At 59.4% G+C, this 278,205-nt stretch overlaps 7 protein-coding genes across 24 annotated transcripts; 2 read left to right on the plus strand and 5 right to left on the minus strand.

The window, feature by feature from the left end:
* The first annotated feature begins 5,896 nt into the window (after positions 1-5,896).
* Positions 5,897-10,846, plus strand: CDT1 (chromatin licensing and DNA replication factor 1). Its single transcript, XM_054452786.2, has 10 exons — positions 5,897-6,245; positions 6,827-6,967; positions 7,058-7,194; positions 7,736-7,933; positions 8,020-8,165; positions 8,317-8,417; positions 8,782-8,970; positions 9,346-9,498; positions 9,576-9,777; positions 10,453-10,846. Exons 1-10 carry the CDS (start codon positions 6,021-6,023, stop codon positions 10,614-10,616), a joined length of 1,656 nt encoding a protein of 551 aa, XP_054308761.1. The 5' UTR covers positions 5,897-6,020; the 3' UTR covers positions 10,617-10,846.
* A 1,008-nt stretch (positions 10,847-11,854) lies between these two features.
* Positions 11,855-15,107, minus strand: APRT (adenine phosphoribosyltransferase). The gene is made up of 5 exons (XM_054452792.2): positions 14,213-15,107; positions 13,943-14,049; positions 12,820-12,953; positions 12,467-12,545; positions 11,855-12,237 (listed from the first exon to the last, which is right to left on the minus strand). Exons 1-5 carry the CDS (start codon positions 14,437-14,439, stop codon positions 12,095-12,097), a joined length of 690 nt encoding a protein of 229 aa, XP_054308767.2. The 5' UTR covers positions 14,440-15,107; the 3' UTR covers positions 11,855-12,094.
* Positions 15,108-16,146: 1,039 nt separating this feature from the next.
* Positions 16,147-61,105, minus strand: GALNS (galactosamine (N-acetyl)-6-sulfatase). Of its 7 annotated transcripts, XM_063654193.1 has the most exons (15): positions 60,698-61,105; positions 46,601-46,724; positions 45,797-45,871; positions 44,069-44,171; positions 40,809-40,952; positions 39,381-39,447; positions 39,048-39,172; positions 38,674-38,705; positions 38,438-38,641; positions 35,149-35,252; positions 28,822-28,958; positions 27,449-27,551; positions 25,319-25,440; positions 20,431-20,548; positions 16,147-16,938 (listed from the first exon to the last, which is right to left on the minus strand). In XM_063654193.1, the coding sequence occupies exons 1-15, from the start codon at positions 61,103-61,105 to the stop codon at positions 16,852-16,854; spliced, it is 1,953 nt and encodes a 650-aa protein (XP_063510263.1). In that variant the 3' UTR covers positions 16,147-16,851. The 7 variants fall into 7 exon arrangements, with proteins under 7 accessions (XP_063510263.1, XP_054308764.2, XP_063510262.1 ...); XM_054452789.2 differs by lacking the exon at positions 38,674-38,705 and having other exon boundaries at positions 38,438-38,577; XM_063654192.1 differs by lacking the exon at positions 38,674-38,705 and having other exon boundaries at positions 38,438-38,673.
* Positions 61,005-65,110, plus strand: TRAPPC2L (trafficking protein particle complex subunit 2L). 6 transcript variants are annotated; one of them, XM_054452796.2, is made up of 5 exons: positions 61,005-61,124; positions 62,574-62,746; positions 63,623-63,710; positions 63,853-63,932; positions 64,909-65,110. In XM_054452796.2, the coding sequence occupies exons 1-5, from the start codon at positions 61,092-61,094 to the stop codon at positions 64,955-64,957; spliced, it is 423 nt and encodes a 140-aa protein (XP_054308771.1). In that variant the 5' UTR covers positions 61,005-61,091; the 3' UTR covers positions 64,958-65,110. The 6 variants fall into 6 exon arrangements, with proteins under 6 accessions (XP_054308771.1, XP_054308772.1, XP_054308769.1 ...); XM_054452797.2 differs by having other exon boundaries at positions 64,912-65,110; XM_054452794.2 differs by lacking the exon at positions 63,623-63,710 and having other exon boundaries at positions 62,574-62,846.
* A 3,763-nt stretch (positions 65,111-68,873) lies between these two features.
* Positions 68,874-72,795, minus strand: PABPN1L (PABPN1 like, cytoplasmic). 2 transcript variants are annotated; one of them, XM_054453777.2, is made up of 7 exons: positions 71,849-72,795; positions 71,300-71,435; positions 71,057-71,124; positions 70,523-70,629; positions 70,349-70,436; positions 69,794-69,936; positions 68,874-69,341 (listed from the first exon to the last, which is right to left on the minus strand). In XM_054453777.2, the coding sequence occupies exons 1-7, from the start codon at positions 72,101-72,103 to the stop codon at positions 69,302-69,304; spliced, it is 837 nt and encodes a 278-aa protein (XP_054309752.1). In that variant the 5' UTR covers positions 72,104-72,795; the 3' UTR covers positions 68,874-69,301. The 2 variants fall into 2 exon arrangements, with proteins under 2 accessions (XP_054309752.1, XP_054309753.1); XM_054453778.2 differs by lacking the exon at positions 70,349-70,436 and having other exon boundaries at positions 69,283-69,341.
* Positions 72,294-76,466, minus strand: LOC129015189 (uncharacterized). Its single transcript, XM_054452772.2, has 3 exons — positions 74,768-76,466; positions 73,582-73,830; positions 72,294-72,321 (listed from the first exon to the last, which is right to left on the minus strand). Exons 1-3 carry the CDS (start codon positions 75,625-75,627, stop codon positions 72,294-72,296), a joined length of 1,137 nt encoding a protein of 378 aa, XP_054308747.2. The 5' UTR covers positions 75,628-76,466.
* A 16-nt stretch (positions 76,467-76,482) lies between these two features.
* Positions 76,483-178,558, minus strand: CBFA2T3 (CBFA2/RUNX1 partner transcriptional co-repressor 3). 6 transcript variants are annotated; one of them, XR_008494644.2, is made up of 14 exons: positions 178,408-178,558; positions 106,248-106,400; positions 102,589-102,663; positions 97,416-97,657; positions 97,055-97,144; positions 91,727-91,908; positions 90,814-91,037; positions 88,677-88,762; positions 86,979-87,177; positions 86,364-86,432; positions 84,861-85,051; positions 80,318-82,823; positions 80,144-80,227; positions 76,486-79,076 (listed from the first exon to the last, which is right to left on the minus strand). XR_008494644.2 is itself a non-coding variant. In XM_054454232.2 (12 exons), exons 1-12 carry the CDS (start codon positions 178,556-178,558, stop codon positions 82,524-82,526), a joined length of 1,962 nt encoding a protein of 653 aa, XP_054310207.2. In that variant the 3' UTR covers positions 76,483-82,523. The 6 variants fall into 6 exon arrangements, 3 of the variants coding, with proteins under 3 accessions (XP_054310207.2, XP_054310209.2, XP_054310208.2); XR_008494642.2 differs by having other exon boundaries at positions 76,483-80,227; XR_008494643.2 differs by having other exon boundaries at positions 80,144-82,823.
* Between the last annotated feature and the right edge of the window lie 99,647 nt (positions 178,559-278,205).

Consider the following 278,205-nt stretch of genomic DNA (forward strand, 5'->3'; position numbering starts at 1 on the left):
ATGATGATGGTGGTGATGATGATGATGGTGATGATGGTGAAGGTGGTGATGATGGTGGTAATGATAATGGTGGTGGTAATGATGATGGTGATGGTGATGATGGTGGTGATGATGATGATGGTGGTGATGATGATGATGGTGGTGATGATGATGGTGGTGATGATGATGATAGTGGTGATGATGATGGTGATGGTGATGGTGGTGGCGATGATGGTGAAGGTGGTGATGATGGTGGTAATGATAATGGTGGTGGTAATGATGGTGATGATGATGGTGGTGATGATGATGATGGTGGTGATGATGATGGTGATGATGATGATGATGGTGGTGATGATGATGATGGTGATGATGGCGATGATGGTGAAGGTGGTGATGATGGTGGTAATGATAATGGTGGTGGTAATGATGATGGTGATGGTGATGATGGTGATGATGATGGTGATGGTGATGATGGTGATGATGATGGTGATGGTGATGATGGTGGTGATGATGATGATGGTGGTGATGATGATGGTGGTGATGATGATGATAGTGGTGATGATGATGGTGATGGTGATGGTGGTGATGATGATGATGGTGATGATGATGATGGTGGCGATGATGGTGAAGGTGGTGATGATGGTGGTAATGATAATGGTGGTGGTAATGATGATGGTGATGATGATGGTGGTGATGATGATGATGGTGGTGATGATGATGGTGATGATGATGATGATGGTGGTGATGATGATGATGGTGATGATGGCGATGATGGTGAAGGTGGTGATGATGGTGGTAATGATAATGGTGGTGGTAATGATGATGGTGATGGTGATGGTGGTGATGATGGTGATGGTAAGGGTGGTAATGGTGGTCCTGGTGATGATGCTGTTGAAGGTGGTGATGGTGATACTGGTGATGATGAGGAAGATGGTAGTGATAATTATGATGGTGATGAGAAAAATAGTGTGAAATATCTCATTAATAAATTTTGGCTGGGCATGGTGACTCACACCTGTAATCCCAGCACTTTGGGAGGCCGAGGCAGGTGGATCACCTAAGGTCAGGAGTTTGAGACGAGCCTGGCCAACATGGCGAAACCCCATCTCTACTAAAAATACAAAAATTAGCTGGGTGTGGTGGCAGGCGCCTGTAAGCCCAGCTACTCGGGAGGCTGAGGTGGGAGAATCGCTTGAACCCCAGGGCGGCCAGGCTCCTGGCAGGCACTTGTGAATACCAGCTGATCAAATGGATGGAGGCACAGACCCTGGTCTCCAGGTTTCTCCAGGGTAAATGTCCACAGACAGGGGTTCTGGAGCTTGGCCATGATGTCTCTCTCTCCTGAAGGCACTTGAGCACGCTAAATCCTCTTAGCATCCCATACCCATAAGCCAACATGTCCTGTCTGGTGGAGCCTGGATGGAACAGAGCAGAAAAGGGCCTTCACCTCCCTTACACTAGACTCTATATTACTAATGCAGCCTCATATGGATAAACCCTTGTGACCATGCTTTAATTACAGCATCGTGGGTTAGAAGAGCTAGAAACCCACTCACAGGCACTTCAGGCAAAAGAGGCAAATATATGGGAAGGAATAGGCTACTTCATTAAAATCTAGGGCAGCCTGGAGGGCTGGCAGGCCTCCCAAGAGACCACGTTGGAAACTCTTTAACGCCATCTGGGCTGGCGGCTGTGTCTGGCTGGCTCTGTCTTCACACCACAATGAGAGGCAGCCAATAGGTTATTCCTCCTTGAGGCTCCAGTCCCAGGACAGGATCTGATTGGCTCAGCTGTGCACCTCTAGCCCAATCAATTGTGACTGGGAGGCGGGGCTACACAGCACAAATGTGCGGCTGAATGAACTCATCGCTGCAGGTGAACAAGGCAGTTTTCCAAGGACCCCTCCAAGGCACAAGTCATCCCGAATGGCCTACTCTCCAGGGGTGACATTGAAAATACTGAGCAGTTGCCATGGCTGGATCCTGAGCCACCATAATTGACACGGGCCATTGCACTCAGGCCGGACATGGCCCCCAAGGCACTGGGTACCCTCTTCCAACCTGTGAGTCGTGAACACCGGCCCCACTCTCAGCCTCCCAGCTCCTGACACTTCTGAAGCCTGGCCCCTTGCCCCACACAGGGCCAGACCTAAGCTACATTCATGCCTGCACTCTTACCAGCCCCTGTGCACTATACTTCCGGGTCTAGCTCATTCCAGAGCCTGCTTCTGCCCCGGGCTGGAGTCCCAGGGCTGGCCATGATGACAGCAACTGCCAAGGCCCCTTCCCTCCCACGAGGCTCGGGAGCCACCTCTTGGGGTGAGTGGTGACAGGTGCTGCTGTGCTGAAGTCAGGAAGGAAGCCCCCATCCTGAGGTGGTCTCTGGGAGTATCTCATGACCATGGGCCTAACCTTGGCCCCTGGCATGGCTCCAGGAGTCCAGCGCAGTACCCTGTGGTTCCGGCTGGTGGGTGGGCAGGTGGCAGGAGAGAAGAAATGCTGGAGTCGGCTTGGCATTTTGAAGACCTTGGAGAGGCCTCTGGCAGCATCCTGTCCATCAACTTATCTATGGAAGGCAGGGACCGGGCCAAATGGTTGCACCAGCAGCCAGATGTGGAGCAGTTGCTTGTGGTTACGTGCAGCTAACACTGCCTCTCTGAGACCAGCTGTTTCTTTATTCTCAATGTGAGACAGAGTGGGGAACCACCATGTCACCAGGGGAGGTGACAGCTCCCTCCTACCTGATGATGGTTATGCTGCCAAGGATGTACAAGGTCCCCTTACTGCAGTTGGTCCTAAGGAGAGGATGTGTCTATAATTTATGCTCCCATTATAGCTCTAACATTATACATGTTTTCCCTCTTTCATACGTAGCCGACTTCTATTTGGTTTGTGTTCCACTGTGACTCCCAGATCACTTTCTGCTCCCTTTGAGAAAAGCCAGGATCCCCATCTTGATTAGAATAGAACGGAATATTTCAGCTGAAGAGACTCACAAGTAAGGGTCGCCACGCAGAGCTGTGCAAGCTAAGGCCTGCACAAGGGTTCCTGGCCAAGGGGGCAGCGGGAGCTGAGATCCCTATGGCTCCACTTGTCAAGCCATTTTTCATAAAGGTGCCTTATGAGCTAACTGCCCTGCTGGAGGTTGTCTGGTCCCAGGGGCCTTCAAACTCTTTTGTCCAAAACCCACAATGCGAAATACGCCTTTTCGAGACATTCTATTTTCAAAAATTTCAAACATCCAGAGAAGTTGAATCTCATTTACCCCTCAGACTCTATCTTAATGTTCTACACTGTTCTTTTTGTTGTTATTGTTGAGATGGAGTCTCACTCTGTCGTGCAGGCTGCAGTGCAGTGGCACAATCTCAGTTCACTATAACCTCCACCTCCTGGATTCAAGCGATTCTCATGCCTCAGCCTCCCGACTAGCTGGGATTACAGATGCCCGCCACCACAACCAGCTGATTTTTGTATTTTTAGTAGAGATGGGGTTTTACCATGTTGGCCAGGCTGGTCTCAAATTCCTGATCTCAGATGATCCACCCGCCTCGGCCTCCCAAAGTGCTGGGATTACAGGCGTGAGCCACTGCGCCCGCCCTGTCCATCTTATTTGATGCATTTTAAAGCGTCAGACACTCCCTGTTATTCCCAACCACTTCTGCATGTATGTCACTGACTAGAGTTCAATGTTTGCTGATAATTTGGCTTTTAGATAAATTTACATACCATAAGATACACAAATCTTAAGCTACCCTCAGATTTTGATAAATTCATACAGTTATGTGACCCAAACCTGTCATGATATAGACCATTTCTATCATCCTAGAAAATTCCCTCGTGCTCCTTCCAAGTCAGTTCCTGCCCCAACCTGCCACCAGTTTTGACTGAAGAAATACATTATATTTGTTTAATGTGTGGTGTGGCCAGGTGTGGTGGCTCACGCCTGTAGACCCAGCTACTTGGGAGGCCGAGGCAGGAGGATCGCTTCAGTCCAGGAGTTCAAGACCAGCCTGGGCAACATGGTGAGATGCCGTCTCGACAAAAAAACAAAAACAAAAAACAAAGATTTAGCCACGCGTGGTGGCTCACGCCTGTAGCCCCAGCTACTTGGGAGGCCAAGGCAGGGGGATCCCTTAAGCCCAGGAGTGGAGGCTGCGGTGAGCCACTGCACTCCAGCCTAGGTGATCAAAAAAAAAAAAAAAAAAAAATTATATTTTGCATGGTGGCCCAGAGCACATGTACCAAAACAAAACTTCTTAACAAAACGTAGCTTTAAAAAATGTGGGTCTCAGTCTTCCATATTTATTTCTTGACCCACTAAAAATTTGCTACCAGCTGCTTGCAAAACACAGGTCTAGGTGCTGATCCCCTAAATATAGATGGAAAACGAATGCCACGCCCCCCCATCCCCCCTCCTTATGAACCTCCTCACTTTTGAGGTGTTTTGTTTTGGAGATGGAGTCTCGCCGTGTTGCCCAGGCTGCTGGAGTGTAGTGGCGGGATCTTGAGTAGCAGAGATTACAAATGCCTGCCACCACGTCCGGCTAATTTTTGTATTTATTGTAGAGACGGGGTTTTGCCATGTTGGCCAGGCTGGTCTTGAACTCCTGACCTCAAGTGATCTGCCCGCCTCAACTTCCCAAAGTGCTGGGATTACAGGCGTGAGCCACCGTGCAGGCCACTTCTGAGGTATTTTGCAAGCACCAGTTGCATCATCAAACCGGTTTCTATTCCTTTAACTTAAAAAAAAAATAGGCACAATTCATGCTTTTTACAGAAAACTTGGAAAATGGGAAAACTCTCAGCCCTGGCCGCCTCCACCCGCCTCCCCTTCCCTCCCAGGCCTCCAGGCCCCGGCGGCCCGCATTGCTTTGCGGGGTACTTCCGCGGCGCTGCGCCTGCTTATTGGCGTCTCTAGAAGGAGTGGCTGCGGCTCGGGCTCTCCAGATAACCCGCGCTGTAGGCCGTTTCCCAGATAGAAGCGGTACAGGTTTTAAGAACTAAAACTTTAAAATCTCAGCCATGCTAAAGGCAGTTTCTTTTCTTTCCTTTTTTTTTTTTTTTTTTTTGAGACAGAGTCTCGCACTTTCGCTCAGGCTGAAGTGCAGTGGCGCCACTTCGGCTCACTGCAACCTTCGCCTCCCGGGTTCAAGCGATTCTCCTGCCTCGGCCCCCCGAGTAGTTGGAATTACAGGCGCCCGCCACCACGCCTGGCTAATTTTTGTATTTTTAGTAGAGAGGAGGTTTTACCATGTTGGTCAGGCTGGTCTCGAACTCCTGACCTCAGGTGATCCGCCCGCCTTGGCCTTTCTAAGTGCTGGGATTACAGGCGTGAACCACCGCGCCCGGCCCCTTTTCTTCGTTTCCATGTAATAGCTTGATTGAGAAATAATTCCCATATCAAATCCACCCTTTTAAAAAGTGAGCAAGGCGGGGCGCGGAGGCCACGCCTGTGATCGCAGCGCTGTGCCGGGCGGCAGTTCCAGGAGGGCGGATCACTGACCCGGGGAGTTCGAGACCACCCGGCAACGTAAACTCCGCCTCGATATAAATAAGTTTAAAAAAAGAAATAAGGAGCGTGCGGCCCGCCGGGGCAGCGCCTTTACCAGCCCAAGCCTGCAGCCCCCCAGGCCGCGCCGTCCTCGGCTCCCCCGGGCAGCGCCGGGGTTTTGTCAGGCGCGCGCTGCTGTTTGCCTGGACTGCGCTCACTCTGACCCTGAAGCCAGCGGCCCCACTGACACGCCCTGAAAAGTGCAAGCCACACGCGGGATCCGGAGACCGCGTTAAAGTCCCACGAACGACGGCGCCCCCCGTCGCGTTCACCCCCGCACGTCGGCGCATGCGCGCGGCCAAGCCGGTGTCCCGCGCCACCAGCGCGCATGCGCGCCCCGTCCCTTCCCCCCGCCCCCCGTGCTCTCCCCCGATGGTTCGGTCCGCGCCGGGGGCGGGGCCAGGGCTTCCGCGGGAAATTTGGCGGGAACCGCGCCCGCCTCTTCCTCCTTTCCTTCTTCTTTCCTTGCTTTCGCCGCGCACTCCGCCGCCATGGAGCAGCGCCGCGTCACCGACTTCTTCGCGCGCCGCCGCCCCGGGCCCCGCATCGCGCCGCCCAAGCCGGCCTGTCGCACCCCCAGCCCCGCCAGGCCCGCACTCCGCGCCCCGGACTCCGCCACCAGCGGCAGCCGCAAGCGCGCCCGCCCGCCCGCCGACCCCGGACGCGACCAGGCCAGCCCACTGGCCCGCAGGAGGCTGCGGCTGTCGGCGGACGAGGTGAGGGGCGTGGGGAAACTGAGGCCGGGGGTTGGGGGCGGGGAAACTGAGGCCCGGAGAGACTGAGGCCGGGGGGTTGGGGGCGGGGAAACAGGCCCGGGGGGCGGGGCTCGGGGAGACTGAGGCCGGGGAGCTGGGGGCGGGGAGACTGAGGCCCGGGGGGCAGGGCTCGGGGAAACTGAGGCGGGGGGGACGGGACGTGGAGGCAGGGCGGGGCGCAAGGAACTCTGGGACAGGTCGGGGGATCCTGGGTTGCCCTGCCACCACTGGGGACTTGGCTGGCTCCTGAGATGAGCAGGAGGCACTGGGGGGCTTGCACCGGGATCTGATGATGGGGCTGGAAGTCCAGCTTCTCTGCGAGGCCAGGGTAGGGGTCCGACCTGGAAACGGCCCCGGAAGACGAGAGCAAGGCTGTGTCCCCGGCCAGTTTTAGCACAGACCACTATCTACGGGAAGCCCTAAGCCCCCCAGCCATGCCCATCCCAGTTAACTCAGAGCGGCTTCTGATCCTTCGGGGTCCTCTGCAGAGCCAGGAACACCACGTCTTGTCATGAGTTCACCCTTGGGGTCCCTCCCACCAGGTTTCCAGCCCCAGTACCCCCGAGGCCCCTGACTCCCCCAAGACCCCAGACATCCCAGCCTGCCCTTCTCTGGGCCAGAAGATAAAGAAATCCACCCCCGCAGCAGGTCAGCCGCCCCACCCGACATCCCCGCAGGACCAGGTGAGGGGCGGGGCCTGGGGCAGATGCGGGAGGGCTGAGTGGTGCCGGCCTGCCTGCCTGACGGCACCATGTCCTCTGATCCCCCTGAAGGACACCATCTCTGAGCTTGCGTCATGCCTGCAACGGGCCCGGGAGCTGGGGGCAAGAGTCCGGGCGCTGAAGGCCAGTGCCCAGGATGCTGAGGAGTCCTGCACCCCAGAGGCCGAGGGCCCCCCTGAGGAGCCATGGTGAGTGCTGGGTGGGCGGCCACGAGGCCCCGGCAAAGGCCGGGCTGGTGGGAGGCGTGGCCGGGCGAGCCTGTCAGAGGCCCAGGTCTGCCCCTTCCAGGGAGGGTGGTGGTGAGGTCACCAGGGCGTGGAGCCAGACCCCTGAGAAAAAGGTCCCGGGCACTGCTGGCCCTGTGCCCTCAGTCCCTCCTGTGGGGGGCAGCTCCTGCCTCGGGGACTCTGGCGGGTTTCAAATGCTCCTGACGCATTGGTGTGTTATCTGCCTCTGCCCCTGAGAGCCGACAAAACTGGGCTGGGGAGAGGGCAGAGCTTCCCCGGGGGAGCCGCGTGGACACGGCAGAGCTGGGGTGTGGAGCCAGGCTTTCCCGTCACCAGTGCTACCCCTAACGGTGCCAGTGTTGGTGGGTGTGCAAAGGCTGCGCAAGCCATCGTGTGTGGCGTGGCAGGCCCCAGCGGAGGGTCTCCCTGGCCGAGGGGCCTGCTGTGGCGTTGGAGGAGTAGGGGCCTACTGCTTCTCATGAGGCTCCTCCCTCCCTGACAGGGGCGAGAAGGCGCCCGCCTACCAGCGCTTCCATGCCCTGGCCCAGCCTGGCCTGCCGGGGCTCATGCTGCCCTACAAGTACCAGGTGCTGGCGGAGATGTTCCGCAGCATGGACACCATCGTGGGCATGCTCCACAACCGCTCCGAGACGCCCACCTTTGCCAAGGTCCAGCGGGGCGTCCAGGACATGATACGTAGGTGAGTGGTCGCGGGTGGGCTGCGGCTGTCCTGGAGTTGGGGGTGGGCCCGGGTCTGCCTCCTGAGCCGGCCCCCTCCTCCCATAGGCGTTTCGAGGAGCGCAATGTTGGCCAGATCAAAACCGTGTACCCGGCCTCCTACCGCTTCCGCCAGGAGCGTAGCGTCCCCACCTTCAAGGATGGTGTCAAGAAGTCAGATTACCAGCTCACCATTGAGCCACTGTTGGAGCAGGGTGAGTGCTGGGTGTGGGACCTCGGTTTCCCCATCTGTGACCTGCACACTTTCCAGGGTGGGTGTGAGGCGCTGGGCACCTGGCCCAGGACTGGTCATGGGTGGGTGGCTGGGTGGCCTGGTGGGGACTTAGGCCTGGACTCGTCCCACAGAGGCTGACGGAGCAGCCCCCCAGCTCACGGCCTCGCGCCTCCTGCAGCGACGGCAGATCTTCAGCCAGAAGCTGGTGGAGCACGTCAAGGAGCACCACAAGGTGAGCGGCCCCCGGCCCTGCTGTGTGAAGATGGTGGCGCCAGCACTGCCTCAGCACCTAACCCTGTGCTCCGAGCATCCCTGCCACCCACAGCTTCTCCCAGGATGGAAGTGGGCGGGGTTCACCCTGAGCTGAGGGCTGGTGTGCTCAGGGTGCAGCCGCAGGCACCGAGGAGGTCCCCAGGGCGTTCAGCAAGTGCGGACCATGGGAGGCCTTGTGCTCTCCCTCCAAGCTGAGCGCTGGGCAGAGGCTAAGTGACTTGCCCGAGGTGGCCCGGCTGGGACGTAAGCATAGGCCCACCTCACACACAGTCTGCCCTTGTCTCAGATGTGCCCAGGGTCACCCGTCTACTCCTTCTCTCCAGGCCTTCCTGGCCTCCCTGAGCCCCCCGATGGTGGTGCCGGAGGACCAGCTGACCCGCTGGCACCCGCGCTTCAATGTGGATGAAGTGCCCGACATTGAGCCGGCTGCACTGCCCCAGCCACCCGCCATGGAGAAACTCACCACTGCTCAGGAGGTGCTGGCCCGGGCCCGCAACCTGATTTCACCCAGGGTGAGACTGCGAGGCTTGGGCAGCACATTTCTCCCGGGTGGGTGGGCCAGCTTGATCCCAGGCGTAAGAGGTGGAGCCTTGGCGATGAGCTTGACGCCTCATCTGGCTTCCTCCTTGGCTGGGGGATCCAGAGAGTTGGCGGCATTTGCCCTCTGTCCCCAGCTGCAGCCTCTAAGCCTGGTTCTGCCACTAGCCCCATGTGGAGAGTTGGCCTGGGCAGGCGATGCTGCACACTGGGACACTGCATTGACCAGCACAGACCACCCAGTGTGCTGAGTGAACTTGTGCCTTGAGAGATACCGGGGACTCCTGGGCAGAGAGCCAGAAGCACGTTGCATCTTGTAACCTCTCCGCTCCAACCTGTCCCTCCCGCAGATGGAGAAGGCCTTGAGTCAGCTGGCTCTGCGCTCTGCTGTGCCCAGCAGCCCCGGGTCTCCCAGGCCAGCACTGCCAGCTACCCCACCTGCCACCCCGCCTGCAGCCTCTCCCAGCGCTCTGAAGGGAGTGTCCCAGGATCTGCTGGAGCGGGTGAGTCATCCCCAGTGATGGCGGGTGGGGGCCTGGTGACCTGCTGCCCACTAACCAGGTCCCGGTACCTGCTGCAGATCCGAGCCAAGGAGGCACAGAAGCAGCTGGCACAGATGACACGGTGCCCGGAGCAGGAGCAGCGGCTGCAGCGTTTAGAACGGCTGCCTGAGCTGGCCCGCGTGCTGCGGAGCGTCTTTGTGTCTGAACGCAAGCCTGCACTCAGCATGGAGGTGGCCTGTGCCAGGATGGTGGGCAGCTGTCGCACTGTCATGAGCCCCGGTATGTGCAGGGTGGGGTGAGGGGGCGTGCACAGTGGAATTGCCTGGTGCTGCAGCTGCCTCCCCAGGTTTCTGACCAGGGGTGTATGTCACTGATCTGTTCCGTTCAGATGTGCAGTGGACGCTGGCCTCTTGCACTGCTGTGTGCTCGGATGTGCAGTGGGCACTGGCCTCTTGCACTGGTGTGTCCTGGGTGCTCTGCCCTCCTTGGAGCCACCTCTGAGCCTCTGCCCCGCCCCTCCACACCTGCAGCCTCCGGAGGCAGCTTCCCCCTCACAGCTCTGGCCTGTTTCCCTGACCACCTGCAGTCCTTGGTCAGAAGGGGCCCCACACGCACCCTCCACTGCCTCCCAGGCCTCTGGTCACGAGGGCCTGAGCACATGGGGGTTCCGACGCTACAGGGCACCCCCTGACTCAGGGCTTTCATGGGCTGGCGGCCTTCATGCTCGGTGCCTTCTCACAGGGCCTCAACTGTAGGCCTGGCTCTCTCCGGTCACTGTTCATACCACCCAGACCTGGGCCTCTGATCAGAACCACCTCTGCGCTAAGGCCTGGTGATGGGGCTCTGAGGGCGACCAGGCAGGCAGGGAGGTTGGGTGGTCAAGCTGGTTTCAAGTGCTGCCCGTGCGGGGCTGGGGCCCAGCACCAGCCTCAGTGTCTTCCTCTCCTCCCACAGGGGAGATGGAGAAGCACCTGCTGCTCCTCTCCGAGCTGCTGCCAGACTGGCTCAGCCTCCACCGCATCCGCACCGACACCTACGTCAAGCTGGACAAGGCCGCGGACCTGGCCAACATCACTGCACGCCTGGCCCACCAGGCACGTGCTGAGGAGGGGCTGTGAGCCTGGGGGCCACTGTGGACAGACGTGGGCTTCAGGCTCACTAATCGGGGCCCACCAGCATTTTCCTTTATGAACATGATGCACTTTGGTCTTCCTTTCCCCAGTGCCCCTGAGGGCCAGAGGCAGATGTGGGCTGCAGGCTGCACAGCCCAAGGGTCTCTGACTGCAGGTGGTGGGCCCCTTCATGGGGCTCACCTGGTGGATTCACATTAAACCGGTTTCTGTCGGCACCTCTGTCCTTGCTGCTGTTAGGGAAGGGAAGCCAGATGCCAGCACCCCCTGAGGGGCCATCGGGAGTGTGGCTGAGGGTGAAGGGGGCTCTGTGGCAATATGGGGTTGGGTAGTGTGGGTGGCAGGAGGCCATCCCCTCTAATCCTGGAACCTCCCACAGCAAAGGGTGACTTTTGTCATTAAGAATTTCAAGACTGGGGCAGGCATGGTGGCTCACGCCTGTAGTCCCAGCGCTTTGGGAGGCCAAGGCAGGTGGATCACGAGGTCAGGAGATTGAGACCATCCTGGCTAACATGGTGAAACCCCGTCTCTACTAAAAATAAAAAAAATCAGCTGGGTGTGGTGGCAGGTATCCCTACTAGGGAGGCTGAGGCAGGAGAATGGCATGAACCCAGGAGGCAGAGCTTGCAGTGAGCCAAGATCGCACCACTGCACTCCAGCCTGGGTGACAGCGAGACTCCGTCTCAAAAAAAAAAAAAAATTTTTCAAGACTGGAGAGCTGATCCTGAATCATCTAGCTGTGCCCCATGTCATCACAGGGGCTTTCATGAGAGAGCCAGAGCCAGCCAGCTTTGAGGACGCGGCCCTGCCCGACACAGGCAACCTGGAGAAGCTAGGCAGGTCAAGTAGGACATCCCTGGAGCCTCCAGAAGGGACTGGCCTTTGCCCACACCTTGAGTTCAGTACTTCCGACCTCCTGAACTCTAATAAAATCATGCTTACAGCCACTAGATCTGCAGAAGAGCCCTTTCAATAGCATCAGCCGCCTCAGGGTGGGACCTGCATTGACAGACTTAGTTACCCGAGCCCTCGCTTGCTCCCCTAGAAGATGGGCCCACATGGCCTCTTCCTGCAGTGCCTGGAGGGTTCCAGCTCCTGAGGTGAGAACCAGGCAGGCCAGGTTCTGCTGGGCACCACGCCAAGCAGCATGTGCCCACAGTACAGCTGAAGTCTGGTGGTGTCCTGGGGCTCCCTGCTGTGGGGAACAGGAGGACAGGAGACGGCTCTTGTGGCAAAGCTGTTTACTGCGTTCTCCCTCTGTGTGTAATTGGGTCCAGGGCGGCTGAAACACAGCTTTGCCCCAGGCTTTGGCACTTCTAGCCCCAGGAGAGGCGCCGAACCCCAGCAAAGGAATGTGTTCCCTGTGGGCAGCCGGTACCCCTGGTGACTGCAGACATCACTGCAGTTGCCCAAGGCTGATATTTCCCTGGGATCCAGCTGGAGATGTTGGCTGGGAGGCCCTGCAGTCACTCATACTGCAGGAGAGAGAAGAAGGGTACAGGTGCCAGCTTCTCCCTGCCCTTAAGCGAGGTCAGCTCCACCAGGCTCATGCACTCCAGGACCTCAGCCTGCAGGTGCCCCAGCAGCTCACAGGCGGCGTTCATGGTTCCTGTGGATGGGAGGGTGAGGTCCCCAGTTGGCCTGGGCTGCAGAGAGCAGGCGCTCCAGCCTAGCCCCTGGGTTGGGGAGGGGAAGGTACAGGGAGAGGAAGGTGTTGGCCTGGCCACCAGGCACCCTCTGGACAACAATAAGCTGCATCCCATGTCACGCAGCGAGGTCCTGTCCCACTCCCACCAGGCCCTTGGAGCCACAGCAGTTGGCTGCGGGGAGACCCTTACCACCAGTGGCCAGCAGATCATCCACCACGACCACCCTCTGTCCTGGCTCCAGGGCGTCTTTCTGGATCTCCAGCTCAGCCTGGAGTGGGAAGTGGTGTGTGGTCCTCAGACTCCCGCAGAAAACAGCTTTGTTGCAGAGCTTGGCAGCTGCCACCCTAGGCCCTGACTCCAACCCCACTTTGCTGTTACCTGGCTGTGTGAGCCCAACCTATGTCTCAACCTCTCTGAGCTCCCAAGGCCACTGTAACCACAGCAGCTCCACTTGACATGCCTGGGAAGGCCTCTTAGAACTGGGGGAGAATGGCCACAGTGGCCTGGCCCTGCCCTTCCGCTGGCCACCCCAGCCCTCTTACCTTCCCGTACTCCAGGGAATAGGAGGCCCACACAGTGGGGCCTGGCAGCTTCCCCCGCTTTCGGATGAGCACACAGCCCAGTCCAAGCTCCTGGGCCAGGGAGGGGCCAAAGAGGAAGCCTCGGGAGTCTATGCCTGTCAGGGTGAGTGACAGGAGTGACTCGGCAGCATGGGAGTCCCCAGGGGCCAGGGTTGGCCGGTGGCAAGGGGTACCTGGTTGGCTCCCAGCTGAAAGGCCAGCGACGTGCACCATTTAAGGATTGTTACCCATCACCTACCAGGAGCTGCTTCCAGGTCAGAGTGCAGACCTGGGTCTGTCTTTTAAGGGATCGTTTCTTAGCTGTGTGTTCCTAAAGGAGTCACCGCCCCTCTCTCTGAGCTGAGCAGCCCATCTGTAACTGGGCTGGTAGAAACCTGCCAGGCATCAACTTACTCTCGAAGGCAGCTGTGCCCCAGGGCTTCTGTCTAAAAAGGGAGTCTCTCGAGGTGGCCTGAGCTGTGATGGTTGGGGGACGGTCAGGGAAACCCTGCCCCGGCCTGGCAGGAGGTCAGGGAGGGCTTCCTGCAGGAGGTGAGAAGGGGGCTCTGGCAGTGTTGTGGCTCCAGCAAGAGCTGGCACTTTCCTCAGGGCAGTGTCCAGAGAGTGGGCTGTCACACCCTCGGAGAGGCAAGACCGCCAGGAACACTCTGTTCTCCCTGGGCCACCTCTTGGGCTCTCCCGGAGGCCTCCAGGCCTCCCTTTCCTGGGTGGGCGTGATCTTCACCAGGAAAGGCCTGGCTCGTGGCAGGCGCTCAATACCAGCTCGCAGAAGGAACAAGAAGCAAGGCAGCTGGGCCCTGTGGATTCAGCTTGGGCACTCCAGGGAGACCAACTGACCCGGCGACTCGGTCACGCCTGTCCTGGGCTGGGGACCCGGAACCTGCGGGCAGGGCGCCTGCACAGCGCAGCGGCCTCGGGAGCTCAACCTCACAACCCTTCCCGGGCGACCCCAAGCACGGCGCCCGTCCCGGCGCCCCCTGAAGGACCCCAAAAGCCCTCCCCCAAGCAGACGCGCAGAGCCCACGTGCTGCCCTCGGCGCGCGTGGAGGCCTAAGCGCCCTAGACGCGGCCACTGGGTACTCGCCTGCGATGTAGTCGATGCGGCCCCCGTGGGTCGCCTTCAGGTGTCGCGCCAGGAGGCCGATGGCGGCGCGGAAGGAGGCGGGGTCCTTCAGGACGGGCGAGATGTCCCTGGACGCAAAGACAGGCCTGGTGACGCCGGGGCCGAAGGAGGGCAGGGCCCCGGGGGCGAAGGACGACGGTTCCCGCCCCGCCCACCCCGAGGTCGCGGGCAACGCGCTCCCATCCGTAGGCCCGCAGGTCGGGGCGCCACGAGGGCGGCCTGTGCGTGCACCTGAATACCACGCCTGGGGTGGGGAAGTCGGGGAAGCTGCGGATCCGCTGCTCAACCAGCTGCAGCTCGGAGTCCGCCATGGCCGCGTGCGAGGAGCTAGTGGCAGCCCGAGCGCGCCTGCGCGGGGACTGGCGGGCCTGCCACGAGGGGCGGGGCATTCCCCGGAGGGCGGAGCGTGGGTGAGGGGCGGGGCTTCCGCGGGAAGGGGCGCCCCTCGCCGGAAGCATGTACCGTATTTCATGGACTCCTAGGCGCCATCGATTTTAAGACGCGCTCGCATTCCACGCACCACTGAGCAGAACGTTCGAACCAGACAAAGGTGCGAGCCAAGGCGCCCTTCCTTGCCTCGGGCTGCGCCTCTGACTGCAGCCAGGCAGCTGTGGGCCGGGGCCTTCGCGGCTGGAGGAGGGGCGTGAGCTGGTCTCGCCCACGCACCTGGCGCGCGTACAGGTCGTGCCCTTTCTCCTTTATTGGCCGAGATCCCCACGCTGCGCGCGGGGGGGAGGAGGGCGTGAGGAAGCAGTCCAAGTAGCAGGAGAGCGGTGCAGGGCCCGGAGGGATCAGCCCAGGGCGGAGGCGGCGGGCCTGGGCTGGACCGGCCGGGGGCGCTGGCCTCTCGCGGATGGGCCCTGCCATTGAGGCGGCTCTTCCCCGCCCGGACCCGGGGGAGGGAGGCCGGAAGGTGTGGCCAGGCCAGGGCGCGCATCCGCGAGGGCAGAGGCCCTTCTGTCCGCCTGCAGAGACCAGGTGACCCCTTAGCCTTGGGGTGGGGAGTTGTGAACCCCCTGGCCGCCCGAGGACTGGTACCCAGGGAGTTGTGTGAGGCACAACTCCCCCCAAACACAATTTCCTTTCAAGAAAATCCCCGGAGCTAAAATGCCTTGTGCTCTGGCACAAGGCAGAAAAATTCCAAGACTTTTCTTCATTTCGCAACTTTTTTTTTTTTTGAGGAGTCTCCTCGCTCTGTCGCCCAGGCTGGAGCACAGTGGCGCCATCTCGGCTCACTGCAAGCTCCGCCTCCTGGGTTCCGGCCATTCTCCGGCCTCAGCCTCCCCAGTAGCTAGGACTACAGGCGCCGCCACCACGCCCCGCTAATTTTTTGTATTTTTAGTAGAGACGGGGTTTCACTGTTAGCCAGGATGGTCTCGATCTCCTGACCTCGTGATCTGCCCGCTTCGGCCTCCCAGAGTGCTGGGATTACAGGCGTGAGCCACCGCGCCCGGCCCATCATTTCGCAACTTTTACAGTTCAGCTTTGGCCTGGCAGTTACTGCAGAAGGGAAAACCCACTCAGTGGAAGGCAGCCCCCAGGAGCCTTCGGAGGGGGAAGCCGGAGGCTGCATGCGGCTGCTGGGGCCCCGGTTCCAGGGCGGGTGGGGGACCCATCCTCTGATGCCGAGGGGCGTGGCAGGGGCGGCTGCCTCGCAGTGTGCCGTGGTCAGGGCTGGCAAGGCCTGGGGCCTGGGCTCCAGACCCCTAGGGAAGGTGGAAATGGAGGACCCTGACATCCTCACGTCCCCGGGGAAGCCGCCACAGGAGCCAGCCCCACCGGTCCAAGTGTGTGAGCTACACTTTAGCCGTCCACATCCAGCCCAGGAGGCCTCCGCCTTCCCCGCCCTTGTTCCTGATTCTGTTTCCCAGATGGCCCGAGGGGGACCTGGGAAGGCGTGGGGTGGGGGGTACTGGAGGAGGGGCCTGGGGAGGGTTCAACACAGAATTGGCCCTGTCGCCTCCTTCAACCCCGGGCTGTTGGGCTGGCGTGGGAACAGCAAGGAGCCCCGAGTCCTGCCCTTCAGCAAGGAATGCGGCGCTGGGCTCTGGAGGAGGCCGGCCGGGAGGCAGCGGGAGCTGGGCGCCTGATCCTTGGCAGCTGCTGGGAAGATGTGAAAGGAAAATAAATCTCTGCACTCCAAAATCACTAAGCCAAGACAAAAGTCAAGCTGAGAATTAGGCAAACCTGCCTCCCGTTTTATTTCTAAATAACATAGCTACAATGATAAGAAGCTACAGGCCTCCCTCATAATTAGCGCCCGAAGAAACTCCTTGTGGACAAAGGACAGACGGAACTGGAAGTCATCCCTCTGGGGCTCCCCTGAGACAAACGCTTATCTGATTGCTCCCTTCCCTTATTGTTTACATAAAAATGCGGATTCACTGGGCCAGACTCAATCGTGTATTCAGTAGAAGGCTGACTGAACCAATGTACGTCATACACATACTGATTTTATGTCTCCCTAAGATGTATAAAGGCAAACTGTATCCCCAGCCACCTCAGGCACCTGTTGTCAGGACCTCCTGAGGCTGTCACGGGCGCATCCTTAACCTTGGCAAAATAAACTGAGATCTGTCTCAGATATTTGGGGTTCACAAAGGCGTGAGACGGCAGGGTCCTGAGGTCTGAGGTGCTGTGGGTGAAGAGGAGGGTCCTGACATCTGAGGCGCTGTGGGCGAGGAGGAGGGTCAAGCACACTCCAGGGTCAGGTCCTGGGCAGGTGGAGTTGTGCAGTCCCCCTGCGTCTGCAGGTGCTGTCCGTCTGGCTTGGGCAGAGTTGGGGGAGGACCGAGGCCAGAGCCGTCCTCCCTCCAGGCACTTACAGGGCCAACCGGAGATTCCAGGCCTGGCCTGGGTCCGCGCAGGCGCTAGTGGGACCAGAGGCACTTCTTGGGAATGGATTCTGGAGGTGTCAGACACTTCCCCAACTTTTCACAGCCCGGAGGTGCCCAGTTCTGGGAAATGAAAATTGAGAAAAATAACATGCGGTTATTCGAAGCTCTTGTGGACCCAGCAGCACCGAGCATTTTGTTGCTGCTGTTCTGAGACAGTCTGGCTCTGTCACCCAGGCTGCAGTTCAGTGGCGCGATCTTGGCTCACTGCAACCTCTGCCTTCCGGGTTCAAGAGATTCTCGTGTCTCAGCCTCCTGAGTAGCTGCTGGGATTACAGGCATGCGCCACCACGCCTGGCTAATTTTTGTATTTTTAGTAGAGACGGGGTTTCACCATCTTGACAGGCTGGTCTTGAACTCCTGACCTCGTGATCCACCTGCCTTGGCCTCCCAAGGTGCTGGGATTACAGGTGTGAGCCACCATGCCCAACCATTTTTGTATTTTTAGTAGAGACAAGGGTTCCCCAAGTTGGCCAGGCTGGTCTCAAACTTCTGGCCTCAGGTGATCCGCCTGCCTTGGCCTCCCAAAGTGCTGGGATTATAGGCGTGAGCCACCGCGCTTGGCCTCGAGCAGTTTTGATGTGTCCCCTGCCCAGGTCAACCCCAGACTCCCATCCAATTGGCCTCAGTGTGGAGACCACCTCGGTCCAGGTGGGCAGCTACATGGATGCCTCCCCAGGAATCATGGGAACTCGGGAGATGGCGCCCTCTCGACTCGGCCTCTCAGCTCTGAAGGCTGCCACTGGAGGAATGAGAACTTGGCGGGGAGGTCCTGGGTATGGGGGATGCAGCTGCCAAATGGCTGAGGGCCTATATGTGGCCAGCAGTGTTAGAAAGGGCAGGCGGTCCTCCCAGGAGGGCCCACCCTGAGCCTCTCAACTCATCACCCTCTCCTGCAGCTTCAGCCTCTGAAGAAGCCTTTCCCAGGGAGAAGCCGGTCCCTACTGCGCTGCTGGGCTCAGTTCAGTGAGGTGCTGAGTGGAGCCCACACCCCTCCATTGCCTGGGTGTGTGTGGACCTCACAGCGCAGCCTTGCTTAGTGGAAGCCTTGCTTGGTGGGAGGGCACTTTTCCTGGCAACAGAAAGGGAGACTGACGCCGCTAAGAGGAGCCTTCTTGGCTGAAATGAGTGCAGTTTGGTTCTGTGTCCCCGTCCAGGCCACCTCTGTGCCACGTCAGATGCCGCATGGCCCTGAGGGCACTTTCCCGGGACAGACTTTGGATTCTGGGTGCTGCTCAGGGGACTAAGGACACCCTCCAGCCCTGGGCGGCAGCAGGGAGGCCACATGAGTGTCCCTGCCCCCTTGGCCACCAGAGCAGTGGTGGGTTTGGGTGAGGAAGCTGCTCCCAAACTCCAGGGGCAGCAGAGGCAGCCGCAGGGTGTGTGTGAGTCTGGATGGGGGATCTGCATTTCTCAAAGGCCACTCAGCTGTCCCAGGAGCAGGGGTCCAGGTGGCCAGACTCCCTCTCCTCTGTGCCAGAGACGCCACTGAGCCCTTCGCCTGGGGCTGGCCTGGAGTTGGCGGGGACATAGGGCAGGGAAGGGGTGAGGAGGGCGAGTGGTCCCCAGGCTTCACACGCGGGTCTGTGCATCTCCCCCAGTGGCTCAGCTCGCCAGGTCTGAGTTGGCACCACTTTTCCCCCTGCAGAGGGCACAGGTGTGGCGGTGGGGGCAGTTCCCCCAGTGCCCAGGAGATGGCAGCGGCAGCCAGGCCGTGTGCGCCCACCTCCCCTGCCCTGTGCCCGCCGTCTCCATGGCTAGTGTGGCCTGCGCCCACGGAGCCCCTACAGCCTGGGTCGTAGAGAAGGACCCAGCAGCACGGACGGGGATTGGGTGTGGAGGGCAGAAGGCCAGGGCTCCTCCACGGCTGGCGGCCCTGGGCTCCTGGGGCCCGAGACTCAGGGGTCCTGAGACAGGGACCTCCCTGTTCCACCACTGAGTCTAGAGGTGGGGACGCCAGCTGCCCAGGTCCCTTTGAAGGAAGGGCCCTGAATATCTTCCTATGAAACTTGCCAGGCACCCCCCGCCCTGCCCCCCAACTAACGATGGTGGCCCTGCCCTGCCCAGTCCTAAATAACCCCTGCAGGGTGGACTGTCCCTGGGCAGGGACAAGGCCATCTGCCCTCCACGGTCCTCACTGCTGGGCGGTGCTCCTGATGTCCGGTGCTCTCCTGTTACACCCGCCGGCCCACGCTGTAGCTCCCTGGCTGTTCAGAGCCACCACCTTCCTTCCCACGGCACGGCAGGCACCCAGCAGCTCCCACGCTGCAGCCGGCTCTGGCCCTGGAAAGAGGCTTCAGCTGGGCCTTTTCACCTGCACAGCAGGAGCCCAGGCTGAAGTCTGCAGCTGCCGAGGGACCCTCTTCCCGAATCCTGCGGTTTCACTCGGTGGATCCGGGGACTGTGGGCAGCCACGCCCAGCCCGTGTAAACAGGTGAGCGACGGCCCAGGGGCCTCGAGGCTGGGCTCGGCCATCTCCACTGTGCTCAGTGGGCTCTGGGAACCCAGGAGCGACACTGCAGACGTGTGTGTGGCCCGTTTTTGCCGACTGGAGCAAGGGCCGCACGTGGCCCATCTGAAGGAGCTGTGAAGGCCTGCCCTGCTGGGACCCACATCAGCTGTGCGGGAAACAGGCCTTTGCGGCCACTGCACACGCGGGATAGCTGGGCCGTCCACACGCCACCCTATGGGACCCCCAAGCAGGGGACAGAAAAGCTGCCCCTGAGAGGCCCTGACTGCCGCGGCCCCCAGGGCTGGACAAGGAGACGCATCCTTTGTGGCTTGAATACAGACTTCAGTGAAACTTTGGAGGCACGTCTGTGCTTGTTTCTGGCCGATGCTGGCATGATTAGGCCGTTTCTCCACTGGAGGTGAACAAGGCCTGGTCTTCAGGCCACATGGAGGTGCTGCTCTGGGTGCCTATGAGTGGGATCAGGTCTGACATGAAGGTCCCTGGGGCTGGCCCAGCATGAAGGAGGCACAATGGGAACCTCACAGGTGGGCCCTGGGGCCGCCGCCACTAAACAGTGCAGCACCAGCTCACCCGGGACCCACCGGGCAGTACCGTTCCTGCCTTGGTGCCTTCAGAGCCTGGGAGTTTGGATGTCATCACAGGGCCCCCGCAAGGAGAAGCTGCCCGTGTGGGAGTCGAGGACCAGGGGACCCCAGCCCCTCTCACGCGCCCTGCTGTCCCTCAGTGACCACTTGTGGGGAGCAGGAGAGGGGCCTTGGAGCTCCCCAGTCTCAGCTCAGCCAGGCAGAGGCCCGGGTGGCCAGCTCTGGACCTGCGGCTGCCATGGCGCAGCACTGTTCTGGTCCCTGAGTCGCTTGGCTCCTGCCTCCTGAATCCTGGACGCCCGCCGCGTGTGATGGAGGCACAAGGGCCTTACCACTGACGGAGGCGGGGAAGCCTCTGAGGCATGAGAGCCTTACCACTGATGGAGGCAGGGAAGCACGCCTGCCTCCACCCTGTGCTGGCCACGGTTCATCCCGGGGCCGCGGGTGGGTGGCTGCAGCCCCAGCAAAGAGACGGCCGCCCACACACCAGCCACTTACCATGACTGCCCAGTTGCACACGTTGAGCTGGGGCTGCCCAGGGTCCAAGGCCTCCTGGTGCTGCTGGACGACCGAGGTGATCCTGCTGAGGGCCTCCTGGTACTCGGCACTGGCAAAGCTGGGGACAGAGAGCTCTGGTCACACGACTGTGGCTGACAGCGAAGGACGGAGAGGGGCTGACCTGGAAAGGTTGAGGCTGCAGAGGTCTAATGGGCTGAGAACTAGAGTGGGCAGTCACTGTGGACCATGTGCTCAAGCCTGCAGTGGTCCCGGGCCTCGCTAGGACAGGCAGCGGGCACCCCAGCCATCCTCTGCCCTCAGACTCATGGGCAAGAGAGGAAATGAAGGCTTGGGAGGCCAAGCCCTGACAGAGAGGCTGTGAGTAGAGCCATCCCATCCTGTCCCTGCCTGTGACCAGGACCTGGGACGTGTGGGCTGGGGCCTGTGGGTCTCCCCAGCACTCACTACTACGTAAACATTTACAGATATGACACACACTTCTGTCATTACAAAAGCAACGTCATCCCATTGCCAAAAAAAGTAGGAAATACAGGAGAATGGCATCTGTGGTTCTAAAATTCCAATACAAGCATGTGGAGTGTTTAGATTCCTTTCATTTTCACGAAGATACAATTACACAGCTCGACGAGGTGCCGCAGTTCGCGATGCTGTGAATCTAGGTCCACAGCGCCGTCATACCGTGCTCTGAGGACATCTGCAGAGATGATGCCTTTTTACCATTTTCAATCACTTCTAATATCGACAACATCCATATGAAAAGACAACTGCCATTGCTGCCATAGCGGAGATGCAGGGAGGAACTTCCACGAGAGTGTGGCTGAAGCTGGAGTTTCTCAATGCCCAGGCTGGGAGCTGTGTTGCTGCTGGTCGGGACGTGGACCGGAGCGGTCATTCTGGAAGCTGGTGTGGCAGCTCCTTACAAAGCTAGAGACAGGGTTACCAGGTGAGTCAGCTCGTCTCGTGATAGCAGCACCAGTCCAGGCCCAGTACCTTCTGGGAGGTGAGCCCAGACCCACTGAAGCCCAGTCTGTCTGCCTAGGACGCTCAGCAGGCTGTGAGAACTGGCTTTTTGCTCCAGAACCTTCCCTAAAAACGAGGTTTCACACAGAAGCTGCATGCAACAGGGACGAGGATGCGCCTCCCTCCCCACCCCCCACCACCCGCTCCAGCCTCTTTCTGCTCCATCCACCCACTCCCTGCTTAGGCCTCAGGCCTGGGGTTGCATCAGAGGGCGACCTCCAGGAGAGCTGGGGTCCTTCAGGGCTTCCCGCTTGGTGCCCGTGGAGATGCCTGTCCTGGTCCCAGCCTGGGCTTCACACAGCGTGCCCGAGCACAGGGTCCATTTTTAATCCAGGAGGGTCTCAGGTGCATTTGTGTTTTTGCAGGATTCTGTGGCCAAATACTTCTGGTTGAGAACCGGTGAGAACTGCACGCGCACCTCCTGACGGTGAGTGTCCCCGAAGGCCCCGGCCTGGCTTGTTGCTTTAATCTTCTTGTTTATTTCATTTATTTTTTAGAGACAGGATCTTGCTCTGTTACCCAGGCTGGAGTGGTGATATGGCAGCTCACTGCAGCTTTGACCTTCAGGGCTCAAGCGATCTTCCTGCCTCAGTCTCTTGAGTAGCTGGGACCACAGATCACCGTGCCTGGCTAATTTTAATTATTTTCTGAGACAGAGTCTCACGCTGTCACCTAGGCTAGAGTGCAATGGCACGATCTCAGCTCACTGCAACCTCCGCCTCCTGGTTCAAGCGATTCTCCTGCCTCAGCCTCCGAAGTAGCTAGGATTACAGGCGCCCGCCACCACGCCTGGCTAATTTTTATATTTTTAGTAGAGACGGGGTTTCACCATGTTGGTCAGGCTGGTCTCGAACTCCTGACCTCATGATCCACCCGCCTCCGCCTCCCAAAGTGCTGGGATTACAGGCGTGAGCCACTGTGCCCAGCCTTAATTTCTTATTTTCTGTACCAGTGAGGTCTTGGTGTGTTGACCAGGCTGGTCTCAAACTCCTGGGCTCAAGCGATCCTCCTACCTTGGCCTCCCAAAGTGCTGGGATCACAGATGTGAGTGACCATGCCTGGCCCCGTCGTCTTTTTTTTTTAGACGGAGTCTTGCTCTGTCACCCAGGCTGGAGTGCAGTAGTACGAGCTCAGCTCACTGCAATCTCTGCCTCCTCGGTTCAAGCAATTCTCCTGCCTCACCTTCTCGAGTAGCTGGGATTACAGGCACCGACCAACACACCCAGCTAATTTTTTGTATTTTGGTAGAGACGGGATTTCACCATGTAGGCCAGGCTGGTCTCAAACTCCTGACCTCAGGTGATCCACTCACCTCAGCCTCCCAAAGTGCTGGGATTACAGGCATGAACCGTGGCGACCGGCCACCCGTCTTTAATTTAGAGAGGCTCCTGGCAAAGCGACATGTGTGTCTGTGTCTGAGAAGCAACCCAGGCTGAATGAGGCCGTGTCAGAGGTGTCTGACTTTGGGGACAGTGGTTGTCAAAGGCATGGCTGACAGCTGGGTCTCCTTGTGGCCCCCTTGGGGAAGCTCTGACCTCGGGGACAGTGGTTCTCAAAGGCATGGCCGACAGCTGGGTCTCCTCGGGAACAGTGGTTGTCAAAGGCATGGCTGACAGCTGGGTCTCCTTGTGACCCCCTCGGAGAAGCTCTGACCTCGGGGACAGTGGTTCTCAAAGGCATGGCTGACAGCTGGGCCTCCTTGTGACCCCTTCTGGGAAGCTCTGCCTGCTGCCTGGGTTTGCTTTAAAATAAACCTGCCTTCTCCACCTGTGAGGGTGGGCCTGGGTGGGGTTTGCTTTAAAATAACCACCCATTCTCCAGCTGTGAGGGCGGGACTGGGTGGCTGTGGTGGGTGGGACTGTCTCTCTGCTCTGGCCTGGCTGGAGGGGCTCCAGCAAACGCAACAGGTGGGGAACAGCGGCCCTGAGGACACCCCTGTGGATGCCAATCACGCCCAGTGGACGCGAGGGGGCACCGCCTTCCAGGCTTTAACCTCGGGTGGTCCCTGAAGCGACCAGCCTGTGGGGGGTGTGGCGGGCACCCGTGTGGCCGGCACGGTTCTGTGTAACTGGGGCCTGCGATCTGCTCCCTGTGGTCCCCCTGGGACAGCACTTCCAGCCCGGGGGCTGTTGGCTCCTCAGTGACTTCTGCGGGCCCAGGGGGCTCCCAGACAGCCCCTCCAGCTCCACAAGGCCCCAAGCTCCAGGCCCCCCATGGTTTCACGGGTTTCACCCCCACAGGTGATCACGAGTCCCCCGGGGGCGTCTGTCTCTGATCTCGGCACCCCCACAACAAATGGCCACGAACTGGAGCTTAAAACAATAAAACTACAGACGCCCCTCACTTTTCCGGAGGCCAGAGGCTGAAACCAAGGGTCTTAGGGCTGTGCACCCCTGGAGGAACTGGGGCTCCTTCCTGCCTCTTCCAGCTCCAGTGGCCCCAGGTGAGCACAGGCTGGTGGCGCTCCGTCCAGTCCCCACCTCGTCCCCTGTGGCCTTCACCATGTCTGTGTCTCCTCCCGTCCAGTCCCCGCTTCATCCCGTATGGCCTTCACCCATATCTGTGTCTCCTTCCTCTGGACTCAGGGCATTTGGCCTTGGACCCAGGGCCACCTTCTCCAAGATGACCTAGCGCCACCCGTGCCTTAATCACAAGGCAAAGGCCCTACTTCCCTTCAGGCCAAGCTGGGAGGTGTGGGTGGACCTGGGCCTGGGGACACTGCTCTGTCCACTCCAGGCTCCTTGCTGCCTTCCCGCAGTCACCATCTTGGGCTTCTGAGCTGGACGCTTGGTGGAAGAGAGGTGCTGTTGAGGAAGTGCCTAAGGGATCCCTGAGGGGCTGCAGCCCAGGAGCCTCACCGCAGGCTCAGCCCCGTGGGAAGGCGGCTGCTCCGTCCAGAGGGTGCAGGAGCCTCAGGGGACCTTGGCGGTGGTGCTGCCACCCTCTGTCCTGTACTGCTCTCTGCTGCCTCCCACCGGCCCTACTCAAACCCAGGCCCATCAGTGAGCACAGAACGGCCTGGGCAAGGAGCAACTGCTGTACTCAGGCCTGGTTCTGCCTCTGCACGGCCACTCCCCTGATGCTCCTGGGTCTTCCCAGGACCAACTCGATAGGGCAGGAATGCTGGAGACCACTGGGCATGCACGTGCCCCAGGACCCCCAGGCCAGGAGCAGGAATTGGGGACCTGCTCATCCTGCTGGGGTGAGGTGGGGAAGCCTCCAGGTAGCCCTAGCCCAGGGAGGTGGGTTCGGACAAAAAAAAGGAAGCCAGGGCGGGGTCTCCAGCCAAGTGTTGGCGCCTCTGTGTCGCCCCTAAGGAGCTGCCAGCACGTGGGTTTGGTATTGGCAACCATGACCCTCGAGACTCCCGAGGATAAGGGGAGGGCTTCCCTGAAAACTGGAAGGCGATGGCACAGACTCCGGCATCCTCAGTGGGGTGAGGACAAGGCCCAGAGAGCAGAGGGTGGAGCTGGGGCTGGCGGCTTTCTGCCATTCCTCCTGCTAGCTGACCTGTGTCCTTGCACCTCCTACTGGCCCCAGGGCCTGGACCCCTCCCCTCTGGCCTCGGCCATCCCTGAAGGCAGCTCAGAGTAGGGGACACATCACTGGGGGCAGGCGGACGGTGGCCCAGAAGGGGCAGAAGTGGGGAGACGACCAGGGTGGGCAGGAGCAGGCACCCTGAGAGGAGGGCAGGCCACCAAGCATGTGGGGGTATGAACAGCAACAGGAGACGCAGGCAAGGGGAGGCAGCAGGCAGGGTGCAGAGGGCTCCGTCCCTGTGGAGCCTGCATTTGGGGGAGTCCAGCTGGCACTGCCCCAGCAGCCAGGAGGCCCTGCACCGACTCACCTGAGGGGGAACCTCTCCCCTGGGTCCCGTCCCAGGTGGAAGATCAGAGGCAGCTTCGTGTGGTCTTCCAGGTTGTGAGTTGTGACCCCTGAAACGTTCTGCCCAGGGCAGAAATCAATGCCCTGCAATGAGAAGAGGAGGGAAGGTGTGTCCTGGAGCCCCTGACCCGTGGCCGTGAGGGGCCTTGTCTGCCTGTGTCCTGGAGCCCCTAACTGGGGGCCGTGGTGGGGGTCTTGTCTGCCTGTGTCCTGGAGCCCCTGACCTGCAGCCATGAGGGGCCTCGTCTGCCTGTGTCCTGGAGCCCCTGACCCGCGGCTATGGGGGGGTCTTGTCTGCCTGTGTCTTAGAGCCCCTGACTGGGGGCCGTGGGGGGGTCTCGTCTGCCTGTGTCCTGGAGCCCCTAACTGGGGGCCATGGGGGGGTCTCGTCTGCCTGTGTCCTAGAGCCCCTGACTGGGGGCCGTGGGGGGTCTTGTCTGCCTGTGCCTAGCAGTATCCCTGGTACTGGGCATGGTGCAGGGCGCTGGCTACACGCTGAAGGACTAGTAGGCCCATAAGCATCCTGTGGAGGAGGTGAAGCCACCCACTCTGGGCCCCTGAGATGTGTAGCTGGCATGCCTCACGTACCCCGTTTTCATGTACCCCTCTTCTTTGCGGGGCAGGTGAGTGTATTTAAAACACCTTAGCCAGCCTCAGATCTGGACTGCCACTAAGTTCATGGAGGAAAGCCCCTTTTAACAGCCCACTCTCTGCGGGAGGGGAGGGGAGGGGAGGGGAGGGGAGGGGAGGGGAGGGGAGGGGAGGGGAGGGGAGGGGAGGGGAGGGGAGGGGAGCCCTGCCCTGGGAGAAGGGAGAGCCACAATCCTCAGAATCCCTACAGAAACCCTGAGACAAGGAGGAGCAGGACCAACATGTGAAAGGCAAGAGAAAACACAGAAAACAGAAACAGACCCGGGGAGCTGACGCAGATTCACACGCTCAAGAAGGGCGAGGATCTCACAGTAACCGCAATTCTCTTTCTGCTGCCCCTGGGCTCCCTGATTTGGGAAAGGGGAGGTATGCCTCTAACATTCCCAGAGCGGGTGCTGCAGGCCAAGGGGCTCCTCCGAGGACTGTGCCAGGGGCACAGGACTGTGCCCAGGACAGCCCTAGCAGGCGGCAATGCTGGGGGACCGATGCCCAGGACGGCCCTCACAGGCGGCAGTGCCGGGGACCGATGCCCAGGACGGCCCTCACAGGCGGCAGTGCCGGGGACCGATGCCCAGGACGGCCCTCACAGGCGGCAGTGCCGGGGACTGATGCCCAGGACGGCCCTCACAGGCGGCAGTGCTGCGGACCGATGCCCAGGATGGCCCTCGCAGGCGGCAGTGCTGGGTAAAACCCGAAAGAGCGGGTGCGGGGCCTGCACAGGGTGGAGAGGAGCCAAAACACTCCTGGGCATCATTGCCCTCCAGACGCTGCCCCACGAGCAGCTTCCCTCCTCAGCCTGGGTGCTCAGCCCTCAGCCCCAGTCCTCACTTCCAGTCTTTAGACTCTCCATTAAACTAAATGATTTTCTTCCCAATTAAGGCAGACTAGCAGGGGATTCATCTCTCAAAACTTTGATGCTGGGACTGGGTGGGGCTGAGAGAGACCCCTCAGAAGGGGCTGGGGGATGCTGGGGTAGCCTGGGGTGGCAGGAGCCCCAGGCCCTGTGCGTGTGGCGTTTCACCCTCCCACACTGGGGGTTGCTGTACTGATGCCAATGCTGCGGCCCCCATGTAGCACCTGGGCCAAGCAGGCCACGCCCCTGTCGCCTCCAGCCTGGGGTGTAGGGGAGGCTCAGATGCCCTGGCAGGATGGAGAGGCCCATAGGGGCCACCTGACCAAGGTCTGGGCCACGCCTGTAGCTATGCCGCGGGGCTACTGTCATCGCGCGGGGCAGGAAGAGGTCCCTCCCTCCCCTCCAGCCTGTCAGCTGCCATGCCCTAGGCCACGCTGAAGGACTGGGGGCCATGCAGAGGAGGCTGTGGAGGGGGTGGAGCTCCTGCCTGTCTTACCCTCCTGTGCTTCCCCCAGGACAATGCTCAGGGGCCACGTCTGGATAGAGATGGGGGCAGCTCCGCCTGCGCTCACGTCCCGAGCCCTGTACCTGTCTGAAGTTCTCCCAGGAGTTGGTCCAGGTCCAGAAGTGAGCCTTGTGCTGCCCGAGGGTGGCCGCCATCAGCGTGTCGCCTCGGTAATAGAAGATGGGCCTGTGGGATGGGAGGGGAGGACCATGTAATGACAGGAAGGACACGCTGGGTCCACCTGGGGGCTCTGGGCTGCGTCTGTCATCAGTGGCTCACGCCTCCACGTGAGGTCTTGGTTGATACTTTACAAAGATGATTGAAAAGTAAAAAGGCTCGCAAGGTGGCCGGGGCTGGGGCTCCTAGGTGGCTGAGACTGGGGTGACTGGGTGTCTGGGGCACCTGGGTGTCTGGGGCGCCTGGGTGTCTGGGGCTGGGGTGCCTGGGTGTCTGGGCGGCCGGGACTGGGGTGCCTGGGTGTCTGGGTGGCCGGGCCTGGGGTGCCTGGGTGCCTGGGCGGCCGGGGCTGGGGTGACTGGGTGTCTGGGGTGCCTGGGTGTCTGGGCGGCTGGGGCTGGGGTGCCTGGGCGTCCCCTCATTGCTGGTCCTTGGCGAGGCTGGGCCAAGCCCTGGGGAGGGTGCGCAGACAAGACGATAAGCAGGCGGCATGGGGTCTCCTGACCATGTTGGGCCTGCGAGGCAGGAACGGGGAGTGGGGGACGCTGCTGGGCACCATCTCTCCCCACAGTGACCAACCACTTGTGCCAGGTCTCAAGAGGGGACAAATGAGCAAAACCCCCTCTACCCGGCCCCAGAAAGCCGGAGGCGGCAGCTGCCTTGGGCCGTCCCCACCTTCTATTTCCCGTCGAGCCTTTGGAATCCTCATCCCTTCAGGAACACCCAGGAAACGTGGTTTGGGTGGAACGGTGGCTGCTCTCAGGGGGTAGGAAATGGACTTTGGACACCAAGGATTTGGACAGAAGCTAAGAGCCGGGCCATGGACTTGGCAGAGCAGCGACTTGGATGGAAGGAAGAAGGAAGCTACAGGAAGCCATGAGGCACTGAAAACCAGGCTGGGCAGGGAACAGGGGTGGGGTGCGCAGGGGCAGCGTGTGCCCGGGCTGCAGGCAGGGAACAGGGGTGGGGTGGACAGGGGTGGCGTGTGCCTGGGTACAAGCAGGGATGAGGCCCCTCTCCTGGCCTTGCCCTTCCTCCTAAGGCTTTCCTGAGAGCCAGGGCCTCGCTGTGCTTGGACCCTCCCAGGATGGCCCCCGCCCCACAGGTAGGTCCCCAGGTCCTCTCATCACAGGCACCCCCGCCTCCTTCTGCCCTGGGCACGAGCACGCCTGTGTCCAGAACGAGGAGGGCAGCTGGGTCTGGGGGTTGCACCTCATCAGTAGCTCTGGGCTTCACCACTTGGATCGGGGAAAGGGGCCGGGGCAGGTCTGGCACCAACCTGTCCATCAGCCGGCCCTGCAGGAGGGCGGGGAGGAGGTTGAGGCCATCAATGGCCCTGTCGCTGGGTGGCGTCAGGCCCGCAAGGGCCAGGCTGGTGGTGAAGAGGTCCATGGTGCTGCCCAGCTGGTGGTTCACCTGAAACACACGCGGCAGCAACACGGTCAGGGCACTCTACACCGACCTGACGGGGCTGGGGGCCAATCCCTGGGGGGCGTGAGCCCCGCTGCCCAGCTGGGTCTACAGATGTGCATATGTGCTGACACGCCCACAGCAGGGACTAAGCGAGATCACAAGGCCTGTGAGAGGCAGAGGGGCCTCAAACCAGGCCCGAAAGACCCCAGAGCCATGCCACGCCCTCACTCCCTGGCACCCTTCTCTGTCCCTGTGGATCAGATCAAAGGAGAATCACAGCCCTCCCAGGGAGATGCCAGGAGGTCCCACCTCTCCAGGCCCACCTATCCAGAGAGGATCAGCCTCGCTCTAACACTGAATGCCCTAAGGCCACTGTGAGCCCTGCCCCTTAAGTCAGAGAAGCAGGTGGAGAAAAACCGGAAGTGGAGGGGCAGCTGAGGCTGGACAGGAGCAACTCTGAGTGGCTGGGGTGCGGACGGCTCCTGACACACCCAGGGAGCTCCAGGACGGGCAGGAGGCTGTCTTTCCCACTGTGCTTCAACCTCTGGTGGGCATGGGTACTGCTGACCAGCCATGACCAGAGCGTGCCATCTGGCTCCCCTCAGTGGCCCTGTCTGCTTCTTGTTTTTTGTTGTTTTTTTTTTGAGACGGAGTTTTGTTCTTGTCGCCCAGGCTGCAGTGCAGTGGTGTGATCTCAGCTCACCACAACCTCCGCCTCCCAGGTTCAAGCGATTCTCCTGACTCAGCCTCCCGAGTAGCTGGGATTACAGGCATGTGTCACTACGCCCGGCTAATTTTGTGCTTTTAGTAGAGACGGGGTTTCTCCGTGTTGGTCAGGCTGGTCTCAAACTCCCAACCTCATGTGATCCGCCCGCCTCAGCCTCCCAAAGTGCTGGGATTACAGGCATGAGCCACCGTGCCTGGCAGCCCTGTCTGCTTCTTAACTCAGGGGCTCCAGGCTTGGGTCACTCGGCGGGGAGACTGGGGAGGGGGTGGAAACACACCCCTGCCTTGCAAGCTCAGCCCCTGGGGCAGCTGGGCAGGGACCACCATCTGCTGCCAGGCCCTGGAGCTCCCACCCAGTGTCGACAGCCCTCCCTACGGTCCAGGGGCACCCTCGCCGCCTGCAGCCAGCTCCTCGCCAGGGCAGACGGCGATCGCCAGCTTCTCCAACAGAGGAGCCCTGGCCTCACAGGGACACTCACTCCACGCTGCAGCTGCTCACGGGATCTGGGGTCTGCAGCGCCCAGTGTGGGGCAGGGAATGCAAAGGTCAGCATTTGCCGGGAAAGTTCGGGAAGCTTTGCAGAGGGTGAGAAGCTTCACCAGGTCTGGTCAGCAGTGTCTGTGCGACTGCTTCCCATCCTTCCCGTGTCTTTTAAAGGACAGAATAATAAAGGAAAGAAATCCAGACGCTTTTGTCATCTGAAAAAATAACTGCAGAGCAGTGCTTGTGGTGCCGGCGGGGCGGGCGGGCGGGAATGGTGTCTGCCAGTCACTGCATCAGCACGGGCAGGGTCCTCGTGAGACGTTTTTGAAGAACTCTCCAGGTAGCGATGCCTTCCAGAAACGTCCAGAAACGCAGTGGGCAGCTGCAGCCGTGCGAGAAGTCACTGAAGCCATTATCAGCACTTTCAAGACCTCACTCGGAATTCAGGGCTGCAGGGACTAAAGCCTCCCCCGCCCAGAGGGAACCGCGGGGACAGACATCAGGTGCTTCAACGGAAACCCTGTCGTGGGGAACCATGGGGACAGACGTCAGGTGCTTCGACTGAAACCCTGTCGTGGTGTGGCGGTGCACAGGCCTGATGCCATCTAATTCAATTTCAGTTTGTGGCCCACGGGAAATGGCAACTTGGTGGCTCTGGGGAGAGGGTTTCCCCTCCCTCAGGCGGGGAGAGGGTTTCCCCCGCCTCAGGCGGGATGAGGGTTTCCCCCGCCTCAGGCGGGGAGAGGGTTTCCCCCCCCTCAGGCGGGGAGAGGGTTTCCCCTCCCTCAGGCGGGGAGAGGGTTTCCCCTCCCTCAGGCGGGGAGAGGGTTTCCCCTTCCTCAGGGAGCGAGGCAGACGGGAAAGTTCCAAAATGCTGAAGTTGGCATTTTTCTCAGCTGGAGCCTTTCCGTGGGCAGGTGGGTGGGGAGGTCTGTGGGGTACGGACGTCCCTGAACCCACTGGGCATGGAGCTGGGCGGGACTGGGGCGGCTCCCCTCACCTTTCCCAGGATGCTGCTGAGCACCACCACGGGTGGCTCCCAGCCTGGGGAGCAGATCCCCAGCCCTGTCCTGGCCCAGTGGGCACTCGCTGCAGTGGGGAACCTCACATCTCCCAGACCTACATGGGTCCCGAGTCTCATGCCATCGTCTCCCAGGCCTAAGCGGGTCCCAGGTCTCATGCCAACGTCTCCCAGACCTACGCGGGTCCCAGGTCTCATGCCAACGTCTCCCAGACCTACGCGGGTCCCGGGTCTCATGCCATCGTCTCCCAGACCTACGCGGGTCCCGGGTCTCATGCCAACGTCTCCCAGACCTACGCGGGTCCCGGGTCTCATGCCATCGTCTCCCAGGCCTACACGGGTCCCGGGTCTCATGCCATCGTCTCCCAGGCCTACGCGGGTCCCGGGTCTCATGCCATCGTCTCCCAGGCCTACGCGGGTCCCGGGTCTCATGCCATCGTCTCCCAGGCCTACGCGGGTCCCGGGTCTCATGCCATCGTCTCCCAGGCCTACGCGGGTCCCGGGTCTCATGCCAACGTCTCCCAGGCCTACGCGGGTCCCGGGTCTCATGCCATCGTCTCCCAGGCCTACGCGGGTCCCGGGTCTCATGCCATCGTCTCCCAGGCCTACGCGGGTCCCGGGTCTCATGCCATCGTCTCCCAGGCCTACGCGGGTCCCGGGTCTCATGCCATCGTCTCCCAGGCCTACGCGGGTCCCGGGTCTCATGCCATCGTCTCCCAGGCCTACGCGGGTCCCGGGTCTCATGCCATCGTCTCCCAGGCCTACGCGGGTCCCGGGTCTCATGCCATCGTCTCCCAGGCCTACGCGGGTCCCGGGTCTCATGCCATCGTCTCCCAGGCCTACGCGGGTCCCGGGTCTCATGCCATCGTCTCCCAGGCCTACGCGGGTCCCGGGTCTCATGCCATCGTCTCCCAGGCCTACGCGGGTCCCGGGTCTCATGCCATCGTCTCCCAGGCCTACGCGGGTCCCGGGTCTCATGCCATCGTCTCCCAGGCCTACGCGGGTCCCGGGTCTCATGCCAACGTCTCCCAGGCCTACGCGGGTCCCGGGTCTCATGCCATCGTCTCCCAGACCTACGCGGGTCCCGGGTCTCATGCCATCGTCTCCCAGACCTACGCGGGTCCCGGGTCTCATGCCATCGTCTCCCAGGCCTAAGCGGGTCCCGGGTCTCATGCCAACGTCTCCCAGACCTACGCGGGTCCCGGGTCTCATGCCAACGTCTCCCAGGCCTACGCGGGTCCCGGGTCTCATGCCATCGTCTCCCAGGCCTACGCGGGTCCCGGGTCTCATGCCAACGTCTCCCAGACCTACGCGGGTCCCGGGTCTCATGCCATCGTCTCCCAGGCCTACGCGGGTCCCGGGTCTCATGCCATCGTCTCCCAGGCCTACGCGGGTCCCGGGTCTCATGCCATCGTCTCCCAGGCCTACGCGGGTCCCGGGTCTCATGCCATCGTCTCCCAGGCCTACGCGGGTCCCGGGTCTCATGCCATCGTCTCCCAGGCCTACGCGGGTCCCGGGTCTCATGCCAACGTCTCCCAGGCCTACGCGGGTCCCGGGTCTCATGCCATCGTCTCCCAGGCCTACGCGGGTCCCGGGTCTCATGCCATCGTCTCCCAGGCCTACGCGGGTCCCGGGTCTCATGCCATCGTCTCCCAGGCCTACGCGGGTCCCGGGTCTCATGCCATCGTCTCCCAGGCCTACGCGGGTCCCGGGTCTCATGCCATCGTCTCCCAGGCCTACGCGGGTCCCGGGTCTCATGCCATCGTCTCCCAGGCCTACACAGTTCCTGAATCTCATGCCAACGTCACAGCATTCACTGAATGACCACCGGCCACTCCCTGCAGGAACCCCCACACAAGAGACCAAATGGCCCATCCCTACCCTCAGGGGGACAGCGCTCAGGGGAGTGGAGGGGGCGGGGCGGCACAGCTGCAGCCTGTCCTAGGGGCACCCCACACCATGCAGGAGGCTGTGCCCACCACCCGTGCTTCTCCTGCACAACAAGGCGGTCGCTCTCATGGCCACTCTGCCATTCACACGGAGCCGCAGCTGCCTGTTCAGTCAACTATGGGGGTTCTTCCACCTTCAGGGTCCTGGGAACTTGGGGTGGCGCAGAAGTCTCATGTCAGACAAAGGCTGCCCCGGGCAGACGGTCTGAGGGAGGCCCAGACAGCTGTAGAGAACAGGTGCCCTTGGCAGGTGCCACCCCCAGTCCCACTGGCTGCTAGGGACACAGGGGACTGCCCAGGCATGGTGGGCAGGAGTGCGGGCTCCACAGCCAGGCACCTGCTCCCACCTCTGCCCCCTACTAATTGGGGGGCCCTGACAAATGACTTCCTCTCTGGCCTCAGTTTCCTGATGTGTAGAATGAGTGGGGAAGAGGAGGATCTGGCAGAACAGCAGCCAATCCCTGGGCCTGCAGATGCGCGACCAGGCCAGGCAGTTGAGGCGGCAGACACAACGCAGGCCGCTCATCAGCAGGGCTCAAAACAGGGAGGCCAGCCTGGGTGAGCAGGGGGTGGGGTTGGACACAGCCTCAGGGTCCTCAAAAGTGGAACAGGGGCCGGGTGCAGTGGCTCACACCTGTAATCCCAGCACTTTGGGAGGCTGAGGCGGGCAGAGCACGAGGTCAGGAGATCGAGACCATACTGGCCAACATAGTGAAACTCCGTCTCTACTAAAAATACAAAAATTAGCCAGGCATGATAGAGCATGCCTGTAGTCCCAGCTACTCGGGAGACTGAGGCAGGAGAATCGCTTGAATCTGGGAGGTAGAAGTTGCAGCGAGCCGAGACTGCGCTACTGCACTCCAGCCTGGGCAACAGAGTGACACCCCATCTCAAAAAAAAAAAAAAAAAAAAAAAGTGGAACAGGAAGGCCAAGGACAGATGCCTGCGTGCTGCTGGCTTTGATGGTGGAGGGGCCCGGAGCTCAGGAATGGGGCGGCTGCTAGGATTTGGAAAAGGCAGGGAACAGAATATCTCCTGGAGCCTCCAGAAGGAGTTGGCCCCGCGCACGTCTTCACTCAGCCCCATGAGCCCCATGTTGACTCTGGCTGTCGTCATGTGTGATGTTCCAGCCGCCACTGGGAGCTCCCCCATCCTCGCAGGGCCGCTTGAAGGGGATGGCTGCCTCTGGAGGCCGTCGGGAGGGCAAAAGACTGACTAAGAAACAGTGAAGAAACAGCGCTCGTTTACAAACACCAGACTCAGCCCCCCGTGTTGATGGGTGTGTCTGGCTCAAGTGCCCATTAGAAAAGACCACACGGTGTGATTTTCAGCCGAGGGGCAGCTTCCTGGGCCGGGGGAGATGCAGTAACAGCATGAAGGTGGTCACGCTGAGATGGCAGGATGCACCCTCGCCCAGCCAGGGCCCGGGCCACCACTGAGGTCTGCACCCCATGCGGCAGACAGACACCAACGGTCCCGTGTCGGGCTGCTGCTGTTCTCTGAGTGTCCTTAGGACACTGGCCTGAGGAGATGTACTTTGGGGAAAAAAAAGACCAATTCTGTAGTAGACAGACAGGTTTTTAAACACTCAGCCTGCTCTATGCCCCTTCTAGAAGCTCATGATGTCCATTAGCATGCTAAAGGCACTGACAAGTCCTGCAGGGAAGAAACCTGTTTAGCTCCATTTAACTCAGGACTGCTGCGATGACTGAACCACGGACATCTCCTCCCCACACGGTCATTACCAGCGCCCATGTGACACACGGCAGGATACATGACTCCAGTCCCCACTGACAGCCTTCCTGCCCGTCTGACTCAGCACAGCAAGCCCTACACACCAAGAGCGACCTGGTTCCGAGGAGAGTGGTGAGGCTGAGCACAGGGTGCGTGGGGAGGAGCATGGTGAGGCTGAGCACAGGGTGCGTGGGGGAGGTGGCCAGTGAGGGGCGCACACACCCTGGGCTGGCCGCAGACCTGGACCTGCTGCCCGGCAGATGGGTGGACGCTGACTCACCTGGCCTGCGGCGATGTGCCCCGGCCACCATGCGAGGGCAGGCTCCCTCATCCCTCCTTCAAACGTGGTCTGCTTCCCACACAGAAAGGGGCCGTTGCTGCCACCTGGGAGAGAGGGACCCCATGTCAGGCCACTGGGACCCGATGTCCCCAGGCCCTCTCCCTCCCTCCCCACTGAGTCTGGTCATAGGGACAAAGGGCTCGGCCAAGGCACTCTGGCTGGAGTGCAAGATCCGGGCCTCAGGGTGGCTCTCCAGGGGCTCATCTGAGATGCCGCGGCTGCAAAGTCTCCCGGAGAAAGTGGGGACATCATGCCCGCTGAGGAAACGGAAGCATGACCATATAGTGTCGGCAAGACTCAGACGCACACTCCCGCGGCAGACGCCCTGGGCGCCAGGTGCGCAGCTGCCGGCTGGTGCTTCCTGAACGTGAATGTTCACAAGCCTCCCGGTGTTTGGGGTACTTAAAATGCAGCCAACTTCTGGCCCCGCCATGGTTCTGACTCAGTCAATCACGGTGGGGTGTAGGAATCTGTTTCTGACAAGCCCCCAAGACGGGGTTTTGGTTTCTGAACCATCACTTGTGGGAAGTGGTCACGGGGCAAAGGCCAGCTCAGGTGACTACACCATCCCTGGCTCACTCCCAGACATGGAGGAAGTGGGTGGGGGGCCCACGTCAGGGACAAAAGCCACCCCCGCTGCTGTAGCCTGAGCCACCTGAGGCTCTCTCAGCTTCGGGTCCCCTGAAAAAAAGTGAAAAAGGAAACGAAGAGGCCAGCTGCAGTGGCTCATACCTGTCATCCCAGTACCTTGGGAGGCCGAAGCAGGGGGACTGCTTGAACTGAGGAGTTCAAGACTAGCCTAGACTGGTTTCTACCAGAGAGAGACACGGCTAAACCCCATCTCCACAAAAATACAAAAATTAGCTGGGTGTGGCGGCACGTCCTGTGGTCCCAGCTACTCAGGAGGCTGAGGTGGGAGGACTGCTGGAGCCCAGGAGGTCAAGGCTGCAGTGAGCTGAGATCGCACCACTGCACTCCAGTCTGGGTGACAGAGGGAGACCTTGTCTCAAAAAAAAAAAGAAAGAAAAAAAAAAAAAAGAAAAGAAAAAAAAAAAAAAGAAAGAAAAGAAAAAGGAAGCCAGGCGCAGTGGCTCACACCTGTAATCCCAGCACTTTGGGAGGCCGAGGTGAGCGGATCACGAGGTCAGGAGATGAGACCATCCTGGCTAACACGGTGAAACCCCGTCTCTACTAAAAATACAAAAAATTAGTCGGGTGTGGTGGCGGGCGCCTGTAGTCCCAGCTACTCAGGAGGTGGAGGCCAGAGAATGGCGTGAACCCAGGAGGCAGAGGTTGCAGTGAGCCGAGATCGCGCCACTACATTCCAGCCTGGGCAACAGAGCGAGACTCCTTCTCAAAAAAAAAAAAAGAAAAAGTATTTTTCCGGCAGTGAAAAAGTGAACCATCCAGGGGACGCAAAGTCACCGTAGCTCCTTCCTGCGCTGCCATCCAAACCCCCGAGCGGCAGCGTGGGGAAACCTCTGAACAGAACCTCGCAGGCAGCTCTGCTCACAGAGCCCCTCATGGGCAAACACGCTAACACCCGGAACCCGGCCTGTCTCAGGGAGGGCCCTGCTCACAGTGGCAGAGCCACAAAACCTGTGAGAGGACAAAGGACACTGAGCTGGGGACAGTGGCCACTTCTAGGGGACACTCAGGGCTCACAAGAGGCCGTGCTGTGCTTCTTCCTTCTCCTTCTCTCCCTCCCTCCCTCCTTTCTTTCCTTCTCTCTCCCCTCCCCTTTTTTTTTTTTTTTTTTTTGACATGGAGTCTCGCTCTGTCACCCAGGCTGGAGTGCAGTGGTGTGATCTCGGCTCACTGCAAGCTCCACCTCTCGGGTTCAAGCCATTCTCTTGACTTAGCCTCCCCAACAGCTGGGACTACAGGTGCCCGCCACCACGTCCGGCTAATTTTTTGTTTTTCAGTAGAGACGGGGTTTTACCGTGTTAACCAGGATGGTCTCGATCTCCTGACCTCGTGATCCACCGGCCTCGGCCTCCCAAAGTGCTGGGATTACAGGTGTGAGCCACTGCGCCCAGCCCCCTCCCCTGCTTTCTTTCTCTGGGATGTTCTGTTCTTAGTCTTGTGCTGGGTGCTGGGTGTGTGGGTTCTCATCTTGTTACAAATAGGTACATATGCCATTTGTTTGTATGAAACATTCCATCATTTAGAAATGAAGACTTAGGTCGCTGGGGCCCTCGCCACTGCTGGCTGGTGGTTGTGGGTGCTGGCATCGAAGTGGGCCCCTGCGGGCTCCCCATGGGGAATGGTGGCCAATACCACCCTCCCCCCGCCCAGCACCCTCCCTCCTGGGAGCTGCCTGTAGCCCTCCACACATGCGTCTGTTGGGGGCCTCGACTCGTGGGTCTGACTCCAGTGGGCGGGAGATGGAGCTGTCCAGAGGGCCTGCATGAGAGCCAGGCTCACCCAGGGGAGCCATCTGGTGGGACGTGGCACGAGGGACCCTATGCTTCTGTTTTGCCTTTCAGCTGTGCTGGTTTCTATCACTTGAAACTCTGAAGCCCCCTCTCCCCGCAGCACACCGGGCTGCAGGCCCCCACCGCGTGGTCTGGGACGAGGCTGCAGGGGCCCCCCGCGTGGTCTGGGAAGAGGCTGCAGGGCCTCCCCGCGTGGTCTGGGACAAGGCTGCAGGGCCTCCCCGCGTGGTCTGGGAAGAGGCAGGTTCAGGTTTGTTGGCGCTGGGGACGGGTCAGGCATTCATCAGTGCCGAGCGGGGGAAAGGCTGAAGCTCCATCCCAGGAACCACTCGACGGGGCTGTGGTGGGGGCGGAAGCCCATCTTCATGGAGGCGGCCCGGCCCCTGGGTGACCAGGTCCAGGCCACACTTACAGGGCTGCTTGGGGTCTTGGGTGCCGGCCCCCACCTCAGCAGGGACACCCCGCTCCACTGGCCCTGCTGTTTCCAAGCGGCCTCCAAAGCCTCCGGCCTCTGGGGTCACCCTTCGGGAGGCGTCAGCCTCTTCCAAGACAAACCCTCTCCCCTGTGTCACCTCCTCCCCACCCCCAAGTTCAAGGTCACTCCTGCTTCCAGGTTAGTCCTGGGCCAGAAGGGCCTTGCTTGAGGCTCGGTGACATCTGCTCCTCCCACTGGACCCAGAGGGACCCTTCATGCTCTGCCCACCACAGACCCTGCGGGCACAGCCGGTCCAGGCGCTTTTCGCCGACACGCTGGCCGCGGGGAAACCGTGGAAATGATGGCGAGCAGTCACCTTGTTCAGGGGCGGAAATGAGGGCAGCGCCGTTGTCCGATGTGAAGAAGACGAAGGTGTTGTCTGCGACGTGCAGGTCTTGGAGGAGCTCCAGCATCTTCCCAATACTGTCATCAATCTCCCGGACGGCGTCTCCATACCTGCAGGACGGTGACAAAAGGCGTCTCCATACCTGCAGGACGGTGACAAAAGGCGTCTCCATACCTGCAGGACGGTGACAAAAGGCATCTCCATACCTGCAGGACAGTGACAAAAGGCGTCTCCATACCTGGAGGATGGTGACAAACGGATCAGGCAGCCAACGGCATACTGTGATTCACGGAGTACATTAAATCATAACTTCATAGACGACAGTGAAACTGGCTGGCCTCTTCCCAGAAGAGGAATGGCTTCAGTTCAAGTTCATGTGGCTTATGAAGGACAGAGCCAGCACCCCCACCGCAGCCCTCCTCTGCTGATCCCAGGCCAGTGGACAGCTTCAAAGGGGTGGGGTTGCTCTGGCCTTTCCATAATTGGCACTAAATGCCAAGGTACTGAGTGCCCCATCTCTGGAGTCGTCAAGCACAGCTTGGCTCCAGCATGGTCTGTGCTCCTTGGAGCCAGGACTCACCGCCCTCGCTGACTGGTGCCCAAGAAGGGTTTGGAGGCATAGACGGGTGCGTGCGTGGCGTCGACAGCCCAGTAGAGGAAGAAGGGGTGGTGCCGCGCCTGTCTCTTAATGAAGTCCAGGGCTTCCTATGGAGACAGCCACACCGTCGTCCTCCAGCCTCAGGCCGACCTCCCCATGCCTCCCATGGGGTGAGGTTGATGTGGTCCCCGTCCCCACACATCCCACAGGATGAGGTTCGTGCAGTCCCCGTCCCCACGCCTCCCACAGGATGAGGTTGGTGCGGTCCCCGTCCCCACGTGTCCCACGGGGCGAGGCTGGTGCGGTCCCCATCACCTGCAGGTAGATCTGGGTGAGGTTGGCTTCCCCCGTCTTCAGATTAATAGGAAATTCTTCATAATATCTGAAAAGAACACAGATCCAGACAGACTTCAGAATTTAGACCAAGAAAGTCCCGTTCTCCCTCCCTGACTTCACCAGCAAAGCCACGGGCTTCATTTAAAAGAAGGCTGGGGCTGGGCATGTGGCTCACACCTGTAATCCCAGCATTTTGGGAGGCCAAGGAAGGTGGATCATGAGGTCAGGAATTTGAGACCAGCCTGGCCAACATGGTGAAACTCTGTCTTTATTAAAAATACAAAAATTAGCTGGGCGTGGTGGCACGCACCTGTAATCCCAGCTACTTGGGAGGCTGAGGCAGGAGAATTGCTTGAACCCGGGAGGCGGAGGTTGCAGTGAGCCGAGGTCGCGCCATTGCACTCCAGCCTGGGCAACAGAGCAAGATCCTGTCTCAAGGAAAAAAAAAAAAAGGAAGCCCGGAAATGAAATATCCACTCAGGGAACAGACCAAGCTGGACGCATCCCTGGCTCCCCCAGGGCACGGTCTTGCATCTGATGACCTGGCTGAGGCCGGTGCCGTAATAACCTGCCACGTGGGAAGATGGGGGAATGGGGCCGAGGGCACGACACCAAGGTGAAGGCAGTGAGGCGGCTGTGGTCACTCGGCTGGGGCTCGGGAGCCACCGCTCAGGCCATGGGGCTCGTTCTGAAGCAGCTACAGTGCTGGCTGTCCCAGCCTGCGACTACTGCCAACCACAGAACTGCACACTTCAAATGAGGGCTGCGCGATGCAACTCCCACACCTCCACGGGGCTCTATCTAGAAAGAGGCAGCAAGCTGCTGCTGCTTCTGGTCACCGTCACGTAACGAATGAGCACTTCTGCCAAGAAGAGTCAAGTTAAGCAAAATAAAATTCACAAAAGATGAGGGTCCCGGACCCGGCACTGCCATGTCAAGAGGCGCTGCCCAAACGCCCGGGCACCAGGACAGCTCCATCTGGACAGTGGCTTTTGCCCCTGGTGTGGCTCCCAGTGGGGGTTTCATCCCACCTCCTGTCCTGCCCATGTCCCTGGACGTCTGTAGCACAGCCGGCCTCCCCACCTGTAGACCACATGGGCAGTACCCTGACGGCTAGGGCAGACTGTGTGGGCTCACTCTGCGGGGGGCCTTCCTCTCTCAGGACAGCTAAAGGGATCTACGACCCTGAAAAGGTGGGAAACCCCAGGCGGGAGTCTCATAGGCTCTGAGACAAAACTTGGTGGGACAGAAACCACCAACCAAAGCCCTCAGTGCCTGGGGACACAGGGACAGCCCAGCCCTTCTGAGTGGCGACTTGAGCCCACCAGCGCTGCAGGGTGGCGGGGGGCAGGCACGCCGGGCACAGCAGTTCAGGACGTGGGAGGGGAAGGGGTGGGGCTCCATTACCTGCCAACCATCTCCCAGTCCCTGTACACAGGGATGTTGGGCCTGGCCTTGTTGTCATAAGGTCCAAAATGGCAGTTGGGGGATCCAAACCACTCATCAAATCCGTGCTTCAGGGGGTGGAACTGGGGCCTGTGACCCAGATGCCTGGAAACAGGAACCCAGGACACTTCAGGGACCCTATGTGGGGACACTCTGAAGTTCTGAGCAGCAACAGATCCACCACCCTCACAAAATTCTTGGTAAGACGAGCACCCTCCAGCACTGAGTATGGGCTATGCCTGGGCATGGCAGGGACAAAAGACCAAGGCCTCACCCGAGGAGGGTGCTGGCACTGCCCGCCTACCCTGCAGAGCGTCTGGGCACAACCGAGGGTGGCAAGCACAGCGGCGGCCAGGGTTCCCTGCACTGTGAAGGGTGGCGCATCGTGAGGAGCCTCCCAGGCTCCTGGAACCTCCCTGACGTGCCCCTCGTGGCCCTGGCTCCTTCCTTCCACTTTTTCTGAACTCCCAGGAAAGTTTCACGGGTTGTGTCTCGAACCCAAGTGTGTCTCCTCTGGGTTTTCCAGGGCAGAAAATATTTCCTGCCAGGTAATTACTGGGTCTCTCCACACCGAGGCGCTCAGTCTCATCTCCCAGTTCAGGGCAATGGCCCCAGGATGATGACTGGGCGGGGCGTTGTGTGCCGTGTGGGAGCCCCGGGGCCTGCCAGCTGCACCCACATCCCCAGGGCCCTGGCAGAGGCAGGGATTGGAGTGATGACAAGAGAACATGGCAGTGTGGCCACACTGGTGACCTCCACCAACCGCTCTCCTGGGACCCGGGTTCACCTGCTGGGAATGGCCATCGCCAGGCATCACACCCCAGGCCTGTGGGAACCCTTCCAGACCCCGCCCCGCACTCCCTTTCTGACAATCCCCCCACTTTGTACTCCCACCCTCTGGTAGCACCTAATCTCTTGTCCCCCGGCCCGCAGCAGCCCTGCAGGCCACACCTCTGTGCCCACTCGCCCGGGCCCCCAGGCCAGCTGTCCAGGTTTCCTTGCGCGGCATATCCTATCCTGGAACGAATCCAGCTTGCGGCTGCTCTTCAGAACGGGCTGCAGGAGAGGTGGTATGAGGTGGCTTCTAGGCACGGCCGTGGGCGGGTCTCACGCAGTCGCGTGTCGTCTGAGGAAAGTCTTCTGCAGCTACGGCTTTGAAAGCAGCATCCCCGAGGCAGGTTTCACCAAAGCAGATTTCTGCTGCCTCCCTGGACATGGCCTCTGCACCCTGGACCTCCCGAGCTGCCTCTCCCCATCTCCTCTCTCAGGTAAGCACACCTGGACCTCTCTGTGACCTCAGAGCTCCCTTGGCTGCCAACTCTGGGCTGTTTCCTTTGGGTCTTCAGCACTTGGGCCCATTGCTAGAGCACCCCGACATCCCTGAACACCCCAGGCAGGTCACAGCCCAGCCACAGGGGACACACATGCGTCCCCGTCCGCAGGTCACAGCCCGGCCACAGGGGACACTCGTGCGTCCATGTCCGCAGGTCACAGCCCGGCCACAGGGGACACTAGTGCGTCCATGTCCGCAGGTCACAGCCCAGCCACAGGGGACACTCGTGCGTCCATGTCCGCAGTGCAAAGGCCTTGCTCAAGGGAAGCACACGGGCAGGACGCTACACAAATTAAGCTGTCGGCTCAATGCGCTTGTCCAAAAGCAGCAGTGGGGCCTGGCACTCACCAGCAAGTGACCTGGAGCAGGCAGTGTCCGCGGCCCTCTGGGACTCGAGTCCCTGCCCTGCATACCCGCGTGGCTTCAGGCAGATCAAGCAGCCTCTTTTTGAGTCCAGGTGAGGGGCCTCAGGGAAGTTTGAGTCACAGCTGACAACACCCCTACTGCCCTGAGAGGGGACCCTGCTGGGATGGGGACCCCCCACCTGACTGAGTAGCCACTGCAGGACCCAGCCCGGGCCATCCAGCCACTGCACCATGTACAGGAGGAGCCTGTGGCTCTGAGGCCTGCATGGCTCCTGCTCCCACTCCTCGGAGTCCCCTCTCTCCCGCCGACGGCTGTTCAGGAGCCTCGAGGTCTCTATGGAGACCCACTCCCTGTCTAGCTCTGGCCACCGGCACCAATGACCATGCATAGGAGGCCGCTGGGCCCAAGACAGAGCTGCCAAGCCAGGCGGAGAGCTCCAGTCACTGTGGGGCTTGTCACTTGGAAAGGCCACCAGCTCTTCCTCCTGTTGGCACAGCGCTGACGCGCTCCAGTGGCCCTTGGAGACTGACTTCTGCCATGGCCCCTGGCACTGGCTCAGGGACTATGCAGGCTGCATGGGGCCCGACCTCCCTGCGTGAGGACTCTGCAGCTGCTGTGCCCATCAGCTCTGCCCTGTGCTTTCTGAGAGCTCAGCTCGGCAGGCTGCTTCCTCTCGTCTGAAGAGTGATAAAGTGCTCCCTAGGCAGCCTCTGGGTCCTCCTCATCCAGTGATCAAGCTCAGCAGATTCCCGGCTGCCATGACCATCTACATCCAAGGAGCATCCATCCTAAGGGGACCGGCAGGAGCCACAGGCAGCTGACTGGGGATCACAGAGGCTGGGAAAGTAGTGAGGGCTTCCTGGAGGAGGAGGCATGCGGACCTGACAGGCGGGGAACGCTACAACAGGTGGAGAGAAACACGGGACAGGTGACTCCTACCCAACCCTCTAGGCTCACTGAGGCATCCCAGGGAGTAAAAGAAATGAAACATCCCGTGTGCCTGAAACCGCGGCCAGGGGGCTGTGTAGCACCCAAGCTCTCATCAGCTCAGGATTTCATCAACTGCTGGGCTATTCCTCTCCTTCCTGGTAGCTTCTGTGTGGTTTAGACCAGAGCTTTCACCATCCAACAGGCCCCTAGGGTGGACACGCAGCACCTCCGCCATGGCTTCTGTGTGTAATGACGTGGCCCCTCCAAGGATGACGTGGCAGGAGGCAGCCGGGGGGCAGTGGTGGCAGGTGCTGGGGGCTGTGACTCGAGGGACAATGGTGACAGGCCTGTGGAGTCTGATGCCGCAGGATGCTCGCGGCCGTGGGCCCAGCCTGGTGACCTGAGATCCTGCTGGCAAGGTCATGCTGGCCTGCACAGGGACGCTGGGGACACCTGAACACACCCAGAATCAGCTTCCGTTTCCCACCCAAGACGCCCTCCTTCTTTGGAAACTTGTGGCCATGTCCCTTGGAACCAAGGCCAGGAAGTGGGTGGAGCAGGACACCTGGGCAGGCGTGGCTGGGAGACTCACCACTTGCCAACGATCTTGCTGACGTAGCCGGCCTTCTTCAGAAGCTCCGGCAGGAGCTGCTCCGAGTCTGGGATGCCGCCCACGATCTCCTGCGGTGTGTAGGCTGGAAGAGCAGCCTGGGTGAGCCCCGAGGAGACCCAGAGAAGCTGCCACCAACCCCATCCTAACAGGACACTGGGGGCTGCATCCACACATCCTAACAGGACACTGGGGGCTGCGTCCACACATCCTAACAGGACACTGGACCCTCGGGGTCAAAGGCTGTGCCTGGGGTCTGCGTCCACACATCCTAACAGGACACTGAGGGCTGCGTCCACACATCCTAACAGGACACTGAGGGCTGTGTCCACACATCCTAACAGGACACTGAGGGCTGTGTCCACACATCCTAACAGGACACTGGCCCCTCGAGGTCAAAGACTGTGCCTGGGGGCTGCGTCCACACATCCTAACAGGGCACTGGGGGCTGCGTCCACACATCCTAACAGGACACTGGACCCTTGGGGTCAAAGGCTGTGCCTGGGGGCTGCGTCCACACATCCTAACAGGACACCGAGGGCTGTGTCCATACATCCTAACAGGACGCTGGCCCCTCGGGGTCAAAGGCTGTGCCTGGGGGCTGCGTCCACACATCCTAACAGGACACTGAGGGCTGCGTCCCCACATCCTAACAGAACACTGGGGACTGCGTCCACACATCCTAACAGGACACTGGCCCCTCGAGGTCAAAGGCTGTGCCTGGGGGCTGCGTCCACACATCCTAACAGGACACTGGCCCCTCGGGGCCAAAGGCTGTGCCTGGGGGCTGCATCCACACATCCTAACAGGACACTGAGGGCTGCGTCCACACATCCTAACAGAACACTGGGGGCTGCGTCCACACATCCTAACAGGACACCGAGGGCTGTGTCCACACATCCTAACAGGACACTGGCCCCTCGGGGTCAAAGGCTGTGCCAGGAGGCTGCGCGTCCACAGGGCATGGCACTTCCCAGGATTTTTCCAGGCACCCCTCAGAGCCAGTGCCATCACCAGAGGGTGGGGACAGGGCAGACTCCGTGCCCCCCAGCGCCTTCCTTGGGCCTTCTGCCCACCCTCAGGCCCCACCCTGCCTCTCAGGCCAGCCTCCCACCTGCCTGGTCTCCAGGGGTCTCTGGAATACGCCATGTGATGCTGCACTGCCCCACCCCTGCCTCTCCCGTCCTTCCCTTTCCTCAAATGCCACTGGAAATCCCACTTTCCCTGTGAGATGCCCCTGGGGAGCACATCCAAACCCCTCGAGCACAGCGATTCCAGAACATTCCAGAACTGCCGCTGATGCCACAGCCCCGGCCTCCCTGTGGGTGTGTGGCTCACCCGCCTGGGGAGTGGGAGCTTCTGGGGTGGGGGTGCCGACTCAGCTCCTTAGGCCAGACTGGGCACCCTCCGTTCAGTCCCCACTGGGCCAGGGCAGGGAAGGAAGCCAGCTAGGGGGAGCCTGCATTTCCACCTAAGTCCCAGAGACCCAGGCACCACCGGTACCCCACCTGCAGCTTGCCACACGAGTCCCGAAGACCCAGGCACCACCGGTACCCCACCTGCAGCTTGCCACCCAAGTCCCGGAGACCCGGGCACCACCCGTAGCCCGCCTGCCACTTGCTACACGAGTCTCAGAGACCTGGGCACCACCCGTACCCCGCCTGCCCAACCTGCATCCGAGGGTGTCCCTGGAGGCGGCGGGCAGCCTACCGTTTCTGGCGTGGGCGTTGGTGGTGTAGAAGCCATTGCGGATGGGCAGCCGTCCTGTGAGCAGTGCCGCTCTCGCTATGTGGTGACAGAAACAGAAACTGGATGAGAAGGGTGTGGCTCAGACCCTGCGTGTCAACAAGAGCCCCACCGAGTAGACAGACGGTGACAGATGAGGCACGCACAGGTTTACAAGGGGCTGCCACGCCTGTCAATCCCCGTTAGCATCTCCACCACCTGAGTGGGGCACAGCACCCATTGCACTGAAAGACGCATGGCCCTTGGGCCCTGCAGCTCAGCATTGTCCCCAAGACCCTGTCTCCTCTCACAGGCTCCCGGTACACCCACTGGGCGTGCAGGTCCACATGGCCCCATCCTCAAGCACCGGCCCCATGCCCTGCCTTCCCCTCTTCCTCACGATCAACGCCACGTTTCTGTCTCCAGCAGGAGAGACTCTCCCCAGGGAGGGAGGGAGTGGGACTCCTGCTTCCCAGGTACCCTGGACGGAGCCACACTGCAGCGCCTCTCCCCAGGTGGCCACAGACCTCGACTCTGGGAAACAGAGAACAGCAGCCACCAACAATACCGCAACTTTGACCCTGAAAACCTAGCAGGTGCCGCACCCCACACGGCACAGAGCTGGGCTGGGACCTGATGAGAAAGGCCTGAGCCCACCTGCCACCCTCCCTGCAGTAGTAGGAATAGACAAGGTTGATGCGGCCACCCAGGGTCAGGGCTGGAAGGACCCAGGAGGCCTCGGCCTGCTGGGTTCACCCTTTCCTGGGGGCGAGGGCCCCACTGACTTACATGGCGAGCACAGAGGGTTGGCAGAATAGAAGTTTGGGAAAAGCATCCCTTCTGCAGCCATCCGGTCCAGATTTGGGGTCTCTCTGGAGGGCTCTCCATACACCCCGAGGTCACCCCATCCCATCTGCAGGGAAGAGCACGGGGAGGAGGAATGAGCGCCTTCTGCAGGTGCTTCTGGCCTGGGGAGCTGCCCATGGTGCCAAGAGCGTGTTGGGGACCGTGGGAGCCAGAGCCACCCTGTGCCCCAGCCAGCGGCAGAGCTCGGCCAAACCCCAGCATTGCCTGCGTGCCTGCACAATGGGGCCGCTCCACAGTCAGCCCAAGCCCCAGCATCGCCTGCGTGCGTGCACAGTGGGGCCGCTCCACGGTCAGCCCAAACCCCAGCATCGCCTGCGTGCGTGCACAGTGGGGCCGCTCCACAGTCAGCCCACGCTGGCTTTCGCCTCCACTTCTGCTTGGTCTTCATGTGGGGAATGTGTCCCGTCTGCCTCCTCCCAGCCTGACACCAGCATCTGCATGCTCGCAGGGAGCTGGCCTCTAAACACGTGCGTCTATTTTCAACATAATACACAGGCCCTCGTATGTCTGTACAAATCTAGATTTCAAAGTCGAGTGGTAACTGTCCCCTAGAAGCCCAGTTATCGTGTGACCCTGCAGTTCCACTCCTAGCTGTACACCCAAGAGACTGAAACTTACGTCCACACACAGACCTGCATATGAGCATCCAGGGCAGCGTGACTCAGTGGCCAAAAGGCAGGAGCACCCCCAGCGCCCATTGGCGGACGACAAAGTGTGTCCCGCGTGTGCTACATGGGTGTGGCTGCCTTTGGAAGTAGGGTCTCTGCAGTGTTAGTGAGCTAAGATGAGGTCACGCTGGGCCAGGGTGGGCCCTCAATCCTATGACTGGGCCCTTAGAGACGCAGACGTGCAGTAGAGATGCCGGGCGAAGGCCGAGGCCGAGACTGGAGTGCTGCAGCCACCAGCCAGGGGACAGCAAGGACCTTCCCGGAGAGCCTCAGAGGGAGGGCCCGGCTGACACCTTGATTTTGCACTTCTGGCCTCCAGAATCCGGCAAGAATCCATTTCCGCTGGCTGAGGCCACCCGGCCTGTGGTAATGTGTTATGTCTCGGGAAACTCACGCACGTACCGCAGCACACTACCCAGCCATCAAAAGGAAGGGTGCCCCACACCGGGCATGGCCCTAGAAACCTTCACGTAAGGGAAGGAAGCAGACACAAGGGCCACAGGCTGTGATTTGCTCATTAAGCCTCCGGAACAGGCTGGTCCGCAGAGGCAGGAGGCAGCTGAGTGGCTGCCGGGGCTGGGGGTGGGTGCTGGGGAGGGCCTGCTGATGAGTACCGGTTTCTTCTTGGGATGGAATGTTCAGAAGCAGGTAAAAGTGATGGAGGCACCATGCTGTGAATGTACTGTGCCTGAGTGGTGCACGTTAAGGTGGCTGTCGTGGTCAATTTTACGTTCTGTGTATTTTACAATAAAAACCGCAAGCAGGAGGATGGGTGAACACAGGGCAGGAACGGAGGCCGGGGTGATGCCAGGAGGCCGGGGTGATGCCAGGTGTGATGGCGCCAGCACAGCAAATGCCCACGGCAAACTCCAGGGGTGAGTGGCAGGGGCAGTGTTCGCTGAAAAATTCTTCAAACTTCGCAGTGTGTATTGTTGAAAAAAGTGCTTTTCAACAGGCAGTGGGCCAGGACTTTGCTTTAGAAGGAGGAGGGGAGGGCACCGCCTGGGGCTTTGGCTCTCCTCAGATCCTCCAGCCGTCTCCCTGAGCACCACCACAGCAGGAGCCTGGTGGAAGCCAACACTCCGGGGCCCCTCCGCCCGGCCTGTCTTCCTTCCCTGAGGACATATTCCCTGAGGTGCTCCAAGCACCAACCAAGACATCAGTGAAGTGTCTGTGCCTGCCTGGGCCCCTGCCCTCTACAGGCCGCCTTCAGCAGCCTCGGCAACACAAACACACAACATCTGGGAAAGACACCGCATTCTAAACACAATGACCATGTTCACAGGCCCAGCTGCATTCAACGCATATTTATTTTTGAAACCAATTTCAATGCAAATATAAATATTTAGAGTTGGCATCAGCAAACGCATTATGTAAAGGGCCTCACAGCAAATCTTTTCAGCTTTGTGGGCCATATGGGGCTGTCACAGCCCCTCAGCCCTGCCACAAGCCAGCATGCGAGCAGATGTGCATGCTGTGTGCCAATAAAACTTTATTCATCAACATCTGAATTTCATATAATTTTTCACGTCGCAAAACATTATTCTTTCGGTTTTTTTGAACAATTTAAAATTATAAAACCCATTCCTGGCTTATGGGTTTAAAAAACAGCAGGTGGTGGGCCAGGCGCAGTGGCTCACATTTGTAATCCCAGGACTTTGGGAGGCCGAGGCGGGCGGATCACCAGGTCAAGAGATCAATACCATCCTGGCTAACATGGTGAAACCCTATCTCTACTAAAAATACAAAAAAATTAGCCAGGCGTGGTGGTAGGCACCTGTAGTCCCGGCTACTCGGGAGGCTGAGGCAGGCAAATCGCTTGAACCTGGGAGGTGGAGGTTGCAGTGAGCCGAGATTGCACCACTGCACTCCAGCCTGGGCAACAGAGCGAGACTCGGTCTCAAAACAACAACAACAACAACAACAACAACAAAACCCAGCAGGTGGTTCACATTTGATCCATGGGCTGGAGTTGGCCAACCTCTGTCTTAGTTAAAGTGCAGCTACCCTATCTTAAAAGGCAATCATGGGGCTGGGTGCGGTGGCTTACACCTGTAATCTTAGTACTTTGGGAGGCCGAGGCAGGCGGATCACAAGGTTAGGAGTTCGAGACCAGCCTGGCCAATATGATGAAAACCCGTCTCTACTAAAAATACAAGAATTAGCTGGGCATGGTGGCGGGCACCTGTACCAGCTACTTGGGAGGCTGAAGCAGGAGAATCGCTTCAACCCAGGAGGTGGAGGTTGCAGTGAGCCAAGATTGCGCCACCGCATTCCAGCCTGGGTGGCAGAGCAAGACTCCATCTCAAAAAAAAAAAAAAAAAAGGGCATGAGAGAATCACTTAAAGCCAGGAGTTCGAGACCAGCCTGGATAACACAGCAAGACTCCACCTCTAAAAAAAAAAAATAGCCAGGTGTGGTGGTGTGCACCTGTGGTCCCAACTACTCAGCAGGCTGAGGTAGGAGGATCACTTGAGGCCAGGAGGTTGAGGCTGCAGTAAGCCATGATCACACCACTGTGCTCCAGCCTGGGCAACGGGGTGAGATGCTCTCACAAAAAAAAAAAAAAAAAATTGATCATGGCCCAGCAATCCCACGTGTAGGAATTTATCCTGAGAAAATAATTACGGCTATGTATAACCCACTATGCAAATTTAACATTGTGGTTGAGATACTGGGAACAACAAAAATTTGGTTAAATAAATCACAGTTCATCTGTGTTAATGGGTGGAGCTGTATCCCCAAAAGTTATGCTGAAATCTTGGCCCCAGTGTAGCTCAGCATGTGACCTTAGTTAGAAACAGGGTTGCCGCAGATATGATTCAGTAAGATGAGGTCATTAACATGGGGGTGGACCCTCATCCCACACAACTGCAGTCCTTACAGGAGACAGGGCGAAGGCGGCCGTGTGGCGATGGGGTCAGAGGCGGGAGACACGCAGCCATGGGCTCCAGACGGCTGGGGGCCACCAGAAGCTGCAAGGGCAAGAGGCCCCTTGCAGGTTTCCGAGGGAACCAGGTCCTGCCCACACCTCAATCTCAGACTCCCATCTCCAGACCGAGAGAGAATGCATTTGCCCACACCTTGATCTCAGACTCCAGTCTCCAGACCGAGAGAGGATGCGTTTGCCCACACCTCGATCTCAGACTTCTGGTCTCCAGAACGAGAAAGAATGCGTTTCTGTTTGTTTGTTTTTTTGAGACGAAGTCTTGCTGTTGTCCCCCAGGCTGGAGGGCAATGGCACGATCTCGGCTCACGGCAACCTTTGCCTCCCGGGTTCAAGCGATTCTCCTGCCTCAGCCTCCTGAGTAGCTGGGATTATAGGCGCCCTCCATCACGCTCAGCTAATTTTTGTATTTTTAGTAGAGACAGGGTTTCGCCATGTTGGCCAGGCTGGTCTCGAACTCCTGACCTCCGGAGATCCGCCTGCCTCGGCCTCCCAAAGTGCTGGGGTTACAGGTGTGAACCACCGTGCCCGGCCGTGTTTCTGTTCTTTTAAGCTCCCGCCCCCTGTGTGTGGTCCCAGGAGGCTCCTGGGCTGGGTGAGATGGGGGTGTGGCCAGGGGGTTACTGAGACGCCCACTTAGTGTGAAAAGATATTCACGACACCTGGTTGTGTGGACACCTGTGGACATACCTGGATGGCAGGGAGGGAAAACCTCTTAGTAAAGCAAGTATCTGCAGCCCAGCCATGTCTGGGAGCCAAAGCGTTCAGGAGGAACGCAAACAGCTCCACCTGCAGCTCTGAAGCGCACTAGAGACTACACCGATGGTTCTTTTTTTAAATCTCTAAAATACTTTTCTCTTTTGTTGAACAGCCTGGGCAACAAGGTGAGACCCCTTCTCTATAAAAAATCAAAAAATTAGCTGGGCACGGTGGCACGCAACTGTAATCCCAGCTACTTGGGAGGCTGAGGCAGGAGAATCCCTTGAGCTCGGGAGGCAGAGGTTGCAGTAAGCTGAGATCGCGCCACTGCACTCCAGCCTAGGTGAGAGAGAACCCTGTCTCAAAAAAATAAAAAACAAAAACCTGCCACTTTTCTCCAAATTCACCCCATCCAGCATCCTCCTGCCACAAGTGGCCCTGGGACTCACCCACAGAGTAGGACTGCCGCCTGCATGGACAGCAGGGACCTTGAGGAGGGCTGTGCCTGGAGGCCGAGTGGGCCCCACCTGCCCATTGGGCCCTTGTAAAGTTTCCACCATTTCCAACGACCCCAAGACAGGCTCCATGGGCCCTGGTGCTCCAAGAGCCGGCGACAGGCTCACTTTGGTTTCTCCACAGTTCACCACGACAGGGACCAGAGTCTGATCGCTGATTGTCTGAGGTTGATTTTTACCAAACCAAACAAAACATTAAAAGTGAACTCACTGGAAACTGGAGCCCTCACACACCATGTAAGAATGTGACATGCAGCACCTGGTGAGAGGTCTGGCAGCGCCACGCAGGGTGGCCACACCGCCCAGCAATGCCTCCCTGGTACGCGCCCAGCAGAACTGAAAAGTGTGTCCACGTGGAAACCTGTGCATGAACCAACACCCACAGCAGCTCGCTCCCCAGCAGCCAAGCTGGAAACACCCGGATGCCCATCCATGGGTGGAAGCCTCAGCCACACGTGGTCCCTCCACACAGTGGACCATAACTCAGCCACGAAAAGGAATGGAGTCCTCACACAAGCCATGTGTGTGAAGCCCCAAAACTCCGTGTGAGGGGAAAATAGACACAAGGCCCATGTGCTAAGATTCCATTCACCTGACACATCAGAAAAGGCAGATCCTTAGAGACAGAAAGGGGAGCGGGTTGGCCAGGAGCTCCGGGGAGCACAAGGGAGTGACCCCCATCAGGGCTGGGGCTTCCTTCCATGGTGACAAAGATGATGTGACGATGTGTGGTGGCAGGACGACTCTGAGCACACACTAAAAACGACCCGCACACTTTCACCAGTGAATTCTGTCTCAGCAAAGCGGCTATAAAAGGAAGGGCCGGGCGCGGTGGTCACGCCTGTAATCCCAGCACTTTGGGAGGCCGAGGCGGGCAGACCAGGAGATCCAGACCGTCCTTGCTAACACAGTGAAACCCCGTCTCTACTAAAAATACAAAAAATTAGCCAGGCGTCGTTGCAGGCACCTGTGGTCCCAGCTACTCGGGAGGCTGAGGCAGGACAGCCTGGGTGACAGCGAGACTCCGTCTCAAAAAAAAAAAGGGGAAGTGCAGGCATCCTGGTTTTCTGCAGTTGACCAGGGGCTCCCCTGACACTGCTGGGTCGGGGCCGGTGGGCGTTTGACTCGATGGGTCCTGGTAAGTCAAAGAAGCAGCAGCCTCGGGGCCTGTGTGAAGTGACGGGGGTCTGAACAGAGGGGAAGCCCTCACCGGGGCAGGTGTGGCAGCGTGCTGACTGGGAACGGCTGCTGGAGGGATGGGCGCTGGGCCCCGGGGACCGCGAGAGGACAGTGGGCTGCTCTGGGCGCACGTGGGTGGCTGGACATCCAGGTCTGCATGGTCACACCTTGGTCTCTGTCTGGATGCAATGATCAATTTCCCCGGTGGACAGCAGGCTACATGGCCCCTGCCTGTAAGGCTCAGCTTGGCAGGGTGGCCGCTCCGCGCCTTGACCCCTCCTGACGTGTGGAGTCACAGAGCTGGGCCAGGTCTGGGCTTTTTCCTCTCAAAGGCCCTCCACGTCTCATGGGACACAATTCTGTTTGGCCCTTTTGGCTTTGGGTCCCTTTTGAGATGGTTTATTTATTTTTTTGAGACAGGGTCTCACTCTGACAAACAGGCTGAAGTACAGTGGCGCGATCTTGGCTCACTGCAACCTCTGCCTTCTGGGCTCAGGTGATCCTCCCACCTCAGCCTCCTGAGTAGCTGGGACTACAGGCACATGCCACCACGCCCAGTTAATTATTATTATTTATTTTTTTGAGATGGAGTCTCACTCTGTCACCCAAGTTGGAGTGCAGTGGCGTGGTCTCGGCTCACTGCAACCTCCGCCTCTTGGGTTCAAGCAATTCACCTGTCTCAGCCTCCTGAGTAGGTGGAATTACAGGCGCCCGCCACCAAGCTCACCTAATTTTTATATTTTTTATAGAGATGGGGTTTCACCATGTTGGCCAGGCTGGTCTTGAATTCCTGACCTCAGGTGATCCACCTGCCTCAGCCTCCCAAAATGCTGGGATTACAGGTGTGAACCACTGTGTCAGGCCAATTTTTTTGTATTTTTGATAGAGAGGGAGTTTTGCCACGTTGCCCAGGCCGGTCTTGAGTGAACTGAGCTCAAGCAGTCCACCTGCCTCCACCTCCCAAAGTGCTGAGATCCCAGGTGTGAGCCACCACGCCCAGCCCTGAGATGGTTTACTTTGAAGTCACTGAAATGGCTTTTCTGAGGACAATAGAGGCTGGAATGAAAGGAGGCACCTGGAGAGAGGTGTCCCCTGAAGCTGATGAGGAAGAAAGGGAGGCGGCAGGAGAGGCGGCAGGATGCCCGCAGAGCTGCTCATGGGCTGAGAAGGGACCCTGGGCTCAGTGGCACCTAGTCACAGTGGGCAAATGCGCCCATGTCAGGGTGAGGTGCATCCCGCTGAGACAGCAGAAACCTGCAGTGCAGGCCGGGACGGTGCAGGCCGGGACGGCGCAGCTCCCTGAGGCCAGCCTGAGGGGGACCGGCCACACACGCCCAAAGCTCCTTGCCTTCCACCTCCCCGCATGCAGATTCATCTTCCCAGGTAGCTTCTGCGCTTCCTGCCGTCTCTAGTCCAGGTGGGAGAGTACAGAATGGCAGGTGGGCCGGGGGCACAAGGCCTGGGATAGGAGGGAGCAGTATGTTTCACCCATTACACTGTCTGCCCACGCCCAGGACCACTGCTGGGCTCCCTTCGGGCTGGGAGTGAGGCCACACATCTGAATACTGGGTGCCACGTGCCCGACCCTCCCTACAGGCTGTGTCCTGAGGCTTCCCGAGGCGGGTCCGGCCTCCCCAGAAGGTTGGCAGTCAGCAGAGCTGCGTCCGGGTCTGCTTGTGCTCACCTGGGTCATTCTCCTACCTGTTCCAGGCCACAGATAACATGAATGGATGCGGCAGAAAATGCTGTAAAGGGAGTGGGCTCCACGCTCACCGCTGACCAGAAAATACTGCGGGGAGGAGTCCCAGGGCTTGAGGGAGTGGGCTCCACGCTCACCACTGACTTACAAGATACCGCAAGGGAGCACTCTCGCTGGGAGGAGTCTCAGGTCTCGGCGACAGTCCCACTCACTGCCATGACTTACAATGGGGAGGGCATCAGCCAGGGGAGAACGCCCGGGCGGGGCCAGGGAGACCAGCCGCAGGGTGGAACCCTCCCCAGGAGGAGCCACACGGGACGCTCGGGCTGCAAGCACAGGTGCCAGATGCTGACGGGGAAGCTGTGCGAGACTCAGTTCCCAGGGCTTTTACCTGGGCTGGCAGTGCAGCTGCCTCCGCCTGGCATGTGCCAAGACTCTTGATGCCCAGAAGGAGGGTGCTGGGCATAAATCGTGGCATCTGCAAAAACAGTGCGGCAAGGTGAGCTGCTCATATCAGCGAACAGCAGGGGGACCTCCTGTTCCCAGACGCCAGCCAAGGGCAAAAACCTCCCACACATGGGACTTCTGACCAGCCGAGGGCAATGTCCCACATGTGGGCCTTCTGAGGACAGCGTCCCAGGCTGCTGGGCCAGCTCTCATCTGCTGACCCTGTTCTTTCATTATTTATTGGCGCCTTTCTTAGCTATGAAAAACAGGTGTGGACAGCCTCCCTGCAGAGTGAGCAGGTTACCATGTGAACATCTACAACCCCCACAGGGCACCACGGGTGGGAACTACTTTTCTTCTTTCCCTTAAAAGTCCTAAAAGGGCTGGATACAGTGGTTCACATCTGTGATCCCAACACTTTGGGAGGCTGAGGAGGGAGGATCGCTTGAGCTCAGGAAGTCAAGACCAACCTGGGTCTCACAGACACTGTCACTAAAAAAAACTTTTTTTTTAATTAGCCGGGCATGGGGATTCCGTTCCAACATGGCTGAATAGGAACAGCTCCGGTCTGCAGCTCCCAGCGTGATTGATGCATAAGACGGTGATTTCTGCACTTCCAAATGAGGTGCCTGGTTCATTCTACTGGGACTGGTTGGACAGTAAGTGCAGCCCATGGAGAGTGAGTCGAAGCAGGGCGGGGCATCACCTCACCCAGGAAGTGCAAGGGGCCGGGGGATTTCCCTTTCCTGGCCAAGGGAAGCTGTGACAGACTGCACCTGGAAAATCAGGACACTCCCGCCCAAATACTGTGCTTTTCCAACGGTCTTAGCAAACGACACACCAGGAGATTATATACCGCGCCTGGCTTGGAGGGTCCCGCGCCCACGGAGCCTTGCTCACTGCTAGCACAGCAGTCTGAGATCCACCTGCGAGGCGGCAGCCTGCCTGTGGAGGGGCGTCCGCCATTGCTGAGGCTTGAGTACGTAAACAAAGCGGTGGGGAAGCTCAAACTGGGCAGAGCCCACCACAGCCCTGCAAAGCCTGTTGCCTCTGTAGACCCCACCTCTGGGGGCAGGGCATAGCTGAACAAAAGGCAGTAGAAACTTCTGCAGACTTAAAACGTCCCTGTCTGACAGCTCTGAAGACAGCAGTGGTTCTTCCAGCACAGTGTTTGAGCTCTGAGAACGGACAGACTGCCTCCTCAAGTGGGTCCCTGACCCCCGTGTAGCCTAACTGGGAGATACTTCCCAGTAGGGGCTGACTGACAACTCATACAGGCAGGTGCCCCTCTGGGACAAAGCTTCCAGAGGAAGGATCAGGTAGCAATATTTACTATTCTGCAATATTTGCTGTTCTGCAGCCTCCGCTGGTGATACCCAGGCAAACAGGGTCTGGAGTGGACCTTCAGCAAACTCCAACAGACCTGCAGCTGAGGGACCTGACTCTAATGAGGAAAATTAACAAACAGAAAAGAATAGCATCAACATCAACAAAAAGGACATCCACGCCAAAACCCCATCCGTAGGCCACCAGCAACAAAGACCAAAGGCAGATAAAACCATAAAGATGGGGAGAAACCAGAGCAGAAAAGCTGAAAATTCTAAAAACCAGAGCACCTCTTATCCTCCAAAGGATCACAGCTCCTCGCCAGCAAGGGAACAAAGCTGGACAGAGAATGACTTTGATGAGCTGACAGAAGTAGGCTTCAGAAGGTCGGTAATAACAAACTCTCAGAGCTAGAGGAAGATGTTTGAATCCATGGCAAGGAAGCTAAAAACCTTGAAAAAAGGTTAGACAAATGGCTAACTAGAATAAACAGTGTAGAGAAGACCTTAGATGACCTGATGGAGCTGAAAACCATGGCACGAGAACTATGTGACGCATGCAGAAGCTTCAGCAGCCGATTTGATCAAGTGGAAGAAAGGATATCAGTGATTGAAGATCAAATTAATTAGCCGAGTGTGGTGATGGGCGGCTATAATCCCAGCTACTCAGGAGGCTGAGGCAGGAAAATTGCTTGAGCCCAGTAGTTTGAGGCTGCAGTGAGCTGTGATCGAGCTACTGCACTCCAGCCTGGGTGACAGAGCCAGACCTCGTCTTAAAAAAAAGTCCTGGCTGGGTGCGGTGGCTCACGCCTGTAATCCCAGCACTTTGGGAGGCTGAGGCAGGCAGATCACCTGAGGTCAGGAGTTCGAGGCCAGACTGGCCAATATGGTGAAACCCTGTCTCCACTAAAAATACAAAAATTAGCTGGGCACAGTAGTGGGAGCCTGTAGTCCCAGCTACTCGGGAGGCTGAGGCAGGAGAACTGCTTGAACCTGGGAGATGGAGGTTGCAGTGAGCTGAGATCGCACCACTACAATCCAGCCTGGGTGACAGAGTGAGACTCCATCTCAAAAAAAAAAAAAAAAAAAGGTCTAAAAGCCCCCAAATGATTGTCCGTGTTCAGTGAGCACAGCTGTGAGCCATGGATCAGTATCCTTAAGAATTTCAGAGTTTTAAGAAACGCAGTTTCCATTCCTACTGGTTACTATGGGATTACGATGAAGACGAGCAGGCCAGTGCTTGTCTGTTTCAAACGAGGGGCGCTGAGCAGCCCTCCCCTGACTCTGGCGGCTCGATGAGGCTGTTGCGGCAACAGGAGCTGGCCTGGGCGGCCCTGACTCTCCACTTCCTATGTGGTCAGGGCTGACCCTCCTTAACCCTATTTTCCAAATAAGGAGCAGAGACACAGAGTGCTGCTGGCCCTGGGAGGCAGGAGCTGTGTGTGGGCCGGAGTGGAACTTGTCACTGGGTCTCACCTGTCTCCAAGGCCCCAGAAGCCCTGGAGAGCAGAGTGGGCCACGCAGGTTTCCTCACTCATGCAGCAGGCGCCCAGGGTGCTGCGAAGCCAGGCCACGCTGGACCGTGGGTCAGTGAAAGGCCAGGGCAGGGCAGCCCTGGGGAGTGCAGGTGAACCTGTCCTTGGCCAGCTTAGCTCCCCCTGGACAGATGGGGGCTCCTGCCAGCTGCTCTCACCTCTGAGTTCCAGCTTCCCATTCTGGTCCCGACTCTGGGGGCAGTGGTTCTCTCTTGGGTCAGTGTGACCAGTTGGAGAGTGGCTTCTGGCCATGAGGGGTGCAATAAGCTAGTTTTGGTGACACCCCTTTTCTGAAACTGCAGTTGCTTAGACGAAAGGGGGGTCCAGGCCCCCCACTGCCCAGCCATAGAGAACTGGATACGGGGAGACTGGGCTGGAGGCAGCCGGTCCCTGGAGGGCCATGCTCCAAAATCTGAATTTGAGACACGCACACTCGTCCTCAAGTGGTGCCGGGCCCAGGGCTGTGGGTTACCAAGCCATCCCAGTCATGCCAGAGCCCGAATGACCTGTTGCAGGTTCAGATACCAGCGCCCTGGCAGAAACAACTGGTCTGCAGTGCAGGAAGAGGTGTGGACAGGGCTGCAGAGGAAGCCCCGGACTCCGAGGAGGGAAGACAGCCTGTGAGGACCCCCTTGCACCCTGGGCCACGTCAGGGCACCTCGGGGCTCCACTGTGAGCTTCTGTGGCTCTCACCTGCCAGCATCCCTGCCCTGTCCTGTCCTGGCAGCTACACCATGGGCCCTTCAGGGAACCCCCTCTCTGCTGGGTCCAGGCAGGTGAGATGATCAGGGGCAGTCTCCCTTCTGGGGTAGGCCCGAGGCTCCGAGGCCTGGGCTGGACAGGTCAGCATGAGCCCCTCCCCCAGTGTGCTTGGCACAGGGCTGAGACCCACATCAGGCTCACATGACACAGGGGCAGAGCCAACCTCCCACTGGGTCTGCTGACTGCAGGGGTGACTTGGAGTCGCCTAGGACCATCACAGGCTGAGTGAGGATGTGGCCAGTTCAGAGACAGCAGAGACACGAAAGGGGAAGCTCGCCAGGCGGCCCTGGTCTGTCGAGTCAGGAGGGCCAGGGAATTCCCACTTTTACTTGTCACTTTGACTTCATTTTCTGCTGTCTGCATCAGAAAGTCCTAACAAGTACACCTACCGGCCAGGACAGAGCTCCTCTGGGGTTCTTTAGACGTCAGCTGACAAACGACCCCACAAGCCACACAGAGGAGGCCACAGAACAGGTGCCTAGGTAGCGGGGCTTCCCCTGTCACCCTCCCCCACATGTGCCCCGATGGCCACACCCCACCCCTCTACCCTGCACGGCCTGAAGCTTTGCTGTCCTATGGAAACAGGGTGAGTCCACATGCAATTCTGTATTTACCAGGAACCACGTTAGAAAAGCAGAAGTAGATAAAACACAGACTATATTTAACCCAACATATCCAAAATGTTATTTCGAGAAGTCTTCAACATAAAAAATTATTCATAAGCTGCCCCACCTCAGCCCTCTGTCCTCTGAGAAAGTCAGAAAAGGCAGAAGCTGAACAGGGAGGCTTCACCTGCAGAGCCCAGCTCACCCAGAGAAGCTATGCTAGCCCAGAGGGACTTACATAATGAAAAGAATAAATTCTGAAACAAAGTATCTACACTGGCCCAGAGGAACTTAAAAAGTGAAAGGATGAAATTCTGAAGCAAAGTATCTTTAGGAGGGAGATACCACTCAGTGCTGAGAAAGGCCCCGCTACTGCTGTCAGGACACGGACCCCTGGGGGCTGGAGAGTGCGCTCTGGAAAACAGTCACTGCACACAAATAAACATATGAGACAGAAAAGCAGCTGCCCAAGACTGTTGGCCGTCACCCCTGGGTGGGGAAATTATGGATAGTGTCTGTTATCTTTTCAAGTATATCTTTATGCTAAAAAACCATTAATTTAATAAAATTGTTAAATGAGATATTTTACATTATTTTTCTTTCACCAAGTCTTCTAAATCTGTGTATTTTACACGACCAACACCTTCCAATTCCGACAGCCATGACTGCCCAGCCCTTGCGTGCGGCCGGTAGTCCCCACTGGTCAGCACAGGTGGGTCTGAAGGCCCGTCAGGGTCTCTGCTGGTCTGGAGCCAGCACACAGGGGCTGAGCGACACTGATGGCCCAAAACTGTCTGGTACTCAGTGTCGTCCCAGTCCTCACACACAACGTGAGCACAGCGGGACAGGTGTGACCCCCCAGGTGAGGCAGCTGAGGTTCAAAAGTGGAAGTGACCCCCACAGCTTGGAGACAGTAGGGTTTGAATCCAGGTGTGTCTGGGGTCCTGCACGGTGACCCGTGCCCCAGGCAGACTCATTCCTGAGTCTCCAGGTGACTCCCACAAGGAGTTAGGGAAGGAGGCCTCCAGGCCGGCTCTGTGACCGCTGACCCCGCACCTGCCCACCAGGAGACATTCCAGCCTTTCAGTTTTTCAGACCTCAGGGACACCTGACCTTTGCTCAGCGTTCTCCAGGGGACAGAGACAGCCGTCAGGTAAGACTGGAGCCCAGTGGGGGGACCCGGAGGCCCGAGGTGGCGGGAGTGATTCCCAGGGCGACGCAGCTCTCAGGCAGGACGGCAAAAGCAGCTCCTTCCTCCCTTTGGGGAGGCCACGCTGCGCGCCCACCTTCCCAAAAGTAGAGGGCGGGAAAGGTCAGACGCGGGAGGCAGGGCCCGGTAGCACGCCGGCCACCCACCTGCGAGGGTGGACGCTGTCCCGGTCATGCAGCACAGTGGCAGCGCGTGTGGTGACTGGTGACCGCCGAGACCCCACGCCTAGACCACGCGGCCACTCCCCACGGGGCCTCCCCCTCCCCGCACGGGGATACCCTCCTTCCCCTTCCCCTCCTCCCCGCGCGGGGCCTCCCCCCACCTCTCCCCCAACCCCGCTCCTCCCTCCACCCGTCCCTCCCCTCCCCGCCCCCCCACCACGACCCCGCCCCACCCCGGCCCTGCCCCGTCCCACCGCCCGCACTCACGTCGTCCATGAGCAGGAGCAGGATGTTGGGGGGCTGCGGGGCGCCCGAGGACCCCATCCCCGCGGCGCTGAGCACCAGCAACAGCCGCCACCACCTCGTCGCCGCGACAACCGCCGCCATGGCAACCACGGGAGCCGGGGAGCCCGGGCCAGCGAGCCGACCCAGCGAGCTTCCGCCGGCCCTTCCGGCTGGGCTGCGGGGGGCGGGCCTGGACGGCCACGTGACTCGCGGGACGGGGCCAGAGTCCGCGGCGGGACGGGAGGCGGGGCCTGGACTGCCTCGTGACCAGCGGGGCGGGGCCTGAGCCAGCTGCGTGCGTGCGGGGCGGGGCTTGGAGGGCCGCGTGACCAGCGGCGGGTCACGTGACGCGGTGCTTGGCGCCGGGCCTCCTAAGATGGCGGTGTGCATCGCGGTGATCGCCAAGGAGGTGCGTACGCGCGGCGTGGGGCTTCCGGGCTCGCACCATCCTCGTCTTTCCGCTTTCTACTTCTTCCCTGGGCCTAGAAAGCACCTTAGGAAATGGGACCTGGAGGAGGCCTTCCCCGAGCTCCAACGGTCAGGGGCTTCGCCGTGGACGAGCCGCCAGGCAGACCCTGAGACCCCAGTTCCGCGCTCGCCCGTCCCGCTGCTGAACGCGCCCCTCGGCGCCCCAGGTCTCCTCCCCTCAAGGACCCACCAGAAACCCAGGTGGTCCGGGGCACTGCCTCCGTCCTCCGTCCTCAGCAGGTTCTGCCCGTTCTCCCGTCCAGCGCTGGTTCCCCGCGGACGGCGGCCCCGGCCCTCCTGCCAGTCTCCCCGGAGCCGAGTTAAAAACAAATCGGATCCTGTCACGCCTCTGCCTGAGACCTCTGCAGTGGCTTCTCGTTGCCTTAGGATGCTGTCTGAATAACCTGGTCTGGGATCCTTTCCCCCCATAACCCTTGGCACCCTCGGCTCCAACCAAACAATTTTGCAGCTTCCTGGACATGCTCTGCCCTCTCACCTCTGGGCGTTGCACGCGGGACACCTCTCCCCAGCTCCCATCCTCTTTGCTGGCCCACATACATTTCAACTGGAAAGCATTTTCTGAAGGCTAAAACTGAGCTGGGTGGCTGTCCACACGCTCCTGCTGCACGGAGCCTTCATTTCCTAGCCAGGGTCTCCCCTGAGACCCAGACTGGAGGCCGCTCCCTGTTGGGCGGTGGCTGCTGCTAAGCTGCTCATGGGCTTCCCTCTTGGCCACAGATGATCATTTGCTTGTTTGTGGGTTTATTGACTATCACTCCCCACGAGGGTAGCGAGGACTCTTGTTCACTGTATTTCTGCAGGACCCAGTGCTGAACAGACACAGGGTAAATGGTGGTGTGTGAAAGCCCAAGAAAGAAGCTGTTAATTCTGGGCTTAGGAATCTGTTAATTCTGGGCTTACAGTGGTCAGAAATGCAGAAATGAAGGGAATCTGAGCTGAGTCTTGAAGGGTTTAGTAAAAGGGTCACTGTCAAGGTGAAGAAAAGCCAGTATTTAGGGTGCTGTATTTGGGTGACCGATGCAGAGTTAGAAGTGGGCTGAGGCAGAGTGGCCTCCAGGAGAAGGTGAGAGGCCTGCCCAGGTGCCAGGCTTGATCGGCAGGCTGTGCTCAGGCCCAATTTTCTGATTCATTTTTTCTTTTCTGCCCACGCTACTGCTGCTGCTTTGCAAACAACACATAAATCTCCTTAGGTTACATGGGATCCCCTGAAGGCAGTGCCCACTGTGGCATGGAGAATGAAGCGGTGGGCCTTAGAGAATGGGAATGCGTTCCCCGTGTGGCTGCAGGTCACGGCTCTGCAGCATAGTTCAGAGCTGGTGTGCGCTGGGTGGAGTCTTGTCCTTTCAGTCGCCGTCATCCTTTCTTGCAGAATTACCCCCTCTACATTCGCAGCACCCCTACGGAGAACAAGCTGAAGTTTCACTACATGGTGCATACATCTCTGGACGTGGTGGATGAGAAGATCTCTGCAATGGGGAAGGCTCTGGTCGACCAGAGGGAGCTGTACCTGGGCCTGCTCTACCCCACGGAGGACTACAAGGTGTATCTTTCAGGGCAGGGTGTGTGTCAGGGAGGACCTACAGTTGCAAGATGTACTTTAGGATCAGATAACTTGAAACCTTTGAGAAGAAAAAAAAAAGAGGTGAGAGTTTTTAACCACCCAGGGAATTAGGGAAGCCTGAGGTGAACGAAAGCCTCTAACTCTTCTCTCTCTTTCATTGGAAGAGTCATTTGGGAAACGCAAGGCTAGAATTCCTTGTAGAATGTTTTGGTTTGCATGTGTCCATTGTCTGGTTTGCAGAGGAACTGGGACACTTCTGCTTTGTACCTGCAAGGATTTCTTTCTGTGCTTTTCAGGGGGAGCCACCACCTTTGAGCAGGGGATAACGGTTTCATTTATTTCGTTAGGCCTTGCCTCGTCACTAGACACTCTCGTCTAGTCCCTTGGGACAAATCGCTTGAGGCCATGGAGTTCAAAGATCTTCCCAAAAGCAGTAATGTAGCATCCATGGTGACATTTGCTAGTAGCCACTATTTTACAAAATAACATGGCCTCTAGAGAGGGGATCCGCCTTGTTCACGAAGCCTCTGGTTTTGCAGTTAACTTTCTGGGCCAGGCATTGATTCATAAAGAGGGTGAGGTGTTTCAGACAGACAGACTCAGAGTCTAGGTGGTTCAGCTCCTGGAGTGTGAACTGAGTAAGGCTTGGCTGCCTGCTCTTTGCTTCTCCTGCAAACACCAGACGTCGCCCTAGCAAAGTATTTAGGCTTGCACCCAGCATGGTCACTGCAGGACCAGCCCAGCCTGGGCATTTCCTGTGATTCAAGGTTGCCACGTTTCTCCAAAGTGAGGGCCCGCGGAGGGCCCTCTGCCAGCGGTCCCTGTGTTACGAGTGCCTTCCCTAACCAGTCGTGCAGATATGGCTACGTCACCAACTCCAAGGTGAAGTTTGTCATGGTGGTAGATTCCTCCAACACAGCCCTTCGAGACAACGAAATTCGCAGCGTAAGTCAGGGAGTTAGAAGGCCATGCCCAAATAGGTGTTTTGTTTTTCCTTTTTGACTTTGTTTTGAAACGCTGAGAAACCAAAAATCTAGCAGTGTCTGTGTGTACGTGGCAAGGTCACGGTTTGCTGGGTCTTTTTCAGATGTTCCGGAAGCTACACAACTCCTACACGGACGTGATGTGCAACCCCTTCTACAACCCGGGGGACCGCATCCAGTCCAGGTGGGCCCTACTTTCTGTGTCCGCATCCAGTCCGGGTGGGCCCTGCTTTCTGTGTCTTGCCGCCTTCTTTCTGTAGGACCTGCCTTGCCATTTTGGTTGCCAAAATGCAACCATTTGGAAAATAAGGGAGGAAAGGTCTTTTTAAGCTATGAGCACTATCCCCCTAGGGCGGAGGTTTTACAGCCACAAAGCCTTGTTTCTCCACACCAACTCTTACACAGATCTCCAGCGCATAAAGTGGATAGAGTGTGTGTGGTGTGGGGAGCGGAGCTTGCCCATTTGGCTTCCCAGGTGTGCCCAGTGGGTACCTGGGGCACCTGCAGGACTCAGGGCCAAGCACATGGGCAGCGGCTTTCAGGGATCACACGTCCTCTTGTAGCTACCTGATCTTTTATGTTGAATTTGAACAGTCAGGAACCTGGTTTGCAGGCATCTTCCGAATAGTTCACAAAGTAAACAGAATTAACTTTTGGACATTATGAGGGAAATGTTGGGTCCACGCCTGCACTCCAGACTTGCTTCCAGTGAGTCCCCAGTTCCAAGACATAATTCCTTGTGGTTGGCAGGCAAGAGGACGCTGCAGTGACCCAAGCCAGGCCCTTCCCTCCACCAGGACACTGTCTTGGGGCCATCCTGGTCCCAGATGGGAGCAGGCAGGCGAATGTCCACACAGTCTTGCCTCCTGGGCTGCACAGGGCCGTCCTTGCCACACCACCGCCCTGCCTGCCCACACTACTTCCTCCTCCACCCCTTCCTGGGGCCTTGGGAGGCTGCACAGGGAACTTAGAGGCAGCAGATGGGTTCTCAGTTCCCGGTGGGGTGGGACTCCTGTCCTGGCCTCTCAGCGGAGTTCACATTTCTGGACCGTGGAGAAGGCCCCAAGGGTCCTGTGGACGGAGCCATGCTGCCCGGCCTGTCTCTGTGAGCAGAGGGGTGGAGGGCCTGGCTTTCCTCTGAGTGGGTCTGTTTCTCTTAGCAGGGCCTTTGATAACATGGTGACGTCGATGATGATACAGGTGTGCTGAGTGAGCTGTGCTGCCAGCCATCGCAGAGGAGCCCGCGTGCGACTGTGGTGGGGCCGTCGGTCTGTTCTCGTCACCTCTTCCTGAATGGGACGCCTGGGGCTTTTAGGGCAGGCAGCTGTGCATGTTCTGTCAACTAAAGGTCTTGTGAGATGAGATTTGGCTTTTTCCTTCCGTGTCAGCCGAGGATTTAACTAAGAAGAATTCAACTAAGGACTTTCAGGGGTGTGGGCAGAGGTTTGGGATCAGATGGCGTAGGTAACCTGTCCCCAGTTGTCCCGAAGGGACAGAGGCAGGGGTTCCTGGAGCCAAGAGTTCCTGAGCCTGCAGGACCTGTGACCATGTGGGTCACCCATTGGCTGAACAGGTGGGCTGGTCTGGAGGGGGCGGCCTCCTGAGCCCAGAACCAGCCTAGGATCTAGGGGCAAAAGGGGAGCCGGCATGCCTTCCCACAGGGGAGGGCCCTCCTCTTTCTGGACTTGGCCTCCATTCTTTGCATCTGGCCCAACATCTGGATTCAGCCCGGCCTTAAAAGGAGCCCTTGTGAAACCTGGGAAGCCTCGTGGCCCTGCGGCGTTGGCTCAGCTGCAGCCCTCGTCCTAAACCCTGGAGCGCAGACTTGAGGCGCCCCTTCCTGCCTGTTGGTGCTGAGGGGGTTGGGTGCTGTGTCGCTTGATGACACGGCTGACTACCTACCACCCAGGGCAGTGGCCGAGCCCATAGTGGCATCATTGCCGCCGGCGTCCTTGGGGTCCAGCAGTCAAGGCTCAGCCCACTGAGGAGACCCCCCTGGAGTTGGTTCCAGCACTGGTCCAGGACTGGAGAGTTTCTCAAGGACCTTGAGGACCCCAGAAGCCCTTGCAGCAGGAAAGGCTGTTGGGGGGGTCAGCCTGGGGCAGCACACAGGGAGGGGACCTTTCTCGATACATATTTGCCTTTTCATCCCATCCAGCAAGCACAGTGTTAATTTTATAAATTATAGAAAAAAAATCAGCAAGAGGTGTGTGAAAACTGCATGCCCCAGGCCTCCCCCGCCCCAGGGTGAACTGGAAGTCCTGGAATGGGCTGAGGTACACCAGGCAGCTGATCTGGGTGCATGTGGGCCACAGGCCACCCTCATAAGTTTAAATTTTTAACAAGAGCCTCATGTTTGTTAGGAGAAGGTGGGACCCCAGCCCAAGTACCTCCCCACTGCAGCCTGGCATGAAATCTTTGCCTTTTAGTGGGGATCACTCCTGCCCGAGTCCTGGCTGTGGTGGGGACTCTGCAAGTTGCTAACCCAGCGTCCATTCTCTTTCCTCCCTGCTAACAGAACCCCGGTGCCTCTGCCCAGTTCCAATAGTGGGCAGACGAGAGCCATGTCCTGGGCTTCCTTGCAGCCCAGGGTGTGCAGCTGTGGCGTGGAGGTGGGTGGTGCTGGGAGAGACTTGCAGGGAAGCTCCTGTGAAGGGGACTCAGCTGCCACGTGCAGGACCCTTCCCTTTTGCCTTCTTCCTGCCTGGAACATGGATGTGATGCCTGGTGCGGGGACAGCTGTCCTGAGAGCGTGAGGAAAGAGTCACACCCTAAGGACAGTGGAGCAGAACACGGGAAGGACCCTGGGCCTTTGCTGACGCAGAACGCAGGAAGGACCCTGGGCCTTTGCTGACGTACCAGCCCCGGACTACTTAAGTTCAGCTTTTTTTAAATGTGAGAAAATAAATGCACCCCTCTCTGGTTTAAGCCACTGATATTTGGGTTTTCTGTTAGGTGCAGCCAGACCCACCTGTAAGTACTTTTTACATGAGGGAGTTTTCACAAGCATTGTTAGGCAGCATCCCCATTTTAAGCCCAAGGAAACAGAAGTCTCCACCGTGGGGCTGACCTCATGGAGGGCCACAGCCCACCTGCCCACTCCTTCCTTGCCCCCAGGTGACTTCTGCTGGACACCACGTGGGGCAGCCCCTCCTCCCCTTCAGGCAGCAGCGATACTGCCTCTTTCCTTCTCCCGCAGACCGGGGAAGAGGGGCCTGTTCTTGTTAGTTGCCCACCCGAGCCAGCCAGAGCATCTGCTTTCTCGAGCAGCCACAAAGGCCTCTGCAGGTCATGGCGTGGGGTCTCATCACCTGTAAGGGGCACGCCGAGGGGTTCCCCCAGCTCTTCTTCCACCTTGGCCTGCTCAGGCCTCAAGTCCACAAGAAAGGGAGGGACTCCCCAGGCTCACTCCACTGTCTCCTTGCAGTGGCCACACAGAAGGCTGAAGATGGACAGGAACTAACCTGCAACATGGGCTAGAACACCGCCAGGGACCTGACAAACCCATGGCCGTGATACCCACATCAAGACCAGCAGCAACCCCTCACTGAGGGCCGGACCCTGGGCCTGGGTACTGAGCAGGCAGGGGCTGCCATCTGCAAAGGGCTGTGCGTGCCTCAGGTCCCTCCTGCAGCCCCCAGCTGTGAGCAGTCCGCACCAGGCCCCGCCCTGGACGGCTGGGCAGCTGGACCTCCCTTCTGGGCTGCTCCTGGCTCTCACTCTGACGCTGGGACAGCCCCCTCAAGCCCACCCTGAAGCCAGACTCCCTGGCAAACCAGCAGAGGCCTGGGCAGAGCAGCTCACAGACCACAGTGCCCAGGGGCCCCAGAGTGGACCTCAGACAGATCAGGGCAGATCTTGGAGGGCCGTGGCGTCTCCTTGGTCGGGTATCCTGATAATTAGGCCAGAGAGCTCAGTCTCCGGGGCTCCACTGTAACAGAGCACCACACGGAGAGGTTTCAAACCACGGGAATGCATTCCCTCCCTGCGCTGGAGGCAGAAGTCCGAAGGCTGGGTGTGGCTAGGGCTGGCTCCTCCTGGAGGCTCTGGGGCGGGTCTGCTCCAGCCTCTGTCCGCAGCCACTGCCGGCCCCTGTAATGCTCGGCATTGCTCCAGCCTCTGCCTCTGTCCTCACGCGGTCTTGGAGTGTCTCTTGGTCTCTGTAACCAGTGTGTGGTTGGGTTTAGAGACCACAGGTAACCCAGGACCATCTCTAGACCTTTTGCTGAATCACATCTGCAAAGACCCTTTCGAGAGAAGTCCACATTCACAGGTTCTGGGGATCAGGACATGGACATATTTTGGGGAGCATCATTCATCCCAGTACAGAGGCCAACACTGACCCAAGACCCCAAGGTGGGGTGTGGGGCTGGTTTGGGGAGGAGGCCGGTGTAGGTGGGGAACAAGGAGGGTGGCTCATTCCCGGGAGCAGCGTCTGGCCTCGTGCTGGAGGAAGGTGGCTGAGGGGCGGGTGGGAACCAGCCCACTGAATAGGAGCTGGTCTGCACAGGGCTCCAGGAATTAACACACTGAGCCTGATGAGGCACGAAGGGGAGGCGCTGTTAGTCGTGGAATGCTGGAGTCAGGTGTGCACATAAGCAGCCTTGGGCCTCTGTGGCCGTGCATGCAGCCAGGGAGCCCGACTGGCTGTGCTTTCAGAGGGGACAGTCATCAAAGTGCCCAGGACAGAGACCTCCACTTCTGCTTCCTGAGCTTCTGGCAAGGGCCAGCATCCTGGGTGTCTGTGTCACTTGGTGGGGGACATGTGGTGCCAAGGCAGGGTTACGAGGTGGGGGGCGCCTTGACTGATACACAGGCAGTCGCAGCCCACCAGGCTGGCAGTGACATTGACACCGCCTCAGCTTGTGCACACTGCCCGCTTGCTGTCAGTCGCGAGGGGTCTAGAGCCCTGTCCTCGTCCTACAGCCATGGCCTGCCAGCTGCCTTCTGTGTCTTGTCCCAGGGGAGACCCAAAGGGAACTGTGTGTCCTGTCCCAGGGGAGACTCAAAGGGAACTGCGTGTCCTGTTCCAGGGGAAGACCCAAAGGGAACTGTGTGTCCTGTCCCAGGGGAGACTCAAAGGGAATTGTGTCCATGGGGGGAATGTACCGGAGTGCTGCTGCCATTTGCTTTTAAAAAGTGCCCAAGTTTAATAATTTATGCTTCATCATTAAGAGATATGTTTCTATTTTTCTTAAAATGACTTAGTTGAAGAGCTGAGCATGCCAACCCCAAGCTGGCCTGGCACTGCCTGGGACTCTGCCCCTCCCCTCCCTCAACACCCAGAGCCCCCTAAGATCCCCGTGGCGCCCATGCCAGGCCCACCACCGGGCCGTGGCTGTGACTCGTGGCTGTGGCAGTGGGTCTGGGCCACCATACAAGGCCCTACTGGGCCATCCCCTGGCCAAGAGGGGGCCAGCGGCTGCTCTGGACACCCCTATTCTCTGGCCTCGCCCGCACCCCACTCCCTGCCCCAGCCCCAGCCCCAGGATGGAGCACAAGTGGTTTACTCCTGACCCAGCCGCCAGCCCCTCTCAAAATCGGGCCTTCCCTTTAATACGGTGAAAACCATGGTGAGAATTTTCCACGGGCCCTGCATGGAGAGAGAACACACAGTGAGTGGCCTTCCAGAGGGGAAGGGGTGGTGGCCCAGGGCCCCGGGGGGACAACAGGATAAGGATGCAGGGAGGTCACCTGGCTGCTCAGGCAATGCCCCAGGGGCCTTTCTGGTGACTCCCAGCTGCTCTCTTGGGAGGGTTCCACGAAAGGGAAAGAGCGCCAGGAGAGCCCCTTGGGGCAGCTGCAGCCCACCCCGGGGCCTTTGTGGGAACAAGGAGGGGTCACCTCTCCCAGCAGAGAGGCTACAAAAAGCGCCCCCCTCCCCAGCTGATGCAGCAGCCCCAGCCCTCACCCAGGCCCCACCAGGTACATTCCTGCAGCCCCATGAGGAACGAGCTCAGGGACCCCCTCCTGCCCCTGATCCCCAGGCCCCGATGTCCCCCCATGGCCCTTGCCCCCAGGCTGCCCCCACAGGCACCCACTCACCGGTTCTGCCCTCGTGATCTGAGCCGGGGCCTGCCCTGGAGGCTGCTGTGGGGGAAGGGTGCCCCCCTGGAGCCCGGGTGTCCTCGAAGGCCCCCGCGGTCTGTGGAGCTGATCCCAGGGAAGTTGGTTCTTTTTGGCAGCACCTGGAGCCAAGGCCTGTTTTGAGTCCTCCTCAAGGGGCAGCCCAGACCCAGCCCGCAGCCCCTGCAGCCCCCACCACCCTGGAGCATGGGGTCCTGCCCGGCTCAGAATGCCATTCAGGCCTACAGGGTTCCCTGCCTTTGCCTACCATAGCTGTCATATGACACCCCATCACGGCCAGCACCCCTGCAGAGGGGGGTCCCACCTGAGAGGGGACACTCCCCACCATGCCACTGGCAGACCAAACCCAGCTTCAGGTCCGAGGGTCCCGCCACATCCTGTCCAGGCCCAGCCAAGCACCATGCCTGAGACGCGCTGTGCAGAGAGGAGCCAGCTGGGGCTGCTGTGTGTCCCAGGGCCAGTGGGCCAGCCCCTCTGCGCTCATGTTCCTGGACTTGGGGAGCACCGGCGCACCTTGATGACCCGGCCCCGGAAGAGGCTCTGGTCCAGCTCCACGGCAGCCTGCACGGAGCGCTTGGTGGCAAACTCTATGTAGGCATAACTGAGGGGAGGGGCGGGGAGGGGAGGGGAGGAGTGAGGCCGGGCCCTGTCCGCATGGCCAGTGCCCCCACCAGGCCCCACACTGACCCCTTGGGGTGTCCAGAGAACTTGTCGCACAAGATGGTGACTCGGTGGACCTCCCCACAGCGGCTGAAGTGGGCTTCCAACTCCTCAGCGGAGCCCCCGTAGTCTACCTGCACCCAGGCCCGCATGTGAGGGAGACACCTGGCCCTGACTCGGGGCTTTCTTGTTAGAGGTGGGGAAAGAAACCCCAAGGCTGGGCCCCGTGGCAGGGATGGCCCCAGGCCTCCACCCCACACCCCTGCTGGGGATGGAGGGAAGAGAGGAAAGCATATCTCGTATGAAGCGCTTCCTTCCGGAGAGCTGGAGCCTTTTAAAAAGCTTCTCAAAAGTGGAGATTTCATGTGCAACCCTGAATTCCAGCTCATGTTGAAAAACTGGAATATGTGCCCAGGCCAGTGTTTCCTCGAGGGGACAAGGTTGCCCCCAGTGTCAGACCCCCTTCCCAGCAAGGCTGCCTGGCCCATGGCCGGGCGCCGGACCCCCTGGAAGAAATGGGGCCCCACTCGCTGCCTGCCCCCCACCTCACCCACCACTCACGTTGCCCACGTAGACGGATCTGTGGTCAGCCTCCACCTTCTCCTCGGGGGTCCCAGGGAGGGGGCAGCCTGCGGAGAACACAGCTCAGGCCCGCAGGCCCTTGGCTCCTTCCTCACTCCTGTCACGGGGAAAGTCGCCCAGGCTCATAGGGGAGGTGACACCTTGGAGCTTGCCAGGCCCAACCTTCATGGAAACTGTGGGACCCTCACTCAGTGGGGGGCGGCCTGTGCCCCTGGTTCCTACCCATGGTCTCAGGGCTTAGCAGCTGCCTGGCCGCGGTGCCCTCCTCTTCCTCGGCCTGGTGCTGCACTCCCGGAGGCCGTGGCGTCCCCTCGGCCTGCTCCATGGCGCACACCTTCATCTTGATGGCCTCCAGCTCCTGCCGACACACGGCCCTGAGCGGGGCAGGCAGCCTGCAGGCTCTGCTCAAGGAAGGTGGGTGTGTGGCCTGCCAGCTCCAGCAGAGGGTCACAGCCCCAAGGGGCAGCCCTTCTCTGGACAGGGACACTCCTTCCTGGGGCGGCTGGCTGGGGTGATGAACTCACCCCTGCAGAGAAGCCCCCAAAACCGCACCTCAAGGCCCCTTCCTTAGGCCAGAGAGGCCACCTTGACTCTGCAGTCTGTGTGGTCAGGGGCAGAGGGGTCTCCTTGCCACCTTCGTCCAGGCAGGGGGACAATGGCCCTCTCCCCTCCTAAGTTAGCTGCAGCCATCCGTCACCCAGACCCCGTGTCTCCACCAGCCCCTGCGCCCCAGGTCCCCTGAGATCCCCAGGGCCTCCACACAGCTGTTACCTGGTCAGGGACTGGACACTCAGCCAGGTTCTCTTGCTCCAGCAGAGACAGCAGAAAGCCTGCATCCCCATCCTGGTCTTCCTCTGCATCCTCTTCGTCCTCTTCCTCCTCCTTCCCTTCCCCACCCTCTGGCCCCAGAATCTCCTTGGTCTCGTTCCAGGCCCCCCAGCCCTGGGCCTCAGGGTCTGAGGAGACCGTCTGGAGCCAGGCCTGAGTGGGGGGTGGGAAGAGAGAGCGGCTCGGGAAGGGCCACATGGTGGAGGGACAGGAGGAAGGTGGGCCAGGCGAGGCCTCCCCTCCACTCCCCTCACGTCTGCACCTGCCCGGGCCCTCCTGGAGTTTTAAGCCCTCCCCTGAGGCCAGCTGCTCCCACTAGAGCATTTGCAAAGGCCGAGTGGGGCTGAGCTTCCAGCCTTGGCTCCTGGCCCCGCCCCTTCCCTGTCATTCAGACAGGTACCTCCAGGACACTGTCCCTGGAAGAAGGAGAGGCTGAGTTGAGTGGGGGTCACTGGTCTCTTCTGCTTCCGTCCGGCCATGCCGTGGCTCACTGGAGCCTTGGTCTGTCACAGGATTCACACCTCAGCAGCATCCACACGGCCTTGGTCTGTCACAGGGTTCACACCTCAGCAGCATCCACACGGCACGAACACCACACTGCATGAACACCCGATCCAAGTGGGAACACGGGAGTGGTTTCTTCTAGTACCAGGGTCCAAGCAAGCTGGAGAGGTGGCTTCCGACCAGGGAAGGCAGGGGCTGAGATGGTCCTGGGGGAGGGAAGGGCCTGAGCAGGGACCGAGAGCAGGTGCATGGGATGAGAGGGCCGAGGCAGGTCGGGGTGGGGTCCTGGGCCCAGAGGAGGGGCAGCAACAGCTGTCTCTGCATCCTGACCACCCATGGAGTCCCCAGGGACCCTTGCCTCCCTAACCCTCATTCTGGGCCTTTTTTTTTTTTTTTTTTTGGACAGGAGTCTTGCTTTGTTGCCAAGTCTGGAGTTCAGTGGCGCGATCTTGGCTCACTGCAACCTCTGCCTCCCAGGTTCAGGTGATTCTCCTGCCTTAGCCTCCTGAGTAGCTAGGATTACAGGCACCTGCCACCATGCCCAGCTAATTTTTTTTTGTATTTTTAGTAGAGACTCGCCATGTTGCCCTGGCTGGTCTTGAACTCCTGACCTCAGGTGATCTGCCCGACTCCGCCTCCCAAAGTGCTGGGATTACAGGCATGAGCACCCCACCTGGCCTGGGTCATCTTTTAGATGGGAGCCACTTCCATGAGGCCAGAATTATTCTGCTGTGGGGTGGGGGCTCCGTGGGGAGTGACGGCGTGAGTTACTGTGGGGTGGGGGCTCCGTGGGGAGTGACGGCGTTACTGTGGGGTGGGGGCTCCGTGGGGAGTGACGGCGTGAGTTACTGTGGGGTGGGGGCTCCGTGGGGAGTGACGGCGTGAGTTACTGTGGGGTGGGGGCTCCGTGGGGAGTGACGGCGTGAGTTACTGTGGGGTGGGGGCTCCGTGGGGAGTGACGGCGTGAGTTACTGTGGGGTGGGGGCTCCGTGGGGAGTGACGGCGTGAGTTACTGTGGGGTGGGGGCTCCGTGGGGAGTGACGGCGTGAGTTACTGTGGGGTGGGGGCTCCGTGGGGAGTGACGGTGTGAGTTACTGTGGGGTGGGGGCTCTGGGGAATGATGGCGTGAGTTACTGTGGCGGAATTCCATGGGCATCCGGTGGTGTCCGCACCTGGCTTCACCCATGCAGTGTTGCAGCAGGACGTGACCCGCGTCCGACCTCGCGCCTCCCTCTGCACCTGCCACCGCGGCTGCTGGAGTCTGCTCTGGCCTCCGTCTCCAGTGCTGCCGTCTTACCCCTGCCATCGGTGGTGGGGGACAGGGCCCCCTGCACAGCTGCCACCCCCAGGCCAAGGCCATCCTCTCTGTGGCTGCACCCCGGTGTTCAGCCAGTGGGGCTGGGATTCCTGGGAATTTGGGACTGGGGGAGGAGAGAGAGAAACAGGGCGTGGCCTAGGCTGGAGCTGCACTGCTGCACCATGCACCACCCATGCAGGGCGGCCCTTCCTCCACCTTGGGCTGGGGGCTCAGGGGGAGCAGGCGGACATGGAGGCTGCCACGGCCTGGGGACCCAGGCTCCTGCACCCACTCCTTTCTCACCTCTGTAAAAGCCAGAAGGTGTCTGAGATGGGTCTCAATCAATTTAGAGGTTTATCTTGCCAAGGTTAAGGGTGCACCCAGGAAAAAGGAACACGAAGCCACAGGCAACATCTGTGCTCTGCTTTTTCCAAAGAGGGTTTGGAGGCCAGGCGCGGTGGCTCACACCTGTAATCCCAGCACTTTGGGAGGCTGAGGCGGGGGGATCACTTGAGGTCAGGAGTTCAAAACCAGCTGGGCCAACATGGTGAAACCCTGTCTCTACTAAAAATACAAAAACAATTAGCCAGGCTTGGTGGTGGGCGCCTGTAATCCCAGCTACTCGGGAGGCTGAGGCAGAAGAATCGCTTGAACCCGGGAGGCAGAGGTTGCAGTGAGCTGAGATCGTGCCACTGCACTCCAGCCTGGGCGACGGAGTGAGACTGTCTCAAAAAAACAAAAACAAAAAAACCCAAAGAGGGTTTGGAGACTTTTATATTTAAAGGGAAAGAGCGGGTAGGAGGGGAACACAGGAAGGAAAGAAAAGGGAGGGCGGATAAAAGGCAAGCGGTAGCATTCCTTTGAATCTCTGATTGGCAGTCACCAAATGCACATTTTGAAATGTGGAAGGTGGGGGTAGAGGAGTGAATTACGTAGCCCCACGATCAGCGACTCTGCATTTCCACAGAAGATAAAACTGCCGCAGGGAATAGGAAGCTGGCAGGTTCGCATTCGCCTCCGGTGAGTGGAGGGTGACGTTAGCTCTGTCCTTTCTCCCATACCTGGGAAGATAAGCTGCTACATCACACTGTCTAAATGGGATCCAGCAGAACTGTTTCAGAGCCAAGATCTTGGGATCCACAAGGAATTTCCCTGTAAGCGCATTGCGAGGGGGCACAGGCTCCTTCATCTTCGTAGCTGTCCAATTAGGAAGAAAATGGGAGGCAGGTGTGTGTGACTCGGCTTCCAGCTTGACTTTTCCCCTTGGCTTAGTGAGTTTTAGGTCCCAAAATTTTGTTTTCTTTTCACACCTCCAGGAGGCTGACTGAAGACCATGCTGTTGCCCCATCTGTTCACCACCCAGAGGATTTTCTGGGGCAGGCTCATGAGGTCGGGCCTTGTCTGGAACCCGGCTACAGCCCTGGACGCCCCTTCGCCTCTCCCTGGCTCCGCACAGCCACACGCTTACGTGTTCGTGGTCCCTGGACACTGTTCCCCCTGCGCACGGTGCCACTGTTTTCGGGAAGCCTGCTGGGCTGCTCCTCCTCCCTCGAGAGCTGCTGTCCTCACGCCTTTCCTGCTGTCTGTCCAGTGTTGATGACTTGGCCAGCTCTCCCCTTAGAAACCAAAGCTCCTCAGGGGCAGCGCCCACGTCTGCACTGAGGACAGGTGCGCTGGCCAGGGCTGGCCAGACGAGGGTGGAGTGCAGCCTCAGCCTGGGCTCCTCCTGTTGGGATGGAGCCCCCTGCCCCGTGTGTCTGTGCCCGTGTGTGGGAGGGTCTGCCAGCCCCCGTGCCTCCACCTCCCTGTCAGAGGCAGGACTGCAGCCAGTTCCATCCAAGACCACAGTCTGCTGGACTCGGCCCAGGCCCTGACGCACGCCCCTCTGAGCTCGGGCCCCGGCCATGGAAAACCTTGTCATCCTCACCCTGTTTGAGATTGCTGACACACCAGGCCCAGCCAGGGCTCCTGCCAGCTGCCTGGCAGAGGGCAGACGGCTCCGACCCTGGCCTTTCCAGTGACGCTCTTCAAATACACCCTGTTCCAGAGCTGGGCCTGAGGATTCAGGGCAGCCTGGCCCCGGGGGCCCCAGCGCCCAGCCCAACTCCTATTCCAGACAGGATCTGCGTGTGACCCAACACCAGGGCCCCATGGGGATGGCTGAGACGGGCGAGCCGTCCCTTCCTGCGCTGTCCCACCCTCAGGTCCCCTGTGTCCCCTCAGTTTTCAATTTTTTTTTTTTTTTTGAGATGGAGTCTCACTCTGTTGCCCAGGCTGCAGTGCAGTGGCACGATCTCGGCTCACTGCAACCTCCACCTCCCGAGTTCAAGGGATTCTCCTGCCTCAGCTTCCCAAGTAGCTGGGATTACAGGCGCCCGCCACCACGCCCAGCTAATTTTTTGTATTTTTAGAAGAGACGGGGTTTCACCATGTTGGCCAGGCTGGTCTTGAACTCCTGACCTCAGGCGATCCGCCTGCCTCGGCCTCCCAAAGTGCCGGGATTACAGGCGTGAGCCACCGTGCCTGGCCTCCCCTCAGTTTTGTCTGTGTCCCCTGCGGTCCCCTGTGTCCCCCATCAGGGTCGGAGGTGTCATGGCCCCAGCCCCAGCACTGTCTGAGGTGGGGCTGCTCAGGCAGGGGCTCCAGTCTTGGAATCCTCAGGAGCATCTCCCGGGTGTAAAATTGTCGGGACCCCCCCAACGTCCCCTTTGCGGGCTCAGCCGTTGCCAGCCTTGCAGGGGCCCTCGTGGCTGGGGCTGCTGCTCCTCCCCCACTGTGTGCTCCCACCCTGTCTCTTCCCCATCGCCCAGCCCCACGTCACACGCTGGCCTGTTTGTCCCTGCAGCGTGTGTGGTCCATGGGTAGGCCCGTCCCTGCTGGGCACGGAGGAGCCCCAGCAGGTAATTAGTGAATTCATGGGTGAGACGAGGCTCAGCCGAAGCCTCCTGGGACCCAAGGAGAGGAACAGCCATGTGACAGCGAACATTCGCTTTATTACACGGACACGGCGCTAACCCGACCATTGCATCTCACGGTGTCTACAGGCCAAACCCATAGTACATCAGACGGGGCGGCGGGGGCCACCTCGCAGCCCTGCACAGCCTGGAGACCCGGGACATGGGCTTCTCACAACTACAGGAAACAACCCAACTCCTTTGGGTGAGTCAAAAAAAGAGGAGGAAGTAGAGAGCAAGTCCCCTCCCCACCAGGCTGCACGTGGCTATGCCCCGTCCTGGTCCTCACCAGCCCGACCCCCTCGGCCCTGGCAGATGGGGACAAGGGAGGCCTGTTGCCGTCATTCACGTATTTCAAAAGCAGGCTTCACTCTGAGTACTGACGCTGAGTTCTCATTCCTCGAGGTCTTTGGGAAGCTACTCTGGGGCTTGGCTGGATTGAAACATAAAGAACAGAAAGTGTCCAAAATGGAGTTTCCTAGAACTTTGGGAAAACAGAGCAGCGGTTGTCAGCAGCGCCCTGGCCTTATCTCTGAAGTGTGCACGGGAGCTGGCGGGCCTCTGAGAGGCCAGCCCCATGGACTCCCGCCTCTCCTCACTGTCTTCCTCTCCGGCCAGCACACTCATCATCCAGGGTTGTGGCCCCTCAGTGTGGGAGCTTGCAAGGCAGTGTGGGAGGACATAGGCCCCTGGGGCTCGGAGATGCAGGGCAGGCAGACTGCAGAGGACCCTGGGAGCACCCACCACTCCTGGCAAAATTTATCCAGGCAGGTCTGTTCCCAGAAGTCCCCAGTCTCAGGCTGTAAGGACCCAACTCTGAGCCATCTGGGATCCCCAGGAAAGGAGGAAAGGGGAAGGGAGCCTGGCACCTGTGAGTACACCCTGAGGAGTGGGGCTCCAAGAGTGCTGGGGTCTCAGGGAGGCTGCATGGGGTCACCCTCCTCTCCTGGGGACACCCCCTCCAGGCATTGATCCCTGGAAACAAGGAGTGGGAGAGGGCAGCCCCGCAGCGTTGCGGCCCTGCCAGGGAATGTGCTCACCCTGGCACCCTGGTCAGGGACCCTGGGCAGATATGTGGGCCGCCACCCAGTGTGTGCTCCTGGCCCCTGGCCACCCACCTCGAGCTCCAGGTGGCCCCAACTGGCCAGAGCTGTTGCGAGGTGCTGGTCCCACCTGCTCACAGCACCTGCAGCACAATTTTATCTGCCCCTGGAGGTGTCTGGAGCAGTCCTGGACTGGGCGGGGTACGGGAGAGGCTGCCACCCACCAACAGGTTCCCTTAGGGCAACAGCTGAGGTCATGGCAGGAGCAGCCCTTGTCACTGGCACACGACGGGGGGGCAACTGGTGCCACTCTGGGGTCCGTGGGTGGAGAGGGTGGGGTGGGATGGAGGGACGGCTGCGTGGGTGGCCAGAGGACACACAGAGGACACGCATGTAGGGCGCGTGGGGGTGGAGGGGTGGGTGGAGGGAAGGGCGGGGGGTGGGGAAAAGTCATCTCTGGGATACTGGACAGATGGGTCAGAAGAAAAAGTGATGAGAAAGAAGAACCAGTCACTGGGGGCCAGGCGGCGCCGGCGCGAGGACGGATGGACCGGCACGCACATGGCTGGGATGGATGGGGGTCGATGCTGGAGTCAGGCTTTGGTGTCAGCTTGAGGATCTATTTGGAAAAACTGGCAAATAGAAGCCCTTTAGGTCCATCTTGATCCTTGTCACTGTGTCATTTGGGTGAACCCCCCACCCTCACCGGCTCTTCCGCCAGCACCCCCATCACTGAACCTCTCGGGCCTGTGTGGCCTGTCCCCACCTGGCTGGGCCTCGTGGGCCCTCCTGGGAGGCTGGCCCCTCTAGTCCTGCAGCCTCACCCCTGGCCAGGTCCTGGGGCAGCCCTGGCAGGCAGACGGGCTTGGGGGTGTCCAGCTGGCCCCTCCCAACACCCACTCCTTGAACGCTGTGGGAGATGCTGGTCTCTGCCTCGTTCAGGTCAGAGGACTGGCCTGGAAGGAGCCCTCCGGGTGCACAGCCATAGCACAGAGCCAGGCTCTGTTGGGGACTGGGAGGCCCTCTCAGAGGAAGGCTTCCTGGGTCCGAGGCTGGCTGGGACCAGGAGCAGTGAGAGGAGGGGTGGGAAAGGCTGAGGGGCATGCGTCACGAGCCTCTTCCCAAAGAGGTCACGTTGGTTCTGCTAACCCATCAGGCCATCCTCCGGCCGGGCCTTAGGCTCCCTCACGGCTGTCCTGTCCTGGCTGTGATCTCAGGCTGGGAGATGCAGCTGCCGTTTGGTTTGGGGTTTGAGGAAAAGGTTCTGAAGAGCGTTTGGCTTGCCATGGTCCTGCCTTGATGGTGGCTGGTGGGAGGACAGCTTGGCAGGCTGTGCCTCTGGCCAGTGACCTGTGAGCTTGTGGAGGTGGCAGCTGGGAAGGGATAGAGACAGGGTGACTCTCCCCAGTCCAGGTGTGGCCCCTGCCCAGACCCTCTGTCCAGACCCCCCTCTGCCTGGCGGAAGAGAGGCAGAGGCCTGCAGGTGCAGACTGCAGGTCGGAACCATGGGCGTGGGTGTTCATGGCCACCAAGAGGACCACCCCTAACACAAGAATGCCGCCTCTCCCCGTCCCCTCCCCAGAGCTATAGGTTCCGCCTGGTTTGCTGTGAGGTCTTTGGCCACCAGGGCCCGGGCATATGAGCTACAGAAAGACAGGCCTCTGAAGCATCCGAGGGGGCCCCAGAGCCTCCCTGGGTGGGAGCTGCCTTGCTTCATGTGATCTGGCCAACACCCGCCCAGGGTTCCCTGACACATCGCACCCAGGACATCCCCCTCTTCTGTCTCCGGGCCTCAGTTTTCCCAGCTGTCCCGATTCCATGTGGCCCTCGGCTGCGCGGTTCCATCTGCCTGGTCTCTGGCCAGTTTTGCACTCGTGCTGAGGGTGGCTTGGTGCACGGTGAGGGCAACGCAGGGCAGATGGCATTCATCTTTGGCTCGAGGGCTGACCCCTTCCCAAGATCTGGGGTGGGAGGGCCTGTCTCACCCTCAGCTTTGTGGTCTGGCCCCTGGAGGCTGCTGGCCAGATCGATGCAGCCAGCAGGTGCAGGTGCCACTGTCCCTGGTACGCCTGTGTGTCCCCAAAGAAGGATCCAGGGAGGGGAGGGAAAAAGAGGAGGCTTTTGCCCACAAAGTAAACTCGTGCCTCCTCCACGCTCCCCACTACAGTCCTGACCCCAGGGACCTGAGTAACCAGGGAAGCTGCCCATGGGTCCACTTGCCCTGGGGCTCGGCCCTCTACAGAGACTACCGGTTCACCTGCACAGCCTTGGAGGGCCTGACTCAATTTACCCCACAGCACCGTGCCCATTTCCTGTCCCCTAGAGCCTTTGATCACCACAGCCAACTGCCCTGCCCACCTGGAAGGGCACTGGAGTGTAGGTGGGGACAAGATGGAGCCCCAGTGGGAGAGACAGATGAGAAGAGTCCCAGGACGCATACCTCCGAGGGAGGCAGGTCCCCTTCGTGGGCACGGGCGTGTCCGCTGCCGCTGCTGTGTGGGTTCGGAGCTGGAGAACCGCAGCCCTGGAAGGAAGAGAGGCGGGCTTCTGCCACTTAACCGAGAGCCCAAATCCCAGACCGGTCCTTGCTTCTCTGAAACCCACAAAAACAAACCTTGGTGAGCTTGCTGGGCCTGTCACTGAGGAGTGGAGGTGGTGCCGGAGCCAGGGCACTGTCTGGAGGACAGACTCGATCTATCTTGACTTTCCGAACGAGGTTTCTGTTGTCAGGCTTGCTTCCAGACGGTACCTGACTGGTGGTGACCCGACAGGATCCATCCTTACGATGCTCAAAGAATGGATTTTTACCACCGTGAAAAAACTACCAGCAGGCAAACCGCTCCTCCCCTCGGGGCCACGGTTTGGATTTCTTTGAAAATCTGTTTCCTACACTTCGCAAACTCCCGCGGTTTCTCTGTTTTTTATTTGGCAAACATCTCTTGTTTATTACCATCATGAATATTATTTGGACCTCTGCAAAGACTATATACATTCACATTAACGTACACTCTCAGCTTCGGGCCTCTGGCGGGCCGTTCGCGGCCAGTTCAGTAGCTGGGTCACTCCTGTATTGCACTGAGTTCCTGGAACTCCTGATAGCCACGCACACAGATGCCAAGCCGCGGGCCATGCCTGCTGTCTGTCCTTGCACTCGGTGCAAGCATGAATTTCTTTATCCCTTTATTTCCTTCTTGAAATCGCTGAGGCAGTTGAGAGGAGTGGAGGAGGATGGGAGGGAGCACGTCTGATAGAAAACATCACTGAGACACACCCCAGGGTCAGAGGCGAACGCATCTGAGGGGTGGCTGGGCAGGAGCACCAGGGCTATGTACACGGTCAGGGTCTTCCCTGGGGAGTAGGCAGAGGGCTGCTTTTGTTTGTAGTTTTTTTGTTTTTTCTGCAAAAGTTTGGAAGAAGGGGGAGTAGCTGCGGTGGGGCGATGGGGCCGAGAGAGGTCGGAGTTGGGGCGATGGGGCCGAGAGAGGTCGGAGGGTGCGGAGAGGAGAGAGGTAGAGGATGGGCTGGCCGAGAAGCAGTGTTTCAGGGAGCCCTGCTGGCTCCGCATGCTCGAAAAGCAGTCGAGAATCAACCCAAAAGATTGTCACAGTTTTGTTTCGGAATTATGCTCTCTCTGGGAAGAAAACTTTAGCACTTTTTTTCCACAAGTGGAAAAAGGAAATATGAAAAGTCACAGGGGGCGTGAGGACAGACGGCGTGTCCTTTCCTACACACACGGAGACGCAGGCCAGAGCAACGGCACACGGACCGCGCACATGCGGCGGACGCACCAACGCCTATGCAGAAGAGAACAAAAGTCGCTTCTCACTGGGCACAAACCCTCTGCACCCCAATATCCCGACACCCACAAACAAAACCAAAACAGAAGAGAAAAAGACCCACATCCAAACAAACCCAAGAGCAAGTAAAACAGTGAAAAAAATACTTTGGCAGTGACAAACAAATTTTGGATTTTGATTTCTTGTGTTTGCTTTTTTGGATTTCCTTTGGAGCAGAGGTGTGTCCGGTATCCTTGGCTGGCTAGCTAGCAAGGTAGTTCACAAGTATGCTTCCTTTGCTTTTTTAAAAAAAACTTTTTGGATTTTTACTTAAAGCCAAAGAGTTTACCATGACAGGAAAAAAAAAATTTGAAACCAAAAATGCTTCTTGAGTCAGAAATTGAGTCTTCGCTGATCAGCCTCACGCCCCTGGGGGAGGGGCACAGCTGGGTTCAGATCTCCAGCTATAAAATCGCAGTTTTCTTTCTCCCTTTTTAATCAGGAGGGGGAGAACCCCCCCCCCAGTTTTCTTTGTCCATTTCTGAGTAGCTCTTTTGCCAACAAACAAAACCCCCCAAAATTCTTTGCTGAAAATATAAGCCACCAATTTGATTTTTTCATTGAAGAAAAAGTGTGTGATAGTCATAGAGAGAGAGAGAGGATGGAGAAGACAGAAGGGGAGAGACAGAGAGAGGAAAAGAAAGAGAGAGAGGTGGGCAGAGCCACCGCGCCTGTGGCATCTGCTCTGCTGTCTAAAGCTCAGTCGAGGCTTCTGAGGATGCTTGAAGAGAGGTTGTCAGGAGGTCTCTGCGCAGAATCATTAGGTAGCTGAGGCAGGTGCATTGAATGCGGTTTTGTTGGTTCTGTGTCTTCTTTTGGAGAGGGGCAGTAGCAGCAGTGACTCTAATTGGTCGGCTCCCCCAGGTCAGGTGGGGCGCAGTGTCTGGCAGGCCGGGCCTCGGAGGCCAGGCACGGCGTCTCGCGGGCCTGGAGCTGGGTGGGGTTGGCACGGTGCTGTGTCCAGCAGGCTGGGGGCCAGTGGGGTCAGCGAGGCACGGTGTCCAGTGGGCCAGGTGGGCTGGGGGAGCCGGGGCGAGAAGGCCCCGCAGAGCCGGCTTCGCTGGGGCTGGCAGCACCGACAGGCAGGGAGGGGCCCAGGCCGTGGGCGGCTTCAGGCGGTCCAGGCAACGGGTCAGCCACCACAGCCGCAGGGCCCTGCAGGCTCTGGCCACACACGTGATGGTGCTTCTCCCAGTCCCGATGCTGGCAGAAGGACCCGCAGTAGCGCGCCGCGTTGCAGCCACTGCACGTCTCACTGGCTTTCCGCCCGCAGTTCCAGCAGCTCTGGGTGGGGGCAGAGGGGCCAGTCAGGGCTGGGTCCGGCCACCCGAATCCCCAACACACGCCTCAACCAAGCCACTCAGACCCAGCCACGTCATCACCAGGTGAGAAGAGAGAAACTCCAAAGCCCCACAGCCCTCGGGCCATTCCCCAGATACAGCCACTCACTGGGCCATTTTGGGGGACGGCGTCCCACTACTGTGTCTCATGCTCCAGCCCACCCAGATACGTTTGCGCTGTGCTAACTGGACGACGACCCCTGCCTCCTCTCCAGGAAGCCCTCCTGAGCTCACCAGGCTCCAAAACCGCAAAACCGAAGGGTGTGGCCCCGGCAGGATTGAGGCTGCTGAGATCTCACCATCTGCCTCTGCTGCACACTCCTTCTGATCCCCCTGCCTCTGCTGCATCCACCCCTACCCCCGTCCCCCTCCCCACCTCTGCCCCACCCCCTGCCTCTGCCGCATCCCCCCGTCCCCCTCCCCACCTCTGCCCTACCCCCTGCCTCTGCCGCACCCCACCTCTGCCCCACCCCCGCCTCTGCTGCACCTCCCCCCCCCGCCCCCACCCTGTGGTGGGCTCTGCTCCCTTCCCGAAGGGTGAGTTGTGCCCTAGGCATCCCTGTGGGCAGAGGGAGTGGGGGATGCCACACAAAGCCTGAGCATATTTCTCCTTCGGGCCCGGCTGGATCTCTCACAGACGGCTGGGCTGTGGGGTGGGAAGCCCAAACCTGCACCAGGGGAGAAGCCCAGGTCCCTATTTGGCCTCCAAAGCCTCTGGTACCACCTCCCACCCCACCTCGCCCTCACTGCCACAGCAGCAGCAGCCTCCCTGCAGACCGGGCACTGCCAGGCACAGTCCCCGCTCCAGGCCCTGGCCCCTGCCGGTCCCTCCGCTGGGCCTGCTCCCCTGATGCCTGCGTGGCCAGCTTCATTCCTCCCGGCATCTGCTCAGGTGTCACCTGCCATGAGGCCTCCACAGCCCCACTCCCCACACACTTCCGCCTCCCGAAACTGCACACCTCACTTCTGCGCTTGGTGTTTCTTTCTCAGTGCCAGCTCTGTGAGAGTTTTGCCTGTGGTGTTCTAGCTTCTCCCCAGCTGAGAGCATGTGTGGAAAGGGCCGGTGCAGAGACCCCTGAATTGATAGGGCTCCATCTCCTCCCAGTCCGGGGCTGGCCCAAGCACAGATGCACACAGGGGCTTCAGACAGAGATCTGCCCTGTCTCAAGGGACAGTCCTGGGGCTCCCCTGGAAAGGGTCTCTCCCTCTCCCCTCTTCGTGGACAAGGCAGAAAAGGGTCGCAGAGGGTCCTCTGCCCCCGCCTGCCTCCCAGGTGCACAGGCACAAGCAGCGTAATTCTCGGGCCTGCCATGTGTACCGGGAGGGAGCCGGGTGCCTCAGACGCCACCTGGGGCCCTCACAGCTCTCTTGGATCCTCCTGCTCTCACAGGCTAGAGAACAGGGGTTTCAAGCCAGGCACAGTGGCTCAGGGCTGTAATCCCAGCACTTTGGGGGGCTGAGGCAGGTGGATCACCTGAGGTCAGGAGTTCGAGAGCAGCCTGGCCTACATGGCAAAACCCCGTCTCTACCAAAAATACAAAAATTAGCCAGGTGTGGTGGCGGGCGCCTGTAATCCCAGCTACTTGGGAGGCGGGAGAACTGCTTGAACCCGGGAGGCGGAGGTTGTAATGAGCCAAGATCACGCCACAGCACTTCAGCCTGGGCAACAAGAGTGAAACTCCATCTCAGCATCAGCCAACCTGGGCTCGAGTCCTGGCCCCACCACTTCCCAAGGCCGTGACCTCAGACAAGCTGCCAACCCTCTCGAGCCCTCAGTTTCTGGAACTACAGAATGGGGACATCCATAGGACGCCTCACCAAACCATGTGGGATCTCTGTGCCGATAAGCACAGTGTGGGCAGGGACGGCCATGACAACTGTGCTGATGCCATGTGGAGGCTCAGAATCCTCACGGGGGTGGCGTGGGACCGCACGGGAGCCGAGGCAGGGGATGGGTGTCAGCGTGGCCGGGTGGCCCTACCTCGCTGGAGTCCTCCTGCTGGTTGATGACCGTCAGGGCATCCTCGGAGGCCTGCCGCTTCGCCTCGGCCAGGGCCCGCTCCATCTTGGCACGCTCCGTGGTGATGAGCTCGTGCGCTTTGCGCTCTGCGTCTGATACGGCTTTCTGCAGCTCTGACATTGCCTGCCGCTTCACCTCATTCACGGCCTCTTCTGCAAAGGACATGGGCAGGGCTGGCGGTCACACGGGCCATCCCAGATGGGTCTCTGGACTTCCTACGCGTGGCCACAACCTGGGGACAAGGGCTGTGTGCAGCTGAACACACGTAGCATCTGTGCACACAAAGGCACATGTTGATGGGGGGGGTGGGCAGCCAAACAGACGTAGCATCTGTACACACAGAGGCACATGTTGATGGGGCTGTGGGCAGCTGAACACATGTAGCATCTGTGCACACACAGACACACGTTGATGGCTCTCATGCCGTGCAGACAAGGGCATGCAAATAAATGCAGCATCCCAGGCATGTGTGTGCAAAGCTGGGTCACGTGGCATCACAAGTCAAAGCTTGCACTCTACTGCAGCGGCTCCCCAGGCACTGCACCCCTGCAGGGCAATGGCGAGGCCCACCCCAGGGCCTGGTCAGCCAGGGGCGCACCCGGAACCTGCATTCCTAACGCGAGCCGGGGGAGCTGCTGCTGCTGCACCTGAAGCACTTGGACAACTGCCGTTCCGCCTTCACCTCTGGCCCCACCCAGACACAGCCCAGGAAGCCCCCTCGTCCAAGGCTCTGTGCTGTCACCCCAGACACTGCTGTTATCCTCACCGCACTTGCCATCCTTTAACCTGGCTGGCCTCAGAAGACCATGCTCCCCGACCCACACACAGCCACACACAGATCCTGATCTGTGCTAAGATGGGGTAGGCTCAGAGCAGCTCCAGGGAGCACTGCCTGCCCAGCTGGGGAAGCCAGGTTTCAACTCCACCACTGAAAGAGACCCTGAGGCCAGCTGGAGACCCCGATACCACTGCCTAACCCTAACCCTAACCCTAACCCTAACCCCTCTCGCTGCCCACAGATCCGGCTCTGCCCCAGCCCCTCCCCCAAGGCTGGTTCCCACGGCATGAGCAAATGTCCCCACAGCCTTGCCCAGCGCCCAGCTCCACATCTGCCCATGTTCTGACCCCATTCTGCCCGGACTCTGGCCCTGCGTGCCTGACGCGCCCAGGCTCCGAGTGTGTGCACTTCTGTGTGCCCTCCTGGGTGTGCAGGTCCAGGACCCACTTTATTCTGCTGGGCGGCCACCGGTCCGTTTCCTGGTAGGCCCAGGTAGCAGCTGTCCTGCCCTGAGTGTGAATCTCCTCTGACCTCTCCGTGAGCCACACAGCGGACTACACAAAGCCTTGTAGCCTGAGCCCCCAGAGGGGGACAGAAGCTCTTCAAAGCTGAGCTGGTAAGAGGCGCATCCGGGGCCCTGGCCTCCCACAGCTCTGCTCTCCAGGCACCCCCCCCCCCCCACTCACCAGCCTTCCTCCAGATGTCCTCGGGCATGTAGCCGGTGAGGGTCCTTGGCAGGAACTCCCGAGGCACGTCTGAAACAGGGGCCGGCGTCACACAGGATGGGCCACGCAGCTGCCCCTCCCTCTCACACAGGATGGGCCACACGGCTGCCCCTCCCACGCTGGGGCCCTCCCCACCCTGGCTGGGCCCTGAGTGCAGGGCGTTGAGTGTGTGCGTCCCTGGGGGAAGGCCCAGGTGCCCTTGGACAAGGTCTGGCTCAGTCGCCAGGCACCCAGGGCAGTGCCCGGGCACGGGGTGGGCACTGGAGCTGTGGATCTTGGACTCGGCTGGGAGCCGTGTGTGTCCTGGGCCTCTCCTGTTTCAGTATTCATCACTGAGGTGGAGGAGCAGAGACCCTCAGGGCCTGCCAGCTCTGAGCCTCTGGCCCACCGGACACCCTGAACTCCAGGCTTCCTGGCAGACCAGGCAGTGTTTTCGTACAAAGCGAAAAAGGTGCCTCTTTCTCAAGCGAAACTGTCCTGCCTGGTGTTTCATCGCACTGCCTGCCTGACAGCTCCCAGGTGTCAGCCCCGCCAGAGCACCCCGTGTCTGCTCCCTCCTCCCACAACCCTACACACCTAGCTGAGACCCTTCAGGACCGGCGGAGCTGCTGCGGGGCCGGGCCGTGGCGGGACTGGGGCCTTTCTTTGTGTCCTCTGCGTCGCTGTAGCACCGCACCCAGTGGTTGAGCTCCTCGCGGTCGGCCTCCTGGCACCGGCGCAGCACCGTGAGCGAGCGCCGCGTCTTCTCCACCATGTCCATGATACAGTTCAGGAGCTGGGGGCAGGCGGGGCCTTCAGCGCCTCGGAGGGACCAGGACGCACCAGACGCTCCCCCAGCCCACTGAGCCAGAGCCCTGGACAGGATGGGTGCCCGACCAGGGCAGCCTTCAGCGCCTCGGAGGGACCAGGACGCACCAGACGCTCCCCCAGCCCACTCGGCCAGAGCCCTGGACAGGATGGGTGCCCGACCAGGGCAGCCTTCAGCGCCTCGGAGGGACCAGGACGCACCAGACGCTCCCCCAGCCCACTGGGCCAGAGCCCTGGACAGGATGGGTGCCCGACCAGCCCACCACCCATGAGGGTAAGGGGGTGAGGGAGGGCCCACCTCCACAGCTGGGAAAGATGGGTCCCTAGCCTGGGACTGCCGAGCGCCTGGGGGTACCAGACTCACACGGACACATGCTCAGACGCACGCAGGAGTTTGGGATTCTCCTTTTTAACCCGCTCGGCGGGGGTCTGCCTCAGGGACCTGGCTTTCCGCCTGGGCTCCCGTTTCCAAAAAAGACGAGGGCGAGAGATGAGGCCGACAACAGTGCTGGGAGGGGTGCTGGCCCCGCACCTGGCGACCCTTCCTGGGACGCGCTGCAGGATGGGGCGGGTGGGTTCTGAGGAGCCCAGTTCTGGGGCCGTCCCCTAACACGTCCTGCCTCAAAGAGGCCTCGGCACTGCTTTTCCCCACACTTCTTGCAAGACTCAGGATAGACTCTAGGAAGAGCCAGTGAGCAGAAAGTAAGTGGAGGGAAGGCAAGGCCCGCCATGATGGTTTTAGGAATCCTCCTCCCTGTGCCTCTCGAGATGCCTGGGCTGCGCTGACAGCTGGGAGGAGGGGGCTCAGGTTAAGGACCCAGCAGCTACGCAGGGACGGGGCAGGCCATACAGGCGGGCACTGAGCTCAGAGGCGCCCACACAGCCCTGCTGTCTCTAGCAGCCCCAGGCCCCATGGGGCAGAGCCATGGCAGTGTTTATGCATGGCGTACAGGTGTGGCTGTGTGTGGACATGGCTGTGTGTGTGGGTGTGGCTGTGTGCACTAGTGTGGCTGTGTGGGTGTGGCTTTGCGTGGGCATGGCTGTGTGTGGGCGTGGCTGTGTGCATGGCTGTGGCGGTGTATGGGTGTGGTTGTGTGTGTGGGTGTGGCTGTGTGTGGCTATGCATGGGTGTGGCTGTGTGCGTGGGTATGGCTGCGTGTGGGTGTGGTTGTGTGTGTGGGTGTGGCTGTGTGCATGGGTGTGGTTGTGCATGGGTGTGGTTGTGTGCGTGGGTATGGCTGCGTGTGGGTGTGGTTGCGTGTGTGGGTGTGGCTGTGTGTGGCTATGCGTGGGTGTGGCTGTGTGCATGGGTGTGGTTGTGTGTGGGTGTGGTGTGCGTGGGTGTGGCTATGTGTAGGTATGGCTGTGTGCACGAGCGTGGCTGTGTGGATGGGTGTGACTGTGCGTGGGTGTGGCTGTGTGTGGGTGTGGCTGTGTGCATGGACGTGACTGTGTGCGGACACTCACGTTGTTCAGGTGCTTCCACTCTTCTGCCCACTCACGCTCTGTGAGCTTGTGGTCGATCACTTCTTCCTGCCGGGACCCAGGCACCACTGTGGATGGGGGAGGTGCACACTTAGGTCCCGCCCACAGCCAGGCTCCGCCCTATTCTCCCAGACCCCACTCGTGGGCTATGCCCACTGGGGACGACGGACAGGGTAACCGAAGGGCTGGTTGACTTGGTGACCATGGAGGATGCCTGGGTCACTGAGCTGCCTGGGGCTCTGGGCCGACTGCTCTTCCCCTGCAACACGGCACACGCCTCCAAGGGAGGGTCCAGTCTCAGTCCCATTCTGCAGCTGAGGAAACTGAAGCTGATTAAGAGGATGTGTTTGCCCGGGGTCATCAGGCAGGGAGCGGTGGGGGTGGGGTGTGGACCGAGGCTGGCTGGAGCTGGAGCGCCATCCTCAGCCACTGCCCGGGAAGGCCTTGTTAGACTAAGCGTGGCCTGAGGATGCCTCAGTGCCGAGTCACACCACGACCTGGACCTGCCTTAGTCCGTGAACCAATGGGTAACCTTGCTGGGAGGACCTGGTCTCAGTCATTCACGGCAGCCCTCTGCAGTCACCCGAAGGCGCCTGCAACTCAGATGAGGCCACGCCAAACAACACCCAACCACGTGGCCTCGGCACCCGCCTCCTGTCTCTGCCTGTGAGCACCGCCAGCCACGCCGAGACCAGGGCTCTCGGAACACGCCGGCTCTGAGGCCTGTCCTATTCGGGGGTTGTTCTTTGCTCAGTTAAACTCTGTTCAATGCAGCGCGTCTAAGGTTTTTCCCTTTTGACAGGCTCCAGGACTGAAGCCGCACAGGCCACTCCCACAGGTCACCAGAAACTAAGACGTGAGTGACGCCCGGCAGTGGCCGACTCTTTCGTGGTAGCTGCGCCCATGACTTCTGGAGACATCAGAGGCTTCCAGGCCCGTTTTCTGCATTCAGCCACGGCCCACGCTTCCGGGTCTGGGGTCTCCCTCTTTGGGCCCTTCTTAGCCCCTAAAGATCTCCTAGCCTCCGAACCTGAAATGGCTCCCCCAAATTGCAGAGGAGGTGGGGAGGTGGCAGCCACAGCTCAGTCACCACGCTGCTCTGCCGCCTGTGAAGCTGCAGCTGGCACCAACACCCCAACCAAAATAGTGGCTGAGATGTGCCCGACAGCTGGCGTTTATTTCTGTATTAGCAGAAGCGGGTGGGAGTCAGCACCTGCCCGACCCGGCTGCAGCATGCCAGACGCCATCACCTGCTGCCTGGGCCCTGGAACCCTCTGCAAGGTGGGGGCTGGGAGATGGCCTTGTGTAGGGCAAGGCCTCTGCTGACCCTGCCGCTGGGTCCCCACCGTGCCCTGGGCCTCTGTCTCAGCGTGGCAAACTGGAGGCCTCCCTGCAGCCTGTCCCGGGGGGCTCCTGGGGTGGGGCTGGGCCTGGGCCTAACCATCTCCGGGTCCTCAGCACAGAGGCCGTCAAAAGGTCAGGCAGGCTGGGCTGTGAGACCGTGGTGCATTATGTGTGCTCTCGGGCCTCAGTCTCTTCATCTGTGGTATGGGGGTGCTGACGCCACCCTGCTGATGGTCTCAGAAACGAGTGAAGGGTAAAGTGCACCGAGACTCTGTGCTCACCTCTCTGTTATCCACACCAGCCAGGCCTCACGCAGAGACCCCGTGCCCACCTCCTGCTCTAGATACCAGCCAGGCCTCACGGCAGCCCTTGCTGGGCCCTGCGTTAACTCCCCCAGGCCTTGGACTCTGAGAGTTGGGACTCTCGTCTGACCCAGGTGACAGAGGAGGAAACTGAGATGCAGAGAGCCACGTGACTCACCTGCGGGTGTACTGTGGGAATCGCCAAGCTCGGATGAGAACCACGTGGGCAGTTCCAGGCCCGAGGCCGCCCACCCCAGGGGGAGAGGTGGGCTCAGGGCCTAGGACAGCCCCCTCGGCAGCCACCGCTCTGCTCCGGGGGGGAATGGTGCCAGGCAGGGGGAAGGAGTCTCCCGAGCTCAGGTGCACACAGCTGCCCGTGGTGCTCTGTGCCCACACGCTCAGGTGTACACATGTGGGCGCATGTGTGCTCCTGTAACACGCGTCCACGCTCCCGCCCCCACCGCACTGCTCACCAAGCGGCCGATGGCGCTCTCGCAGCTCCCGGGGGTCTGGGTGGCGGTAGGCGTCTCGGAAGTGGTGGGCCATGGCTATGTCCTCCAGGCGGTAGTGCGGCGGCGGCGTGGGCTGCGGTGGCCCGTTGCTGGGGCTGTAGCGCTGGGCAGGGTTCAGGGTGCATGGCCGTTTGCTGAGGTGCTCGGGGTGCAGCGGGTCGCGGTCTGACCCGTTCTCTTTGGTCCTAGCCCCAAGAGCAGGTGGGGCGGGGGCAGTAGACATAGGATGAACCGGGGACAGAGGTGCAGGTGGGGTGAGAGGCAGACAGGCGTGGGCAGAGAGAAAGAGGACACGTAAGGGCGAGACAGAGACACGGAGCAAAACATTAGCCCTAGGGAGCCCAGCCTGGCGCCCCTACTCTCCGCCCCTCTGCCGGGGCCCACGCCAGCCTCAACCCCTGCTCCAGCTGCATGGGATCCTGGGCCCTGGTGGTCAAAGAGCCGGACTCGCTGCTCTGGGAACGAGGAGAGGGATACACCGGCCTGCCGTAACTGGAAACCACCTGCCCCTTGGGCAGCAGCAGCACAAGAGCGTCTGGGGCAGCAGAGTGGGCCCAGCCCAGGCACCTGGGAACCCCAGACCCCGGACGCTTGGAGTCCACACCTGGCACACAGGGGAGAGCCGTCCTCCCACCAGCCTCTTCCCTGTCCTCCTAGGCTTCCCAGAGCATCTGAGTCTGCTGCCCACTGGGGTGTCTGCCCGTGCAGCTGCCAAGCCTGCTGGCCCTAGGACGCTTCACCACACTCCCTCAGCCCAAGAGAGCTGGCCGGGCTGGCTGTGGCCCCAGAAGAGGTTCTCTCTTACTCAGAGGGGAGCAGGGTGAGCCGCGTGTCCACGGCACCCCCTGCCCAGATGCCCAGAGCCCACAGGTACCTGTCGGGCGTCCTCCTCTTGCCGTTCTCGTTGACTTCCAGCAGCAGCTCTGAGGAGTCGATGGGGGAGGAGGCGCTGGCGTCCAGCAGGAGCTGCTCATGCTGGGCCAGGTACTGGGCGGGCGTCTGCTTGGCCAGGCGTGCACAGTGCAGGAGCTCCCGCTGCAGCAAGGGCAGGTTTGCCTGTGGGGTGGGGAGGGAGGGCCTGGGTGGCGTGCAGGGGTGCACAGCCCTGCTCATGTCTGAGCAGAGGGGGCCTGGGCTGGGTGGCCGAAAGCTCAACTTGACCTCGGGCCTCAAAGGTCAAGGTGCTCGACCTCTCTGGGCCTCAAGTTCCTTCCTAGCAGTGCCGTGGGAGGGTGGCGTGGGAGGGTGGGTACAGAGGCTGGCAGGAGTGCTTCACCCGGGCCACACAGCGATGTGGGGCCTGTGGGACTTGAGCCCAGATCCTGGACTCCCAGGGTGGGGCTTTTCCACTGCACCCAGCTCCCTCCCATGGCGCCGTCTGGAGAAGCTGAGGAGGGGATGAAGGGGCAGCAGATCATGGTGGGTCTTCCCGCCGGCACCCGCCCCGCCCAGCAGGCACTACATGACCCAACACAGCTGGGGAAACGCAAGCTCAGAGAGGGGGAGGCGGCCCTGGGCCTACAGGCGGCTCACACGAGGGAGCTGGGAGTGAAACCCGGCTTGGATTGCCTGCAGTACGTCTGCTCCAGCCCTGATGGGAAACCCCTCAGGTTCAGCTTCCCCTTCCCTTCCCGCTGGTTTCCAGCCTTGGCCTCGACGGAGCGTGGACCTAGGACGTGGACACCCATTTCTGTGGCTGCTCAGTGATCCTCCAACCTCGGTGAGGACAGCCTCAAGACCAGGCTCCACGTTTGCGGGTAAGGACTCCGCAGCATGAGGCTGAAGGACAGCCCGGTGTACGGGATTCGTATGCAGACCCTGCCTTTGACGCCTGTGTGTACCCGCGGCGCCGGCCGCCGCCTCCTCGGCTCTAGGCTGGCACTGCTGGGCCGCAAGCCGGGCTCCTCGGGTGCCTTCCCCAAAGTCTTCCCAGAGCTGCCACGGGAGGGCGGACAGGCTGGACCCTGAGCGTGCTGGACCAGGGCCCGGCAGCAGGCCACTTGGGAGAGCCAGGAGTTCTAAGCATGTGTAAATAAATACAATTCCCCAACTTTCTCATGCGTTTCAAAGCTGCCACACCGCCTTCTCCTGCCAGCGCCTCCCCCTTCCCCTTGAGTGCATCCACCAGGCCCTCGAGCAGTGCCGGCTGCGGGCCTGTTTTTCTCTTTGGATAGCTGAACAGGGGCCAACCGGCCATCTGTGGAGCACATTAGGAGCATGAGCTGGGAAACGAGGTCCCGGGAGGTCTGAGGAGCCAAACATCCTCCCTCCCTCATTAGCCCCTCCCCAGGGACCTCCTCTTGGCCAGTTCGGGAACCGGCTGGTCGCTGTTAGGGCAGGGAGAACATCTGGATCCCTGGCTGGCTGGGGCCAGCCGAGGCCAGCTGGGAGCCGGGGCGGTGGGTGGGGCTGCATCCCCCAGCTTCTGGAAGGCCTGACCCTTGGGCTGTGTGGGGGGCAGGCTCAGGAAAGGGTGCAGGGGACCCAGGACTGGGCAGCATCAGTGTGGGGGCCGGACTCACAGCAGCCCTTGGCCAGCAGGGAATGTCTCCCCCAGGCCTGCAGAATGGAGTGGGGACTGTGGGAGCCTCTTGCAGTGCCTCCTTCGAGGCAGTGTCCCCACTCTGTCCCCGGGAGCCCAAGGCACCCGGGGAGGTGTCACCACTAAAATTCTACACAAACTGAGCTGGTCAAAAATGCTCCAACTCCACCACCGAACGGAGGTTCTGGCTGCAGAATGCCTGAAGCTGCCCTCTGCACAGATGGGAGCTCAGGCTGGGGAACTGGTGTTTGCAATGATGGCGGCGGTGGCTGAGGCACTAGTTGAGCTACAAGGGCTTTCACAGACTCCGCTGTTCTGCCAAGCACCCAGCTAAAGAGACCGTGGGCTCTGCCATAGAGGGGCTGTGGCCTTGGGCTGGTCACTTAATCTCTCTGACCCTTGCTGTATCCGCAAACTAGCACTGTGGAGACTCCGGCCGAGATGGACTCCGGGGAGCTCCGGGTGAATTAGCTCAGTCCTTTCCCACCACACCGTGGGGGAGATTCACCACCCCAACTACGAGAGAGAGGGCCCAAGCCAGGGCTGGGGTTCCAGCCAGGCAGGCCCCCACCCTCTCTGGCCCCTCAGCCACGATTCCTGCCATTTCTAGGATGATGTCTTCAAGGGCTGCGTGAGGGTACCCCAGACTGGGCCTGGGGGGCTGCGGATGTCTTGGGAAGGTGCTACCCCTCCCCCAGCCCAGGCCACAGGCAGGAACACCAAGGCCCAAGGGGGCTGGCTGGGGTCACTCCCACTCGGCACCTCCTGTCTGGCCTCGGAAGGTCGGGCTCCCCCACTGCACTCTGTGTCTGAAGGGGCTGCGGCCCTGCAGGGGTGTGGGTGGAGTGGGGGGTGGGGTTGGGTGGGGGCTACTCCCTGGGTGGGACAGCAGGGCCAGGGTTCTGGCCGGTATCTGAGCCACAAGCCCTGGAAGCAGGACTGGCCGCAGGATCTTTATTTTTTATTTTTGGATCCTCCTGGCCTCCCCCCAGAAGCTCCACGTCAGAGAGGTGAACAGACTTCATGTCCCACTGGCCCTGGGCCCCGGGTGGGGACACGAGGTGGGCTGGCCCCGAGCTCCAGCTACCCCACACAGGCTGTGGGAGCCCCTGTGTACCGAGGGGAGACTGAGGTGGACACGGCCCTCACGAGAGCCGTGCCGCGGGCGGCGCCTGCTGGGGTGTGGCCGGGGGACACCAGGGCCTGACCAGACGTCATGGACAGGGGCCGTAGGCCTGGCGGGGGCAGGGGTGGGGATGCTGCGGCGTTTGTCTGCCTGACCCTGCTCCTCGGGTAAGCAAGGGTGGCTGAGGCTGGGGGCATCTAATGCTAATAAGCAGGCGCACTGTGTCCCTAAAGACTGGGAGGGGTGGAGTCCGCAGCAAGTTAGAAGAAGGGAAGGGAAGGGCCGCTAACGAACTGCAAACGATGCCAGATGGGCCCAGGCTCCTGCCACTCCAGAAGCTTCTCTTTTGTCACCAGCTGGGAGCATGAACACAGCAGGGCGTGGGAGGGGGCGGAGGAAGGCAGGAGGAGGGAGGGGGCGGTAGAGGAGGGAGGGCTGGAAAAAGCAGATGAGGCAGGGGCGGGAGGGAGCGAGGGAGGGAGCGAGGGTGGGAGCAGAGATGGGTGTGATGTGGGGTCCCCTTGGGGAGGGACTGAGGGGAATGAGGGTCTGGCCCTGGACGTGCCCTGGGACGACCATGGCGTTTGGAGTTTGACAGATCTAGGTTTGAGCCCTGGCTCCATCTCTCCACCACCTGGGGGGAACCCAGAGCCTCAGTTTCCCCACCTGTTAATCAGGAACATGGCAGTGCCTATGCTACACCTTGACAGAGGTCAACAGGGCTGTGAGAGATCTTCATAAAGCATTCCTCCTCGTCTAGGGACATTTCAAATCCCTGGACGATGCCCCGTGTGAATCTAGAACGTGCCTCACCTACCTGTAGTCCCCGCTACCTGGGAGGCTGAGGTGGAAGATTCCCCTGAGCCCGGGAGTGAGGCCCTGTTCTTTCCGTGTGTCCCTCCATGCTGTCTCCTCAACAGCCTGAGGATGATTCCATTTTGCAGATGCAGAAACTGAGGCACAGAGGAACTGGCCTGGCCCAGGGGCCAACAGCTGCTAAATGGCAGGCTCGGGCTCAAGCCAGGGAGCCTCTGGTCTGGTCTGTCCTCTGGACCCCCGAGGGGAGGCCTGGCCCAGCAGAGATGGAGCCCACAGCAGGGCTGGCAGTGCTCAGGGTGGGCCCGAAGGTGTGGCCACACTGGCAGCTCCCAATTAAGCTCCATGGAACCCTGACCCCAACACATGCTCAGCAGAGAGGGTCACATGGTCAGACACATTTGGGGAACCTTTCCTCAGCTCCTGCTAGAGTTGTGCAGCCGTCTTGGGGAAGTGGAGACCCGCAGAGATGGCAGTCTGACTCCACGGCACTCCCGTGCCCGTCCCATCTGTGTGTGCGTGGGAATCACTTTTCCATGGGAATCACTGGCTTCATTCATTCATTAATTCATTTGTTCAGAGACAGGGTTTTGCTCTGTCACCCAGGCTGGAGTGCAGTGGCGCGATCACAGCTCACTGCAGTCTCGACCTCCTGGATTCAAGCAATCCTCCCACCTCAGCCTCTCGGGTAGCTGGGATCATGGGTGCATACAATGCTCAGCTAATTTTTAAATGTTTTGTAGAGATGGGGTCTAGCTGTGTTGCCCAGGCTGGTCTTGAACTCCTGGCCTCAAGCAATCCCTGCTCCTCAGACTGGCATCTTTAAAAATGCAGGCTCTGATTCAGCAGGTTTGGGCTGGGCCGAGAGCCTGCGTAGCTGACAAGCCCCGTGTGCCGCCACCCTGGTCCACGGTTGATCTGGGTGTGACCATCTGATCTGCTTTCACCTGACACCTCTTCATCCACCTGCCTACGCAGCCACATAAGCCCCTTCTCGCCTGTCCACTGCCTCCCGCCCTCACCTCTGCTCTCTCTGCCCCACGTATTCTGTTCCAGTCACACTGACCCCTCTGCTGTTCCTCAAGCACAGCGGGCCCCCCATGCCTCAGGGCCTTTGCACGTGCAGTTCCTGCTGTCTGGAAGGCCCTGGGCTGGCTCTGCACCCAGCTTCGCCCTCATCCTCAGCCCTCACCAACATGCCTCCGCGCAAGGGACTTTCGGAATATTTCTCCACCACGTGCAGCTGCAGATTTGACAGTGGCTGTGGACCGAGTGCTTTCCCACCCCAGGGTGCTGGGTGCAGGAGGGACCTGCTGCATGTCCTGGGCCCTGTCCCCGAGCCTCGCCCCACGCTGGCACGTCGTTAGTGCTCAAAAATCACCTGTGGAGTGAGCGCGCACATTCGGCCAACGGCAACCAGAGCCGAACCGGACAGCTCTGTCCTGTGCTGGATTTAGTAGCTGACTCATCATCCAGTCTGGCAACTAGTTTTCGGCCTTAACTAGCAGGAATCAACTCTGACTAGTCAGCAGTGCTCCCCTAGTGTACCACAGGGTCCCAGGTTGGCCAAGATCGATGCCTGACACCTCTTCATCCACCTGCCTATCTGGCCACATGAGCCCCTTCCCGCCTGTCCGCTGCTGTCCACACTGGCAAGGAATGGGATTAGGGGCCTTCTAGGGAGGCCCCCGCAGCACGGGGGACGGGTTTGCCATTACCTTCAGGAAGGGAATGACAAACGGCCGCAGAGGGAAGTTGGTGGCCTCCTGAAGCTTGGAATGAAACTCCTCGATCGTCAGTGTTGAGTTCTGCAGGGGAGAAAACCCGCCTCACATCAGCACCGCTCGGCATATGAGCCAGCGCCGACCCACCCATGCCTGAGGAGGAGGCTCCATGTTGGAGGCAGGCAGGCAGCCCAGGAGCCGGGCACGGCCTGGGAGAGTGCAGGTGGCATCGTGGGAGCGGGTCCACGCCCGGTTGTCAGCGTGGAGCCCACGTAAGGAGTGGCTGTGGCTGCATCCTCATTAAACGGAGGGAATATGCATGTCCCAAGGCCCCGGCTGCCCCTGCCCAACTCACCACCAGGCCCAGCACCAGCGTGCGCACGCGCTCCCCAATCTCTGGGGAGATGTCGCTGCCAAACTGCTGCAGTGTGGCGAGGAAGCGCTTGAGCTTGCTGAGCTGCCGGGCCCCACAGGCCGGCGGCAGGTGCTGTGTGGACAAGGAAGCTGTGGACGAGGTGGCCGGGCCATTGCTGAAGCCGTTGGGTGTGGATGGTGCACCGTTGATGGCTGTTGGCGAGTGGCTGCTGCCGTTCATCACTGCAGGAGGGAAGCGGGTGTGAGGGCGAGGGACACGAGGACACAAAGGTGATGGTGACAACACAACCCAGACGGCGGCGACAGAGCAGCAGCGACTAAGGTGACAATGTCAATAGTGACGGCGACAATGATGAGACACAAGGACAGTAGTGCTGAGGATGACAGCAGGAGCCCTGGGCCCGCCCAGGGCAGCTGAGCCGGCCCTTTGCATGCTGACCATCTGTCCTTCCGGCCCTGCTCTAACAGGTCACACACACCCCCTTACAGACCTGGAAATGGATTCCCAGGGAGGTGAAGCCTCTTTGCCCCAGGTCCCCAGTGGGTAAGGGCTGGGATGGCACCCACAACGGTGGTGGCTGTGGAGTGACTGCGTTCTGAGTGTGGCTTCTCCTGCCTGGCACCACCCTTGGGACTTGCTCTGGGGCTGAAGTCAGGCCCTTCACACCCAGCAGGGGTGTGGCCCCTACGCCTGGCCTGGGAGACACCAACCCTACCAGGCTGGCTCAGGTTTTCACTGTGAACAGGGAGCAAGGGGCTTCTCCACACATCGGGGGCTTGATGGCTCAGTTCTCACTTTCTGGAGGCACAGGGGACTTGGAAAATGAGAAGTCGCTCATCCCCCTGAAAGGCTAGCTACCATCACCTCTGGCATGATGTTCCCAAGCAATACCCCCACCCCCAATCAGGCATCTCCCAGCCCTGAGCAATGTCCCCACAACAAGTGTCTCCCAGCCCTGAGCAATGTCCCCTGCAGGTGCCTCTCACCCCTAAGCAATGTCCCAGACAGGTGACTCCCAGCCATGAGCAATGCCTTCATTTGCACACAGCCCCAATGCCTGCTAATGGGGTTCCAGGGGGCAGAGGAGCTGGGACACCCAAGGACACACTGGGTGGGTTCCTGCCCCTGGCGGCTGGACACGCAGATGCACGTGCACACAGGCCAGCGCATGTTGAGGACAAGCAGGTGACATAAGGAACAGCTGATGAGCGCGCTGCAGGGCCGCCTGTTGGCCACTGAGACGTGACTGCCTGGCCGGCCCTGCTATTGGGGTCAGCGTTCCAGGGGCCTGGCAGACATGGGGCTGCTATGGAAAGTCCCAGGGCCGGGCCTCACCCCTTTTCTCAGGTGACAGAGCTAAGGCCAAGCCTCTTGCAAAAAGGCCAGCGCAGCCCTCCTGTGCCCGGGACACCTGCACCCTGTGCCCTTGGCCTCAGGAGCCTGAGGGGCGACCTCCAGGCTCTGCAGACAGATCAGAGGTCACACGGCTCCCAAGTCCCTTGCTGACAGGGGAGGGGGACTGGATGCCTCTGGGAGGCCTGAAGTCCTGGCCAGCTCCTGCTGTCAGGAGGACCGAAGCCCCGCACACACTCACGGCTGGCTCCCGCCTCCTGCACAAGGACACGCTCCCTACACAGGGTACCAACTCCCCTACCCCACAGCGAGCCCTGCATTCCCTGCCTCCACTCATCCCCCCACCACCCTTACACACGCACACACGCATGCATGGCTGTGATGTACACGCTCGTCTCTCTTGCTCCACTGTGGCCCCGAGTGCCCCTCTCCAGGGGACCCACCCCTCACCCGTGCTGAGAGTGTGGGTCTGGGGGTGGGGGCAGCTCAGAGCCACCTGCTCCCTCAGGGCCGAATTCCTCCGAGGCTCCAGCCGTGTGTTTGCGCCTGTGGCGGGGCCTGTGTGCGCCGAGGAGGAGAGGAAAACCCTTTCTCCAGGATGGAGACGCCCCTGGGCTGGGCTGGTGCAGCGGCTCCTCCTGGGCAGCCGGTAGGCACCAGCTGTTTACTTCATGTGCCCTGGATGGTGGCGGGTCTTGGTGTACCCCTCAGATCAGGCCAGCCCTGCCCATCCTGACCTGGGCCCTGGGAGGTGACCCCTGCTGAGTGTTGTGGCCTCCGCCTGGACGGGAGGGAATATGGGAAGTGGGGGCCCACGTGCCGGCCCCCCTTCCTGGGCTGCATCCCCACAGCTGGGGCTCCGGCTAGGCCAGGCCTCCCTTTCTACCCGCTCCTGCAGGCCTGGACTGGAAGGGGCCGCACCCTCCAGAGGGCGACTGACCAACCCGTACCTCCACCAAGGCCCTTCTGAGAGGTCAGGCCATCTCTAAGTGTCCCTCCAGTAACCATTAGGTGGCCGCCATCGGCTTCCTCCACTCCGCCTTCTCAGAAGCCGCCTGAGGCTCCCACCTTCCCGACTCACGGTCTAGTGGCACCTGCGAGGCGCCTCCCGGGTCAGGGAGCTGTGCTGTGGCCTGGGTTGGGCTTTGCACCTGTGCACACAGGCTGCGCGGTTATCACACACATCCCATGCGGCAGATGGGCTCCAAGGCACCGAAGACACACAGCAGGGCAGCCAGGTTCCCCGAGATTGCCTCCTGTCCCCGGCAGACCCCACACACCGAGCAGCCAGCGCTGGGCACAGTGGCACAGGGGTGAGGCCGGCCCTGTGCTCAGGATGTTCTTGGTGGAGAGGGGGGAACAGATGTGCCCACAATGACGGCCTCCCCTGGGGCGCAGTGCTCACTCTGCTCTCGCTCCAGCCTGGGCCTCACAGATACCCGCTGCAGGGGCTGTGGGACGCCACAGAGGCCCTCAGACACACCAGCATGGTGAGGACGTCCAGATAGACACAGCCCTGCCCTCGAGGGCTAGGGGAAGCTGCCCTGGTTAGGAGTGAGGACCGGCCGCCAGGCCCAGACGTGCCCTGTGAGTCAGACTTGGCGCCTAGCCTCAGTTTCTTCATTTGCAAATGGCTCCCAACCCATCCTGGAGTTCCAAGTGGGGCTCCAGGGACCAGAAGACAGCATGGCAGTGACCTCCTTTGTACCATGTGTCCCCAGCCAGAGTCGCTCAGGCCTGACCTGGGTTTCCCCAGCCTCTCCTGCGCTGCCCAAGTCAGCCCCCCAGGGTCGCTCCGTCCTGACTGGTTTTATGGGTTGGGTGTTGTGTGAGGCTGTTGGCAATAAACGGCCCCCATACCTAGTGGAATTCTGGAAACCACTAACTGCAGGTCAGATATGGCACAAAACCTTGAGTGCATGCGTGGCCTCAGACTTTCCTATGCGGGGGCTGCAGAATTAAGACATCCCTGTTGCTGGGGCTGTGAACCTCCACATGGTGTTCTGAGCGGCTGCTCCCCTCAACCGGGGCAACCTGCGCAGGGGGTAGCCTGTCTGCGCCCCTGGCTTGAATGATCTCAGCAGCGCCTTCCTGGGCTCAGGATGGACGCGCTGGCCCTCTGGAGCGCGCGGCACCGATAACGGCGTTGTATTCTGGGGCTTTCCCTCCTCTGGGGGGACAGTGGACACTGACGCAGGATGCACCGAGCCCCTGGTCTCTTGCCCTCTGAGGCTCTGTCCGGAGGACCCCACTGCACTGCTGAGTTTCCCTCTCACTGGTGAGCTCCATCTGGCCACACGGTGGACTCTGACACACACACACCCCGTCAAGACTGAGGATAGCCACTTGTGGTCACCCAGCCAGGCCAGGAGACGGCCCGTCACCATGGGAGACCTCACCACAGCGGGAGGCTGGTTTCTCCAGGACACGCGGGACTGTCGTCAGGACTGTGGACCTTCCAGTGGCTTCTCAGACGTGCCACAGTGCACGCCGGGGCCCCTGCCCACCGCCCCGGCCGGCCTGGGCCTGGCCCTCCCTTAGGTGCGCTTACCAGCCTTGCCCCGGGTGCCTGGTCCTTCCGGCGGCCTGCTCGCCCTCGCCTGCCCGCGCACTCCCTCCCGCGCTGCTGGGCAGTCTCAGCAGCTAAAGAGACGCCAAAAATAACCCCGGCACAAGTGCTTTCGTTCCCGCAACAGGTGTGTTACTAAGTTAGACCGCACACGTGTCCCCAGCTGAGGTTTGGGGGCACACGCGAGCACCCCTGCAGCTCCCCCAGCCTCAGAGCCTTGGTGGGGGGGTCAGATGTGACATAGGCACCTTAAGGCAGCCCCTCCTGTCACCCCTGCTCCTTGCTGTGGGGGCTCCGGGAGCTGGGATTCACCAACTTTACCATCCATAAGATCACACAGTGGGTGACAACAGCCACTGTCCAGGAGCCGCATGCCAGGCGCGGGTGCGTGGCCAGGGCTATCACAGAATAACGGCTGTGACAAGGACAGCCCTGTGCAACAGAAACAACGCACAGTTGTTCTGCCGCCCTTGTTCTTAGAGCTGGGAGTGCCGCGGCAGCCACACCTGGGCCGTGCTGCCAGGCTGGCTGGTAGTGATGGACCGGAGTCTGTCTGATGGGCTCAAGCATGGCTGCACTCACTGGTTGACAAAAACTCTAAACACCACCTGGTAAGAGCCCGTGCTCCCTGAACGCCTGCCATGGGCCACGCAGGTTGACAGAAACGTCTGCTGGTGACTCAAGTCTGCTGAGCTCCCAGCATGTGCCTGGCCCCACCATCTTACGGCTCCTGGAGATCACCGTTGGCACTAGGGGCCATGATGACTTCCATTTTACAGGTGGGGAAATTGAGGCACGGGGGGTGGTACCTGGCCGAGGTCACCCTGGCAGGAAGAGTTGCAGCTGGGACTCCGGGTAGGTGGGGTCTGCCCTAGCAATGGCTGAGCTACAGGCTGGCCAGGGACGGCGTCTCGCCCCTTCCCTCAGCACTTGCAGTCAGCCCCACTGGCCATGTTTTGCTGCTGGGCAAGGAGAGCTCAGAGAGGCTCTGCTCCTGCCTAAGCCCCGCAGCTCGGAGCGGAGGGTCTGTAGGATGCAGCGACCCGGCGGCTCTGCCCTCCTGCACCCTCTTCTCCCTAAGGAGGCAGGACAAGCACAGCAGAGGCAATGCTGAGGGTGCAGAGGCCGTGGAGGAAAGCCGAGTGCCCCCAGGGCAGCAGTGTTGGGCTGGCTGAGGGTGCTGCGGTGAAGACCTCCGGGGAGGCCTGCGGTTTTTGTTATTTTACTTACAGAGACAGACCATAGACCATTTTAAGCAGCCATGAAAACGGCCGTGGGGCAGCGTCGCAGGCCCGTCCTCTCGATCTGTAAGCAAAATAAGAAGAACACGCTGTCAGGAGGGGCGTGGCCAGGAGACTCCGCCCTCAGGGGCGCCCACGGCCTCCTTTTCCTACTTCTCAGAGTGATTTTTCGTGGGGGCATGGGCAGGAGACTCCGCCCTCAGGGGCACCCGGGCCGCCTTTTCTTGCTTCTCAGAGTGATTTTTGATTTTTGGAGGGGTATGGGCAGGAGACTCTGCCCTCAGGGACGCCCGGGCCGACGTTTCCTACTTCTCAGAGCAATTTTCTGATGGGGTTCTGTCACCACCTGGGGCCAGGCCACTCCCCTCTCCGAGCCTCAGTTTCCTTCTCTGAGAGTGGGTGATCCCTAAAGGCAGGACTGTTCCGGAGTCTATAAGAACCGCGGCTTCTCTATGAGCAGGGGCAGGGCCCCTTGTTTTCAACGTCCTCTTCCCAGAAGGCCCCTGTGACCCCATGAGCACCATCCTCAGGGACCTGGGCCGAAGCCGCGTGTCCTAAAAGTGACCTGAGACTCGGCTTGGAGTCTCTAAAACAAAGCCCTGGGTCAGTGCTGGAGGAGGAAGCACCAAACAGGAAGAAAGATTCGGCCGGGCGCGGTGGCTCACGCCTGTAATCCCAGCACTTTGGGAGGCTGAGACGGGAGGATCGCTTGAGCCCAGGAGTTCAAGACCAGCCTGGGCGACGTAGGGAGACCCAAACTCTACTATATAAAAAAAGAAAGATTGAATTTGTCCGAGCTGAAGTTAGTGGCAAAAAGGTCACAGGAAGACAGGCTGTAGCTCTAGTAAACACGGGTAGTGAGTTCTCTGACATGGGGGTAATCAAGGGCAGGATAAAGCCTTAGCCCTTTAAGCGTCCTCCCAGCTTTAGAGGAGCTAGGTCTGGGTCCCTGCTCCTTATATTCCTTCCCCCCAACCCCCCATCCCGCAGCAGCACCACAGCTTCAACTCCAAGATGAATTTGCGCCCAGGGCTGTCAACGGGCAAGAAAAAGTTTGGCCCTCAAGTCTCCGTCCAGGCTCAGTCTCCCATCAGCTTTTGGCTCAGAGGCCAGTCCCTGGGGAGGAGCCTCCCGGCAGGGCTCTGCAGCTGAGCTGTGGCCCCTCAAGGGTACCCACCACCCACCAGCCAGGGGCAGGGGTGCGGCCAACCACCTGGCTTTCAGGAAATTGTGTGGATTAGGGGATGAATCTGAGGCCACTTCAGGGGTGGCCAGAGCCTCAGACTGATGCTCCTGACAGACCGGTGGGACTGAGGCATTGGCTTAGAAAAGAAAAAGCACCTGCTTATCTCTTTCATAACCTTCGTGCTCCTTAAACCAGCTGAGACCTCACCCCAGAAACATGACCCCAAGGCAGGCTGAGAGTGGAGGGGGCAGGAAGGACCCCAGCCCCAGGCATGCCGGCTGCCCTCACATCCGTTCACAGGTCTCCGGAAGCAGAGCCTGAGGCTCTGCTGATTCCAACCCACCTCCAGCCAGGAGCATCAGACCAGCACCTTCGAAGCAGAGGCTGCTGGTGCCCAGGGAAGAGCAGGTCGGGGAGACGCACGCTTGAGGGTCTGGGGAACCAGGCTCAGCCCACGGCGTTTGTCCCTGACACTGGGGCCTGAGGTTGTCTGCGGAGCGGGCATTTTAGGCACTGCGCCCATGGCCAGGTCTCCTGTGGTCCGTCCTGAGCGTTTCCTCCCTCAGGGCTGGGGTATGCTGCAAATTCAACACAGCAGTGGTCTCCCCTCTCTACCTGTGTGGGCTCGGTGTGGTCACAAGCTGCCTGGTGGAGAGACGGCCCGTGGTTCGTACCAGACGGGAGGGCTCTTCCGGAAGAGAGGGAAGGGTGATCCCAGCCCGGCCACATCACCGTGTGACAAGGACACGTGAGGAAAAGCCCAGCCAACCTCTCACTAGAAACCGTGGCCAGCTCTGCAGAGCCAGGACCTGCACGCTGGGCCCGCCGTCCTCCAGGACCTGCAAAATCGTGAGTGCAGCATCCCGACTGTCGGAGGCAGGGCCGGCCCCCAGTACAGGCTCCGTGACACGTGGATGCCCCCACGGGTGCAGGAAGTAGGTGTTATGCTGTTTGGGGCCCCCAGTATGGGCTCCATGACACGTGGACGCCCCCACGGGTGCAGGGAGTAGGCGTTAGGCTGTTTGGCTCCTACTGAGTGCTGGGCACATTTCCAGCTGTACCTGCCTCTGGGCGGCACACCTGGGGGCACCCCATGGCTGGGCCACCCCATTCCTCAACCAAGTCAGCAGGCTGACTTGGAGCCAACATCCTACAAACAGGGCCGCAAATCTGCTGCCTGACCCCACAGCCAGTGCTCTTTCTAGATGGAGGGGAGATGATGGCCAAAGCCCTCGGCAGAGCAGGCCCCCAGCCTCAGGGGCAGAGCCAGGGAGGGAGCCAGGCCTGGCCTATAGCCACCCGGTGCTCTGGGGACAGTCGTGACATAAAAGGACTGAGGGTGCAGCTCTTCCTGGCCTGTGGGGGACCTGGGGCCAGCAGGACGGAAGTCTCAGGCTCCTCCCCCAGAGAGGGGCTTCATTTGAGTTTCAGAGCCTGGGGAGGGTCCCCCAGGTACGGGGCTTTCTGGCCTCTGCATGTGGAGGTGGTACATGGAGTCTCCACCCCTGCAGACACTGAGATGCACTCCCGAGCCCCCGGCCTTGAGGAGCAGGGACGCTGCCACCCCGCCAGCCCAGCAACTGGGCCACAGAGCACCAATGTCTGTCCTCAAAGCCAAAGCTCTGGGGGTGACTGTGATGAGAACTGGCTGCTCCCTGCCCCACAGCCTCCCAGGGCCCACCTTTGGCGGCTCTGTGGGCCAAGCATGGCCAACCCCTTGTCCAGGGCCAGCAAGAGAAGGCCTGACAGCTTCTCGAGGTTCTGCCCTTCTGGCTTCCTGTGCGGAGGCCCCCACGCTGGCCCTTGTGCTCAGCCGGGCTGTGGAGCTCCTGGGATCTGAGCCCCTCCAAGGCCAGAGCCGCCTCTGCGGTCCCTCCATGGGGCCTGTACGCAGGTGACCTGCTGTGTGACCCTGGGGAAGCCCCTGACCCCATCCGAGTTCCACGTTCCCTCTGGATGAGCCTGGCACCCCTAGGCCTGCCGGACAAGGCAGGAAGCCTGAGGCACAGCGGCCGCCTTTGACCCACGGCCGGCCCTGGTGCACGGCCTGCGTGGACTCACCTGGCCCCACCACAGCCCTGGGAGGACCCGCACCGCAGAAGAGGAAGCCCAAGCCCCCCGGAGGACAAGGACATGGCCCGGAGCTACACAGCGGGAAGTGGGGAAGCTGGGATTTAAACTGCCAGAGGGCAAGGACATGGCCTGGAGCTACACAGCGGGAAGCAGGGAAGCTGGGATTTAAACTGCCAGAGGGCAAGGACATGGCCCGGAGCTACACAGCGGGAAGCAGGGAAGCTGGGATTTGAACTGGCCAAGCCTGGGCTCTGGGCCACACGAGCTCCTCACACTCAGGGCTCACAACAGGTACCCACTGGCTCCGGGCAGGAAGCTCAGAATTTCAAACAACACGAGACGCTCCCCTGAAACACCTGGCCATCGGCTGCCAGGTGGGGGCTACTTACGTGTGTGTGGCGTGAAGGAGGGGGGGCGTGTGGCCCCCTGGGACGCGGCAGGCGGTGGGGGCGGCATGCTGGGGGGTGTGGACCGGGGCTGCGTCTTCACCTCCGCTGGGGAGTCCGGCATCGCTGAGGCCTTAGCCTTCCTGTCCACTGGGGCTGCGACCAAAGGAGAAAGAGTCGGTGAAGGAGGCTAAGTGCAGAGGCCAGTGCCCGCAGCCCCACGGTTCCCAGCCAAGGCCCCACTGAGTGTCTGCCCAGCACTGGGGTAGCCTGCCCCAGGTGCCCTGACAGGTGGCTGACGTCCCACCTGCAGGATCACGGGGGCAGAACCAGGCCAGAGGACGGGCTTGGGCCAGCTCATCTCAGGTGGCCGGCCAGGCTGGAGCTGGGGCCCCCGGTGTGTGGCGACCCTGGGACAGCCATGCCCCACTCCAGGCTTGAGGCTTCTACAGACCAGGGAGTGGGCAGTGCCCCGAGGCAGCGGTGCCTTGCTCCTACCTCCATGAGCATCCCCCGGGGGGTGTTCAGACAGACCTCACCCTCTCCCCCCAGTTCTGATTCAGCAGGTCAGGCTGAGACCCAGAATCTGCATTTCCGGCTTGTTCCCAGGTGGGGCTGCTGCTGGTCCGGGCCGGAGGCCATGGTTCTAAGATTCCCTTCCACTTTCAGACGCTAAAAGGCTCCCCTGGGCTGGCAGGCGGGGGATGGTGTCTGCCCAGGGAGAGGCCGGCAGGCCATCTAGGGAGGCAAAACCTCTATTTTAACCATCTTCTGCCCCGGTGATTCATAGGACAGCCAAGACAGAGGCGGCGTTGACTTCAGGACGGCCAAGGCCTGGCCACCAGCAGGCGGAGGAGGCGTTGATTTCAGGATGGCTGAGGCCTGGCCGCGCTCAGTGCAGCCCCCGGCAGGTGGTAATGCCAGGACACTTGATTAATGAGAACCTGCACCTGAACAAGATTCCCTCGTGGTCTGAGGCTCCCTGAAGTCTGAGAAGCTCTACCCAGGGCCAGCTGTGTGTGGAGACGGCAGGAAAACGCTTAAGGCACCGGTGGGCCGGGACTGGGGGGCGCTGAGCCCCTTGTGCCACCCAGAGAGCAGAGGAGCAGGAAAACGCTCAAGGCGCTGGTGGGCCGGGACTGGGGGGCACTGAGCCCCTTGTGCCACCCAGAGAGCAGAGGAGCAGGAAAATGCTCAAGGCGCTGGTGGGCCGGGACTGGGGGGCACTGAGCCCCCTTGCGCCACCCAGAGAGCAGGACCCGCAGACAAGGCTTCCAGGTTAACCGAAGGGCCTGCAGCACAGACCTGCCCAAGACACCAGGAGGCCAAGCCAGCACCCTGTCTGCGGTATTTTCTGCAGGGGGTGCGGGTGTAAGCCCCTGGGCCTCCCCATTTATCTTAAGGCAAGGTCAGCCAGTGCCAAAGCAAGGCAGAAAGACCTGGGATCCGTGGCTGAGACTTCAGGGGCCTCAGCGGCTTAGAGCAGCAAGGCGGGCATCCTCAATCTGCCAAATACTGGACTGCAACGCACCCTGCTCCTGCTAACACCTGTGGGTCTCACCCAAGACCGCCCTGCACCCTCCTCCTGCTAACACCTGTGGGGTCTCACCCACTGCCCGGGGCATGAAGCAGGTGAGGCCACAGTTGGGAACTGGTGTCTGTTGTGTTATTAGTCAACTGTGGGTGCTGCCCCTACTTCTGCCCATTCCCCATTCCCGGGGCCCCAGCACCATCGTCAGATGGAGAGATCCACCCAGGGCCACGGCCACGCGAGCTCTGTGGAAGGTGACGGATAAATGACTTCTACAGCGATCACATGCCAGATACGGTGCAAACCTCTCCTGATCCTCTCGCCACCGGCTCCTTTTACAGGGGAGCAGAGAGGTTCGGAGGTGCTGAGGTCCTGCACAACATCTCAGGGCAGGGGCGCCTGGGCTCTAACCAGCCCCTGGTGCTCCAGGCAGGAGTGGAGCAGCCCCCTGTCTGCTGGGCCTGTGGGGAGCGGTGGGGGGAGGAAGCAGCCAGTAAACAGCCACAGGCCTTGCGGCACCTGCTGTCCCCTCTGCACAGCCGCTGGCCTCCCTCCCATGGGGCGCCCTGCCCCTCCTGGCCACCCGCCTGTCCGGAGGCTGATGGCTGGGCACACGTGCGGCCACAGCTGTGGGGGCCGTCAACACCGCCTGGCTGCAGGGCCAGTGGCCAGTCCCTGGTGACAACTAAAGAAGGCGAACGTGGCGGGGCGTTCCCATGGGGGGGGGCGTTCCTGTGGGGGTGTTCCTGGAGGGGGGTAGCCCTTCCAGACCAGGCTGCCCTTGGGCCAGCATGGGTTGGGCACACCCAGAAGGGAGCAGGCAGGAATGTGGCCGAGAGCTTCAAACGCCAGGCTGGCTCTGGGGACACAGGTCCAGGACACTGGGGATGCCCCCTGTTTGGACTTTTCAAAGCCCTCCCACAGAGGCGGCTACATTTGAGCCACGAGACTTGAATAAAACAGAAGTGGATGCAGAGAGCCCCACTGGGGAGCTGGCGCCGGGCGCTGGACGGGCGCTCGTAGGACGGATGGACACGCCGCATTTCTTAAGGTGGAGAGGGTGGCCAGGAGACCACTGGGCCGTCATGCCACGGCGCAAGGAGTCGCCATAGCTGTCATCCAACTAGGGGTCATGGCCACCACCTGCGTGCTCGTGACACTCTGGATCCCGAAGCCAGAACAGACGGTGCCCTGCCGGCGCCCGGAGCAGTGGGGGACTTCGTGTGGTTCCCTTTGGGCAGAACAGGAGGCCGTCCCTTTACTTCAGAGACCTGGACAGAGGCTCACTGCAGGAAGCCCCTTCTCGGTGCTCTACAGATATCGATGACTCATTGCATCCTCACCGAGACCCTGTGCGGCTGATGCTGCCATCAGCCCATTTTACTAGGAGGGACCAGGCTCGGAGAGGTGAAGTCATCTACCCAAGGTCACATCGCGAGTGTGCTGCGGGCCGGGATCAGAACCACGACCTGGTGTTGCCCCCACGGGGCCAGGGCTCTGCAGGACTTCAAAGTCCCTGATTGTCATCAACACGCTCACCTCCTTTTAGGCCTCAGGGTACTTGCAAAGAGGCAGCAGGTCTGGGATTCAAACCTGAGGCCAAACGGAGGCTGCAGGGGCAGGAGGCCCCGTGCCTGAGGAACACCCTGGGAGCTGGTGGTGTCCTCCCCTCTGTTCTCCGGGCCCCACCCCGGGTTGTGCGGAGGCAGCAGTGCAGGTGATGGGACCTCAAGGTGTCTGTTGAATCCTGTTTGAGTGCTCCTGGCTGTGTGGCCTAGGGAGAGCCTCTTCCCCTCTCTGAGCCTCACTTTCCTCCTCTGTACATGTGGAGGAAGCCAGGTGACAGGAAGATGACGGGGAGGTCCCCACGCCCTACCTGGCATGCAAGGAAACCAGGCCAAGGCTCATGGAGCAATGTGTGGCCGGGACCTGCTCCTGGGGCTGCCCCCAGCGCAGACTCCACCCGAGAAAGCGGAAAGTGACAAGGACCCTCAGAGAAGATGAGGGGTGAGTGTGGAGAGGTAGAGGAACAGCATTTGTGGCCAAGAGAACAGCCTGGGAGTTGGCCAGGACCTGTGGAGGGACCTGGGAAGGAGGGGGGTGGGGGTGTGGGCAGCAGGGAGTGGGGAGGTCTGCACAGCAGCAGCTGGGGCCGTCTCTGGGGAGCACAGCGTCTCTCTCCTGCTTAAGACCCTTCAGCAGCTTCCACTGTACATGGGGCTTCACCAGCCCACACCCACTCCATGACACCCACCTCCGTGCTCTCCCCCAGTGCGGGGCTCAGGGCCATGCACGACCCCCTACTGCCCCTCGTTCCCTCTGGGATTCAGCTTCAACCTCACTTCCCCAGCAGAGGCTGCCCCGCCCTTCCCCGTTCAGTCCTCAGGATGTCACCCCACTCTGGGCGGTCCCGCCTCTTGTTTGACCTGTTTGCAGGGTCTCTGTGCTTAACTGGGCCCCCCAGGATGCAGCTCACCCACGGTAGCCTTCAAAGGAAGTCCCCCAAGAGAAATGCCTCTTTGGGTTCCCCCCCCAACCCGCTTAGGGGCTGCAGGGGAGCAGTGAGGGAAGTGGGGTGAGTGGAGTGCCATGGTCAGGGGCGCGGGTGAAGGGAGGTGGGGCCGAAGGGGGAGGGGCTGAGGGGGCGCGGCTGGAGGGGGAGGGGCTGAGGGGCGGGGCTAAAGGAAGGTGGGGGATGAGGGGGCGGGGCTGAGAGCTAGGCTCCGGCAGGTGGGAGGGGCTGGGCTGCCCAGCTGCAGGATAGGTGCTTTCTGCAGACATGGAGGGCCGGCTGCTCAGGGCAGGAGACCCATGGCTGCCCTGAATACCCATCTCCTTGGCGCTGGCTGGGCAGGGAGGCACGGTGGGTCCACCCCACAGCCACAGAGGGAGGCTGAGTCCTGCTGGCCTGGCTTCCTCTGGCAAGCCACAGCCTCTCCGCCCATTTCCTTGCCTCTTCAAAGGGGATGGAGATGAAGCCGTGCGCAGCATGGGGGTCCAGCACTCTCTGCGATCACTCGAAATGGTGGCTATTATTATCCTCCTCTATCCCTGTACCCGCAAGCAGTGTGGGGAGTCTCTGGAGCCTCCCACCGGCCCACAGATCCACCGAGGCCAACTGCAGGCTCCTCTCCAGGCTAAGGCATCACTAGACAGGGGCAGCCTCGTCCTTCCTGGGTGCCTGGCTTCCCACCCCATTCCCCTTTGAGGCCCTGCACCTCGGCCACGGGCCATTTCTACTCCCCAGACCCACTTCGAGGCTCGGAGGCCCCGTGGGCTACCAGCCCGTGGCTGCGAACCATACAGGAAGAGTCCTGGCCGCATCCCCTCGTCCCCAAGACCACTTGCTGGCCCTGCTCCCCGCTCCATCCGCAAGACGGCCCCGTCCAGACACACGGAGGCGAATGAAGTCATCAAACCACTTGGAAAAATAAAATTGCACAGAGCTTCACGGTAGACCCCAGTGTCCTGGTACAATAGCTCTCAGGCAACCCCGGGGGCTCAGCAGCGCCAGGAAGGGGACTGTTTCTGTCTCAAGGGTTTGTATCTCAAGGCAGAATAGAGAAGTGGCAGGAAGGGCTGACGTCACAGAGGAACCTGGCGCCCCAGGCCTGTTCTCAGCACCGTCTACCCGCTGCCCCATGAGGCGGGTCCTGTCACTACACCCACTTTCTAGACGGGGAAACTGAGGCCCAGAAAGGGTGAGTGACTTGTTCTGGGTCTCAGAGCCCAGAAGCTCCATGTGCCTGGAGCCCCCAGGAGATTAAACAGTCCCGATGCCAGCCAGCCTGGACCCTGACTCAGCCTTGCTGAGACAGCCCAGGCATCCAGCCCCACGCTGGGACGTGCGGCCCTGTGGGTGTCACGTGGGCCGAAGGGACGCTGACTCGTACTGGAGGCTGGGGCGGGTGGCCCGTCACCATACAGGGTCTGGGGTAGCACCTGGGGTGGCTGGCTCTGAGGCATGAGTGTAGGGACCATCTTTCAAACCCCAAGGGGTTTTCTTTCCAGAGCTCGAAGTGCCCATGAAACACAAATGAGGCCTCCAGCATCCCACCGTACGTCAGCTACAAGGGGACCCCGGTCCCCGGGGACACCCCCATGTATTTTCAAACAGCCCCCGAGGCCCAGCACTGCCTGTGCAGAAGAAAGCATGGAATTTGGGGAGGGATCCCGAGGCCTGGCTGCCCAGCACAAGGGGGTCCCCGGGGCACCTGCTGTCCCCACCCTGGCTATCCTCCCAGGGCCTACACAAGTGTCCTAACCCCTCCCTGGCTCAGAACAGCACTGAGGTCCTCTTGCTGGGGTGGGTGGGGTCAATCTGGGTGCCAGCCCCTTCCCTATGGCCCTGGCTCAGAGGCAGGTGGGCAGCGGGTACAGAATCTGATGAGAAGGGCTCTGGTGCCCAGAGGGGAAGGATCTCACACAGAGGACCGGTTCAGAGGCAGGTGGGCAGCGGGTGCGGAGTCTGACGAGAAGGGCTCTGATGCCCGGAGGGGAGGGATCTCACACAGAAGACCAACCCTGTCCTCACGGATTCTTCCGCGGCCCTGAAGGAGAGCCTGCGCTTCTCCATCTTATGAGTGGGGAAACAGAGGCACAGAGAGGCTGAGGAGGGGGAGAGCCAGGTGTGGATCCAGGTGACCTGGCCCAGCTGCCCCTTCCCCACTGGCCACAGAGGGTACCTGCAGCCTGGGAACCCCGAGGGGAGGCACCTGCAGCCTGGCCTCCCTCTGTGGCTTGGGCCTCTGCCAAGTGTCCTCCTCACTCTGCCTGCCCATGGCTGACGGTGGCATCTTCTAATCGTCTGTGCCCCCACCCCAGAGCAGGGGCTTTGCCTGTCCTTCCCGCCCTCGATGGGTCAGGCACTGGCTCTGGGCACAATGCGCCCCCCTCTGGGCACGCCTGAGTCTGCCCTGATGTTGGGTTTCCCTCTATGCGGTTTTCCCCAAAGGGTCTGGGTGTGCAGGAGCTGGTCAGACATCTAAAGGAAGAGGACAGGGAGACGGTGCCAGTTCCTCCCCCAGCCCTGGCTGCAGCCTCATCTGTCTCCCAAGCTCCCACTCATCAAGAAAATTCCCAGACCTGCCGGACGCGATGACTCACACCTGTCATCCCAGCACTTTGGGAGGCCGAGGAGGGCGAACCACTTGAGGTCAGGAGTTCAGGATCAGCCTGGCCAACATGGCGAAACCCCATCTCTACTAAAAATGCAAAAATTAGCCGAGAGTACTGGCGCGTGCCTATAATCCCAGCTACTTAAGAGGCTGAGGCCTGAGAATTACTTTAGCCTGGGAGGCAGAGGTTGCCATGAGCCGAATTCGTGCCACTGCACTCCAGCCTGGACAACGGAGTGAGACTCTGGAGACTCTGTTTCAAAAAAAAAAGAAAAAGAAAATTCCCAGACCCTGGAGGCCATTCCCCGGGGCCCGTGGGAGAGGCTGTGTCTTTCCCAGACGGCACATCCAGTTCCCAGCGAAATGTCACTAACGGGCCGGGAGAGGAAGCCACTTTCCAGGCTGGGCAGAGCGAGTGGGAAAGAGCCTGCAATGTGCTGGGGCCGCTCATCCATCACTTCCCCGTCCGTGGGGGCACCCAGCCCGCCCTGTCCAGCTGGGAAACGGCCACAGCCCAGGGCTCCCAGCCCAGGAGTTCCAGAACCCTCCATGGGAGGAGGACCCGTGGCCACCAGTGCAAGAACTCATCTTCCTGGCCTTCCCCGCCTTACACCATCGCCAGCTCTGGAGTAACAGGCCCTGCTTCTGCTGTAGCCTCCTTTGACCCCTCACAAAAGCCTCGGGGCACAGGACGCTGGGCAGGTAATGCAGGTGGCCTGCCTTGAGGCCTTTGCACAGGCAACATAGCCACAGTGATGACGTCCTACTGTGTGCCAGGCCTGACCTGAGCATTTTGTGCAGATCACCTCATTTCGTGGCCCTGAAGGTCTAGAGGCTGTCAGGTGGGGAAACTGAGGCACAGGCCCTGGGCACCTGGCTCTGGATCCCACCCTCTCCGTGGGTTTGGGACATGCTCCCGGGGAGCGGGGGGCACCGGCTCTGCCCTTGCTGGAGCTGACCACAGGCAGGCAGGGGAGGAGGGCATGGCCCGCAACCAACCTGAGGGCTCCAGGCCTCTCCTTCTGTTAGTCCAGCCGACCCCTCATCCCAGGATGCCCCAAAGTCCAGCCTCAGAGGCCCAGCAAGCCCTCTCCCAAAGCCTTTTCTGGGGCTGTGGTGCAGGCAGGGCTCGGAGATGCTCAGGACAGGTCCAGGACGGGCTCTGGACCCAGAACAGTGCTGTGCCTCAGTTGGCCCCTCCATAAAAGTGCAGAATTAAGGGGCTGAGCTCAGGCTCCGGGCCCTGCAACCTGGGTGGGCAGCCTCAGTGTCCACATCTGTGCAATGGGGGCGAGGGTTGACATGAATGCACGCGTGACAGTCACTGGCAAATCCCGGGCGACCCCAACAGCGGCTGGGATGGAGGACGCCACTGCAACCCAGGTGACCCCGACGGTGGCTGGGATGGAGGACGCCACTGCAACCCAGGTGACCCCGACGGTGGCTGGGACGGAGGACGCCACTGCATCCCGGGTGACCCTGATGGTGGCGGGGAAGGAGGACATCACTGCATCCCGGGTGACCATGACGGCGACTGGGACGGAGGACGCCACTGCATCCCGGGTGACCCTGATGGTGGCGGGGAAGGAGGACATCACTGCATCCCGGGTGACCATGACGGCGACTGGGACGGAGGACGCCACTGCATCCCGGGTGACCCTGATGGTGGCGGGGAAGGAGGACGCCACTGCATCCAGGGTGACCCTGATGGTGGCGGGGACGGAGGACGCCACTGCATCCCGGGTGACCATGACGGCGACTGGGACGGAGGACGCCACTGCATCCCGGGTGACCATGACGGCGACTGGGACGGAGGACGCCACTGCATCCCGGGTGACCATGATGGTGGCTGGGAAGGAGGACGCCACTGCATCCCGGGTGACCATGATGGTGGCTGGGACGGAGGACACCACTGCATCCCGGGTGACCATGACGGCGACTGGGACGGAGGACGCCACTGCATCCCGGGTGACCATGATGGTGGCGGGGAAGGAGGACACCACTGCATCCCGGGTGACCCTGATGGTGGCGGGGAAGGAGGACATCACTGCATCCCGGGTGACCATGATGGTGGCTGGGACGGAGGACACCACTGCATCCCGGGTGACCATGACGGCGACTGGGACGGAGGACGCCACTGCATCCCGGGTGACCCTGATGGTGGCGGGGAAGGAGGACGCCACTGCATCCCGGGTGACCCTGATGGTGGCGGGGAAGGAGGACGCCACTGCATCCAGGGTGACCCTGATGGTGGCGGGGACGGAGGACGCCACTGCATCCCGGGTGACCATGATGGTGGCTGGGACGGAGGACACCACTGCTTTAAACAGCTGTTTATTTTCCTTCAGAATCACACAGTCCCACAGCTTCCTCTGGGAAAGGCACAGATGTGCAAAGAGGAGACCCCGAGAGTCATCCGTCCACAGCCGCCCTCCTGCCTCCTCACAGCCCTGGAGATGGACGAACCCGCACCCACGCTGCCCCCGAGAGGTGAGGTCACCTGAGGTCACTGGCCACAGCCATGCAGTGAGTGAGGGGCAGAGCCGGGAATGGAGCCCCAGCCTCTGAATTCCAGCCTCTACTTGGCTGGGCAGCCGTCCAGTGCAGTGAGTCCGGCCAAGGTAAACCCGTACACTCGGCTTTCTGGGGAGCCAGAGGGGCAAGTCACCCTCCAGCACACATTTCCCAAGAGAAGTCCACGGCGGCTCCCACGGCAGCTCCCCAGCTGCTTGGCCAGTGCCAGAGTGGCCTGGCCGTTCCTCGCTTGGTGCCTGGCTGTCCCCTCTGGCCTCACTGGCTGTCCCTTCTGGCCTCACAACCCACACTACCCCGCACCCGCCTGTGCTGGGCCTCTGTCACTCGCTGCACCTGCCCCAGGGCCTTTGCATGGCGGTGTCTCTGCAGGGAATGCACTTCCACCAGGTCCCCGCAAGTCTGCCTCTCATCCTCACACCTTTGCCCCAGGCTGCCTGCTTCCCGGTGATGCTGCAGCCCGCGCAGCCCTTCGCCCTGGCTCCCCTCCTTTCACTGGCTCTCCCTGTAGCTCTGCCAGTGAGCCCACACGCCTGTCCTGCTCCTCTTCTTCTCTTGTGGACGCTGCCGGTGAGCTCCAGGAGGGCTGGGCTTCCTCTACAGCCTACAACAGTGCCGGCCACACTGCAGGCGCTCAGCAAACACCTGCTGCGTGGTGACCGAGAAAACCTGGAAAGGCACAGCCCACTGAGGACCGGACAGTCCCAGCCTCAGTGTCCTCCGGAGCCACCGTCATCTGAAGGCCTGGGGACAGGCAGTGCCCTCCCACCTCAGGAAGAGCTGTGGGGTGAGCTGCGGATGGGGATGGCGTGAGCAGTGCAGGGCGGCCCTCGCAGCGGGGTCTCTGTACCGCTCTCTGGCGCCCCTGAGGGGCTTGTGAAACAGAGGAGAACCTGGTGCTGATTCCGGGAAGGGCCCTGAGGAGGTCTTTGACCAGCATCAGACCCGGGGCTCCCAGGCCAAGACAGAGGCAAAGTGAAGGGACGTGGGGCTCCTTCTGGGCAGGCCCCAGGACAGCTGGTGCCCCCCAATCCCCCCGTACCCAGATGACCAGGAGGTGGCTTCCTCCCCCGCCCTCTGCCCCCAGGCTCCAGGGCTGTGCCAAGTGTGGGGATCTGGGGTGGGCGGAGGTGGCCCGAGAGCCTCAAGCACTGCCCCGCTGGATAGCCGCACCCTGCAAGTGAACCCAGGGCTCACCAAAGAAATGCAGAAGATGGGACAAAGTGTGCTGTGCATCCTGGGGCCAGATGGGGACAGGTGGGCTGGGGGTCTCTCCGCCAGTCTTGGCCACGCCAACTGCGCTTCTGTCCCTCCCACCGGCCTGAGGGCCTTGGCTCTGGCTGGAATACTTTCCTCCATCTCTGCATAGCCGTCTCCTCATCATTCAGGTCTTGGCGCAAATGTCCCTCCTCAAAGAGGCCTTCCCTGACCGCCCACGTCCCTGCCCCCGCACTCTCTGCCACATCACCCATTTTTCTTCTCCAGCGACTCGTCAATGTCTGAAGCCTCCGTCTGTGTTGGTCCTCGTGTTTACGCCCGTCTCCCCCAGGGCAGGGCCCTGAACAGCACCTGGCACATGGCAGGGCCCCGTAAAGGTTTGCTGACTGGCGCATAAGGACAAAGCCCCCCATCTGCCTCCCCGCTGGCCCTGTCCTCTGCAGGTTCAACAGGGCGGCTCGCTGCTGCGGGACACAGCCTGGGCTGGGCTTGAATCGAGGCCTGCCCCCTCTGCCGTGTGAGCCCAGCAGGCAGCTCCCCTCATCCATTAAGTGGGAGGAACACCCCTCCCGGGGGTGCATCTGAGGACTAAGGAGCTACTTGAGTCTGTCCTGCAGCAGGAGCTCAGGGAATGCCGGTGGTGGCTATTCAGGGCCCTCTCCTGCAAGGCACATTTCCTGCTAATGGCCTCGATTTCCCACCCTGCTAAAGCCTCTGCCCTTTCCATGGGATTGCAGCTCTTCTGGTGGAGAGGCGGGGTCCACTTCCCTGCCCCCTGGATCTGGGCTGGCCGGGGGACTTGCTTTGGCTGGGAGGCAGGATGTGGCACAAGGGATGTCAGATGACCCTGAGCTTGGACGTCAGCGGCGGGCAGCCCCACTAGCCCTCTGTGGAGCCCCCACGTGAACACGCTCAGGATGAGACACGCAGGACAGGGTTGGCCTAGCCACTTGGTGGAGCTGGACTGACCCATGGCTGACCACAGACCAGCCATCAAACCCAGCCACGCCCAGAAGAACCACCCCACTGAGCTTGCCAAAACTGCCAACCTAAAGAACTGTGAGCCAAAGAATGGTGGTTGCTTTGAGCCACTGTTTGAGGGCAGCCTGTTACACGGCGATAGCTGACTGATACACTTGGGTACTTAGAATCTCAACATATCAGAGCTGCAAGCGACCTGAGAGACAAACAATCAAATTTCACAGCTGGTGAGAGGGAGGCTGGGAAGCTGGAGAAGAGAAGTGACCCATCTCGTCTCTAGCCAAACCAGGCCTCAGACGCCAATGCTGCGCTTGCCCTCTGCTACTCCACACCCCATTCCTCTGTGGGGGGGTCTCAACCGGGACCAGCAATTCCACCTTCAGGAATGCACCCTTGGGAAACGTGCACAAACAGGGATCTACAAGGATGTTCGTCACAGCATCGTTTATGAGAATGACAAACGGAATAAATACGATGACTCCTCAGAGAGGACTGGGTAGATACATTATCTACTCGACGCAAAACTAAGGAACCTGAAAATCACACCGTGGCCACCTTCATTTTGGAAAGCTGTTTGTTGGTATCTGCTGACTGGAACAGTCACAGCTGCTGGAATAGCCAGCTCACTCCTGGGCACAGAACCTGCAGAAGAGCCAACCTACAGACACACGTGCCTCCAGAGCAACGAGCCAGAGCTGCACCGGCCACTTCCTCAGCAAGGGTGCACCGAGGTAGAGGGACACGAGGCTGCAGCACGGCCACACAATGGAATACAATACAGCAGCGAAAAAGGACAGGCCCACCAAGTACAACACTGCACACGGTCTCTCACAAACACGGTGGCCAGGCCCCGCAGAGCATGTGCTGTGAGAGTCCATTTCTAGAAAATTCAGAATCAGGCAGCAACACTCTGTGATGCTAGAGGTCAGGAATGGTGGCCACCCTGACAGCGCAGTGACCAGACAAGGACTGGAGGCCTTGGGGGCAGGTTGGAAAACGTTTGTTGGTCAGGCTCGTATCCGTGTGCGCGTGATGCTTTGTGGAGCCTGTCAGGCTGCACACTTCTGTGTGCAGTGCCGCAAGGATACGTTTACTTGCAAAAATGATGTCACGGGATGCTCTGTATTGACATCCCTTATGAATGAACATCAACAAGGCGACAAAGCGTGAGGTTCTATTTTGGAAATAACACGCACAGAAAGACGACTAGACCAAAAATGTGATTGTGGTTGCCGGGCAGGACGCTGTCGCAGCCGTCACACTCTTGCCATGTTTTTAAAGCAACCAGGGTGAGTCTGGGCCTGTCCTCTGGCTTAAGCCCAGAGCCCCAAGCCATCAAAGGTGCCCCGACCCTCTGCCCTGCACCCTGAGGATGGCGCCCAGGGCCTGGTCTTCTACAGCACCCTGCGGTTGAGCAAAGCCTGGAAAGGCTGGGGGAGAGTAGTGAGCTCAGAGGCTGGAGTGAAAAATCTTCCCTGCTCCCCAAAGGGCCGCAAATGGGACCCAGATGTCCGGGGCCTGCTCGCCCCGTGGCTGCACACAAAGGAAGCACATTCCTCGCCCAGCTGCTGGAGCTGCGCTGCCAACAGCAACTCCCTGAGCGCCCTGGGGAAGGCGGCCCCGCCATCTGGGCCGCCCGCTGCCGGGGCGGGGTGGGGGTGGGGGTGTGGCTGCCAGCCGGGGGCAGGAGTGGAGGCAGGAAGGGGCGCTGTCCTCACCCAGCACCGGCCCTGGGAGTCCTGGGGGTGGCCGGTCCCTTCTCTTGTCCCCATGCCCCCAAGCCACCAAGGGAGGTAGCCGACCTGCAGACAAGCAAGCTTCCGTTGAGGATCCGAGTGCTGGGGGTGCCGCCAGGAGGAGGCGTGGGTGTGGGGAGGAGATGGGGCTGGGGGGGGAGGAGATGGGGCTGGGGGGCCTATGGGTGGGTCAGGGGGTGGGGAAACTGGTGGGTGGTGGCCTCCTGCCCTGGGTCTGCCTGTCTGAGTGAGTTCTCCAGTCTGACCTCAACTCAGAGAAGGGACAGCTCCTCCAGGAGCTCCACAAGCAGCATGGAACATGGAGGGGGCAGCGTGGAGGGGGGAGCGCAGAGAATGAGCAGACATGGGTTGGACACAGGGTGGGTGGGTGCCTTGGTGGGCTGTGTAGCTGGTTACCTTGGTCAGAACCTCGCCCTTTCTGGGCCACTCCCTGCCACCTTCCCCTCTCAGGAGCGTCACGGTGCCCTCTATCAGGTGTGTGTGTGGGTAAGTGTGCATACGTGTGTGTACAGGGGTGCATGGGTGTGTATTCATGTGTGTCCATGGGTGCATGCGTGCATGGGTATGTATCCGTGTGTGTATATGTGTGCACTCACGTATACATGTGTGTATGTGTGCATGTGTATTCATACATGTGTGTATGTGTGTGCATGGGTGTGTGTCGGTGTATGTGTGTGCACTCACGTGTACATGTGGCTGTATGTGTGCGTGTATTCATGCGTGTGTGTACTCATGTGCATGCATGGGTGTGTGTCGGCGTATGTGTGCACTCACATGTACATGTGGGTGTATGTGTGTGTGTGCGTATTCATGTGTGTATTCATGCGTGTGCATGGGTGTGTGTCCGTGTGTGTGCACTCACGTGTACATGTGGGTGTATGTGTGCGTGTGTATTCTTGTGCGTATTCGTGGGGTGGGTGTTGCATGTGCATGTTGTCTAGTAAGGGCTGTGTGACCTCAGGGATGGCTGCAGAACATTCCGGCCTGAGTGAGAGGTGGTCTGATCTGCAGACAGAGCTTCTCTGGAAGGAAGAAGGGCAGCCCCTGGGGAGAGGTGGGTGGGCTGGGCGGGGAAGGGGGATGGGGGGCTCCTTTGCCTTCCCTCCTTGCCTCTCGGCCCTTTATTCTATGCCACATCCTTGTTTTATTTTTAAAAATGCCTCTTGGCCACTGGCACAGGCCCCTCCTCGCTGCAGCCCCTGGGGGTGAAGACGTGACTGCTACGTGGAGGGGCCGACAGAGAGGAGGGAGGGTCGCGAACGTCATACTGGTTACTAGACAGGCGTGGAGGGGCCGACAGAGGGGACGGCAGGGTCGCGAGTTACTAGACAGGCGCAGAAGCACGGATTCTTTCAGAAAAGGAGGGCTGCTCGGGAGGCTGAGGCAGGAGATTCGCTTGAACCAGGGAGGCGGGGGTTGTAGTGAGCTGAGATCCTGCCACTGCACTCCAGCCTGGGCGACAGAGTGACTCTGTCTCAAAAAAAAAAAAGGAAAAAAAAGAAAAAAGAAAAAGGAAAAAGGAGGAGAACTGGTGGAATCTGAGATCGTTGGCTGTCGGCTGACCCCAGGCCCAGGCTGCAGGTGTGAGTTAGCTGGCCCTGCCCTCTGCACAGCCACGTGCCTGGACTTAGGTGTGGAACAGAAAGTCCCAGACAGCCCCAGACACAAGCGGAGCAGAGAACCTTCCAGGAACAGGCTGCACCTGGTTCTGAAGGCTGCGGAACTGGCACCGTGGCAGAAAGGTGCCACCGTGGGAGGGGAGGGCCTGCCCTGGGGAGGGCACAGAGGCTGGGATGCCGGGGACACCAGGGGGAGAAAGGCAGAGAGGAGGGCCTGCCCCGGGGAGGGCACAGAGGCTGGGATGCCGGGGACAGGCAGGTCGCACAGCCCTGGGAACAAAACCCTCCCACGTGCAGGGCCTGCAGGGAAGGCTCAGCTGTCTGTGGAGGGTCTGGAAACCCCTGGAAACCTGAGGCCTCTGTTAGGATTTTCCGCCAATGAGGCGCCAGGGGAGGCTAAACCGGTTCCCAGAGTGTCGTCGCTGTTTAAAAAAATGTGCGAATTGGCTGCAAATCACCTTGAATTCTGCAGAGGGCGGCCGCCAAGTTTCAAGTCATGCCGCTGCCCGTGTGGACACTAAGGAATAATTAGGGTCTGGCGGCTCATGTGCCCCTGCGTCAAGTCCAGAATGTTTTCCCTGAAGTGCCAGAATGTTCTCCCAGCAACCCCCAGCAGCGTCATGAGTGTAACATGTGATGTGCGCACGTACGACACACGCATGCAGACAAGAGTGCGGGTGCGGAGGAGAGTGTGAGTGCGGACGAGAGTGTGGGGCTGCAATCCCCTTGGTCCCTCCTGGGTGCACGGAGGGACCCCAGGAGACGGCGCAGGCGAAACCCACAAATCCTAGCATCCCAGGCAGGACTTTGGAGGTGGCCTCCCTGAAGTGGAGGAGTGGACAGCCTGGGCTGGCTTCGCCCTGGGGCTTCCCGCCACGTCCTGTGAGCTGGCGTGGCCAGGCTGTGCAGGAAGTGGCCCACGTGGAGAGACAGCGTGGCCTCCCTGGTGCTGACGGCAGGAAGCCCCTGGGATCCCAGGACCCTGGGCCAGGGATGCCTGTGGCTTTTCTTTCTCACCCCCACCCAAATGCAAACACGCGCACAAATGGCCCTTTCGCTTCTCAGTTTTTTGACATTATGGCACCGACCTGGGCCCTCCCTGATCCCTGCAGGCCGGGGGTAAAGGGAGGCCTGGGAGAAGACCCCACCATGGCCTGAGCCCTGTCCTCTTGCCCTGGCATCAGAAGGGGCCCTGGTCCCCCTGCCTCCGCTGTGTGGGCTGTGGCTGCCCCTGGGACCAGCTGCATCACATCGAGGTCCCAGCCCACGCCGTGGGGAGGCCTTTGCCACTCTCACCTCCCGGACAGGGTGGGGCCACACAGCTACTGGCACAGGCCTTGAGCTCCAAGCGTGCGGCCCATCAACCTCCTCAAAATTTGTGGCTGTTGCCGGCTTTATGTTGTGAGCCCCACACAGGAGGCTGCATGGCCTCCAGTGCCTCTAGGAGGGAGGGCGGAGCAGAGCTATGCCCAGGCCAGAGCCCCCAGCCCAGAACATTCTGTCTTCTTGCCCTGAGAACTTTTGAAATGTCCCAGAAGTTCCGTGGCAGGTCACCCACATGGCCCAACCCGGCCTCCCACGGCAGGGGGTGCCGAGAAACTTGGGGCCACACGGCCTCCAGGATTGGTGCCGAGAGAGGTCGGAGCTGCAGGTGTAAAAAAGTAGAGGTTCCTCTTCAAAGAGACTTTCCTCCCCATCTAATTAGGAATAAATAATAACTTCTCTTAGAAGCAAAATTTATTCAAAGACCTGTGCTGACATTCTTAAATATCTGCTAGCCATAATAAAGAAATCCATGTACTTTATGTTCTTAGCTCCCACAACTTAGCCTAAATATCTGCCCTGGCATGCTTATACTGGTCCAAGCAAGCATTAGGTCACAGCCTGTTCCTTTTCCTTATTTGAAGGTGTTTTTACCTTTCTCAGCATTCCACAAATTATGTCCTCCTTCCTTTGTTTCTCCTCTGCCTTTGCCTCTTTTAAAAAGTTCTAAGTTGCTAGCCAATCGGGACAAATACACAATGTGAGGTTCCGTTCCAGCCAATGGAAACCGGACACAGCAGTAGGGTGGATGCGTCAGGTTATAAATGACCCTGTCTCCTTTGTTCGGTGTACTCTCGCGGCAAAACTGCTGGCGAGTGTACCCTTTCTGCAGAAAGTAAAAATGGCCTTGCCGAGAGAATTAAATGTATGTTCAAGTGCTATTTCTTTGCAGCACCAGGGAACAAGCATTCTATTTCTAAATAAACATTCCTAACATCAGTGTGGTCTCAGGCGCTGTCCCCACGGCCTGGTATTCACTCAGCCTTACAAGTAAGAAGCTCAGTGCCCACGGCCATGATCAGAGGGCAAAACCCACTCCTCGAATTCTCCAAACTGCACGCATGGTGCAGGGCAAGCGCGAGTGTTCCCTCCCACCCAAAGCAGCCTCTCCGCCGAGTCCCCGGGCGGGCCCCCAGTTACCTCTGAGCACGTGGAGTCTGGTGCATCTTTACTCTAAAAAGACAAGGATGGTGCCTACAAGAGGAACTGTTGGAAAGTCAGCATTGCTCCACGTAATCCGTGGACGCCGTTTCAATGCAGGTCTGGAGGCTGCGTCAGACCCCGCCCCACACTGCAATTCCTGGGCCTCGGTTCCCTCATCTGCACAAAGGGGCCAATGATAACGTCTCCCTGGAGAGTTACCTTGGGAAGCAGCATGAGAATTAATGAGAATTAAAGCGATTTACAAGTGCAGGCATACAGCAAGTGCTCAATTAGTGCCAGTCTGTAAACCAGCAGCTTCCTGAGCACTCCGCTCAAGGATTCATCACGCTCCCTGGGGTGGGCGTTCCTGCCTCCCTCCTTCCCCAGATGGTGAAAAGGTCAGGAGGTGTGCGCCTGAGGCCTCCCGTCCTCCCATACCAGGGACGCGCAAGTCAGCTGACCAATGAAGCTTGTGCAACGGTGGAATGTTCTAGGCCCGTGCACTGACAGTCACCGGAGCCCAACCTGGCTGCCAAGTACTTGAAAGGAAGCCCTATGAGGGGAGAACTGAATTTTACATTTTATCTTCTTTTTTTGAGATGGCGTCTCGCTCCATCACCCAGGCTGAAGTGCAGAGGCATGATCTTGGCTCACTGCAACCTCTGCCTCTCAGGTTCAAGTGATTCTTGTGCCTTAGCCTCCCAAGTAGCTGAGGTTACAGGTGCCGCCACCATACCCGGCCAATTTTTTTTTTTTTTTTTTTTTTTAATAGAGACTGGGTTTCACTATGTTGGCCAGGCTGGTCTCAAACTCCTGACCTCAGGTGATCCGCCCACCTCGGCTTCTCAAAGTGCTGGGATTACAGGCGTGAGCCACCGCCCCGGCCAGGAATATTTCATCTTAATTAATTTAAACTCCAACGGCCACAGGTGGTGCGTGGTGACAGAGTGGCAGGAGGCCCCACCACGCAATGCGAAAGGCACCAAAAGTGCAGGTGGACGAGGGCGGCCTCTGCCTCCTCTTGGGGCAGCCACACCTGCCTGCTCCTGGATTCTGCCAGGAGGACTGGGTCCCCAGCCCCTCCCTGCCCTGCCTGCTTGCCAGCCCCAGCTGGGTGGTCTTCCTCCAGCCAGGCCCACCTGAGGCTGCCTCCTGCCCTCCTGGAGGCCAAGCCCCTCCCCAGGGGGCTACATTAAACAGCAGGGCCAGACGCACTGAGGAGGCGTCTTGGAGAGCAGCGGGACTGGTGTCTCCACAACCTGGAACAACACATCCTTTCTCTGAATTTAAGGAAAACAGGCTGCTCTGGAGGCAAACCTTTTAAACAGATGTTTCCTTTTGGCAGAACCTCCCTGCTCCGCCCCCACCCTAGGCCTTTCCCCAGGCAGGGCCTGCCCCGTTCTCACAGGGCGGAGGCCTGGGGCAGGGCAGACCAAGTGATTTCAATTCTTTTTAGGAAGGGGGAGGAAAATATTTTTAAAAATGTGTTTTACAAGCCTGCCTTTGCCATTGTTGATGTAAACAGGTAAATTGTTTCCTGCCTCAATTAAAAACATCTGCCACATAAATGAATACCAATTAACTCATCCTGTTTTTAATTACTCTGTTAATTACACACAGGCAGCAGAAAGGATGGTGGGGGAGCAGGGAAGCCGAGCCGATCCTCCGTGCCACGCCGCCCCACCCCAGCTTGGCAGGATCGGAAATGTGTCTGGCTGGTGATGGATGGGGTGGCAGGGAGGTGGTGGCACGCGGCCAGCCGGGATTTCCCGGTCCAGGGTGGTGAGTGGGCCCCTCTTCCCGGGATCTCCCTGGGTGGGGGTCCAGCCCCTGCCTCTCTCCTGTCCTCCCTCTGTCTGCAGCCCCCTGCTCGCTTCTTGGGCCACATTTTGCTGGGGGAGGGAGGGAGGGGCGGTGGGGGGGAGGCCTGGATTTTGTCCAGGAAGCTCTGCCTTAAGGCTGGGGTGGTAGGAGGATAAGAGTCAACCTAAACAGGACCCCTGGGAATTAGGATCGTGTCAGCTGCCGTTTCCTGAGCCGAACATCCGAGGTGCTGGGGGCCCTGTGGCTGCAGCTCCCTCATTTGAAGTTGCTTCCTCGGGGGCACCTGGGACGCCCCCGATATGCGCCATAGCCTTCGTGGTAATGACACAGTTACTCGTTCGCTTGCTTCAGTAAATGTCTACCTGGGGAATGGGGACGCCTCACCCCGTCTCACCCAGACCTCTCTGCGCGGTGCATTTTGACTCCCAGTTCACACATGTCAAAGCTGAGGCCCACACAGGCAACTGCCTGTCCAAGGTTAAATCACTGGGAGAGGCCAAAGTGAGCCGTGAGCCCAGGACTCTGATTTCAGGGCTGGTGTCGATGCCACCAAATGTGTCGTGGCCAGGACATCCCGGGAGCTGGGTTCAGCGGCTGAAGCAGGCCTGCGCCACGCTTTCGGTGGGGGTACTCCCGATCTAAGGGCATCTTGAGGGTCTTCACCCAAGACGGTACCCCATACCTCCCTGGAAAGCAGTCCCCACAGAAACTGACCCTGTTCTTACCCCAGGTTTCTGCAGTCTAAGGATGCAGAGGTGGCCAGAGCTGGCTGGGCTCTCAGAGCCGGTCTAGCCAGAGTAAAAGTCCTGTCCAGCAGCAGGGCCTAGGGCTCTCCACGAGCAGGCTGCTGCTGCCTTAGCAGGCTTGAGGGGGCCGAGTGCTGCTGTGCACTCACCATGTCTGCCCTGGGCACCAGCGTGGGTGCTGTGGGAAGGGGCTGTATGGGCTGGAGCATTAGATCCTGTCTGCCCTTTGCAGCACAAAGGAGACAGGACCTGAGTCCCAGGGCCTGGCCATGCTGGTGCCCGGAGCAGACATTCTGCAAGCAGTCTGCCTCTCCTACCCCACGCCAGGGCTATGCTTGAGGCCTTCCCGAGGGCGGGGTCAAGAATGCACCAATGCCTGGGACAGCGGCCAAACCACGCCTGTTCCTGGGCAAATCCCTCCTACAGGCCGGGTCCCAGCTTGCAGCTGTCGGAGGGTGGCGGACGGCCCCTTCCTGGAATCCCATCCCGACCTCGGAGACAGCGACACCAACGTTCCCGTAGCACAGGCTTTGCCCCTACGTGGTTTCACGTGGCCAACAAAATACTAACTCATTTAACCTTGGCAGCACCCCCACCCAGGAGGCTGTTCTGTTATATAATCACGACGAAAACATAAACCTCTCACTCTTGCCACTGTACAGATGGGGCAGCAAAGGCCCAGAGAGGAAGGAACTGCTCAAGGTGCACAGCTGACGGACAGAGCTGGGACCCAACCAGCTCTCTACACAGGCCTCCAGCGCCCTCACCTAGCGCACCCCAGCTGCCTGCTCCCACCAGGTCCCTCCAAATACCCCACGTCTCCCCAATTTGCCAAATGTGGAGGGAGAGACGCGGAGGAGTTTGTGATGTGCTGAGATGGCACAGCAGGTTGGCGAGCTGGGGGCACAGCTTTTGGGTTTGAAGTCAGTGTCCACTGGTGTGGGCGAGTCCCCTGGCCTTGCTGGGCCTCAGCATTCTCCCTGTGAAACGGGGGGACCCGCACCCCCTCCTCATCGCGCAGAGGAGGTGAGGATTCGGCGCTTCTGCCCACTGCCCCCTGCCTGCCTCCTTTTCCAGGCAGGCCACCAGGCTGAGCTCCTGCTAGTTGCCTTGAGGTTTCCTGAGCTGCCAGGGACTTACACAGAGACCTCAGGCTGAGTGGGGGCCTCTCAGACCTTTGGCCACCCATGTTACCCACCACATCCACTGCCACCAGAAGGGCTGTTTGTTTGTGGCCTTTGAGACAATTTCAGCAACAAATGCACTTCCTGCTGTGTGAGCTGGGGAGCAGCTGAGCCGTGGAGGGGCAGCTGGGGAGCAGCTGAGCCGTGGAGGGGCAGCTGGGGAGCAGCTGAGCCGTGGAGGGGCAGCTGGGGAGCAGCTGAGCCGTGGAGGGGCAGCTGGGGAGCAGCTGAGCCGTGGAGGGGCAGCTGGGGAGCAGCTGAGCCGTGGAGGGGCAGCTGGGGAGCAGCTGAGCCGTGGAGGGGCAGCTGGGGAGCACCTGAGTTGTGGAGGGGCTGCAGGCTCTGTACAGCCCAGTCCTGGCGCACAGCACAGCTCGGGGAAGGAGGCCAAGCTGCGCATCCTCCGCAACCCGGCTCACACATCTGTTGCTCCTGCTGTCAGGGTGGGAAGGCCCTGACGTGGAGGTCGGCTTTGGAACATAGGCGCTGGGCTCCTGGGTTGGACGCCGGCACTTCTAGGTTGGGGAGGCTCTGGGAAAGACCAGAATGCCGAACCCACCCCCGAGCACTGTCCTCTCTCAAAGGTGGGGCCGGGGGAGGAGCCCAGTTAAAGGTGAGAGACCAGGTCCACTGGCCAGGACTTAGATCACCACAGTGCAAGGACCACGAAGACCCTGGGATCTCATGCTGAGGGTGCACAGCCCGGCAAGGGTGCACAGCGACCCAGCCATGGTTATAGCAAAGACCGGGGGTGGAGGTGGGGGCGTGGTCAGGCAAGGTCACAGCAACCCAGCCAGGGCTAAAGCAAGGAGACAGGGTGGGAGGGCCCCACCTGCTGGGCTAAAGCAAGGACCCCCGCGGTGGGGGCGGGGCAGGTGGTGGTCATGTCTTCCCTGGAGGAGCTGAGTCCCAGTGAGCCTGAGTGAAGATCTGCCCTCTCTGGGCCCCACCTTCCTCGATATTCCCTGGGAGCTGCAATGGCTGTGCTGACGTGGGGCACACTGTGTGCCTTGAGGACCGCCCCAGTGGCCCTGCACAAGCTCCGCCCTGGCCCTGCCTCCCTGGGGCCGCCGACCACGAGGAGGCTAGACTCTGCTGAGACCAAAGGAGAGGGACCTGGGGTCCAGGAAGGTGGTGGAGAACGAGGCTCTCAGGGGTGATGGCTGGGATGGCCTTGGAGACGGGTCCAGCAATGGGCAGACACAGGCCATGGGGAGAAGAGCAGGCGGAAGGCCCAGTGGTGGCTGTGGGGGCCACCAGGGCAGCTCTCAGTGCTGTGCCGTGGGGCCTTGAAGCAACTGGATGCAGGGAGCGGCCCCTGCAAGGCGGCACAGGACAAGCCTTTTGGCTCCCAGAGGCAGAGGCCCCATGGCCGGGAGCATGAGGTCACTCTCGTCAGACAGCCTCTGCTGCCCAGATGCGGATGGTCTCACTCATTGCCCCAGCTGGCCGGACGCGGCAGGGACAGCCAGGCACTGGGGGCCAAGCAGGTGCAGGAAACCACCTGTTGAATTTAGACCCAACCAGGGGCCGTGACGGCGAGTCCTGCTCACAGCTTCGGGCTGATGGAGGCCGCTGCCACCGCCTCCCACCTCACTGAGTGCGTTCTCCACCAAGGCCACAGAGCCACACTCCCCGCCACCACGTGTGGGTGCAGACAGTGAAAACTGAGGGACGGCCCTGAAGAAATTACAAGCCACCGGTCACTGTGGCCAAGCCCAGGGCTTGCTGTGTCTGCGAGGGGTCTCAGCTCTGCACCAGCCCAAGGGGGAGGCAGCGGAGGGACAGGGACCCGTCCGGAGTCACACAGCAATGGCCTCGTCCTGGACACCGAGCTCCCTGACCCTGGGGCAGCAGGCCATGTCCGCAGTGGGCAGAGGGCCAGGTTCCAGCCCTGCCCCGATTGGTCCTCTCCCAGCCCCCGGCCTTGGGAAGGTGCCAGGCAGGCAGATGGGCCGGGCTCAGGCACGGTGCAGCCGCAGCCGTGGTGGCAGCTGCTCGGGGGAGACCCACGAGGGGCCGGCTCTGCTGCTCCCTCCTGAGTGGTGCCTTCTGGGCACCCTGACTCATCCACCAAGCGCTCTCATGCAGCCTCCAGGAGATCTGCAGGGGGCCGGCGGGTGGTGCTGCTGAGTCAAAACAGCCCCCAGGGAATATTCTGCAGGGGAGGGAGGCCCTTCCTGTGCCAGGCAGCCAGAGACCTGTTCCGAGTGCCCCGCGCTGCTCTCATCCCAGCAGGAGGATGACTCTGAGGGCGGCAGGCGGGGCAAGCGGTCACTTTGCAGTGGCAGACACAGGCTCAGAGAGGCTCCAGACCTGCCTGAAGCCACCTGGACGGCTCTGAATGCTGCTGCTCCCTCCAGGGCACCAGGGTAACCGGAGGCTTCTAGTTTCTTCAGGGGCCGTCCCTCAGCTTTCACTGTCTGCCGGACTGCCCGCCGGGAGCCCCTGTGTGTGTGGAGATGGCAATGTGCTTTCCCGGGGGCTCAGAGCTGCCCCAGCTCCCCGGCGATGGGCTTTTCCAGGCTGCAGCACAGGGAGCCCCGGTCACCAAGGACATGGGTAGCACTGTGGAGTCAGTGCCATCCTCTCTACGCCAGAGGCCATGTGAACGTTTTTACAATGATTTTTAACAGAGAGGCTGAGAAGGACCAGGTGGTCCTAGAAAGACAAGGCTGTCCTGTCTCCCACAGGCCGCAGCCTCGAACTGGCACCATCTCTTCTGCCCCCTGGAAGGTCAGCTCCGTGAGACGGGGGACGCCCCTGTGAATTGTGCAGGAAGCACTGGGTGGGCACTGGGCGGTCTCACTTTCCCCGCCTGTGAAAGGGGGTTAATCCCACTGTGATGGGGCCAGTGAGCGAATTCCCAGGAGGTCAGAGCAGAGCCGCAGCGAGGGGTACAACTGGCTTCTGGGGCCGGGCTGCCACCTCCAAGAGCCTAACCTTGTTCCCAGAGGCGAGGAGTGAATCTGGGCTCCGTGCAGGGGGTTCCAGCACCTAAAAAGTGTGACAAATTCCTCCTCCAATGTCCAGCTGGAGAAACCTCCTCAATCCACCACTGAAGGCCCCCCAAGCGCTCCGAGGGACCTGGCGTGCTGTGGGCTGGGCGGCGTCTGTCCCAACCTCGTCTCTGAAATGTCGGTGTCTGCTCAGCCCTGTGCTGCAGTTTTCAGGGGTCAAGGTTGAGCGACCTCTCTTTCCATCTCTCCTGCTCGGGGCCGGTCACCAGGCTGAGTCTCAGGGCTGTGACATGGAGGTTTGTCATGCGTCACACCAGGTGGCCCTGGGTCAGCCATCGAGCTTTGTATCAGGAGAGCGTGGGTGAGCACCGCCCCCACTGCATGGCTGCAGGGAGGCCCGAGGGCAGGATCTTCCCAAGGGACAAGCTGGCCGTGGCCCCGTGCGTGCCAGGGTGGGGCCTATTGAGCCTCAGTTTCCTCGGCTGTAAGACGGGATGGAGGCGTTCACAGCGGGGGTTGCTGGGAATTCCTCCTCTGGATTGGGCTGGTGCCTCGGTGCACCATGGGCTCCCAGGAGCTCACAAGGCCTTCCGTGACCGTCCCTTGTGCCCCACCTCAGAGTGAGGTCCTTGCAGCAGCAGGGCAGCCCCGTCCGGCCCTGTCCGGTCCCCGCTGCCTCCCTGCCCTCGTCTCCTTTCTCTGAGACAAGGCTCCTCAAGACAAGGCTCCACCTCCGAGACAAGGTCCTGGACGTGGCGGCACACTCCTGCCTCGGGCCTGGCACGCGTGGTCCTTCCCTCCTCCCGCAGCTGAGTTCCATGTCCCTTTACCAGAGAAGCCAGCGTCAGCCGCCATGGCCCTTGGTGGGGCAACACCATCGCTGCTCCCTTCCTTCACTACTGTTTCTCCCAGACGGAGCAGCAGCCCCGGGCGTACAGCAGGCACCAATCAATCGCTGCTCCCTTCCTTCACTACTGTTTCTCCCAGACGGAGCAGCAGCCCCGGGCGTACAGCAGGCACCAATCACTATTTGTCCAGGGAATGAACGGGCACCGCCTAATGAGTTAGGTCAGATGGAGGCGTGGCTCAGAGACGTCAGTGTGAAGGCCAGGTCGACGTGACAAGCCGGGTCCCGCCCTGCCCTCGGGTGCATGGACTTCCCCAGGCAGCACTGATGCCCCCGCTGAGGTGAGGCTGCTGGGCCCCATCTGTGGGGAGAGGCAGCTGGAAACTGGGGGCCCCAGCTCCTCCTGGAGCCAGATCCTGACCCCACACCCAGCCTGTTATCTGGGTGTCTGAATCCTGCCGGGGTGGAGAAGGGGCTGGGGAAGAGGTGGGTCCACCTGTTCTCCTCCAGGGACCTCCCTGCAACCCTTTGTGAGGTCAGAGCTGGGCACCCAGGGAGACAGCGACCTTGGCCATGGGGGTCACGCCAGCCACGTACCAGCCTGGCATGGCGCCTGCAGGTTATAATCTTCGGGCTGCTCTGGGGCTAGGCGGCAGCTGTAGGGGGGTTCAGCTGTCACAGAGGGAGCCTGGGAAGCCAGCACTGCCTGGGACGATCCCCCTTCTGCCTCCTCCTCCCCAGGCCCTGGAGGCCCAGCTGGCCGTACCCTACCTGGCCGTACCCTACCTGGAGAGCCAAATCCTACTAGGCTGCCCGTAAGGACACCTGGCAGCCAACACTGACCCGAAGACAGGTCAGCCAGACTTCCCACCTGCTCCCTCAGGAGGTGGGATCGGGTCCCCTCCCGCTGGGCTGCATGCGCCACGATGGAAAGGCGCCTCGTGACACGCTGCGGTCAGCTCAGAAAAGCCGCAGATGCCGACACAGGCAAGCCTGCCCAGCGTGGGGTGTCCTCTGAAGTGCACAGGGAGGGCCTCATGGAGGCCTCTGTCCACAGGCAGCGACTCCCGGCACCCACCGCTGCTGACCGAGCCCCTGGCACCCCCAAGCCGAGCCTTTGAACCCCAGCAGGGAAGGCCACCTGGCCGAGACCCTGGCCACCACGGGGCTATCACTGTCCCATGGGGCTCTGTTCCGACTCCTGGCCCGAGGGTCGCTGAGCACCACCAGGGCTGCCTTATGCCTCTGAGTTTGGGGTGGTTTGTTTGGCAGCACTGGGGCGCGGGCAGCTTCCTGCCCGGCGTGTGGCACAGCTGTCCTTTGACGGGGCGTTTCTGGGATCCTGTGGTTTAGGGGACGCTCCCCCACTCCCTGGCCTTGGGGGACGATGACCAGGTGGAGCAGGCCCGGTCTGTGAGGGAGTCACAACGCCAGGTCACTCCAAGCTGCCTCTGTGGCCACGACGTCCAGCCGCCCCCACACAGGGAAGACCCATGATCAAGCCCCAGGGCTGGAAAGCGGACACAGGGGATGTATTTGTTTGTGGAATCAAATACAACGGCAGCTTGCAGGCAGCCCAGCCACTGTGCAAACAACCCTCTTCCAGCACCCAGTGAGAGCGTCCCTGAAGCAGCCGGCGACCCTGGGCACTGTCACCCACCAGGTGGGGTGTTGGGGACCGTCCCTCAGGCAAGACAAGGTGCCTGTGTACTGAGCACCTCCTGTGTCAGGTGCAGACAGACGGAAGTCCTGCCCCATGGAGCTGACCTCAGACGGGAGCCCAGGAATACTGTGAAAACGTACAAGACCCACGGCCGAGGCTGGGGGGTGCAAACGTACAAGACCCACGGCCAGGGCTGGGGGGTGCAAACGTACAAGACCCAGCAAACGTACAAGAGTGAGGCTGGGAGGTGTGGTGGTTGGGAGAGGCACGGGTGGGTGAGTGGACGGCCACTGAAAAGGTTTCATCTGAGCAAGGCCTGAAGGAGGGCAGCTGGGAGCCACGCAGGCGTCGAGGGGGAGCAGTCCAGACACTGGGGCCAGCAGCGCAAAGGCCCTGAACTGCAGCCAGCCAGGCACGGTGGGCGGCAGCAAGGCGGAGCAGAGTGGGTGGTGGAGGGGAGGGGAGTTTGTGTGGTCTTGGAGGCCCCACGAGGACCTCGGCTCCATCCCTGGAGAGCTGTGACTGGCCTTTAATGGGTCCCATCTGGCTGCTAAGTGCAAAATAGACCTGGGATGCGGGGCAGGGGTAGAAGCAAAGAAACCAGGTACAGAATCTGGCACAAGTCACGCGGTCAGAGAGCAGGTGCTGGAGAGATCCCGTAACTGTTTGTGGAATCAAACAGGACAGCAGCTTGCAGGCAGCCTGGCCGCCGCTGTGCAAACAACCCAGGGCGTCCCTGAATCAGCCGGTGACCTCAGGCAACGGCATCCATCACCGGGGCCAGCACACCATCGCCTATGAGAGGCGTGGTGAGGGCTGCTCCCACGGGCCTGTGGGAGGACCCGTTGACAGCAAGGCCAAGACCCCTGCCACCAGGACAGCGGCTTTTCTTGATAATTTATCCCTTGAAACCCCGTGGACAATTAAACCCAGAGTTAGCAGGTGAGACAGGGATTCTACTCCTAGGAATCCAACCAAGAGAAATGACATTCGTCCACGCAAAAGCTACCAATACCCACAGCTGCATCGTCCACGCAAAAGCTACCCATACTCACAGCTGCGTCGTCCACGCAAAAGCTACCCATACCCACAGCTGCGTCATCCACGCAAAAGCTACCCATACCCACAGCTGCATCGTCCACGCAAAAGCTACCCATACCCACAGCTGCGTCGTCCACGCAAAAGCTACCAATACCCACAGCTGCGTCGTCCACGCAAAAGCTACCAATACCCACAGCTGCGTCGTCCACGCAAAAGTCACCCATACCCACAGCTGCATCATCCATGCAAAAGCTACCAATACCCACAGCTGCATGGTCCACTATAACCACAATGGGGGCAACAACTCACACATCCATCAACGGACACACAAAACGTGGTCTTTCCGCACAGTGCAGTGCAGCTCAGCCACGGGGAAGGAGGCTCCCCTTCCCCAACCCACTGGGGGTTGAGGGTGGAGGAGCGAGGAGATGGGGAGGGGCAGACTAGGGGCTGGGGGTGGAGGAGTGAGGAGATGGGGAGGGGGCAGACTGGGGGTTGGGGGTGGAGGAGCGAGGAGATGGGGAGGGGTCAGACTGGGGGCCGGGGTTGGAGGAGTGAGGAGATGGGGAGGGGGCAGACTAGGGGCTGGGAGTGGAGGAGTGAGGAGATGGGGAGGGGTCAGACTGGGGGCTGGGGGTGGAGGAGTGAGGAGATGGGGAGGGGGCAGACTAGGGGCTGGGGGTGGAGAAGCGAGGAGATGGGGGAGGGGCAGACTGGGGGTTGGGGGTGGAGAAGTGAGTGGCAGTGGGAGTGGGGTTTCCTTTTGGGGTGATGAGAATGTTTGGGAGCTAGCTGGCGGTGGGGGGTTGCGTTGCATTGTGAGTGCACTAAATGCTACTGAAGTTACACTATACGATGCTTAAAATGATAAATGTTATGTGTATTTTCCCACAATTGAAAAAACAGCGGGGAGACTGAGACAGGCAGCTCATGACCTATTAACCTGCCCCTGCCAGGGACCCATCCACGTTGCTAACAGCCCAGGAGTGATGAGTGGAGCCAGGCCGCCTCTTCCCTGAGTTTGGGCACCTCAAATGTGAGAGGGGCTCAGCCTCCCTCCCGGGGGCCCTGCTCCTGTCAACCGGGGCCAACTTGCAGGCAGGTAGCGGGAGGCACTGCTGTGACTCCAGCCCTGGCTCTGTGGGCCTGGCTGTGCTGGAAACCAGGAGGGTGGAGGCCAGGCCCAGAAGGCTGGTGGCTGGAGTGAGTGGGAGCTGAGCGACCTTCTTGCTGCAAACACCCCCCTTCCAGAGACACAAGCACACCCTTAAGGGTGGGAGCGCCCACAAGGACCGGTCTGTGGCAAGTGACCTTTCCAACCCGAAGGTCTCCTGGGCAGAAGCCCCTTCACGTGCCAAGGACGAGCCAGAGGTGGAGAAGGGCCGTGGGCCGGCCCCGTGGACGAGCCGGAGATGGAGAAGGGCCATGGGCCGGCCCCGTGGACGAGCCGGAGATGGAGAAGGGCCATGGGCCGGCCCCGTGGACGAGCCGGAGATGGAGAAGGGCCGTGGGCGGGCCCCGTGGACGAGTCAGAGGTGGAGAAGGGCCATGGGCCGGCCCCGTGGACGAGTCAGAGGTGGAGAAGGGCCGTGGGCTGGCCCCGTGGTGCAGAGTGAGCAGGTGCTGGGAGCACTGGCCTGCAGCTCAGACCTCTGCTTGTCTCTCTGGTCACCCCAGTCCTGGGGCAGCATGGTCCCTGGCTCTGGGCAAGTTTGGTTGGATGTAGGTGCTGTGGTCCCCGGTGAGCCCTAGTGTCATGGTTCACGCTTTATAAAAGCTCTCATGGGGTTACAGTGCAAAGGGGATGGGAAGGAGGGTTTGGGGAGGGTAAGCACTTCGCCGAGGCACTCATCGTTTGTGGAACATTCTCTGAGGCTGGCTGTGGGGATCCCCTGTGAGTCTGGACAGCCAGGTCATAGGTCATGCTTCCTCCTGGCCCGGTTTTCACACCGTGGTACTCCACACGCATGCACACGTGTGCACACCATCACACACTCAGACTTTACACACATGCACCTGCATGTGCGCCCCTGGCAACGGCACCCGACGCGGTGACCTTGGGGCTGGTGTCGTTGTGGAGACAGCCTGCCAGGTGGCCCCTCACACGGCCCCTGCTTCCCCATCCTGGAAAACAGGCAGAGCACACTTTCAGGAAAGAGGCCACCCTGGCGTTGGACTCAATGACCATAAAACAGCCTCTTAAGCTGGGCGCAGTGGCTCATGCCTACAATCCCAGCACTTCGGGAGGCTGAGGCGGGAGGATCGTTTGAGCCCAGGAGCTTGAGACAGCCTGGGCGATGTAGCGAGACCCCATCTCTACCAAAAAAATTAAAAATTAAAAAAACAATTAGCTGGGCATAGTGGTGAACACCTGTAGTCCCAGCTACTCTGTAGGCTGAAGGGGGAGGATCGCTTGAGCCTAGGAGGTTAAGGCAGCAGTGAGCCATGATCGTACCACTGCACTCCTGCCTGAGCGATAAGAGGGAGACCCCGACTATAAGTAAAGGGAAAAAAGAGGCCGGGCGTGGTGGCTCACGCCTGTCATCCCAGTACTTTGGGAGGCTGAGGCGGGTGGATCACCTGAGGTCAGGAGTTCGAGACCAGCCTGGCCAACATGGCAAACCCCTGTCTCTACTAAAAATACAAAAAAAAAAAAAAAAAAAAAAGCCGGGTGCAGTGGTGTGTGGCTGTAATCCCAGCTACTTGGGAGGATGATGCAGGAGAATCACTTGAACCCGGGAGGCAGAGGTTGCTGTGAGCTGAGATTGCGCCACTGCACTCCAGCCTGGGCGACAGAGTGAGATTGTGTCTGGGGGAAGAAAAGAAAGAAAGAAAAGAAAAATGGCCTCTTGGGCCAGGTCCTGGGAGCTCGAGGGAGGTGATGGCATGGAACCAGGACCCGGAGACGTCACTTCTGATGGAAGTCCGCACGCCCAGAGACAGGCCAGGCCCTCAGTGTGCAAGCCACCAGCCTCCTCTCCTTTCCAGACAGGCTTTGCTCTGTGGCCCCGGCCCTGCCTGGTGCACCTCCCGTTTGCCTCACTGGTCAACTCCTGGGGGCTGCTTTGCGTTCCCCCAGGGCAGGGTCCCAGACTGCACGCCTCACAGTGCCACACGTCTGCACGCCTCTGCACACGTCACATGCCTCTATACGCCTCACATGCCTCACAGTGCCACACGTCTGCATCCCCACAGCCATAGTGGCCACTTCATGCCATGTGTGTGTGACTTGGTGAAATCCCTGTCCCTCTGCTCTGTGCGGCACAGCAGCCGCAAGCACAAGAACGGCACGAAGAGGACAGAAGCGAGACCCCAGTGAGCCAAGCTGCACGCTGCCCCCGCGAGAGCTGAAATAAAATACCTCAGTCACTTAGAAATCAGTGCATGTTGAAAATAATGAGTTTTGGACACACTGGGTTAAGTAAGATTATATATTATAAACATTAATTTTGCCTAGTCTCCTCTTCCCTTTTTCAACGTGGCCACGAGACAGTCTGAAATGATCCACGCCCCTTCCCTGGCGTGCCGACGCTCCCTTGGGAGAGGCCGCCCCTCGGCACATGGAGGCACGGGCGAGAAGGGCTGCCCCACGGTGGCTGCTCAGGTCACAGGAGAGGCCGACTTGGGCCCAAAGGGGAGGCTCCGTGCATGTTCCCGAACACTCTGCTCCCAGGTCCCCTGTTGGATGGTTTGGGCTTCTGGGCATGAACAGTGCCGGACCCTGAAGGAGCAGCTCAGCCTGGGCTTCTGGGCATGAACAGTGCCGGACCCTGAAGGAGCAGCTCGGCCTGGGCTTCTGGGCATGAACAGTGCTGGACCCTGAAGGAGCAGCTCGGCCGCAGAGGTACGGTGGGGACATGGCAGCCAGCAGGGCCACACAGAGAGGGTCTCAGCCACACACCTGGCCGGCACCATCGGGGAGTGACAGGAGAGGCTCCATCTTCCCTGTGCACAGTGTGCAGTGCTGACCAACCCCCCCAAGGGACAGACGGGGACACGGAGGCCCAGAGGAGTGGAGAGAAGTCTGGCCTCGCTGCCTGCCTGTTCTTGCTGTTGGCAGGGCCTGGTAAGGGAGGCAGAGACGCCGCAAAAGAGGCATGAAGGGCCGTGCCCTGCCCTCTTCCACCCCCGAAGTTCAGAAGGACGCATTCTTTAAGGGAGCTGAAGGCCACGTGGTGGAGCTGCAAGCCGCCATCAGGCACAGGGATACGTGGAGTCCAGCACCCAAGGCCCCTGTTCTGTCCACTCCAGCACAGCCACGGCCCAGAGACCCAACACTGCCCCCAGTCAGAGGCAGTCCTGGTTCTGATGTCTGGTGCAGGAGAGGCTGCGTGAAAGGGCCCCCTGTCCACTGTGCTCTGAGTACAGGCTGGGCTAGACTAGGCTGTGGAGCCCCGGGGTGGTGGCCAAGGCAAGGGGAGGGGCCCGGCAATCCCCAGGCCTGGTGAGAGCTCCCCACCACCTGCGTGGGGACCCTGGTGGTGCAGAAATACCTAGGCTCTGGATGGCCCGAGTCAGGTGGCCTCGGCTCCCAAGTGGGAATTCTGCCTCTGACAGGGAGTAACTCGAGTGCAACTGATCTTACCCTCAGTTTCCCCTCTGTAAATGGGTCTGCAGGTGGCGTGGTGCACGCGGGGCCCCAGGGCTTGGCCCCAAGCTTGCAGGCTGTCCTCGCATGGGTGGAGCAGGCACAGGGCCTCGGGTCTGGGCTGTGCAGGAGTCTGACCATCGAGGTAGTCTCTCTGGACCACCCCATTTTGCAAAGGTGCAGACAGTGAACTTCTGTTCCGGGGCCTGCAGAGAAGACCGCCTGGGTGCAGAGCTGCCTTCATGCCGCAGCCACCACCGAGCCTCAGGACACCACCGGGTGTCCCCCCAGAAAGGGGACGAGGCTGATGATCCCAGCCCAGACACACACAGACCTTTCCCAGCTCATCACAGCCCAAAGGAGTAGATGCCTTTGTGACTGCATTTTGCGTTTGAGACCCGAGGGACAGATGGGAATATTTGCTGTAGGTCACGCAGCTGCTGGGAGGGGAGTCAAATCCAGGTGCGGGCTCCAAGAAGCCGAGGGGCTGCCCATCCCCCTCCCCGCTGCCTCCGGGAACACGGCAGGGGGCTGCAGTCACCCCTGGCCCTGGTGGGGAGCCCCTCCCCACCTGTAAGAGGGTGTCACTGCAGCTGGAGCTGCTTCCCCTGCTGGCTTGACAGCACCCTGGCTTTCCCGGGTACTCAGGGAGGTCGGGTACACTGGGTGGGGACTTCCTCATTAGTTCCATCTGTGACCTGGGGCCACCAGGGTGCGCAGGAGCCCTCCTGACTGCCCCGGGCGTTTCCTGGGCGTCTCCCAGGTATCTCCCATCCTGGTCGCCGGCAGGTCCCACCTGCTGCCTCCCCAGTGTGGACTTTCCTCTGCTGAGTAAACAGAAGACTGCCCTGGTGCCCGGACTTCCTCCCCAAACCTCCTCCTGCCACGTCCACCACGACCCCAGCCTCAGGGGCAGCCGAGCATCCACCACGACCCCAGCCTCAGGGGCAGCCGAGCATCCACCACGACCCCAGCCTCAGGGGCAGCCGAGCATCCACCACGACCCCAGCCTCAGGGGCAGCCGAGCATCCACCACGACCCCAGCCTCAGGGGCAGCCGAGCATCCACCACGACCCCAGCCTCAGGGGCAGCCGAGGAGGCTCTGAGCTGCCCAGTTCCGACAGGGGGCAGAACCGGCCCTGGGTGGCTGAGCAGGCGGGAAACGCAGAGACAGGCTGCCTAGAGCAGTGCAGGGTGAGCTGCCGGCTGGGCTGCTGGTGCCTTGGCTCCGGGAGACGTCTTCCTTATTACGGCCAAATTCATCTTTGTTTTCCTTCCCAGTGAGATCTGGCTCTCAGTGAGGTCCCACGAATTACAAAAAGCAGAAGTCTGAACTTCTGTTTTATTGCCACAGGAAACTCATTGCCATAGCACAGGCAGAAAGCCGGATCCCGGCGGGTCCTGAGTCCCCAGCTTCCACCCTCGGGGCAAGCTGTGAGCTCAGAAGTGGGGACTGGGGAGCAGTTATCTCTCACTCTCCTCATCGTCAGTTTCCAGCTCAACTGCCAGGTCTCCGCCTGAGTCTTTTCCACTGATGCTACAAGGGCGGTTTCCACTCCAGGAATTTTTTTTCCAGACAAGCAAAGCCCTTGCCTGCATTTGCTCTTGGCTAAGGCGGCCCTCCCAGGCCTGCCCGGTGGGCTGTTTCCTGCAGCACAGCCTGGGCTCCGCTGAAAGGAGGGTCCCGGCCTGGGGAACTGCAGAAGCAGAACCAGGCCTTCTCACTCTGCCCAGGAAAGTCAGGGGGTGGAGAATAAAACTCCCAGGAAAGGATCTGGGGTGTGGTTCACTGACGCAGGCCTTCCCAGAGAGACGGAGCCACGAGGTGGATGAACAGCGTGGTATCCACCCAACCTGACCCAGACCCTGGAAACAAGGATGGTGACGCTGTCGTGAGCATCCCTCTGAGCTGCCCTCAAGCGGCCTGCACCTCCCTAGCCAGTACCCCAGCAGTTGTGTTTCCACCCCCTCCTGCCCCTGCGAGGCAGCGGGTCCCAGCCCACAGTGTGCACTGGACTCTGCAGGCCCACTCCCTGCCGTCCCCACGCTGGCCCTCCCGCATCAGAACTCAGTGGGAAGTTCCAGGGGCCTGACCACCCTGGATGTGTCGCAGGCAGAGCCCCGTGGTACCCACCCGCGTCGGGCTCCTGTGCTGCAAGCTGCGAACCTCTGTGGGCCTCAGCTTCCCCGTCTGGAAAGTGGGACAGCAGCGGTGCCCTCAGGGCTGCTGTGAGGATCCAATGCAGGGCCTGGGTGCCTCTCACTGCATGTGACTCTGCCCCCACCTGGTATGGAGTAGGTGTTCGATCAATACTTGCCCAGGGAATGAGCACTGGAGGACAGGCACTTTTTGTCCTGTAAGTGAAGTGGTGGCAAAGCCACCCTCTGGCATTGACAAATTGTAGAGTTTGGGTCCTTCCCGTCCCCAGGGGCCTGGGACCAGCCTGGGAGGTGACATCGGTTGCCTGGATGTGGATTTCTACGAACAGTGGATGCTATGTCTGTGATAATAGCCGGGCAATGTTCCAGTGGCTTCTGGAGGGTCTTTAGCAACAACGACCCCCCTCCCCTGCACAGCAGGGCAGGAACCAGAGGTGGGGCTGGCCAGAGGTGCAGGACTAGAGCAGCTGGGACGAGGCTGGCCTTGGGGCTCCATGACCCAGGCAGGGCAGAGGTCAAGTTCTCCCACCAGTGCCCTGACCCCAGATGGGGCCCAGGGCCTCTGTCCAGGTGAGGGCTTTTGCACCTACAGTGCTAACCCCGAGTCACGACTGAGCCCTCAGCCACCAGATCTCCCAGCCCCCTGGGGGTGCTCAGGTGCTCTAAGAATGTGGCCCGGAAGGCTGGGGATGGGGACCGACGGCACAGGCAAAGGAACGCCCGGGCAGGGCTGGACAGGGACTGGGTGGGGCTGGACAGGGACTGGGCGGGGCTGGACAGGGACTGGGCAGAGCTGGACAGGGGCCTGGAGACACTCGCTGCAGCCGGCCCTCAGACTGGCTCCCTGCATGACCTGTGGACTGTACCTCTCCCGGCGTCGGAGACGGGGAGCGCTCCACGGCCTTCGTGGGAGTTACAGGGACGCGACAGTGCGTGTAAGCCCCAGCGCTGTTGTAGGCTCTAAGACCCACCCAGGAAGGCTCCACGACCCTGTGAGCAGGAGAGACAGGCCACAGGCAGGCAGTGCAGCAAGTGCGGGCCAGGAGAGCAGCCCCACGGAGACGCCAGAGCCTTCACCTGTGGCGCCACTAACAAGGCCCTGCTGCTCCCTCCATGCTGGGTCTGAACACCCGCGTGGCACACACAGCACAGGGGCACGCTGAAGTTGCTTCTGGTTCCTCCCTGCCTGGGAAGGAAATTCAGATCCACTTAATTCAACCAGCATCCTTCCACCCTGGTGCTGCGGGAGGCTGAGGATGAATCAGAAAACCCCAAAGTCAACCTGCTAACGGTGCAGCAGGGGAGGGGGAGGCCAGCGGAGAGCCCCAAGATGGTTCCAGAAGCTGGCAGGGAAATGCCTCACCCACCTCACACCCTCCCTGCCACCCCAGAGGCGGCAGCGGCGAGGCCCGGCCCTCCCCCGTGCAGCCCTGAGGGCTGGGATCTTGGGGATTAGTGACCCAGCCTGCCGGCAGCGTCTCCAGATCCTCGCGTAGGGAGAAAAATTAATTTCTTCCAGTCATGCAGAAATGAAAATATGTGGAGCCAAACCAGAGAGATTTCCTGGAGGTGGTAACTGAATTACGCGGATAGCGGGCGGCAGGGGAAGAGCTCAGGGGGGGCTCGGGCGGCTGGCGTGTGGCTTCGTAGCCCCAGAGGGTTCTGGAAGAAGATGTCTGGGGAAAGCCCTCCCACTCACCAGCCCTGGCTTCACAGGTGGCGACAGCACGGCCCCAGCACCACGAACCACTCATGTGAACTTCCCTTCTCCCCTGTCACTAGAGTATCCCAGCACATCCCAGGAGAGATGGAGCCTGCCGGAAGACTGATCCTGATGCGATACTCTCTTCCCTCCCTGAGCCCCAATCTCGGGTGGAGGCCACATCTGTTCCTCTGCTCTGGGCGCTTCTTCCTTTCTGTTTCCCTTTCAGTGTGGAAGAGTGGCCGCTTGCCCAGCAGGACGGTCCCAAATAGCATGGCTTTTCCAGGCACGGTGCTGTCGGCCGCACAGAACAGGACCTTCCCGGCGGCTCCGGCTTGCACAGCATCCGCCTGTCTGGCCCCCGTGGAAGTTTCTGACTCCCAACGCCCAGACTGGAGTGGGGGCAAAGGACACAGCCCAACCCCAGAGGCACACAGAGCCAGCCCTCCACGGACGAACGTGCCCAGAACTGTGGGCTGGGCCTTCCTGCCTCCTCCCCTGCCGGGAAAGCGATGCCAGGGGCAGGTGAGGGTCGGACGCGCTCAGGCCCAGCCCTCACCCCTTCAGGTCTGAGGGACACAGTGGAGTCCCAGCCTCAAGAAGTTTCCCCAACCTCTCAGCAACTTGAGAGCAATGCCAGGCACCGAATAACCGGCCCCCGCCCCTTATCCCCGGCCGACCCGTCCGCCGAGGTGGCTGCCCTGGGAACCTCCTGTTCCTGGTCCAGGAGAGGAAACGCACACCCGGGCCGGACGCACAGAAGCCGCACCCTGACCGGGGCCACAAGCCTGACAGCTACCGACAAGCCCCCACCCACAGGAGCACGCGACGTGCTCTCCTTTCAAGGGAAAGGTTTTTCTTCCTGGGCCCTGGAATGGGCCTGAAGTCAGCCGGCCTCAGCCCAAAGGGTGAAGGAGGGGCGGGCACAGCCCGGCCGCGGCCCCAGCACACACAGGGCGGGCGCAGGGGCGGGGGAGCGCCAGCCCCGCAGTGTGTTCGGAGCCCAGCGGCTCTGAGTCGCCGCCACCAGCCTGGCCGCCTTCTGCTCCACGTAAGTGAAGTCAGCCGTCTAGGGCTGCGTTTCCAGCCATCTGTCCCTCCACAGAGGCTCACACCTCCCTCCCCGCTGTTCCCACAGCCTGGCTCCGGGCCTGCCCAACACAGATGGACGCTTCCCAAAGACTGTGCGCGCCATCGCTGCCACCCGGCTGTGCCGAGGCCCGCGGCCGTCAGGACCCCAGGGACCGCACGCCAGGCAGGGTCCAGGCCCCCCAGCGCGGACCACCTTTAGCCTGCGGGGCAGCGCCGGGGACCCGGGCAGGAGACGGAGGGGCAGGAGGGAGCTCTGGACCCTCCTCCCCAGCCCGGCCGCGGGCACCTCTGCCTCTCCCAGGGCCGCCCTCGGCCTCCCCACTCCCGGGTCTCCGTCACGCGGGCCGCGGGGCCTTTGTTAGGAAAATCGGGCGGCCCCAGGGGAGCCCGCGAGACTCCCAGCGCCCGGGCGCGTCGTTCACCCCGAAGTTTCGCCGCAGCCCCCGCAGGTCAGGCTCCGCTCATGGGGGGCTGCGCTCAGCCCGGATGGGTGGGCGCTGGGCGGGCTGGCTCCACCCTGCCGTGGGCACCAACTTTGAAAACGGCCCGTGCGCTCCGCGCGGCTGCGGCGCAGATCCGGGAACGGCAGCCGCGGGCGGAGTCGGGGGAGAGCGGCGGCGGCGGCGCGCGGGGCGGACACGGCACTTACGGTCGGGGGGTCCGAGGGATCGGGGGATCCGGGGGGCGGCGGACGGCGCACACTCGCGACTCGGTCCGGGAGTCGCTGCTCCTTCCAGCTTGGTCCCCGCCTCCACGACTCAGGGGCGGCTGCGCGCTGTCTTCTGGCGCCGCACCGGGCTCAGGCGCGCGGCGGGGCTGGGGCGCGCGGGGCGGCCGCCTGGGCCATGCCGGGGACTCGGCTCCGGCCACCCCGCGCGGGAACAAAGCGCGCACCCCGCCCGGGGCGGTCTCCGGCCTCCGCGGCCCGCGCCGGGTCCAGCCGCCGCGCCTGTGGCTCTAACGCCGCGCGCTCGCCCGAGAGTCTCACGGGGCCCCGCGGCCCCCGCCCCGCGCGCTCTGCCTCCGCCTCCTGCCCCCCGCCGCCGCCGCCGCTGCGCCACCTGCCTCCCGCCCGGCGCCCATCGCGCTCAGCTCCGCCCCGGGGCGCCGGCCTGGAGAGGGGCTCCCGGCCGCCGAGAGCCGTCCCCAACGCCTCCGCCACCGGGGCGCGCCCTAAGAACTGGCCGTGGGGGCCGGGGCTGTGCGGAGCGCCGGGCGCGGGGCGCGGGGAGGGGGGCGAGGGGCGCACCGCCTCCTGCGGGGGGCGGCGCGGGGGGGACGCAGGCGGGGGCGCGCGAAGAGGATGAGGGGCGCGGGCGCCGTGGAGGGGGCGCGGCTCTGGGGGGCGGCCCCCGCCTGCGCCCACCCTCTCCCCCTCCGCAGGCCGCGCACACCCACCGCGCAGCAGTCTGCGGCCGCGGGCCTCGCAGCTTTAGAGCCGCGGCTTCTGGCGGCCGCGCGGGAGGCTGAACGGGGGTTGGGGGGTTGGGGGGTTGGGGGGGTGGGGGGTTGGGGGGGTGGGGAGTTGGGGGGGAAGTCGCTTCTTTGGCCGCCGCCCCCGCCCCCCGCTCGCCCCCCGCGCGGCGCCCGGCCCGGCCCGGGGCCACCTCCGTGCGTGGCCGGCAGGGGTCGCGCTCCCCCCGCTCAGCCTCCCGGGCGGGTCCGATGCGAAGCCCTCGCTCCCCGCTGGTCCCGGGGCCAGGTCATTTGCATACGCTTTGCATTCATTTGCATATTGTGCGTTTCATGTCCACCTGTAGAAACGCCCCGAGCCGCTGCTCTGGCCTCTCCGCACTTTCTCTGCTGGCAGGCCCCCTCCCCCGCCCGCTTTGCCTTTCCCTAAAGTACTTTGTGGCGTATCTGGTGCATTTGCCTGCTTAGTACATTTTAGTAAAATTGGCGCCTTTTCCCTGTTTCCTGCCCCAACTCACAAATGCTCTTATTTCTTAGACACAAGCGGGTGGGGGGCCCAGGGGTCACCATTAGGAGACACAAGAGGCCAGACCTTCAGAGCAGCAGGGCCTTGGTTTGCCTCTCATTTCGCATAAATTTTGCATGTGACGGTCCGAGGTCCCCAATCCCCAATATAAAAATATAGCAACGTGTGAAACATGGCCCATTCCAGCTTTGTGCCGCGGGCCTTTTTCCCCCACCCCTCGTCCCTCTCATGGACGTGGCTCTGCCCACCTGAGCTGGCAGAGGAAGGGGACAGAAACCCAGAACGGGGGCTCCGTGAGGGGGAGGACAGCACCAGCCCCTCCTGCAGTCCCTGAGCAGCGGTCTGGTCAGCTGGGTCCCTAACCGCAGTGTGGCCCAGCCAGTTCCTCCAGCTCCTGGCTGTGGGAAATGCTGTCTAGAACCCGCCAGACTCCGTGAAAATTGTGACACAAACGCCAAGCACCTTCATTCTCCTGGTTTTCAGACTGTGCTTAACATGGTGCTTGCCCGTGTGGCTCAGCCCAGTCCTTGTGGAATGGAGGGGGGTTCTGAGCCCACCCCACAGAACAGTGTGAGTCCCCATGCGTTGGGTGTGTTGCCTAAGGTTACCGATTTTATGCTCGAAATTTATCCATCCTGGCTCCCTGGCTTCATGGGCTGTGAGGCACACTGGATTTTAAGATGCACCATTATTTTATGTGCCACTAAGAAAGGAAAACATTCTGCCGGTGATAATCCTAAAACGCCCCCAGGTTTCAGAGATTTTACAAAGCAACATAAACGTTGGAGTGGGGGCAGGTGGGAGAATTCAGCAGCGAAGCACCCTGAAGTCAGTCGGGCTGTGAGCTCAACAATGCCTGTGGCAGCTCTGGCTTCCCACAGAGCTTGGGAGCAGAAACTGGCCTGGACCTGGGCCGGAAGCCCTCACCCAGCACCAGCGGCACGTCCGTGGTCTCAGTTCTCTGGACCGCAGGCTTCGGGTGTTAAGTGACCAGTTGCAACGTCTCTGACTTACAGAGGGTGCTCACAACCATTTGAGGAGTGACAGACCTGAAGGCACCGAAGATACCACTGCAGCCATCAGACACCACAACCCAGGCGCTGCACCTGCCCTACCACAGCCCCTCCTCCCTCCTCATGAGAACCACGGTGGCACGGTAGAGAAGAAAGGGATATTGCAGGCAGGAGGGCTTCCTTTTGTGCTGTGAGTGGGTCAGCCTGATGCCTAGCCCAGCGGTCACAGGGTGGTCAGATGGTCCTGGCAGTAGCTGGCAGAGCTGGGCACTGTCTCTGCATTTCCCCCCGTGCTGTGCGGATGCTCCCGGAACGCCCATTTTACAGGTGGAGAGGCTGAGCCTCTCAGCCACACGGACTTCCTGCTGCCTTATCCAAGGACTGGTTTCTTGCCCTGGATGCGGCCAAGTCACAGCTCCTGGGAATTTCGAGGAGACATTTAAGGAGGAGACTGCCAGCCCTATGTGAAAGATGTCTGCAGTCTGTCCGACAAGGCCAGCGTCACCTGTGCGGGAGACAGACCGCGGGCGAGCAGGACCTTGGAGCGCCACACTCAGGGCTCGGGAGGAGGCAGACCATGGAGGAGGGAGCTCGATGGTGCACCCATGGAGCTCCCAGTGTGTCACTGTCTATAGAGGCAGGAGCTCAATTCACTTAAAAGAAACCACCACGGCCGGGCACGGTGGCTCACGCCTGTAATCCCAGCACTTTGGGAGGCCGAGGCGGGCAGATCACGAGGTCAGGAGATCGAGACCATCCTGGCTAACACAGTGAAACCCCGTCTCTACTAAAAATACAAAAAATTAGCCGGGCGTGGTTGCAGGTGCCTGTAGTCCCAGCTACTCGGGAGGCTGAAGCAGGAGAATGGCCTGAACCCGGGAGGCGGAGCTTGCAGTGAGCCGAGATAGCGCCACTGCACTCCAGCCTGGGTGACAGAGCAATACTCCATCTCAAAAAAAAAAAAAAAGAAATCACCTCCCCTCCTCATGGCATGGCAGCGTTTCCAAGTAAAGTTGACTCCCCATCAGCATCTAGTGCCCGGATCACACACCCATGGAAGCCCCGGGAGACTGTGCCTGGCTCTAGGGCCCGCGGTGCACAGCGGGGCAGCCCCAGCTTTGCTGACCTGTGCTGGGTGCGCCTCTGAGGCCCCACCCTGCTGCCCTCAGGAAAACAAACCCAGGCTTCTGTCCTGCCAACGGCACTTCTGGCCATCCTGATCCCCCTCCCCAAAGGGCAGCATGCACATCTGATTTCCTTCTCAACCGCCCAACAGTGCCCAGCTCAAGGTTAGGATAAAGACGCGATTTATAAACACTTGCCACAGGCCTCCCTGCACTGTCACCTCCCCGCAGTCATGGTCCCTTCTTCTGACACCAGGTAAGACTTGCTGTCTATGGGGCCCTGGTCAAAGGGCAGGCGCTAGGCCCTCTCATGTGCCCTCCGTGACCGTAGGAGGTAGGTCTTGCCACCAGCCTTGTTTGCCAGAGGAGAACACCGGGACCCAGAAAGCTTGAGTAATCGCAAAACACAGGCTGGTCTTTGGCAGAGCTGGGGTCCTGCCAGGCCAGCGTGGTCCAGCAGGAGGCCAGGCCATCACCGTTGCTGACCTTCAGAAAATAGTTCTGAGCACTATAGACTCTCAAACATTTTCTGTTGTAACTAAAAATCTGCAACAAAAGTTTAGATAGCTGCCAAGAATAGAAAGTCTGATACACTATAGGTATAGATATTTTAAAATAAGTGGGTGGCTAATGGATTCTAGGTACCACAGCAATTTGATAGCCACTGTCGTTCATTAAAAATACCTGAATAAACTCTTCTTAAACACCTACATTTTCACTCAGCTCCCTACCTAAAACAGTGAGTTTTAAAATATAACACCAAAAGTATGATGTATAAAATAAAAATTTGGTAAGTTGGATTTCATTAAAACTTAATACTTCGGCTCTGCAAAAGACACTATGAAGAGAATGAAAAGACAAACCATAGGCTAGTAGAAAATATTTGGGAAACGCATATCTGATAAACAACTGTTATCTAAAATATACAAAGAACTCTTAAAACCAAACCATAAGAAAACAAACAGCCCAATTAAAAATGAGCAAAAGATCTGAATAGACACCTTATCAGAGAAGAGATCTAGAAGATGATCTGGCAAATCAGCATAGGAAATGATGCCCAGCAGCCTTGCCACTAGGGAGTGGGTCAGCAAAGCCACGAGAGGCCATGACACGCCTGTTAGAATAACTAAAACTCAACACACTGACAACCCCAGATGCCGGTGAGGATGTGAAGCAACAGGAGCTGTCATTCATTGCCGACAGGAATGCAAAATGGTACAGCCCTTTGGAAGACAGTTTGACTGTTTCTTATGAAACTACACACTCTTACCACGCAACCCACCATTCATGTTTCTTGGTGTTTACCCAAGTGAGTTAAAAACTAATGTCCACACAAAATCCTGCACATAAACGTTTATAGAAGTTTCATTTGTATTTGCCAAAACTTAGAAGCCACTGAGACAGCCTTCAATAGGTGAATAGATAAAATACTGTGGCATATGCAGATGATAGAATATTATCCATGACGAAAGTAGTGAGCTATCAAGCCATGGAAAGTGAACACTGATGGCCGGGCACGGTGGCTCACACCTGTAGTCCCAGCACTTTGGGAGGCCGAAGGGGGCGGATCTCTTAGGTCAGGAGTTTGAGACCAGCCTGGCCAACATGGCGAAACATCATCTCTACTAAAAATACAAAAATTAGCTGGGCGTGATGGCAGTGCCTGTAATCCCAGCTACTTGGGAGGCTGAGACAGGAGAATCGCTTGAACCCAGGAGGCAGAGGTTATAGTGGCAGTGAGCCAAGATCATGCCACTGCACTCCACCCTGGGCAACAGAGCAAGACTCCATCTCAAAAAGAAAAAAAAAGTGAATATTGCTAAGAAGTCAATCTGAAAAGGCTACATACTGTCTGATTCCAACTCAATAGCATTCAGGACAATGCAAAATGATGGAAATAGTAAAAAGGTCAGTGGTTTTCAGGGCCTTATAGATTAGGGAAGGCTGAGTAGGGACAGCAGAGAGGTTTGTTTGTTTTTGGAGGCGGAGTCTTGCTCTTGTCTCCCAGACTGGAGTGCAGTGGCATGATCTCGGCTCGCTGCAACCTCTGCCTCCCGGGTTCAAGTGATTCTCCTGCCTCAGCCTCCCAAGTAGCTGGGATTACAGGTGCCAACCACCACGCCCAACTAATTTTTGTATTTTTAGTAGAGACAGGGTTTCACCTTGTTGGCCAGGCTGGTCTCGAACTCCTGAGCTCAGAATCCACCCACCTCGGCCTCCCACAGTGCTGGGATTACAGACGTAAGCCACTGCGCCTGGCCAAGTTTTTTTGTTTGTTTTTAGACAGGGTCTCACTCTGTCTCCCAGGCTGGAGTGCAGTAGCGTGATCACAGCTCACTGCATCCTTTGACCTCCCATCTCAGCCCCAGCTAATTTTATTTATTTTTTTGTAGAGACAGGGTTTTGCTGTGTTGCCCAGACTGCACGGAGGATTTTTAGGGCAGTGACACTATTCTGTATGACACTCTAATGGTAGACACAAGTCATATGCTTGTCTAGACACATAGAATGTAACACCAAGAGAGAAGCCCAGTGTAAACTATGGATTTCAGTTAATGAAAAGGTGTCAGTGTTGGTTCATCGGTTGTAACAAATGTATCACACCAGTGCCAGGTGCAATGCAGGGACCCCCACCCCCACCCCCACCAGGGAACGAGCCGGAAAGAGTAATGAGAACTCGGTGCTGTCCACCCAGTTGTCCTGTAAACCCAGAACCACGCTAAAGAATAAAATCTACTAACTTAATTCAGCAGACAAAAATGAGGATATCAATAACATTTTATGTGCCGTTTAAAAGATAGATACAAATAGAGTCTTCTGCAGCCCCTGTCTCCCTTAATGCCTCCTTCTGTTCTACCCAGCCGATTTTTATCCTAATATATTTTCATGTTTGAAAGTCTTTTGATTCCCCTATCGTACAAAACTAGGTACATAATTGGAATGTCAAGATTTAAACATTTTCCTATGTTAAAATTTATTTCCTGGGCTGGATTATCATTATAATTACTGGTAGTATACAACTGATACAGACAATGTGAATGTGTTATGCATTTTGAGAACTAATAAGGATACAAAGTAGGCTGGGCTTGGTGGCTCACACCTGTAATCCCAGTGCTTTGGGAGGCCAAGGACGTAGGATCGCTTGAGCCCAGGAGTTCAAGACCAGCCTGGGCAACATAACAAGACCTCATCTCTACAAATAATTAAAAAGTTAGCCGGGTGTGGCGGTGCGTGCCTGTAGTCCCAGCTACTCAGGGGGCTGAGGCGGTGGGACTGCTTGAGCCCAAGAGGTTGAGGCTGCAGGGAGCTATGATCACGCTACTGCACTCCAGCCTGGGTGATGGAGTGAGACCCTGTCTCAAAAATAAAAATAAAGATACAAAGTAAATTTTTGTTGGAAGCCATCTTCTAAAAGGAGGGAGGGGCACTTTTTGGTAGTAGTTTGTGTATTCATGCATGAATAATACTGCCAGAAAAAGAAGGATTTGACATTAATTCCATTCCCGTGGTGGGTGTTTAATGTGAAAGCCAGAGAATCTTCAGTCCCATAAATAACTCGATCAGAACGGGAGCTGCGTCCTGACCATCTCACTGTGAACTCCTTCTGAGAGTCAGATGCCGCAAGCCACGTGGCAACTGGTCATCAAAGTCATTTTTAGTAACTATCAGCTGACAAATCTGTTCTGTCCCCCCTCAATTCTGTTTTGTGCAAAGACAAGAAATCAGCAGGTTGCAGCAGAGACACATTCGTGGCGAGTGGGGAGCTGGGGGCAAGGCCCCAGGCTGGCCCCAGGCAGAGAGACATTGGTCTTTCTTGGGGAACTGGGAGAGGGTGACTGTGCAGGGGTAGCTGGGAAAAGGACCCACACTGGCCCAAGCAGGTTCTGCCTTGACCATCAGCCTTGGCCATCTGGTGTGGGCACCAGATGACGCGGCTTTAAATTGCCCACGAGGTCAAGGAGGCCCTCCCGGGAGGCAGGGAGGAACCCTAAAGCAGAGGGAGTCTGGGCTCCGGACAGGAGGCTTCCCTGCCTCAGGAGTATCTCTTGGCTTTCTCCTCTGGGTCACATTGGCATCGCTGCTTTTGCAGAATGAGGTTCCTAATTGTGAAGTGGGTTCATTTATGTATTCATTTCTTTCTTCCTTCACTCTCCATATCCAATGGAAGGTGAGTTACTGAAGCTTGCCAAACCTCAGTTTTTCCTGTAAAATGGGGCTAAGAGCTGGCTGGCCTACACATTTGCAATGTGGCCCAAAGACAAGTTCAGAGTTCTCTCTTGTCTTTGTTGAACTTCACACGAGAACCAGGCCAGGCACAAACAGCTGGAAATCGGAGTTTCCCGCAGGACAACCAGCAGGCGCACGTGTGTAAAAGGGAATGTGGGTGGGATTGAGGTGGCATTTAAAATGCCTGGAGAAGCACAAACTCCCCAGTAGATGGTGTCAGGACAACTGCCCCACGTGGGGAAAATAAATTATATACTCCTTACTTCACTTGGAAAAATAAACTCCACTTGGGTTAAAGAATAAAATGCGGAAAACTGAAACAGTGAAAGGATTAGGAGAAAAAAGCAGAGCATTTATATAAAACCAGTTTAAAATTAAGGCAGCTGAGAAACTCTGAAAAAATTTTAAGAAGGTGGAGGGGTTTGGCCGTGTAGGCACGAGCAACTTCCATGTCCTGAAAGAGACAGGGAACCCTGATAAGAGATGGGCTGGGAGGCCGGGCACGGCGGCTCACGCCTGTAATCCCAGCACTTTGGGAGGCCGAGGAGGGCGGATCACTTGAGGTCAGCAGTTCAAAACCAGCCTGGCCAACATGGCGAAACCCTATCTCTACCAAAAATACAAAAATTAGCCAGGCATGATGGTGTGTGCCTGTAGTCCTAGCTATTCAGGATGCTGAAGCAGGAGAATCACTTGAACCCGGGAAGCAGAGGTTGCAGTGAGCTGAGATCGAGCCACCTGCACTCCAGCCTGGGTGACAGAGCGAGACTCTCTCAAAAAAAAAAAAAAAAAAAAGAAAGAAGATGGTCTGGGAGTGGGTGTGGGGACAAACGACAGTGGCCCCAGCACACAGATATTACTACAGAGAAGAACAATACAAGCACTCAACACTCAACAAACTTCATAAGTAGGCAAATCCCACAAGAAGAAAACAAAAGGGGCCAGGCACGGTAGCTCACGCCTGTAATCCCAGCACTTTGGGAGGCCGAGGCAGGCGGATCACTTAGGGTCAGGAGTTCAAGACCAGCCTGGCCGACATGGCGAAACCCCGTGTCTACTAAAACAGAAAATTAGCTGGGCGTGGTGGTGGGTGCCCATAATCCCAGCTATTGGGGAGGCTGAGGCAGGAGAATCGCTTGACCGAGAGGCAGAGGATGCAGTGAGCCTAAATGGCACCACTGCATTCCAGCCTGGGTGACAGAGCGAGATTCTATCTAAAAAAAAAGAAAACAAGAAAAAAAGGAACGATAACCCCCACCACTCTCGAAGTCACATGGCTTCCCTGCTTCTCTTCCTCATGCCTGGCCCCCTCCCCTCCTCTCCTGTTTCTCTTCACCTCTGTTTATCTGGATCTGTCTGTGCTTGTTCTGCATTTCCCTGTTCTCCAGGGCAGGAACCACATCAGTCTGTTCACCCCTCCCTGGACTGGCACCGGCACAGAGGATCAGGAGTGTTGGCACCTGTCTTCCAGGTCTGTTCACCCCTCCCCTGGACCCGCACCGGCACAGAGGGTCAAGAGTGTTGGCACCTGTCTTCCGGGTGTCCATCCCTCCGTTTGTTTGTTGAGTGACTGCATGTTCTCATTTCCTTACATACAGTTCTTCAAGAGGTATTATTATCCACATCTTATTTTATTTTCACCTTCTTTTCTGTTACCTGTATGTTTGAATTTTCCTATAAGTATTTTTGTTTCATCTTTGCTTTTTTAAATTAAAAAATCAGTTTTAAAATTGCGCCTGCAGTACAAAATCAGGGCGGCGACCGGGTTGCTGCCATTCCCTCCCCTCAGGTCTGTGGCTTTTCAGCTCCAGCTCAGGTCACAGACCGGCTGCCACGGCCCCAGGGTGGGCACAGGGCTAGCAGGACAGTCAGGCAGGCAGCCGCGGCCCCAGCGATTGGTCCAGGAGGAGGGCAGGTGACCACACGCGGCCAATCACAATCCTTCCCTGGGAGTTTTTGAACTGGAACAGGAGAGGAAGGACCTCTTCTTTGGTCTGCTTGGGAGGCAAGCCCAGAGTGGCCTGGACAGCTGCTGGGAAGAGAGGGTGGGCAGAGCGGCCGAGGGTGTGCTAATGGTTGGGTCTGTGGGGCCTGAAGCCGGTGCCCCTGCCCGTCCTATAGTTTGGTGCTTGAGCCAGCACAGTCCCAGGTCTCCCTGATGCCTCCGAGCTGGGTTTCTGTCACTTGTGGCTGCAGCATTCTGACATAGACTTTTGGCCCAGGACCCCTGTGCAGAGGTGGGTTTGGGTCTCCCTGGCCCCAGCAGCCCCAGGAGCCTGTGAGATCTAAGCTAGAAGCTGCTCTGGGCACCTGAGTGCTGAGAGCCCGAGTGATGGGAACAGGCTTGCTGCTATGCAGAGACAGAGAGACTAATTTTTATTAGCCAGAGACCTGGCCAGGCCCCAGGGTGGACGATCTCCAAACCGCACGCATCCCGGCACTGACAAAGCCGTCTATCATCGCTGGAGCCAGGACACCCAGGGAGGCTCTGCCAGGCCACGGGGTGAGGGAGCTGCCGCCCTCCAATCCTTCCCCAACGCAGCACCGAGACGGCTTTCAGCAAGACAAATGCAGCCCTGCCACTCCCTGCCTGAGATAAAGTCTCAGCTCCTGAGCATGGGGTGCGTGCTGCTCACCCCCACCTCCTCTCTGAGCTCCAGCCTCACAGGCACACACCGCTCCCCTGCCCAGAACATTCTTCCCACAGACTCCTCTCAGCCTCAGGTCCCTGCTGAGCGGACATTCCTGCTGGGAGGCAGGAATTCCTTGACCTACCCTTCCCGAGTCTGGGAGAGACACCTCCCCTACCCCCAGGACAGCCCATCACAATTGTTCACGGACCTCTGTGTTCTCCCTGAACAAATACTTGGCGGACCCCCTGGAGTCACAGCTCAAGGCTTCCTCCCCTCCACCCCTGCACCCTGGGGACGGCACGTCCGGGACCCCCACGCAGGGCCTGTGTCGAGACGGCGTGTCCCACCATCGGGTTTGCTGCTGAATGAGCAGATGATCTAATGAGTGACCATCCTCACCCACGAGAAAAAACACAACCTGGTCTCCATCTGCCGGTTAGATCGGCCCCCAGTCCTGCTGGCCCCAGCGATGACAGAGGAGGAGGAATGAGGAGCGCCGTTCCTGGGCTGGGCCATCGCCTCTCTCCCTCGGCTGGGTTTGTCATGCTCAGCCAGACCCGCTCCCAGTGGAGAGGCCGAGTGACCCTTATTTCTGCCTTTGCATCCCTTTCTCCCGGGGCCTGCGGGGCTGACAGGCACCCAGCCAGTGGTGAGGGTTGACGGAAGAGCGAACGAAGGAGTGGGTGTGGGGAGAGTCAGCCAGGCTCCCCATGTCCACCCAGACGGTGAGCTGGCCCTCCCCTGGAGACACTGTGTCCAGAGGCCGGCAGAGCCCTCAAAACGGTCCCCACAGCTCCCGGTGGAGCCCTCAAAACGGTCCCCACAGCTGCCGCCCACTCTTGGGACCCTGAGTGTGGGGAGGCTGGGGTTGAGCAGTGGGGATCAGGATCTGGCAGGATCGGAATGTAGGGGCGTGGGGGCTCCCGGCCGGGGACAGCGCCAGCAGGAGTGGCCGGGACGACGGCGAGGTGAGGTGTCTGCTCCCAGGCTGTGTGTGGCTTGGATGCCAAAGCGCCTTTTGCTGTATTAGGCACCCTGAGATCTTATGTCTGCCTATTGAAGGCACAGTTTACTGCTGGGAAAATAAACATTTGGGTTTATTTCGCTGTGACTGCGTCCCCTGAATCTTAATCATATGTGTCTCTGGGTTTCCCTTAAGGGGGATGGCTCCCCTTAAGATGACTTTGGGGCTGCCATGGGCCTTGTCACCTGCATTGGGCTGGTGAGGACAGGGACAGAGATGCCCACAGAGCATGTGGGCTGTGCTCCTGCCCTGGGCAATTGAGGGTGGTGGCCTCTAACAGCTGACACCATGTCAGGTCAGTGGCCACCTAGCCGGAGGCTCTTTCATCTAGAGTCCTGGTCCTTCCGGACTTGGGCATGAATGTGCCGCGGCCATGCCTGGGTGTGGTCATGGACCCTCTACAGCTGCCTGTCAGAGAACTGCCCAGGAGCTCCCACTCCTCCTCCGAAGACCCCAAATCCCACCACTGACCAACACAGCCCCCTGACCACAGTGGGCTACCCCAGCCACCACAATGGTACCCCAACTGCTATGAAAGGTCCCCTGACCACAACAGGCACCCTGTCCACCATGATAGACCGGCCACCCATCTACTCTGACAGCCCCCTTCCCCAACAGCCCTGCCCAAGGCTCTTGACCCCAGCCAAGGCTCTTCACCCACCCAAGGGTCCTGACCCCAGCCAAATCTCCTGACCACCCAAGGCTCCTGACCCCACCCAAGGCTCCTGACCCCACCCAAGTCTCCTGACCCTGCCCAAGGCTCCTGACCCACCCAAGGCTCCTGACCCCAGCCAAGGATCCTGACCCCACCCAGGGCTCCAGACCTTGCCCAGGGCTCCCAACCCCCAGGCCTGCCGAGTTCCTGCTCCCTGAGGCTTTGGGAAAGAGGCCCTGCATGTCACCTGAGGCCATGTAGAGCTTCCAGACAGAATGGCCAGGAAACTGGGTCGGAGCCCTGTTTATCATGCGTGTGACGGAGGGCGGAGACCTGCATCACGGAGAATCCCACGCACACGGAGCTCACGGCCTGTGCCAGGGTGGGCAGGAGACCTTCACCCAGCCGCCGGGTCCCCGGGACGCAGCGTGTCCGCCTGCTCTTCCCCAGGGGTCTCAGGGCTCTCTGCTCTTTGAGCCCAGGGAAGACCCTGCCCCCCCAGGCTCAGAGCCCAGCAGCTCCCAGAGGGTGGAGGGTGGAGGAACACGGAGCTTCTACAGGCCTCACAGGCGTGGCCCCATTCATTCAGTTCCATGGGTCGGGGCTTCCCAGCAGGGGACGTGGAGGCCCGGAAGGCATTTGTCTGGAGTCACACAATTCCATGGCAGAGGGAGGCGAGGCTGGGACCCACAGGCTCTGTCTCCATCACCCCAACCTGCAGCTGCCCCACCTGGCCTGGTGTCTGTTACTGGTGGACCCTGCTGGCGGTGCCCTGGGAGAAAGAGGCGCTCCAGGCGTGGGCAGCGGGGGCTGGCGTCTGCTCCTCGGCTGCTTTCCTGACCGAGTTTTGAACTGGACCGTGTGGCCCCTGCCCTCCCCCCGTGCCTGCTCCAGGTGGCATCACGGGGGCCTGCAGCAGCCGCACCAAGCCCGGCCCCTAGGGTTCTGGGCTGCCTGGCACCCTCCAGTCCACACTGTACTTTGCCAGGGCCTCTTAAATGCAGAGGCTGAACCACAGAAGAAGTGGCTCACCCGGAGACTGCGGCAGCCTGAAGTCGGGGCCCTCTACATCTTTGTCACGCTCTCCCCTGGAACAAAACCGCCCTTGGGCTTCAGGACCCAGAGGTTATGCCCACGGGCAGCTGCCCAGCAGAACCATTGTCACACGGGATTGGTTGCCTACTCCTCCTCCATCGACCCACTCCCCGTAATCTTCCCTCTCACCAAATGCTGCAGGTGGTTCTAACCTCACAGTCTGGACAGCCAGCTGATGGCCCCAGAGGTTCCTGGTCAGAAGTGCTGCCTTTCCCTGCCCTTGGGACACCCCCGCCCCCACAGCGGATGCCACTGCCTTTCAGGGCCAGTAGCAGACATGGCAGAGCACTCTCCGTGGGGCTGCCACCTGACTCGGGACAACACTGCTACTTACACAGCACAAACGGGGTTGGAGATTGCGCAGAGACCAGGACGCCCCCTCAGCCCAGGAAGGACGACGCTAAGGTGATAGCCGGCCCCTCCACCCCCAGGCACATCCCCTTGCTGCCCCCAACACCTGTCCTCACTGTACATCTGGGAGGCCCAGAGAGGGTCGGTGGCTCACCTGAGACACACAGCTGTGATGAGACAAGTTTCTCAATAGACTGTCAGCCGAGCACAGATAAACTCAAAAGCAGATGCAGTGCACACAGTGGAATATTATTCAGACATAAGAAGGAAGGCGGGTCCGACACACACTCCAGCGGGGATGGACCCAGAAAACACGGGCGAGTGGAAGAGCTGGACGCAGGATCCCGCTTACACACAGCGCCAGAAAAGACAAATCCACCGAGGCAGGAAGCAGATCAGTGGTGGGCAGGGCTGAGGGAGGGAACGGGCCTGACTGCCTGTGGGCATGGGGTTTCTTTTGGGGGAAAATGTTCTAAAACTTGTTAGCAGTGATAGTTGCACACCTCTGTGACTCGGCTAAATGCCACTGACTTGTGTACTCGAGATGGGTGAGTTGTAAGATGTGTGGGTTAGACCTCAACAAGCCTGCTTGAAAATCACAGTAGACCTGGAACCAAAGTGCCTGTGAGCTGCTCACACTCCCTCGCTCACAGAGAGGCCACGGAACTTTGTCAGCGCACAGGGCAGTAGCGGGACAGGTGTCAAGGCCGTGCACGCCCACGAGGCCGTAGGAAGCCTGGTCAGGCTGTCGGGGCCTCAGACGGCACAAACCTATCCAGATAGGAAAGGGCCCTGGGCACAGGCTATGGCAGAAGAGACCTAAAATAGCTTCAAGAGCCCAAAGCTCCCAGGGAGAAGTTGAGGTTGATGTGGTCACCTCGAATGGGGAACTCCTCCAGGAAGGAAAGGAGAAGTTTTATTTGGGGCGGGGGTGTTAGAGTAATGCCAGGCGGGGCGGCGGGGGAAGAAGGTTCTGGGGCGGGGGCGTTAGAGTAATGCCACGTCCTAGTGCAGAGCTCGTGGGTGCCCCACATCCCTGGGCATCACACATGTGTCGTCTGGAGCAGAAGCCTGCTGGTGGAGAGGTGTCCTTCCTATTTCTCAGATGGGGAGACTGGGGCCTGGGTGGGGGCAGGTGGAGAAGCACAGTCGCTGCCCAGCAGCCCAGCACTACCTTTGGAGGGAGACAAACTCGCTCCCCCAGGGCCGGGGGCTGGGGGCCTCGGTGTGGCCTTTGGAAGGAGATGACCTCACTCCCCCAGGGCCAGGGGCTGGGGGCCTCAGTATGGCCCAGGTCTGCGCTGGCTCTGTGCTCTTCCCGCTGCAGGTGTGGGTCCCCTGTGGGCAGCTCTCACGCCACAGACCTGGCTCCCTAGGGGTATGGTCAGAGTGGGACCCTGTACTGCCTCGGCCTCCCTTTTCCCTTTGCCTCCATGGAGCAGGGCTGAGTTCCCAGAGGGCTGATTCCTCTCTCTGCTCTGACCCCTGGCAACCCTGTCAGCTGCTCATTCACCCAATAGACAAGTGCTGTGTGCCTGGGCTGTGCCGTGCCAACCCAGGGCCAGGATTCGGAGGGGAACAGAGAGAAAGCCCCATCCTTGCGATGGCAAGGTCCCAGCAGCTGGCAGGGCAACGCCCTGTTGATTGATGGGCTGAATCATGCGCCCACGTCTTTACTGGCAGGCACGCCGCATGTGCTCTGTGCCAGGTGTTCAGGCCTGGCCTGGGCCTGCTGTGTCCTGGTCTCATACACGCTACATGGACAGTCACATGAGCAGATGCTGTGGCCGTGGACGGGTGGTGGGGACAGGGCATGACCCTGTTGGGGGAGCAGAGGGGACTTCTTGCGGGAGAGAGTTGAAGTAGTCCTGGCGATGATGGTGGGCTCCCAGGAGAGGTGGAGAGAACACACGTGCACGCCTGGGGCGGAGAGAACACGTGTGCACACCCAGGGGCGGAGAGAACACGTGTGCACACCCGGGGGCGGAGAGAACACACGTGCACACCCAGGGTGGAGAGAACACACGTACACGCCCGAGGGTGGAGAGAACACGCGTGCACGCCCGGGGCGGAGAGAACATGCATGCACACCCAGGGGCGGAGAGAACACGCGTGCACACCCGGGGTGGAGAGAACACGTGTGCATACCCGGGGAGGAGAGAACACGCGTGCATGCCCAGGGCAGAGAGAACATGTGTGCACACCCGGGGCTGGAGGCACATGGGTGTTCGGGGCCTGTGAGGAGGCCCAGGCACCGGGGCAGCACCCAGCACTTACAGAGCCTGCAGGTCTTGGACAGAGGTGCAGGCAGAGAGAACACGCATGCACGCCCGGGGCTACAGGTCTTGGACAGAGGTGCAGGCAGAGAGAACACGCATGCACGCCCGGGGCTGCAGGTCTTGGACAGAGGTGCAGGCAGAGAGAACACGCGTGCACGCCCGGGGCTGCAGGTCTTGGACAGAGGTGCAGGCAGAGGCAGGAGGTGGCGTGAGTCATACCACCTGTAAAACCCAGGTGCAGTAGAGAATGTTCTAGAAATAAATGTGATGCTGTGATTGCCTGAGAGGGAACCCAGGTGCAGGAGAGGGAAGGTCCCGGGGAAACCCTCCTTTCTTTCTCCTTCCTCCCAGCAGCTGGGAAAGGCGATGGAGAGAAAACGGGAGCAGGGCAGAGACGGTGTCTGGGATTACTGGAGTAAAGGTGGCTCGTTGTTTAAAAAGATCATTAAGCCTGTCATCCCAGCACTTTGGGAGGCCAAGGCAGGCAGATCACCCGAGGTCAGGAGTTCGAGACCAGCCTGGCCAACATGGTGAAACTCCATCTCTACTAAAAATACAAAAATTAGCAGGGTGCGGTGACGGGCATCTGTAATCCCAGCTACTTGGAGGGAGGCTGAGGCACGAGAATCACTTGAACATGGGAGATGGAGGCTGCAGTGAGCCGAGATTGCACCACTGCACTCCAGCCTGGGCGACAGAGCCAGATTGTCCAAAAAATAATAATAATAAATTAAAATAAATAAATAATTAAGGTTCCAAGGAAGATGAGTCCGTTTCCCTCAGATGATTTTCAGTAGAAAACAGGCAGAGACAAGACAAGGTCCTTGATTCCCAGGTTTGTCTGCCCTCCCAGGACGGCCCACGAGATGTGAGCGGTATTCAATGACTCAGGCCTGCACCTGCTGGGCTGGGAGGGCAGGGCACTCTTCTGCCTCAAGCTCTAAGTTCAATGTGGACGGCATCTGTGAAATGGGACCACGTCACCTGCTCTGCTGAACTCACGGGGCCAGATGCCAGGTCAACGGGGTCATGGGTGCAGAGGCTGTTTGAAGATAGCAGAGAAGATGTGAAGAAAGAAGCTTGAAAATCCTGGTGTGAGAAGGGCCTCGGGAGTGTCACATTTGAACACTATTGATTTGTGGACTGGAACCTACTGGAACGAATCCATTTGTCACGGGGCATAAACAGAAGTCGGCTGAGTGAGGCCTCCACAAGAGGCTCAATTTTCCTTATGATAAGAGGCTGGCCTAGTCTTTGTCCTCTCCCCTTCTTCCTCCTTCCTGCCTGGGATGCAGACATGATGCCTGGAGCAGGGGCAGCCACTTTGCAGCCAGGAAATCATAAGCAAGAGGATAGTGAAGCTGAAAGAGCAGAAATGCCAGGTACCAGACAGTGTCGTTGCGGCACCGGCCTGGGCCACCCGCCTCTGGGTTTGGTCATGTAGAAACAAACCTTGTTTACACTCCCGTTAGGTTTTCTGTGATTTGCAGCTGACATAATCCTATTGGCTACAGGGATCAAGTCCATCACAGGGAGGGCTGCCAGATTTTGGAGATTACAAATGCAGAATGCCTAGTTAAATTTGAATGTCAGATAAACAATAATTGATTTTTAGTGCATGTCCCAGGCAATATTTGAGATGCACTTACAATTTAAGAATTTGTTTATCTGAAATTTGACTTTAACTGCAACGCTATTCACCGATGAACTCACAGAATCCAGAGAGGCTGTGAGACTTGTCTGAGGTCTCACTTTGGGCAGGTGGTGGGTGGGGCTCTGCCTTCTGTCTTCCGCGGCCTCTCCTTGTTTTGATCCTGACCTGGTGTCTCTAGAGCTTTCTGAAACCTGCTGTAACAGATGTGTAAAGAAGGGGGCCTGTGAATGCCGCTAGAGCCTGCGAGAAGTGCTTCGAGATGGGGGCGCACGGGGAGTGATGGAACCTTCTGTAGGAACTGACACACAGCACTGGAGATTTCCACTGCATAGTAACCGACACGCAACCCTGGGCATTCCCACTGCATAGTGACAGATACTCAGCACTGGGCATTCCCACTCCATAGTAACTGACACTCAGCGCTGGACATTCCCACTCCATAGTGACCGACACTCAGCACTGGGCATTCCCACTCCATAGTAACCGACACTCAGCACTGGGCATTCCCACTCCATAGTGACCGACACTCAGCACTGGGCATTCCCACTCCATAGTAACCGACACTCAGCACTCGGCATTCCCACTCCATAGTGACCGACACTAGCACTGGGCATTCCCACTCCATAGTAACCGACACTCAGCACTGGGCATTCCCACTCCATAGTAACCGACACTCAGCACTGGGCATTCCCACTCCATAGTAACCGACACTCAGCACTGGGCATTCCCACTCCATAGTAACCGACACTCAGCACTCGGCATTCCCACTCCATAGTGACCGACACTCAGCACTGGGCATTCCCACTCCATAGTAACCGACACTCAGCACTGGGCATTCCCACTCCATAGTAACCGACACTCAGCACTGGGCATTCCCACTCCATAGTAACCGACACTCAGCACTCGGCATTCCCACTCCATAGTAACCGACACTCAGCACTCGGCATTCCCGTTCCATAGTAACCGACACTCAGCACTCGGCATTCCCGTTCCATAGTAACCGACACTCAGCACTCGGCATTCCCACTCCATAGTAACCGACACTCAGCACTCGGCATTCCCACTCCATAGTAACCGACACTCAGCACTGGGCATTCCCACTCCATAGTAACCGACACTCAGCACTGGGCATTCCCACTCCATAGTAACCGACACTCAGCACTGGGCATTCCCACTCCATAGTAACCGACACTCAGCACTGGGCATTCCCACTCCATAGTAACCGACACTCAGCACTCGGCATTCCCACTCCATAGTAACTGATACTCAGCACTGGAGATTTCCACTGCATAGTAACCGACACTCAGCACTCGGCATTCCCACTCCATAGTAACCGACACTCAGCACTGGGCATTCCCACTCCATAGTAACCGACACTCAGCACTCGGCATTCCCACTCCATAGTAACCGACACTCAGCACTGGGCATTCCCACTCCATAGTAACCGACACTCAGCACTGGGCATTCCCACTCCATAGTAACCGACACTCAGCACTCGGCATTCCCACTCCATAGTAACCGACACTCAGCACTCGGCATTCGCATTCCATAGTAACTGATACTCAGCACTGGAGATTTCCACTGCATACTCATACTTTTTTACTTTTACAAAAGCATCAATTGCCAATGGATATTTATTTTCCACAAATAACATGAGACGCTGTGACCCAGCCTCGAAGGTGAATGCACTTCCCAGGCTGCTGCGTCTGCTGTGTCTGCTGTGCCTGCTGGGGTCACTGTCCTGTGGGGGATGCCGAGGCTTCCTCTGTGCTCAGCAGGAAAAGCACTGTGATCCATTACCCATGCCTGTCGTGAGTCCCGAAGGAGAGGCCCAGGGCCCAGGCCACCCTGCACCCTAAGGGCACATGGTGGGGCCGGATCACCAAAGGGCACATTTGAGAGGACTGAACACAGATGCTGAGTCCCCTGGACCACGTTTCGGGGGGAGACAGCCAGGCAGCCGGAGCCAGTGCCCTCCCACCCAGCACCTCCTCCTCACAGTGCTCGGCACAGCCACGAACATGGGTGTCGTTAGATGTCGCCTGGTGGGAAAACAGGGGGAGCAAAGCCTGCTGCTGCTTTCTAGTCTGTGCCCCGAATCCTGGAGATGAGGGGCGCTGACCTTGCACGGCTTCTGAGCACTGACGTGAATTCCTAGGTCCACTCGGAAGGGAGCTGGGCAACCCCACCCTGCGTGTCTGAGAACTTTCACTTGCTTGATTTCCACAGGGCCTCCAGGAGGGCACAGGGCACGCCACCCAGCTCTGTGGTTTGCAGAGGGGAGATAACAGAGGTTGGGTCCAGAGCCACATCCCCAGCACCTGAGCTGCAGGGACAGAATCAGTGCCAGGGGCCCTGGGCAGACGTGTAGCTGGGCCTGGCAGGATGCTGGGGAGGGGGAGCCGGAAGAAGCAGACACAGGCCCAGGGCCAGAGGGAGAGAAGGTGGGGGCTTGGACAGAGGCTGTAAGGAGTTTCTACCAAAGTCCAGGGGCAGCAGGGGAAGGCCAGGGACGGGCGCTCGTCTTCTGCCAGGCTTTTTTTAAAAAGAATGTTAAGATCTTTAAAAAATTTGTGATAAACAGAACATAAAATTTACTATTTTCACCATTTTAAAATGCACAATTCAGTGGTATGTAGTACACTGACAACGTTCTGCAACCAGCACCTCTACCTAACTCCAGAACACGTCATCAACCTCGCAGTAAATCCCGGCCTCAGGAGCTGTCACTGTCTTCTCCACACCCTCCCCACAGCGACCCCAAATCCACTCTGTCTCTGTGGATTTGTTGTCCTGGACATTCCATAAAATGGGACCAGACCGTGTGCGGCCTCTTGGCTCTTTCACTTAGTGTAATGTTCTTGGAGCTGAAGCACCGCGCTGCAGTGCGCATCAGGAATAGATTTTAACGGCATCATGCCTGGATTTCCCTGCTGACACTTCGTGAGCCAGGCACACAGCGGCCCGAGGAGAGCCGCGTTCTGTGACTCAGGGTCCTGCAGGATCCTGGAAGGCAGAGAGGCTCCGGTCCGTGCACGTCTAAGGCAGGAGGCCCAGCCTGGCCACATAGGCGTGGGTTCCTCATCCCTCTGAGCCTCTGTCTCCTCGTGGTGGCTTAGGGGACTCTGCAGCTCGCTTGCAGTGCATCTTGAGAAAGAGGAGAGCTCTGTCTGCAGTGAGGAGAGGACAGAGAGCTTTCTGGGCTCCCAGCCCTGCACCTGTGCGGCAGGTGGCACAGCTCTATGGGGGTCTTTAAAGGGGCACGCACACAAGACCATCCGCACACCTGGGCTGATCGGCTTAAAGGAATCCATATGTGGGTCTTCAGCTTCCAGATTGTTCTGCAAACACGGCTTGGGGTCAGCTGTATGCTGCTCTCGCCTGCTCTTCCCCCAGTTCATGGGTTGCCTCTCTCTAGCCTGAGTCTGATTACAGGGCTTCGACCCACCAGTGCAAACCTGGGGCAGGCCATGCCCTGCCTGCCTCCTGTTCAGAAACCACAGACCCAAAGGTGTAAAAAGGCACGTTGACTTCTGGCCCTCCTGGTGTCAGCCAGGCTGCCAAGGGCCCAGTGGCCTCTTTTGACTTTTAATTTACTGCTGGTGAAGCTTCAGTTAGGGTTAGGGTGCAGAAAACTGACAAGTTGCAAGCTACTTTTTGTTCTGAAGAAAGATTGCACTTCACTAATTCCCATTCATCGGGTTTCGTGCGGCTTTCCTTCTTCATGAGGTCTTTAATGTCCCTGGTCCTCCTCTGAATCACCTGGGCTGCCCGGCTGGCTCCCTCATCGAGGAGTAATACACCTTTGACACATGCTTACTGTATGTGTGTATAAGAACTATGTTTTTAAGTTTTGAAAAATATACTTTGACCTTTCCTTCCTGCTTCCTTACCTTTTTATCTTCCCATCCATCTATCCACCCACCAACCCATCTATCCATCCACCAACTCATCCATCCATCCACCCATCCACCCATCCATCCACCATCTATCCACCCACTCACCCATCTATTCATCCATCTATCCATCCACCCACCCATCCATCCACTTACCCACCATCTATCCATCTGTCCATCCATCCATCCATCCACCATCTATCTGCTTATCCATCCATCCACCCATCCATCCATCCATCCACCCATCCATCCATCCACTTACCCACCATCTATCCATTTGTCCATCCATCCATCCATCCATCCACCTACCCCACCCACCATCTATTTATCCATCCATCCATCCACCCACCATCTATGCACTTATCCATCCATCTATCCACCCATCCATCCACCCATCCACCCACCCATCCACCCACCCATCCATCCACCCATCCACCTACCCATCCACCCACCCATCTATCCATCCGTCCATCCATCCATCCATCCATCCATCCATCCATCCACCCACCCACACATCCATCCATCTATATCACAATTAGAATTCAAAGTGAGGCATTTGGATCATTTAATAACATGCTTATTTGAATTAATATCTGACAAACATCAGTCTGGGCAGATTGTTTTTCAGTGAGGACCAGTTCTGCCCTTTGTTTTTAAGGCAGCATTTCTACAAATCAAGTGAGCTAAATCTGCAGATTTTCATAAGACTAGATGCCAAACACTGGTAACATATTAGGTATGCTAGAAAATACAGTTTTTGAGACTGTTTAATCAATGTTTAGAGGCTGCAAATTGGCCCATGTGGCACCATTGCCAAGGGTCCTGTGTCCAGCCTTTGGTTTAGAAGGATACTTGGTGTGCAGTGCCAGCCAGAGGCCCTAAATCCTGCTTCTGCAACCCAGGGGGCTAGGTCTCTGCGGGGCAGAGAGTTTGCAGAACAGGTGTGTGCCACGGCCAACACATGCCTCACACACTTTATGCATCTGTTCTTCTGTGACCCAGTGGTGAGGTTGTGGGGTGCAGCTGTCACCTTATTTATTTTAACAACGTCTTGTCCACAGATACCTGTCATGTTTGAAAACCTCTCTAGTGGCTCCTGGGCCACCATTATCTGCCAAAAACAAAGCAGCATAAGGTCTGTGTGTGGCCAGGCTGGGTGAGGCTGCTTCGTAAGCAATTTCATCTTATAGGGGAACTTGGCTTGTCAAAAAAAAGTTTTAGGGAGCTTGCAAACAAAAGCATTAAAAGCCCACAGAACCACCGGCTTTGAGAATCGGGCCTGGTGCTTGGCACCCGACAGGTCCTCTCCACTGTGCCTGGTCCCTCCTCTGTGGGCTGATGTCAGGGGAGGGGACGGGGGCCCATTTGGCAGCAGGAACAGAGAGACCCCACAGAGCATGGGCGGATACAGAGTTCCCCCTGGGCCACTCCTTGGCCAGGGAAAGCAGCCCTTGCCTCCTCTTCTACCTGCAAGGTGGGGCCCCTCCGAATGGAGCGGGGTTTGAAGCCCTCGCCTTCTCTTCTACCTGCAAGGTGGGCCCCCTCCGGACGGAGCGGGGTTTGAAGCCCTCACCTCCTCTTCTACCTGCAAGGTGGGGCCCCTCCGGATGGAGCGGGGTTTGAAGCCCTCGCCTCCTCTTCTACCTGCAAGGTGGGCCCCCTCCGGACGGAGCGGGGTTTGAAGCCCTCGCCTCCTCTTCTACCTGCAAGGTGGGGCCCCTCCGAATGGAGCGGGGTTTGAAGCCCTCACCTCCTCTTCTACCTGCAAGGTGGGGCCCCTCCGGATGGAGCGGGGTTTGAAGCCCTCGCCTCCTCTTCTACCTGCAAGGTGGGCCCCCTCCGGACGGAGCGGGGTTTGAAGCCCTCGCCTCCTCTTCTACCTGCAAGGTGGGGCCCCTCCGAATGGAGCGGGGTTTGAAGCCCTCACCTCCTCGTCTATCTGCAAGGTGGGGCCCCTCTGGATGGAGCGGGGTTTGAAGCCCTCGCCTCCTCTTCTACCTGCAAGGTGGGCCCCCTCCGGACGGAGCGGGGTTTGAAGCCCTCACCTCCCCTTGTACCTGCAAGGTGGGGCCCCTCCAGATGGAGCGGGGTTTGAAGCCCTCGCCTCCTCATCTACCTGCAAGGTGGGGCCCCTCTGGACGGAGCGGGGTTTGAAGCCCTCACCTCCTCTTGTACCTGCAAGGTGGGGCCCCTCCAGATGGAGCGGGGTTTGAAGCCCTCACCTCCTCATCTATCTGCAAGGTGGGGCCCCTCAGGATGGAGTGGGGTTTGAAGCTCTCGCCTCCTCGTCTACCTGCAAGGTGGGTCCCCTCCGGACGGAGCGGGGTTTGAAGCCCTCACCTCCTCTTGTACCTGCAAGGTGGGGCCCCTCCAGATGGAGCGGGGTTTGAAGCCCTCACCTCCTCGTCTACCTGCAAGGTGGGTCCCCTCCGGACGGAGCGGGCTTTCCCGGTTTGTGTGGGTCGCTCTGCTCTGAGGGTCACTCTGCTCACTGGCCTGCACAGTCCCAGGACTTCCCCCACCTGAGTCACAGCACGGCTCCCTGAAACGCATCTTGGCCACATTAGGCTGTGTCCAGGGACAGACTCCAGAGCAGCCAGCTAACAAGGCTGCCAGTCTCCCCTCGTCCTTGGCAGGAAGGAGGCCTGTGCCAGGGGTGGGGGGGTCGCAGCCCCTGTGAGTGCCCACAGAGGAGAGCAGAGCGGGGGATCATGAGTCCACAGAGCTCCCGGCCCCTCTCCCACCTGAGCAGCATGGCTGGGCTTCCTCCCATGCCATACCCTCATCCCACCTACGGTGACCACCAAACCCATGTCCAGACGAGGACCAGGCCTGGTCAACCTCTGGCCTCCCATGAACTCAGTAATGGAAGCAGTAAAAGCACCCAGTGCCAGGCCCTGCCCAGCGCCCAGCCTCCCAGCCTCCCTTGGAGGCTGGCCCTGGTTTCCACGAACAAGGAATTCCTCCAGGAGCAATGGACACTCTTGACCTCCAGAACCACTGCCTGCCATCACCAACACCTGCGCCGGACAGAGGCCTTTCTGAACACGAGCTGGGTGGGTTGGGGTGGGGGGCGTCTCCAGTGACTCCTGTGCCCTGGCCCTGCCTGGCTTGCAGAGCCACCCAGATGAAAGTCGGATGCAGCACACCCACTGCTGCCCCTCAGAGACCAGGCCCTCATTTCCCCCAGGAAGTCGGGATAGGGCCCACACCCAGCCTGGACTCTGGAAGCCCAGGATGAGAACTTCGTATCACACTCTTGTCCCTGTGGCCAATATCTTGTGTTTGCTTTGGAGAAACCATGTGGGCCCCAGGGGACGAGGGAAAGTATCCTTGATTGAAGCATTGTTTGTAGCGCGGAAAATTGACGCACTCAACCTCTCTCCATAGGGAAGCCAAGAATAGCGTGCTGGTGTACGCCACCCCTCCAACCCCTGAGATGCCACTCGGCCCCAACATGAGGCAGCACCATGCCACCCCCAACCCCCGAGGCGCCGCTCGGCCCCAACACGAGGCAGCACCATCCACCCCCAACCTCGGCCCCAACACGAGGCAGCGCCATGCCACCCCCAACCCCCGAGGCGCCGCTCGGCCCCAGCACGAGGCAGCGCCATGCTCAATGCATTCAGCCTCGCAGGTGTCAACAGAGGAAATTGCAAAGGAAAATGAGAATTCGATGCCTTTTCTGTAACTGTGCGAGACACACTATGCCTGGGAGCGACGGGGACAGGGCAGGATGCCTTGGGATGGCTTTCCACACCCTAAGTGCTGCCATGCATCCACCTGTTCAGTTTTCACGGATGTGCCGGAGACGGGGACTGCTATTGCCCCATTTACCGATGAGGAAGCCGTGGCGGGGTGTGGGGTGGCTGAGCATCTGAACTAGGTCCCCGCAACCCCTTGATCCCATCTTGCCTCCCCCAGGTGGGGTGGCCTTCCGGGCTGGGGACACTGAACCTACAGGAATTCCTTTCTATAAAGAAGAGGGAAGGAAGGAGCAGGCTGGGGACAGGGACGGCGTGCTGCGCTGCCCGGCATGGCTCCTGTGACCTGGCTTCTCCAGGGGGGTTAAAGATCAGCCACAGAGCACAGGGGTGAGGGTCAGGCGCACACTGCCTGGGGGCTTGTCGCGGCTCAGCCCTCACACTGCCCCTTCTTGTCCAGGGCGCCGGGCACTCAGGACACCCCCTGCCCCGGAGCAGTGCGTCCAGTGGGGGTCGGCGTGAGAGCTGTGTGGAGACGCCCACCCTCCCTTGTAGGCAGAGGTAGGAAGTGGAAGGGAAAGAGGAGAGGTCGCTCTGTGGCCTCCGGAACGTCACCATTTTCACACATGTTCAGTTTATAAGTAGGAAGTGGAAGGGAAAGAGGAGAGGTCACTCTGTGACCTCCGGAATGTCACCATTTTCACACATGTTCAGTTTATAAGTAGGAAGTGGAAGGGAAAGAGGAGAGGTCGCTCTGTGACCTCCGAAACGTCGCCATTCTCACACATGTTCAGTTTATAAATTTTTAAGCTTTCTGCATCCTTCTTTTCGCACCGTGACTGAAGTGGCTGAAATTCCGTGGGTTCGACGGGTCATGGGGCTGAGTTGGGACCATGTGACCACAGGGCTTTGATGAGGACCCCCCCATACCGCCCATGCTGGGGCCCACCTGGAGGAAATAGGCCCAGAGAGGCACGCCCTGGTGAGAGGCCGAGTCAGGATGGACCACAGGGGCCTGCCAGGGGCCCTGGCCGCAGGCCTGCCCGTCGCAGCTGTCTCTGGCCCTGGGGAGGGGCTCAGCAGGGAGGGGCGGGAAGCACCTGGCAGTTTCGGTTTCGCCAGGAAGCGGCCGCTGCTGTCTCCCTTCCCACCCACTGCCCGGAGAGCCCCCCAGGTGGGGACGGCCCCTTGCACTGCAGACGAGGAAGCCCCAGCTGAGGGGCCGCAGGACAAGCCTCACGGCTCCCGGCAGCGGGGACAGAGCCAGGCCCAGCCTCAGCTGCGTCTCAGGAGGACCTGGGGTGGGAGAAGCCCCTGGGGGCCGAGAGCAGACGAGGGCAGATCTGACTGGCATCTTCTGTCACCTGCTGGTGACCTTTTAGAACACGTGGTCCCAACCCTTGGTCTAGAATATGCTGCCGTGTTGGAGGGGCAGAAGCAGCTGAGATGGCTGTCCGTCCCCCGCCTGTCAGTCCGTCTGTCTGGGGCTGGGGGTGTCAGGACAACACCCACCACTGCAGGCCCCCTTGGAAATGAGCGGCAAGAAGCTTCGGGGTCCAGTTTGCACCGAGCCCCTCCAGGGGGGACGCCTCTTTCATTTCTGCACCCTGCGCCTGGCATGGAGGGGTGTGCGGTCAGCGGGCGGGGGCTGACTGGGTGACTTGCAGTGACAGGGTGGCGAGGCCCTGGACCTGAGTGCTGTGCGACCCCCATGGACCATAACCCCTCTGAGCTCCAGGGTCTGCAGCGCTGCAGGCCTCACATAAATTGGGGGCCGGGAGCCCAGGATCTGTTCTCTAAATCTGGGAGCCCAGCCTGAGCAAGCCCTCAGGAGCCCCAGCCCCAGTGCGCGGCCTGGGGTCGCGATTTTGAGGAATCCCCCATCCTCTCGTGAGCAGTCGGCTGGGTCAGGCTGGCTCCACCGGCTCTGGGATTCAGCTGTAGCCTGGCCCGGATGCAGCCGGGGTCACTGCCATCTGGAGAGAGGGGCTGCAGCGGACACGGCTGGAGGGATGGTTGCAAGGTCCCCTCCCCCACTCTGTCCCCCTCAGGTCTGTGAATTCGGGACTTTCTAGACACTCAAAACGCACCTGGACTTGGGAGCGCAGGAGGAAGCTCCGGGAGCCCACAGGGTGGGGTGAATTCTGCAGTTCCTTCTCTACTGGGCTCCCTCCCGGCCGGCGCCTCCTGGCCTTGGCAGGGGTGGGAGCAGGGCCCAGCTGCGGGGGTCGCAAGAGCGGGGCCCCTTGGGAGGGAGTGGCAGGAAGAGGGTCTTTCCTCACCAAATCCCACCCCAGCCTCGAGGAGGGGCTAGCTGCCACCCCGTTTTACAAACAGGAGACAGGCTGGGGTCAGCGTGGCTGGTGGACAGCGGTTTCCATTCCTGCCATGGTCGGGTCCATCCACTTCCCCTCACAGACCAGGGAGCCGAGGGAGACGGGGGCAGGGCCGGCCCAAAGCCGCACAGACCTCAACACTGCCCGTGGGGCTCCATCTTGCAGGCTCAGGGCAGTAGGCCAGGCTTGGCTGCCAGGGTGCGAGGGGCAGGTGCCCGGAGGCAGGTGCCGGGGCTCCCGGTGGGCCCTGCTAGAGGGTACCGTGGACCCTGTCCAGTTAGGGTGAGCATGGCCTGGGGGGTTGCGATTTGGCAGAGCCCCCGACCTTCTGCAAGGCTGTGGGTTTGCCCCATCCCCCTCCGCAGGGGCGTCCCGAAATGAGCCCCAGTGGCTGCGGCTGTTGGCGGTTTCTGCCATGTCTTCTCAGGCGGGCAATGGCTTCTGGCCCCACTCCTCCCAGGGAAAAAGACACACTTGGGGCCCTCACCCCAGGAGTCCTTGTCTCCACAAAGGGGGCGCCTGGAAAAGCTGATGGAAATTCACGTCATGGGGGGCAGGCCTTCGGGAGGGGTTGGCACACTCTCCAAAAGCTGCCAGTGAAACAGCTGCTCTGCAGCTGTCCTGGGCCGAGAGAGGATTTCACTCCAGGAGGCGGTGGCGGCAGCCCCAAGCCGGCATCCTTGCTGTGTGATCAGCTGGGTGTCAGGACGTGCTTGATCCAGGGGTCAGTGACGCGGGTGTCAGGCAGCACCTGCGTGGGGCTTCCTCGAGTGAAGCAAGGTGACGGAGAGGTGGGTTCAGAGGGGCTCAGCTGAGGGTGCAGCTCTCGTCTCAGAGCAGGGCATGCAGTGGGGTCCCTCTCCTGAGATGTGACCTCAGCTGCCTTTCCTCCAGGAGGGTCCTTGGCAGAGATGCACAGCCTGGGAGGACGTGGCCCACCCCAGCCCCGCTGTGTGAGCTCGGCTGGTTTCCTGACCTTTCTGTGTCCTCATCTGAGGTCAGCGATGCCCTTGAAGTGTTGCCGGGTGAAAGCCGGGAACGGGATTGCCTTTTGCCCCTTCCCTCCGGGGCCACAGGGCCTGAGTTCCTGGGAAAACTGTGGAGCCAGTCCCTGCCTCAGCACCAGCAGGATGCACACAGCCAAGTAACAACTCAAGGACCAGGAGTGCGGAGGCCTCGCCTCGCCTCGCCTGGAGATGGAATGGACTCACGCCTTCCAGGGCTGAGCACCCTCCTGGGCCAGCACCATCTGCTGAGGGCCCTGCTGCAAGCAGGCACCAGAGCCCCTGCCTCGTGCAGCCGATGCTGGGGGCAGCGGGATGAGTAGTACGTAAGGGGGCAGCTGGTTTGTCTCATGGGGTGAGAAACTGAAGGAGAGGAACACCGAGGGAAGGAGGCCGGTGGGAGCGAGGCCTCGCTAAGTGGAGGCTGAGAGCAACCCCAGGAAGGAGGCCGGTGGGGAGGGGGCTCCTTGGCGAGGGCACAGCACAGGCACGGGCTCGGGAGGCTTGCAGAGCCGCCAGGCAGTCGGGGCTGTGAGTGCCGGAGGCGGACGCGGTGGGGTCGGGCCGGGAGGGCTGGGCCGTGTGTGTGCGCAGGTGTGATGTGGCTGATGTGTTTTCATCAACTCAATTTTCCTTTTTTTTTTTTTTAAGACAGGGTCTCCCTCTGTCACCCAGGCTGGAGTGCAGCGGGGCAATCTTGGCTCACTGCAACCTCTGCCTCCCGGGTTCACGCGATTCTCCTGCCTCAGCCTCCTGAGTAGCTGGGATTACAGGTGCCCGCCACCACGCCTGGCTAATTTTTGTATATGTAGTAGAGACACGGTTTTGCCATGTTGGCCAGACTGATCTCAGAATCCTGGCCTCAAGTGATCCGCCCGCCTTGGCCTCCCAAAGTGCTGGGATTACAGGCGTGAGTCACTGCACCTGGCCTTGATTTTTCAAATGACATGGTGATACAGCCACTCTCTGCCCACCTAAGAGAGCTGCCTGGGGCCTGGGGTGAGCAGAGCTGGGAGAGGAAGCCCCTCGGTGGGGTCCCCGCTGCGGACCTGTGTCCCGGGCGACTTCCTGACAGGCCTCGGAGCAGCTGTCCTGGGGGTGGACTTGGGGGTTTAGTGCTGAGAACTTCATTGGTTCCTGCTGCAGGCCGGCCTCTGGCTTTGTAACAGTCGACCTGAGTGACCCAGTCCACAGCTCCCAGCTGGAGTTCCTTCAGAGGGTGGGTGGGCGGCGCTCAGACAGGCCTCTTTTCCCTGCTTCTCCCCAGCTGCCCCTGGCTGACGTCTCCTCGGAGGAGCACTGGCCGGTGAGTCCTGGCTCAGCTGTGACCCATCGGCCTCTCCCTGGGGCCGCTCTTTCTGCCTGCGTCTCCCTGGTCAACTGCAGTCACGGAAGTGAAAGTGCCGGAAAACCCCTGCCCAGCGCCCAGGCAGGTTAACGGGACGCACTGCTTCTCGGTCCACATGTGGTGAGAAGTGAAAGTCGTCATCGCCTAAAGAGTGGCCTCCTAGAGCCGCCCCCATGGGGCCACTTCCTCCAGGAAGCTGGCCTGGATTGCACCCTGACCCTAGGCACCGCCCCTGTCTTCCTAGGTGCTGATTTGAGGTCTTTCTGCTGGACAGGAGGACGTGGCTGGTTGCTGTCCTTGTGTGTGGGGATGGGCTGGTATGGGGATGGAGCGGAGCATTCCAGCAGCCACCGAGGCCTCAGGGAAGCAGTGCCACGCTTACTGGGGAGGGAGGGAGGGAGGTGCACTTATGGGGCCCGGAGAGCTGGCTGCACCTGGCAGTGAGGACATGCCCAGAGCCCTTGCTCCCTGCTCTGCGCCAGTGGAGGGTCCAGTGGGGAGATAGTTGGGGGGGGGGGTCGGGCTTTGTCCCACCGTCCACTCTCCTGAGGACTTCCTGCCTCTGTGGACACCCCTCCCTCTATTACTGGCTCATCCTCTTCACCCTCTGGCCCCAGAGCTCTGCACTCTCCCGCCTCTGTCTGACCTTCGTAAATCCTCCCTCATGGAGCTGTCCATGCACTGGCAGCCCTGTCCCCTCACGGTGCTGCTGGCTTTCTGCCATGACTGACCCAGGAGGGATTCCAGGGCAAGCTTCCCTCCGAGCCTGGGGCTGGACTCCACCGTCAGTCTGATTTCACAGCAGCAAGATCCTCACGTCTCCAGCCCATCTGCCTCTGCCCCACAGGGTCAGCAGAGCCTGCCGTGTGCCTCTCAGAACCTCAGTCTCTTCTTCTGTGATGGCAGTAACAGCAGCACTCCCGGGCTGGCTCCCCAACGTGGAGCCCCCCCAACACCATGTGGTCAACAAAAGGGGGGACAGGAGGCGGGAGGTGAGGTCTGAGGGTGCTGGGGCCCTTGGGATGACGGCTGTGACGGCACGTTGCTCACAGACGCGGGTCCAACAGCCGCTATCTGGCCCCTTTGCAGGTACCCTTGGGGCTGCCTGTCTGTCTGTGGCTTCAGACGTCTTGTCATGCGCACACTGACCTCCCTGCCTCTGTCTGGAGCCCACGGACACCCTGGTCGAGCTCTGCATGATCCGCCAGCTCCATAGCCCAGTAAACACGGGGCCTGCGGCTGAAGGAGGAGTCGGGCTGAGACCGCCTGGCTGCTGGTGTCCACTCCCCCTCCCACCGCACCCCCTTGATGGGGCACCTCCCATAACAGGAGCTGCCTGCAGCCTCTCCAGTGCCTCCCTTTGTCCCACTGCCTGGAGTGCAGAATGAGTGGCTGGAGCTCTGGCCTGGGGTGGGCTGGGCCTTAGAAAAAGGAGGCAGAGGAAGATTTGGGAGGGAGGAGAAGGCCTTGCGAAGACAGAGGTAGTGGCTGCGGCACAGCGGCCACAGCCCAGGAACACCTGGGGCCAGCAGGACCTGGAGGAGCACGGCCATCTTGACGCCTTAGTTTTGGACTTCCGGCCTGTGGCGCTGTGAGACAAGAAGGCTCTGTCGTTCTGAGCCCCCACCTAGCTTGCGGCCTGTCCTTACTGCAGCCCCAGGAGATAGAAACACCCAGGGAGGGCATTCCAGACCCAGAACATTCCAGACCCAGAACATTCCAGACCCAGAATATTCCAGACGCAGAACATTCCAAACCGAGAACATTCCGGACCGAGAACATTCCAAACCCAGAACATTCCGGACCCAGAACATTCCAGACCCAGAACATTCCAGACCCAGAACATTCCGGACCCAGAACATTCTGGACCCAGAACATTCCGGACCCAGAACATTCCGGACCCAGAACATTCTAGACCCAGAACATTCCAGACCCAGGACATTCCAGACCCACAACATTCCAGAGGACAGCTGGGCCCGGATGGCCACTTGAGGGGATGGAGGATGGAGAGTGAGTGGTGGCAAAGCCCAGCCCCAAGGGCAAGGTCAGGTGGAGGGAGCCCAGGCTGACCGCAGGCTCTGGACGTGACCCCTGTGCCAGGTGGGCTCCGGCCAGGGCTCAAGCTTCCTGCACGGATGGTGCCTTTGCAGCATCTGCCCAGTTCCCATAACATCTGCCCACCTTGCCTGGTCCCCATAACACCCGCCTGCCTTTGCCTGGACCCCTCCACTGATAGTGCTCACCACCTCCCTGAGATCCCACGTCATCCCTCTAAAGTGACACCAGGCAGGCCTGACTCAGTTTCTCCCCCATGGAGGTCCCAGCACATGGCACTGAGCCTTCTCTGCCTCAGCCTACACTCGCCAGGTGGATTTCAAAGTCTCTGTCCCCGGCACCCTCCTCGGGTGACCTGGTTCCCATCCCTCTCTCCTGGGGCAGTCAGGTCACCATTTTGACCTCAGCCTCTTCTTCTGCAAAGTGGGCTTTGGGGGACAAGGCGGTGAGAGCCTGCACAGCTCCGAGCACACACAGCGGGCGCCTCATCAACCCAGGACCACAAGCACTTGTCTTAAGGGGTTCCTTCTGCACCACTGGGCCAAGGGGTTAGTGAGGATCCAGATCCTCTGCGTGAGGGGGCCAGTGAAGGAGCCCAGGGAAGGGGTCCTGGCCCCCAGACGGCAGCGTTTGCTCTGTGGCCGTCTTCTGATTGCTTACACCTCAGCCCCCAGGACACTGTCAGAGGAGACGAGGGGCTGAGGTCCTCCCACCTCCTACACAGCACACAGACGCCTCTCCCGCCCTCCAGCAAACACGCGGCAACACAGCCCTGTTCAATATGCCTTTGGTCTAAAGACAGGAAGGTTCTTCTACTTCAGCTTTTAAAAATACTACTGTTCTCCCCAGAGTTGAAAGCCAATCGGCCTGTTTTCAGGCCTCAAAGGTTTTAGGAACTCTTGGGAGGCCTGTGTGCCTGAGAACCACACAGTGGCGCTGAGGGGCCCTCTGGTCTGTCCGGGACCCCCCACAGTTCCCATGACCCCCATGGCCCCGCGCCTCCAGCCAGGCGAGGCTTGATGCTGAGGCTTTCTGGCATCACAGGGCCCCCACATCTGTCCCCTGGGGGCCTTGGGGAGCCCCTGGGGTGCAGGATGAGAAGCCCCAAGCCCTGGTATTGACGTGTATCTCTGCTGCCTGATGTGGCCAAGGCTGTCCCATGGGTACCCTGGAATAGGGCCGGTTGGTTGCAGGGACAGAAGCCCCTAGAAGCCAGGGGCAGGACCCCGCACCCAAGTGAGACCCTGCTTCCTCCTCACATTGCAGCCCCTAAGCAGGGGCTCCCTGGGGGTGGGCACAGTGGCTGGGTACTCTGTGTTAGAGGCCACCCTGGCCCTCTGCTCCTGACCTCCAGCCATATCAAAGGTCCACCCTGACCCTCTGCTCCTCCCCTCCAGCCGTGTCAGAGGTCCACCCTGACTCTCTGTTTCATACCTCTAGCCAGCAGCCCCTCACGTGACTCAGGCACGGGGCCACCTCTTGGCCCTAACCTCCTTCCACGGTAGACGCCCCCGTCCTAACAAACAAAGCGGCGGCTCTCCATGCACCTCAGAGCCCGTCTCTCTCCCCACCGGTGAGAACCTGCTCTCACGCGGGCAACAGGTGGGAAGGGTCTGACCCATGAGGAAACTGAGGCCCAGGGAGGAAGCACCTGGCCCAAGGCCACTCAGTGCCAGGGGACAGACAGGGCCGCTCCAGAGAGAACGGGATGGCAGATGCCAGGGCCAGTGAGCTGGTGCTGCCTCGAAGGCATCTCTGAGTCACCCACTCGGGAGAAACCAACATTAGCACTGGCTGTGGTGAGGTCCGGCCTCTGCATGCCGGGCACCTGGGGTTGGGATGTTCCTGCTCACGTCTGGGGCCCTTGTGGGGGACAGCCCTGGGGCCCCACAGGCACCTGCAGGTGGGAACAGCCTCAGGCAGCCGCCGCCAGGACCTGCTCAGGGAATGTGGTCTCCAGAGATGGGGACACCCCTCGGTCCCGCGTTCTGTGTGTGAGTGTCAGGGGTGCAGTCAGACCTTGGACCTGACGGCCGCAGTGAGAGCCCCGCGAAATGGGAGACTGCGAGCTCCGGAAGGTTCCGACGGCTGCTGGGAGCGTGGCCACGAGGGCCACTGGGAAATGGGGCCACCAGCCCGCAGCTGCAGCCCCCAGCATCCGGGGAGCCTTGTTCTGGGACTTTGCAGGCTCGGGTGGGGGTGTCAGCAATAGCTGGCGTCCTGCTGGACCCCTCCCCAGAGCCCGAAGCCCCCAGAAGGGCAGGCCCAGATTCCCCGTAAACCCCCACTGCCCTGGCTGGAATTGTTCCTCGGACAGGGGCCCGGGGTCGGACCAATTTCCTCCTCATGGGGGTCTTGGGCCAGTGCCCTCCCCTCTGGCCTCAGTTTCCTCATCCAACCTGCTGTGAGGCGTCGCACTCGGAGGGCATCCCAGGAGGAGGAGGGCTCTCTTTGTAGGACCCCCCCATCACTTCCCGGCTGCAGCCCTCCCACCCCCAGGAGAACACAGCCCACCCTCCTAGACGGGGCTGAGCAGCCCGGCCTCCAGCATCTGCCTCTGGGTGGGGCCAGGGCACCCGGCTGGCACCTGCCAAGCCCTCACCAGCCCACCTGCCCCAGCTGTGCAGGACCTGCCTGTGGGGTGGCCCTGTTGATATCTGAGGTGAGTCAACACGGCTATCCGTGCCGGCACTGTCAACTAAGCCGGGCAGGCCCCGTGAAGCTCGAAGGAGTCACAGCCCCGGCACCGGCTGCCACCCTCTGCCCCCACCCCACCACCTTCCCCCCAAGCCTCTTACCTGGGCCGCCCTTCCTGGGACCCCGGGGTGCTGAGCAGCCGGCAGAAGCCAGGAGGCCGCTCTCCAGCACAGGGTGCGTCTGGGACATGGAGCCACAGGTGGATCCCGAGGCCGAATCGGCTGCCCTGTCCCTCAGTCTCGAAGCCGGCATGAGGAGGGCCACCCTCAGGGGCCAACCTGGGGCCCAGGACAGGCCTCTTCCGGGACTGCCTTTCCTGACCTCCTTCAGCCTTGAGGGAAAGAGGAGGGGCTGGGCCAGCTGGGGTGTCCTGGAGTTGGGCCTCTGTCCCTGGAAAGCCCAGGCCCTCCTGGCCACCGACTGGGTGTCCTCTGCCCTGGGGAGGGGGTGGGAGCCCTGGGGCTCATGTGACGCGGGGCGGGCCTGGGGCTGCAGGCTGGGGAAGGTCTCCTTGCAGCCTGCGGGTGAGGCAGCCAGCTGTGTCCCCGTGATAATGCCAGGGCCGGAGGCCTGCAGCTGCGCCCGCCACTTCCCTGACAGGAACCATCTGGGGCCCTGCCCTGTGCGGCCTTCCCTCGGGCCATTCTGGTTTGACCTTCCAACAACTTCCTCCTCCTGAGCAGCTCTGGTGACGTCCCACCCACCCTGAGCCCTACAGCGTGGCCACTGGGCATGTGTTTCCTCGGCCCCAGGGCAGGTGTGCAGGCCTGAGGGCAGCTCCATCCTGGCCCAGAGCCCTCGGCCTGCCCCGTCCACCCATCTTCCCGCCAGGGCATGGCCCTTCCTTCAGCCTGGGGTATCTGGGGGTCTCCTCCCTCTCCGCTTGCCCTCAGTCAGCCGGACTTTCCCCAGCACCCCTTTTAGTTTGCCCCCACTCCAGGGGCCACCCTGCCCGTGTTCTTGTGGCTGTTGACTGTGCCCTTGAGCCAGGCGGGGCCTCTGACCAGCCTCCCCTCAGCCCCGGCTCCGGGGTTCTTGGGCCCCCGACCTGTCCTCAAAGTACCTCCCGCCTGCTGGGAAGGAAACCCTCTCTCTCTGCTTGGCCTCGTGCACAGGGTTCCTGGCCCTCTGTGGAGACAGCAGGGCTCCCCCACTCTCCGGGGGTGCCTCGGGAAAGACCCTCACCCCACGCCCCAGCGGCCACCTCCGGTGAGCAGCCTGGAGTTTGCGGGGGTCGGGGGTGGGTGGCTTCTCCAGTCTGAGAAATTCCAGACGCCACCTCAGAGCCCTCTTAGGACTACTTAGACCCTAGGGAGAGTCCTAGGACCCCTTTCTAGCGGCTGTTGGGCTGAGAGAGTGAGGCACATCCCAGATGCTGGGAAAAAAAGCCACTTTCTAAAGCTCCCTGACAACTGTCCCCGGGAGGGGACAGTGACCCTTCAGCCCTGCAGCCCTGGTTCGGTGGCTTTTCTGATGCCGTGGCTGGAGGTTTCGCAGCCTCAGACAGGCCAGAGGTGTGGAGCCCGCAGACCCAGGGCCAGCTCACGGGCATCTGTGCTATTTTGATTTGATTTTTAGGTCACGTCTGCACACGGTTAATAATTCAAGCCGTGCAGGGTAAAAGCCGACTCCTTCCCCGCAGGGTCTCCAGGTGTCCCGGGTCTCCCTGTCCCAATAATCGGGTGTCCTTCTCAAGTTGGTGACAACAAGCTGCATGCCAGCGTGTGTGTCCATCTTACAGCGGGGATGTGTTTGTTCCTGCTGGGGAACTTCCCAGACGCAAGGCCCGCCTGGGGCCTCCCCTGCCCTGGGTGGTCGGCCGTTCTGCCCCCAGGACTCAGGCTGGAGGGGACCTTCCTGCCAGCCCGGGGCCTGTCCCCTGGTGCCATCATCCGGCTCCCACGTCCCCTGCTGTTCCCTGTGGACTCAGGCTGGGGGGGACCTTCCTGCCAGCCCGGGGCCCGTCCCCTGGTGCCATCATTTGGTCCCCCCGTCCCCTGCTGTTCCCTGTGCTCTGGCTCAGGCTGGGATTAACAGTCAGGGTTTCCTCATTTGTGCAGGGTGCACGATCCTAACAGCCTCAGCTCCTAGAGCGTTTCCGGGAGTGGAGACAGCAGAGGCTCTGAGCCGCCACGTGGGCTCGGGCCACGGTGATCATGTGGCTGGTGTTTGTCTGTGTCAGTGCCTGTTCCCCAGCTGTGTGCAGTGGGAGTCTCAGAGTCGGGGAACTGAGGGTCTCAAGGGGCTCAGCCCCCACTCTGTGAGGCAGCAGGACAGCACCCTGGGTGAGGGTGGTGGCTCCCACCCCGGGGTAGGAGACAGGCAGCCCTGCCCCCAGCCCTGAGGCAGATGTTCGAGGCCTGCACCTGCGCCCCCCGCAGATGGGACACTTCCACTTCCGCAATGAGGCCCTGAGCTCCCCGCCTGGCCCCATCTTGCCTGGTGTCTAATCAGGGGGTCTGACGGAGGTGGGGTTGGAAAGAGAAGAGAAGAAAGTTGCCCACAAGTTGGGGGCAGGAGCTGCCCCCCAACTTTGGTGACCACCTGGGGGTGTGGGCACCACTCCCCACCTCCCCACTACCCGCCTCCTCTCCCCCAGGCCGGGCAGTTGGTGCTTGTGGGGAAGCAGACGTTGGCTGTGGCTTTCAGAGCTGGGCGGCCGGGAGATAAGGGGCTGGGGAGGAAGTGGCTGCAGAGGTGGAGGCAGCAGGAGGGGCCACGGCTTCCCCCAGGGACCCCTGCTGTCTGCAGCCAGCACCCAGCCTCGCGGGGCAGGGCAGGAGGGGCCACGGCTTCTCCCAGAGACCCCTGCTGTCTGCAGCCAGTCCCCAGCCTCGCGGGGCAGGAGGGGCCACGGCTTCTCCCAGAGACCCCCGCTGCCTGCAGCCAGCACCCAGCCTCGAGGGGCAGGGGGGGCCACGGCTTCTCCCAGGGACCCCTGCTGTCTGCAGCCAGTCCCCAGCCTCGCGGGGCAGGAGGGGCCACGGCTTCTCCCAGAGACCCCCGCTGCCTGCAGCCAGCACCCAGCCTCGAGGGGCAGGGGGGGCCACGGCTTCTCCCAGGGACCCCTGCTGTCTGCAGCCAGCACCCAGCCTCGCAGGGCAGGGCAGGAGGGGCCACGGCTTCTCCCAGAGACCCCCGCTGCCTGCAGCCAGCACCCAGCCTCGCGGGGCAGGGGGGGCCATGGCTTCTCCCAGGGACCCCTGCTGTCTGCAGCCAGCACCCAGCCTCGCAGGGCAGGGCAGGAGGGGCCTTTCCTTCCTTCCTAAAAGACCTATTAGGGCCCACTGGGTTTCTTTCGGTGTCCGAGACAGCCCCTGGTCCTACTCTCTGGGAACTATAGGAGACACATTCCATCAACGTGGCCCAGCATGTGGGGCCCATAGGGCAGTTGGGGAAACTGCCCCGGGGTGGGCAGAGGGGCCCTAAGGCAGGCTTTGGTGAATCTGCAGGATGGCCGGAGAACTGGAGGAGGGTGTGGGGGTAGTGAGGGAGATGACGCCATGTGGGGGTGGGTGAGGAGGCCTTCATTCAGGCAGGGTGTCTTATGTTTGCCTTCTCTTCTAGCATGTAGGAACCCCCCCACTCCCAACACACACACCCTTCACTGCTGGATGAACAGATGAATGAATAGATTGATGAATGAATGGATGGGTGGATGAATGGATGGGTGGGTAGATGATGAGTGGATGGGTGGGTGGGTGGATGAGTGAATGGGTGGATGGATGGGTGGATAGATGGGCGAGTGGGTGGATGGGTGGGTGGATGGGTAGATGTGTGGATGGGTGAGTGGATAGATGGGTGAATGGGTGGATGCATGAATGGATAAATGGGTAAATGGGTGGGTGGATGGAGAGATGGGTGAATGGGTGTGTAGGTGGATGGATGAGTGTGTGGGTGAATGAATGATGGATGGGTGTGTGGGTGGATGGGTGGATAGATGGGTGAGTGGGTGGATGGGTGGGTGGATAGATGGGTGAGTGGGTGGGTAGGTGGATGGGTGGGTGTGTGGGTGAATGAATGGTGGATGGGTGTGTGGGTGGGTGGATAGATGGGTGAATGGGTGGATGAGTGGATAGATGAGTGAATGGGTGGATGGATGGATGGATGGATAAATGGGTGAATGAGTGGGTGGATGGATAGATGGGTGGATGGGTGGATAGATGGGTGAATGGGTGGATGGATGGATGGATAGATGGGTGAATGGGTAGGTGGATGGACAGATGGGTGGATGGATGGAGAGATGGGTGAATGGGTGAGTAGGTGGATGGGTGAGTGGGTGAGTGAATGTGTGGATGGATGGGTGGATGAATGGCTGGGTGGATGGGTGGATAGATGGGTGGGTAGGGATGGATGGGTGGATAGATGGGTGAATGATTGGATGGATGGATACATGGGTGGATGGGTGGGTAGGTGAATGGATGGGTGGATGGGTGGATGGATGGGTGAATAGATGGGTGCATGGGTGAATGGGTGGGTAGGTGGATAGATGGGTGGGTGGGTGAATGTGTGGATGGATGGATGGATGAATGGGTGGGTGGATGGGTGGATAGATAGGTGGGTAGGTGGATGGATGGGTGGATAGATAAGTGAGTGGGTGGATGGATGGGTGGATGGATAGATGGGTGAATGGTTAGATGGGTGGATGGATGGGTAGGTGGATGGAGAGAGATGGGTGAATGGGTGGGTAGGTGAATGGATGAGTGATTGGGTGGGTGGGTGGATGGATGGGTGGATACATGGTGAATAGGTGAGTGGGTGGATGGGGATGGGTGGGTGGAGGGGTGGATGGGTGGGTGGATGGGTGGATACATGGCGAATAGGTAAGTGGGTGGATGGGGATGGGTGGGTAAAGGGGTTGGTGGAGGGGTGGGTGGATGGATGGGTGGATACATGGTGAATAGGTGAGTGGGTGGATGGGGATGGGTGGGTGGATGGATGGGTGGATACATGGTGAATAGGTGAGTGGGTGGATGGGGATGGGTGGGTGGATGGGTGGATAGATAGGTGGGTAGGTGGATGGATGGGTGGATAGATAGGTGAGTGGGTGGATGGATGGGTGGATGGATAGATGGGTGAATGGTTAGATGGGTGGATGGATGGGTAGGTGGATGGAGAGAGATGGGTGAATGGGTGGGTAGGTGAATGGATGAGTGATTGGGTGGGTGGGTGGATGGATGGGTGGATACATGGTGAATAGGTGAGTGGGTGGATGGGGATGGGTGGGTGGAGGGGTGGATGGGTGGGTGGATGGGTGGGTGGGTGGATGGGTGGATACATGGTGAATAGGTGAGTGGGTGGATGGGGATGGGTGGGTGGAGGGGTGGGTGGGTGGATGGGTGGATACATGGTGAATAGGTAAGTGGGTGGATGGGGATGGGTGGGTAGAGGGGTGGGTGGATGGGTGGATGGATGGATGGGTGGAGGGGTGGGTGGATGGGTGGATACATGGTGAATAGGTGAGTGGGTGGATGGGGATGGGTGGGTAGAGGGGTGGGTGGATGGGTGGGTGGATGGGTGGGTGGGTGGATGGGTGGATACATGGTGAATAGGTGAGTGGGTGGATGGGGATGGGTGGGTAGAGGGGTGGGTGGAGGGGTGGGTGGGTGGATGGGTGGATGGGTGGGTGGGTGGATGGGTGGATACATGGTGAATAGGTGAGTGGGTGGATGGGGATGGGTGGGTAGAGGGGTGGGTGGATGGGTGGGTGGGTGGATGGGTGGATACATGGTGAATAGGTGAGTGGGTGGATGGGGATGGGTGGGTAGAGGGGTGGGTGGATGGGTGGGTGGATGGGTGGGTGGGTGGATGGGTGGATACATGGTGAATACGTGAGTGGGTGGATGGGGATGGGTGGGTAGAGGGGTGGGTGGAGGGGTGGGTGGGTGGATGGGTGGATACATGGTGAATAGGTAAGTGGGTGGATGGGGATGGGTGGGTAGAGGGGTGGGTGGATGGGTGGATGGATGGATGGGTGGAGGGGTGGGTGGATAGGTGAATCAATGAGTAAGTGGTAATATGGTTTTATGTAAGTCTCATGCCAGCCCACTTTACAGAGGAGGGAGGAGGCCCACAAGGGCGCCATCCCTAGTCAGAAAGCCTGGAGAGAGGAATGTAAGTCGCAAGGCAGCCCCAGAGGAGGCTGAACAGTGATATGTATGGAGGAGCCTGACTGGCCATGCCCTGCCCCGGCTTTCTGGCCCTGAATAAGGTGTGGACAGTTGGGGTGAACCACAGAGGGAGCGGGGGCTGGGGGCGGAGGCAGGAAAAACCTGCCCAGGTGTTCAAGGCAGTGCAGGTGAAGCGGCTCATAGCTGGATGCCCAGCCACTCCCTGGCTCAGGGCGCGGCTGAGCAAACCCAGAACCACGGAGAAGGTGCCATGGCTGTAGGGCTGGGGTGATTTGGGGAAACCTGGTACAAAGTGGTGCAGGCTTCCAGGGCTCTGAGACTGCAGTTACTGGGCGCACCTGCCACCCCCAGAGAGAGCAGGTCTACCGGGGGGGTCCGAGCCGAGGCGCAGGCCAGAGACACCCCAGCGAGAGCACGGAACTGGAATCGGGGTCTTCACCTTTCTGGTGTGTGGACTCCTTGGGCGTCTAGTAAATAAATAAGTTCACAGAATTATGAAGGAAACCCATTTTACCAAAATACAGCTACCACCCTGTTAGAACATTCTGGTGTAGTGAGCGCTGTGCTTTTCATTAAGCCGTGATTTAAAGCGGTGCGGCGTGGGAACCGCATTAGGAGACGTGGTGGTGAGTGGAAGGCGAGGGGGGTCTTTTGTGGAGCCCTGGACCCTCCCAAGGTGTGGCTGCTTGGGGCCCACCAAAGTGGCCCTGGGGCAGCTCTATCGGTGTCAACCGCACAGGCACGGCTGACGCCCTGGGGAGGTGCCCACGTTCATGGTTAAAGGAAAGGCTAAATTTTGGTTAGAGACTCGACACAACGCCAGATGAAACTCATCCAAGTCCACGGATCCCCTGAATTCCGAGGAAAGAATCGCGGTTCCAGCTTATCTCGAAGGTGTCCCCCGGTCCCGCTCACCACCTCAGCTTCCAGGAGTCTCCGATGGGACAGCTGGAACCCCACTGAGGGTCTTGAAGTCACAGGCCCCTGGTTCACACTCAGCATTTCCTGTCTGTGCTGGGTACGCTTGGGCAAAAGTCTTGACTCGTTTCCTCAACTGTAAAGTAAGAATGGAAAAGAGTCAGCTGAACGGGGGTGTGGTGAGGATTTAATAAAACAGCCCACGTTTGGACTCTCCTATGGTGCCCGTGAAGGTGGGCAAGCACGGAAGGGCAGCTGTGACCTCTGCGAGGTCCCTGAGCCGTGAAGGGGCCGGCCCAGGGGGACAGTGGAATCCCTACACTGCCACCTGGCCATGCCTGCCTCCAGGGCAGGCGCGTTGCTGCTAGAAAGCTCTTCCTAAATTGAGCTCAGGTCGGCATCCCAGCAGATGCAGCCCCTCTCCAGAAGAGTGCTTTGGAAGGGAGAAAGGGCTCTTCCAGCCCCACCGCCGCCTCCTGGAGTCAGCCACAGCCTACTCCCCCACAGCCCTCCGGCCCCCATGGCAAGAGACCTGCTTCAATTGCGATGTGGCCGCCCCGCCCCTTCTCTTAAACCTTCAGTGGCTGCCCACCTCCCTCAAGATCAAGGCCAGACCCTGAAGGTGGCTGGGGGCCCCTCCACACTCTGCCCCAACCCCACATCAGAGCCGCTTCTCCCCAGGGTGTTTCCTCATCTCTGGGCCTTCCCCAGCCCTCCCATCGAATCTTGCCTCACCTAGCGGGCTCCTACCCAGCCCTCAGAGCCCTCAGGAAGTGCCCTGTCCTGTCCTGGGCTCCACGGCCCCTGCACACCTTCCTGGGCTCCACGCCCCCTGCACACCTCCATCACAGCATTAGCACCTTGGGTTGCAGTTGCTGTGGGCTGGTTTCCTTGGACCCACAGGAAAGCAGCCCTGGGCGGGAACCTTGCCTGTCTCCAAGGGCTGTGTTCCCGGCACAAGGCACAGGGCTCCATGGGTGATGACTGGCTGGTGGAGTTTGGCACATCCACCTCTGTGTCCCCCACACGGACACCTGGAACTTCTCTCGGCTGAATTCCACCTCTCTCGCCCTCAGGACTCCCCTGGGGCTCTGCCCCACACACATCCCAGGGAACACAGAGGAAATGGCCGGTCTCCCCAGCTGCTTCCGAAGAGCAGGATGGGCTGAGTCTCCAGGACCGGCCGCCCAGGGCAGCCTTGGGACCCTGGGGCAGCCCCCAAGGCCTGGGGGGCTCAGTGGCCTTTGCCCAGACAGGAGGGCCTTCCCCAGCTCATCAGACACCCCAGGCGGGCAGTGGGTGTGGGACAGAGAGCCGACGGCAGTCAGAGGCCACAGCCCCGCAGTACCCGCTGTGCCCTTGGCTGGCATCCTCCTCCCCTCCTGAAGCACATGGGGCTGAGCCCAGCAGGGTGGAGCCTGAACAGAGACACGAATTTGAGCATCAGGGCAGCGAGAGCCTCGCCCCCGCTTCCTGAGCACCCTGGACTTGCCGGGGCCGCTGGTGACCTGGTGGCATCTACTCAGTGTCTGACAGGACTGGAGAGGTTAAGCAATTTCCCAGGTCACCAGCGGTGCCCTGGGGTGGGATTTGGGACTCAGGCTGGGTCTAAGCCAGTCCTTTCCCTGAGGCGGAGAGCCTGCTGAGACTACGCCCACCCAGCTTCCAGGGCACGGAGCCCTCTGCCCACCGTGGTCTCTTCTCCCCAGCGCCCGGGAGGCATCAAGACCCAGCAAGGCTGCCCGTTCTGCAGAACAGGAAACCGAGGCTCCCAGAGGGGAAAGTCCCAACCTCCCTGGGGGTCCCAGGGTCCTGGGCTGCTGCACCCCAGCTGCAAAGGGGGAAGCCCCGCCTGGAGGCCACTTTCCCTGTAAGGAGCCCAGGCGGGGTGAGGGCTGCAATGTGCCGGTGCCGCCCCGGTTTCCCTCTGACTCAGGCTGAGGCAGCTGCCCCTGTGCTGGTGCCGCGTCTAGTCCCCATGCCCCACGCCGGTGACCGGCCCTCATCTCATCTCCTGTGAGTCCACGAGGACACAGCTCTGCCAATGGGGGGTGGTGTGTGTGCAGCAGAAGGAATGAACGAGGGAACCCCTGCCCTGTGCTCTTCCTCTCCTCCTCTCCGTCCTGCCTGGGTGTTGACAGCAGCTTAAGAGGGAAGAGCGTGGCCCTGGCCTACCCACCAATGTTCTAGAACATTCTGGAATATTCTGTTCTCAGCCCGGAGCCTGGGAACTGGGTAAACCTGGGCCATCAAGTGGCATCCAACATGAGGAAAATACCAAGAGGCTGCTGTGTAAGGTTCTCCGTGTGTGGCGCGTGGTGCGTGGGGAGAGGCAGCCGCCCGCCCTCCAGAGCCAGGGTGCCACCTCCTGCGTCATAGACACCTCCCCCAAGCAGTGCCCAGCTCCTGCCTCCCACCAGTGGCTACTTCGGGCTGCAGTGGGGCCTGGGGCCACGGAAGACCCAGCTAGATCTGGCCAAGAGGCCCAAGGATATTCCAGGCACCCGGAAGGATCTGGAAGGATCTGGGAGTCTTGGGTTAAGAACCATGCAGCCTGACCTGCTCCAAACGTGGACTTCATCCCTGAAGAGGCTGCACGACCTTAACCATGTCACGTCCTGGGCGAATGTGAGTGTGATGGACGATCACAACACTGTTATTGTACCTTAGAGCTGAACTGGAAGACAAACTGGCCTGTATCCAATACGAAAAAAACTTTGTGTTTTGCTTCACTTATTTTTTTCTCAGGCAGGGTCTTGCTCTGTCACCCAGGCTGGAGTGCAGCAGTGCGATCTTGGCTCACCGCAGCCTCCACCCCCTGGGCTCAAGTGAATCTCCTGCATCAGCCTCTTGAAGAGCTGGGACCAGAGGCGCCCGCCACCATGCCTGGCTACTTTTTTATGTTTTGTAGAGACGGGGCCTCACTATGTTGCCCAGGCTGGTCTCAAACTCATGGCTGAAGCGATTCTCCTGTCTCAGCCTCCCAAAGTGCTGGGATGACAGGCGTGAGCCACTGCACCCGGCCTCATGGCTTTTTAATAGTTAGGTTTCTATTGACCTTGTTTTCAGACACACACAAGCTTAGAGGATATAACACAGGCTTGTGGATCAAGCACTCCGCTTCACTGAACTTGAAACATTTTAAACATCAGATTCTTTTAAGGCGCCTTTGGGTGTCCTGGTCTAAAACACCCTTCCCACTCTGCCCGTGCTCAGTCCCGACTCCAGACACCGAGGAAAGTGAGAGGGGTTGGGGAGGGGAGTCCGGGGTTCTCCAAGCGCGGTCCCCGACCCTGGGAGCTTGTCAGAAATCCTCGCCCACCCAGGATCTGTGCGTGGGGCACCTGGGGCTGTCCTGGGTCTGCTCCGATTGTCCCCGAGGGGATCTGGAGGGACGAGGTTGCCCTGGGGTCTGCTTGGAGACAGGGTGAGGTGGCACTGTGACTCTGTCATTGCAACGGTTGTCTATCCCTGTGGGTGGGTGGAGGGACTTCCCTGAGGCTCTGGGACCTCCCTGGCGGTTCCAGCCACCTGAGCTCAGAGCATATGTCTGTGGTGCTTGGCGTGGGGGTGGGTCCAGGGTCCAGCCCCTTCCTGGCTGTCGCCTGCAGGCCTGACCCGTCTAAGGGGGTCCAACCTGGCCGGCCCGAGAGGGTAGGGCTTCTTGGGAGGAAGCTGAAGTTCCTGGAGGAGAAATGGGGGCAGGGAAGACCGTCAGGCTGAAACCCCCCATCGGGCAGCTCAGAGGTGGGGGCGGGGAAGACCACCAAGCTGAATCCCCCCATCAGGCAGCTCAGGGGAGGGGGCTCCATGCTGGGCCCCTGCACCTCCTCCTGCTGTCACAGCGTGAGGTTTATCATTCAGCACCCAGGGAAGCTGGCCCTGCAGGCGGGGCTTCGGCCTCCACCCGCCTTCCGGCTGCCCCACAATGTCCAGGGACCCGCTCCAGCCCTCCAGTCCTGCTTCCTCTCTTCCCTCTGCTCACTGGGCTCCTCCTGGAAGCTCCTTCTCGCCAGCCCCCAGGGGGTTTGGATGCTGGGCCCTGGGGAAGGGGCCTTGGGGTCCGTAGCAGGGCATCTGAGGGTCCTGGGACACCCAGAAACCCCAGGAAGGCTGTGGATGACTCAGCAAACCTACAAGCCTGGGGGTCTCTCAGGCATGTGCTGCAGGGTGGGTATGATGTGGGGTCTGCTCTGAGTGAGAGTCTCGGCCCTTGTCTGCTCCTTGTCCCCCTGCCGCTCTGTCCCAGCCACAGCCCGGAACAGCCCACTTCACTCACACCTCTGCCCACGGCTCACCCCAGGCCTCTCAGACCCTCGCCTCTGGGACCCCCTTGTGGAGATCCGCCTGCCCCCCCACAGCCCCTCGGCCCCCATCCTGCTTTGAAGCCCCCTCCCTGCTTTGTTTTTCTTGAATGGCAGGTGGCACTCTCTGATGTGCTAAATGTTGTTTACTGCCTGTCCCTCCCGCTAGGTCAGCTCCAGGGAGATGAGCTTTTTCCTTTTTCTTTTTCTTTTTTTGTTTAAACGGATTTTATTTTTTAAAGCAGCTTTAGGTCAAAATTGAGCATAAAGTACAGAGGGTTCCCCTGCACCCCCAGGCTCAGCATCCCCACAAGAGCGGCCGTTTGTTATAGTCGCGACCGCCCCTAGACACAGCATCATCACCCACAGGCCACACAAACTCAGGGTTCACCGGGTGCTGTGCAGTCTATGGTTAGACGAATGTATCCTGATGTGGACCCACCATTGCGGTATCATACGGTAGTTTCACTGCCCCAGGTCCCCCATGTTCCTGCTGCACATCTCTCCGTCCCTCCCCCTCCCCAGCCCCTGGCGTCGCTGATCTTTGTGCTGTCTGCACAGTTTTGCCCTTTCCTGGATGTCGGAGTTGGAACCCTACAGTGTGTGGTCTTTGCAGATGGGCTGCTTTCACTCAGCGGCATGCATTTATGGTCTCTCCATGTCTTTTTCTTTTCTTTTTGAGATGGTGTCTCGCACTATCACCCAGCCTGGGGTGCAATGGCGTGATCTCGGTTCAGTGCAACCTCTGCCTCCTGGGTTCAAGCAATTCTCCCGCCTCAGCTTCCCTAGTAGATGGGATTACAGGAGCGCGCCACCACACGCGGCTAATTTTTGTATTTTTAGTAGAGACGGGGGATTCTCCACATTGGCCAGGCTGGTTTCGAACTCCTAACCTCAAGTGATCCACCCACCTCAGCCTCCCAAAGTGCAGGGATTACAGGCGTGAGCCGCCGCGCCCGGCCCCTTCGTGTCTTTTCAGGGCCTGGCAGCTCATTTCCTTTCACTCGCTGAAGGGCATCTTGGTAGCTTCCGTGTCTGAGCATCGGCAATTGTGAATAAGCTGCTTTAACACCGGCGTGCAGGTTTTTGTGTGAACACAAGTTTCCAACTCATCTGGGTAAATACCAAGGGGTGCGTTTCCTGCCGCAGCCCCAGAGTCCAAACAGCACGTGGCAAATGGACACTCAGCAAATCCTGAATTAATACATGAAGAAAGAGGCAGGGCGGCCGGAACAACACACCACGCACAGGGGCTTTGGCAGCACAAACCGACCCCGGAGAACGCAGCTCTCCCCAGTAACGTGCCACATGGCTCTCCTTGACCCAACTTCCTTTAAAGCTCCTGTTTTGCTTCCTCCACGGTCTCCAGGGTGGCTGCCCCGTTCTCCAAGCCCAAGGGAGCCACAGAAGGCTGAGTTCACAGGTGTTCTGCCTCCTGTCACAAACCCCAAACTGTGAAGCTGCCACTGTGTGGGAGGCTCATGCACGCGGGGGTTGGGAGTGTGGCAGGGAACCTGGGGTGTCTTGTTTCTGCTCCGGTGTCTGGAGACTCACGGCTGGGGCGGGACCAGCAGGCGGTACCTCCTGTGGCTTCCCGCCGTGGCCGTCCTTCCTTCTAGCGTGGTGGCCGCGGGGTGGCCAGTGCTGGCGTCTAGGCAGTGAGGCAGAGGAGGCAGGCACAGTCAGGGCCCAGCGGGGGTCGGGGCGGGACTGGGGCCCCAGCGCTGCAGGGACAGAGTGACATGGGAATTGTGGCCATTTTTCTTTTTCTTTTTTTGAGACAGAGTCTCACTCTATTGCCCAGGCTGGAGTGCAGTGGCGTGATCTCGGCTCACTGCAACCACCGCCTCCCAGGTTCAACCAATTCTCCTGCCTTAGCCTTCCGAGTAACTGGGATTACAGGCGCCTGCCACCACGCCCAGCTAATTTTTGTATTTTTAGTAGAGACGGGGTTTCACCATGTTGGCCAGGCTGCTTTCAAACTCCTGACCTCGTGATCCACCCGCCTCAGCCTCCCAAAGTGCTGGGATTACAGGTGTGAGCCACTGCACCCGGCCATGGCCATTTTTCTTAAAGCACCAGAGAAGGGGCTTGGAAATGATCCCACATTTCATTTAAGAAATGAGGAAACAGAGGCCCAGCAAGTGTCTGGAACGTCCCCAGGCCACCCAGCCTGTGTGGGCAGAGCAGGGCGGGCGGTGGGAGCGTGGCTGTGGCCTGGGACTCAGCATCCGGCTCGTCTTCCCCTGGGTTCAGCTGTATCGGTCAGCAGGTGCCGTGAGAGCGAGTAACAAGCTTTCCAGGCTCATGCCGGCCCGTGGCACCGCCCCACCCACTCAGCTGGGAGCACTGTGGCCCGTGGCACCGCCCCACTCACTCAGCTGGGAGCACTGTGGCCCGTGGCACCGCCCCGCCCACCCAGGTGCCTGCGGACGGTGGGCAGCTGGTCTAGGTTTTGGGCTGGGACTGGGGCCACCAAGACACCCTGGGTATAGGGATGCTGAAGTTTTCTGAGGACAGAGGCAGAGGCTGGAGCGATGCTGCCCCAAGCTGAGGAACGTTAAGATTGCCAGCAGCCGCCAGGGGCATAAGAGGCAGGGCGGCCGGAACAACACACCACGCACAGGGGCTTCGGCGGCAGAAACCAGCTTTCGCAGTTTCGGAGGCTGGAGGTCGAGACCAAGGTGTTGATGAACTTGGCTTCTTCCAGGCCTGTGTCCTTGTCTTTGCCGACAGCCGCCTCCATGCGTGGCCTTGTCCATGTGCGCGCACCCTTGGCGGCTCTGTAAGTCCAACTTTTGTTTTCTCTTTTCCCTTCCTTCCTTCCTTTCTTTGATGGAGTCTCGCTCTGTCACTCAGGCTGGAGTGCGATGGTGCGATCTCGGCTCACTGCAGCCTCTGCCTCCCAGGCTCAAGTGATTCTTGTGCCTCAGCCTCCCAAGTAGCTGGAATTACAGGCACACACCACCACGCCCGGCTAATTTTTGTATTTTAAGTAGAGACGGGGTTTCACTATGTTGGCCAGGCTGGTCTCAAACTCCTGACCTCAGGTGATCCGCTCGCCTCGGCCTCCCACAGTGCTGGGATCGCGGGCTTGAACCACCGCGCCCGGCCGTAAGTCCAAGCTTCCTCCTCTTATAAGGACACCTGTTGGACTGGGTTAGGGCCCCACTCTGATGGCCTGTGTTTAACTTAATTATCTATTTAAAGGCCCTGATTCCAAATACAGTCACATTCTGAGGTCCCATCGGGACTTCCACATGGGAATCTGCGGGGCAGAATTGACCCCATTACAAGGTTCCTCCCTGAAGCCTTCAGAGGGGGGTGGCCCTGCCGACACCTTGATTCAGACTGCAGACTCCGGAGATGTGAGAACGTGTTTCTGTGGTTTCAAGCCCTGGGCTATGGGCCTTTGCGTGCACGGCAATAGAGGCGCAAACCCGCTCTTATCCTCCGGTCCCATATTGCAGATGGGAAGCCGGGGGTCAGCACTGGGTGATGGTCCCACTTCACGACGGGAGCTCCCAGAGACCCCTTCCCACCCACTCAGTGTCTCGTGCATGGCACACGCATGTCCTGCAGTCCCGCTGGGAGCTGGCTGCTGGCTGCTGGTCCCTGTGCGAGGCTGGGGGTCTGACCTCACCGCCAGGGACACACAGCAAAACAGACCATGAGACAGGGGAGCGCAGCCCTGCGGTGGGAGGGGTGAGGGGCGGGGAGGGCCTCAAGGGGAGAGGCAACTCGGGGCAGCCCGCACCGCCCAGGCTTGGGTCAAGCTCTGGGAGGCATGCTCCCCGCAGGACCAGCCGCACGTGCAAAGCTCCTCCTGTCCCGAGCCCTGGCCAGCGTCTCGGAGCCACTGCAGATTCAGTCGTGGGGTCCCTGGAAGGCAAGGCCCTCCCTAATTTGGGCACCGGGGCCTCCCAGGTGGCGACGACAGACTCCCAGGCTGGCTTGAGGCAAAAACATGGTGCGCTGGGACGTATTTGGATGTAAATGTTTTCAGCACAGAGCAGCTGGGAGATGCGGCCTCCGTGGGAGCTGGGAGCCGGGGCCATATGGCCCCTCTCCCGGCTGCACTGCTTTCGAGCAGGGGCGCTGCCTGGTGGGGCCCCCAGGGGTGTCTACGGGGGTCGGACTTGAGTCCTGCCGGCCCCTCGCTGGCTGCTGCCCACCCTGCCATCTGTCAGGTGGGGCGAGACCGTGCCAGCTGCCCTGGCCCTGAGGAGGCCGTGGGGGCATCTGAGGGGCTTGGGCCTGGCGCCAGCCCGATGCATGTGTGTGGTCTGCAGCCTTGGCAGCATCTGGTAACTTCCCTCTTCCCGCTCTTGGCCATATCCCTGGTTGGGGAAGAGCCAGGTGCTCACCTGTGGCCCTGCACGGTAAACCAGACGGCGGCTCACAGGGTCATCTTGGCAGGGGACCCTCTGGCCACACAGAAGACTCAGAATTCCTGGCCCTTCTCTCCCAGCCCACATCGGCTCCTTCCAGAGGCCCTGAGAGACCCCTAGGACCCTGAGAGATGGGAGCAGAGCCGGGATCTGCCCTGGACTCATGGGATGCCTCCCCTCTAGAACAAGCACTGGCTCCCCATGTCCCATCATCTGGAGGCTAAGTCAGGTTCAGCCGTCACAGCCCTGAGCAAGCTGTCCTCCTGTGCCCTCCACATCTGGGGCTTCCCGATGGTTCCGTACGGAAGCCCCTCCCTCACAACCCACCAACCCCAGCTCCAGTCACCCCTCCTCAGTCATGGTAGTGGGTGATTTGGGCTGTGAGGCCCTGGGGGGTGGCCCAGTGCAGCAGCGGCAGACAGGGGCACTGGGGGGGGGCTCCATGTGGGCGCTGCTAGGCCCTGTCCAGCTTCAAATGGAAAAACACAGGCCTGCGTGGGGCCTATCTTGAGGTTCTGGACTGGGTGTGTGAGTCAGAGACGTCATCAGGGACCCCGGCCCGCTCCCTCTCATGCCCTGTCGTGGCCTCTGCCGGGCCCGCTGTCATCCGGCCTGTCGTGGCCTCTGCCCCGCCTGCTGTCGTCCGGCCTGTCGTGGCCTCTGCCAGGCCTGCTGTCGTCCGGCCTGTGGTGGCCTCTGCCCCGCCTGCTGTCGTCCGGCCTGTCGTGGCCTCTGCCCCGCCTGCTGTCGTCTGGCCTGTCGTGGCCTCTGCCAGGCCCGCTGTCGTCCGGCCTGTCGTGGCCTCTGCCCCGCCTGCTGTTGTCCGGCCTGTTGCCTCATGGTTCCCAGATGGGTGCTGCACTTCCAAGAGTCACAACTTCTGACCACTGCGTTCAGGGAGGAAAATCTTTTCCAGAAACCCCATGTAGTTCTCCCCTTTCAGCTGACTGGCTAAGCCAGGTCTCACAGCAGTGCCTGGCTGCCAGGGAGCTGGGAAGGTTCTCTGGGGTCCCTGCCTTTTGGGGGGATAAAGGCGAGGGCTCAGAGGGAACAGAGGTAGCCGTGGCTGTGGAAGGAAGAGCAGAGCTTCCTCCAGGCTGAGTGTTCCTCCGGAACACTGCTGGGCCCAGCTCTAGTCGGTGGAAGGCTGTGTGCTGTGTTGGGGAGCGGACCGGGCCCCTGAGTGTGTGCCTCAGTGACTGTACCTGTGCTCTGGGGCTCAGGATGGGGTGACAGGACAGCACCGCCCCAGGTGTGGACAGCAGGCTTAGAATGGTGATGGGGGGCTTGTCCTGGGGAGGGCCTCAGGCAGCTCCGTTAGACCCAGACACGCAAAGTAGGAGAGCTTCTTGCAACTGAGGCCTGGGGCAAATTCACACCTGCAGAGGGGAGGCGCCCTCCTCTTCCCGGGTGGAACCCCACGTGCACCTCTTCTCTGAGGAGGCTCCTTGGGGAGCTGTGTGGATCCTTCCCACTTTCCCTCCACCTGGGGCTGCCTCTCTCCCCTGCCTAGCTTCGAGGGATGGGGATGGTGGCTGGCTGGGAGCCCTGTGTCCCTTCATTATGATGGGGACCCTCAGCTGTACCCGTCTGAGGGCTGCGGCCGACTCATGGTGCTCCTTGCCTGGCTGTTCCGAGGAGTCCAGAAGAGGCTCACTTCTACATTTGCCCTGAAAATCTCAATTTTTGCTTTAAAATGCAGCGGCGACTGGGCAAGATGGCTCACACTTGTAATTCCAGCACTTTGGGAGGCCGAGGAGGACAGATCATCTGAGGTCAGGTGTTCAACACCAGCCTGGTCAAAATGGTGAAACCCTATTGCTACTAAAGATACAAAAATTAACTGGGTGTGGTGGCACATGTCTGTAATCCCAGCTCCTCGGGAGGCTGAGGTGCGAGAATCACTTGAACCTGGGAGGTGGAGGTTGCGGTGAGCTGAGATCATGCCACTGCACTCCAGCCTGGGCGACAGAGTAAGACTCTGTCTCAAAAAATAAATAAATGCAGCGGCCCTGGTCCCTTTAGCCGCCCCTTCCTCCACAAATACCCCTGTTTATCTGAACACAGGGCTGGGGGCTGTGTTTCTTTTGTGTCTCCAGTGCCTGGAATGGTACCAGGCACACAGTAGGTGCTTTGTAGGTGTTTGTAGAAGGAACGAATGAACAGTGCCCCTGTGATGGGCCCAGGAAGCCCAACGTGACCCACACAACACATGCCTGATCACACGTGGGCGCTGGGAGGCGTGTTATGTGTTTGCTTGTTTGTAAATGTGAGTTCCTTCCAGACAGACTGGAGCCCAAGGGTAGGAATTTATTTTTCCAAGACTCCAGACTCCAGCCCATGACGAAAGCCAAACACACAGCTGGTGACCTGCAGGCCCAGAGCTGCCTGGTGACTGGGATCCCCCAGGCTGCCCAAACAACCGGGTGCCCTGGAATGTGGCCGCCTCGTGGATCCTGGGGGGCGAGGCCTCCGCATCCTGGTGAGGCGCATGGCTTCTCTCTGGGCCTGCTGTGTCTGTGATGTAGGGCTCCCTGACCGCTTGGGCCTCAGTTTCCCCACCATCCTACAGGGATAACAGGTTATAGTTTGAGAGTCAGTTCTCTGCAGAAAGCACCCCGGCCCGGGAGTGCTGGGGGCAGGCTGGGACTCTGCTGCTGACGGCTGGGCGGCCTTGGGGACGTCTTCCTGGGCCATCTCCGCATCCCACCCCCAGGGTCATCGCCTCTACAGGGTGGGGCTGGGGCTCTGAGTCTGCAGACAAATCCACATCCGGCAGCCCATCTCCGTGCCTGGGAACTTCCCCCAGGCTGCCCAAGGTGGCCCGGGAGATACTGGGCAGGGGGCTGGGAGCGTTCCTGCTGTGACAGAGGCAGTTACCCGGCCTGCTTGGCCTTCCTCTGAGTTTATCTCCCATAGCTCAGCCAGGCCGCCTCCTTATCACAGCCACGGTGAACTGCGGGCAGGGGTCACAGCGTCAGGCGCCCCTTCAAGAGGCTTCTACCCAAATCCCCAGCCACCCCAAGGTGCTCCTTCCCCACGGGCACCCAGAGTGTCTCCTATCAGCTGCCTGGGTGGGCTCCCGGCCCCAAGCGCGAGAGCCCTGTTCCCTCGGCTGCCTGCGGCTTCCCCCACCCCCACCGCCCAGGGCTGTTTTGCTCTCACACCTGCGCTCTGAGTCTCTGAGTCGGTTCACATCAGCCCCCGAATCTAACCGAATCCAAAAATATTAAGCCGGGGCCCATCTGTTGGCCAACTGATGAGCGCAGATGTGCTCCGGATTTCAGAGGAGGCCGGCAGCCGGTCAGGGCTGTTAGGAGCGGCACCTGCTGCCCAGCTTCCCTGTCCCCCTCTCATTCCTCAGCCCCTCCCAGCCCCAAGATCCTCTGGAAGGGGCTGGCTCCTACTCCACCAAGTGGGAGGAGTGTCCTGGGGCCCCCACAAGAGCCAGGCCCACCAGATGGGACCCTTTGCTGTGAGCCTCTGCTCAAAGCCCAGCCCGGGGCTGCAGCTGGGCAGGAGCTGGGTCCGCTCTGGGTGGAGACACTGGCAGCACAGCAGCTGCCTCACAGCCTCAGCACTTGCTTCCCCCTGCCGGGAGCACCATCCCCAGGGGCCCCAGGACTCCTTCCCCTCCATCCCAACATGTGGTTGGGACTAAACAATATATTTGCAGCTTGCTTTGGGGTTCACATGAGGACCTGTTCCTGCTTCATGTAACAGATGCCCTTACTGCTCTTATTTCCAGAGGGGGTGGAGAGGAAACAAAGCAGATGCCCCTCTCTCCTTCCTACCTCCTCCTCCCTCCTGCCTCCCTCCCTCCCTCCCTCCCTCCCTCCCTCCTCCCTCCCTCCCTCCCTCCCTCCTCCCTCCCTCCCTCCCTCCCTCCCTCCCTCCTCCCTCCCTCCCTCCCTCCCTCCTCCCTCCTCCCCTCTCTCCTCTCTTCTCTCTCCTCCCTCTCCTCCCTCCTCCCTCCTTCCTCCTTCCCTCCTCCTTCCCTCCTTCTTCTCTTCCTCCCTCTCCCCTCCTCCCTCCCTTCCTCCTCCTCCTTTCCTCCTCCCTCCCTCCTCCCTCCCTGCTTCTCTCCCTCCCTCTCCCCTCCTCCCTCCTCCCTCCCTCTTCTTCTCTCCCTCCCTCCTCTCTCTTCCCTCCTCCTTCCCCCCCCCCTCCTCCCGTCTTCCCCTCCCTTTCTCTTCTCTCCCTTTCTTTCTCCTCCTTCCCTTCTGTGAGAGCCAGAACCAGGGGCCCAGTGAGGAGGCTGTGGTTTTGGAGTCTGAGGTTGGGGCTGGACAGGGGAGGAGGTATGGCTGGCGGCTGGGAGGAGCTGGAATCTGGCGGTAGCTGGGGAAGAAGCAACAGGACCATCCGGAGGTTGAGAAAACTGAGGTTCCCTGAAGTCGGTTGGCCCTGCCCCTGCCCCATAGGGTGCCCCCCAGGCACCTGTGCACAAGGCTTCTCTGTGGTCAGCACCTGTTCAGCTCCAGGGACAGCCGAGGGAGCCCCAGGACCAGGAGTCTTGATGGCTCAGGAGGAACCGGGCCTGTCCAGAGTCCTGGGGTCCGAGAGCACTGACGCTGAGGCAGGTTCAGCCCTTGCTGGACAGGTGGGAGACCTGCTTCCAGGCTGGCGAGGCCCAGGGGGCCTGTCTACTGCCCACCTCCCTCAGCTCCTGTCCTGGGGGTTTTGCTTTGGCACCAGGGCCGGGCGGTGGCGTGGGCTCCACTCCCTTCTCCCGTGGGACGGATGAAGCCACTGAGAGCCAGGGTCTCCCAGGCAGGAAAAGGCAGCACCAGAATCAGAACCCAGTGCCCCCTCTGTGCCAGGCACCCATGACCCCGGTCCCCAAGTGGCTGAGCTGTGGGACCCAGGTGAGGCCTCCCGGCGGCAATCGGGGCCCTGAGCTCGCAAGGGGCTCAGGCGGCGGCAATCGGGAGAATCTCGCAAGGGGCTTGGGGCAAGGGCTCCCCCAACAGAAACCCAGGTTTGGGGCCTGGCTGGGGATCCCTGGCTGTCTCCCACTCCTCGCGAGCCTGTTTGCCCATCCCTCAAATGGGGATCAGGAGAAGCCAGTTATCCTAGTGTTTGCATTGAAATCTGCCCAGGTCTGTGGCTTGTGAGCCTTTCTGAGCACAGTCTACAGTGAGGAAGGCATTTTATCTCCTCACAATATTCACGTGCTCTTGTGTGTTCTGCAAATGACATAGCTATGCCACTTAGATGCACGAGAGTCTATGATTTCTGTGTGCATGAATGTGGGATCCGTTCACGCTCACGCGTGGCGGACAGCAGCCCTTCCCCTTCCCCTTGGAGAAGTGCCATGGCTTCCATTTTATTTACTGTAGCATTTCTTTTACCTTTGCACTGTGAAGTGCACACACCCTTGGGGCAGCAGGAAACAGCAGGTAGGACGCCCTGAGCCCCTGCGTCCTCCACGGCTGCTGCAAGAGGTGGCTTCAGCCCCAGCTCGAGCTGCGATCACATCCCTGCTTTCTCTGTCGTTTTAGGCCTCTGTGTGTGTCCCTTCCTCAGCACAGCGTCGCCTGCCTGTGGCCGGGACCAGACGTCTTTTTCACCTCCTTGCCTCTGAGTTCTGTTTCGTGTGGGGGGTGAGGCTCAGGCTCCCACGTTTCCGCCGCACAGTGCTGCTGGAGGAGACATCTCCGCGCTTCGTTTGTCTGTCCCGCCGGGCCGCTGCGGGACGTTCACAGTCACAAAATGCAGCATCATAGGAAACGTGCATTTGGCCTTTGCCCCAGTTCCTGGCATGGAGCTCCTAACCTTTAGCTTTTCTGGGATGCCAGGAGCATCCTTTGTTCTACTGAGGCACCCGTGGGGACTCCTGGATGGGGGCTGCACATCAGAGAGTCCCCCTAGGATTAGAAGCCTGGAACTCTCAGCCCCAGCCCCTGGGAAGAAGAGGGCTGGGACATTGAGGTCATCAGGGGTCATGCTTATGTGACGAAGCCTCGAAAGAAATCCCTAAAAAGACAAAAGACAGGACTTGGGAGCATCCAGGGTGGAAACACATCAGTGCCGTGAGGGCGGCCACCCCCACTCAGGGGGACAAGGCTCCTGCGCTCCGGAAGCTTCCGGACCCCGCCCTACGGACCCCTTCCTGCGAGTCCTTTGTAACATCCTCTATAATAAACCAGCATGTGTAAGTGTTTCTGAGTCCTGTGAGCTGGCCTAGCACACACCAGACCGGGGGTCGGGGCTCACAGGAGTCTGGGTTTATAGCCAGTCAGTGAGAAGCACAGGTGGCCTGACCCAGAGACTAGCGCTGAAGTCGGGGCGGCTGCGGGACCGCCCTGGGCTCCTGGGGTCTGCGGTGACTCAATGTAATCAGGCTAAATCGTAGGGCTCCCCATGGTCACCCACAGAGAGCTGGAGACTGGCTTGGTGTGGAAATCTCCCGCGTCCAGGGCCCCAGAGTGAGCGGCTGTCTGAGAAGGGAGCTCGTTTCCCTCTTCCCAGACCCAGTGCCTGGCATCCAGGCACACACAGTCTCTCTGGGGCACCTCGTCCTGGGGCCTGTGCCTCTCAGTACCCACACTTTCCATTTTATTCTGTCTCACTAAAAAAGGCTGATCATGATCTGCTAAATGGATTCGTGTCCCCTGCAGGGACCGGCCACCTCCCGCAGCCTGACAAAGGCTGGCCCAAGGGTGCCGGGAGGGCTGAGGGGTGGCCCTCGGGCACATGGTGACACTGTGGCCTTGGAGGTCCCTGGGACCCCAGCCCATCCTGGTCACCCCGCCCCTCACCCCTTTTAGCCATCAAGGAAAAGGGCAGCCCCTGGTGTTGGTGGGGGGGGGGCCCTCTGGGACCCTGTGCCATCCCCTGGTGACAGCTGGAGTCTGCTCTGGTGGCTGGTGTGGGAGTCTCCTGGGGCTGCCGTGAGAAATCACCACAGACCAGGAGCTTCCACAGCAAGGATTTGTTCTCCCACGGCGCTGAGACCACGCTGTCTGCAGTTCCTTCTGCAGTGCTGGAGGGGTGGGGGATGGGCGTCTGCTCCAGGCCTCTCTCCAGGTTCTGGGGGATGGGGGCAGTCTCTGGTGTGCCCGGGCTTGTGGGCGTATCACCACGATCTCTGCCTCCATCTTCACCCAGCGTTCTCCCTGCGTGCACATCTCAGTGTCCGCACCTGCCCTTTCTGGAAGGAAACTAGTTCTGTGGGGTGAGGGCCCACCCTAGCGATCTCACCTTGATCATCTGCAAAGACCCTGTTTCCCAGGAAGGCCATCGTCTGTGGTGTTGGGGGGCTAGGACTTCAACTTATAAATTGGTGGAGGGCTCCATCCAACTTGTAAACCTCTTGGGCCCCACAGCCTTGGGTGGGGGCGTATCCCCTTGGGCTTCCCAGAGCCGGCACCTGTGGGGACTGAGGGTGGAGTAGGAGTTTGACCCTCAAGACAGGGCTCCAGATCTTGGCAGGTACAGCCCTCCTAAATGAGTCCAGCCAAGGTGGGTGAGCCTCCCACACCCCTTCGCCTGTCTTCTGGGCTCCTGGCCTTGAGCCATTCATGTTTTGACCCTCGAGACAGGGCTCCAGATCTTGGCAGGTGCAGCCCCCCTAAATGAGTCCAGCCAAGGTGGGTGAGCCTCCTGCACCCCTTTGCCCATCTTCTGGGCTCCTGGCCTTGAGCCTCACTCAACTGGCTTGGATGAGAAGCCGGTCACACTGGATTGGGCCAATAATATGGGTTTTGGGACTGAGTCAATGCATCACTTCTCAGCGGCCTGCACTGGTGCCTGCAGGTGACTGATCTGGGCTGCCACACACACCACCCTCCAGGGTGTTGGATCCCAGCCCGGCCAGGGCTGCGGGGGCTGGTGGGAGGCTGGGCCTGGGGTGGCTACCAAACCACAGATCTGGGAAGCTTGGGAATGCCACACAGGATAACACAGCAACAGTATGGCAAACAATGAAAACCCACACCCAGGCACATAATGTTCAAACTCCAGAGAACCAAAGACAAAGAGAAAATTGTGAAAAGAAGTTGATGTGGCGAGGAAGACTGAGCATTTTATATAGTTAACACCAGAGAAGGCAGGAAAAGATGGAAAAAGTGACTCTTCAAGGGAAGAAGCAGAATTCAAAATGTCCACAGTGCATCATCCCCAGTACTCAACATACAACACTGCTGGGTACACAGAAAAACAGGAATGCAGAGCCCATAGTCAACAGAAAAAACAGTTACTAGTAGTAGACACTCAGATGCCAAAGTTAGCAAACAAGAACTTTAAAGCAGCTATTAGAAATGGGCTCAACTGGCCACGCGCGGTGGCTCACGCCTGTGATCCCAGCACTTCGGGAGGCCAAGGTGGGGGCGGGGGTCACTTAAGGGCAGGAGTTCGAGACCAGTCTGGCCAACATGGTGAAATCCCGTCTCTACTAAAAATACAAAAATTAGCCAGGCATGGTGATGGGTGCCTGTAATCCCAGCAACTGGGAGGCTGAGGCAGGATAATGGCTTGAACCTGGGAGGTGGAGGTTGCAGTGAGCCGAGATTGTGCCACTGCACTCCAGCCTGGGTGATAGAGCGAGACTCTGTCTCCAAAACAAACAAACAAACAAACAAAGAAATGTGCTCAACTGCCAGGCATGGTGGCGCCTATGGTCCCAGCTACTTGGGAGGCCGAGGTGGGAGGATCGGCTGAGCCTGAAAGGTTGAAGCCATAGTGAGCTGTGGTCATGTGACTCCAACCTGGGTGGCAGAACAAGATCCTATATCAAAACAAATAAATAAATAAATCCCAGTCCTCACCCCAAAAGAAATGTGCTCAACTGCTTAACAAAAAAATGTGATCACAACAGGTGAACAGACAGGGCTTCACAGAAAAAATGAAACAAATAGAAATCCTAGAACTAAAAAGTATAATACCCGAAATAAAAATTCACTGGGTCGGGTGCAGTGGCTCACACCTGTAATCCCAGCACTTTGGGAGGCCCGGCAGGGTGGCTCACACCTGTAACCCCAGCACTTTGGGAGGCTAATCCCAGCACTTTGGGAGACCGGGCACGGTGGCTCACACCTGGAATCCCAGCACTTTGGGAGGTCAGGCGCGGTGGTTCACACCTGGAATCCCAGCACTTTGGGAGGTTGGGCGCGGTGGCTCACACCTGTAATCACACCTGTAATCCACTGCACTCCAGCCTGGGCAACACAGTGAGACCCTGTCTCAAAACAAAACAAAGCTAATTACACTGGATAGGCTTAACAGCATATTGCAACTATAGAAGAAAAGATCAATGAAAGTGAAGACAGAGCAGTGGTAATCATCTAAAGAACAGAAATTTTAAAAACAGTAAAAAAGAGAGACAGAGCCAAGTCACAGAACAATGTAAAATTGCCAACTCCATGTGTAATTGGAGTCTCCAAATGGGAGGAGAGAGAGATTGGAGCTCAAACACATTATTTAGAGAAATAATGGCCCAAACTTTCCTGGATGTAGTGAAAAGCATCAATTTATAGACCCAAGAAATTCAGCTAACTTCAAACAGGATAAATGGAAACCCACATGTAGGCACAGCACAGTCAAACTGCTGAAAGCTGAAGAAAATGTGGCGGAAGCCGGAGAAGAGGGTGGCCAGAAGTGCCGAATGCTGCTGCCTGCTCATCAAAAACCAGAGGGCGGAGGGCGGAGGGCAGATGGCGGAGGGTGGGGGTGGCAGAGGGTGGAGGGCAGAGGGCAGAGGGCAGAGGGCAGAGGAGTGAAAGCAATGAGCCGCCCCCACCTCTCCGAATCCAGCAGGAAATCCTCAGAGTGAAGGTGAAGGTGAAGTAAAAGTGCTCTGAAGTAAATGAAACAAAATTTTCCATCCTAAGAGCCACATGACAAAACGTGCTAAAGCTGCGTAATCTGCACAAGATAAGGAACTCGCTGACGGGCAGGGTGGCAACAGCCCACGTGCGACCGTGCAGGTGAACAAGGCGTCTGTCCTCTCCTCGTCGTCTCTTTTAAAGGGCAAATCTGCACGCGTGTGTGTCCAGCATCATGAGCTTCGAGGCGTCTGAGTCATAGAACATGTGAGGACAGGAGCGTGAGGTGTGGGGGTGGGGAAGGGATCCCACTGTTGCAAGAGGCTTGGGTTTCTCATCAAACGGCGCCACATCTTCAGATGTCTCTGGAAGCCGAATTGAGACTGGATTTGGGTGTGAAGATGTTTAGGACTAGCACGTGTGAAGGGAAGCAGGCAGGGCTGACGTGTGGTGCAGGCCCCACGGGGCTGTGTGACCCCGCGGGCAGCTCTGGTGCACAAGGGGCCTGTCCGGCTGGCACTGTGGGGAGACCTGCACAGCCCGACCTTCATCGGTCACTAGACTCCATCTTTCCGGGAAGAACAGGGCTGTGGGAAAGGTGACCCTGAGGGAACAGACGGGGTGTCCTGTACTTCTAGGAGTGATCTGAGCAGCACCAACCTCGAAAGCGGACTCCAGGCAGACCCCGCCATCTGTCTTCTCTCTTGCTGCCACGTGTCCGCCATCCCTCCAGATGGACCAGTCCCCAGATGTCCCCTGCACCCACACGCGCCTCGGTCCCTGGGCTGGGGCCTCTCCCACGCCCGTGGCTTCCTCCGCTGCCCCCTCCTGTCTGTGCCTCTCCTCCTCCAGACCCGAATCGCTCAAGGCCGCTAGAGTGACCCATGCTGTGCCTCCTGTGTGGCCCAGTGGTGCCGCAGCCTCATCGCGATGTCGGAGGTGACCCCACGCCCACTGCTTCCTTGTAGGGAACAGAGGACCCAACCAAGACCCTCAGCACCTGCAGGGGGTAGGGAGGGGCCCTTTCCAGCCTCGACCTTTCTCCTTCTAACGACAGGAGCCACATGGGTGCTCTGCCAGCTTCCAGCACCTCCTGTTCTTCAGAGAGAATTATGGAAAATAACAATTCCTGACCAACATGCAGCCCCCACGGATACTCGGAGTCCCGGTTTTTAAAGCCACCTCAGCCGCCTCCATCCAGCTTCTGCCTTGGTGTGGCCTCTGGTCAGCACTCACTGTCAATGAAGAAGACGGAGAACTGGGTCTGCCCATCCCCCAGGGGTGGGCTCCATACTCCATTTGGCCTGGATGACTGGGGAGAGTATACGTGGGTCAGGCGGGCTGGGTTTGCTTTTGGGGGGCAAGACCCCCCACTCGACACAGCCACGGCTTCCGTGTGAGTCGGGCAAGTCCTCCACGCGGTGACTCAGGGATCCAGGCTGCTGAGATCTGAAGCCACAGCCTCTGCATCTCCAGGGAGGAGGAGGAGTGCTGACAGCATGGCCAGGAGATGTGGGGGCCGAGTGTACTTGGGGAGCACCACGCTGCCCGGCTGCCACGGGTTTCCTGGTCTCAGCACCCTGGGAGCCTCCTGTGCTCAGCTCCCAGCACCCCTGAGCTGCTGGCGCTCCACCTCATTCCTGCGCCGGGGGAAATTCATGCGGGTGGAGGCTCCAGGCTCCCCGCTGCAGACTCAGAGTGGATTGGGTCCTGCCATCTGCCCAAGAGGGGCCGCAGCCAGGTGGGGGTCCGTGTGTGTCCTCTAGCTGAGTATCAAAGCACCAATACTCTGGGGGCTGTGACAGTGGAAGTTGGGGCTCTCACAGCCTGCAGCGGGGAGCCTGAGATCAAGGTGCGGGCAGCGCTGGCTTCCTCTGAAGGCGCTGGGAGCCCTTCCTGCCTCATCCAGCTCCCGGGGCTCCCTGGCTCATGGCCCTCACTCCCATCTCTGCCTCTGTCTGCACGCGGTTGCCTTCCCTGTGCATCTGGCTCCATCCTCCTTCTCTTCTAAGGGTACTGGCCGTTGGTTTAGGGCCCACCCTACCCAGGACGATCTCATCTCAAGATCCTTCACTTAAGTTTTCCTGCAAAGACACTGTTTCTGAATAAGGCCACATTTCCACTCTCTGGGTTTTAGGATGTGTCCACTGGCAACATGAGACTGGGGAGCCGGGGGACAGAGGAGACGGGGGACAGAGGAGCCGGGGGACAGAGGAGCCGGGAGACAGAGGAACTGGGGGACAGAGGAGCTGGGGGACAGAGGAACTGGGGAGACAGAGGAACTGGGGAGACAGAGGAACTGGGGGGACAGAGGAGCCGGGGGACAGAGGAGCCGGGAGACAGAGGAACTGGGGGACAGAGGAGCTGGGGGACAGAGGAACTGGGGAGACAGAGGAGCTGGGGGACAGAGGAGTCGGGGGACAGAGGAGCCGGGGGACAGAGGAACTGGGGGACAGAGGAACTGGGGAGACAGATGGAGCTGGGAGGACAGGAGCTGGGGGACAGAGGAGCCGGGGGGACAGAGGAGCCGGGGGACAGAAGAGCTGGGGAGACAGGGGGAGACAGATGGAGCCAGGAGGACAGAGGAGCTTGGGGGGACAGAGGAGCCGGAGGGACAGAGGAGCTCGGGGGGACAGAGGAGCCGGAGGGACAGAGGAGCTCGGGGGGACAGAGGAGCCGGAGTTGGGAGGACAGAAGAGCTGGGGGGGGACAGAGGAGCCAGGCTCAGCGGGCTCCAGCCCCTCTGCCCATCCCACCTGCTTTGCCAGCCGCAGTTTCACTGAATTGTCGCATGAGCGTGTTCTGACCCCTGCCTCACAGGAGGGGCAGCACGGCAAGGCAGCAGATGGGCCAGGCACTTGGTCAGCTCGGCCTCGGCGAGGCTGAGCAGGTCACGTGCCACCTCCATCCTGCGTTCTGCTTTCCATCACGAGCTACAGCAGGAGCAAGGTGGCCGTGACCGAGAACCCCTTGGAACCCCAGTTTCCTCGTCTGAGAGGAAGATAACCGCATCTCTCTCAGGATCAGGTGGCAGCAGAAGAGACGGCGGACGCACTCAAAACCATCCCGTTCCTTGACTAGGATGGGCTGTGTCGTGCACACCTGGCCCGGCCCCACACCCAGGCCCCACCATCAGGGGCACCCAGCTGGCATTCAGAGCGGAGCCCTCAGAGGGGGCTGGGCTGGGGCTGGGATCCTGGGAGGGAAGTGAGGAGAGCCTGCATGGGGAGCAGCAGGGGCTGCCCAGGAAGGCTGTGGGGCTTGGATCTGGATCTGGAGGGGAGAATCACTGGGGAGCACTCCCCTCCAACGGCAGCCAGGAAGGGCTGGAAGCAGACGAGAACGAAAGCAGGAGATAGAAGATAGAAGAAGAGAGCAGATGAGGCCGGGACGGAGGGGGAGAGGCTGCGGTGGGGAAAGGAGGTGCTGGGGAGAAGGGAAGCCCAGACCGCCACCCCTCACCCCCTTTTCCCCAGCCTGGCCGAGGGGCAGGGGCCGCAGGAAGATGTAAGCGACCAACAGCCTTGCCTTGTTGCAAAGAAAATATTCCCTGAAAGACACATTAAAATGAAGTAAATAAAAGAGATAAAAATGGAAATATCAAGGCAGCAACTTCTCTTCTGATTACAAAGCAGGCAGCGGGAGGCAGCGGGAGCCCTTGAGGACGCAGCTGCACAGCCGGGCGGGCCTGATAAGGCCTCGTAGCCTGCGCGGGCGAGATAAAGCCAGCACGCGCCTGTCCTCAATCCCGGCCGCCATCAACATGCAGACAGCCTGAGCGACTGGCATTCCAGATAGAACAAGCACGCGCGGCCGCGCTATTACCGAGACCTTATTAATCCGCCTGCAGGCATTTAAATGCCGTGGGAAATATGGAGTTTACCAGCGAAGCTGACGGGGACTTGACACTTCACCACATTCTTCCCTCTGAGCCTCGCTCCTTGGCCATCGTCTCTGGGCCCCAAGTTTCAGTTGGAAGGAAGTTTTCAGCTGCAGGTGGAGGGGCCAGGAGGGGAGGCCTCCAAGCACCTGGTGAGCGGGGAAACCCATGGGGTCACACCCCTCCGGGGAGCTGTCCCCGAGGTCTGGGCGGACAGGCCGAGCGGCAGCAGAGTCTACCGCGTGTGCACAGCCTAGCGACATCTCACCTTTTTAAGTCCTTGATGCGCTGGGGGTCTGGTTTGCATTTGATCTTTTTTTTTTTTTTTTTTTTTTCAACTGCAACTGCTGCCCGGCCTCCTGTGCTTTTGTCATGGGGGGGTCTCCCGGTTCTGAGCATAGAGGCAGGCAGAGCAGAGGAGGGTCAGACCCTGGGGAGATCCTGTCTCGTCACAGAACAGGCAGGACTAGAGCCCACTGGTCTCCACCTTCAGGCAATTGACCCCACCTCAGACCCCAGCTGGGAGCAGACAGAGAGTTTATTGATTGATTGGTTTTTATTTTTATTTTTATTGAGACAGAGTTTTGCTCTGTCACCCAGGCTGGAGTGCAGTGGTGCAATCTCGGCTCACTGCAAACTCTATTTCCCAGGTTCAAATGATTCTCCTGCCTCAGCCTCCTGAGTAGCTGGGATTACAGGTGCACGCCACCACACCCAGCTAATTTTTGTATTTTAGTAGAGACGGGGTTTCGTCATTGTTGGTCAGGCTACTTTTGAACTCCTGACCTCAAGTGATCCTCCTGCCTCAGCCGAGTTCCATCTTTTCTCTCGTTGCGGTATCGGCCCAGCTGGCAGAGACAAGTGCTGAACACACAACCACATAAACAACTTTGTTCCTGCGGGGAAGGAGGTGAGATGGTACCGGAGCCGCCTCAGGGCCCTGTGAGGAGGAGGCTATTCCTGCTGAGGCTGGGTCAGCCAGGCTGCCGCTCTGCCTGCATCCTCCATGGCTGCAATGCCCTCCGTGGGAAGCCCAGGCCGCCGGGTCCGGCCTCCTTTCTAGTCTGGGCTTGCTCTGCTCATGGCCTCACATGAGCTGCAGGCCCCCGGGAGCCCTCTTCCTCCAGACGTCCTTGCAGCCCGCCCACCTCCTTCAAGGCCTTGCTCAACTGCCACCTCCCCAGAGAGGCCTCTGGGACCAGCCCCTCCCTTTAATGCACGCCTCCTTGCCCATACATGGGAGCAGGTGCCACAGGAGCGGGTGCCAGGAGAGTGGGTGCCACGGGAGCAGGTGCCAGGAGAGTGAATGCCACAGGACCGGGTGCCACGAGAGTGGGTGCCACGGGAGCAGGTGCCAGGAGAGCGAATGCCACAGGACCGGGTGCCACGAGAGTGGGTGCCATGGGAGCAGGCACGTGTGTCCACTTCCTCCCCCACTCCTTCCTCGGGCTGAGAACAGCAAGTGGAGTGTGGCAGGCATCCCTCCAGGGCTGTCAGGAGCAGTGGGGTTGGACGCAGGGGTGGGCTGGGAGGTGGGATGCTGAGGCAGTCGGGGGCTGGGCCAGTCAGAGGTGAGTACAGGGGAGGCACCTCCAGGCAGAGGGACTGGCTTGAGCAAAGGCTCCGAGGTGGAGGTTTTAGGTGGGTGAGGAGCAGAAGGCCAATGCGGGTGGCTGAGGAGAGGGCGAGGAAGAAGAGGCAGGAGTCCAGTGCCAACCAGGGGCCTCGGGGCACCACTCCAGGAGCAACCCCAGAGTGCATCCACCTCCTCCTGGGTGGGCCACGCCTTGAGGTGCTGATGGCGCCCCAAACTCCACTCCCGGAATCCGCCCAGGCTCAGCCACATTGGCCCGGGCTCCTATAGAAGCCGATCTGGAGACGAGGAACTGACTGCAAGCGGACCATTTGCAGGGTGACCCCAGGAAGCCCCCGAGGGCAGGGAAGTGAGATGGGAGGGCAAGATCCCCGAGGAAGTAGGCACCATCTGCCAGTCACTGCTGAGGGGAGTGGCACCTCCTCCAGGTGGGGATCTCTGGGGAACGCGTGGAGCACAGCTCAGAGCTGCCCCAGGGCTAGGAGTGAGCTATATGCATGCCGGCTCCCTCCAGCCATCAGACGGATGCTCCCTGCTTGGGGCCGCTGCGTGTTCACAGGCTCCAGCAGCCAAACAGAGGTGGGACCTGGCTGGTGGGCACCCCTCTCCCCTCCCTCCCCCTCCATCTCTTCCCCACTCCCCTCCCTCCTCCTCTATCTCCTCCCCCTCCCCTCCCTCCCCCTCTATCTCCTCCCCACTCCCCTCCCTCTGCTTCCATCTCTCCTCCCCCCTCCCCTCCCTCCCCCTCCATCTCTTCCCCACTCCCCTCCCTACCCCTCCAACTCCTCCCCCTCCTCTCCCTCCCCCTCCATCCCCTCCGCCTCCCCTCCATCTCCTCCCCACTCCCCTCCCTCCCCCTACATCTCCTCACTCCCCTCCCTCCTTCACCCTCTCCTCCTCACTCCCCTCTTCTCCCTCCATCTCCTCTCCACTCCCCTCCCCCTCCACCTTCTCCCCACTCCCCTCCTGCCCCTCCATCTCCTTCCTCCTCCCTCCCTCTCCCTTCATCTCCTCCCCACTCTCCTCCCTACCCCTCCATCTCCTCCCCACTCCCCTCCCTCCCTCTCCATCTCCTCCCCACTCCCCTCCATCTCCTCCTCACTCCCCTCCATCTCCTCCCCACTCCCCTCTTCTCCCTCCATCTCCTCCCCACTCCCCTCTTCTCCCTCCATCTCCGCCCCACTCCCCCCTCCCCTTCCATCACTTTCCTATTCCTTTTTCTCCTCCTGGTCCCAAAAGGCTGGCAGGAGAAGCCTCATTTCCTCCTACCTGGGTAGATACAAGCATGTTTAAAAGAAAACACGAATGGGAAAACTTCAGAACACCCACGGGGCAGAAGAAAACCTGACTTTCTACTCCTGTGGCTGAGAAGCCTCTGGCCCCGCCTCTCAGGACAGACCACTGCTGTTGGGGACAGTGGCCAGCTCCTCCCTGCGGCCATCTCTGGCTGCCCCTGGTCCACATCACCTCCAGTGCTGTACTTTCTCTCCCCAGAGGAGGGTCTATGTGGGTACCTGGCCCTATTCATGAGCAAATGCCATGGCCCCTGGGGGGCAAGAGCTTGTGGTGAGCAGGATTGTTCTCTGTAAATATCAGTGGTCATTAGCAATCTTTAATTAGAATGATAAATAAATGATTGAGGGTGACAGTAGGAAGGTCTCTCTTGGGAGTGGGTTCCCAGTGGGACACAGGGGACTTGGCTGAGCCGTCTACCTCACCCTCACATGGGATCAGAGGCTCTGACACCCACCTGGGCTGGGTGGAGGCTGGTTCTGAGCCAGACCCGCCTCATGCACAGGATGAGGCTCCGATGGAGAGGCAGCCCCGGGTTCTGGTGTGTAAAGGACTGCAGGAGGTCCAGGTCTCCAGAGTGGGTCAGTGTCCACCACCCACCTCATCTTTGCCAGGAGGACCCGTGACACACCCACCTCATCTTTGCAGGAGGACCCGTGACACACCCACCTCATCTTTGCCAGGAGGACCCATGACACACCCACCTCATCTTTGCCGGGAGGACCAGTGTCACACCCACCTCATCTTTGCCGGGAGGACCCGTGACACACCCACCTCTTCTTTGCCGGGAGGACCCGTGTCACACCCACCTCATCTTTGCCGGGAGGACCCGTGTCACACCCACCTCTTCTTTGCCGGGAGGACCCGTGACACACCCACCTCTTCTTTGCTGTGAGGACCCGTGACACACCCACCTCATCTTTGCTGTGAGGACCCGTGACACACCCACCTCATCTTTGCCGGGAGGACCCGTGACACACCCACCTCATCTTTGCCGGGAGGACCTGTGACACACCCACCTCATCTTTGCTGTGAGGACCCGTGACACACCCACCTCATCTTTGCAGGAGGACCCATGACACCAGGGCTTGGGTTGAACTCCTTGTTCCTCTTTTCCTCGGGACCCTGAGTGAGTCATATCCTACTCTGAGGTCCACCTCTGTAAAGTGGGGACGGGACCACCGTGCTGACCTCATGGGCCGCGACACGGGTTAGAGACAGTGTGTGGGTGTGTCCAGCTCACAGCCCTGTCGCACTGGGTGGATCTGCCCAGGGAATGGACAGGTGAACCTGCAGGCTGTGGGGTGGAGTCTCCACGTGGCTGTGACAGGTCTGGGGAAGTTCTTAGAGGGCATCTCCTCTGTCCATGGTGCTGAACCCTCCTCTTGCGGGGAAACATCACTTTCCCCCACCCCTGAGCCCCACGAGTCAGCCAGGTGGAAGGAGAAAGGTGTTGGGAGAAAAGGAAAGGCAGAGAAAGGGAAAAGAATCAGGAAGAGAGGGGGAGAGATAAAGAGAAAGAGGTGGAGAGAGAGAGAAAGGGAGGCCAAAGAGATAGAGCAAGGGAGAGAGGAGGCAGGTGGTCTGAGAAGCCAAGGAGGGCACCTCCTCAAGACAGGACGGAGAGCAGCTTTTGTTTTGACATCATTGTTCTGACATCACCCTCTCTAAGGAGCACTTTTCCCTGTGGTTATTTGCCACCATCCTCCTCCCAAGGGCTCCACCTGTGGGTCCCTGGGCAGGTCTGTGTATGAGCAGAGCTGCCATTTATGTGCATGAGATGTACGGATAGAGAAGTGTGTGTGCACATGGACATCACACATGCACCCATGCACAAGCCTGCACACACGCACCCAGGTACACCCACACAAGAACACACACAACTTGGAATGTGCTACAGGGAGGTGACCACGCAGTTGGGCATCTGGTTAAGTGACCTCTGCTGTTGTCCAGCGCTGGAGATGAAGCCATGGTGGGCAGTGGGGAGGGAGCTGACTGTAGGGGGGGGGGTGAGGACTACGGTGGGCAGTGAGGAGGGAGCTGTCTGTAGAGTAGGGGGAGGACGAGCTGCCACCCTAATGTTGTCCAGCGCTGGAGATGAGGCCATGGTGGGCAGTGGGGAGGGAGCTGTCTGTAGAGTTGGGGTGAGGACCACAGTGCGTGGGCTGGACCCTCTCAAGGACAGGCTCCTGGTGTCCTGGCAGCTGTGCCTGTGGCCTTGGCAATGGGGGTGTCCTGCAGAAACTCGACTCATCACAGAGCTGGACACACCCCAGGCCCCGCACTCAGAAAAGCCAAAGGAGGTTCAGGCCACTGGGTCGCAGGAGCAGCCACTGCCACAGCCACACACCAACCAGCAACTCCGCAGATCAGGGACAACACGAGAGCTATGAGGGGAGGCCACCTCCCCACCGGACTCTTCTGAGGCTCCCATGCAGAAACAGAGCTGAGTCCAGCCTGGGTGACCCAGGACAGAGCCACTGCAGCGAAGTGGCTCTGGGCAGCCAGCTGTGGTTTGCAGTTGGTTCCTCTTAGGTCAGGTCTACGTCCTGCCTGTGAGCCCCACTGTCCTTGTCCTTGGAACCTTACCTAAGGGTCCTTGGAAGAAACTGCCAGACCTCCTCCTCTCAGCCCCTTCTGGCTGCATATGAAGCTTCTCACTGTTTCTTCTGACTCCAGAAAAGCACAGAAAGTTTACTAATCTGGGAAGTTAAGCCTCTACTTTGTCCTCATGGATGTGTGCCATCTACCCATCCACCCATCCACACACTTATTCACCCACCATCCATCCACCCACCCACCTACCCACCCATTATCCATCCACCCATTCATCCACTCATCTACCCACCCATCCATCCATGTACCAACCTATTTATCCATTTATTTACCCTCCCATCCATCCATTTACCCACTCACCCATCCATCCATCCATCCACTTGTACATCCATCCACCCACCCAGGCACTCATCCACCCATCTATCCATCCACTGACCCATGCACTCATCCACCCATCTATACAGCCACCCACCCACGCACTCATCCACCCACCCACGCACTCATCCACCCATCTATCCATCCACCCACCCACGCACTCATCCACCCATCTATCCACCCACATATGCACCTATCCACCTATCCATCCATCTACCTATTCACCCACCCATCCATCCATCTGCCTATTCACCCACTCATCTGCCCACCCACTCATCCATCCATCCATCCATCCATCCACCCCACCCATCATCCATTCATCCATTCATCCACCCACCCATTCATCCACCCATTCGTCTATCCATCTGTCCACTCATTCTCCACCCACCCCACCCACCATCCATCCACCCATTCACCCACCCATACATTCATCTGCCCATCCACTCATCAATCTGTCCACTCACCCACCCAACCATCTATCCATCTGTCCACCCATTCTCCATCCACCCCACCCACCATCCATGCACTCATTCACCCACCCATCCATCCATCTGCTTATTCACCCACTCCTCCACCCACCCACTCATCCACTCATCCATCCATCCATCCATCCATCCATCCATCCACCCACCCATCCATTCATCTGCCCATCCACCCATCTATCTATCTGCCCACTCACACACCCACCCACCATCCATCCACCCATCCATCTATCCATCCGTTCACTCACCCATTCCTCCACCCCCCCACCCACCCTTCCATGCACCCACCCACCCATTCATCCACCTGCCCATCCATGCACAGGTATTTGCTGAGCTGGTGCCATGTGCACAGGCACTTTGCTAGCCTTTGGGAAGCACAACAGTAAAACACAGGTCATGTTTACCTCAAGTTTCCAGTCTATTGTGAAGCTTCAGGCAGAGGCGAACTCGTCTTGGGGCTGCAGGACACAACCCCATGAGGTAGAGGAAGTAAACCAGGCAGAGGTGAACGCGTCTTGGAGGCTGCAGGAAGTAAAAACATTAGCACTTGGGTTTGTGTGTCTTTTCATCGCATCTCATTCTTTATGTGAATCCTTCTGTATACCAGTTGTATGATGCAGGGGGGTGCTCAGGCACATCTGTCTGTTTAGGGGCTGCAAGTAAGTGAGCCGCTGGGTGGCTGAGCCACATAAACAAGATCAGGAGGAACAATCTAAACTGAAAGGGCTTGTGGCTGGGTCACAGGCTTCAGGAGAAGGGAGGATTCATCGGGTCTTGGATGAATGTGTTGGATGGGAAGTTGGTGAAGAACGTTCCGTGGGCAAGACAGGTGCAGCCAGCAGGGGTGGAGAATGAGAAGACGCTCAGGGCATGGAGTTTTGGAGCTGGGGCTGCAGGAGGCAGGGACAGAGGCGCTGTCGATGGGTATGGCTTTGACGCTGGTTCACAGGCAGCCTGAATTCCACCTGGTCGATATCAGAAGCTGCTGAAGGAGGATGAGGGCATCTGGTCTCAGCTGTGAGACTGAGTGAAGCTCTGTGGGGACCAGGAAGAAGTGGGGGCTGAAGCTGCTGGGCAGGGGGTTGGGGGAGATCTGGCTGAGTCTGAAAGGTAAGGTGCTGTTCGCAGTGGCAGGTGTGTTATTAACTTGCTGTGGAACCAAACACCCAGATCCCAGTGGCTTCAAACAACAGCGATGTGCCGTTCTCCTGGGCTGACAATTGGGGATGGCAGCTGGAGCCCCTCGGGTCTCCTACACGCAGCCGGCAGCTCCTTCCATGGGGTTCTCTGGGCGGCTGCGCGAGGGCAGAGGCGGAGGCCAGCAGCCTCTTAGGGCAGGACACCACTTCCACCACGTTCTGTGGGCCAAAGCAAATCAGACGCCCACCCAGGCTTGGGAGGGGGAACTCCACCTCTTCATGGGAATTTCAGCAAATCCCTGTGGTCACAGCACTGGGGGCCCAGTGTCTCCCGAGTGTGTGCACATGTGTGCTGAATGCAGGCTGTGGAGCGCAGGGGAGACGTGAGCACCTGGGTGGGTGAGCGGGGAATGGTGAGCCCCTGGGCGGGTGAGCGGGGAGAGGTGAGCACCTGGGCGGGTGAGCGGGGAGAGGTGAGCACCTGGGCGGGTGTGCAGGCAGAGAAAGAGTGAGGAAGGTCCACCTTCAGCTGGAGCTGAGGACAGGGCTGCATTTGGGGAGGAAAAGGGGCCAGATGGGAGTTCTCTGCTAGGCTGGGGTTCGGGTCAGGAAGGCTTCTCCACAGAGTGGCGTGATCATGTCTGGATCTGGCAGGAGTCGGGAAGGACAGTCAGGAGTCGATGGGGAGATGGGACTAGGTGGGGGCAGCAAGGATGGAAGGTGGGGAGACAGATGCTGTGGAGGCCCAAGGGGACTCTGGCTGGTGAATGAGGACACCCCCCAGGCTCTAGGCCCCCACGCCAGGACGGAGAAACCCCACTTCCCAGGTCCCGAGGGAACCCTGTCTCACTTCTCCACTGAGGCCAAGGCTCCTTTCCAAAGAGGGGAGGAGAGGGAAGGCGAGGGGAGGGAAAGCGAGGGGAGGGGAGGGGAGTGGAGGGGAGAGGAGGGATGCTCAGATCAAGAGCCCCACTGGGGAGAGCTTTAAAAAATGCAATTAAATGGAAAATAATTAAATCCAATTAAAAATGAGCAGTGGGGGAGTGGGGAGTGGGGGGATGCTGGGGCTGCAGGAAAGGCCGCCCTGTCCTGTCTGCAGTCTCCCTGGTTGCACTTTCAAGGTGGAAAAAGGAGGCCAGACCCGGCCCCCAACACTGTGGGAGCACCCAGTGGCTGCAAAGCTGGGGCCACCAGGCCAGGTTCTCCTGGGACCTGCCCTGCTGGACCGGGGATGTCCATCACCGCTTCTTTCCCAGCCACTCTCTCCCACCTGCTGGGGCTCCCCAGGGCCCCAGGCCCCCTTTGGAACACCCAGTCTTGCTCTCCTCCAGTCAAGCCACATTCCATGAGAGCACCTGAAGGGGATTGGCCAGGGGCCGCCTCGAGACCCTCTGGCATGGAAACCGTCAGCTGACGAGCACATGGGCCAGCCGGGGTGCTTGTTACATGTGCGTTTCCTGACCCCACCCAGTCTGGCTGGATGGATCCTGCGCATCGGAATTTATGTGAAGCCCAGGTGGGTCAGGTGGCTCAGGCCACACCTGGAGACCCGGTCTAGTGCCGCCCCCTCTTTACAGAGCATTGCCTGGGGCCCTCCTTGCTGGGCTGAGGGATGGCCCAGGCTGCATCCCTCCGCCAGGAGGTGGCCTCTGCTGGGTCCTGGAGAGCTGGTTCCTGAGCTAAGGCCAGAGGTACTGCTGAGGGGTCTTCGCCTAGGCCACTAGCAGGGGCCGGATGAGGAGGGGGACTGTGGCTTTGGCGGCTGGTGCCTGACCTCGGCAGGAGGAAGAGGAGGGGGGCCGCGGCTTTGGCGGCTGGTGCCTGACCTCGGCAGCAGCCTTCCCCGATGGGCTCCTGGGAACTTGCTGCCTCCTCCCTGGGCTCCCAGCCGCTTCCCTCCCCTGCAGCACCCCTGTCAGATCTGCCACGGCTGTTTGCAGGTGGCTTCACCCCTGGGCTGGGAGCTGGAGGAGGCAGACCCAACAGGCGATGGGCCCAGCCCAGCAGACACAGCCGCTGCTCACAGCAAGGAGTGCGGGGACCTCAGCAAGGCTGGCTGCCAACGTGGAACGGCTCTGCCAAGGCTCCCCACACCCTGCCCAGGGCTCCGTGCACACTGCCTGGGGCTCCCCGCACCCTGCACCCTGCCGGGGGCAGCATCCCACACACTGCACAACAAATGCCCAGTCCTGGGGCACGGGGGCGGTGGGGAGGTGAACTCCATGCAGGAGCAGGGGGCTGAGGAGTGCCTGTCTGCCCCAGTTAATACTCCAGGATCATCACTGAGCAGAAACCCCATTCTTGGAGGTAGGGCCTAGAGAGGCCTAGAGAAGACATCATTTTTAATTTAAAAAAATGTAAATGTTAAATAGGGAAGACATGCCTATAACACCAAGCCCAACAGCCAGCACAGCCAACAGCCAGCACAGCAGGAAAAATAGTCAGTTCCCCTCCATCTGCAACCCCCAAGGATCACAGTGTCTTCCGAATCCTCCCAGAGACGGGCCCTGCACAGGAAAGCATGTGTCTGACACTGTGTATCTTACATGCACCCACACATGTGGCAGCAAAGCCCAGAATGGGGGTCTCCATCCACAATTCACATCAAAATCACTGCAGAGGCGTTCACGTCCTCCTAAAGCTCCTACGGTGAAATCCTACACTGAGAGGGTGAGTGAGGAGGTGGCCTTTGGGGAGGGTGAGGGAGGAGGTGGCCTTTGGGGAGGGTGAATGGCCTTCGGGGGAGGGTGAGGGAGGAGGTGGTCTTCGGGGGAGGGTGAATGGCCTTTGGGGGAGGGTGAGTGAGGAGGTGGCTTTTGGGGGAGGGTGACTGAGGAGGTGGCTTTTGGGGAGGGTGAATGGCCTTCGGGGGGCAGTTAGGGCAGGAGGCTGGGGTCCTCCCGACGGGATCAGTGCCCTCGCCAAAGAGGCCAAGGGAGCCCCCTGGGAGTGCACAGAGCGAAGACGTCACCCACAACCAGGGGGTCACCCACAACCAGGGGGAGGGCCCTCCCCACCCCGTCCTCGGACCCTGCACGCAGATTCCAGCCTCCAGAACAGTGAGAACTAGATTCCCGTGGTTTCAGCCACGCAGTCCGTGGTGATTTGTTACAGCATCCTAAGCAGAGACAATCACTGAGGCAAGTTTTTAAAAATTCAGAAGACTGGCCCCACCCCCACATGCTGCTTCCATCCCAGCTGATGGGTTTGGGCAGAGCAGGTTTTTTGTTGTTGATGTTTTTAACTTTGTAGACGATGTTAGTATTCAGCCAGTGCTGAGAGCCGCACGACGAATGCAGCCCTGCAGCTTGCTGTTTCTTGCTGTTTCTCCTGTAAGATAGCTGGTTCTGCTTCGCTACGATTCTCCCAAACACCAGAGCCCTGATCACGCTTAACCCACAGCCGGCTGTGCCTGGGGAAGACTCTGGGGCCGTCCTCTGTCCACCGTCTCCAAGGACATGGGGATGGGCCCCAGGACAGGCAGAGCCATGGGACGGCCCTTAAGTGGAGCTGCTGCCGCAAAGCGTTTATGATTCAAATGGAATCAGACGTTGTCTTTCCAGTGTCATATGTTGGGGAGAGTGAGACACAGAGTCTGGTCCGATGTGGGGAGGGCACCCCCCTCTGTGCTTGTCAGCAGCATGGTTGGTCGCTGATGTCATCTGGAGGTCTGGGCTGAATGAAAGGGGGTGCGTGGGTAAGTCAGTCACGCGTGGGCTGTGCAGGGATCTCAGCGTGGCTCTTCCAGCCTCCATTCCAGCTCTTCCTGTCTGGAGAGGATGAAACGCTAACTCCACTGCTCGCCCTTGCACTGGGCTTCTGGCTACAGATTAGCCCCCACCAGCTAGACGTACTCACAAGCTGGACGGGCAGGCAAGAGCCCGTGGCCACTTCTGGTGACAGCGCAGTCAGGAGACATGACTCCCTCTGAGCAAAGTTTTAAGGAGCAGGCAGAGAATGGCTGGCATCCTCCCCATTCCAGCCCATCCTCCTGAGCCCAGCCCAGCCTCCAGAAGTAGGAGGTGGTGAGGCCATCTTCCTACTCCCCGGGAGGACGAGAACCGGGTCTGTCTTTCCTACCAGTGCCTGAGTAGTTTTGTTTTTGGGGCCGAATGTGGGCCGATGCAATGTCTCCTTTCCCAGAAGCACCCATAGGAGGGGCTGGGCTGCAGGGACAAAGATCCGAGGGGTCGGCTGTGCACCAGGGAAGGAGGACTTCCCGCCGCCGCGGCAGGAAGGGACACAGTCACGTCCACTCAGGGCTTCTGGGCCCAGACTCACCCCACCCCACTGCAGGGAACTCAGGCAGCTGCTACCCCACAGAGCAGGCTGCAGTCAGCCCCAAAACACATGGTCCTGTGTGGAGTTTGGATTTTTTTTTTTTTTTTTTTTGAGACGGAATCTTGCCCTTGTTGCCCAGGCTGGAGTGCAGTGGTGTGATCTCAGCTCGCTGCAATGTCTGCCTCCTGGATTTAAGCGAGTCTCCTGACTCAGCCTCCTGAGTAGCTGGGATTACAGGCGCCTGCCACCATGCCCAGCTAATTTTTTTAAATATTTTTAGTAAAGACGGGGTTTCACCATGTTGGTCAGGCTGGTCTTGAACTCCTGACCTTCGGTGATCCGCCCGCCTCGGCCTCCCAAAGTATTGGGATTACAGGCATGAGCCACCATGCCCGGCCTGGATTTTCTTTTCAGAGCAGAGGGGAAGCCCTGGGAGTGTTTTAGGAGCAGGAGCAGCAGGACCGTACGCTGAGAAGGAGATGCCACAGGGAGAGGAGCCGGGACCAGCACACCTGGGGCAGGGAGGGGCACTGCTCGCCTGGACGGTTCCTGGGTCCTGGCCTCTGAGGATCAAGGGGAGGAGGCTGGAGCCAAAGGCCCCAGAAGGAAGAAGCGAGGTCCTGGCGCCAAGGGCACGGGATGGCGGCCGCTGGGAAAGCACCACGGAAGTCGCATTGGCAGGTTTCTGCTGCCACCCCTTGGTGCCGGGTACAGGGCAGGACGCAGAGGGGAAGCTGGCCCAGGAATGCCGCCACAGGACCCCGCAGGACCCCCTGCAGGTGTCGGAGGGGCTGCCCAGACCCTGCCCAGCATTCCGCAGGCAGCTTGAGTCCCGGGGGGCTGATGAAGTAGGGGCTGGACCCCAAATCTCCAGACAGAGCAGCATCCGGTTACTGTGCAGAGACAGCACATCTCAGTCAAGACAGGGCCAGGAGGGCAGTGGTCTCCTCTGGAGCCCGTCTTCCTCCCACTGGCAGCCCTGCAGACTCCCAGAGCAAGGTGCACAACCACAACCACGCCTTCTGGTTCACCAATATTCGTGGAGTGCTCCACGTGACGGCACCATTCTGGACACAGACGCTCCCCATGTAGACACTGAGAGGCAGCCTTGCAGACAAGAGTCCCAAGAGCAGCCAGCCCCCGAGTCAGGTGGGTCCCCCAGAGCAGCCAGCCCCGTGGCCATGTCTAGAGCCCCCGGAGCAGCCAGCCCCCGAGTCAGGTGGGTCCTCCCAGAGCAGCCAGCCCCGTGGCCATATCTAGAGCCCCCAGAGCAGCCAGCCCCCGAGTCAGGTGGGTCCAGTTGCTCCCCGTCAAGCACAGGGACGTGTCCCAGGGGCGTGGTTACAAGGAGGACTTCTGGGAAATTTGTTTCTGACTCTTAAGAGAGATCCACAGGAAGACACAGCTCCCTTTTTCTATGTGTTACTCCCATCCCTGAGTGTGATACCCCACATTGCTGAGTCATCTTGCTACCAAACTGTCGAGAACTGTGAGAGGTCTGAGGCTAACACATTGGCTTGCCATTGTTTTAAAGATGCTGGTGGAATACACGAGACTCCTGGATCAGAAGCAAAGACCTTTATTACTCATGGCACAGCAAGCAACTTGAGGTTTTTGTTTTTGTTTTGTTTCATTTTGTTTTGAGACAGAGTCTTGCTTTTGTCACCCAGGCTGGAGTGCAGTGGCATGATCTCGGCTCACCGCAACCTCCACCTCCTGGGTTCAAGTGATTCTCCTGCCTCAGCCTCTCAAGTAGCTGGGATTACAGCCGCCTCCCACCACGCCCGGCTATTTTTTTTGGGTTTTTTCTGTATTTTTGTAGTTTTAGTAGAGACGAGGTTTCACCATGTTGGCCAGGCTGGTCTCAAACTTCTGACCTCAGGTGATCCAGCTGCCTCGGCCTCCCAAAGTGCTGGGATTACAGGCGTGAGCCACCGCACTCGGCCAAGTTTGAGTTTCATGGCTGCCTTGGTTTCCCAAGCCCTGTGGGCATGGTCCAGGGGATGCTTCACGCAGAGCCTTTTCATCACAGCAGAAGAACCACGAGCTCAGGGAACTTGAACAATGGGCCACAAGCAAGCGTGCCTGTCCTTTACCCCAGAGGAAGAGGCATCTCTATCACACTGAACAGCAAACAACTTTGCCTTCTGCTGTGGAGGGGATGTTCTCTTTACCAAGGCTGTTTGCTGAGCTAAAATCTTTGCAAAGATCATCTGGAACAAAAATGATCAGTGTCTCTGCTTGCAGGATGTGCAGAAATGCGACAGCGACAGGCCCATGGGAAATTGTCTCCCAACGGCCTGAAGACGCGAAAAGAATAAGGGTCTACAGTGACATTATGGAGCCGTTGTGTCAGCCCACATGGGACCTGCCCCTCTCCGGACTCCTGTCCGGGAACTCCTTTCCTTATCGTCTCAGGTTGTCACTCGCAGCCACAGCATCCGAGGCAACTTGCTTCACGCCGTGATCCCCTCTACCAGGTTTTGTTTAGTCTTTACCTGCCACTGACAGTGCGATTTGGGACAGATCATTAAAATCCTGTTATCTCACTAAGGTGTGGTAAGGGCCAACGGAGATTTTATGGTGAATGTGCTTAGAAAATGACAGAATATATCGGCCGGGTGCGGTGGCTCACGCCTGTAATCCCACAACACTTTGGGAGGCTGAGGCGGGTGGATCACCTGAGGTCAGAAGTTCAAGACCAGCCTGACCAACATGGTGAAACCCCGTCTCTACTAAAAATACAAAAATTAGCTGGGTGTGATGGCAGGCACCTGTAATCCCAGCTTCTCAGGAGGCTGGGGCACTAGAATTGCTTAAATCTGGGAGGCAGAGGTTAACAGTGAGCTGAGATTGTGCCACCGCACTCCAGCCTGGGTAACAGAACAAGACTCTGTCTCAAAAAAAAAGAAAGAAAGAAAAGGAAAGGAGAAGAGAAGAGAAGGGCATGATTACTTTTTACTTTTCCCCTCTTTCCCTGGTCGCAGGCTGGCCCCTGACTTCACTTCCTCGTGCTTTGTTAAAATGAGTTAAGGGCAAGCTCAGCAGAGGGGAGCCCCTCATTCACTGCACACCCCGCCCTCCGCCCCTTGGTGAACTTCTGTCAGAAAGAGGCCTGTGACCCAGGCGAGGGCAGAGAATGCAGAACCCATGTTCTAGGCGGGCAAGAGAGGCCGGAGGCCGTCACAGGCGCGCTGACGCCCAGCAGCAGCCACCGGAGCGAGACAAGTGGTTGGCTCTCCCTGCCCCGCCTGCGGGAGCCCCAGCTGCTCCATGTCCCCACCAGCCTTGGTTTTGTGCCTTCTTCACTGTAGCTGTTGGGTGAGTGTGTGGCGGCGTCTCCCTGAGGCTGAGCACTTTTCATGGGTTTCTTGGCCATTTGGGCATCCATCCTCCTATAAATCTTACTGATTTATAGGAGTTCTTTATACATTTGAGGAAACGACAGTTTGATTTGAGGACGTTGAGGCTGGAGGTGTGGGTACAGTCCCTCCGCCTGTCTGCCCTGCCCAGACCTGTCCCCAGCACCACAGGCCACCTCTTCACATGCACAGCCCGAGAGTGACAGCGGCGTTTCCCAGCATGCACTCAACTCACAGACGCCTCTCAGATAAAAGGCTTCATAGCGGACCCATGGTGCCCACAGCACACGGGAGCAGCTCAGGGAGGTCCTGCAGCCAGCACACCAGTTCAGCCCTGTTTGGCTGAGAGCTTTGCACGCTCATCTAACCATGGTTTCGTGGAATGTCTGTGGTGTCTCACGGAAGTCAAGTCATGCTCCTGGAAAGAAGAGTGGCAAGTGCTGCCCCAGCCTAACCCCTGCCCAGAGACTCACATGTGGACACAGGATCTTGTATGTGCACACCCTGCACCCTGCGCCCCACGCACACGCACCTCCCACCATGCCTGGCTCATTTTTTTTGTATTTTTGTATTTTTAGTAGAGACGAGGTTTCACCGTGTTGTAGAGACAGTGCTCACATGTACCCACAGTCATACTCATACACTCACAGTCACGCATGTACCCACACTCACACTCATACACTCACAGTCACAGTCATGCATGCACCCACACACACACACACACGCTCACATGCACAGTTACACGTGCATCCACACTCACACATATACACACACGCATACACACAGGCACAGTCACGCATGCACCCACAGTCACACACATACACACACTTTCACATGCACACTCACACACATACACACACACACAGTCACACACATACACGCACACTTTCACATGCACACACACATGCACACACACATACACAGTCACATGCATACACACACACTTTCACATGCACACTCACACATACACACACACATACACACAGTCACACGTGCACCCACACTCACATGCACACACACAGGCACATCACACATGCACCCACAGTCACACACATACACACACACACTTTCACAGGCACGTCACATGTGCACCCACTCACACACATACACACACACGCTCACACACACAGTTACACGTGCATCCACACTCACACATATACACACAGAGGCACATCACACATGCACCCACAGTCACACACATACACACACATTCACACGTTCACAGGCACATCACACGTGCACACACACACACTCACATGCTCACATGCACAGTCGCACGTGCACCCGCACTCACGCATCCCCACCTGGTGCTGCCCCCAGGGTCTGGGCCATTCCACCCTCAAGGTTGCCCAGGGCTCTTGTCCCCCCTGCAGCAGGAACTGCCTCTGCAGAGTCTCTCTCTGTCCTTCGGGGTCTGGGTTCTCAGGAGCTGAGATGTTTTCATCAGTCGGGGGAGGGGAGATGGCAGTTGTGGCCTAGTCCCACCCACATCCTTGGACCTGCCCAAAGAGACCCCTCGAGCAGCTCCAGCTTCCTGTCCCCTAACACAGACCCCATTCTGGACCTGGGGTTTCCGGCCCTCCCGGCCCCTCACCCCTTCCCCACCTCCACTGCTCAGGGCTGACTCTGCCATGCGTCACATTCCCCATGTACGGCAACAGCTGGCTGAGCTTAATTAAGCCCCACAGTGCCGGGTTCCACCTGGCGAGGAATTAACAACAATAACAAAATAGCAAACACCGGAGGAGCGGGTCTGAAGAGGCAGGGCGGGGGCCTCCTGCTTCTCCCAGAGGGTAGGAACTTGGCCAGGGAGCCACTGGCCTCTGCCTCCAGTCCTGAGGCCACCTTTGGGGGCTTGCTGTCAGCTCCTGGTCCGGGGATGACATGGCCAGCCCTTGCCACTCTTCCCAGCGGGACAGGGTCTCAACCAACGAGGGGTCTCTGTGTCCTTTGCTGTGCGAGGGGCGGCAGCTGGTTGCCCACCCACAAGGGAGGAGGCTCAGGATACGCAGGCTCTGTGGCTCACCTGTTCCGCACACACCTGCCGAGCACTATGGCGTGTAGGGCACTGTGTGACAGGTTCCAAGCTCGCCAGGGTCCAGGCAGAACGGCTGGATTGAGACGGACACATGGCGTGCAGGTACCTTGGGTGTGGAGAGGGGGCACTGGGCTTGCCTTGGAGGAGTGGCAGGTGCTTCTCTCACTGATGTCTGAGCTTCCTCTGGGAGATGTGGGCAAAGGTGGTGTCGGCACCAGGAGCCTGGGAAGAGGCTGGGCGGTGCAGCAGAGTGAGTGGAGTTCCACGGACCCTGGGGCTCCCGAGCCTGTGCTCTGCAGGCATGGCTCCAGGAGGACCCTGAGTTTTGGCCTTGCGGGGCTGGAGCTCAGAGAAGGCACCTCTAGCATCACACATTAAGAGGCAGAACAGGAATTTAAGTTCAGGATGCCTGGCTCCTAAGCTAGGGCCTCATTTCTGTACCAGATACACACCCAGTCATCCGCTGCCTGGGGTGGGCTCAGCAAGGATGGAGCTGCAAGGGAGGGTGGGGCTCTTCCTCAGAAGCAGGCGCCTAGAGATGACAAGAGACGGGGCGGTGGCTGCGGACCCTCAGGCAGTGCTTCTAACAGACTGAGCGACGGACAGGTTAGCGGATGCCGAGGCCCACCTGTGCACACAGATTGATTCCTTTAAATAAGTTATTTATAGCTTGTACCCATCTGCTTCCAAAAGGGGTTGGGGAAATGCAAGAAAAAAACAGAACATTGGAAATAGAACTAGCAGGTTATCGCAGAAGCACGAGAAAAACAAAATAGTGTAAATAGAACTAGCAGGTTATTGCAGAGGCAAGAGAAAAACAGAAGAGTGGAAATGGAACTAGCAGGTTATCGGAGAGGTTGCAGGGATCATCGTGCTCCAAACCATCCTAAGGTTTTGTTCTGGACTTCCTGGCACCTGAGGCAAAAAGGGAAACAAAAAGGTGTTGTGAGCTTTCATTTTGTGTTTGTCTTTTCCATTTTTTCTGAAAAGTATACAAGAGGTAAAAGCTTTCATGGGAAGAGTGCACTAAGCTATGAGAAACCTGGAATGGGTCTCTGCTCTCTGATCTCAAGAAAATCACCAACCTGTTTGGTCTTGTTTTTGTCTCTGGTGAAATGGGAATAATAATAATGTCCAGGCCGGGCGCGGTGGCTCACGTCTGTCATCCCAGCACTTTGGGAGGCTGAGGCAGGCAGATCACCTGAGGTCAGGAGTTCCAGACCAGCCTGGCTGACATGGTGAAACCCCTTCTCTACTAAAAATATAAAAATTAGCTGGGTGTGGTGGTACATGCCTGTAGTCCCAGCTACTTGGGAGGCTGAGGCTGGAGAATTGCTTGAACCTGGGAGGCAGAGGTTGCAGTGAGCCAAGATCGGACCACTGCGCTGTGACCAATAAATAAATAAAATAATAATAACAATAGTGCCCACCTGCTTCCCTGGGAGGATGAGAGGCCCAAGGGAGCGGATGCTTGTGAAGTGCAGTCAGGCGAATCTGGGGGGCTGTGAATAAGAGGGATATTACGTTAAGCTCCTGGAGGGTGGGGGTGCCGTCCACTGGTGCCCTAGGTGGGCCGCTTATCCTTGGTTCTCAGGTCCATGCCTGAGGTTACTACCAACACCACACTCTCTCATCCACCAAAGTGTTTTTGGTTTGGAGAACAAAGTCTATGGTTATCATATCCATGTATATGCCTATTTTTGGTTTTGTATTTATTTTAGTATTATTTAAAATGCAGTTCCTTATCTCGAGGAGCTCATGTTGTGGAAGAGTCTAGACAACAGGAGGGAATCCCACAAAGGGCAGTGTTGAAAGATTTCGGTGGGTTCCACAGTTTCCTCTCTTCTCATAGGAGCCTTTGTCTTTTGCCCCAAATGCTCATGGGTGAGAGAGAAAAGGAGATGAGGGAGCCAGGCTCTGAGTACCTTCCCTGACGTGAGGTGTTGTGAAGACAGTTCTGCCACTTCCTGTGTGACTTTGGCAAGGCACTGAAACACTCAGCCTCTTACCTCGTCTATGACTCAGGATTGTAAGAAATGGTCAGTAAATCACCAGGTGTCATGGCTGTGGTAGATGCTGTAGAAATGGTTCATGACAATGACTATTCTCATCATTGCCTCAATTGCATTCAACCTTTCCAGACTGTTCTTCAGTAAAAGCTGATGACTCATCCTTCCCAGAACCAAACAACCTCTTCTTCTTTCTGTGGGGGAGGTTTTCAATTATGAATTCCATTTTTTAAAAAAATCAGATGTCGTTTCAGAGTTTCTATTTCTTCTTGTGTCAGTTCTGGTAATTTGTGTCTTGTAAATCTCAGAAGATTTAAACCTTAAATGATTTAAATATTTTGAATTTATTGACATGTTTTATGGTGAATGATCTAAGTACATTTAAAAAAAAAGTATGTGTTCTGGGTGGGTAGGAGCATCCTATCAATGTCAACTAGGTCATGTTGGTTGATATGTTGTTTTTGTCTTTTGCATCCTTGCTGATTTTCTGTCTACACATTCTGTTGCTGAGAGAGGAGTATTGAACGCCCTAGAAATTTGTCCATTCCCTCTAGTGTCAAATTTATTGGGATAAAGTTGTTCAGAATATTCCCTAATTCTCCTTTTAATAGCTACAGGGTCTGTGGTAATATGTTATCTTTCATTCCTGATACTGGTCATTTATATTCTGTCTCTCTAGTAATCTAAGAGTTTATCAATTTTATCAATATTTTCAATGAACTAACTTGTGAGTTTCTTGACTTTTCTCTATGGTTTGTTCATTTTCTATTTGGTTGATTTTTGCTGTTTATTACATCCTTCTTGAGCTTAATTTGTTCTTTTTCTAGATTTTCAAAGTGGAAGTTTAGATCATTTATTTTGAACCTTTAGTCTGCTAACACAAGCATTTAAAGCTATAAATTCAACTTTAAGCACTGCTTTAGTTACAGCCCCAAATTTTGATATGTCATGTTTTCATTTTTATTAGTTCAAAATATTTTCTAATTTCCTTTGTGATTTCTTGTTTTGCCCATCTGTTATTTAGAAGTTTATTGTTTAATTTCCAAATATTTAAGGACATTTTACAGATATCTTAATGTAATTAATTTCTAACTTTATAGTGAGAGAACATATCTTATATGATTTAAATCTTTTTAATTTGTTGACATGTTTTATGGTGAATGATCTATGTGCATTGGAAAAAAAAGTTTGTGTTCTGTTCTGGGTGGGTGGGAGTGTCCTATCAATGTCAACTAGGTCATGTTGGTTGATATGTTGTTTTTGTCTTTTGCATCCTTGCTGATTTTCTGTCTACACATTCAGTTGCTGAGAGAGGAGCACTGAATGCCCTAGAATTGTGGGTTTGTCTGTGTTTCTCTCTGGATCTATGTTGCTTCCCATATTTTGAAACTATTATTAAATGTGTATATATTTAGGATTGTTTTGTGTTTCTGATAAACTGACAAGTTTATGACTATATGTTCCTCCTTAATTCTGATAATATAGTCTTGCAGTCTATTTTGTCTGATATTAATGCAATCACTCCAGCTTGCTTATAGTACTATTTGTGTGATGTATCTTTTTCCATCCTCTTGCTTTAAAACTATCTGTGCTTTATATTTAAACTATTCTCTTGTAGACAACAGATGGTTGAGTCTAGCTTTTTTAAATCCAGACTGGCAATCTTTGCTTTTGTAAATTTAAGTTTTATTATCTTTGCTTTTTAACTGAAGTGTTAGTCTATTTACACTTAATGTAATTATTGACATGTTTGGGCATAAACCATCTTGCTATTTGTTTTATATTTGTCCCACTTGCTTTTTGTTTTGAATTTTCCTCCTTTCTTGCCTTCTTTTGAATTATTTAATTATTTCTTAGTATTCCATATCCTTTAATAAGAAAACATTTATTTAGAGATGGGGTCTTACTCTGTCACCCAGTCTGGAGTACAGTAACCTCAAACCCCTGGGCTCAAGCAATCTTCCCACCTCAGCCTCCTGAGTAGCTGAGACTAGATGAGAGGCACTGTGCCCAGCTAATTTAAAAAATCTTTTTGGAGAGACAGAGTCTCACTATGTTGCCTAGGCTGGTCTTGAACTACTGGGCTCAAGTGATCCTTCCACATCAGCCTCCCAAAGTATTGAGATTACAGGTGTGAGCCACTGTACCTGGCCATTTTATTTATTTTGTATACGTGTGTGTGTGTGTGTGTGTGTATTTATTTATTTGGAGGCTACACTTCTGTTTAGGTTTTTAACAGCTGCACCAAGGATTACAGGGTCTGCCTTGCATTTATATTATTTCACTTCATGTAGAATGTAAGAAAATTACAATATGGTACAATTTGCCCATGTTTGTGTTTCAGTCATGCATTCTACTTCTACAAATATTATGATTCTTATAATATCTTTTTATTATTTTTACATAAAACGGTCAGTTGTCTTTGACAAAAAATTAATACAGGAGTAAAGCGGACTTTATATTACTACATGAGTAAAGCAGACTTTATATTAATCTATGAGTAAAGGGGACTTTATATTAATACATGAGTAAAGGGGACTTTATATTAATACAGGAGTAAAGGGGACTTTATATTAATTCATGAGTAAAGGGGACTTTATATTAATACAGGAGTAAAGGGGACTTTATATTAATACAGGAGTAAAGGGGACTTTATATTAATACAGGAGTAAAGGGGACTTTATATTAATTCATGAGTAAAGGAGACTTTATATTAATACATGAGTAAAGCAAACTTTATATTAATACAGGAGTAAAGAGGACTTTATATTAATACAGGAGTAAAGCAGACTTTATATTAATACATGAGTAAAGAGGACTTTATATTAATACATGAGTAAAGCAGACTTTATATTAATACATGGGTAAAGCAGACTTTATATTATTACATGCATAAAGAGGACTTTCTATTTACTTCATGTTTGCCACTTCCAGTGCTCTTCACTTCTTTGTGTGGATCTGAAATTCCATGTGGCATCATTTCACTTCAGCCTGAAGGGCTTCCTTCACATTTATTTAGGTACAGGTCTTCTAGTGATTCCTTTTCTCAGATTTTGTTTATCTGAATGCTTTATCTCACCTTAATTTTTGAAGGACTCTTTTTTTTCCTGCAGACTGTAGGATTTTGAGCTCACAGTTCTAACACTCTAAAGATGCTGTTCCATTGTCCTCTGGCTTGCATTGTTTCTGATTAGAAGTCAAAGATTTTATTTGTTTGTTTTGAGAGGGAATCTCACTCTGTCACCCAGGCTGGAAGGCAGTGGCATGATTTCAGTTCACTGCAACCTCTGCCTCCCTGGTTGAAGCGATTCTCCTGCCTCAGCCTCCTGGGAAGCTGGGGTTACAGGTATGTGCCACGATGCCTGGCTAATTTTTGTATTTTTAGTAGAGATGGGGTTTCAGCATATTGGCCAGGCTGGTCTCGAACTCCTGACCTCAGGTGATCCACCCGTGTTAGCCTCCCACAGGGCTGGGATTATAGGCATGACCTGCCATACCCAGTCTCTTTGGATTGTTTTTATGGATCCCTTTTCAAGTTTGCTAACCATTTCTTCTGTAGTCCAATCCTCTGCTGGACTCATCTAGTAAATTTTAAATTTTAGATATTATAATATTTAGTTCTAGATTTTTTTATATGATTTCCCCTTCCATAGTTTCCATTCTTTTGAGATTCTCTATCTCCTCACTCATGTCTTTCTCTTCTTTTAAAGCTTTCTCTTTGAATTCCAACATCTGTGTCATCTCTGGCTCTGTTCTATCAACTTTTCTTCTGGTTAAATTTGTCTGCTTCTTTGCATATATAATAATTTTTATTGTATTCTGAACATCATGGAGGCTATATTGAGAGTTCGGATGATGTTGTCATCTTTAAAGATGGGAAGTTTTGTCCTAGGAGATGGCTGACTGTCAGCTTGAGTTTAGGCTTTGCGAGTGCAGGTTCTCAAGCAATCCTTAGCCTGTGGCTAGGATAGTCCTCCTGAGACCTGCCTTCCTGGGGTTGTCAGCCAGGTCTTTCCACTCAAGCTGTTTGGGTCACACAGTGTCTTCCAGCAGTGTTTTACCTCCAAACTCTTTCCTCCGCGCAAAACCCTTTGTCTCGGCCAGGCCTTGTGAAGTCCTTCCTGTACAGCTCAAGGGAACTCCTGGACAGATTACTGGGCTCCTTTTTTTTTTGCACAGCTTCCTCCTTTCTGTTCTCTGCAAGTTGCAGACACCTTGGCAGCCCCACACTCCCCGCTCTGCTTCTCTGCCTGTTGAGACAACTGTGCTAGGTTGGGTCCCCACTTCCTTGTCCTGTGGTTTGGAAAGTACCTCCCAGCTTGGGTGCATGTGGAAATATCTGTTGTGCAGTGCCTGAAAACAGTTCATTTACATTTCATCCAGTTAAATAATTGTTTATAGAAGGAGAATAAGCCTGATGGACACCCGTGATTTTTATCATGGCTGGGAGTGGACGCCATGCCCCGCCTCGGCAGCGTCCTGCCGTCCCACTTGTAGCGCCGTTCCCGCCACACCCTCAGTCCCATCAGAGCCCCTCGTTTCTCCGGGCCCCATCCAAACGCTACGTCTTAGTGACGCGTCCCTGATCGCCACTCCGAGCCTCATCCGTCCTCATCTGATCTCCACTCCGAGCCTCGCCCACCCTCACAGGCGTCTTCGCTGCTTGTGTGCCCTCTTCTGGGTAGTGAGTGCCCCGAAGGCTGGGGACACTGCCTGCTGCCCTCGGAAAGTTCTCTGTGGCATCTGGCACAATGTGGCTTCAACAAAGGTGGATTTATCTGAATTGTGGCTGAAGCAGTGGGAACTGCTCTCACGAACCACTCCTGGTCTTTTAGTTGGGCCAGAGCGGGCATTTAAAGGCGTGGAGGGGAGTCTGGACTGTCAGAGATTCAACTTCTTTATTTTCTAGATGAGGAAATGGATCCAGAAAAGTTTCATAATGTATTTCAATTATGTCATTTATTTATTTATGTTTTTTAAAATTTTGAGACGGAGTTTCACTCTTTTTGCCCAGGCTGGAGTGCAGTGGTGCGATCTCAGCTTACCGCAGCCTCCACATCCTGGGTTCAAGTGATTCTCCTGCCTCAGCCTCCTGAGTAGCTGGGATTACAGGCATGTGCCACCACACCCGGCTAATTTTGTATTTTTAGTAGAGATGGGGTTTCTCCATGTTGGTTAGACTGGTCTCGAACTCCCAACCTCAGGTGATCCACCCACCTCGGCCTCCCAAAGTGTTGGGAGTACAAGCGTGAGCCACTGAGCCCGGCCTATTTATTATTATTTTTTTAAAAAGTATCATACATCAGCCATGAGTTAGGTTCTGGGGCTAGAGAGAAATTGCTTTGCCCTCAAAAAGCTCTGAGATGGTAGAGTGGGGGAAACAGAGGAGTAAACGAGTGGCATCCGCTCAGGACCCTGCGCGGTGTGAGCTTGTGGGGGCAAGCCTGGTACAGGCAGGGAAGACCTGGAGGAAGGCAGGGAGGCTGAGCCGTGATGTCATCGGGAGAGGGCTGGGAAGGGGCACGTCCATGCCACCGGCAGAGCGTGTGGAAGGGTCCCGGGGGCCCTGCGAGGACAGCTTTGAGGGTGCACGTGGTGCCCTGAGGATTTGGGGCAAGGGCTGGCATGGGAGGGTGAACTTGACGGGATGGCAGTGAGGAGCAGCAGGAGGTTCCAGGCCAGGGCAGGGTGATCCAGCGTGTTGTTTCTCTCCAGCCACCGTGGCTGGACAGGCCAGAGGAGAGGGGGTGTGGGAGGCAGTGGGCAGCTGGGAGCTCTTCCAGAGAGGGGGTTATGGGATGGAGCAGAGGAGGTGGGCTCTAGGGGGACTCAGGAGGTAGAAGGGGAAGCAGACCCCTCCCCACAGCCATTTTGCTGTTCCGAAGCTGAGACCGAGGCCCGAGGGCACCCAGGGAGCCTGTGTGCTGCCGTTCACCCCACGTCTGTGCTCGTGCTCCGGTCGTGGTGCTGGGTTTTGCTCTCATTGGCACCGGAAGAGACTCGGGTTCATGGAGGGGCAGAAGGTGCCATGCCCTGGCTCACACAGCACGCGGGCAGGGCTGGGGCCAGAGCCCAGCCCTCGGACTGCAGGCAAGTGCATGGCCTCCCTCCCGCACTGCAGGGCTGAGCTGAGCAAATGTTAGTGTGTGGCCAGAGCTGCACATGCACACACACACTCAAGCATGGGTTCCCTGCACACGTTCACACGCACACTCACGTGTGGATTCACCTGCACTCACATGCGTGGGTTCACCCGCACGCATTCACACACACACACACTCATGCGTGGGTTCACGTACACTCACACTCATGCGTGGGTTCACGTACACTCACACTCACGCGTGGGTTCACCCGCACACACTCACACACACACACTCACACGTGGGTTCACCCGCACGCACTCACACACACACGCACGTGGGTTCACCCGCACGCATTCACATACAACACACTCCCACATGTGGGTTCACCTGCACGCACTCACACACACACACTCACGCGTGGGTTCACCCGCATGCACTCACACACACACACACACGCGTGGGTTCACCCGCATGCACTCACACACACACACTCACGTGAGTTCACCCACATGCACTCACACTCCCACACGTGGGTTCACCCGCACGCATTCATACACACACGTGGGTTCACCTACACTCACACTCATGCGTGGGCTCACCCGCATGCACTTACACACACACACACGTGGGTTCAGCCACACGCACACATTCACACACACAGCACACTCTGGCGCATGCGTGCACACAGGCAGGCCCGTGCTCTGTGAGGTCCGATGGAGGGCATCGTTCTTGAAGCTTCCCTGACCCCTGGGTGTCCCGTGCCTGCTCTCTTCAGTGGTGGTGGAGGCCGGGCAGGCCGCGGTACCAGTGGGAGGGGAGGCTGGCTATGGAGTTGATGCCTGGCGTTCTTTCCTAGCACACTTGGGGCACCTTCCCTGGCGAGGTCAGGCACACAGGCCAGGCCAGGCCTCCTGTCAGGGACCCAGCAGGATGCCACGTAGCAGAGGCACCAGCACATCCCAAACTGGCTGTGCCCACGGCCTCGTGGTGAGAGCAGGGCCACCGGCCAGGAACCAGCACGCTGGCAGGAGGTGGGAAGAAACTTTGTTTTTGGCCCCGGCCTCCTCTGTCCTGGAGAAAGTGGCCACAGGGCTTGTAGAGGCAGGTGGGAGAGGGGCAGGGCCTGTGCTGAGGCTGGGGGGCCGGGTGTGCCTGGGAACACAGCCCCCGCCTGCGTGCCCCTCCCCGGCCCCCTCTGCTTCACCCGGAGGTCCTTCTCTCCCTCCTCTGCTCCTGCCCCTGCCGTCCGGTCCTCTCTCCCCCTTCAGATTCATTCTCGCCTCCTGCAGCAACAAAGAAACCACTGCCACCCCGCCCCCACCGCTCTCTCCCCAAGACACAATGCGAGACCTGTTTATCAATTTGCCACTCTCTCTCCTCGCCGTCTCTCTCCCCGCCTTGTTCTTTATCTTTTTCTCTCTCCCTCCTCGTCCCCCTCCCCCTTCCTCCCTCATTCTCTCTCTCTCGCTCGCTCTTGAAAAGCAAGAGAAATGGAAGTCAAGATCTTCTCCTGGTGATAATTATTGAAAAGTTCAGCACAGAAGCAGACAGCGATGCTGCGGGGGGAGGGGGATATTAAAATGCATGTGCACAGCTTGGCTTTGCAGCAGATGTTGGCATAATTAGAGAGGAAAAAATTATGAAATTAATTTGCGGTTCAATGTAAATTTCAGTGATGGGGGAAAGCTGGGCTCCAGTCACCTCATGAGCACAGATAGACACGCACATATACACACACGCACACACGAACACACATGCATACACACACTCATGAACACACACGCACACACACGCACACAGGAACACACACGCACACACGAACACAAGGTACACACGCACACGCACACGAACACGCACACACGAACACACACGCACACACGAACACACACACTCGAACACACACGAACACACACGCACAGGAACACACACACAGGAACACACATGCACACACGAACACACGCACACACAAACACACACGCACACACGAACACACTCTCGAACACACACGCACACACGAACACGCACACAGGAACACATGCACACACGCACACACACGCACACAGGAACACACGCACACACGAACACACACGCACACAGGAACACATGCACACACGCACACACGCACACAGGAACACACGCACACACGAACACACACGCACACACTCATGCACACACACACGGACACCCCAGCCGCCAGGGAAGGGGTAATTGTCAGTCTCGTGCAAGGAGAGAGGGTCTGGCGTGAGCAGCAGGGTTCTGGGAGTAGAGGGTGGGATTCTGCCTCTTAAAAGCTCAAAGGCAGGGGACAGCGCCCCTCCCCAGGGTCCTAGGCTCACATCCTCAGGTACGGGGAGGGTGGCCCCTGGCCTAGGACTGAGTCCACAGGGCTCCCTGAGTGTTCCCCACACTTCCAGTGTGCAGGGCCCTTCTCTGGCCTCCAGCAGGTGAGGACAGGTAGAGGGGGGACACCACCACACCAATGAGAGGAGAGGAGCTGGGAGGTGAAGGCAGTGCGGGATTTGGAGGAGACAGTGGCGTTGGCTGTTCTGGGGGATGTCAGGCCGGCAGATGCAAGGAGGTGGCAATGGGGAGTCATGGAAAGTTCTGGAACAGGGGCGGTGGGAACGGCGCTGCCTAGGACTCTCGATCCCCTTGCTCAGAGGCCACCTTCTTCCAGCTGTCCCCCCTCAGTGGCTCCGAGGTCCTTCCTGTTGCTCCCACCCCCACCCCTACAGCTTCCCTGAGGCCACACACAGGCAGCCCCACTAGGAAACTCTGGCTCTCCCCATCCCCCTCATCCTGCCCTCCACCATTCAGCTGGCTGAGGGACCCTCCTACACCTCAGTTTCCCTATCTGCTCCATGAGGGCCAGGTGGAGGCCAGATGGGGGCTTTCCACCTGCTGCCCGGGGTGCTGTGCCAAGGACAGGAGGAGAGGTCTGTGAATGGCGGCGCCTGCCCTGCCGGCCTCAGGGCACCCACCCCGGCTGAGGAATCACCCCACTGTCCCCCTGCCGGCGTCAGGGCACCCACCCCGGCTGAGGAATCACCCCACTGTCCCCCTGCCGGCCTCAGGGCACCCACCCCGGCTGAGGAATCACCCCACTGTCCCCCTGCCGGCGTCAGGGCACCCACCCCGGCTGAGGAGTCACCCCACTGTCCCCCTGCCGGCCTCAGGGCACCCACCCCGACTGAGGAGTCACCCCACTGTCCCCCTGCCGGCCTCAGGGCACCCACCCCGGCTGAGGAGTCACCCCACTGTCCCCCTGCCGGCGTCAGGGCACCCACCCCGGCTGAGGAGTCACCCCACTGTCCCCCTGCCGGCCTCAGGGCACCCACCCCGGCTGAGGAGTCACCCCACTGTCCCCCTGCCGGCCTCAGGGCACCCACCCCGGCTGACGAATTGCCCCACTGTCCCCCTGCCGGTGTCAGGACACCCACCCCGGCTGAGGAATCGCCCCACTGTCCCCCTGCCGGCGTCAGGGCACCCACCCCGGCTGAGGAATCACCCCACTGTCCCCCTCGGGGTCCCCAGCCAGAGCCTTGGACTCTGTAGACTCCGTCCCCACCTGCCCCAGGTCTCTTCCTTCCTCATCGCGATGCGTTCATAGTGCGACGCTAGGTCTCCTCCTCCAGGAAGCCCGATGCGTTCATAGTGCGACGCTAGGTCTTCTCCTCCAGGAAGCCCGATGCGTTCATAGTGCGATGCTAGGTCTTCTCCTCCAGGAAGCCCGATGCGTTCATAGTGCGACGCTAGGTCTTCTCCTCCAGGAAGCCCGATGCGTTCATAGTGCGACGCTAGGTCTTCTCCTCCAGGAAGGCTTCCCTGGCCACCCTCTGAGGGCAGGGGGCTCACGGTCTGGATCAGTCACGGCCAGCTGCATTATCAATGAGGCCTGTGCCCTGCGCAGTCCTGAGCTCTTCTGCGCGGGGCTGCCGGCCTCTAGCAAGGTGCACCGGGGTGTGAGGTGCAGGCGGACAGCTGCGGGCAGGCAAGGGGTTTGCTCCATTCTCTTGGCCACCTGAAAGTCATCAGCATGGCAGGCTCTCTGCTGACCCTTCTGGACCCAGGGAGGGTAGGAGATGGACCCCCCAAGAACCAAGTGTTAAAAGTCTAGACACCCCAGGAGACTGGCGCTGAGAAGCTGCAGCCCTGCAGTGAGTGCTGGGCAGGGAGGGGTCCTGCCTGGCCCCTGTAGTGTCCTGAGCCTTTATCTCCACTGTCCTGGGGTGGCTGAGGGGCTCTTCTGCGGGGTGCCGGACAGTGGCTCCGGTCCTGGTCAGGTCAGTTTTGCGTTTTGGATGGTGCCCCATGGTCCCGGTCACCCAGCTGTGGCTTCGATATGACGCAGGGCGGGGGGGTGAATGTGCTTTAAGGAGGCCCCCGGCCCTAGGTGGACACAGGTGCACAGAGAAGACAGGGCCCCAGAGGGTCTCAGTGATCTGTCTAGGACCTGGGCCCGTGGGCTGTGGCGCCAAGGCTGGACACCAGGTCTGTGTGGACACAGCATCTGTGCTGCCTGCTGTGGACGGACACAGGCCTTTGTGAGGGGGGTCCAGCTGGAGGTTCCTTGACCACACCCCTCCTGAGACTCTCCTGGTCCCTTGTGCCCATGATATCTGGGCTCAGGTGGCCACCACCCCCTAAGCGCTGCCCTGGATCCCACAGCGCTGGCTGCTGGCCCTCTCCGAGGTGCTGAAATGGCATCCGGCATCTGGCTCAGATGCAATGGAAGTTGCTGAGGTCTGGGACCCTCCACATTTTCCGATGTTTGCTTTCCAAAGGGCGAGGAGAGGAGCGTGCGGGGAGGAGCGAGCACCTAGGCACTGTGAGAACGAGAAATGGCAGAGGCCAGGCTCCTGGTGGGGCCTGGGTGGAGGGTCGGTGTCTCACTTGGGCTGGCAGCCGGGGAATTTCCAGGAAGGGGCTCTTCCACCCGGCTTTCCCCAAAGCAGCCCCACCGGGCTTCCCTTCAGTCCTGGGGGCAGGGGCAGGGGAACAGTCTCTGTGTCTTCCTTGCTCTGGATTCTTTGTTTTAATCCCTGTAAATTTACATCCTTATTTAACCCTAAAAAGTAGAAGCAGAAAGGGAAGTTGAGGCTGGGTGAGTCTGTCAGCTCTCTGGGGTGGGACCCATACGTGTGTGTGTGCCAGTGTCAGGCATGCAGGCGGTGAGGCTGGGCATGGGAACGGGCAGCTTGAGGCCAGCCTGGGTGTGCAGGGCGAGTTTGCCGGGTGGAGGCAGCCGGCCAGTCCTGGGTCTGTGCACGGCTGGCCAGAGGCAGCGAGTGTGTGTGCTGCTGGCCCACAGTGTGTGTGTGTGTGTGTGCGTGTGTGTGTGTGTGCGCGCGTGTTCCTGGGGTGACTCCCAACAGCCCCCCTCCCCTCCCCGACTCAGTAAGGCGCTCCCATTTTTCTGACATTTGTGCGCCTCACGTACCGGCAAGAAGTAATTTGCTTAGAAGAAATTAAAAGTTCATGTTAATCGCACACACTGCAGTATGCAAATGAGGAGCGTATTAAGCTCACTGATGCAGAGATGGAGCCATCATCAGCATTTAACCCTCTGCACGCCGGCTCCCCCTCTGCACAAGGTCCAGGTCTTGGAGAGGCCTCCCTGTTCCCGGGCAGAGGGGACGAGCTATGCCTGGAGCCCTCTCTGAGCTCTCTGCAGATGTCCACCTGGCATGTGCACAGCACTCTGGGGAGAGACACAGGGTCTGAAACCCTCTCAGCTCCAGTCCGAGGCCATGGGTGGTGACGCTTTGGCCAGGCCCTGCGCTCTCTATGGGGCAGCCTCCTCAAGACTCCCAACTGGCCTGAGACCACAGCAGAGAATCCCCAAGGTCTGACAGGCCGTGCCCACCACAGAGGGAGGCTTCGAGGTGGCGGGTGGTGAGGACGAACCCCTTGCGGTCAGTCCTGCCCCCGCCGCGCCGGCCATCTCAACACTCCTTCCTGGGAAGGGTGGTGCTCGTTCCGCCTCCTTCCCACAGTGGAGGTCTGCGGGGCGCAGGTCTGTGTCTGGGGCTGCCATCCACATGTGCTCTGGCTCATGTCCAGCGACCACCTGCTGCAGGATGAGACGGTGACACCCGCCGCTCCCTGACAGCAGCACTTCACAGCAGCTGAAGGGCCTGCTTCTGCAGTGAGGGCAGAGCCCCAGGGTGACAGTGTCTCCTGCAGGCCAGGCCCCTCCATGAGGCCAGCATCCTGTACCCTCCCTGTGCTGTCACCTGCCACCCACGCACTACCATGGGCAGATGTCCCCTCGGAGGTTCAGAGGGGTAAGCGGCTGGACCAAGTCATGGAGAAATTTCGAGAAGCAGAGCTGGCGTCTGGCTGGCTCCTGATGCCAGGCCCTGCCCCGTGGCCTCCTTGGGTGTTCAGGGGCCTGTGGGGCCATGGGACGTGGTGGGGGCACCTGGCCGCCTCCTTCAGCACTGAAGAGAGATACAGCAGGGTCCTTCCCAGGCCCTGGTGGATCTTCCCACAGGGGCCCTTCCTCCCAGCCCAGGAGAGAGAGGTGGCCAGAAGCCAAAAGAATTTGCCTCAAGCCTCCAAGGCAGCAAGCGCTGGGTCTCCTGGCCAGATCAGAGGCTTAGGGCTGGCCAGACCAAGGTGTTAGGTTCTGGCCGTGTGACACGGGTGTGGCTCATCTATGGCCACCCCGCCACATCTCCAGCATCGGGAGCTGTGCCTGCAGCCCCTGGCAAGTGGCCGGTGGCCTCTACCCTCGCCTGCCTGCCGCCTGGCTTCTTCCTCTGGCACCCGCATTGGAAGACAGGTCCACACTTATCCAGCTCAGCCTAGCTCAACCCAGAGCAGCGGGGGCAGGGGACAGAGTCCCCACCCTGTCTCCCCGAGGGGCCTGGCCCTGGGCTGGAAGCAGGGTTCCCGCTGAGCTGCGGCCGTCTCTGGATGCTGGTTTTTGTGTAATTTCTCCTACCTGTCAGACCTGGGTGGTGGTGTTGTTGTTGTTGTTACAGAGTCTCACTCTGTCGCCTAGGCTGGAGTGCAGCGGTGCCATCTCTGCTCACCGCAAGCTCTGCCTCCCGGGTTCACACCATTCTCCTGCCTCAGCCTCCTGAGTAGCTGGGACAACAGGCGCCCAACACCATGCTCGGCTAATTTTTTTGTATTTTTAGTAGAGACGGGGTTTCACCGTGTTAGCCAGGATGGTCTCGATGTGACCTCGTGATCCGCCCACCTCGGCCTCCCAAAGTGCTTGGATTACAGGCGTGAGCCACCGCGCCCAGCCGACACCTGGGTTTTTAATGACAGTGAGATGAAGCTGGTTTGCGGATGGGAGGCGGCAGCCACTCCAGGGCCAGCCCATGATGTCCATGGCCCCACAGAGGGAACCAGCCTGGCTGGCCTGGGGGAGCGAGGGCTGGAGCCAGATCCTCCTGACACCCCAGAGCCATTCCCCAAGGGCAGCACCCGCCTAATGGCACTATCCCTTGTGGGCAGCTGGGGAGCCTGACCACAGCCCGGCTCCACGTCCACACACCGGGTCCCCCACCCATCCCGTACAGCCCGGCTCCACGTCCACATACCCGGGCCCCCACCCACCCCGTACAGCCCGGCTCCACGTCCACACACCCGGGCGCCACTCATCCCGTAGCCTCTTGGCCTCTGCCCTTGGTTCAGCTTCTGAATCCATTCAGTTTTATCTCAGTCTGCAAAGGAACAGGTGAGGGGGAGAGGTCACCTCTGACCTTTGTTCCTCAGGAACCCACAGCTCGGAGGGGCAGCTGTGAGTCCAGGTTCCCCCAGCTGTGCGTGGCAGCGTGGGCATGATGGGGGGGGTCTGTCCTCTGCCCTAGGGGCTCTCAGGCCCACTGGGCACTGACCCTGGGCGGGTCCCAGCAGTCGGACGGCGAGGACCATAGAGGGAGTGCGGGGCTCCCTGGACTCCGGTCAGTGCCCGTAGGCTGCTCCTGGCCTCACCCCATCCTGTGCATGAGGAGCCCAGGGAGGCCTGGGCACGGGGGGATGCGGTGCTGGGGCTCCTTCCCTCCCCTCCCATTTGAGCTGACGTCACACCTGCTCCTTGGTGCAACCCTTACTCACAGCCCAGGAGGGAGGGCAACCGAGTCTGCCTGGGTTAAAGTTCTCCAGAGTGCCAGCCCTCCACCCGAGTTCCCCTGCCCCGGGTAACACTCTTTCCCTACACCTGCAATCCCCTGAGGGACGGGAGGAGGCCGGCAGTCCATAAGCATCTGTCACTGGCTGCGAGGCTCTGGGCCAGTTACCCAACCCCACGTCCTTCCTTTTCTCCAACACCACAGGGACACATCTCAGCCATGCTGGGCTTAACCCAGGAAAGGGCCCCATGGCAGCAGCGCCTCTGGTCCTCACCTCTAGCAGGGGCGTCCATGGCGAGGGGCTGGCCTGGGAGCCTGGCTAGGTTGGGGGACTGAGGAAGCACCTGGCTCCGACTTTCCGGCACTAGGACCAGGAGTGTCCTTGGGCCCTGCCGCTGTCTGGCCTCACCAGCCCTGATCTCACGGCAGCAGCAGCTTTCCTGGTTCTGGGCCACGTCGGTGTCTTCCTGGCAGCAGTGGACTCCTGTGCCCAGCTGGCCCCCCGTGGGTGCCTGCGAGCACTTGCAGAGCAGCTCAGCTATTGTTATAACCACCACCTTCCTGCCCAGACCTGCGGGCACCCCTAGGCTCCCCGGGCCTCCCACCCGGACCTCAGCATGCCCTTGGCCTCCCCGGGCCTCCTGTCCTGGCCTGCGTGGCCGTGGCTCCACAGCTTCCTCTGTTGAATTTGTGCGTGGCACTCACAAGCCCAGGCTTTACTGAGCACATCCCGTGTGCCAGGCGTGGCCAGTGACCAGCAGGTCGCCACGACGTGTGGACAGAAGTGCAGGGTGGGGGCTGACCCGTTGGTCACAGGGTGGTCAGCGGCTGAGCCTAGACTTCCGGGACCCGGGCCTCTGAACCCACAGCCTATGTTTGGGTCACAGTGTGCTGCTGAGACGGGAGCAGGTGGAGGCAGGTGGCTGGGGATTCCCAGGGAAGCAGGCAGTGATGGGTGTGGGGCTGGCCTGCCAGGGTGCAGACCCCGTGCGTCTGGCTGCTGTGAAGCTGCTCGGGGGAGCAGGACGGGTCTGCGCCAGGTCTCCAGGCTCTGTGGCTGTCATGGAGAGAGCTTGAGCTTGCTCCTATGCCCTGGAGACAGCCATTGCGGGGTCTTCAAAGCTGAGGCCCATGGGCTCCTGGGTGACCTGTGTGGGGGGCATAGATTAGCCCTGAGAGGGCCCAGGCATGAGGGCATCTTGGAACTCATCTAACCCAGGTGGCAAACAGAGGCCGCCCAACTGCCATGGAGAATTGACAAGCAGTGGCGTCCTGGAATTCCCGTGAGATGGCGGGAGAAGTTTCAATGATTGATCCGTCATGCCTGCCGTGGCTCAGGGTGGGACTGGCCTCTCAAGCTACAGATCAAGAAACTGAGAGGGGAGTGGAATAAAGTCACCGCGAGAGTGGCCTGGTCTGGGCCGGCCTGGCCTCCACCCCGCAGAGACCATCTCAGCTCTGCTTGCTCAGCCTCGTACCCGCCTCTGACATCCTTCCGTTCCTGCTCGTGGCCCTCTCTGTCTGCCACCACCCTCCCCGCCATGGGTGCTTAAAGAAAGCCCCCGGCAGCTGCCCTCCCGTCCCCCCGACCTGGCCCTTCCTGACGTGCCAGCCCCTCCCAGCAGCAGAGCCTTCCCCGTCCTGAAGAAGATGGAGCCGAGCTCTGCCATCCAGGCGGCGTCTGCAAAACGGGAACACGGGGACCCCGTGCGTGCCCCATGGCTGCCATCAGGAGACACGACAGCGGGTGGCTCCTGTCCAGTGCCTCCCGGGCTGGGGCAGGGCCATGCAAAACGCCATGCGCTTGCCCCATTTGGTCTCACAAGTGCCTGGGGGGGGTCGAATACAGGTGGATGATCCTTTCTATATAGAAACACGGACGTGGAAACCGTCTCCTGGGAGAACCGGCATTGCCAGGTTGCTGTGGGGCACCAGGTCCTTTCCAAGGCGATGCGCTGCAGCCCTCTTAGTGACCCTTAGAATTATTCTCCACTCCACAGACTAGACAGGGGCGCGGAGCAGCTGGGCTGTTTGCTGGCACAGGCCACAGTCCATCATCTGAGCCTCGCACAAGCCTTCCCAACTTCTGAGACCTCACAAGCCCTCACTCAAATCGGGTCAGGACAAATGGCCCAGGCTCCCCAAGGGTCTCTGGTGTGGCCCTAGGCCTCAGGACCTTCCAGTCACCTGCTCCCTCGCTTGGAGAAGCATGCTCACCCTACAAGGCCCAGGGAAGATACCATCTCCTCCAGGAAGCCTGCTTTGACTCCTCCAGTGGACGCTGACTTTTTCTGACCCAAAGGCTCTGCAGGACCTCACCCTCTGCCGGCTGCCCCTCTCACCCTGGTGCGGGAGGCAGTATGTGTGCCCCCCCTCCACCCAGCACTGTACTGATGCCCGATCTGGGGCTGGGGGAGCATTGTGGAGAAAATAGATGAATGCCGTGGACCCAAGTGTCTCTGGCTCCTGAAAACTGCAGGTGAGGACCAGCCCAGGAGGGCGTCCCCAGCAGCCCCCGTCCCCACATGTTTGGCACCCAGGCAGCCCCCATGTGGTCCCTGCAAAGAAAGGGGGCTGTGGCTGAGCCCAGCACATTGTGCGCAGGGACCGCCCTGGAGTGGATGCAGCGGGAGAGCTGGCCGCACCTCCCACGCGCACCCTCTCCCCCAAGCCCCAGACACGGAGCAGGAAAGAGTTAAGTCCTCTGTGAGCAACTGTGCGAAGGAAGTGGTAAACAATTTTTCTCTCCCTCGGCTAAATTAATATGCAAATTCCCAAACCCCTCTCCATTCCCCTCCCCTGCCTTGAAATTAGCGAGGGAGAATGCTTGGGCTAATTATGCATTCAAACGAGCAGGCTGCGTTCGCCCGGCGCTAAGAGGATGCGGAAAATGATTGTGAGAAGATGGAATTGACATTCGAACGTGGGCCTCCTGGTGCATCTGGAGCCGCTCTCCTGCGTCCAGCAGATGGAACCCGGCAGTGACCGCCGGCCACCCCCTGGCCCGGGAAAGAGCTGCGGCAACTAGCAGTCGGCTCTGCACCCTGGTCCCAGGCGAGGGAAGAGGGGGCCCATGAGCAACCATCTAGCCCCCCTTTTCCCCACTGTGGAACCCCACATTGCCAGCCTGGCACGTAGAGCCTCCCCAGGAGCCTTTGGTGCTCATATCCTGAGGTCAGAACCTCGGACGAGGGTGCTAGAGTGAAGGCTATGGCAGGCGGCAGGAGCCACAGAGGGTGGACTGGGTCCAAACAGGGGGCCTCAGGCCAGCCGTGTGAAGCAGAGCCTGGAGCTCTGCCAAGGGGCCTCCATGCAGGGCGGGTGGGGGTGGCAGAGCACTTGGCACCCTCGCTGCAGCCACCCTCACCACCAGCCCCGACAGCCACGGCCCCTCCCAAGCAGATGTGCTATAAATTGCCGTTGTAAGTAAAATTTTGCTTCAGAATGGAGTTTCTCTGCAAAGTTGGAGTTTGACTAAGAGGGAAACAGAGGCCAGAGGCTGCCTGGCATCAGAGATGGGAGGGGCCAGCAAGGATCAGGCAGGCTCGGGAGCCCTGACTCTGAAAACTAAGACGGGCCAGGCTGGAACCCTTTCTCACAAGGCCTCACTCTGCATTTACTGGAGAAACCCAACCTTCCTGCCTGTCGGGGCCTGTCCTACCCCATCCTTCCAGCCACCTCCCACCACGCGCCTGTCAGAGGCCCCAGACACAGGAGCCCTCAGGTTGCACACCATGGGGCCCTCTCCTGGCATGTCCTCTTCCTCACCTCCGTCTCAGGTAACCAGTCTCAGGGCCCTGTCCAGACCGACTGCCTCCGCCCAGCCTTCTGTCTCTCCCCTCGCTCCCTGGGCCACTGCTCTTGTGAAGCCTATTGAGGCCTCTTTTATTCTTGTGGAGCATGGACACTTAACATTCCCAAAGTCCAAGCATGTCTTTCCCACTTGTCTCTAGACCCCTGCAGGACACAGCTTTGTGCTGGATCTCTGGAGCACCCATGGCACCTGGTCCTGACCTTAGCTTTCTTAAAGACTTGTCCATGGGGACGCTGATGAAAGGATTGGTTAGGCAGCCCCCAATCTGTTAGACATGCTATTTGTAGCTGCACATGAGAAGGAGGCTCCTTTTGGAAATGTGTGCCAAGCACTTCCAAGGAAGTCCTGGGAGGATCCACACACTGATCCAAGTCCACTCACAGTGCAAGCAGCAGCATTATCATCACCATCATCATCATCATTATCACCATCATCATCCCCACCATCATTATACCATCATCACCATCATCATCATCACCATCATCATCACCATCCCCATCATCACCATCCCCATCATCACCATCATCCCCACCATCATTATACCATCATCCCCATCATCACCACCATCATCATCATCATCATCATCACCATCATCATCACCATCACCATCATCACCATCATCACCATCATCATCACCATCATCACCATCACCCCCATCATCATCACGATCATCATCACCATCATCACCATCATCATCACCATCATCACCATCATCATCATCATCACCATCATCACCATCATCATCATCATCACCATCATCATCCCCACAGTCATCACCATCCCCATCATCACCATCCCCATCATCACCATCATCCCCACCATCATTATACCATTGTCCCCATCATCACCACCATCATCACCATCATCATCACCATCAACATCATCATCATCACCATCATCATCACCATCATCACCATCATCATCACCACCATCATCATCACCATCATCACCATCATCATCCCCATCATCACCACCATCATCACCATCATCATCACCATCATCCCCACCATCATTATACCATTGTCCCCATCATCACCACCATCATCACCATCATCATCACCATCAACATCATCATCATCACCATCATCATCACCATCATCACCATCATCATCACCACCATCATCATCACCATCATCACCATCATCATCCCCATTATCACCACCATCATCACCATCATCACCACCATCATCACCATCATCATCACCATCATCACCATCATCATCACCATCATCATCATCACCATCATCACCACCACCATCATCATCACCATCATCACCATCATCACCATCATCAGCACCATCATCACCATTATCATCACCGTCATCCCCATCATCCCCACCATCATTATACCATCATCCCATCATCACCACCATCATCATCACCATCATCATCCCCACAGCCATCACCATCCCCATCATCACCATCACACCATCATCACCACCATCATCACCATCACCATCATCACCATCATCATCATCATCATCATCATCATCACCATCATCATCACCATCCCCATCATCACCATCATCACCATCATCATTCCCACCATCATCACCATCACCATCATCATCACCATCATCACCATCATCACCATCATCAGCATCATCATCACCATCATCATCATCACCGTCATCACCATCATCCCCACCATCATTATACCATCATCCCCATCATCACCACCATCATCATCACCATCATCATCCCCACAGCCATCACCATCCCCATCATCACCATCACACCATCATCACCACCATCATCACCATCACCATCATCACCATCATCACCATCATCATCACCATCCCCATCATCACCATCATCACCATCATCATTCCCACCATCATCATCACCATCATCATCATCATCACCATCATCATCATCATCATATCATCATCATCACCACCATCATCACCATCATCATCACCATCATCATCATCATCACCATCATCATCACCATCACCATCACCACCATCCCCACAGTCATCACCATCCCTATCATCATCACCATCATCATTATCCCCATCCTCACCATCATCATCATCGCAACAATCCTTACCCGTTTTCTGGGCATTGACTTGGTACCAGACGTCATACAGAAGGGTTTAGACACAGGATCACTTTGAATCTGCACAGCTCTTTTGAGGTATGTAGTATTATTATCGTCAGTCTACAGATGAAGAAAGTGAGGTCCCTAGCTAGTGATAGAGCCTGAATTTGAACCTAGGTCCTGACACCAAAATTCCAAGTTCATAGCTCTGTATTCTTCTCCCCATTTCCTCGTGGACATGCCTTCCAGTGAGGGGACAAAGACCAAAGGAGTGGCTCATCCAAGCATAAATGGAGACCTCTGAGGCCAGAGCTTAAGTCACGACCTGAGGGATTTAGATTAGACTAAACCCAAGACTTTCAAATAATGTGTGTTTTTAGTTCTCAGAATAACCAAGAGGAAGTGTTTTAGCAACTACAGAGATTATTGCCTCTCCCAGAAATGTGTAAAGACCAGCAGGCTGATGGACTGTGGGTGAGTCAGACCCAGCCCAGTGGCCTTACGATACAACCTGATGGGGTGCCCTTGCCAGGCAGGCTGGCAGGTAGATCAGGGGCCTGGGGTCTCAGGACGTAGAGGCTGTCCCTGCCCTCAGCTGGAGAGGACTGCAGACCCCTTCGCTCCCTGACCTGGAGGAAGATGTGTGAGTCTGGGCCGTGGGGGTCACAGAAGCAGCAGGTGGACTGTCTGCAGGTCCTAGGCCAAGGGCCAACTGGGTCTGGTGACATCCTTTCTGCTGGCCTCAGTTTCCCTCTCTACCCAAGGGCTGACTGGGTCCAGTGACACCCTTTCTGCTGGCCTCAGTTTCCCTCTCTATCCAAGGGCTGTGACTGGGTCAGGTGACACCCTTTCTGCTGGCCTCAGTTTCCCTCTCTATCCAAGGGCTGTGACTGGGTCAGGTGACACCCTTTCTGCTGGCCTCAGTTTCCCTCTCTATCCAAGGGCTGTGACTGGGTCAGGTGACAACCTTTCTGCTGGCCTCAGTTTCCCTCTCTATCCAAGGGCTGTGACTGGGTCAGGTGACACCCTTTCTGCTGGCCTCAGTTTCCCTCTCTATCCAAGGGCTATGACTGGGTCAGGTGACAACCTTTCTGCTGGCCTCAGTTTCCCTCTCTATCCAAGGGCTGTGACTGGGTCAGGGGACATGCTTTCTGCTGGCCTCAGTTTCTCTCTCTATCCCATTAGAGTGTTGGACTAGATATTCTCCAATGACCCTTTTCTTGCCTAAAGTTTTGTCATTCCAAGTGCAGAATGCTGTTAATTTGTCCATCTGTCCATCCATCCAAACCCCAAAAGCATTCACTGGAGGCGTCTGACTGCACGGCCCTACCTCTGAAGGAACCGCAGGTCTAGAAGACGTAATGCCAGAGCAGCCCTCATACCCACAGAGGAGAAGCAGAAGCCCAGAACCTATGGCCAAAGCAAGACACACGCGGGGAAGTGCCTGGTCCTCAGAACCCAGGAGTGCCCGTGGAACAAGCACCTCCTCCTGCCTCCCACCAGCTCCCTTCCTGCCATCCAGGGAGAACAGCCCTGGTTTCCAGGTAGAGGCATCCAGAGCATCTGTGCCAGTCCCAACGGCCACACAGATGATGATGTTAAATACTCATCAGCTGCAGTGAGGCTCCTGGAGCCGCCCATGAGGATGTGAGGTGCAATGCGCACCTCGCTCCTAGCACCCAGGGCAGACGTGCGTCAGTGCGGGAATGGCAGGCGGGGGAGGAAGACGGATGGTCCCGGGCGTGCATCTCGGAGCCACCTACAGTGCTCATCAACAGGGAGCAGCAGCTCTGAGCAGCCCAGGAGTGGGTATGAGCAGAAGTCAACAGGCAAGTGGGTAAATGCGTCCCAGCGCGGGGAGGGCTTGGAGAAAGGCCTGGAACGTGATCCTTGGGTAAAGAAGAAAAGTAGCCGTTCGAGCAGAGGAGCAGTGAGACCCCAGGCTTCGTGGCAGGATGGGCCCCAGAGCACATTTTGGGGGCCTGGTGGGGTGATGGCAGCTGAGACGGGACAAGGCCGCTGGACCCCACAGGCGGTGGCCTCAGTTCTGGGGGAGGAGGCTGTCCCAATGGCCACCACACCTGGCCAGGCAGGGCCGTCAGGTGGGACCTAGGGGTGGTCACTGACTACTCTGGGCAGGTGCCTCCAGGAGGGGAGAGGAGCCCCAGCACCTGCTCGCTTCGCTTCCTGGAACCGCCTCCTGCCTGGAGGGCCAGCACTGCTGGGGGCCAGGGTTGGGATGCTTTGTCCCTCCACGGGGATGTATGGCCTCGCTGATTCTCCGCGCGCAGCCACTCATTCTGGCGCAGCTGCCGCGCCGCCCTCCAGCCGCTGGGTAACTCCGGGCTGCAGTGCTGCTGCAAATTAACACCATTTGTTCTGTGGAACGTGCTTTATTTCTACACCACACGCAGAGCTTATTACCCCGCCAGCAGCTCAGGGAGCAAGGCGGCTGGGACCTGGGGAGGCGGAGGGACGACGCGGCCCAAGCCCCCTCCCCCAGCGCGTCCCAGCCCACTGCCTGCATGGGGAGGGGCACTGGCCGGATCCCTGGTCAGTGAGCTCAGGAGGGCTGGGGCGTCCCAGTCAGGGAGCTGGTTCCCGGGAGGGTCCTGGCTGCTCGTGTGGCCCTGGGTACGATGCCGGGGCTCCAGGACAGACGCGCCCAGGCAGCTTCTTTTCTGGCTCCGTGGCCTCGGAGAAGCACGTGGCCTCTCTGCACTTTTATCTCCCGAAATGTGGAGGCTGAGACTGTCTCTGTGAACGGCAGTGTAACCATTTCCCTGCCGCTGTAGGTGATGGTTACGGTTGAGATGACCGCTAAAGACAAAGGCTTGACCCAGAGGCCAGGAGCAAGGGGGCGTGGGAATCACAGAGGCCGGGGCAGCCCTAGAGCCCCCGGCAAGACTTTTGGGCCCCTCCCTGCACAGCAGAGCAGAGCCCCGGGTGAGCAGCGCAGGTGCGTGGAGAGGGCACCCCATCTGGGGCAGACTCCCGCCCAGAGGGGCCTCGCTGTGGCCACCACCTACAGACCAGAGCCCGGGGCCGGGGTCTCATGGACCCGCTGACTGAGGAGACCTAGCAGAGCCAGACAGGGCCTGTGGACCAAGCAGAGGCTGGTGTGGACTCGGCTGGGGCCCGCTCCCTTCTCCTTTGACCTGGGGCACAAAGGTCCCCTCTGTGTAGGACTCACTGACCGGCCGCTTTCTACTCCTCACACAGCTCCCAGGCCCTGGAACTTTCCGTCCACCTTGTCCTTCTTGACCTCACCAGCCCTGCCCCGAAGTCCTCTGCCCACATGCCTGGCGGGGGCTGGCGTGAACACCTGGAGCGCAAGGCTGGGCCGGTTTTGCTCAACGTCATGAAGTCTGATCTCCACGCACAGAACCCGGCGTGGTGCCGACACTGAGTGCGTGAGCACACGGACAGAGGCGTGGATGGATGACAGCAGGTGACTGCGAGGCCAGGCTGGCTACCACACAGCTAGGGGCAAGGTGGACTCCAGGAGCCCGGTCTTGTTGGCATGAGGTAAGGAGCTCTCGGCCACCAAGGTACTGAAGGAAGATGTAGGGAGAACCCCTTCTCCCTGGGCCTGTGAGGGTGGTCCTGGACACACAGGCACTGGCTCCCTCCTATGCGGGGTGGCGGCTGCCCTCCCTCCAGAGCCCAGCCCCAGGGCTGATGTGCGCGTACAGCTGGCACTGGGCTCTCGGGAGGCGGAGGCGGCAGGGAGGCCTCTGGGCTGGGGAGGGCGCAGCAGCTGGACCCCTGACCCTTAGCAGAGCAAAGGGGAGGCGGAGGCCCAGCCACTGTCACGGGAGGCACAGTGGGCGGCCGGGGTTGGCGCAGGGGGAGGGGCTGGCCGGGCGCCCACTCCTTGCTAGGGTTTGTTGGGAGGCTAGCTCCCTCTCCGTGGTGTGTGGAGCTGCAGAAGGCTTTATGTCAAGAGGCAGAAAGGCCCATGAATATTTCATTAGGGAAGCGATGTGGGGCCGCCAGGAACATCTGGCAGGAGTCTCTAGGGAGCTCCGAGCCGGCGCGGGAAGCAGGGACTGTGAAATTCGGAGGTGGAGGGAGGAGGGCTGCGGCAGGCAGGAGGGTCCCCTGTTCTGCTGTGGCCCGGAAGGGCTGTGCCCCTGACAAAGACCAGCCCTGTGTGGGGGCAGCTGTGGGTGAAACAGTGGGGGTGACGGCAGGGCCAGCTTCCTCGGTCCCCGGACAGCCCCCTACGCACCCTTCCTACTCAGGTCCATGGCCAGGTCAGAGCAGCTGAGGGTGGGAAGAGGCCTGAGAGACAGTCTTGACCTGGGTCAGGCAGGGCTGGAATGGGGCACCGCAGGGGAGGCACACACCTGGGGCATGGGATGGGGCTGTGGTTGGGGCTGGGGGGACCTGCACCTGTTGCTGGAAGCCCAGTGGGCAGCCAGGACCCCGGAAGCCCCTCAGTGGGCGAGGTGCCTGCTGGGTGTTCAGGCCTGAGGGTGGGGGGTGGGGGGTGGGGGGTGAGAGGTTGGGGGGAACTTTGCCCAGCAGATCGGGAGAAGCCCAGTCCCCAGTCTCCGTCGTGGGGGCCGCAGCTTCTAGCTTGTCCCGCCCTCCATGCCATTTTCAGGTCCCCTGGGCCTCGAGGGAGGGGCACCCACTCATGCCACTCTCCTCACAACTGAGGCCTGGGACCCACAGGTGCTGCCATCCCACCCAGTGCAGACCCAGGCCAGGGTTCCAGCCAGCACCTCGCCCACCTAAGTCTCCTCTGGGAACCCTAGAATGTGTTCTGCCCCGCCCCCACCCCTGAGCCTGAGGGGCCAGGGCCACTGCTGTGCCCCCGAGTCCCCGGAGCCCCCCTGCCTGAGTGTTTATCCCACTGACACCCTTGCTGGGGCCCGCCCTGCCCGCCCTCCACGCCCGTGCCGTCTGAGGGCAGGGACTACAGGGCTGGGTCCAGGCGGCCACTGGGGAAGCTCACCTGCGCCGAGGCCCACCTGGGATGACCCCCACTGCCAGCACTTCGAAGGTGAAGCCCCCGTCATGAAGTGTTGGCCAGAGTCAGGCTGAAGCCGCCACAGCAGCGCCTCCCGGGGCTTAAGGGGAAGAGGAGGCTGAGGACGGCCAGTCCCTGGGAGCCCCGCCCCACCCCCACCCCCGGGACGTCTCAGGCTGGGCCTCTGCGGGGCTCTGAGCCTTTCCCTGAAGCTCTGAAGCACAGCCCAGACCTCTCGTGGGCCTTCAGTCATGCCGGCTCTGTCCGACCCCAGGACCTTGTGTTCCCAACGTCTGCCCGACCCCTGGGTGTCTGGACCAGACGACCACTGCCCTCCCCCGCACCCCCAGCCCTCCCTGCCCCTCAGCCCAGCCCGGGCTCCTGACCCTGGCCTCAGAGGGCCCTCCTAGCCCCTTCAAGGTGGAGGCTCCCGTGGGCCAGCCCGGCTCTAGGCTCGGATGTTTAAGGTCCATGGGCTGGGGGACCGGCCACCCAGCCACCTTCACCCCAGCCCCTGCCCATGTGCTCTAATCGCCCCTCCAGTGCAACCTTCTTTCTGGGACTGGATTGGCTGCCCAGAGCATTGACTGGGACAGCGGCCAGCCCAGAGCCCCCGGTACAGCCAGGGCCCCTCTGTGCCGTGCTCCTGCCAGGGCATGGGTCTGGTGCCAGCCTCTGCCAGCTGATGCTGTGGCTGGCAGCCTCTGCCATCCTGCTCGCCATGGATCACGCTGAGGGGCCACAGCCAGACACCCGGGCTAACACCCCCAGCCCTGCCAGCTCCACGCTGGCCCACCTGGGTGTCACCCACCTTTCTGCAGGTGAAAATCCCCTCTCCCATGCCCCCAGCTCTTTCTGCCCAGCCTGTAATTGCTGGGAAGGGCAGCAGGACTTTGCCTTGGAGCTGCTGGGGAGTCCCTCACCTCGGGCTCCTTCCCACCCTCAGCAGCTGGGCTCGCTGCACCGTCACCCGCACTCCTGCTACCACACATTTGGCGTCTGTCCCATCGTTCCGCACAGGCTCCGAGGCACCAAGCCAGGCTGGGAGCAAGAGGTGGGGCGGGGGCTCCGGGAAGACGGGAGGGAGGGCAGACGCACTGCCCTAGGAGCCCTGGGCCCCGAGATGCAGCCCTGCAGCCCACGCCTGGGGACAGCGACCAACATTTGGGGACCGTCTGGTGGCCTATACGGAACTGGGCAGAGGGGACCTGGCCGTGGGGGCCCACAGGGCATCAGGCAGAGGTGATGCAGCCGTGAGACCCCAGAGGGAGATCAGAGCACCGCAGCCCCCGTGGGCACCCCATGCTGGCCCCACACAGCCCACCCAGCCGAGCTCCCTGGAGGACCAAGGGCCAAGCACACCTGGAAACAGGCCCCAGGGCGACGCTGGGGGAGCCGGGAGGAGCCGTCCTCTACCAGGCTGGCCCAGACCCCTGCGGGATTCAGCCCTCCCTGACGCTGCCACGCCCTGCAACCCAGAGCCAGGCCAAGATCCAGCCCCGGCCTCTGGCACCCGACGCAGATGCCAGGTGCCCACACCCCGCGAGCCCGCACGCTTTACCTGTGCTGCCGCTGCCAGGATCCACCTGCCCCAGCCGGCCCTCCCTGGCACCTCTGCCAACTGCTGCCGCCTCCCGCCACGGCTGCCAGCGATCGCGGTGGGTTTTGTGGATGGGCGTTTGGCCCCATGCAGCCGCTGGCATACGTCGGTGGCACGCGTCCATCCTCACCGCAAGCTGCCCGCACCTTCCTCCTCCCCGTGCCTCCGGAGTCCCCAGCGCCAGCTCGGAGGGGAGTTGGCACGGATGGAGGCTGGCCAGCATCTCGCGGCTGAGTATAGGCATGCTTCTTTTTTTTTTGTATTTTAAACACACACACATACTCTCACACGCACACACGCCAAGCCCCCAACCCTGGCAAAACACATCCCTTCTGTCAGGAGCAGACACAGCCAAGAAAGCCCAGAGCAGGCGGGGGCAGAGAGAAGGGGCTTCGCCGAGTGGAGGAACCTCAGCCCGCAGCTTCATCCCTGCCCGTCCCCATTGCTCTCCCTCTTATGTAAACCACCAGGAAGAAGAAGAGGAAACATGGATCCACGTCACATCGCGGAGCCTCCTGATTGGGCGTACCTTCCCCTGCCGGGTCCTCTGGGACACGCACCAGCCCCGGCCACCCTGTCCCCTGCCCAGCCCCCCGCCTCCCCCAACGGCCTGCCACGGTGACCACACCCAGCTCCCTGCGTTCCTTCTCTTGAAAGGCATTTATTCATCGAGTGCCAACCCTGGCTCCTGTGCGGACGCGGCAGCCGGCAAGACAGCAGGGCTGGCCGAGAGTCTGGCGGGATGACCCCGGGGGTTGTTGCCTGCCGTGGGCACAGCCCCGGAGTCCTGACCTACGTCTGAGGGGCAGAGGGCATCCCAACTGGACATGAAAGGCCAGCCTCAGGCTGAGGACGGGGTGGAACAGAGCCTCGGCCAGGCTCCTGCTAGAGAGCGGTTGCCGGTGCTTGCTCTGTGCTGACCCCGCTGTCTCTGTCGCCTCCCTTGCTTGAAGAACCCCAGGTTGGTTATGCGTGACCTCTGACCCTGGAGACGCAGGTGACAACTCCCGGGCATTGGGGAGACGAGGTGTTGGGGACAGAGCCGGCGGTCATAGCCTCCAGCCCCTCTTCCTGCATGGACTGACCTGGCGCCGCGAGGTGGAACTGGTGTCCGAGCCCTGAGGATGAGGCTGCTTCCTCCACAAGGTGGGTGAGGAGCCATAAAGAGCCAAGGGAGTGGCCACCCTGTCCTGACGGCCACCGACGGCCACCACGTCACCCTAGAAGACAACCCAAGCCTGTCTCCCCACACCTCGTGGACAGTGCTGTGCAGAGAGGGGAAGGCCGGGCGGGTGCTGGAGGGCCCGTCTCCCCACGCCTCGTGGATGGTGCGGTGCAGGGAGAAGAAGGCCGGGCAGGTGCTGGAGGGCCCATCTCCCCACGCCTCGTGGACGGTGCAGTGCAGGGAGGAGAAGGCCAGGCGGGTGCTGGGGAACGGAGTGAGGGCCTCTCCAGGACGGCTCCCTGCCCCTCCGTGCACCCGGTCCTCGGGCCAGGACAGGTTGCATCTGGGTCACCAGCCCCTTCAAACCCGCTTGCCTGAAGACGGCCGCCCTGGCCACTGGTCGCCTGGTGGCAGAAGCCTCTTCTGGGCATTTTCAGGCACCACACTGCTCTTCACAGTGTTAACTTTTTTTTAATCCAACCAATGACAACCTTAGTGAGCTTCAGAAACCCCTGGAATGCCCCAAAATGGACAAGCAAAGAACATCCTCCAGGACGGACCCCGAGACTCGGCCCTGAGATGCCCTCAATACCCTGGACACCCCAGAGCCGCAGATTGCGTGGCTGGGGCTCCTGCGGCCACCCTGCTCCCCAGAACCTCTTCGTCTTCCTGGTGTCCTGCAGCGGGAACACAGGGCAGTGCCCACCCCCAGGGCACGGCTGGGAGCTGCGGGAGTGAACGGGGAGCCGACCCCCAGGGCACGGCTGGGAGCTGCGGGAGTGAACGGGGAGCCGACCCCCAGGGCACGGCTGGGAGCTGCGGGAGTGAACGGGGAGCCGACCCCCAGGGCACGGCTGGGAGCTGCGGGAGTGAACGGGGAGCCAACGTCCAGGGCATGGCTGGGAGTTGCGGGAGTGAACGGGGAGCCGACCCCCAGGGCACGGCTGGGAGCTGCGGGTCATCTGCCCTGTGGCTGTCACTCCCCTCGCCTGCTCCCAGCCTGTGTCTGACAGGTCCCACCCTGGGCCCTGCCCCGTCCTGCCCTCGAGGCCACGCCCCCTCTGTGCCACCCAGGCTGCTCCTGGTCACAGTTTGCATTTAGGCTGCAAACTCTGACCTCAGGCCCCCGGGTCTTCCTCTGCATTGGGCGTTCCCAGGCCCCAGGCTGGAGGAGGCTCTGGAAGGTACGGGAAGGTACGGCCTAACCCTGGGAGTGGGGAGGTGAGGGGCCTGGTCTACTCAGCTGACCTTGTGGCCTTGCCCTGGAACCCGGCCCCTGCTGCGTCCCTGGGTTCACTCTCTTCCACCACACAGGCCTTCTTGCTGCCCCTGGAATGTTCCGGGAGCTCCTCCGCCCAGGCCCCAGCTGTTCCCTCAGCCTGAATGCTCCTCCTGCAGGTCCCAGAGGTGGCTCTGTGGCCCGCAGTGGCTACCCAGCAGGACCTGAGGTCTGAGGCCCACTGTGACCACTGCAGGTGACATGTGATGTGAGGCGCAGGAGCTGGGAGAAGGGCAAGCAAACCCCATCTTCCTCTGCACCCTCCTCCCTGTTCTCAGCTCATCTGGAAGAGAAGGGAAGGCTCGGAGCGCGGGGCCACTCAGCGGGAATCAGCACACACCTGCCAAGCACCCTCGCGGCGCTGACCTTTCCTTTAACCTCCCGGGGGCCTGGGTGCGTCCTGCTAAAACAAAACGACGTGTGGCGGACCAGTGGGGAAGAGCAGATGTGAACCCGGGACAGTGAACCACCAGTGTGTCCAGCTGCAGGGCTGGGACCACTTCAGGACGTGATCAGATCAAGGGCAGGCAGGAGGGCCAGCCCCGCAAGCCGCAGTCTGACTGCAGAGCGACACCATGGGCTGGAGTGACCGCTGGGGAGGGACGGAGCCTGGAACCATCAGGGAGCACCTGGCTTCCCCACACCCTGTGTGGGCAGCTGCTGGCGTTCAGCCCCCACCCTGCCAGCCCCCACGTGGGCTCCCCTGGGTTCCACCCATTACCCCGACAGATGGGCTGAGTCAGGGGACCCCCAGTGAGAGTCAGCTCCCTGCTGCCGGCAGGTCGCACACCTCATCCATCACGGGGCACCACTGGCAGGGTCTCAGGAGCCCCGACACCTTCCAAGGCCTCTCGCGGTCAGCACCTCCCCAGCCAGGGCCTCCAGTTCCCTGAGCGGGTGCCACCAGGCTGCTACCCCTGGAAGAGAGGCATCTCCTGATGGCTGTAGAAGGGGCCCCTCTCCTGGGCTCACGGCTCTGCAGGCCTCCCTGCCTGGGCTCATGCAGGGCACCTGGCCTCCTGGAGCTGGGGGCAGAGGCTGAGCCCATCCTGTGGCTCTTGCTGGTCTCACACGTGCAGAGATGTGCAGACAACAGGCTCAGCTTCCTGAGTAGGATGTGAGGGCTCAGTGAACCCCCAGATTCAAACATCAGGGCCAGTGCCAGAGCCAAAGCCCCATCCCCAGAGCAGGTTAAATGTCATTGTACAGCCATGTGCGGTGGCCAGGTCTGGGTGCTGGGCTGTGACGTTGCGTGCCCCACCTGTGTGTGTGCGTGAGCACAGGTGGACTTCCAAGTGTGTGCAGAGTCACATGTGGGTGATCCTAGGTGTGCATCTGCCTGTGAGCACGTGGGAGAGCGCGCCACCCGTGTGTGTGGTCCATGAGCATCCACCAGGTGCATACACACCACGAGCCACTGTGAGTGTGCAGGGTTGCGTGTGTGCCCATGAGCCTCCATGAATGTGCAGGAATGCATGTGTGTCTAGGCGTGCGTGTCCGTGTGCATCTGTTTATGTGACTGCGCTGCAGTAGGTGCTGGTAGGCAGGAACCCAAAACCTGCAACAGTCCTGCCTGGCAACGTTCACCCATTTCTGTGGTGTAAACTCTCCCACCAACTTCAAGCTATGACATGATGTCACTCAATTATGATGTGATGTCACTCAGTTTGGAGCGGGGAAGAGGGGAGCCCCATCAGCTCCCACACCGGTTCAGGCGGCTCCAGCACCACTGGCCATGTGCACCTGCCTGCACACGTGTGTGACGACGCGAGTGTGATTGTCTCGCCCTGAGTCCCCGTGTGGCGCTGCATGTCACTGTGGTCCTGGTGTGTGTCTCTCTGTGTGTGCCACGCTCAGTGCTGGGCCCCCTCCACTCCATCAAGCCTCAGTGTCAGCCCCTAGGTGAGCCCTGGGGACCAGCGAATGGGTTCCTCCTGCTGGGAACTACCTGGTCACCCCACCCTGCTCCTCCACACGGCCATGGCAGCCAGCATCAGTGCAGAGCCAGGGTCCTATGGCCCACCCTGCAGACCCTCCCAGTGGCTGATAGTTAAGATTGGAGGGAGGCAGGTGGGTGAGGCAGGGCACCCGGGTCAGCCCCAATAGCCAGCCTTGTTGGCAGCGGCCTTCCTTTCTTCAGCTGTGAAGCGGCCCAGGCTCAGGAAGAGAATTCTCAGACAATCGTGGGGGCCCAGGTGCCTTGGCCCTTGGCTGCGCTGACAGCACTTTCCCAGCCATGCCCGATGATGCTGGGGGCAGCCCTCTAGAACCTCAGGTTCTCAGTGGCACCCCCGACACCTTGGATTCCACCTCATGAGGACAGCCTGTGCCTCAGAGCGGCCACCACTTCTGCCTTAGTGTGTTCAGGAACTGGGCCGACAGCAATGTCAGCACGTCCTCACAGGGCTGTGGGGCCAGCCAGCCCTGGGTTATCCGTTCTTCCCACCTCACGCAGGAGGCAGCAGGCCCAGAGGGGAGAGGTCACTTGTCCAAGGCCTGGACTCTCATCTTGGGTCACCTCCACCAATCCCGGCTGTCCTCGAGGTCACCAGCCCCAGTGCGCACAAAGCACTCAGCAGTGCCAGCCCAAGAGAGAGTGGGCAAAGCCAGCTGGACACAGGAGCCCCTGTCCTCCTTCCTGTCCTCCTCCTCCCAGGTGGACACGGGATCCTCTGCACTCCTTCCTGTTCTCCTCCCAGGTGAAATGCGGGATCCCCTCTCCTCCTTCCTGTTCTCCTCCCAGGTGAAATGTGGGAGCCCCTGTCCTCCTTCCTGTCCTCCTCCCAGGTGGACGCGGGATCCCCTGCCCGCCTTCCTGTCCTCGTCTCCTCCTCTTGAGATGTCTGCAGGACAGATGCAGGGTGGATGGAGGGTGCCTGCCAGGCCACTTGCTCAGCCTTGAGCTGGGGTGTGGACCACTGGGCATTGGTGAGAGGCAGAGGCATGTGCCCAGCAGGGCCCTGCGGAGTCAGGATGAGAGAGTAGGGGAGAGGCCAAGCTCCGTCCACCCTGGGACACCTCCTCCCACCACCTTCTCCTGGGCAGCTGCAGGACCTGGGCCTCTGGGAGCCTCCTTAGAGGGAGCCCAGGCCAGTCTGAGATGGTGCAGTCTGTACTGGGCCCTCCTGCCCCACCAGCCCTTCCTGCCTGTCTCCTCCACCAGGGCCTGGAGCCTCGCACCTGGGCTCAGTGGCCACTGGCAACCCAAGCTGCCACCAAGCCCGAGCTGCTTCCAGTTCCACACACAGCAGAGGTGCTCACGCCACAATTACCCTGAACAGCGCAGACGCTGCTGTGAGGAAACACTGAGGGATTGAGAGCTGCTGGTTTTGTCTGCAGTTAACCAGCGAGCCACTCCGTGCAGGCAGCAGGAGGGTCCCCACTGCCAGGCGGGGGTGACAGGAGCGCCCAGTTAACTTTAACCCTGGCTAACCACTGCCAGGGAGGTGCCAGGGCTGGGCTGGCCTGACTTGGGGGGTAGGGAAAGGCCGTCGTGTCCGGCGTCACCCCAGAGATGACCTGGACTGTCAGGGCTGTGCACCGATGGGGGTAGCCCCTCCCTGCCCCTGGGACCCAGGCCCCCAGGGGCTGTCTATGTCACGGGATGGTTGGGCTCCAAGCCTGGGGGTGCAGGGTCAGAAGGAAGGCTGGGTTCCTGCCGCGGGCAGAGGGGTCTGGGCCCCAAGGGCGGGCACATAGGGCACATCCCTTGACCCTCTGGAGCTCTCTTCTTCCACAGCTCGTGGGCCTCCTGGGTCCCTCCTGGCCCACAGGTCATCCAGGAGCATTGGTTCAGAAGCCTCTGCAGGCCCTTCCAGCCTGAGACGAGGCCTGGAGGCTGAGGCAGGAGCCCAGGAAGCAGCAAGAGGGGCCCCAGCCGTGTCTGTGAACCCTGGCAAAGGTGGCCAAACTTCACCTCCAGCCTCAGCCTCCCTGGGCAGCTCGGCCGCCACAGCAGGAAGACCACGGGAGAGCGGCTGAGGGGGTGCCGTTGGGGTGGTGGCAGGATGGTAGAGACAGGCCCCACCCTTGACCTTCTGCCCATCAGTGGATGGATGAAGAAAGCGTGGCACACCCATGGTGGAGTATATGCAGCCCTCAAAAAGGAGCAATGCCACGGGCGAGCCTGGAGGACATCACACTAAGTAAAATCAGCTGGGTGCGGAAAGACACACACTACCCATCTCACAAATGTGTGGAATCTAAAAATGTCAGTCCCCCTTAGGAGCTAAGAGTAGAGTGGTTGTGAACTTGGGGTTAACCATTGGGATTGAGGAGATAAAAGAAAATAAATAAAATAAAATTTATAAGGAAAGGCGAAGGACCTAGAATACTTAAAACAATCATCAGGCACGGTGGCTCATGCCTGTCATCCCAGCACTTTAGGAGGCTGAGGTGGGCAGATCACGAGGTCAGGAGATCCAGACCATCCTGGCCAACATGGTGAAACCCCGTCTCTACTAAGAATACAAAAATTAGTCGGGTGTGGTGGCAGATGCCTGTAATCCCAGCTACTCTGGAGGGTGAGGCAGGAGAATCGCTTGAACCCAGGAGGCGGAGGTTGCAGTGAGCCGAGATGGCACCACTGCACTCCAGCCTGGGCGACAGAGCAAGACTCCGTCTCGGGAAAAAAAAAAAAAATCTTGGCCAGGTGCGGTGGCTCACGCCTGTAATCCTAGCACTGTGGGAAGCCGAGGTGGGTGGATCACCTGAAGTCAGGGGTTCAAGACCAGCCTGGCCAACATGGCGAAACCCCGTTCCTACTAAAAAATGCAAAAAGTAGACCAGGCTTGGTGGCTCACGCTAGTAATCCCAGCATTTTGAGAGGCCGAGGTGGGTGGATCACGAGATCAGGAGATTGAGAACAGCTGGCCAACATAGTGAAACCCCATCTCTACTAAAAATACAAAAATTAGCTGGGCGTGGTGGTTGTGCCTGTTATCCCAGCTACTCGGGAGGCTGGGGCAGGAGAATCATTTGAACCCGGGAAGCAGAGATTCTAGTGAGCCAAGATCGTGCCACTGCACTCCAGCCTGGGCGACAGAGCGGGACTCCATCTCAAACAAACGAACAAACAAAACCAATCCTGAAACAAGGGAGAAAAAAGTGGAGGCGTCACTCTAGCTGGCGTGGATTTTAAACCCTCATCCATCGTGACAATGTTGAAAAGTGACGTGTGTGCAGCAGGGTAGACTCTCGAACCAACGGGACAGAACAGAAAACCCAGAAACTGACCCACACAAATATGCCCACCTGATTTTTGACAAAGGTATCAAAACAATTCAGTGGAAGAAGAGTAGCTTTTCAACAAATGGTGCTGGAAGAATCAGACATCTACAGGCAAAAAAAAAAAAAGGAACTTTGACCTAAGTCTCATAACTTACACAAAAATTAACTCAGAACGTACCCAGAGTAGGCAAACCCACAGGGACAGAAAGCAGATCTGAGGCTGCGAGGGGAAAATCCGCTCATGTGTTTTGCTCTTGCCATTGCCAGTCATACGTTTGCTCCCGTCATCTCAGGGCGACGATTTCTTGGTGCTGCTCTGTGTGTTTGCTGTTTTCTCACCCTTGGCAGGTCCATTTCACTCCATTTTTCGCTAGTTGCTAGAGAGATATTCATCCTGTCTTAATTTTCTAGTACTTGCCGTATTTTTCTCTGACCATGTGTGTGAGGAACCATCTCCCCGTGTGTGAGGACTTAGTCTGCCTCTGCCTCCCCTCTCACTGTCCTCCCAGGGATACTTATTTTTGTTGGCACGTGAATAAAATGAAGACTCAGCTGATTGATGTGACTTTGGTTTGCATATGAAGTTTTCTTTTGGAATTGTTGGTGGGACTTGCGCCCTGTTCCTTCATCATGTCATAGTGATTACTGGGATTTGGGATCTTAGCCTGTCCACCGTATGGATTCTTCCCTTGCTCCCTTCTGCGATTTAAGGAAAGGTTCGGGTTGCTTCCCACGGCCTTTTAGGACTCTGTATGCGTGCGCTGAAGGAACCCCAGGCTGATTCTCAGGCAGACACAGGCCTGGTCAGTGCAGGTTGAATCTACAGGATGAAATCCAAGTTCCACATCTGTCCGCACGCGTCCCCCTGCCCAGCAGCAGCCCAGCTGGGCGACCCCGCAACTGGCCCTGGGGTCTTTCCTTCTTCCTCGGGTTCTCCCCTCCTCCTGCAAATGCCCCTCCTCCTTCAGAAGCAGCCCCCAGGTGTGGACACAGCACGTTGCTGAGGGTGCCTGTCAGTGCCCACCTTCTTCTGGGACGGACGGGGCGCCCAGCGGACACTGGAAGCATCTGAACTGGTGTGCAGTGCAGCCCTGATTTCCTGTGGACTCTGCACTTTCCCGTTGGGCTCCGCGCTTTCCCGTGGGCTCCGTGCTCGCTCCCAGGACCAGCAGTCACCGTCCCTCCATGTGCTCACCTTGGGGCACCGGGCCCTGGCTCCTGCCTGATTTATGGTCTTCCCCGCCCTGGTCTCAGCTGCCCCAGGGGCGCTGGCCCCGTCTTCACCTCATGCCCCCAGTTGAAGTACAGGAGCCACCTGCAGAGAAGTTTTTTTTTTTTTTTTTTTTTTTGAAACAGAGTCTCGCTGTCGCCCAGGTTGGAATGCAGTGGCGCTATCTCAGCTCACTGCAGGCTCCGCCCCCCGGGGTTCATGCCATTCTCCTGCCTCAGCCTCCCGAGTAGCTGGGACTACAGGCGCCCGCCACCTCGCCCGGCTAAGTTTTGTATTTTTAGTAGAGAAGGGGTTTCACCGTGTTAGCCAGGATGGTCTCGATCTCCTGACCTCGTGATCTGCCCGCTTCGGCCTCCCAAAGTGCTGGGATTACAGGCGTGAGCCACCGCGCCCGGCCGAGAAGTTTTAAGAGGAGAAAAATACCTTATGATAGAAAACTGTGAAGAAGTAAAATAGCAGCTGGGAGCAGCTCCCCTAACCAATCCCCGGCTTCCACGGGCCAGTGGCCAAGACCTGGCCAGACGGGCCAGCAGCTGCCTGCCAGGGCCCTGGGCTAACAGCTGAGGCCACCTGCACCCGGGAAGTTTTGTAGTGATTTTCAAGGTCTGGTTACCGAAAGGGCGAAGGGATGCTGGGCTCTGGGGGAAACGCTGACCTCCAGCCTCCACCCCCACGGTGAGGAGCGTGAAGCCCCAGGTGGGTGGGGAGATTCCTTGCAAAAGTGGCCCCGTCCCTGCACCCCTCATCCCTGCTGCTTCCCAAGGAGTGGGAACCCCTCACCCCTGCTGCTCCCCGATGAGGAGTGGGAACCCCTCACCCCTGCTGCTCCCCGACGAGGAGTGGGAACCCCTCACCCGTGCCCACACAGGGGCCCTGCTGCTCCCCCACAAGGAGTGGGAAACTTGCAGTTTTCCAGGAGGGACTGTGCACCAACTCCAGCTTAGGCCTCCAGGGGCTCAGCCCTGGCTCTCCAAAGCTTCCATCGCCACGGAGGCAGCAGGATCGGCAGAGCAGGGGGAGCCCATGAGGGCATGGCTGTGTCCAGCCTGGAGCGAGGTAGGGCAGGGGATGAGGGGTGAAGCCCGGGGCCCAGGCTTGGCAGGGTGATAGGAATGAGGCAACCTGGCCCAAGGACCCAAAGCTGATGGAGACCCACAGACAAGGGGAGGTTGAGGAGCTGCAGGTCTCCTGGTGGGGGTGGGGGTCTGGGACCACCCAGCCTCAAAGAGGCTGTGAGAATCACAGGAGTGTGTGAGACACCCCACAATTAAGGGGCATGGAGGGGACCAAGCAGGGTCCCAGAGCCCAGAGCACAGAGGGTGGGAAGGACGGGCTGTGAACGAAGATGGGGTCTGACAAGAGGAGGGTGACAGAGCAGGGCGGCCATGGCAGCAGGAGGGCTGCAGTGGGAGGGGAGGGAGTGAGGTCAGTGGGAGCTGGGGAGAGGACGGGGGGGGAGGGCTTGAGGGGCTCCTGAAGGTACACACCGAGGCCTGCAGAGAAGCCAAAAAACGCTGGGTTTTGGGTGCCCCCATAGAAACACAGGGCCCAAAGGGAAATGGGGAGCCCCTCTCTACCCGGGCCCCACCCTCAAGGGTGGCTGGATGAGTGTGTCTGGGGGCTTAGGGTGGTGGTCACGCTCCAGGCCCATCCTGGATGGGGGATTCTGGGCCCGGGAAAGCTGCTGGAGCCGGTGGTCACCTTTGACCCCTGCAGCCTGGCTGCTCCTGACTGCGTGAGTTGATCCAAGGACAAAGCCAGGACCCCTGTCTTGGAGGGACAGTCCCACGCCCCCTGGGCCCCAGGCTGGCACACATGCCTCCTGGGCCACCCCCACCTGCCCCCCACCGCCGGCACCCCACTCTCTACCCTCCCAGGCCAGCGCACGTGCCTCCTGGGCCAGCACCCCCTTCCCCACCCGGCACTTCACTTTCTACCCTCGCTCTTCTTCCCCGGCCATGTCTCCTGCTCTGGTCCTGGAGCCGGAAGTCAGGGCTCTGTGCAGATGAGCTTGGGGCAGCCCACGCCCTGCAAACCCTGCCAGGCTTCTGAGCAGCCGCTGACCTGCCCGGCTCCCCTGGAGCCTCACGCATGCCTGGGGGGCAAGAAGCCTAAGTCCAGCCCCCTTCCACAGGGTCCCTTTAGCTTCTAGGGACACATGGGGGTGGGGTCCAGGTCCCCTGGCCCAAGGGCTGGAGGTGCCAGGGGCTCTTTGATTGCAGGAAGGGAGCCCCAGACAAGTAAGGGAAGGCCAAGGGGGCATGAGGAGGCTCAAGGGTGTCTGCCTGGTGCGGAGTCCCCACCCTGCTCCTTAGGCCAGGTCGTGCGCCCCCCTTTTCTGGGCTCTGCCCACTGGGCTGCCCAAGGGCCTGGTGCACTCGGCCTTATCCAGCCTCACAGCTGCCGAGACCCAACCCTGGCTGTGGGGCTGGAGTGTCCTTTGCATGGTGGCTGCATCTCCCCTCTGCACTGTAAGGGCTGACGTCTCCAAGGGCCTCCGCACTGGGGGCCCTCTTTGCAGGAGGAGTCTGCTGGCCCTGACTTGTCCTGGGGTGCCGGAGTGTCCCAGGAGGCCCAAACAAGAACAGGCTGAGAAAAGGGGGCACAGGTGGCCACGGCCCCAGGTGTGGTCCAGCCAGGCCAGGCCAGAGAAGGAGGAAGGGAGACTGGGTGGGGAGGGCCCGGCCCCTGGGAGTTTCCCAGCCGCTGGGGGCCCCGGAAACGTGGGCTAGCCTTCTGCTGAGCTCGTGACCATCCCCACCCTGGTCACCCACTGGGCTGGCTGGGCCACGTAACCCAGGAGCCCTCATGGCTTCCAGGAAAAGAGGCTGTCCAAGAGCCCTGACTCTGACCCAGGGGCATGGGTGGCTCCAGGAGTGACCTGTGGGGAGGGGCACAGAGGAGCCTCCCCGGGCCTCAACCTGGATCTTGCCTCTGGGCTGCGGGAGCCGGGGAGCCTTGGCCGTGTTCTTGGCTCCACACAGTCACGAGCCCCACAAGATCAGCCCTGGCTTGGTTCTGTACGCTGCTTACTGTAGGGGAGTGGGAGCGGAGGGGAATGGCCAACGGCTGGTGTTCAGGGTGCCCTGTGGGATGGCATGGCCCCTCGGCTATCAGGGAGTCCCGTTAGACTAGGCTCCTAACCAGGACCTCGGCAGGGGAGCATCACAGCGCTGGGGCCCCAGACTGCTGCCCACCGGCTGCCTGGATTCCTCTCTGAACCTTAGTCTCCTCGTCAGCCTGGCAGGAACAGCTGCTCGCTCCTGTTCTTTCCCCATCAGGCATGTGAGACGTGTCTCCTTTCTCTCCGCCAAGAGTGAACTCCCTTTGACGAGGCCTTGTGGTGGTTCAGGGAGAGATGTTCATGAAGCAAGTGTGTCCTGTGAGCCTGGCCCGTCACCCAACCTCTAGGCTTCACAAACCTTCAGATCTGAGCAACACACAGTCGTGACCCTGTGGCTCCAGACCTCCCTCTCCAAGTGGCTTCTCTGGGTCCCGCAGAGGAGGCCCAGCAGATCCAAGGCCAACCTCCTAGGACCCGGGCCTCCCACCCACAGGAGGGTTTTCCCTCGGTCCCAAACGGCCCTCCTTCCAGCACGGCAGGGAGACCTGGGGCTGCAGGGATTTGCCGGGAGAGCCCAGGGACACCAGCACCGTCCTGCGAAGGACGTAGCCTCAGGCCAGGCCCCTACATCTAGAAAGTCCTGCCTCTCACCACCCACCACGGCCTGGAAGGCACATTCTGAGGCTTTGCTTGCTCTGCAAATCAACCCTGCTCTGTCTGGTGGTCCGAGGAGGGTGTCACAGACCAGAGCCTGGCTTAGAGCTCCCGGGGCCCAGCCCACCACCCGCAGCGTGTGGCGAGGAGGCTCAGAAGGGCTGTGCAGTATCCTCCACTCGGGATCTGCCCTTGGGGCGCAGCGGCACCCCAGGTCGTGAGAGCAGAGGCGCTGTCCCCAGCCGTCCCCCGATGCCGGAAGCTGGGCCCTCTCCGGGCTCCTTGGACTCTGAGGCGCTCAGGCTCCCAGAGGCCGCCCCGCCCAGCTGCCCTGAACGGAAGTGTGCAGTGTGTGGGCGTCGGAACATTCCACCCACCGTGCCTGCTGCCACCCACCCAGGGGACTGGGAAGTGAAATTGCTCGGTCTGTGCCGGTCGTGGCAGGTGAGGGCCGGGTGAGCCCACCAGGCAAATTTCTCAAGGGTGGCGTGGGAACCCGTCTTCTTCCAGGCAGCCGTGTCCAGGGTGGTGGTGGTGTCCAGGCACCTGGGGTGGGCGCTGAGTGTCCACAGCAGAGGACAGATGGGCTAGGCCCTTGGGGGTGAGGGAGACACCCCCACCCTGCCCCCAGGCTGCCGGCCCACAGGGAGGAAGCAATTCTGCAGCCAATCAGAGGGAGCATTGATTCTGCAGCCAATCAGAGGGAGCGTTGATTCTGCGGCCAATCAGAGGGAGCATTGATTCTGCGGCCAATCAGAGGGAGTGTTGATTCTGCGGCCAATCAGAGGGAGCCGTTTGGCGGCCCGAAGGGTGGGTTTCCACGTGGGCTTCCGTGTTCCCCTGAGGCCTCTTGGGGGGCATGGCTGCCCTGGGTAGGGTCTGGTGGCGAGGGCCCCTGTTCTCAGCACTCCGAGAGTCTTCACTCAGCACCCTGAGAGGCAGCTGTCCTTTTTACTCACCCCTCCCCTTTTCAGGACAGGAAACCGAGGCACAGAGGCAGGGTCAGCTATGTCATCTGCAGGGTCCATAGAAAATGAAAACGTGCGGACAGGTGGTGGAGCGTCTGTCATCCCAGCACCTCCGAAGACCGAGGTGGGAGGATCACGAGGTCAGGAGCTCAAGACCAGCCTGGGCAACATAGTGAAACCCCGTCTCTACTAAAAATACAAAAAAATAGCCAGGCGTGGTGGAGTGTCTGTAATCCCAGCTACTCGGGAGGCTGAGGTGGGAGAATCGCTTGAGCCTGGGGGTCGGAGGTTGCAGTGAGCCAAGATCATGCCATTGCACTCCAGCCTGAGTGACACAGTGAGATCCTGTCTCAAACAAACAAAACAAAACAAAAAAGACGAGGACAACGAGAAGGTGGACCCTTCTTTAAGAAGTATTAAGCATTTCGGGATGGCGGCGGCGGCAGAGCATTGGCTCAGCAGGGGCCTCGGCACACAGTTTCGGGAGGGTGGTGAGCAGTTCTGGGAGGGTGGTGAGCATGCCTGCCTTGCAGGGAGAGGGAGAGCCGGGTCCAGAGGGGTCACAGTGGAGGCAAGAGGGGGACGGAGTGAGGGGGGCCCTGGAGCCAAGAGCCTGGCGTCCTCCACTGCCTCGGTCTGTGGTCTACACAAAGGGCTCAACTCAGACACGTCCAGGAATCTGGGTCAAACGCAGTGACGGGTTTCCGTCCATGGGACTCGTCCACACACATGAAAGACCCCTCAAGGGGGCGGGAGGGGAGGTCACAGCGTTTGGTGTTCCCCGAACCGCCCGACACAGAACACTGTTTTTCTCGGGACTTCTCCCAGGGCTGGTGATCTGTGAAACGCACGTTGGGAAGGAGAGTTGCAGCCTCGGCCCCGATGCAGCTGAGGGACTAAGCACCGTGGTGTCCTGACTGAGCAGCCAGGCAGGCCCTCTGGACACCGGTGCAAAGCAGCAGCCCTCGCCCCGTCCTCTCAGAGTGCTCCAATCAGCCCGCATTCAGCGTGGGGTGGTCCCTCCTGGTCCCTCTGATCCTGGCTGGAAGGGCTGTGAGCCGTGTCCCTCCTGGTTCCCCCCGATCCTGGCTGGACAGGCCGTGAGCCATGTCCCTCCTGGTCCCCCGACCCTGGCTGGACCGGCTGTGAGCCGTGTCCCTCCTGGTTCCCCCCGATCCTGGCTGGACAGGCCGTGAGCCATGTCCCTCCTGGTCCCCCGACCCTGGCTGGACCGGCTGTGAGCCGTCTCCAGACAGGCCGGGGCTTCCCCATCAGCTGGAAGCTCCTCCGGAATTGCCTCTCCAGGCCTGCCTTTCAGGGAGCCCCTCCCACCCGGCTTCTGCCTGTGCAGGCGACTGTGGATTGCTGTCCCTGCCCACCTAAGCCCCTGTGTCATTTTCTCTTGAGGTGCTTGTCACTCAGGTGAGCAGGAAATGTTTGTGGAATTCACCGTGAATCCGGGAGGGGAGACGGTGGGGAGGCCAGGGAGGGTTCACACGCAGGAGCGGGTACAGCCTGGCCTGGCACCAAGACCTGTGGCTCTTCTCCCACTACATGCAGTGTGGACACAGACCTGCTGCCTCATCGCCACTTTCCAGAGACATTTGCAGAGCCATGTTATGTGGCTGCCCGAGTTCTGGACAGACCCACCAGGAACAGAGGCTGGCCCTGTCCTGATGCGGGCTTGCTGTGTGGCCCTGGGCAAGCTGCTGGACCTCTCTGAGCCTCAGTGTCCCCTTCTGTAGAGTGGAGGTAACACAGCCAGTGAGGACGTGGAGAAAGAGTGGCCCAGGGAGGCTCATTCACTGAGAATTTTTTCTAGTTTTTTGCAGGGAGGTCACCCGGTGAGTGTTGTGTCTAAAACAAGATGTAGGGGAGGGAAGAGCCACATCTTCCCTGGGGGGATCCCTGGGGGGCTGGCTGGGCCACACCTGTGACACCACAGCAGTGCCACACCCTGCAACCCCAGCTGCCCAGGGTACCCATCCCGGTGTGTGTCACGTCACGTCTGTGCACCAGCTCACGTGTTCTGTTCCCGGACTCTTGCTTGCAAAACGTATTGCCCAGAGCAGCTGGGCCCGGTGCCAGCAGCCCTGCCCCTAATCTGCCTGCCCAGGGGCTCCTGAGGGAGCCACCCTCTCCCCAGGGCTGGAGGCTGGACTTCAGCAGGACCCACTGCAGCCCTTACCCCCTTTCCCCTGCTATACTGTCAGGACCCCTTCCCACACAGGAATCACTGGCCCAGGCTCTAGCTAGTCATGACAGTTCCCCAGTGCCAGGCACCGTAGGAGGCTCTGAGAGGGGTCGGTGGCCTCTGTCTCAACTCAGCTCGCTCAGCGGCCCTGGGAAGCTGGGGGAGGTTCTGGAGCCAAGCTCTAGCCAGACCCATCCCATCAGCATTGCTGCAGCTCCCCAGGGGCTCTGCTGTGTGCTTGGAAGTGAAAATTGCTGATGGAGGGGGTGGGTCCGACAAGAGAGTCAGGACGGGACAGAGTCCAGCCACAGGTGGTTCTGGGCATTCTCCGAGCTCCTCCGCTGACCTCTCTGAGGCCTTGGCAGAATCCTGCATTACCCAAGCCTGTTTCCCCATCTGTAAAATAGGGATAGGAATACTTCCGCCTCCAGGTCCTTGAGAAGACCAAATGAGGTGATACTCTGCGCATGTTCTTGGTGCAAGGAAGTGACTACCCACATGCACTGTTGTATCAGGGACACAGGTTAGCCACGTTCATCCTCAAAGGTACCTGGGGGTGGAAGCATTGTTACCTCCACTCACAGAGGAGACTGAGGTACTGAAAGGTTTAGTAGCCCACCTGAAGCCATGCAGCTAGTAGAGAAGGAGCCGGAAATTCAACCTGGATGGTGATGATGGTGATGGTGGTGGTGATGATAGTGGTGATGATGATGGTGGTGATGGTGACGATGATGATGATGGTGATGATGACGATGATGATGATGACGATGATGATGGTGGTGATGATGGTGATGGTGATGATGATGATGGTGATGATGACGATGATGATGATGACGATGATGATGACGATGATGGTGGTGATGATGGTGATGGTGATGATGATGATGGTGATGATGGTGATGATGATGGTGGTGGCGACAATGATGATGGTCGTGATGGTGTTGATGGTGGTGATCATGATGATGGTGATGATGATGATGGTGGTGATGGTGATGATGATGATGGCGATGATGATGATGGTGGTGGTGGTGATGATGATGAGGGTGGTGATGATGATGATGGTGGTGATGGTGATGATGATGATGGCGATGATGATGATGGTGGTGGTGGTGATGATGATGAGGGTGGTGATGGTGATGATGGTGATGGTGACAGTGGTGATGATGATAGTGTGATGGTGATGATGGTGGTGATTATAATGATGGCAATGATGATAGTGATGATGGTGGTTATGATGACAATGGTGATGATGATAGTGATGATGGTGATGATGACAGTGGTGATGATGATAGCGTGATGGTGATGATGATGGTGGTGATTATAATGATGGCAATGATGATAGTGATGATGGTGTGATGGTGATGGGAGTGTTGATGATGATGATAGCAATGATTATAGTGGTGATGGTGATGGTGGTGGTGATGATGGCAATGATGATAGTGATGATGGTGGTGATGGTGATGGTGATGATGATGGTGATGATGGTGATGATGATGGTGATGATGGTGGTGATGGTGATGGTGATGATGATGGTGATGACGGTGATGATGATGGTGGTGATGGTGATGATGATGATTGTGGTGGCGTTGTTCTTGACAGTTTATACATATTAACTCATTTAATTCTCACAACAAACCAATGACTGTGTCTATTTTGCGAGTGAGGACAGTGAAGCAGAGAGAAAGTAACTTGCTTAAGACCACACAGTCAGTAAGTGGCAGAGCAGGGACTCGGGGCTACACATTCTGGTTGGAGCCCATGTCCGGAGCCCATGTCCATAGCTACTGCACTGTCCTGCTCCATGAAGCCATGCTGCTTCACAAAGTATCTCATGAAATTGGGGGAAGAGGCTGATTTCAGAGCACAGGGTGCAACCCCACTGGGAGGGGTTGGAATTTTGCAGGAGGTCCAGTGGACTGAATGTTTCTATCCTCCCCAAATTCATATATTGAAATCCTTATCCCTAGAGTGATGGTATTAGGTGGGGCCTTTGGTAGGTGATTAAGTCATGAGGGTGGACCCTCGCGAATGAGACTGGTCCCCTCATGAAAGGGAACTGAGAGAGCTACCAGCCCTCTTTTCGCCATGTGAGGACACAGCGAGAAGCTGGCCATCTGCAGCTTGGAAATGGGCCCTCACCAGAACCTAACCATGCCAGCACCTTGATCTTGGACTCCAGCCTCCAGAACTGTGAGATAGAGAGGTCTGTTGTGTATAAGCCCTCAAGCCTGTGGTCCTTTCTTATAGCAGCCCGAGCTGTCTGAGGCAGGAGGCGCGATTTAAGCTGTGCCTTGAAGGGCACCTATAAGTGGGCCAGGGAGGGTCTGCCCGGGAATGGAGCAAGGTCTCAGGGGGTGACTCTCAACAACTGGAATCTGGCTCTGGGGAGCCTGAACTCCAGCTGCAGCAGTGGGGCCTGCCTGCAGCCCATGTCCGCCAGCCACACATCCCACCCACCAGCTAGGCTCTCTCCCCGTGCGGGCAGTTTGGGGGTGTCTTTGCCCGTACCCCTCCCTGTCTACCACGAGCTCGTCTCCCAGGCTGAGCAGAGCCACATGTGGCCCCTGATGGGCCGGAGTCTACAGGACTCAAGCAGGGACAGCCGGGCACCCTAGGGGTGCTGCTGGCTGGTGGGAGGGGCACCCCTCCAAGGTGTGCCAGGGTCCCTCGGTGCAGCAAGGGGCACGGCCCTCACCCCCACCCCCCGTACCCCCCACCGCCGCCCTTGCCCTCCACCAGCACCCTCACCCCTGACTGCTGCCACCCTCATCCCCCACCACCACCCTTGCCCTCACCAGCACCCTCACCCCTGACTGCTGCCACACTCAGCCCCGACTGTCGCCCTCATCCCCGACTGCCGCCCTCACCACCCCCACCACCCTCACCCCCATCGCTGCCACCATCACCCCCCTGCCGCCGCCCTCACCCCCCGCCGCCGCCCTCACCCCCCAACGCCACCCTCACCCCCTGCCGCCCTCGCCCCCACCAGCGCCCATGCCTCGCCTGCTCCCTCTGCCTCAAAGCAGAAAAATTCTGGACTTGGGGTGAAAAGCCTGGATTTGAGCTATGCTGCCCACCACTCTGCCTCGGTTTGCTTTTCTGGATAACATGCTGCCTGCCTGCTGTGGCACCACTGGTTGCTCACCTAACACCACGTCTCTTCTCTACCACTGGAACCCAGGTCTGCCCTCCTGGGGCACCCGCCCAGCTCAGAGGCAAACCTACCCGGTCTCGGGGGCTGTGACTGAGGGGTGTGGCAGAGGCTTCGGGTGTCCACTGGGAGCTTCTGCAGGGGAACCGGCCTGGTAGGAACCGCTGCTTCGGGGAAGGCAGAACCATCAGGAACCTGCCTCGGGGCGCGGGCTTCCAGGCCAGCGCTCACTCCGGGCAGAGCCAACACCACGTTGCTTACTCGTTCCCACAAATGGGACAGGAGCCAGGTCGCCTGTGTCCTCCGGGAAATGCTCCTGGAGTTCAGGTCAGCTGGGTGAGCACTGGGTCCAGCTGCTCTCCCCAGCTTCTCTTCTCTAGTCGGCCAACCCAGGCTCCGTGAGAGACAGAGGAAAGACAGACACGGCGTTGGCTGTGCGGGGCCTGCGTCTCTCCCGACCTTCTCATTTGATCCTCCTGCCCTATGTGGTTGGTGCCCACGTTCATCCCATTTTACAGATGGGTAGACTCAGTTCAGTGAGGCCAGGGCCTTCCTGGAGATCACAGAGCAAGTGAGCCCAGGCCTCAACACCCGTCTCCCCTCCGCACCTCTGCCGCCCCCTCCCAGTTCCTTTCCCGACTCTGGACCCCACGGGTGTCCTGGGCTCTGCTGCACTGTTCCTGGCTCCGCTCCCTTCCTACCTCCTGGGCCGGCAGGGGAAAGTGCTCCCAGCTGGCGTCCCCACACCCTGACCTGCCCATTCCACTTTCCTCAGCTGTAAAGCAGGGAAGTCAGGGCCCCTCTTTATGGGCTTATGGAGTTGAATGGGGTCATGTTGTGTAAATCCCTAAGCCCAGTGCTGTCTTGGAAAAGACCTCAGTTCCAGGTTTATTTTTCTCTGTCCCACTCAGGCACCATCAGTCTCAACTGTTGCTGGCCCGAGCTGGCTCTATGCGCTTCTTCCCTCATACTCTGCAGTCTACAAGGATAGGAGGTGCTGGGGGCTGGCTGGCTCCTCGGGGACAGTGGGGAGCCATGTAGGAAGGGACACCGAGGCACCAAGGGCCCGGCAGGACCTGGGGAGGGGGTACAAGGATGGCTGTGCTGCACGCAGACTGGCTGGCTCCACACCCACTCTGGAATGGCTGGGGCGAGACTGCCCAGCTGTCGTTTTGATTGAATCCAGATGCCCCTGGTACTCGAGACAAATGTGCTCCGGGGACCGTTTAAATAAAAACACAAGGATCAGAGGTGTTCCCAGAGGCCAGTTTCATGGGGGGCCAGGGAGAGGGAGGAGTGGCCCCCTGTCCCTACACCGATGGCAGATGGCCCAGTCCCGAGCCGGGCACAGCTCCCCTCCACCCACCAGCCTCCTGGCCACCTGCTGGGGCCCCCCTGAGGCCGCAAATCTCCCTGAATCTGTTTCCCCACCATGTCACCGGGCACCCAGGAGAGCTGCACCTGCAAGTGACGGGGTGCTTGGCCCAGGGGTGGGTGCTGGTGGGTGAGAGTGGTCCCTGTCACTATCACAGACGATAAGTGTCGTCTGTCACACTGGGAGCCTGGGCCGGGCAACCTGGCACCCAGATCTTCATTTCCTCTCCTGGAAGTGGAGGCCCTGAGGCTTCCGAGCGCGCAGGGCTGCTGGGAGGATGAGTAAGAAAAGCGGGTGAAGCACAGAGCCCAAGGCTCCATGTGGCCCCCCCAGTCAGCTGAAGTCATGACCCTCACCACAGCCTCCGCCCCGTGCCAAGCCTGACTGTGGTGGCTTCTGATGGGTGTCCTTCTGGCCTCAGGGCTTCCTGAAGCAGGAGGTGAGGTGCAGGACAACGCCGGTGCAGGCTGGCTCAGAGGCACAGCAGAGCCGGGTCCTGCACAGCCAGGCGCATCGGGAGTGGCCTTCCCCGGCTGTCAAGGTGTGAGGCAGCTGCCTTTGTGCAGGGCACTTACCTGGAGTGCTGTGGCCCCGAGGAATCTCTTGCATAGTTCCTTTTTTTTTGGATACAGAGTCTCACTCTGTCACCCCACCTGCAGTGGAAGGATCTCAGCTCACTGCAGCCTCTGCCTCCTGGGCTTAAGCAATCCTCCCACCTTAGCCTTCTGAGTAGCTGGGACTACAGGTGGGCACCACCACGCCCAGCTAATTTTTAAATTTTTTTATAGAGACGGGGTCTCGACCTGGACCAACCCAGGCTGGTCTCGAACTCCTGGGCTCAAGCAATCCACTTGCCTCAGCCTCCCGACGTGCTGGGATAACAGGCATGAGCCGCTGCACCCGGCCTTCACATGGTTTGAGCCGCCGCACCCAGCCTCTCATATAGTTCTTCTCACGAGCGCCCCACGTGTGCGGACCCCTCCTTCGTGGCCTCCAGCTCCTATTTAGAGAGGGTGTGACACGCTGAGAACTTTCACATGGGTGGTGACGGGACTGAATCGAGTTGCAGGATGCCAGCGGGTATAAGAGTTGCTGCTGTGGAGAATGGCAGCACCATTTCCACGCCCACGTGTGGCACTTGGTCATGGCGCATGCGGGAAACAACTACACCCACCTATTTCCCTCCCAGAAAACCTACGTTTTTCTTCCCAAGACAGACACTGTATGCTCACAACACCCTGTTGGCTGCCTTTCCTGAGTAGTGTGTGTGCAGGAATCCGCACAGCAGCCACGTCGCAGGGAGCAGGCACCACGGCCTTGGAAGTCAGCACAGTCAGCGAAATTCCGTAGGGAGCTGGAACTGACACGGCCCAGTCATGTCATGGATGAGCCACGTCATAAACGACTCATGCATGCACCAGTCATGTGTGGACCTGTCACGTGAGGACCTGTCACATGTGAACCTGTCGTGTGTGGACCTGTCACATGGGGACCTGTCACGTGTGGACCTGTCATGTGTGGACCTGTCATACATGCACCAGTCAAGTGTGGACCTGTCATGTGTGAACTTGTCACATGTGGGCCTGTCATCTGTGGGCCTGTCACGTGGGGACCTGTCACATGGGGACCTGTCATGTGTGGACCTGTCATGCATGCACCAGTCAAGTGTGGAACTGTCATGTGTGAAGTTGTCATGTGTGGTCCTGTCACGTGTGGACCTGTCACGTGTGGACCTGTCGTGTGTGGACCTGTCATACATGCACCAGTCAAGTGTGGACTTGTCATGTGTGAACTTGTCACGTGTTGGCCTGTCATCTGTGGGCCTGTCACGTGTGGACCTGTCACATGTGGACCTGTCATGCATGCACCAGTCAAGTGTGGACCTGTCATGTGTGAAGTTGTCACGTGTGGGCCTGTCATCTGTGGGCCTGTCACATGTGGACCTGTCACATGAGGACCTGTCATGTGTGGACCTGTCATGTATGCACCAGTCAAGTGTGGACCTGTCATGTGTGAACCTGTCATGTGTGGTCTTGTCACGTGTGGACCTGTCACGTGTGGACCTGTCATGTGTGGACCAGGCTGAAGGCAGTATGCCTCAGCCAATCCTATGCCTGGGCAGGGCGGGGGATGCCTCTGCATTTTCTGAGCCCCATGGCCCTGCAGTGCTGCTGGGTGGCCCTCACAGACCCAGGCCAGCCCCTCCTCCCAGGCAGGCAGCTGGAGCTGCAGGGGAGGGTGTCACAGCCAGCCCAAGAGGCCTCATCCCTGCTCCCAGGCACCTGCCCCAGCTATGTCCAGCCCAGGTCACTGAGTGCGTAAACACACCTCACGTCTGCGTCGAGAAGGCGTGACCGGTGCCTGCTGAACAAAGAAGGTCTGGCCCAGTGTGGCTGCAGCCAGGAGGTCAAGGAGACCAGTGAGAGCACCGCCCTTGCCACTGACGTTCTTGCTGGGCTCATTGTTGTGCTGGGCCCAGCGGAGCAAAAGACGGGCCTCCAGCCTGGGCACCTCCCAACAACTCTGCACCCTTGATTGAAATGTGATGTCTGCGGCTGACAGCCACGTGACTGCAACCTGCCCTCCCAGCTGCCGATTAATTTTACCTTTTGTGCTGCCAGCTGCATGGGCTCATGGTGAGAGCTGAGTTCATGCATGCGAGTGCGAGGGTGTGTGTTCATGTGTGCACATGTGTGACTGTGTGAGGGTGTATATGTGTGTGCATACATTGTGTGTGTGCATGTGAGTGTCTACACTGAGCAGGTCTGTGAATGTATGTGGATGTGTCCATATGACCACGTGTGTGTGCACATGTGTGACTGTGTAAAGGTGTATATGTGTGTGTGCATACATTATATATGTGCATGTGAGTGTGTACACTGCAAGCATGCCTGTGAGTGTATGTTGGTGTGTCCATATGAGCATGTGTGTGTGCACATGTGTACATGTGGCATGTGTCACTGTGAGCAGATGCATGAGTGCATGTGAGTGTCTGCATGTGTTAGTGTGTGTGGCTTTGTCCATTGTGAGCCTGTGAACTCGTGTACATAGGTGTGTGAACACAGGCATACAAGCGTACATGGTGTGCATTCACTGTGCATGTGAATGTGTGCGTGTGTGTATATGTGTGTGTGGGTGTGCGGCTGTGCTCACACGTGTCTGTCCACTGTGTCTGTGTGTGCTCATGCAGATCTGCATGTGGGCATGTTGTTGGTGTCATATGTGGATGTGTGAGTGTGTGCATGTGTGGAATATGGGTGTCCGGCTGTATCCATGTGCAAGTGTTTGCACACGTCTGTGTGTGAGCATTGGATTGTGTGAGCACGTGCACACTCATACAAGCACAGATGTGGACTATTGCCCTGGGGCCTGCTTGTGCTACCTGTGAGCAGAGGAGGCATCCTGAGGAGCCTCCACTCCCAGCCCAGCCCCTGGAGGGACACCCACGGCCCCAGGTCTCCAGGCGCCCGACGAGCTGTCAGCCAACTCAGTCCCCAAAGCAAAGCTCCAGTTGGCATTTGAGGACTGGAGCCCAGAGTGACTTGTCTGGGGTTTGGGAACCCGGGGAGGAAGGCCCAGGAAACCCGGGAGGCCCCACAGGGAGGTTGGCCTCCTGTCGGCCAAGGAACAGCAGAAGCAGAGGATGGAGCCCACGGGGCTCCCACCTACTATTCCCAGGTCACTTGTCACCAATAACAACGTCCATGCTTGCAAATAAACCACATGTGAAAATAACAAAATTCAACATTGCCTTTGTGTGGCATCACTCGGCTTCCCTGGGGTTCTCCAGGAGGGGAGAGGCCCCAGGACTCAGTGATGTTGAGATGGGCACGCCCGGCGTGTCTGCATCTCCTGCAGGACATCCTGGAGCCTGTCAGCGCCACTCACTCACGGAGGCGGGCCCCCGGACTCTGGGCAAGGCAGCCAGAAATGACTCTGTAGGTGGCCCCCATGCAGCCAGCCCAGCTCCTGCCGCGAGGACACATCGCAGGGCTGGGTCCAGGAGGTTGCTGGGCTCCAATCCCAGGCCCCACCTTCATCACCGTGACCGCGGCACCTCTCAGACCCTCATCTGGAAATTGAAAGAAGGAGCAGCCATTGGCAAGACCACTGTGGGGGTGGGAGCTCTATAAGCTGCCCCTGGCAGACTCCATTGTTGGGGGGCCTCTATAAGCTGCCCCCGGCAAACTTGAGGGCTCGCCTCAGGTCAGATCGAGCCCCATCTGGGGCTTCACTGAAATCTCAGCAATTTCAGAGACTCCAGGAGCCCTGGATGAAAAGAAGCCCTGGATGAAAAGAAGACTGGCACCTTGGTAGGAAGGACCCTCCCCTGATTTTGGAACAGAGAAGGCAGAGCTCCTCCTGAAGGCTGGCACCTGCCCCTGGGGCTCTCCTGGTTACCCCACAGCAGGATGAGCCCAGAGGGTGAGCAATAAGGCCAAGGTTGTCAGGAAGGG

The sequence above is a fragment of the Pongo pygmaeus genome, chromosome 18 (assembly GCF_028885625.2).
Source record: "Pongo pygmaeus isolate AG05252 chromosome 18, NHGRI_mPonPyg2-v2.0_pri, whole genome shotgun sequence".
In the NCBI taxonomy this organism is placed as follows: Eukaryota; Metazoa; Chordata; class Mammalia; order Primates; family Hominidae; genus Pongo; species Pongo pygmaeus.

Coding starts and splice junctions, on each gene's coding strand:
- CDT1 (XM_054452786.2), top strand. CDS start 6,021: ATGGAGCAGCGCCGCGTCACCGACTTCTTCGCGCGCCGCCGCCCCGGG. Junction 6,246..6,826: donor TGCGGCTGTCGGCGGACGAG/GTGAGGGGCGTG, acceptor CCCTCCCACCAG/GTTTCCAGCCCCAGTACCCC. Junction 8,971..9,345: donor GCAACCTGATTTCACCCAGG/GTGAGACTGCGA, acceptor TCCCTCCCGCAG/ATGGAGAAGGCCTTGAGTCA.
- GALNS (XM_063654192.1), bottom strand. CDS start 61,105: ATGCACACCGCCATCTTAGGAGGCCCGGCGCCAAGCACCGCGTCACGT. Junction 28,959..35,148: donor GGCACATCGCCGCAGGCCAG/GTGAGTCAGCGT, acceptor CGTGTGTTTCAG/GTGAACCACCAGCTGGGCAG. Junction 27,552..28,821: donor CAGGGCCGGCTGATGGACAG/GTTGGTGCCAGA, acceptor CCCATCCCACAG/GCCCATCTTCTATTACCGAG.
- TRAPPC2L (XM_054452793.2), top strand. CDS start 61,092: ATGGCGGTGTGCATCGCGGTGATCGCCAAGGAG. Junction 62,747..63,622: donor CCCACGGAGGACTACAAGGT/GTATCTTTCAGG, acceptor CCAGTCGTGCAG/ATATGGCTACGTCACCAACT. Junction 63,711..63,852: donor GAGACAACGAAATTCGCAGC/GTAAGTCAGGGA, acceptor GGTCTTTTTCAG/ATGTTCCGGAAGCTACACAA.
- CBFA2T3 (XM_054454232.2), bottom strand. CDS start 178,558: ATGCCGGCTTCGAGACTGAGGGACAGGGCAGCCGATTCGGCCTCGGGA. Junction 91,038..91,726: donor AAGAGGAGGACGCCCGACAG/GTACCTGTGGGC, acceptor TCTTGGGGCTAG/GACCAAAGAGAACGGGTCAG. Junction 86,433..86,978: donor TCCTGAAGGGTCTCAGCTAG/GTGTGTAGGGTT, acceptor CCCCTGTTTCAG/ACGTGCCTCGGGAGTTCCTG.
- APRT (XM_054452792.2), bottom strand. CDS start 14,439: ATGCTTCCGGCGAGGGGCGCCCCTTCCCGCGGAAGCCCCGCCCCTCAC. Junction 14,050..14,212: donor ACCCCAGGCGTGGTATTCAG/GTGCACGCACAG, acceptor CTTTGCGTCCAG/GGACATCTCGCCCGTCCTGA. Junction 12,954..13,942: donor CCGCATCGACTACATCGCAG/GCGAGTACCCAG, acceptor TCACCCTGACAG/GCATAGACTCCCGAGGCTTC.
- LOC129015189 (XM_054452772.2), bottom strand. CDS start 75,627: ATGACAAGGTTTTCCATGGCCGGGGCCCGAGCTCAGAGGGGCGTGCGT. Junction 73,831..74,767: donor GTAGCAGCTTATCTTCCCAG/GTATGGGAGAAA, acceptor CTCCTCCCCCAG/TCCCAAATTCCCAGGAATCC. Junction 72,322..73,581: donor CACTGCATGGGTGAAGCCAG/GTGCGGACACCA, acceptor TCCTTCTTCCAG/GGACAGTGTCCTGGAGGTAC.
- PABPN1L (XM_054453777.2), bottom strand. CDS start 72,103: ATGTGGCCCTTCCCGAGCCGCTCTCTCTTCCCACCCCCCACTCAGGCC. Junction 71,436..71,848: donor AGTGTCCAGTCCCTGACCAG/GTAACAGCTGTG, acceptor GTGTGTCGGCAG/GAGCTGGAGGCCATCAAGAT. Junction 70,437..70,522: donor TTCTCTGGACACCCCAAGGG/GTCAGTGTGGGG, acceptor CCCTCCCCTCAG/TTATGCCTACATAGAGTTTG.